Source organism: Pollicipes pollicipes, unplaced genomic scaffold (assembly GCF_011947565.3).
Source record: "Pollicipes pollicipes isolate AB1234 unplaced genomic scaffold, Ppol_2.1 Scaffold_4295;HRSCAF=5057_pilon_pilon_pilon, whole genome shotgun sequence".
Taxonomy (NCBI): Eukaryota; Metazoa; Arthropoda; class Thecostraca; order Pollicipedomorpha; family Pollicipedidae; genus Pollicipes; species Pollicipes pollicipes.
The window spans coordinates 42,207,274-42,430,219 of NW_023596461.1; the positions used below are offsets into that span (position 1 = coordinate 42,207,274).

General features: G+C 55.9%; 3 protein-coding genes across 15 annotated transcripts; all 3 read left to right on the forward strand.

Moving 5' to 3' along the window:
• Positions 1-12,464: 12,464 nt before the first annotated feature.
• Positions 12,465-125,594, forward strand: trol (terribly reduced optic lobes). Of its 13 annotated transcripts, XM_037219830.1 has the most exons (86): positions 12,465-12,816; positions 20,116-20,248; positions 21,349-21,506; positions 22,093-22,275; positions 22,821-22,976; positions 23,597-23,710; positions 28,568-28,675; positions 44,118-44,240; positions 45,404-45,532; positions 47,528-47,635; positions 53,252-53,359; positions 53,892-53,999; positions 55,082-55,195; positions 58,367-58,480; positions 59,607-59,729; positions 60,311-60,433; positions 60,896-61,009; positions 61,490-61,606; positions 62,872-62,982; positions 63,486-63,599; positions 66,029-66,139; positions 66,555-66,665; positions 67,158-67,265; positions 67,557-67,664; positions 67,982-68,098; positions 68,839-68,955; positions 70,099-70,179; positions 72,012-72,142; positions 72,619-72,712; positions 79,150-79,287; positions 84,206-84,337; positions 84,717-84,845; positions 85,518-85,671; positions 86,030-86,282; positions 86,895-87,023; positions 87,440-87,592; positions 88,178-88,347; positions 88,611-88,758; positions 88,990-89,138; positions 89,606-89,742; positions 90,163-90,233; positions 91,382-91,522; positions 92,343-92,480; positions 92,721-92,861; positions 93,582-93,784; positions 94,384-94,480; positions 96,112-96,240; positions 96,629-96,799; positions 97,049-97,239; positions 97,903-98,050; positions 98,296-98,441; positions 98,911-99,112; positions 99,325-99,399; positions 99,720-99,879; positions 100,384-100,514; positions 100,818-100,992; positions 103,073-103,224; positions 103,594-103,923; positions 104,354-104,451; positions 104,872-105,002; positions 105,523-105,702; positions 106,647-106,796; positions 107,297-107,419; positions 107,881-108,061; positions 108,604-108,741; positions 109,239-109,657; positions 109,872-110,063; positions 110,892-111,055; positions 111,583-111,679; positions 111,931-112,090; positions 112,600-112,700; positions 114,672-114,941; positions 115,317-115,486; positions 115,953-116,175; positions 116,848-117,030; positions 117,631-117,780; positions 118,157-118,378; positions 118,536-118,698; positions 119,131-119,259; positions 119,592-119,710; positions 120,073-120,410; positions 120,905-121,025; positions 121,353-121,550; positions 122,947-123,159; positions 123,577-123,721; positions 124,491-125,594. In XM_037219830.1, the coding sequence occupies exons 3-86, from the start codon at positions 21,491-21,493 to the stop codon at positions 124,711-124,713; spliced, it is 12,555 nt and encodes a 4,184-aa protein (XP_037075725.1). In that variant the 5' UTR covers positions 12,465-12,816; positions 20,116-20,248; positions 21,349-21,490; the 3' UTR covers positions 124,714-125,594. The 13 variants fall into 13 exon arrangements, with proteins under 13 accessions (XP_037075725.1, XP_037075726.1, XP_037075730.1 ...); XM_037219831.1 differs by lacking the exon at positions 53,892-53,999; XM_037219835.1 differs by lacking the exons at positions 106,647-106,796; positions 107,297-107,419.
• A 9,068-nt stretch (positions 125,595-134,662) lies between these two features.
• LOC119096918 (putative glutamate--tRNA ligase, mitochondrial) lies at positions 134,663-158,654 on the forward strand. Its single transcript, XM_037219922.1, has 9 exons — positions 134,663-134,960; positions 137,001-137,152; positions 137,706-137,984; positions 138,744-138,958; positions 139,406-139,625; positions 140,197-140,357; positions 150,931-151,109; positions 156,763-156,923; positions 157,814-158,654. Exons 1-9 carry the CDS (start codon positions 134,840-134,842, stop codon positions 157,925-157,927), a joined length of 1,602 nt encoding a protein of 533 aa, XP_037075817.1. The 5' UTR covers positions 134,663-134,839; the 3' UTR covers positions 157,928-158,654.
• Positions 158,655-167,167: 8,513 nt separating this feature from the next.
• LOC119097140 (uncharacterized) lies at positions 167,168-213,189 on the forward strand. Its single transcript, XM_037220196.1, has 2 exons — positions 167,168-167,364; positions 210,744-213,189. Exons 1-2 carry the CDS (start codon positions 167,205-167,207, stop codon positions 211,007-211,009), a joined length of 426 nt encoding a protein of 141 aa, XP_037076091.1. The 5' UTR covers positions 167,168-167,204; the 3' UTR covers positions 211,010-213,189.
• The last annotated feature ends 9,757 nt before the right edge of the window (positions 213,190-222,946 follow it).

Genomic DNA, 222,946 nt, shown 5'->3' on the forward strand with positions numbered 1-222,946 from the left:
TTTACGCTTTGGCCAGCTTTAAAGGGAACGTGTTATACGCGTGAGGGTGCTGTGCAGTGCCCATATCGGGTTCGAGCTCCACTTAACTCGACCGGCCCCTCCCCCGCCCAGGTTGTGGGAAATGCACTAGGGGTGCCGTCAGTGAAGAAGTGGGTCCTGTGGCCGATGCGAACCGTTTAAGATCCTTTATGGCAGCACTGGTTGTGCTTTTCCACTTAACCCATATATTTTCAGCGGTTTGGACACTAACACGCGATTTGGACCCTAGAACCTCACCTGCGGTCGAATACCGGTGACGGTGAGATCCGTCGATGGTACGATAGCAAGGTAGCCACGGCCGCCCCGCTGAAGCATTCAGATGCCAGCTACAAAACACGATAACGAATATCAGCACAATCTGGCTCATGCGCGGGACAAGATAATCGCAAGGTTCGATAATCGGATGACCGATTCGCGGGCTCCGATCCACGCATGATAAGCGGCATGTTCGCGGCCAAACCCCGACCTATTTCGTCTAGTTGCCGACCTTGTCACGCGCGGCCAGAAGCGGCATGCACTTGCCAGCATCGCTGGATGTCTTGCCGCGGCGCCGGTGGGAGACACGCCTGATCGCTCTGGCTTCTTTCGACCGGACCAGTTGATGGTCTGCATCTCGCCGCCGGCGCTGCTCGCGCTGCCTCTGCCGCCGCCGCTCGGGCCGGCTGGAGAGCGGCGGCGCGCTGCCGTCGGCAACAGTCAGCGTGATTGGCAGGGCCGCTGAGTCAGAGCCACGCCCGATAGGAGAGCAGCGACGAGCGCCCCCGAGCGGACCCCGGAAGGGTGCTCTCCGGCGAGAGGAGATCCGACCGGCCGGCCGTCGAACATGTGGGAGTGGTGCTCTCGGGCGAGTATTCTAAACCGGACTGGCCGTGGAGCCCGTTCGCGGAGACCACGCCGTGTCGTTGGCGAGGTTCTCGTTGTCGGACAGCCTCTCAGTCGACAAGTCGACAGGTCTTTTCGGGGCGCTCTTCGTGAGTTGCTGTCCATGAAACGCGTTGTTGGACTAAACCCATAGAGGACTATCGGTGGGAGAAATCATGAAGTTCCAGTCGGTAACGTGAATGAGATATTGTCTAAGGCATAAACCACCGGATTTAAACACTGGTTTGCAGTGAGCAGCTGCTTGATCATATCTCATGAACGGACTGTTGAGCTCACCTGCGCTGATGATTTAGAGAAGCAAAGTGCCCTCCATTCGTGAACACATTTTAAGGCGTTTCATCACTGTAAAGTGAACCCATTTTTGAGCCATGCAATCTGAAGAGGTAGATTTCGGTCGAGATATTTTTATCTTATTTTACGAGCTGTAAAATCCAAAATGTGCCTACACAACACTGAGGGCTCAGGCTGGCGCATGGCTCAAAATGAGAATGGCATTTTCTCAGCAGCTGCGTCGGCCACTTTGCCGGTACAGGGTCCCAAGATTCTCTAAAAAAAAAACAGCAACTCACACAGGCACAGTGTCTGTGGCTGGCATGTATTGCCAGCCAGCTAGCTCGCGAGGGATGTCTTTCCGCGTCGAGAGCAGGCTGTGAGTGGCTCCTCTTTGTTATCCGAGCCCGGTAAAATGATTAACGACCCAGACACGCTAGTCTGTTGGATCTAGAAAACACCCCACATGAAAGCGACTGAGGCTGTGCTAACTGAGAGAAAAGCGGGACCACCGAGAGCACAACACAACCGCCGTGCTATTGGTAGATGGAACTACCGAGGAACGCATTATACATACCACGTTCTAAATGCCCCATACGTATGCAGGTACATCAAGAAAAGTTTATGAGTGGTTCCTTCTCAAAAAATTGACATGCTCTGCAAACACAATTTACAACTCCGTCCCCGTACACTCGGTTGCACATCGAAAATGTCTTGTAAAGGTGGCTCGCTCAGCCGTGAAACAGCCAATCATGTCCAGGATCAAACCCTCAGTTTTTATAACTTCGCTAAAGTAAGTGCTAGGCGTACGCTCCCCACAGTCGTGCCTTCGCGATGCTTCAGTGGCTTTCACTGGGCATGACGAGCCCAAGATAATCCTGGATTTAGTTACTAGACCACTGCTACGTCCGTTTGTTTTCTGTACGATAAAGCTGAATGAGTTGTCTGTTTACTCATGCCGCTACTGACAAACCACCGGTTTGTTTATTTGTGGTTCCTGCCTGGAGCCAGCTGCTGGGTGCAGGGACAGGCAGATGCATATTCGCTATCTACTTTTGCCTTAACAAGGTCACGCGCGCAAATTAATGTTTAAAGCGATTCTGTGCCATATCGTTATCGCAAAAACGTACGTTTTTTGTACCTCCCATAGGCTAACATCTTGCATGCCATTCAAAATGTTGCTTGCAATGTCTATTGCGGCGAATTTGTTTTGCACAGCCCCGGAACAATGCGTTTCTCACGTTTACGGAGATGTCATGCCCCGATGCCGGTGCGCTTCGCAGTAACACTCGCCGCACGCTTAACACCTTCAAGTGCCACGCCCTCCGGCGGGGACGCGTCGCGTGCCGCGCAGCACGGAGGCTGCCTGCTCCCCGCCGACCGAGTGATGTGTTGGCCGTGCGAGACTATCTGAGCCTGATTACTCGCCGAGAGCGGGTTAGTATTCACGTGCCGTGTGGCGGTGTGGTGGGCCGGTGAGGCTCCGCCACACGTCGGCTTCCTGCGGCCATTGACGCTGCGATTGGACGGCATCAGATCAATGGCACCGCCTGGGGGCCGATTAGGGCCAGGATGTCCACACAGTGCGGCGCGGAGTGGCGACGATGAGGCTCAGAACGTGGAGTAATCACGGCTTGGTGAGGCTCGCAACCGCCACACGGATCACGCCGACAGCGACATGGATACCGACACCGACACCGACACTGACACCGGCACTGACATTGACAATGACACTAACAGTGACACTAACACTGACACTGATACTGACACGGACATCGACACCGACACTGACACTGACATTGACACCGACGCCGACACCGACACTGACACTGACACTGGCACCGACACCGACATTGACAATGACATGGGCTTTTTTACCGTCACGGATACGGACACCGATGCTAGCATTAACATTGACACTGATACCGACACTGATACTGACGCCGGCACTGCTAATGTCACTAACGTTCTTATTCAGTTGTTAGCTCCATCTTAACTTTATCGGTTCCACTTAAGATCGGGTTTCAGTGATTTTTTTAGATGCTCCCCCCCCCCCCCTGGTGTAAAATCCTTTGTACGCCTGTGGTCCCAGCTCCCCCCCCCCCCCCACCATCTCTGAGAAAGTAGGCCACATTATGAAAAAACCGTTTTGCCGTATTTGAAGGGCAGTCCTTAGGCTTTTTTCACTGCTTGGCCCTTCAACCTATTTTGCGAAACTGCCTGCTGGCCGCCGCCTTCGGGTGCGCCGGGCCGGGGCGCCGGCTGCCGCGTGGCGCTCGCCAACCGGCACGCGCCCGGACTGATGAGCACGTGTCTAACGATGACAAACGGGGGCGAGCCGACCGCCGGCGCCGCCACCGGCCGCCGGCTCAAGTCGCTATGAATACGCATAATTCGGCAATTTGCATGATGTGGCCGAGGCGCTGTTCTGTTGTCTTTTGCGGGGCGTGTGATGGCAAGGCGCAGCTGGAAACAGCGGCCCGGGCGACGGCGTGTCGCCGCTTCATTCGTGCGGAGCGGTGTTGTTGGCTGCTGTTGAAGTGGCCATTGCGGGACATTATCGCCCGGTGAACAAACCACAAAACTAGCTGCTGCTCGGGCGTCGCGTCAGTTTTATGTGCCACGGTCTCGGCGATGAAAGGATCAAAGAGCAGAGTCATTTCAAATGGATGTTTGCGGTCAGGTCTGAGAGATGATAATAGCATCCGTGAACAGCCTCTGGGCAGTTATGCCCCTCGCGGCCGCGAATAGCGAAACACAGCACGGTTGGTTCCGGCCGATAACAGATGGTAGCCTCAGGCGGTTTGCAACAGCTGTTACCTGTTGGCGAAATTGGTATTTGTCTTGTCCTTGGTACGGAAGAAAATGGCTGGTCATGTCGCGGTTGTTCCGTACTAACGGGCAGCCGTTTGTAAAATAGGTCGATCAACCAAATCTACAGGCCGAATCCATATGCGTAGGATAAGTGGCTAACGATGGACGACGGAGCCTTGCCGCTCCACTGCTGATGAAGGCCACATCAATGCTAGTCATACAGAGTAACCCCTTTTCCTTGCTTGGAGGGGATCAAGTCTGCGGTCAAATGGGCACCCCCAGCAGATGTCGAGGGTAACGGCTAATGACATCTCTCGAGCACCATTGGCAAAGTAAAAACAGCTTTGCAAGGAGCTGCACTATGTGCTGCCAACTGACGCTGTCGTCATCGCGACTGGTCGGACCAGTGTGCCGGTGTCAGTCGGCACCAGCGAGCTGACACTGTCGTCATCGCGACTGGTCGGACCAGTGTGCCAGTGTCAGTTCGGCACCAGCGAGCTGACACTGTCGTCATCGCGACTGGTCGGACCAGTGTGCCGGTGTCAGTCGGCACCAGCGAGCTGACACTGTCATCATCGCGACTGGTCGGACCAGTGTGCCAGTGTCAGTCGGCACTAGCGAGCTGACACTGTCGTCATCGCGACTGGTCGGACCAGTGTGCCAGTGCCAGTCGGCACCATCGCGCTGACACTGTCGTCATCACGACTGGTCGGACCAGTGTGCCGGTGTCAGTCGGCACCAGCGCACTGACGCTGTCGTCATCACGACTGGTCGGACCAGTGTGCCGGTGTCAGTCGGCACCAGCGAGCTGACACTGTCGTCATCGCGACTGGTCGGACCAGTGTGCCAGTGTCAGTCGGCACCAGCGAGCTGACACTGTCGTCATCGTGACTGGTCGGACCAGTGTGCCAGTGCCAGTCGGCACCAGCGAGCTGACACTGTCGTCATCGCGACTGGTCGGACCAGTGTGCCGGTGTCAGTCGGCACCAGCGAGCTGACACTGTCATCATCGCGACTGGTCGGACCAGCGTGCCAGTGTCAGTCGGCACTAGCGAGCTGACACTGTCGTCATCGCGACTGGTCGGACCAGTGTGCCAGTGCCAGTCGGCACCAGCGCGCTGACACTGTCGTCATCACGACTGGTCGGACCAGTGTGCCGGTGTCAGTCGGCACCAGCGCGCTGACACTGTCGTCATCACGACTGGTCGGACCAGTGTGCCAGTGTCAGTCGGCACCAGCGGGCTGACACTGTCGTCATCGCGACTGGTCGGACCAGTGTGCCAGTGTCAGTCGGCACCAGCGAGCTGACACTGTCGTCATCGCGACTGGTCGGACCAGTGTGCCAGTGCCAGTCGGCACCAGCGCGCTGACACTGCCATCATCGCGACTGGTCGGACCAGTGTGCCAGAGTCAGTCGGCACCAGCGAGCTGACACTGTCGTCATCGCGACTGGTCGGACCAGTGTGCCAGTGTCAGTCGGCACCAGCGCGCTGACACTGTCGTCATCACGACTGGTCGGACCATGTGTCGGACATGTTGTCAGCCATTGTCACCTGCCACCGGCGAGCTGACACTGTCGTCATCGCGACTGGTCGGACCAGTGTGCCAGTGTCAGTCGGCACCAGCGAGCTGACACTGTCGTCATCGCGACTGGTCGGACCAGTGTGCCAGTGTCAGTCGGCACCAGCGAGCTGGTGGCCGTCTGGTCTGTCGGACAGGAGCTGAAGTCTTTTCACGTCGCTGATGCCCGTATACGGCCGGCCCGGCTGCCGCGCCGTCGGTCCAGCGCCCGCTCTATATGCGCCGGGCCATGCTAAACAGAGGTGCCGACGCGCGGATCAGTCGACCCGGCCGCATCAGCATGTAATGAAACGCTGATCTGCCTGGCCTTACGGCGGCGGCTGGCGGTGGCGGCGGAGGCGGCGGCGGTCGGACGGTCGGTCGGCGACAGCGCTCCCCGACTGGCAATTGCCGGACCATGGGAGGCAGTGCAGGCGGCAGGGACAGCGAGCAGGGGAGGCGGCGTAGGCAGTAGGGACGGGGAGCACGGGATGGAGGACCGCCGGCAACGGCAGGCGAGCATGGCCTTGAGCACCGTTGGCGTCACTAGCGAAGTTGATTGATTCACGATCTTGCCCCAAATGGCCATCCGTGCTGAGGATGTCAGTTATCTGTTCTACCGAGCCCACGGACGCGCCGTCTCTGAACCGACCAGTATATTCCACCATGAGGCAGTTTAACCATTTACATTCCGGATTCCTTCAGGCCTGTAAGGGTCTGAAGGTCACGGCCTGCGCCTGTTAGTGAATGCATTACCGCATGCATACCGAAATGCATTACCGCACTGAATGACGGGCGGCACCCACCTTCGGTGACTGTGTGGAACCATGGTAATGGTCCGCGCTGTGTGCCATGAGGTGGAAGCGCGGAGTCGGTCCTCCTCTTTGACTCTCGGGGCGTGTGAGCTCTGCCTCTGGTGTTCGGCCTGTCTGGTGAGTGGGCCGCCGTCATGCGACGCGACACGTCGTGGCTTCGAGCAGGTGGACCTCCTGCCAGCGTGCACACAACGCCCTCACGACACGACCGCGCCCGGCCGTCAGGATGTCTCCAGCTGCGACATCGCCCGGCCGTGTGCATTCCCCGGAATGTGTGGCATCGGCTCGGGGTGGGTGGGCCGCGGGCGCCCACTCGCACTGATGAAATTCTCCCACGCGACGGCGTCTTGACGGTGGCCGGCCGGCGTCCGTTCCGACCGCATTGTTCACTGCTTCGCCACCGCGGATCCGGTCGTAAAATCAATAGATCTGAGCGAGGCCAAGTGCAGGCCAGCAGTTTCAACTTGGTTTATGGACGCAGCGGCTGTTTCCTTGCCTACTAACCAGCTGTCACGACACGGCATGAATCAGTGGCCCTTCACCAGCACTCTGCGTGTGTTTGCCGAGAGCAGCGGGTTTGCTGTTTGCGCCCGCCGTGGAGGGTAGTGTTTGGGGAGCAGTTACCGAGGAAAAAATCAGCAGTCACCTCAGAGTACCGAGACGAAGAGTCAACTCAGTAAAACAGAATGACATTGTCTATCGCTGTCGGCGGGGAGCATCGTCAGGCAATCTCTGTCCTCGTGCGATGGCCGTTACACTTGTGCAGGGTCTTTGGTACGTCGAGTGGAAAATCGCTGCTCTGTGCTGTGATAAGACAGGGAGAACATAAACCGTGGTTAAACGATTCGTATCCCCATACACGCAGCGAAGGCATTCTACTATAAGGCAGTCGACATTGCTGGGGTAATTACCGAGATGCACTCATCCGGTTTGCGCAAAGCAGATCAGGGGAAACCGTCTACATGACTGATCTTCGCCGAAGACTGTGATTTGTCATCGGGGTCTCCGTGCGCGCATGGCATTCATCCCCAGAGGTGCCGTATGGCATTCATCCCCGGAGATGCCGCGTGGCATTCATCCACAGAGGTGCCGCATGGCATTCATCCCCAGAGGTGCCGTGTGGCATTCATCCCCAGAGGTGCCGCATGGCATTCATCCCCAGAGGTGCCGCATGGCATTCATCCTCAGAGGTGCCGCATGGCATTCATCCCCAGAGGTGCCGTGTGGCATTCATCCCAGAGGTGCCGCGTGGCATTCATCCCCAGAGGTGCGTGTGGCATTCATCCCCAGAGGTGCCGCGTGGCATTCATCCCCAGAGGTGCCGCGTGGCATCATCCCCAGAGGTGCCGTTTGGCATTCATCCCCAGAGGTGCCGCTTGGCATTCATCCCCAGAGGTGCCGTTTGGCATTCATCCCCAGAGGTGCCGCGTGGCTTCATCCCCAGAGGTGCCGCGTGGCATTCATCCCCAGAGGTGCCGCGTGGCATTCATCCCCAGAGGTGCCGTGGCATTCATCCCCAGAGGTGCCGCGTGGCATTCATCCCCAGAGGTGCCGCGTGGCATTCATCCCCAGAGGTGCCGGTGGCATTCATCCCCAGAGGTGCCGCATGGCATTCATCCCCAGAGGTGACCGCATGGCATTCATCACAGAGGTGCCGCATGACATTCATCCCCAGAGTTGCAGAGTGGAATTTATCCCCCCAGAGGTGCCGCGTGGCATTCATCCCCAGAGGTACCGCATGGCATTCATTCACGAGGTGCCGCATGACATTCATCCCCAGAGGTTGCGCGTGGCATTTATCCCCAGAGGTGCCGCGTGGCATTCATCCCAGAGGTGCCGCGTGGCATTCATCCCCAGATGTGCCGCATGGCATTCATCCCCAGGGGTGCCGCGTGGCATTCATCCCCAGAGGTGCCGCGTGGCATTCATCCCCCAGAGGTGCGTGTGGCATTCATCCCCAGAGGTGCCGCGTGGCATTCATCCCAGAGGTGCCGCATGGCATTCATCCCCAGAGGTGCCGCCTGGCCGCGGCGGCGGGACCGCGCCGCCGCTGCCGCGTCCTCGGCCCCGCTGGCCCGTAACACCGCACCTCGGCTGACGCGCCCTCTGCTCGGTCTGTCACCGCCGTGACCGTCGCCGCCGACAGACGCCGGCCAGCCTCCGAGTGGTAATGAGGCGACCCGGAGCCGCCGACAGCCGGCCGGCCGTTCGCGCCCCGGCGCCGTCCGGCGGGGGCCGACGCCTCTCTGGGTGGCGTGACGCTCCTGGTCGGGTGCGGCGTTCCCCGCGGCGGCCGCGACCCAGCGGCAGCGCGCAGCGCCCCGGCGGTCGCCGCTCGATCCGCCTCCTCCTGCGGCGTGCGGCTCCAGTCGCGCCATTACTGCCGCAGCCGCCGCGTCCCGGGGCCCGGCCGGAATGTATTATCACATTTGCCGGCTGGCTGACGCTCGGACTCGCCTCGTGTCGCGGTCTCATCAGGATTGTTCCTCCTGGAGATTTAGCAGGCCGGCGAAACCGCTATCTTGACAGAGGTGTCGAGATGCTGCGCAGATTGTGAGGGTGCGTGGCATGGAATGAAATTATACGAGAGTCAAAGGACCACTGTTTTTTTGGTGCTGGCAATCTTTGTAGAGAGATTTGGGCATCATTAGGCGCCTCGAAGTAGTATCCGATGCATTTCTGTCAATGTGCTTAGCCCAATTATCGGAACCAAAGAAGGTGAGATGTGACAGAGTTTCGCATTTTACATAATCGCGAATCGAGTTCAATGTGGTTTCGCCAGGATGTTGCTTATAATAACTGTTTCGCTAGCACCGGTCGTTTTAGGTGAAGTGATGTATCGGCAGAGTCAGCCTGCTGTGATGACCACGACCAGGCAAACGTAGTAGCTTTTCACGATATCTCACAATATTTGGAGATGCAAAACGATATCTCTCTCTCTTTCTCATCGCGCCACCCGCTTAAGAGAGGAGGGCTTCTCTCTCTCTCTACAGATGAGTGCCTCTCTCTTCTCTCCTCTCTCGAGAGGAAAGCCTCTCTCTCTCAGTCGATCTACTCTCTCGCCGTACTGGCTCTCTCTCGATCTCTCTCTCTCTCTCTCTCTCTCTCTCTCTCGCCTCTCCCCTCTTTTTCCCTCTCTCTCTTTTCCTCTCTCTCTCTCTTTCTCTCTTTCTCTCTCTCCCCCTCTCTCTCTCTCTCCCTTCCTCTCTCCCCCTCTCTTTCTCTCTGTCTTTCTCTCTCTTCACTTATATATGCGCTGGAGAGTAGGATGCCTTCAACGCTGAAAGATATGCTGGGACTGGGTCGTAATCATTCCTCGTCACTGTTCCGTTCTCGCTCATCTTTGCCCTGCGCTGTCAGTGACGCTTCTCTTCCGGTGCCACCTTAATAAGCCGAACCACGGCGACGTACTCCCTTCGATGTGAAACATGGGGATACCCACGTCTCTGGTTGTGATCAAAAACCACGCTGTCAGTTGTATGGGAGACAAAACAGACTTTTGCATGTCCAGATCGCCTCCCGTCTTCGACTTACAGTGCAGTTATAAGCTAGAGGTGTCTCAGAGAGAGACGTATTCTTCTTTTCCCACTGTTGGAGTCCGTCGGGGACGTGACCCGGAGGCGACCCGGGTCACGTCGCGCGTACTGCGCTGCAAATACGTGTGACGAGAAGCGTGTCGGGTGGCGCTAGATAAAGCCATTTAGGAAGGGCACGCCTCTAATCTGAATGGAGCGTGCGAGTGCGACATAAAGAAGTACATTCCATTGATTGTGGTCCTATATACATTTTCTGGCAGCGAGCTGGCGAGATAAGCTCTTGTTGACGTCGGCACAGTGGGAACGGTCAATGTTACGCCGACAAACTAAGCATAGTTGTTTGTTTAGCCATGACTGAAGCTGACTCTGTTCGGATACTTCAGCCCGGTCACTTCCGTCAGTCCGCAGCGCATCGTCCTGCCATTTCAGTCTTGTCATGTCCGTTATGTGCCATTGTATTGGATTTGCCATTATATCGTATTAGACAGATCATATCATTTGTATCATATGGCTCAGCTTAATGTCTAAGTTAAGGTCAGATTCAGCTATCAGCTGTGGGCATGTTGCGATGCAGGGATTCACTCAAACATTTTTTTCTGTACGTTGGGAGAGGTGCTACTTACAACCAGGGCAGATTTCTGCTCGGCTGTGATTCTGGGCGGGCTGTTCCACTGAGTCACCATACTGAGTCATACCTTATCTACATACTATATCATACTATATCTATATACTATATCTATGTCATACTATATCTATATCACCATACTTTTAGCTAAGTCAGGATGGAGTCGAATCATACTGCAGTATATGCATGTTCAACACAGGAGCTCTGCTGTACTCAGCCTGCAAACTGCACAAAATCCATGTGCGAATACAAAAGTGATATATGTGGACACACACCCTCACACACCTCACAGACAACCCTCACACAACACACACACACACACCAACACACCCTCACACACACACACACACCACACACCACCCACACACAACCACACACACACACAACACACACACACACACACACACACACACACACACACACACACACGCACACACACGCACACACACACACACACACATATATATATATATATATATATATATATATTTATATTTATATATATATATATATATATATATATATATATAAAGATCATATATATTTATAACATTTTTTTGCGAATGTCTGAAAACTACATGTACGCAGCACTTCTATCGCCCCCCTTCGTGCTGCGTTGCCTCGCAACTCAAGTGGCTGGCCGGCAGTCTGCCTGCTGTATTGCGCGGTCCAGATCCTCATTCCTCATCATCCCATTTGAAAGCGGTTCCCATTTAATCACCGTTCACAATTGCCCTTTTCTCTAACTCAATGCTCACTCCTTATTGCACGACAATGAAGCTTGTATAGCATGTTTTATGTATGCTGATATTGATTATAACATCGTGGGTATCGTTAACAGGTGTCCAACTACTTCAGGTGTATGCTGGTCAGTGTTAAATGCGATATATTAAAACAGTGCGTTAAAAAGGAAGCAAATTGTGTCAGCTTCCGTGAGATCTCTCAAACTGGGTACAGTCATTTATAGTCATTCAAGATCGCAGTCGTGTTCGTCAGAGGCAACTCGGTTTCTTTTAAGATCGCCAGGGTCAGGTGTGGAGTCGGCTCGTGTAAAGGTCAGCGGGGCCAGACCAGAATGAGCGCTCCGTACAGCGAATTGGGGCCAGCGTCGGCAGCCCACCTGGAGTCGAACAGTCTGTGAAGTATCAGATGAACCATTACCACAGCAGTGACAATGGCTTATTTGATACTTGCACGGTGTTTTAAGCCCAAAATCATGAAACATCAGCTAAGCTCTGAGGTGTACGGGATTTTGATTACACGCTTTATGTAGATAGACGGTTGTATTCTTATTCAAATTAGCCGCTCTTGTCCAAAGTCAGGCTCAAGTCATTGAACGCAATTGCAGCAGCATGTTGATTTAAGGTTTCGTGCGGGAAAGGCAAGCTGAGATAGCGTATATTTACAATGAACATCCGCGCACGTTAAACTTATCATCTTTATCAAACCAGGCCAGTAGAAGGACGCAACCAAAATGCTTCCATGAGCACAGCAGGGAGCCTAAATTCAAAGGCCGGCTTCGACGTGACGTCAAAGGGAGCGGCACTACCCAAGATAGCATCGGTGACTCATCGTCCAATCCGACTTTGATGTGGCTTCTCATTATCATACAGAGCACCTGTTCGCTGCCAGCGGTCTACAGCCACGCTTAAAACAGCACAACAAGCCACAGCGCTTATGTGTGGCAAGGGCTTCGCCGTTACAAATTAGGACTTTGCTGTGCCCTATTATGTTTCTTGAAGAATGTTGATCAATCCCGCGAGTACCTCAAACCATCCATTATCGCCAAGTCTGCGAGCTGATGGGCACCAACAGTGACCTGACTATTCCCTCACAGCGTTGCAGACGTGTGTCTCACCATAACGCCAGAGCAATAACGTTGATGGGGCCCGCCCTCACCGCCATATCTACTCGTTTCAGAGCAAGAGCACCAACAATGACCTGACGTTCGAGGAGGGCGGCGCAGCGGCGCCGTTGCCCGAGCCGCTGCCGGTCGCCGCCGCCCGCACGTCGCTCCTCGCGCGCCACAAACGCCAGATCTGGAACGTCTTCAACGGCGGCGAAGACGACTACCACTACGAAGACTATGAAGACTACGGCGATGAGGAGGAGGAGGAGGGCGTGCCGTCGGGTGACGCCTTGCTGCCGGACCGGGCACTGCCCCCCGACGACGAGGACCTCGTGACGGAGGGCTCGGGGCCGCTCGACGGCATCACTGGAGTCGGGCCGCGCATAGGGACCACGCCGGCGCTGCCCACCACGCCGCCGGGACTCGGTAAGCTCCTGCCGTCGGACAGCTTGCGGCGGGCGGGCGGGCCGGGGTCGGCGCGAGGGCGGTGTCCGGGTATGGGGCCGAGGGGTGGTGCGAGGGTGGTGTCCGGGTATGGGGCCTAGGGGCGGCGCGAGGGCTGTGTCCCGGTATGCGGCCCAGGGGCGGCGCGAGTGCGGTGTCCCGGTATGGGGCCTAGGGGCGGCGCGAGGGCGGTGTCCCGGTATGCGGCCTAGGGTCGGTACGGGGGCGGTGTCCCGGTTTGGGCCTTAGGAGCGGCGTGAGGGTGGTGTCCCTATATGGGGCCTAGGGGCGGCGCGAGGGCGGTGTCCCGGTTTGGGCCCTAGAAGCGGCGTGAGGGCGGTGTCCCTATATGGGGTCCAGGGGCGGCGCGAGGGCGGTGTCCCGGTTTAGGCCCTAGGAGCGGCGTGAGGGTGGTGTCCCTATATGGGGCCTAGGGGCGGCGCGAGGGCGGTGTCCTGGTTTGGGCCCTAGAAGCGGCGTGAGGGCGTGTCCAGGGGGGGGCGCGAGGGCGGTGTCCTGGTTTGGGCCCTAGAAGCGGCGTGAGGGCGGTGTCCCTATATGGGGCCTGTGGGCGACGCGAGGGCGGTGTCCAGGCATGGGCCCAGGGGCGGCGCGAGGGCAGTGTCCAGGCATGGGGCCTAGGGGCGGCATGAGGATGGTGTCCGGGTGTGGGGCCTAGGGGGCGGCATGAGGATGGTGTCCAGGTGTGGGGCCTAGGGGCGGCATGAGGACGGTGTCCGGGTGTGGGGCCTGGGGGCGGCATGAGGATGGTGTCCAGGTGTGGGGCCTGGGGGCGGCATGAGGACGGTGTCCGGGTGTGGGGCCTGGGGGCGGCGCGAGGGCAGTGTCCGGGCGTGACCAAAGGCGCCGACGCGCTGCGGATGGGTCGTCAACTCCAGCCGTCGTATGCCATGCGATAAACAGCCCACGGATGTTTCGATTTAAGCCTGTCGCTGCAAACCTGCATCTTCGGATTCTCCTGGCCTGTGTGGAGGTCGAAGACGACCACTGAACACCACTACCGGAGCTAGTCCGACGCACCCGCTGCTTTCCACATGGCGGCCATTCATTCGATTTGTCTCTCAAAGCGTAATGGTCGCACTCACAAACGTCACGCTCGTCGGTAGCTCATTATAACCCGGCCACCCTCCAGACCACCAGAGTATGGTTATTCACGCTCCAGACCATCCTGAACTCTGCCGGCTCCCTGGCGCGTGCGTACCACGAGCCGCCCTCCTTTTGTGTCACGCACGAGCCGCCCGATCAGTGGACGTCTGTCGTGACCTCCCGCGTTGGTGCGACTCACTACGCGCGGGAGCGCTCCAGACCAGTGAGGTCACCCTGCTACCGCGCGGATAAGAGGCTCGGTGGACGGCCGGCGCGCTCCATACAGTCGTGACGACATGCTGTCATAGATTAACATACTCGTGCTCGGTGATAGCGTGTCACAGAGATACATCCTCCAGCACCAGAATCTTCGTTTGAAACATTTTTGGACACGCGCACAGATAAGCTAGCAATGCAGCTACCACTATGGAAAAAGCATGTCAAGAGTTTATTAGTGTTCACAACACGCTTGATTAGTAAGGATACAATTGGGCGGGCCGCGCGGCGTGGCACGCTGGCTCCGGTTGTAACCTGAAACTTGTTGCCTATGATGTGGCGTGACTTGCAGCGTCAAAGTTTGCAACAACGGCGAAATTGACCAACGCGGGGGGAGGGGAGGGGGGTGGGGGTGGGGGGTCTGCAAGGGTGAGCAGTCATTTCAGGCCACTGGGACGAAAGGGTCTGTAGGTGAGCTGCAAGAGTGCAAAGGTGTCGGCAGCACTCTTCGAGGGGAGAGGTCTGCAAAGGTAGTCCGAGATGCATTGGCGAATGTCTGCAGGAAATGCAAAGCATCCTCTGTACATCCACTGGGATAGTACTGAACGGACCTTTATCTGACGCAACGAGTGCAGGAGCGGTACGGTGGCTGCTAGGACGGCGCGGGCACCACATTAAGTGATGCGACGCGGGTATGTCACAGTGACAGTGTGGGGGCGTTGCGATGTCTGTCGGGACAGTGCGGGGGCGGCAAACTGTCTACCGGGACTCTGTGGGGGCGTACAGCCGGCCAGCCGGTCCCAGACCGATGTGACCCATGCGTGGAAGCCGGCGGCCCGTGCAGCCGGCGACGGCGCCGCCCGAGCGCCTCTGACTCACTGGCGCACCGCATGCCAGCCGTCTGCCGCCGGCGGCGCAGACATGAGCTGACCTGGCCGCTGCGGGCGCGGCCGCCGCCGGCCCTCTCCGGTCGAGAGGGGGGGGGGGGGGCGAGCCCAGTGACACCTCTCCAAACAGCGGTTCACGTATGCTCACGTGCTAGGTGAACGGGCTTGTAACCGGGGAAGTGGGACATGCGGACGGAGTTGAAGTTTTGCTGCGGTGCAGACGAACGGTGCTGTGCTCCAGACATTACATTTCAATTCAAATTTCATTTATTAGCGTTCGAGGTGAAACCGGGCGTCAATCTCTGCTGAGAGTACCGATAAACAAGCAGCCAACAAGGCAACGCAGATGTTCGGTCTGCGCCTGCAAGGCGGCGTCAATTAGCTCCTCCCGTCAGCTCATCCGTTGTGAAAAGTACGGCACACTCACCAGTCCATGCTGTATGGGCTGGCCATTGTTCGTCGGTGTGACTGGCGGTGCAGCCCTAAGCGGGACGGTGTAGACCGATCATAACCGGGTCCCAAAGGGAGCAAGAGGCACGAAACGGGACCAAGCGGGTAGTTTCTGTGAAAGGAATCTTCCAATGTCCAGTGTATCTCCTTGGGATCTGGCTGCTGACCGTACAGGTCAGGTCAACTTAAACGTTCGGGAACGCAAAACTGAAACCTTGCGCTTTTCCGGAGTAAGGACGACTCGCTTACGAGGCAAACGAGTATAAACTCTTGCTCTGATCCGGTAGCGTCGAACCGACCTCACGTAAAAGGAATTTGTCAGGTCACTGACCTTGTTTACCTTGAAAAGTTCAGCGATTAATCAGGAGTGACCTGTGCTCTTGTAGTTCACTGTTATATACCCTTTCACGCTGAAGGATGCCATTCACTGACAATAAACGGCGACAAGAGACATCTGTGTCATAAAGATAGCTACGTACCCACTCAGAGATAAAAACATACCTTAGTAACTATGGATTACCTTGGTTCACTATTTGCCTTGTGCGAAATATTCCTTATTAATGTATCATCGGCTACTGAAAGCTTCACGGCGACCGTTAATAGATTTTTCGTGATCTCAGAAATATTGCTCAGTACTACTAACCACCACTCACCTGTTGATAGTTCAGTTATGTTAATGATTGTGATTTCCTCGTATGGTTATTATGTGATGATTCTGTGTCTTTTCAGTTGGGGTTCCTAAACTGGCCTAAGCACACCGATGTGGCAAATTGTTCATCGCAAAAATCTTACTAGAAGCTGTGTTCTATCAATCTTTATCATCTAACTTTCTGGCAATCAGCCTGAATCCCAGGGCAATGAGAGCAACTTGCAGCCTCAAAATCATTTCATGCCTTAGAAATGTAACGTCGGAAAATAAGTTTTGGAACACAATCATAAACATAACCAAAGTCTTTAATATCAAGAGAACATACATACATACCCACCAGCCTGCTAAGCATGTCTTTGAGCTCAGATTAAAACAAAGTTTTGAATTAGTTGTAGCGTTGCCTTTACTTGTTTGGATTCTGATGGAGTTAATAAAATTAGGTCTGCTCATGTAACGAACAAATGCTGCCTGAACACTGGACCAAAGGTGGTTCAACTTGGGATCTTGTACAGGATATGGGAAATCTTATGTAATGCTGCGCTGATTTAAAGGGGTCCCACCCCCACTGTTCCCCTGGATAACCCGCCACAGCTGGACCATCCATATCTTGCAAAGGGGGAGGGGATCAATTTGGCGGCCCTGAGCTGAGCAGCAGGGCAGGTCGGCTACTGGTAACACCAGAAGTATGTACCCCCACCGGTGCACGTGCGGGCGTGAGTCAGTGGCCAGAGTACTCCGACCACTCGCAGTGATGGCCGCACCACACTTGATCTGCTGCAAACGCTGACTAGTGAGACAACAAATGCATATTGCAGCTGACGGCCGCGCGTGGCAGGAACACATCTTGTTGGGCCGGCTGCCAAAGGAAACAGTGTCTCGGCATGAACGAAACTCCTGGAATGTAGCAAACCGCCCGTCCGATAGATGAGTTAGTACGTCGCGTGTGCGCATGCATTATGCATACATGACTTACAGCCCGTCGTATTATATCATTGATATTAGATGGATAGTTCACGGGGCATTTTAAAAGACGTTTTAGATGCAATATTTTACGTAGCGCAATGCGCGTACTTCACAAACGTTAGGAGAAATTGAAGCACGCTAATCAAACTTGGCGGACTAAGAGAGCAAAGTACCAGTGTCACGGAAAGCGCACTTGTACGGACGTCCTCGTCTGGCTTACGAGGGCGACAGTCCGGAGGACCCTTCCGTCCATAGTTGTACGGGCGTCCTCGTCTGGCTTACGAGGGCGACAGTCCGGAGAACCCTTCCGTCCATAGCTGCTGATCAAAGATTTGGAAGCCTTCCCACGCCGCGACTAAGCTCTGGAGCAGCAGCAGTAGTATGCTCAGCTCCTTGCTTGCTCCGCACAGAACGTCAGCTGGCGAGTCAGCTGTTCAGCTGACCTCTGACCAGTGAAGGTCAGTCAAGTATTTCATGTGACGCCAGTGGCCCTACCTAGTTATCCTAAGCTTCAGCTCAGGTAGTTACCTTCCCCTCTTCCAGACGTCAGGCAACATATCACTTTTTGAATTTGATGCAGGAAGCATGCTTTGTCGTGAGCTGTTTGATTTATTCGCATTTATTTAAATCATTTATTAGATGGGTCGGAAAGAAACACCAACTTGAATAGTGTTGTCTTCCCCAGAAACTAGCTCCACGCGTGGCTTAGCATCTTTTTCGCGCATATTAGGCGCGCAGTTATTGGCATTCAGACACCCTCAATCCCCAAACGTCTTTACATGCTACTGCGTAAGTTTTGCGGATGAATTCCAGACCAAATATGTGTCGCGCTAATTCGCAAATGGCTAAACACGTCGTCACTAGTTAACTGTCAATATTGAACGCAGAGAAGCATGCAGTTGTTTTAAGGCAAGACAGCGAGTTTCAACAGATAGTTTATATGTCACTACTCCCCAAGATTGAGTCTGGCGATTGCGGGCAATGGCAATTTCACCAGCGCCGTAGACGCCATTTTCAAGACGGGATGAAACCATAGCTGAATGTGGCGATGTAAAGTTTTGCAGCGCCCGCCTGGCGGCTTACTTCCAGCTGAGAAAGGAAGAATACAAATGACTTGTTTATTCCTCAACTTGGCTTCATTAATCCTGGTGGACTTATCTGGAATGGTTTTGATCTTCCTCAAACTTTTCCTATAAATTTTGTAAATTCGTTGGAAAGCTTACGGCAAATCTATTCTAATGCGCAAAACTTGGCGGAGACGTGGAATTTGTGGCATGTTGAGCTGACACTAGGGAAAGCTCGTCATGAGCAGCGTTGTGGCGTGGAATTTGTGGCATGTTGAGCTGACACTAGGGAAAGCTTGTCATGAGCAGCGTTGTGCGTTGCACGGTAGATCCGTCAGAGCTAAGCGGGGTAAAATATTAGCAATGCTTCGAGTTTCAAAAATATTAGAAATAGGCTCGCGGAGCATACACTTGCCTGGTAATGTTAGGCAGGTAGAAACACATTGTGATTTTCTTGTGAACTGCACGGGAAACAAACCTTTGTTCGCATCTGCCGACCTATAAGGTCAGCACAGCATTGTAATTCGCACGGCATCGCTTCGAAGAAGCTGCTAACTCTCATAACAATTCTGCCATTTACAAAATTACAGATGTACTAGAAGGATGCTTCACAATAACAGGCATGCGAGAGACAGTTTCGCAGCCAACAGTATGGAACCGCTTTAGCCTTTAGATAAAGGTATCAAATAAACTGTCGGATAAACAAATTGTCAGACATTGTCTACCTGTCTACTAACTACCAGGCGTTGGCGGTCTTGACACTTGGAGTGTCTGGCAGCGCCTTGGCCTTCTCATAAGGTATCGTAAATGCCTTTGGTAGTGTAAATCGCGAAGGAGATAGTAAAGCAGGACAAGTAAAACATATCATAGATATTTCCTAACAGCTCGTGGACACTATGACAAAACCTTACCGGTAGAAATGCGCATCCTGTTTTGAATATGTATATGCTAACACGGGATCGTAGGGTGTGCATGTATATTAGCCATCCTGAATGGCAGGGACAAACCTGGCGATCGCGGTGCCTCGGGGGGTAAGGTACAATGGTGAGACGCAATGTGGACTTGGGCAGCATCGCATTCTCCTGTCAACACGGATGTGATCACACGTAATCTGTTTAAATAACAATAGTGCTCTTCACCCATGAGGCCAGTCGTCCTTCATCACTCATCTGTCTCCTGATAGCGCATTGTTGACGACAGACCGACAACAAGTGAGTGTTAGCGCGAACGCTCAGCGACGTATTTTCCATGAGCGTGTTTCACCAGCTGCGTGCAGGACGGGTGACACCTACCTTTCTTGTCACTCTCACCAGGCCGGCCAGCTAAAGGCTGGTCATTAACGCTTCCCGGTAGCGCGAGGTCGTGTTAAGAGTTTGCGCCCTTAGATGGCAGGCGCGCACGTACACCTACCGGGTTTAGTAGCAGTGAATGTGACTACAGGGAGCAACCGATGCTCACCTCTGGACTAGTTATCCTTGACAATGGAGCATTTACAGACAGCTTCAGATGCGATTCTCCTCACAGTAATCCTTCGTCTTCGTATTCCTGGTTATTGCAGACGCTTGGACAGAACCCTTGTTAACAGCTTCGGTGTGCAACTGTAAACTTTCCGGGAATATGGAACGAGTGGAAAATGTTTTGTAAAACGTTCCTCCGATCTGAAAAGCGAGAACAGCCGTCTTAAAGTTTTCTGCCGAAAAGTTTGATGAAATCTGACACTGATCTAAACAGTTTTGACGACTGGCCCGATGCGAACGCAAAAACCCATACTTCAGCCAGTTCGAAAAAGTCAACGCCGCCACACACGTCGAACTGCGACGCTGGCGCTCTCCGCCCCCCCCCCCCCCCCCCCCCGTCCCCCGCACCCCCTCCCACGTTGCCGCCCCTTTAGCAGCTTCTCCGTGAGCTATCAGCCCTTCGTGAGCGCCCGGGTTCCCTGTTCCAGTGTACTACCGCCTGACCCTGACCCTGGGCGAGGCTTGCGAGCCAGTGGAGCACGCGGCCTTCCTGGCGGACGCCGTTCAGGAGCTGTACGACACCACACCTGGCCGCCAGGTGGCAACAGTCATCCAGGCCAGGTATGCACGTCATCCAAGGGAGAGGAATAAGCCTGTGCCGTCATTCAGGTAGGAGTCGACGTGGACGACAGGGTGCGAGCGTGTGCTGTCGTCCTGGCACCACCCGTCTTTTAGCTATGGAGGATTGTGTATGCTGCCGTTCGGGAGCGAGCCACCATCCAGGAACGAGGCGCGCACGTGTGTTGTCTCCCGTCATGCAAGGTAAGCACAGGCATCAAGGCACGGGGTATGGGGCATACCTACGTGTTGGGGCGTGTGCCGCCATTCAGGTAGGGATCGGCATCCAGACACTTAGTTACCTACGTTTGTGCACGTGTCATACGTGCCATCCATTCACGGAGTGCACATTTGTGTCGTCGCCTGCCATTCAGGTGCACACATGCTCCCATCCGGGTGCGGAGTGAGAGTGTTTTTAAACTCCGGTATGGAGCGTGCTCCGCGTTCGTCATCTGAATGAGGCAACCCATACCTTCACACGAGAAACCTGTCGTTCGGGCAGGCTATGGACGTTATTCACTCAGGCAAGGAACGAACGCATTCTGTTGTGAAAGTTAGATATAGATGTAAAACATCAGTCTTGCAAGATGTGGGTGGCATCAGACGTAGGTAATATTTGATTTGTGCCAATGATTCTTTCTTGGCTTAGACGTGTTTTCTCTCTCAGGTGCACAATGGCAGGTCACGGTTGCGACTCTCGTGGTCGCATGGTCTGTGCATTTGTCTACAACTGTGCCATTGCATCGTCACAGGATCACACTGCAGTATTGTAGAGCCGCTCGGCCAGTCCCTGCTGGAATCCTGGCGTACATGGCATGCCTCCAAACGCTGGATGTCGGCAGTTGCCAGAGAGCCCAAGCGTCAGCACTGAGTTGGGCTGCCTCTGTCTGTGCCGCCAGCACTGAGTCGGGCTGCCTCTATCTGTGCCGCCAGCACTGAGTCGGGCTGCCTCTATCTGTGCCGCCAGCACTGAGTCGGGCTGCCTCTATCTGTGCCGTCAGCACTGAGTCGGGCTGTCTCTATCTGTGCCGTCAGCACTGAGTCGGGCTGCCTCTATCTGTGCCGCCAGCACTGAGTCGGGCTGCCTCTATCTGTGCCGCCAGTCCCGGCTACGTGGGATCCTCCTGCGACTACACCGTGGACCTGACATCCCAGGACTTCGACGACCAGGCAGAATTCGAGCGTGTGCTGGCCGACGCACGGGACAAAAGAGAGATCGATGGACATCCCTTCATCGACTTCCGGATGCGCCGCTTCGGAGGCAAGCTGACGGCCGCGTGTGTTGGGCATGCCAGGATGGATGTCGGAATAGATGGAGACCCCTGGTAGTGTAGTAGTTGATTGTCATGCGGGACCCTTGCAAGTTGTCCGCTTCCCTGTCTTTTACGCTTGTCTCTGTTTTCACGTGCATCGGGTACTGCATCTAAGCCTGCAGCCTGTGTCAGGTCACAGTCACTGATGAGTTTATGTTCAGTTGCGCTGTACACACGCTCAAACCTCTGGGATATCTCGCTTGCCCTTCTGGGCGGTTTCGGCCATCTTGGCCCCACTTTAGGCCAACAAGCGATGACAGGCGGATCCCGTCGATGCTCTTCGTTCTAGAATGTTCCACCAGCTTATCAGATACTTCAAGTAGATGGCATATTTCGTGGGCATGATTGTAGCTGTCGTCACGTAGCTGCGTTTTGCTGTCCTGCGGTTGGCTCTGACTGGCGACCGCATGCCTTTTCTCCGTCGTGCGGTGCCACCTTACGGTGGAGACGTCCCGGCGCGCCGCTGGCGCCGGCAGCTCTGTAGCACCGGTGGCGCCACCTACATCGGCCGTGGCGCCCTCTGTCCGCGCGCAGGGCTGCCGAGTGAGCCGTCGGCGGCGCCGGAGCGGACGTGTACCGAGTACGAGCTGCGCTGTCGCAGCGGCGAGTGTCTGCCGCAGACAGCGCGCTGCAACGGCCTGGCCGAGTGTCGCGACGGCTCCGACGAGCTGGGCTGTCCTCTGGCCACCACCCCGGCCGGCCCAGTCGACCCCGACGGTGAGTGTGCGCCCCCGCCCGTCTCCCATCACGGCGTCGGTCCCCGTTCGGAGGAGGTGATGGGTGCGCCGCCTTCTCAGACCCCGGCCGGTGCCCCGTCGCCGACGGTGAGTGGGCTGCCTCCGCCCGACAACGGCCGCGGAGCCAGCACCTCCGACACACATATTGTGCGTGCTGCCCCCTCCCCCCCCCCCCCCCCGGCGTGGACCAGCGAGTCGCGGCCTCTGATGCTGATAGTTAGCATCTGGCGCCGCCACTGCGCCGACTGGGTGTGGTGTTTGGCCCGTACGCGACCGAACGGCGGCCGTTGGAAACGTAACACCTGAGACTAATAGCATAACCTGAAGCGGTGGCGTGAGCACAGGAACACGCCAGATGGCTGGCACACTGGACGGTCTGCTACGCCACATATGGTGTGCACCGCAATGCATGGCCGTGAGGAGCGTCCAGCCGCTGCATGATCAGCACAATCACTAGCTAACAGCGCTCGCCGGCGTGGCGCCACACGGAGTGCGTAGAGGGCTCGCATGTGCCATGCTTTGCAGATCAGGGCAAAGAGCCGGAGGCGATGTGTCGGGGCGACAATGTGGCCTTCTGTAGCGACGGCACACTGATCTGCGAGGTGCAGCTGTGTGACGGCAAACGGGACTGCCCGGGTGGCGACGACGAGAACAACTGCCCCGACAAACCATCGTCAGACGGTAGGCGCGCGGGGGCGTTTGCTTTGACGGCACAGCGCCGACAGTAGGCCTTGCAAGGACCGGATGAACCGCCGTCACGCGGGCGTGCCCCAAGAAAACGCTCTGGAGGCAGCGGGTGCCGCAGCGGCCCCACCCGTGAACTATGTAGTCTGAGGGGGTGTTGAATGGGAGATAAGCGCCGCCTCCGTTTGACTTCACGGACTGGCCAGGGTAAACTTCGGCGTTCTCTTCCCCTCCACACAGAGGAAACGTGTCGTGAGCGTAAGGTCACGGAATTGATTTCGCTGGACGATGTTCTTCCCGTCCGTCGCACTGGTTCAGACGTACCGCTTTAGCAGGCTGTTGTAGTCCACATGCCAGCGTAGTGTAGACGCGCATGCCGACGCCTGTAAGGGCGGATCTCACTACTGACCCAGCCGTGTAACTGCATGTCTTGGCACCAGTAGCACTGATCGTAACAGCGACTAAGTTCGATCGGTTGTGGTGCGCCGAGGTCCTCCGCGCGTTGTCCTGTCCAGCCCTTGCCGAGCGTTTGCGGGGGTCGGTTGCGCTGCCGGTTTGGACAGGTGGACACCTTGCCTGGTTGCCGTGGTAACGCATGCGCTGTGTCGGCCGGCCAGTGTGCGGCGCCTCGGAGCTTCTCTGTGACGTCAGTCGATGCGTGCCGTTCACCCGCCGCTGCGATGGCGTCCAGGACTGCACCGATGGACAGGACGAGATTGACTGCCCGGAAGGTAAGCGGAGACCGCACCGATGGACAAGACGAGATCAACTGTCCGGAAGGTAAGCAGAGACTGCACCGATGGACAGGACGAGATCGACTGTAACCGCACCGATGGACAGGACGAGATCAACTGTCCGGAAGGTAAGCGGAGACTGCACCGATGGACAGGACGAGATCAACTGTCCGGAAGGTAAGCAGAGACTGCATCGACGGACAGCACGAAATCAAGTGTCCGTGGCGTCAGCCGAGGCTACACTGGTGGAGAGAACTTGCAAAATGACCAACGCGGTGGAAGCGCCCCTAAACCGAAACGTTATCGATGGAAAGGACTCGGCGAGGGCCTCGGAAAACAAGCATCGCAGCTGCCTGGTCTTTCCGGATGATATATGAGCTCACACCTGCTGGGGCATCAGTGGCGCCCTCTCTGGCAGCGTCCCGCGTCCGACGGCGCAGCTTCAGGCTGGACCAGAGTCTCCCCTGACCTGAACACCTGCTGGGGCATCAGTGGCGCCCTCTCCGGCAGCGTCCCGCGTCCGACAGCGCAGCCTCAGGCTGAGCCAGAGTCTCCTCTGACCTGAGAGCACCCTGAGCCCCCTCCCCCCGTCTCCCTCCCACGGCTTGCAGCTGTGCCGGCGCTGCGCGCCCGCCGCGGTGTTGGATGGCGCTCGGCGGACCGTTCACGTCTGACGGCTGCAGCCGGCGGGGCCGGCTGTATTCTGACGGCGCCGGTCGTCAATGACACTGTGCAGCAGCCGCGCGCTGTTTGTCTGTGCTGACCTCATGTTCGAACGCCGCCGCCGCCGGCCTCGCCGCCTGTGTGTCTGTCTGGTATGCTGCCGCTGCCCGTGTCGCCGGGGAGAGCGTGGGCGGAGGCGGGGCGGCTTCCTGCTCGGACGTGACGGGAGCCGGAACGGCTGTCTGAGGCCCGACCGGACCCGACTGGACCCAACTCACCCCCCCCCCCCCTCCCCCGCTCGCGACTGACGAGCGAGACGAAACGGCTGGCCCGACCGGACCCGACTGGACCCAACTCCCCCCCCCCTCCCCCGCTCGCGACTGACGAGCGGGACGGAACGGCTGTCTGAGGCCCGACCGGACCCGAGTGGACCCAGCTCACCCCACCCTCTCGCGACTGACGAGCGAGACGGAGCGGCTGGCCCGATCGGACCCGACTGGACCCAACTCATCCCACCCGCTCGCGACTGACGAGCGAGACGGAACGGCTGTCTGAGGCCCGACCGGACCCGACTGGACCCAGCTCACCCCACCCGCTCGCGACTGACGAGCGAGCCGGAACGGCTGTCTGAGGCTCGACCGGACCCGACTGGACCCAACTCCCCCTCTCCCCCGCTCGCGACTGACGAGCGAGACGGAACGGCTGTCTGAGGCCCGACCGGACCCGACTGGACCCAGCTCACCCCACCCGCTCGCGACTGACGAGCGAGCCGGAACGGCTGTCTGAGGCTCGACCGGACCCGACTGGACCCAACTCCCCCTCTCCCCCGCTCGCGACTGACGAGCGAGACGGAACGGCTGTCTGAGGCCCGACCGGACCCCACTGGACCCAGCTCACCCCACCCGCTCGCGACCGACGAGTGAGACGAAACGGCTGGCCCGATCGGACCCGACTGGACCCAACTCACCCCCCCCCCCCCCCCTCCCCGCTCGCGACTGACGAGCGGGACGGAATGTGACGCACGCGACTCGACGGGGACGACTCGCAAGTCGCCGGAAAGCCGACTGGTGACTCGACTGCGACGGTCAGCCTGGTCGCGTGTGGTCCGGTCGGTATGACGGTCTGTGAGGCCGCGGGGCTCTCGCGGACGCGAGCTTGATGTACGGCGTTTTTATGTGTGTGTTGCAGTCATCCAAACACATTAATACTTGACCTCTGCTCATTTATCTGGCTGTTGGAGGCTGTCAGACAGTATTTCGTCCAGCAGTTCTCAATAAAGTGAGAACTGTTTAACCAGGCTTCTTTGGAAGCCCGGAAGACTTGTCCATATGACAGCTTTGCTTAATCACAGCTCGCTTCGTTCAGAGTCGGGTTGCAATCTGTTTATTGATATAGACTGCACACAGGGAAGGGCTTACGCATGGCGTGCGTGGACATGGTGACCCATCACGGCAAAATGTTACTGTATAGTGAATATGAACAAGCTTAAGTGATTAGGTTCACCATCACCGAACACATGGCGCTTGTGTCAGTTCTACTCTATTTCAACCGGCGTTCTCAGCTCCCCGAAAACGTTCACTGCCAATCATTGGCACCAGCACTTCCTCAAAGGTCTATACGGCTGTGGAATGCAGCTCTAGACTGCAGGCGCGTTGCCCTTGCAATGTTGCCCGTGTGCGCCCATGCCTGCTTGCTCTTGCTCCGCGCCAGTATCACAGAACCCTGATTCTGCAGCTGCACTATCGCTGCGTCTCTGCAGGCGCATTCACAGTCCCGACGGGCCGTTACGTCACGGTTGCGTTACTTGGTGGCGCCCCATTTTGTTCCCTGAATCGGGTTTTGATGCGCTGAAATGGTCGCCTCAGATTGTGGGCCACGAGCACAAGTGGCGCGGTGAAGGCTGGAGCGCGCTTCCGCGTGGGCGCCTCGACGGACCTGCGGACGGCGCAGGGGGCGCTGGGTGCGCGGGACTGAGGACTGAGGACCGGGTGGCAGGGGGACAACAACAGGCGGCCGCTTATCTCCGCCAAGTGACGCCTGTCAGAATGGGGCGGGCGAGTGGGCGGCTGCTCTGTCCAAACAGGGGCTTCTGGAATCGGCCAGGTTTTGAGTTGACGCAGAGGTTGGGCAGGACGGCCGTTCTATGGAGTGATTCACCGAAGCTCACGTGGCTCCGTGGCTGCGTAATGAGCTTTCATCGAGACCGCGCAGGGGCTGCAGGCATGCTTATTTAACCATGCAGAAGGCGTAAAAGAAATGATTTATGAATGCATGCAGGCAATTATGTGTCAATGAGCTCATTGAATGATGGCTGCTGGGAAGTAGGACGTGAAGCAGGAAGTGAACTGTGGTAGAGCAACCGTGAGAACCGCCATCCAGGCACGAACGTCGCCTTGCAAAACTGATGATCAGCATGGCAGAAAAGTAACTCAAATTGTGATACCCTATGCCAGCTGCCGGTACTGAATCTGAGGTGACGGTACCGAAGCGATGGTTGGACTGGCAGCGCAATGAGACTTTGCTGGTAGCAAGAAGCATGTTACGGATCAAAAGAGAGTACAAGTGCCGACTTAAGCCAAACGCTGCCGGGTCTAGGCCGACCCGTTTGCATTTAGGACGGTGCTGATACAGTGCTGGCGCCTATTTAATGTGGCATCTCTAGCAGGGAATAGCACGCCTAGCGTCTACGGGCCCCGAACGCGGAGAGCCAGTTGGTAGCAAGGGACGTAGAGGACGCTCGGCGGAGTCTTGGGTGGGGCTTGGGCCGACTATGATGCGTGTATAGTTAAGTTACGGTGCTGACCAACACAGGCGCAGTCTGAATAAACTCGGTACTGGAATGCCGTGGCCGACGTCAGTTCTGCCAGTCGCGGTGCTGCGCGTGGTCGCTCCACGGCTGACAGACAAATGAATCATCAGTTTCACACTGTTTGTGTGTGGTCCGACTGGTTCCAATCGCCCTGCGGTTACCAGACCCGCGACTGCACGCCGCCGACAGCGGCGGGGGGGGGGGAGGTACGACACGGGGGCCGCATGATAGGAATTATGTGCCCATGGACTGCACGGGCCAGCTCCATCGCACCCTCCCACACAAACAGACACCAGCGACGGCTGAGTGATGACGGCTTTTAGCGGCCGGTCGTCCGCGCGTCGCGTCTGAGCGGCAGGGAGATGATCCAGGACCGCGGCGGTCCCCTGAGCCGGCCTGGACCTGCGGGTGACCCGGGGCTCGCTGTAACTGGCCATCCCCCGGGCGCGGCGAGTTGCCTCAAAAGGCATGCTGAGGTGGTGATGGAGACCTGTTGGGCTGGCTTTGAATGGGGTGACGAGCGTGCGCCCTTCGGCTTGCTATAAACGGTGTAGTCAAACGGTTTGAATATTGTTTCAGCTCTTGTTGATACGCCGGTAATGTCACTGGCTGAACACACTTTTACAGCATGAAGGGTCCGACAACTCGCGTCGATCAAAGAAGTTCCGAAAACCCGTGTGAATTCAGGTTTCTCGCCGCGTTTTTCCACGAAGAAGTTTACTGTAGACTTGCGTCCCGGATCATTTCATGAAAGCAAACGCCATTAGTTTAAATTACGGAGCGCTTCTGTTCTGAACCTTGCCGAAACGGTATGATTTTTGCTTGTTTGCTGAGCATGACTGAAGGCACTCTGTGCTTTTTAGCTCCACCGCTCGATGAAAAAATAAAACGCCGTACGGGGGGGGGGGGGCTAACAAGGAATGACTATGTGCCACATGATCAGATGTCGGGTCTGTGGTCCCTATCAATGAATACCGGATATGGGGTCTACAAAAATCTGTCGTTGAGTCCGTAGTCGCAGCGGTCGTATTCCGGTTCTGTGGGCGCCGCGACTCGGTGTTCCGTGTGTGGGCGCCGCGACTCGGTGTTCGGTCTGTAGTGCTTTGACGAGGTGATGGGTCTTTTCCTACACCAAGTGTCGGGTCTGCCGACCCGCTGACCCAATACCGCTTCGACCAAACACCGGAGACCAAATACCGGGTCGACCCAGTACCGAGTCGACCAAACACCGGGTCTTTTAAGTTCGTCCCTGCAGGTGCCGGGCTGTAGGTCGCCGTGCCCCAAGACATTGGGTCTGCAGTCGCAGTGGCCAGACGGGGTCAGCTCTGTGACCCCGTGACCTACAGTCGAAGTAACCCGTCGCCGGACGGCCGCTGTTACAGTGTGCGCCGCCGACCAGTTCCGGTGCGGCGACGGCACGTGCCTGCCAGCGCGCAAGAGGTGTGACCTGCTGGTCGACTGCCCGGGCGCCGAGGACGAGGCTCGATGCAGTATGTCACGAGCAGTGCCGGCTGTCGGCCCCGCCCGGCTCTTTGTGCGTAGCTAGTTCTGCACTGCCTGCCGCGTCGATCCATGTTTTTTAGAGGTTGCACGGGCGGTACAGCACGCGGCGGCTGGTCTTCGAGCGTCCGCGCGTTGCGCAGCTGCCTCATTCGTGATGGGGTCGCGGCAGGTCTGCATGGCCAGACGGATCGCGTCCGGCGATTCTTTTGTGTCTGGCGTCTTGGTAGACTGCCTGCGAGCTGCTGGGGTTCGTGCGGCCTCCGACAGCCGTGTCCACTGCTGAAGCTGCCACTTGTGATGACGTCACCCGTTTCTAAATGCCTGCTCGCACTGGACGACTCAATGGCCAGAGTCGTTTATTTGGATTTGTTCCGCTCTGGTGAACGCATTCGCGTGTTCGGATCCTCTGCATGAAAAGTGGATCCCATAAGCAGGCATGACTTGGTCTAATTTTCTAGTTCCAGAGCGTTTACGAGATGTATCACTTCCCTTTCCTTGCAGATCGAGATTGTCCGCCATTGGGACACAATGAGCAGCCAATTCTCCTCACCGATTTGACTTTTAGTGTAGTAGCAGCCCTTGTTTGTCTCGCAATCAACATACATTCCTGTATGCATGATGCGTCATGGTACGCATGGCAAAAGTGTTATCATCGCCACTGGGATTTTATATATCCTTGCGATGAAACAAATCAATTCTTGTTTTTTTACGTGAGCAAGCAGGTTTTATGCGCCTCACTTTCAAGTCGAAGTCGGTGAAAATGTCTGAATCAGTCCTCTCCACGGTGATAAAACAGTTGTGACGTTCGGGATCAAAATGCGCTCGCCGTGTTGTTTTGTCACAGTCGCCCAGTAACCTTCATATTATTACAGTGGTTTCATGCGCCACTTGGTCATTTGTAAGGCATGGTTTGTTTTGTTTACCGGAAGTTTTTGTATACCGTCTTCCATAGCGATGTCTATCTGTTTTCTTTATTATGCATAGTCATTAGCGCTTCGCAGAGCATGAGATGTTATGCTGTGGTGGACCTAACATGCTGTTTCTGTTTGTTGTGGTTTAGATAAGAGCCCTTTCGGCCGGTAATGACAACTCCAGGGATGTCGGGTGAAGGAGAGTGGACAATGATGGGGCAACACTGCATGCACCTGAGGGTCAATCCGTCGAGGCCTAGTCCGCGCGGGGACCCCTGTACGGGGTAGTTCTCGGCGCTCGGACAGGGCCACACCAGGAGGAACGTAAGCTCGCTCATGGCTCGGAATAAACCTTACCCCGAAGAAACCGAGCGTCACGGAGATGCAGTATCACGCGAGAATGTGGACAGAGGGGTTGAAGGGGGGGGGGGGGGAAAGCTGTGTGTTGACCAGCATTTAAGCCCACTGTCTTCTCTGAATTTGCGCTAGCACAGCGCGCATAGTTGTAGCCCTTCCGGCACCCTATACCATCCCACCATTCACGCAACACAACGTTTGGCGCGTCAAGCTCCAGCAACTGGCTCTAGCGTCCACTTATTGGTGAATGGCCAACGCCGGCAGTCGAACGCCGTATCGCGGCGGGTGGTCCTGTGAATGGCGGCAGCGTTGGACCGCCGGGCGCGGCGCCTCCGCGCTAAACACGATACCACCATCAGCGGCGACCATCGCCGCCTGGCCCACTCGCGGACGGCACCGTCGGAGCGCCTCGACGACGCGCCACATTTCGCTGCCGATGACGGAGGGCGTCGGTGCGTCCGCCGTTGCAGCGCTGCGCGCCCGCCCGGAGGTCAGCGCTAGATGGCGCTCGGCGGCGCGTAACGCCAGAGGTCACCGTCAGGTGGTGTTCTGTGCGATGGTAGTGGAGGTATCCACTAGGGTATCGCCGCCAGATGGAACTCTCCGTGCCGGTGGTGACTGCTCCAGATGCCGTCACACGACTCTGTTCTGAGGATAATCACCGTGGGCGACCACTTGTTAGATAACGCTCTGTGCTGGAAATAAACGCCAGAGACCATCGTCAGGTCCATGGTCGCATAACGGCTTCGAGCTGCGTATCGAGGGTGCTCTCAAATAAGACCTGGTACAGCAGACTATGACATGCCGGTACCTTGTCGTGGCCGACGTTTCGGAGACCAAGGGCCGCACAGTTTTTGCCGTAGCAGCCACGTCGAGTCGTGACACATTGCTACGAAAGGGAGGAATAATCCAAAAAGTGAGAAATGTGGTGTCGCGAAACACAACCCTCTCACGAAAGGATTTCTGCGGCAACCTCCCCACATGGCTTATACTCGACACATCATGGCTCTATTATGAGACGCCTGCGATGCTGCCGATACACAGAGGCCTGACGTCCCGTCACTGCACTGGCTCTCATTGAGTGTGCCCTGCGTTGGCCGGGTCACGGTGCTGTGGCCGACACGGAGTGGGCGTAAGCTGGGTCACACTGTTGTTGCCGACACGAGGTGGGCGTTAGCCCTGGGCTCGCAGTGATCTCACCAGCCGACAATAAACGAACTGACACCGTCAAACGGCACGCCGAAATCCGCTGTTTATTTTCCATGGCCAAATTGCCGTCGCCGGGAAGTAAGCCAGCTCGTCGTATTAGCTTTGCGTGATGAGACGGAGGTTTTTAGGACAAGCTGTCCAGCGGCTGGGGCCGTCTCGTGTTACTATGCTCTCGAGCAACGGCGGGTCGATGGGCATCGGCGCTGCTTTCAGAGGTCGACCTGGTGAGAACGGACCCCGGGCGCAGATGGGCGGGGCGGACCAAAGGATGATCAATGGTCGGAGATCGGGGAATGGCCGGAGATGGTCCGCGTGGTTGGAGATCGGGGAATGGCCGGAGATGGTCCGGATGGTCTGAGATCAGGGAATGGCCGGAGATGGTCCGGATGGTTGGAGATCGGGAAATGGCCGGAGATGGCCCGGATGGTCGGAGATCGGGGAATGGCCGGAGATGGTCCGGATACCATCGGGACTGATTTGTATTGACTGGTAACAGGACATCGTCAGACAGGGCCAGATGCCGAATCAAATCTTATTGGGGGGCAAGCTCCGAAGTCGGCGTCAGTCAAAAACAAAACAGTGCAACGATAAGGTTTTAGACGTTTTCCGGCGTTTGGGAAGAACTATGACTTTGCTTCCACCCCCTCTGGATCAACCAATGTGATCATCAGTGAACCGGGTGGGACTAAATACGTTGTTCTTCACGAAACACGCTGTCACAGCGGCTAGTTCCACGAAAGAAATTGGTTGATCTTCGTCGGCTTCTCATCTTGGCGTGACTGTCACACACTTAGTTCGCAGTATCGGTCTCTTTGTTCAGGAGAATTAGATGTTGCGGTCCCTGCATGCTATTTCATCCATTTGGTCTGTTTGGTCGAATCATCAATATATCGGCATTGGCCGATCTAGCGGATCTATTTCCTGCTGCATCAGTCTGCTCTGGTAGTTTCCATGAACAGCGCTGTCAACTGTGAATGACGAGATAATCTCCGCCCTCAGCAGTGGTCATCAGCGCTGTTGGTGTTTACCTCTGCAGAGCACCGTGCACGCTCCGCTGTGGGTCAGACGGCGATGAATCATTTAGCTGGGGATTCGAGAGCGTCCCGGCAGTTCCGGCCGCGGCGCTGTGGATGGCGAACGTGCGGCCTCATGGAAGTCAGCTGCACAGGCCGTCCGGCGGCCGCCGCCGGTGGGCTGTGCGGCGCCCAGACCGCCAACAAAGCGGCGGTGGGCCGTCCATCTCTCCTCTCCTGCAGCCTCTGTAAATATTGACCGGCGGCGGCATGATCGGAGTCCTCCTCCCCCACACCCCCTGACGGCGGGGAGGGGGGGGGGGCGGCGGGCACACGACGCCTCCACCCCCCCCCCCCCCCATCCCGGCACCCCACCCCCGATCAGTCGTCATGGCAACAGCTGCAACAGCCGAGACGCGACTTGCAGGCTGCAGAGTCACAGTGACCTGATGTAACGCAGTGGGCGCACACGGCGCCTGACGGACAAATTGGACCCACCCTGCTCCTCCTCATCAGCCGAGCCCTGAGGCCGTGTCCGCCAGCTGTCAGGACAATGACAACTAACGATTACACCAGCCGCCCGGCTCATCCGCAGCCTGTCGCAAGCTTTGTCGGTCGCTGAAAGAAGGACTCGATGTCATATCAGAGGATGCCGGTGGTGCTTTTGCAAGCAATCAGAGACATGTTGGCAGCAGTAGAAACATTTTATCTCCAAAGGAATTGAACATTTTGCCATAAAACAGAGTTAGTTGTATAAATTTGTGAACCAATGCTGTAGAACACCAATGGCAGCAACACTTTTCCTTGTGGAAATGGCTTCATTCACACGTAATAGCATTGCACAATGTGCGGTAATACAGCCTCGTACTTTCTGCAGAGTCAGCTGACTCACAGCTGCACATCTCTAATGTCAAATGCGGTAATGCAACCTCGTACTTCCTGCAGAACTGGCTAGTGCACAGCTGCCCATCTCTACTATGTTTATGCATGTATATCATGAATAGCACCCAACGTATAGAAATCAGGACGTGATTTGGGCTATTGTATTTCTAAAAGCTTCTGTTATAATGTGATACTTTTTTGACGCGCAGAATAAGTAGTTTGCTCTTTGATGAAAGATGAAGTGAAGTGTTTCGTAGCATTGGACAAAAAACCTATACTTGAGACTCGGTTTCTTCGACAGACATTGCAAATTGCTTACGTTCCGATGCTAACAATTGCCAACTCAGTGAACCTCATGAGCATCGGCGTAACTCTTATAGGGCTCGGACCTATTTGCAGGTGGAGGAAAATCACAGGACCGCGTCCTTTTTGAGGACAGAAAACCTGTGCAATCTCCTTAAACAGTTGGCCTGCAGGCAACAACTAGCTACTTATACGGAGTAAACGGTGAATGTTACTTGATGTTATGGTATGCGTGAGCGTGTAAGAAGTAACTGCGATCGCAAAACGAAGGTTTGACACACCTAACTGGACCAGGGCTTTCCACCGAGGAGCCGTTTGATATGCGCATTCCGGTACTTCCCTGTCACTTTCTGGCTGTGCCACGACGACGGACGCCATTTTCTTACTTGCCCGCACCGACGGCCCATGGAAGCCCGCACCCAGTTGATTCACACTGGAAACCGCGTGGGTGTCCTTTCTAGATTGATAAGCTCCCCTGGTATGCTCCCCTGTTTTTCTAGATTGATAAGCTCCGCTGGTATTCTCTCCTATTTTTTGCTAGATTGATAAGCTCTCCTGGTGTGCTCTCCTATTTTTTTCTAGATTGATAATCTCCCCTGGTGTGCTTTCCTATGTTTTGCTAGATTGATAGGCTCTCCTGGTGTGCTCTCCTATTGTTTCTAGATTGATAAGCTCCCCTTGTATGCTTTCCTATTTTTTCTAGATTGATAAGCTCTCCTGGTGTGCTCTCCTATTTTTTCTAGATCGATAAGCTAGATTGATAAGTCCTCCTGGTGTGCTCTCCTATTTTTGGAGTTTCGGTGGCGCTCATACCGCCCTCGTACACGCCGTAGTAGTACGTAGACTGATCCGTACCACCTCGGTACGTTTCACTGGTGTTTATTCCGTCTTGGTATGTTTCACTGATGCCCACACCATCCCATATGCTCCGCTGGTGTTTATTCTAAATCAGCATGTTCCGCCGCAGTTTTGGTATGTGTCCACAGCATATTAGTAAATACGACTGGTGCGCATACCGCTTAATGATCGCGGAGCTCGACGCAAGACAGGCGTCTGTGCTATAAAGCGGGGGTCCCTGCTAAATAGGAATATGTTCAAAGTCGTACTGTGAGCACGGCTATTACTGTAGCAATATAAAATTTGGCTATGGGAAATCTCTGGGTGTTGCAGCCGCTTTTTGCACAATGCATGAGCCCGATCACACCCACTTTGTCGGCAGCGTGCACACGTCTGGCACGTGCGCCGATCTTTTGAGTGGCACATCTGGGTGCAGGTCAGTGGTCACCTGGTGCGTCGTGCGCTTCGGGGCGAAGTCGCATGCTGTATGCCAGCCCCCTCCCCCTGATGCACTTTATTTTTAGTGATGCCTCAAACGTTCACAACAGGACGTAGTTGGAGCACATGGGGGATGTTTTCATGTGGCACATGCGGCACTTTGCCTCTTCGAAGAACTCGCGAGTTTATCTAAGCTCAATTAGCTTTGGTCAAGTCTGGCCAGAACAGCTCATGTATGTCGGGTTATAGCTCACCCAAACAGGTGATGGGTGCATTTCTTACACGCTTCTCATGGCTCATGTTGTCCTCAACACAGCACTAGCTCGGCACGGTAACTGGATATAACTGGATGTGTCACACCCCGGGAGGAATGGCGTGTCCTACCATAGCTTTACGGGGAGCAGCCTCTCCGCTCTGTTACACTTCAGCTAGGCAGTGTCCACCAGATGCAACGTAGCGTCCAAGGTTTTCTGGTACGTAACTCCCGTGATATCTTAAATCGGTTTCGACTTTCAGAATGATATCGCAATCAATTCGAGCTGACATGCGAAATTTTTCTGGTACGGGTTTTTGGGCGATGTTTTGTTTCAGGGTAACTTGGACCCTCGCTTGCCTTCTCACACCTGCGGCACTGAGCCGCGCTTGCTGTCAAGATATTTCTCGCGTACACCGTCGAGATTACAAACCTCGCATCCAGGGTTTGCTGTGTCGCCCCTCGTTTTCCAGCTGCAGTTCAACCCAGCTGCCGCTATCCTTTGATGCTTATTTCGGCTATTTTGGAGTGATTTCCAACGAGAGGAACATCGTCACGACTCTTGGGAATTGCCTGTGTTCTGTAAACAGTCGCTTGCGGGATCCTGAAGGGTTTACAGTGGCTCCCAATGAATGATCGCAAGTCTCGCGACAATCTTACGGGCGCCTTACCTGGATATTGTCTTTATGCTGCCAGGGCAACTCAATACTTCAATGACTCCGAATAAGGCGTTGACTGCAAACGGAACTCGGTTCTTGAATTCGTTTGCATGATTTCGAAGCTAAACATGGGCAGAATTGTCATGCCAATTGCCGGTAGTGACATACGCGATGTTCAAGAAATACACATGAAGTGTGTCATTTCCCAGTGCCCATCCGTTAGGAACACACCACGCTGGTACGTAGCACACGTACCACAATGACTCGGCGCCGGCTCGCTCGGTGCCGTTCATATTGGGCTGGTGTTCTCGGCACCGGCTCGCTCGGTGCCGTTCATATTGGGCTGGTGTTCGCATTCGACAGCCGGTCATTTTTGGCAAGTCTTGCTGGTTTCACGTCGGTGGTCTTCACCTACTTTTTCAGAGCCACGGTCCACGCCCTCTGGAATGTTTTTTTCATATTCAGTGCATGCACATATACAGTACAGCGTATGCTGTATATGTGTGTGCCCAGCGGCCTTTGCGTCCTGTCTCCCTTAACTTAGTTCTCGTTTGCACGCGGCGAGCTTAACAGAAGGTTGCCAGGTGATATCACCCTCCATCACCCCCTTTCTAGGGCGTTATGGTCGTTCAATCCCCATTAACACTTTTCGGGAGCTGCGGTCGGTCCGGTAATTGCTGTCGCATCCGCTCGCTTGGTGTGTGGTTAGTCAGCTTGTCGTAATCCTGTGTCTCCTGTTGTGATTGTCATGATGATGGTGGTGGAGGTGACCATCGGCGATCTGGTGGTGGGGTTAGCCAGTGACGGTCTGGTGGTGTGGCTAACCCACGGTCGGGAGGTGGGCGGGGGATCAGTCGGCCCCGGTGCCACGCTCTCTGTTGTGGGTGCCCCGCTGTCGGTAGGTGTGGGCGGGGAGGGGGATCAGTCGGTCTCGATGCCGCGCCCCCTGCCGCTGATGACGGCCGCCGAGCGGCTTCGGTGCCGGCCGCTGCCATGTCAGTCAGCCCCGACCCTCCGCCGCGGACGGTCGCGGGGGTGCCGGCTCCTAGTTGGCCCGTGCCCCGCTCGTCGGTCCCCGGCGTCGCTCACAGGCGGACCTCAGGTCACGACCTGTCACCATGCAGCTGACCTGGCTGCTGCTGCTGGTCGGCCTCGGTGGCCTGCGGGCCCAGGCCCCGCTGGAGCGTGAGTGACGCACTGCCGGACGCTTCGGCCGCCGGCCTCAGGCAGAGGCAGGCGTCGCCGGCAGCTCCTCTATCAGTGACACACACTGGCGCTGTCAACCGTCACTTTTTCACAGCCTGCACCAGTGTCTGTTACGCGTCGTTGACGCTTGCTATGCTCTCGTTTTTAGGTACGTCATTACCAATGGGCGTGTCGATTGTGAGCATGAGAGGTGTGACTGGGAGGCGCCTTTGTTTTTCAATTCTCTACTGTATGAGCATCATCATGTGGCGGTCTGAAGCGCAGCAATGTTAAGCTATTTTTAGACGCACATAACCGCCCTGGCCGCTGGCGTCGCAAACATCTCCTACTGTTTGTAGCAAGGAAGGGGGAACATCAGCCCGGTAGCCCACCTCAAATCCACGAATCGGTGTAGGGCTGCAGCAGAAGGCTCCTCCAGCTGGCCAATGATAACCTCGTTCCGACACTCAGCAGTTATTAGCAGAAGCAGCTCTCACATTACGCCCTGTTGGCAGCTTTCAATGGTTATATGTGATGTCGGCAGAATGTCCGACGACAACCGACAGACTACAAACATAGCTCTTTGCCACGCCTTGAGCACTTTTGTGCGCTGTTCAATGTCCATGATTAGCGACTGCGTGCTGCCATCTGAGAACATACGTTAACGTCAAACGAACGTGGCTTATTATCGCGCATATGACGTGAGTCTTTCATTTTGTTTCTCAAGACGATCATACTTTAGACCCATGGGCAGCGAGGGCACGATGCTTGTGTGGACCTGTCGGTATGTGTAGATTTTTGACGCTGAATGTTTTCACGCAGAGTAAGCACAATTTTGTAGAACCTGTCCCTAAATATAAAGCTTTTACGGCACGGTGTCGCGCGACACTAAACATTTCAGTTTCGTAATGAATGGCGGTAAGCGATTCATGACGTGTACCGCAATGAAAGGCCGCTGCAAACGACCGTGCAGCTCATTGCAGCGGTCGTTGGACGCGGCGGTGGTGCGTGCCGCGTGGCGCCGGCGCGAGAGCCGGCGCCGTGTCCGGCGCGTGTCCCTGCAGCCGACGTGTGTCCGTGCCCGCCGCGGGTGTCCAGTTGCCGCCATTGTAATCGGAGTCCCGTCAGGGTCATTGTATTCTCCTGTCCAGGCGCCGTCAGTGATGTCTAGCACGCCGGCAGCCGGCGGCGCCGCCGGCCCTGCCACCGGAAGCCGTCAGTGGGCGCCGGCGCTCCTCCCGCTCCGTCTCACTCACCGGTGTCAGATTAGGAGCGCTGCCAGTCGGGGATCGCTGTCAAGGTGCAGCGCGAGGCCCATTTGACTACCTGCTGCCCGCAGCATGATCACTCAACACGGAGCGTGTGATGACCGCGAATCGAGCAGGCTATGGGGATCATGTGGCTCGTGTTCTTAAAAAGCGAATTGTCCAGGAACACCGCCTGGAGATGTGGTATTCGGATGGTGACACCCACCCTCAGGTCACCTGGCGTCACGCCGGCTCCTGCCATGTTCAGGAAGTCACGTGCGCGACTCCTTTCATGTTCAGATAGTGCGGTACACCAGGCTGGTCGGCACACGGTTGCCGGGGGCTCGGCTGGCTGCCGGCCAGCCTCAGCGCCCGTCTTTCCTTTCGTCCTGACCGCAGCCACAGCCATGTGGGGCGTCACCTGCACGGGCGCAATTGGGCGGCCAGGACCTACATACACACCTCGTCCGGGCCTGCAGGATCGCTGGCGCTAAATTCCTCGCCATGCGTGCGTGCGAGCCCATGAGTCATCCGGCTCGGCCAGTAGCGGTCAGATTACAGCCCCGGGCGGCGGGCGCTCGAGTCGGCGGGCGTCGATCGAGCATGTGATCCAACCAGCAGGCTGGCGACTGACCCCGTCTGAGTCGGCGCCGCCCAGTCACCGGACACCCGGCCACAAGCGGCGCCTCCTTCCGACACCTGACCACGGAGGTCACCAACTCAGCGGACGGTGAATACCCTCCTGGTGGGCTGCAGGCCGCTCAGACTGAGCTCAGACTGAGGCGGGCTCTGAGCCCTGCTCAGACTGAGCGTCCGATGCCACGCCTCGCTCTGACTTTGTGTGCTGAGTGTTCGTAGTTTACTTTCCGATGGCACGAGCGAACAACGCCACGCCTCGCTCTGACTTTTTGTTCGGAGTGCTCGTATTTTACTTTCCGATGGCACGAGCGAACGACGCCACGTCTCGGTCTGACTTTTTGCTCGGAGTGCTCGCATTTTACATTCCGATGGCACGAGCAAACGACGCTCAGTCGTGGGCGGTGCGAGCTCGTCTCTGGCATGGCTTGTCTCTCCTGACGGAACTACCTCACTTGGATGAACTTTAACGCTCCGGAGCTTCCAAAGCCTCGTCTTTGCGCCTGTCATTTGTCTCTGAGATTTTCCCACCGGCCTGGCGACAGTGACAACACGCGACGAGCTCATTTGCACGGGACCTAGTAGGCCGGTCTCGTTATCTATGAGCTCGCATTCCTGGACGGCGTGCCGCCTGGACTCGTCTGTGCGTCGCTATTCCTCTGGTCACTAGCATCGCGAGCCCTCATATCGCCAGGCCTATCTGCACCCAGGTTACTTGCGTGCCAAGCTCACAGCATGCACAAGCTGACTGAATGGCCGGCGGCCTGCAGCATCTCGCCGCCTGGCGCGGCGCGCAATTTCACATTCTCATCGGACGAGTGGGCGTGGAGAGGTTCGGCGGTGCAAGTCACCCCTCCATTGTCGCTGTCCCTCAGCCAAATTGACTGGGTTTGCACTGAGAAGGACCTTGGCCGGCGGCGGACTTGTACCAATGCGTGGTGGGCGGGCAAACACCGAACCGAAGCGGTATCGCCACATATCATGGCGTTTATGCGGCGTATGTTGACGCAGCCCAAGTGCTGGCTGTTCCGCACTTTTCAGAGCCGTGGCGTGACAGGAAGTGTCCTTATGGCATGGACAGATGGGAGCACAGACTTGTGCCCGGCCCAACAATCCATACCCGCTGCGGCTGGGTTTGTGGGGCAGCCCGCGTGCCTCCGTCCTGGCACGTGAGGAACGTTCTGCCCGGATATGGAAACCCGCTCAAAGTCCCGATGAACTCTCCCACCCAGTGACCCGCCCACCCGCCCTGACAAAAAATCGCCGAAGGGGGTACTACGGAAAATGTATAAAACAATAGCTGCGGGCAGCGGAACTCTCGCTTCATTACACTTGGACCACAACGCCAGTCGTGTTAGCTGTAGCTTTAGTTGAGCAGTTACTTTCATCATGACGTACATTTAAGCGTTGTTTTGTAGGGGGCTTTTATGAGTGAGGTCGCAGATCGAGTGAGCATTACTGTCACAATTTGATAAATTTAATCGATTTGGTCAACAATTCTGTGACTTTACTGGCCGGGCCCGGCCTGGCCAGTCACGCTTTTGAAGAGCTGACACTTTTGCAATCACTAACCGCACTACCAAGAGAGTTTCAGCAACAAGAAGCACAATCCTTGAACGTTGTGGTGCAGTATTCTTTTAGAAATGTCAGTGCTGTGCTGCTTGATCAGGCAGGGCATCTCCGCAGCGTTACAACGTCACCACCATTTCACTTCCCCATTCGATTGGCACGATAAACATGTAATTTTCAAATCGCGAAAGGTCTGAGAGCAGGTGGTCGGAAACAGAACCAGGTTTGGACAGCCAGGCGTCGCATCAGCAGGGGGCTAGCTAATATTGCCCGGGAAGAAAACGGAAAATCAACGTGGCGAAAGTGTGTATGCAGGCGAACGTTACGTCTACAAATCATAGGGCGATTTTTACATACTTGGCCCATACGTATACGAGCAGTACACCTGGAACTCGAAAATGTCGCCTTTTCTGAAGTCGGCCGTGTATACAATGCAGTGTCTCCTGAACTGAGACAGATCGAGCCGTGACAGCCACACATACTTGGGTGAAAAGCCCAGTTATTGTGACTGTTATCGGCTCAATTTTGCATTTTTTCAGCACTATCGGCCTGGTCACAAAAAAACGTACACTTATCAAGTTCTTTCGCCTCATCGACTTGGATTATCCGGTTAGCCAGGCACGAAGCCAGCCAATGCTCCAAACACAGACAGCTAATGCTGCACGAGCGCCCAACACCAGTGCCCCTCCGCCTGCTTAACACATGCAGGTGGGACATTCCATTGCATTGATAAGTCCCATCGGTGTGTGTTTCCGCCGGCGATGGGCTCCATTCGCTCACGTTCAGGCATTATCCGCATGCAAATTCGTTGCCAGCGTGCAGCTATCCACATGCAAGCACATATTGTCAGTTGTGTCTAGTGTTGTTATATTGCCTGTTGTTGCATCCAGACATCCATGTTCTGTTCCCAAACGGGTTTCTTGCGTGCACAATCGGCTTCATCATTCATGAAAAGACCGGACCCAACACTTTCTGGGCGACGTGGCAGCACGCCCAGCCATGTCCCATTCACACCAGCCAGCTGATACGGCGGATTCCTTAACTTAATAATGTTCAGGCAGGCGGATGCGAGTCTCGATGGCCAATATCAGCGGGGTACAGTCTCGTCCGCAATGCCCAGGCAGTAGGACAGCCCTCCAGCATTGCGCAAACGGTAGAGTACATTCCCCAACTATTTCTGGGCGCTGTTGCGATCCTGTTACCGCCAGCGACTCAAGTCCGGTGCCGCCGAGCTGTAGCTGGGAGGCCCGCCGGGCTTTGGATGGGAGGCTTGCCGAGCTGTGGCTGGGCGGTCTGCTGGGCTGTGGCTGGGAGGCCTGCCGGGCTGTGGCTGGGAGGCCTGCCGGGCTGTGGCTGGGTAGCCTGCCGGGCTGTGGCTGGGAGGCCTCGGGCTGTGGCTGGGAGGCCTGCCGCGCTGTGGCTGGGAGGCCTGCCGGGCTATGGCTGTGAGGCCTGCCGGGATGCTGGGAAGTACTATCCGCCGGCACGTCGACGATACCAAGCCGTGCTGTGTCCCATGCTGCTTTCCAGCCCGAAGCCATCGAATGCCGATCGGTTTCTGCTGTTGCCGAGCCATGGCCGTCGCCGTGTGCCGTCTGACTCTGTCTGCCGTGTTGTGGCTGTTACCTGCCGGACTGTGTCCCGTGCCGGCCGTTACGCCGTGGTCGCCGTGACCGGCAGCGCCGGCGCGGGCCGTAACGGCGGAGCGACGGCCGCGCCGCCCGCCCAGTCAGCGGCTGTGCCAACACAGCCGCTGACAGATCACGCTTCGGGGGCAAACATGACCGCCGGGCAGGCGCGCCGCCGCGCCGCCGCGCCGCCGCTCGTCGCCGTCGGCTCAACGAGGTCTGATTGAGTGAGCAACGCTGACCAGATCTGTGGGCCGCCGGCCGCGGGGCCGGCTCGCTCCACGTCTCCATGGCTGCATCGAGGAGAGCTCAGCACGAATTAAACGTCCGCTCCGGCTGTGTTTTTCCGCCGCTCGCCCTGCGTGGCATCTGCAGGAGGACTAAATTGGATCATTGGACGGCGGCAGTGCGATGGCACTGCCGGCCGTCGATTTCCCAGCGGGTGGCCGATGTTGTTCAGTGTTGCGATCTCGGCCCGCCGGCGCTTGTTGGCCACTGGGCCGAGCCGGCGGCCCCACAGCCGGCACTGAATGCCTGGCCGCTCAGTCTGCAGCGCGATCCACCTTGATGCTATTTTCTATGCGCCGAAGGTTTTGCGTCAAATCGTCGGCCCGCCGCCCAGATAGCGGTAACTGCCGACTGGGGCGATGTTGAATGGGCTGGGATATAGCAGAAGATGGCCAGCCACGCCATAAATCTCCCCTCTCCGCCGCTTTATACAGATCGCTGGTCTAATGGATTGGTGTTGTGCGGAGGGGCTGCGGCGGCCGGCCGGCCGGAGACGGCCCGGTCGGCACGGACGTGATGGAGACGTCTGTTGTCTCCACCACCGAGGCTGCCGAAACTCCCGTCTAGGAGACGGACCCGCTCCCCCTAGTGTGATGGAGGCGTCCATTGCCTCCACCGCGGCGGTTGTGGAAATCTTCATCAAGGCAATGGACACACTTTCCCAAGCGCGGTGGACAGGTCTGTTGTCTCTCCCACCACGGCTCTGAGATGTCTGGCTGGGAGGATAGGCTTCAGTACTGTGATACCCGGCCCTTCCATGGCGATGATGACGTCCTCATACGTTTTCTTGAGCGACGGCTATCACGGTTAAAATCAAATTACCTTGTAGGCCTTCTGTGGCGCAAGACCCTGATCTTGCCGCTTGGTTGTAACCTGGTTTCGCCACTGAATTGGTTTGCATTGCGTAGTAACGATAGTGTAATGAATAAATCAGGTTGCGGAATAAAGGACCTTTGCACCACCCAGCTCATGCTATCTTGTTTTTCTGCGGGATGACCACGCGCAGTCCGTCCCACGCACAGCCTATCACATCCCGTGAAGGCTTACGCTGTGCTTTGTCAGGATGTGCCCTTGAGTGCAACCACTTCTCCTATCCAAAGGAGAAACACAATCGTCTTCAGTGCGGCTGAACTCCACAGCGACTGTCACTTTCCCCCTGGAAAACCTCTGTGCACCCCTCCATTGGCTTTGCCGCGTGAGGTTAAACTCCCGTGCCGTGTCTAAAGCAGCCCTCTAATGACAAACAAAAGTGAAAGATAGCTATTCCGCCCGATTCGTGAGGTGCTGGTCGGTTTCTTGACCACGTTTGGCTTCAGTTCTGATGATGTGCCGGCATCAAATCTTTTTATTGAGCCAGCCACCGCCTCCTTCCTCCAGATCTGACAAATGGTCGTCGGAGTTTGGAAAAAAGAACAGTTATGGTGATTTCCTTGAGTCATCGTCACTAGAATTCGCTCAACTTTTGCATGGCGGCTGATTTGCATGCCAAATGTTTAAATTCTTCCACCACTAAAGAACGGAGCATGCACATCTTGCAAGGAGTGTTATTATCAGTAGCTCCGTGCTTTGTCCTCCTTCCCTTTGGCGGTGCACAATGAGTTGTGGAGTGAGAATAGATGCCAATGTGCTGCAACATGCACATATGTCACACGCCCTCTCAGCAATAATATGCAGCAACACTTGTGGATTGTGAGTGCAAATATGACATCCGGTTGGCTCATGTTTGCAATAACGACCGCTGTAAGCTCCGCCGCCAGTGCTGAAGGTTCAAAAGAACTGATGCATACACACAGTAGGCCGCCAACACAAACTAAGCGCGTCATCTCAAAATTGCTGGGGGATTTACCACCCCTCAGTCCCACGACTCGGCCATCACCGCATCCGTCCTGATGTCCCGTAGCTAAGCAGTTTTCTGCGGCAGAGGAGACAGAAGAAGCCTTCGGTTTCCTGGGACGTTCCGTGGGGGTGTTTCAGCGCTGCTGACTCTTTGGTGACCACCCGTGCTGTGTTCTAGCCAACCCAAAATGTGTGGAGCGTGCCGAGTTCTCGTGCGCCGACTCGGAGCTCTGCCTCCCCATGTCGCAGCGATGCGACGGCTTTGAGGACTGTCCGCGCGCCGACGACGAGCGGGACTGTCGTAAGTGGCCGACGACGGTCGGGACTGTCGCAAGCGGCCGATGACAGTTGGGGCTGTCGTAAGGGGCCGACGACGGACGGGACTGTTGCAAGTAGCCGACGACGGGTGGGACAGTCGCTGACGACGGACGGGACTGTCGTAAGTGGCCGACGACAGGTGGGACTGTCGTAAATGGCTGACGACGGGCGGGACTGTTGCAAGTGGCCGACGACGGGTGGGACTGTCGTAAGTGGCTGATGACGGGCCGGACTGTCGTAAGTTACCGACGACGGGCGGGACTGTTGTACGTGGCCGACAACGGGTGGGGCTGTCGTAGATGGTCGCCGACGCACGTGACTGTCGCAAGTGATCAACGGCGAACGGAACTGTCGTACGTGGCCGACGACTAGCAGGACTGTCGTAACTGGCTGATGACGAGCGAGTCCGTCGTAAGCGACTGGCCGTGAAGGTGCCTCCTTCAGAGGGCAGGCTGTGATGACGAACTTGGCCGCCGGACCAGAGATGTTGTCGTGCGTCACCAAAGAGGAGCCTTGCTATAATGATGGGTTTCGCCAAGCTTGACTGCCCCTGGTGATTATTTGGGCGTGACTGCAAGGAGTGACAGATAATGACGTGACTACTGTAAGTCACCAATGTCGAACGTCGTAAGTGACTGATGACGAGCTTGACTGACGTGAGTGGCTACAGGCTCTCGTGAGTCTGACGAACGTCGCCGCCTGGTTTCCTATGTATTCAGGTATCGTGATGTCTGCTCTCGGTATAAAGTCATCATGCAGTCGCCCTCTTATTTTCAAGAACCATCTTTTCAAGATGGTACTTATATATCATGACATATCATATCATATATTATAACATCATATCACGATATCTGTGCAAGTTTGCTGAGACAGTGCTGCGCACGTTGCTTGCTACCTGCCAACATTCTGTCCTGAGGGTGGGAGGGGGGTGGGAGAGGGGGGGGCGTGTTAGGTCGACTGTCTAGTCGAGTCGACCCATGTGTCGAGTCCACGAGGTCTGTGGGGCCGCAGGACCGCGAGGCCTGTGGGACCGCAGGACCGCGAGACCTGTTGAACCGACACGTCGCGCCCGCAAGTCCCACTGGCCCACATGTTACGTCCAGAGGGCCTGTCGGGCCCGCGCCTAATCGGCCCGCCCGCCGACAGTGTGTCGGGCCGACCAGTGGCAGTGCAACGAGGGCCTCTGTATCGACAGTAGCCTCAAGTGCAACGGTGTGGCCGACTGTCCCGCCGGGGATGACTCGGATGAGAGCCCGAGGCAATGTCAGCGTGCCCGTGAGTGGTCCAGCCCGGCCCGGCGCCGCCGCCAGTCGTAGAGAGCGAGCAAGGCTTTCGCACCTCCCGGAGCCCTCCCCCGCCCGCCGTGTCGGCCGGCCGGCTGGCAACGCCACGCGGCGGCAGTAGCTAGCTGTAGTTCGTCTGCACCCACCGCTGAGCACCGACGGCCAGGTGTGGCACAACCGCACCCTGACCACCAGCTGAGCATCACCGCACCTGCACTGCCCATCAGCCGAGCACCAGCTTACCCGCCTTGGCACCAGGTGGACGACGGTGGTCCAGTATAGATCACCTGCGCCATCCATCGGGAGAGCACTAGTAGTCAGGCACACCGGCGGCGCTCGTCGGCCTGGCCGGCACCATTTGGCCAGACTTGCACTTGAACGCGAGTGTAGCAGTAAATCGCCATGCGGCGCCACCAGCTATGCAGCTTCATTGTCAGCGCAGCCGTCCACCCCAGCGCCGCGCGTCGGCTCTGTGTCCGCGCTGTCAATGCTAGCTCGACAGCACGACGCGGTACAGTTGACCGGACTGAAGCGACGGCTTCCGGCGCTTCGCAGTCGGCTTTACAGGGCTGCAATTAAAGACGGTGTCTGTAGAACAGTTCTGTCATTTTTGGCGGGTTCTGCATTTTCCAGTGGCACTTGGAGATCATTTGTGTGCTGGCCGCTGCAGCCAATTCCGTTCTCTTGTGGCATTTCCTTTTCCGTGTGGCTTATGGGCTGATTTCGAGTACGTCCTCCGGTGATTGTGTTTCCTTTTCGTCTTTTCTCACGCACTATGTATATATATATATATATATATATATATATATATATATATATATATATATATATATATATATATATATATATATATATATATATGTATATATACCTGTTCCACACCCTCCTCTCTTCCTCTCCTTGCTCAGTCTGGCTCGGAAATTATGAACTTATGCGCATGTCCACTCATATGTCATAGGGGTCTTTATATTACCGCCTCTTTTCTATGCCTGCTTCCCTGCGCAAGTAGTTAATGGCGTTTGAAGCGGCAATCATTAAATGCATACAACGGCCAGCACAACTACGTCAATTAATGACAATGTCCTGCATGGTGTAACTCCGTGAGATCACATGTATGTTAAGAGTGCCCTGGTAGGTGTGGTACCTCCAACAATTATTTGCCCGCATCGTATAGGGTCGTTTGAAAAGCACAATCGTCCTTCCTAACCACGCGTTGTTCACATAAGATTGTGTCGCAAAAGCTTAAGTAATGCGCCGTAGAAAAAAGGTTTTTGCGCGCGGTTTCTTTTTTTAGTTGCTGAGGGTTCTCTGAATCAGATGGCCATGAAGAATCAAAATGCGCACCAAATCTAGACAGACTAGAACAGGTTTTTACTAACTTGGGAAAGTTCATGTTGACCTGAGCAGGTTCAGGCCGATGTGAGTAAGTCCCAACCGACTTGACCAAGTTCACACTAATCTGAGCTGCTCGAGACGGACTGGGACGGCTTCAGACTAACTTGAATCGGTGCAGACTGACCTCGACGAATTTAACCCAGCCTGACGTGAGCCAGACCGGACTGATGTGAGCCAGATCGGACTGAGACCCGGACAGGCTCAGACTGCCGTGAGCAGGACCAGCTCCAGACTGAACAGAGCTGATCTACATTGGCCTGAGTCGGCCCAGAGCTCAGACGGACGCGGGAGAGTCCGGCACTCCCCACCGTCTGCTTCAGGGGTCCGGGTCGTACCATGTCGCGTTGGCAGCGGTGTATGCTCGGAGTACGTTCTCCAGCCCGACAGCGGTCGTGGTCACATGCATACGCTTCCGACCGGCCGCCATTCCCGGCTGCTGTCGGAAGCTGGTCTGCGTTTAGTTGAACGCCGCTCCAAGCGGCGGCGTGATCTCTGATGGCTGTCGGCGGCTGGCGGCGCTGACCGACGTCTGATGTCTGGCGTGTGATGTCTGGCCCGCGCTGTCTAACGCCGCACTCCTCTGCTCCCGAAGCCTGCTCTCCACTGCAGCTGCGCTGCTCGGACGGCAGCTGTGTCGACCTGCGCCGCAAGTGTGACGGCTACAGGGATTGCCCCGGCGGCTTCGACGAGCAGGACTGCGGTAAGTGTGCGCTGGACTGGCCGCCGACGCCGCCGGCACTGTTGGCAGCGGCCGCGGGACTGACGCCGATCTACGGGGCTGTCCGTCGAGACCAGGGGGCTGCCCGTCGACGCCGCCGGCACTGCTGGCAGAGGCCGCTGGACCGACGCTGACCTACGGGGCTGTCGGTCGAGACTGCTGGACTGCCCGCCGACCCCACGGGGAATAACCGCCAACTCCATGGGAACTTGAAGACTGTAGAAAGTGAAAAGAAATCACAGACAGTATATCTTTGCGGGCCATGCGTAGTGTTGGGAAAAAGTGGGGACAGTGCCAAGCGTTTACGGGGCCTAAATTGACTACAAACAGCCTTCTCCCGGGAAGTCAGAGGGTCCCAGCTGCAATACTTAGTTCAATAACGAAAATGCAAGAGTTCCAAGTGGGTGTCAGGCGTTTTTTTTGTGTGTTTAAAATGTTGCCCCGCAAAGCTTCCGTAAAGCTATCATGATCTGAAATAGGAGCATCCGCTGGATCGTCCCTCGACCTTAGCAGGGTCGGTCTATCAAATCCATGGATAACCCTGATTCGCCAATCTATCCAATCTGTGAAGAGATCTGCTTGCACAGATTAACTCGGGTCAAGTAGCGCCGACCAGGGTCTGCGGCTTGTTCCTCGAACCGACCGCACGTACATAAGCTGGTAGCGGATAACAAACCCATCACACATTAACGGGCCTGCAGACAGATCGTTCGTGTCTCGCAATACTACGCCCTGCTGCCGTGGGCCGCTGTGTGTAGGCGTCGCGGCGTGGTTAGCGCGACTGACGCAGCTGCCAATGTTTGACCCCGTCGTCACAGTCGGCACGCTGACACATCGTGCCCTAGCACTGTGCACCGGGTCACGGCGTGTCAGCTCGCCTCCGTCTCTTGCCTGGGGCGGTGCTGTGGTGGAAGCACTGCTACGACGCGCGAGCCTGCTTCGGTGGCGCCGCTGAGTGGTCGACCACCATGAAGGGGTGCTCCGGCTGCGGTGCCGTCTACGGGCCTGCTCTTGCCCGTTGCTGTGGCGGGCGGGCCATGTTGACGACCTTGGCTGGGCGTCGGGCTCATGCCGAGGAGTGTTTGACGCTGCCGTGCTGCTGGTCTGCGCGTGGGTGGGGCTGGTGCCGAGGAGCGTTTGACGCGCTGCTGTGCTTCTTGGCCGCGCGTGGGTGGGGGCTGATTGCGGTGCTGCCGCTGTGTACTGCCGCTATGTGCTGTTGCTGTGGCGGCGGTGTCACACGGCTGCGGTGAGCGCTCTTGCGGCGTGGCTGCTGTGGCGGCGTACAGTCGCGGAAGTTTTACCGAGCTCGGGTGAAGGGTTGCTGTCGCTGTGCTTCCGCGGCAATGCTGCTGTGCGCCACCGCTGTGGCGGCGCCCCTGTGTAATGCTGTTGTGAGGGCGCCGTGTCGCGCCGGCTGACGGCCCTACCGCCGCAGACTGCGGTGCGGACCAGTGGCGCTGCCGCTCGGGAGCCTGTCTGCCAGCCGAGCGTCGCTGCGACGGCAGCGCAGACTGCGCCGACAGTTCAGACGAGCAGGACTGCAGTACGCCTCCCCTCTCCCTAACACAGCCCGCAGACGGGTCGCTGCGCCATGCCCGGGCCTCGCTGACTCGTCGCCGTTCAGGCCACTCTGGGGCGCCTGGCTTGGCTGTCGCGTCGCCGTTCAGGCCACTCTGGGGTGCCTGGCTTGGCTGACGTGTCGCCGTTCAGGCCACTCTGGGGCGCCTGGCTTGGCTGACGCGTCGCCGTTCAGGCCACTCTAGGGCGCCTGGCTTGGCTGTCGAGTCGCCTCTGCCGCGCTGCTTTGCCCCGCGCTGCCTTGACGCGCCTCAGCTGCTTTGACGCGTGCCTCCTCGCGGCTAATCGGCGCGCCGCAGAGTCTGACACACGCAGCCTTTGTCCGTAGTCGGCAATTTACCAGAGAGAAGGACTGGGAGAATCAGTGCACCCTGTAGCCAAAGTGTAGGGCATTTGACATTTTCATGACATAGTTTTAATCGGCGTCGCCGATATGAACATTTTGCCCCTCTCAGACATGTTTTTAAGAAGTGTAATTTTTCCTGTTCATTTTAGTGAGGGCTCACTGGTCCGACTGGTTCCACCGATGCTTGTCTGATATTACACTATAACCCTTCTGTTGTCTTACGTAGCTAACGCAGAAAACGCACGCAGTCGTTTGCTTGCGTATTACGTTATGCGAGTGATTTGTCGCTAACACGATGAGGCCGTCGCATTCGGGAAAAGCCGCACCGTCCGTGGTATGTGAGCACTGACCCGCGTCCACTTGCTGCATGACACGTGTGGCGTTTGGTGAGAGGCATGTGGTTACACATGACTCCGAGGGGCTCTGAGATTTGCTATTTTCAAATTAGCAGCTATGGTCTCTTTTTCATACATGGCAGGCTGTATTGTGTTTGTTCGCGTGATTATCATTACCGGGAGCGGCGGTCGGTCGCAACAGTCGCGTTAACACGCGCGCGGGTGAGGGTCAAATTACACCGCTGAATGTTTTTCCAAAATGGCTTCTGAACGGCGCAGCGAAGCCGCGCCAAATTTTGCGCAGCTGCGGCCAATTAAATAGCCGATATTCTTGCTTCACAAATTTAGATGCACCTTGTAAGATAGCTGGCCTATGGCAAGTCAAAGCAAAGCCATGGTTTCAGCGAAGGCAATTTCTAAAGAATCGTTCAATTTGATGCAACAACAGAATGTTAGACGAAGTCATACATCCCTGAGATACCTTCTCAGGCAACACAGTAATTGCGTGAACAAAATGAATTGACCTAGGCTCAGGTATAAAGGTCAGACCAAGGCCAAAACTAACCTGTTTTAGTACTACAGGGTTTACTGTATGGGTTAGTTTCTGGTGTTCATTTTGAATTTTTTGATAACAGGAACTGCGTAAGACACCTTCCATGAACTTCTTAATGTCCAGAATTGGTCACTAATCTTGAATGAACCAGGTCAATATTTTTTTTTTAGGAACATACTGGCTAGCGTAATATTTGTGGCTTATTCAAATGAAAAACTCAAAGCAGTCTTGTATAATTTTGGTCATCATGACCTTCGAAAGGTCAGCAATGTCACTGACCTTAAATGAGCATGTGACCTGTTGCTTAGAATGTTTATCTAGATTCTAAGGACCCTTTGAAGACCAACCTGGAATTTGACCTTGTTTGACCTTATTTGACCCAAAGGTCATGACCTAAGAATATCAAACTTTGATTTGAGTGAGTTCTTGTGCAGATCAACATACCCTGGAAATTTTGGTGTTTTTAGCTCTCTTAGTTCCTGAGATCCCAGTGGGTCAAACTGATCCCCCCCCCCCCCCACCGGAGCGAAGGGTATCCAACCGGCCACCTGGGCGCGTATTAAGATCATTAGAGCAGCAACTTCTATGGCAAGTGTAACATGAAATCATAACATTTGACGAAGTGCGAGAGTGAAGGGACTCGCTCGGTTACTTTTATCAGAGAGCGCGAGTCATGTCCTCCTGCATCTCTTTATGGAGCGCGAGCGAATCCCGTAGGCACATTAGCGCTCGAGGGTCATGGCGCAGTTGAGGTCCGACCCCCCTCCCCCTTGTGGGAGCCGAAGACGTTAGTTTCTTGGCCATCACGCTCCCTCGCTTGGTCACCGCAGTTTAACATTGAATATACCTGGTCCACAAATGGACAAATTTCAGGGGTGTATTTTTCTTGTTACCCCAATGAAGATCGTGTAATGTGGAAAGCAATGATTGAATGGGTGCCGTTGACAGTAGGACGATCTGATACTTTTATTAAAAAGGTCCACTTCCGATCATATACCTGAAACTAGCCTTCGGGTTGTCGTTGTGGGGAGCATGGTGTCCGTGCTCAAGGGCTTAAAGAAGGCACCTAGTTAAATCCACGATAAAAATCCACGTGCAGGTGGTTTCCCACTAATGTCCACAGTATGTTCGCAGCAACGACACCATCTGTCTCTCACACACTGAACGTGCAGCCGGCTATCATGAGAAACACTTAATGAAATGCTGGTTTTGAAGGGCATGATGCCTACGAAAACGGAAATCTGTATCTGGCAGTTCCTGTATTGAAAGAAGTTTCCGAAAAAAACAACGTACATATAGCGTTAGTACAACCTTCGCTTTGTCCTAGTTGTGCTCTCACATGCCTGTATGGAGCTTGCGTCTAAGTGACAGCCATCATGCCATCTCAGATTGTGTTGCTGGCGACACTTGGAGGGCATGTGTTGTTGGCGCGCGCGTTTTTCAAACGATGCTAAAGCCGACACTCAGCTGAATGGTGTTCGTGGCCAGAGGAGCATATGTGAGGCGCGGAAACCAGGTGCAGCCACTGACGGTACATCGTGTAAGATGTGTGTTAAGCTCCACACAATCTGGAAAGTTGACAGAATAAATCCACTCAAACATCCATGCACACATATTATTGATTCTACGTGAAATTTTATGCAGAATGTCTACCAAAACTCGCTTCACAGCATCCAGCATATCATCAGTTGCAAAACGCAATGGTATATTAATACGACTTTATTCCTTACGGTTCATTGCCTGTTTCTGATCGATGCTAACCAATGACCTTCAAGAAATAATCGCTGGTGCCACATCCTGGACAACCTGTCAGTGCATCAATCCGGATGCATATTTATTTTTCAGCGTTCCTTTTAGTGTAAGTATTGCAGAGAATAGCATTCATAGCATAAATAACAAGTGCATCTAAGATTTTTCCCATTCAACTTGTTGCGCTTGCTACCAGTTCATACTAACTTCAAAAGCGTCTCTTTATCTAGGAGTGCACAGCTGATAGCGCACACTTGCATGCTCCGTCTGCTGACGTCCGAAAAAAACAGAGCAACAGCGCATAAGCTGCCAGGATTATGAGCCTAAGAGTTTGCTGAAGTAAAGCTGACATGTGGGTCCAAACCTCCGTTTAAATATTGTGTAACGTGATACTGATACTTAATTACACCACACGTAGGAGCCAAGCATGCGTATTCATACAAGTTTAAGCTGTTTCAGTTCTAGTCGCGTGCGTATGATGTACGTGACTTCACATTGTATATCATAGAATGTGCCTTTCAGGCTGGATCGATCGATACAAGTAGCTCGTTTTGGTCAAAGTGAGGCGTCCATGTTTTCTCCTTCGGGGCGGTAGCACCACAACCGCACTGTCTCGTGATTTTCGTAGCGTCCTTCGCCCTTGCTTCCCGCGCGGCATCGCTCCACCGATTGGACGAGAGTCCGCACTGATCACCGCGAACTACGCGCAGAACGTTGGCATGGGCCTGCTTGCCTACACTTTCGATATGCTATGCAAAACGGAAGGAGCGGCATAGTTGTGAAACGTGTGAAAGGTCTAGCAAAGTTCAATATTCGGCTAGCCATGCTTCTGTCCGAAGGCGTATATGCATGCTATGGAAGAGAAGAGTGTCAAGTTCTGGCCCTGAGTGTCAACGGCGATGGGTGCCTGAGTGCTGGCCGCTGTCCCATGCGGCTGACTGTCAGTGGAGTGTCTTGGCAGCGGGATTGCTGATGCGGTGAGCGCCTCCACCTGGCGTGGCGAGTGTCTGAGTGTCAGCCCTGCTTGTCGACAGAGTGTCGGGAGGACGAGCGGCGGTGCAACAGCGGCGAGTGCCGGAGCGCCTCCGTCTGGTGCGACGGCCGCTCGGACTGCGCTGATGATTCGGACGAGCTCGACTGTGGTACGTACTGCCGGCGCCGGCCGCGGCCCTTCGCCTGCTCCGCCGTCCAGGGGCACTCACCGGGGGGGCCAGCCACACTCAGTCGCCGTTGCCCGTCTCCGGACCGATTTACGTGCACCATTCTGTTGTCGTTCGTACGTAGTTTGCTGTGAAAACAGTTTCTTTTCGCGCTCGCTGCTCCCTAGTTTTTGTAGATGATGCTGGTTCTACCTGTGGATGTCATCAACACACATGCTTCTCTTAGAACACTCTAAGTTTCCTCTTTTAACATTAATTGTAGCGAGTATTGTAACATGACCTAGATTTGGTACATTTGATTAGACGTCTTGCTGCTAACCTTGTCTTCTTCTGCCAGTAATGCGCAGCGTCGTGTCACTAGTGTGCCAACCTCTCGCAGTGCTCTTCTTGTATACTTTGCATGCTGCGTGCGTATCTGACATCGAGATCAGTTGAGTTCGGTTGGCAATTGGTGGACTGGTGCCTGATAATGCCACTCAGCTTCAGACAGTATGGTGTTGATCCTTTTCCGTAGAATGTCGTGAAGACCAATTTGAATGCGGCAATGGATACTGTATCACACTCAAGTACAAATGTGACGGAATTCGCAATTGTCAGGACGGCACAGACGAGCAGAACTGTCGTAAGGCCATTTTCGTACTCTAACGCAGTCTGTCGGCGTACAGCCAACTAACACTTCAATCGCCGGCCGCTAGAGCGCACTGCCGACGCTCGGCCGTCCCACTCCGGCTCGGTGTAGCGTAGCGCAGGGCTGCGGACTGCCGTGTTCGGCATGGCCTGCATGCGGCAGCCGCCGGTCTCCGCGCGCCATCTCCGGCGGTGGTCTCCGGCGGTTTCTGCGGTGGCGGTCTCTGGTGACCTTCTCTGGTGATGGTTCACTCGGGGTCTCTGTTTGGCCTCTCGGTGACTGGCTCTCCTCCGCCTCGGGCACCCGGCGGACTCCTCGCCGGCGCACCGCCGCTCTCTGGGCCTCCACGGTGGCAGCTCTCCGTCCCCATGCCACGTCCGCTGGTGTTGTTCGGTCACGACACTGCCCTCGGTGCCGAAGTCCCAGGGCAGTGTCGCGGGTCAGGCGGGTGCCTGCTGCCCGTGGTTCCCAAACTCGTCTGCGACGCGGTCCGGCCCAGTAGTACTGCTGCCTGCGCGTGGCCCACACGGCCGACTGTTGCGAGCCTCTGCGCGCGTGGCACCGCCTGTTCCTGGAGGCCCCGCCTGGTTGACGGCTACCGCTGCCAGTCAGCCCATCCGTGCTGCACACGCACTGTCGATGTCAGCTACTGCGGCTGCCGGTGTGGCGTTCGGATGTCTTACCTGTTGCTTCAGTGTCTGTGCTTGCTTGTGATGTGTGTTTGGCTGGTATGACGACGTTTTGCTCACTGATTTAAAAGCATTCCGACAGAGCTTCGTAAAGCTCGGTGTAACAAAGCCAGCGCCACGTTCCTGGCATGCTTAGCTTCCAGGTTTGATTGCTGATTTTTTACACTACTTTGTTTTTATTTTACCATAATTACGCGGCATTGTTTCATAACTCGTTTAGCCCAGCTTGCATGTGTTACCCTCGCCCCGTCTTCACACCGCTGCCGTCCGTTACCCTTGCCCCCCCCCCCCCCTCCCGTTTGGTGTTAGTTACATGTGCAGGGACCCCGTGTGCCAGTGCGTCGGGGCGTACTTGTGCCACCCCTGAGCACTCCGGTCGCGTTGTAGCGGCCACATGCGCGACGAGCGAGTTCTCCTGCGCCGATGGCACGTGCATCAACGCCGGCCTGCGCTGTGACGGCACCATTCACTGCCCCGACAGCTCCGATGAAATCGGCTGCCGTAAGTCCTTAACTGACCTTGGTGCTGCCGCTTTTCTCAACGCTGGTGACCTCCGTGTCTCTCACGCCACTCTCGGTGCACACCTCGGAAGCTTTCCAACAATAACGTCTAATGTGGGGTTCTATGCTAACATCTTTCTTACCTATTCATCTCACTTTGTTTCGTGGTGGTTGACGTTCTTCCCACCGTTGATGTATGACACCCTCGCATGCTACTTGGTTTACAGTTCCGTTGAGTTCTGCGTACTTCTCTCTTCTTACTGCTGGCACCCCTCACCTAACAGCATGAACAGGGTGGGCTCCTTGCTTCCCGACTGCTGTCCAGCTGTGACTCTCAGGTTATAAGGCGATAGGTACACTCGGAACCGAAGGTTTCCGTGGCCAAATGTATGTGGTTGGTGACTTTTCACGTTGAGGAAGACTTGTGTTATAACATGAGCATGTGTACAACTCGACATTTGACATGGCACGATTAAATTTGCCTGTTACAAGTTATGACACGGCATTGGGTACCGATTTCAATATCGAGTCGGCTTCAACGCCTTCAACGTATCAAGATCTGCGAAAACAGCAAATGCAAGCTACACAATTGCTTTGTGTCATCGCACAGAAAACGTAAAAGAATGGATGTTAGAGGGCATGCAGATTCACTTCGATCAGAGCAGAGCTTCGCAGTGCTGACTCCACCAAGCTAAAGGGAGACCAGTTTATTCTCATTTGCCCCGTTCATTCATGCTATGACGCATTCTTTGTTATGCAATCATTTATTCTTGCATTTGTGTTGATCTGGCTCGTTTGATTAATGTGTTCGAGTCATTTAATTCACGCATTCGATTCATTTAGTTCGCTCATTTGATTCATCGAGTTCATTCATGTCATTCATCAATTTGACTCGTTCGATTCATACAACTCATTCATATCATTCACTGGGTTCATTCGTTCGGCAAATTATTCAACTCATTTGTACATTGCAAGAAGCCTGCACTTGTTTTAGGAAGCGTAGCCAGACCAATTGCTTATGGGGATAGCGTCCAGGTCCTCATCAAGCAAGGCCTTGTGTTAGCACTGGCGCTGCCACCTAAGTGGCCCGCTATGCTGTCACCGTGTCCCAGCTCATCGGCCAAATAGTATTCAGGCCTTCTAGCACGTTTCAAAAAAAAACTGGGCGCGGCGGGGGTTTCCATCATCATCATCAATGAAACACTGCGCCTCGAGCGGAAGGCGATGCTGCGCGGTGATGTGCCCCTACTCGCCCGCCGCGTCCGTCGCGCGCCATGAGACGAGACCGAGTGATGCTGCGCGGTGATGTGCCCCTTCTCGCCCGCCGCGTCCGTCGCGCGCCATGAGACGAGACCGAGTGATGCTGCGCGGTGATGTGCCCCTACTCGCCCGCCGCGTCCGTCGCGCGCCATGAGACGAGACCGAGTGATGCTGCGCGGTGATGTGCCCCTTCTCGCCCGCCGCGTCCGTCGCGCGCCATGAGACGAGACCGAGTGATGCTGCGCGGTGATGTGCCCCTACTCGCCCGCCGCGTCCGTCGCGCGCCATGAGACGAGACCGAGTGATGCTGCGCGGTGATGTGCCCCTACTCGCCCGCCGCGTCCGTCGCGCGCCATGAGACGAGACCGAGTGATGCTGCGCGGTGATGTGCCCCTACTCGCCCGCCGCGTCCGTCGCGCGCCATGAGACGAGACCGAGTGATGCTGCGCGGTGATGTGCCCCTTCTCGCCCGCCGCGTCCGTCGCGCGCCATGAGACGAGACCGAGTGATGCTGCGCGGTGATGTGCCCCTACTCGCCCGCCGCGTCCGTCGCGCGCCATGAGACGAGACCGAGTGATGCTGCGCGGTGATGTGCCCCTACTCGCCCGCCGCGTCCGTCGCGCGCCATGAGACGAGACCGAGTGATGCTGCGCGGTTGATGTGCCCCTACTCGCCCGCCGCGTCCGTCGCGCGCCATGAGACGAGACCGAGTGATGCTGCGCGGTGATGTGCCCCTTCTCGCCCGCCGCGTCCGTCGCGCGCCATGAGACGAGACCCGAGTGATGCTGCGCGGTGATGTGCCCCTACTCGCCCGCCGCGTCCGTCGCGCGCCATGAGACGAGACCGAGTGATGCCTGCGCGGTGATGTGCCCCTACTCGCCCGCCGCGTCCGTCGCGCGCCATGAGACGAGACCGAGTGATGCTGCGCGGTGATGTGCCCCTACTCGCCCGCCGCGTCCGTCGCGCGCCATGAGACGAGACCGACGCGCGTTCAGCGCTCAGTGTACTGCGACTGGTTTGAACCGGCGTGCATCACGGGTGCACTAAGGGACGACCCGACGGGGACGAGGCGCATGAGCACATGTGCGCTATCCGTCATCGTTTAGTGCGTGCTGTCCTGTTGCATGAATTTCGTGTTTGTCACATTGACAATCGGTAAATGGGAAGAACAAATAATGTCCTTCCGGGAGCGGGTTCTTGCTTCCTCTGCTGTGCTTACCATGCTCAAGTGTGATTCGAGGTGGAACTTTGTCGTCGTGGCCTCGTTTTGCACATGGGCGGGGACGCCGTGACGTCCGAGGGATTGTCGTAACTATATGTTGTGTCGTCACAGCTGCTCGGCGTTCTGAGTGTGTCGTCACAGCTGCTCGGCGTTCTGAGTGTACCTGCGGCGATACTGGCTGCTATGTGCTGTCTCCTGCTGTTCTGTGTCCTCTCCTGCTGTGCTGTTCCGTGCTGTCTCCCGCTGCGCCGTGCCCCCTCCTGCTGTGCTGCTCTGTGTCTTCTGCTGTGCCGTTCTGTGCTGTCTCCTGCTTCGCTGTGTCCTTTCCTGATGTGCTGCTCTGTGTTGTCTCCTGCCGTGCCATTCTGTTAGGCTGGTGCACGTTTGAGGGAACTGTTGCCTTATTATAGGCTCAGAAACGCCCCATCCATCGTTTGGGAGGCTTAAGCATTGCGCTTAAGCCATTGCATGGAACAAAACGGGAGAGAAAACCCGCCTTGAGCCTTTCTTGGGCAAGATTTCTCGGCTCTGTCCTGCTGAGATGGTGCAGTCTACTGTCGCTGCCGCGTTCCGGTGCTGCTGTGCCGTGGGGCTGTGGGGCTGTGATGTGACGGTGCCGGTTGCCGCTGTTGCGCTGTGTCGGAGCGACGGTGACGGTGGCGGTGACGCTGGGGACGCCCTCTCCTGTAGCGCCACGCTGTCGTCCGGACCAGTTCGCCTGCGATGACGGGCCCTGTCTCAGTATCGCGCAGAAGTGTAACGGCGTGCCCGAGTGCGCCGGCGGTGAGGATGAAAACAACTGCGGTGAGTCGCGCCGGAAGCTCTGGTTCGAAACACCGCCGCCAGACCGCCGCTGTCGCGACAGTTCCAGCGTCTGGTAACAGGCCCGCGCCGCGGCCGCCGCATGGACGTGGCCGGATGGTGAAAGCAAGCTATCGTGGTTTCGAACTTGACTTCCATTCGGTTGCCTCGCTCACAGCCGAACGGTCCCAATGGAGGACATCGACCAGTTGGCATGGGTGTTACCGAGAACCGCCTCTCTTTGCGCGTTTTTACTGGTTGGAAGAATGGTCGACAGCAATGACAGAATGCTGATTTATAAGGCAGAGAGGAGATTTTGTCGTTCCGAGAGAATCTCAGCATGACGAATAACTTGGTCAACCTACATACATACAAATGTGAGGAGGGTTACTGTTCAGTCCAACCCGCGCATTATGCTGTCCAACCCGTCCAAAGGCTTGTCCCACTCGAATTTGATGCTAGTGCAGCGGCCTAGATAGGGCTCCGTTTGATCGGAGTCTTGTCATATCTTACCTGACCTGGCTTTGGTCCCGCCGTTTTCCTGATCTGGTGATATGTTGCCGTGTGTCCCGTTTTTCCTGGGATCCGTCTGGCTGTCTTACATGTAGTCGTTTGCCCCGACTGATGTAGAAATGCACTGTAATGCTTGGTTCGCTTCTGCCTGCCCTGTACGTTCTGCACATGGTTGTTTTCTGTCCTGACCTGCCTATCTGACACGAGTTCATCCCTGTCTGTTGTCGGGCCAGTCTAGCCAGGACAAGGTCCTGTTCTGTTTGGAAATCCTGTCCAACATGAATGGTTCCTCTCTTTCCTGTCCGACCTTGACGTGGCTTGGTGTTGTCCTGTTTGACCTGGACGTGGGTTGGTGCCGTCCTGTTTGACCTGGACGTGGCTCTGTCTGGCCTGTCTGAGTCGGACGTGGTCCCGTCTTCTATGCCTGACCGGGATACGGCGTTATTTGTTCTGTCTGACTGGGATGTTGTTTTATCTGTCTTGTGTGACCTGGACTTGGTCATGGCATTTCTGTCCGAACTGGATGCATTCTGTCTGTTCTGTCTTACCGGGTCGTTGTCTCGTTTGTCCCGTCTATCCTGTCTGACCTGGGCGCGGTCTTGTCTGGATCCGACAGCTGGCTGCAGCGCGGAGGAGTTTCGCTGCAGCGACGGCTCCTGTATTCCCTTCACGCGAGCCTGTGATGGCTTCCCGGATTGCATTGATGGTTCTGACGAGGATAGAAATCGTTGTCCAAGTGGTGAGTCTTTCGGAGCTTGGCTCCTCCAGGGGACGTCGATGCAGTGGCCTCTGTTGCAATGTCCTGCTGCAAACACCCTGAGGTGTATGGCGATCGGTGGTTACTGTTGGTCACGGTGCTGGGGGAATGTACAATGCGCGTTGATGCTCACAAACCTTAGAGCAAAGATGTGGCTATGCCAGAAGGATGAATTGTGGAATCTTTAAGCGTGCTATTTTTAAGTGAATTGCAATGAATGTCATATATCCTGGGACGCTTGCGCTCCGTTGAGCATATTTCAGATGTTATCCTGGTCCTTTCATGACACATACAGTTAGTTGCAACTTGACAAAAACGTTTTGATTACTTTGCCTTCACCTATATTGCATTATGATTTATGGCATACTGTCTGTAGTGACAGAGTTGAGTTGTATGCACATATTCATGTCATCCAAAAAGCAAGATAACGATATGACAAGATTTTGAAATTGCCCCGCTGGGCCGGCGCCGCGTTGCTCCCCACTGGTGTCCCAGATTCAGGTCGTAGTGGAGCCCCCTGTGTCCCGGTGTCGGATGCCGCTCACTCCGCCGCCGCCCCCAAGGTCCGGCGCCGACGCTGTGCGAAGCCGATGACTTCCGCTGCTCGGACGGCAGCTGCGTGCCCGGCAGGCGGCGCTGCGACTCGGCCTACGACTGCCCGGACGGGTCGGACGAGGCTGGCTGCAGTACGTGGTCCGGTCCGCCGCCCCCCCCCCCCCCTCCCCCTGGGTCCTCTCTCCACCTGCCCCCTTCGTCCACGCCGCCCGTGCTGCCCGCCGCCGTCAGACGAGCCGGGACCAGCGTTTTGGGAGGGCCATGATGTCGGCCGGTAAACTGGCCGCGTGTGGCTGTTGATAACGCCGCTTCCTCACGGCGGTCGCTGGCGGCTACAGCTCAACCTTGGGGCCCAGTCACGCCAGACGGCGTCATTGCCATCCGGAGCCTTCTTGGAACATTTTTTCGGTGTAGGCAACTAACAAGCCGTGCTGCTGGACGTGCCGCTAGGTGGGAGACATTTTCTGTGTGACCTGAGCTACACACAGAGTTTGGTATGGGCCTACCTCCCGGCATACGTCAGCTAACTGGGTGCCCCTGAACACCTCCGGACCGTCTACCGTGGAGGTCGCCTGACCAACCTGTCCGCTCAGTGCCGTCCTGCGGGGAGGATTTCACCTGCACCTCGACCGACGAGTGCGTGGACAGAGCCCGCGTCTGCGATGGCTTTCCTGACTGCGCTGACAACAGTGACGAGGCCAACTGCAGTACGTACCGCAGCTGTGGCGCCCTCCCGCGGTGGTCTGGCCGGCCAGGCGGCGCCTCCTCGGTGCCAACGGCCGGGAGACGATGGACCTTGCTGGTCGAGCTCACCCCATTGGTGGCTCGTTTGTGGTGATGGTCGTCGAAGATGGGTGTTGTTTGGCTCATTCCAGTATGCAATAACTCAGGCCTTCTGGTTCGGGCCGCTCTCCCCCAGCAGCACATCTGGCATATACTTTCAACTTCGGCGGCGTACGCCCTGCGTCACGCTCGCAGGCTGGAAGTCCAGCGTCTGTGCGCTGTTTTTGAGAGCTCGGGTGGCGTTAGCGGGAGCCTGTCGCCCATTACCGGCCAGCTGGCTGGACATTCTGCTCATGGCTGGTTGGCCATTAACGCCGCCACCGACCAAATGTCTGGCTCCATTAACGTCTGGCCGCCCTCCCTCCCCTCCGCACACACACCACTGACGGCCGGCTAACCGGCAGCGCGTCCGGCCTGCGAACCCCAGGACGTCACGTGCTCAGACGGCGCCTGCGTGCCCGCCTCGGCCCGCTGCAACGGCGTCCGAGACTGTATCGACGGCGTCGACGAGGTCGACTGCGGTACGGTCCTCTTGCCCCGCTCCCCCTCCCCCTCCTCCTGCCCCTGCAGCTCAGAGGGATGACTCTTACGGTTGCTCTCATTCTGAGTCGTCTCACGGCCGTCTCGGCCGCCTTTGGGTTGGACCGCACGCTCCTTGCACTGGTGCGTTTCCGGCCTCTCCTCTGGGAGAGAATCAGAGATTCTTCCACTTCGCTGCCGTCTCAGCATGCTCGCCGCATGGCCTTGATGTCCTACTGCGAGACCGCTGGTCTGTCGCGGATTTTTGGGTTGAGAATATCTTTCTTTCTTTCTTCAAGCGTGCCGTCTTGGCTCCTCTCGACATTGCATGGTCAATATCTCCTCCTCTATGGATCTGGTGGTTGGTGCGTTGGCGCTGCTATGACCTCTCTTTAAGCTGCTATGATGCCTGGCACTGAGTGCGAGGTGCGTCGTTCGCTGTATATTTCGAGCTAAGCCCTGCTGCCGGCTCGCATGTCGTTGAATGGAAGCATGTTTCCGACGTCCAAATGCATGGCGATCTCTATCCAACACTGTCGATAACTCTCTTGTGGCTGCTTTCTTCCTTTGCATGGTTTCGTCCTCTCTGTGATGCGTTTGCAGTGTTGCACGACGCCAACTGGCTTCCGAACTGGTTATGTAGTGTTGTGGTGCTCCGGCCGAGGTCATGTAGTGTTGTGGTGCTCCGGCCGAGCTTAGGTAGTGCTGTGGTGCTCCGGCCGAGCTTAGGTAGTGCTGTGGTGCTCCGGCCGAGGTTAGGTAATGTTGTGGTGCTCCGGCCGAGCTTAGGTAGCGCTGTGGTGCTCCGGCCGAACGTTGCACAAATATAACTCAGCGCGAAGTGGACTCCTTATTTCATAATAACACCAAGTGGATTCCTAAGGCATGGAGTCCACTTTTGAATTCGGCTGTAATCCGCAGCAAGTATCGACGATGTGAACAAGGTTCGCCATTTGGAGAATAATTGATCAAGACATCATGGTTTAAGCGCGTGGCAATTAAATTCTTGCTGTTGCGGTAAGTAGGATTTGCAATTTCCACTTCAGTAATCACGTTGATGCCTGATTTCAATCAACGTCCTTGTCTCAAAAGTGAGGGGCTTATCGCGTTCCCTAAAGCGATATCTACCGTTCCAGCGTCCAAACCCCGTCTTCTGCGTCGTCCGTTGTTCCCGATCTTCTCAGCAGTAGGCCGGTGACCGATCGCGGTCTGACGTAGGTCTGACGTCACCGGCTGTCATCTGACGTCACCGGTTGCCATATTACAGCGTGCCCGGAGGGCCAGTTCAGATGTCTGGACGGCACCTGCCTGAGTGCGGCCAGACGCTGCGACGGCAATTTTGACTGCGCCGACTACGATGACGAGGAGGGATGCCCGCGTAAGCATGCTCCAAAGCCATTGTAGTAGTGGAAAACCTTGCTGCTGCACGCAGTGTTGGGGAGTATGAGGATCATTCATCATCCAGATCACGGGGTCATTACGGGCCATGCGGATCATTACAGGTCATTTGACAACAGACACCCCAACCTTGCTTCCAGCCATGTGCTCTAAGACATCACGGTGGCATGTCACTGGCGCGTCAGTTTTCGTGGCGTCCCGCTCGGTGGCACCGCATGGTCGCTTACCGTTATTGCTAGCGTGAAATTCCTCACCAGAACCGACTAGTATTTTGTACATGGCTAGGTGTGTGCATAATTGAGAGTGCGGGAGGGGGCATATATATATATATATATATATATATATATATATATATATATATATATATGTAGGGGTTTTGCGCTGACGGGCGGCGGTATAGCCTATACGTAGCCGTGCTGCCCAGTGTTTGGGTGTGGGTGTGGGCGTGGGTGTGCTCGTGTGTGACGTGCGTGCTGCTGCCAGCGGTGGCATGCACGGCCGATGAGCACCGCTGTGGCGACGGCACCTGCCTGGACGCCCGACGCCGCTGCGACCAGATCCCGGACTGCGCGGACGGCTCGGACGAGCGCGACTGCGGTGAGTGGCGGGTCCGCTCGCCAGGGCGGGTCCCGACACGGACGGACGCTGGCTGGCCGCTTCCACGGCTCGCGCCAGCTGGCCGAACGCGCCACCAGTTGCGCACTTTGACCGGGCTCGTAGATCATGGCATGCGCGCGGTGTTTATTTTGAGTTTTCGCCAATCCGCTACGCGATATCACTTCGGCCAGTTTGCTGAAGTTATGAAGGCGGCGTGAGGCGGGCGCCGCTGTTTTTGATTGCGTTGTGCCTATTTTTCTCATCTGGGCTTGTGCGACGTGCTGTTTCGCTCGCCCAAATTTGGGCCAAAGCAGGGTGCTGAAGCTAATCAGCACTCATCACAAGACGACCCAAGGAGCCGCCTATGATGCTAAAGTAAAACAAATTACGGGCCTTAGAGGAGGGGGGGGGGGACGCCCCTCACACTCTGGCTGTGCCTCTGCGTGTCGCTCCCATCCACAGGTGGTACGAGGGGGCACCTACAATAGGGATAGGTGGCGGCCCCGCCTATCTGTCTGATGGAAAGGGAGGAACTCCTGCTGGGTAGGCAGAGTGTCGCCTGTTTGATGAAGATAAATGTCTGAGAATAGGCAGCAGCGTCAGCTGCAGCTTGATGGAAAGGGAGAACGTGCAAATGTCAGCACCAGATTTGCTCTCTTCACGATGAGAAGGGAAGCACGTAAAGAAGCGGGTAGCTATTTCGCGGGCTGACCGTGGCGACCTGTGGTGCCGATGCCGACCGACCCCTGCCCGCCGCTCGCCCAGCCGGGTCCGACGTCGACGGCTCCGGGCTGCCGGAGCCGGCGCCGGAGCTGCCCGACTCAGGCCCCGTGGACAGCGACCCTGACGGCGGCGACTACGGGCCGGACCCGACCGACGACGACCAGCTGCTGCCGACGGCCGCGTCGCCCTGCGGACCCGGCCGGCGGCGCTGTCGCGAGGGCCACTGCGTGTCGAGCCGCCGGCTGTGCGACGGAGTGCCGGACTGTGCGGACGGCTCGGACGAGACAGGCTGCGGTACGGGCGGAGCGACGCCGCGCCTGATCCGCTCCTCCCCCGCCGCCATGTCCTTCGCAGCTCTGCTGTCATTGGCTGCTCTATCCCGGCCTCTCTTTCGCGTTTGGACGTCGTTCTGAAATGTCCGATTCGCTCTTGCCATGCGGATCCATTCGATTCTCATTGGTCCGTCATTGTTATCACATAAACGGACAACCTGGAGACGTTAATATTGTGTTGTTTTTTGTGCTCTTTCAACGTGCCCTTAGTTCCAGCTCTAATAACTACAATGCAGTTGCGAGTAGTCTGTGGTGCCAAGGCTCAGCCAAACGTTCCATGGAGTTGGCTACGAAATTCACATATTTAAGCCCACGTTGACGCCATGCAGTGGCCCCTGAGCACCACAGTCAGCTGTCCGTAACGTCCATCCATCTCCACCTCCGGGTCCTCGGGCAGCTCTGGTCACACGCTGTGCCGTGTCAACAGGAGGCATCTGTAGGGCCCCGCAGTTCCGCTGCGAGAGCGGCCCGTGCGTGGCCTCGGACAAGCGCTGCAATGGCGAGGTTGATTGTCCGGAGGGCAGCGACGAGCTAGACTGTCGTGAGTGAGCGCGGCTCCCGGGGACGGCCTGCCAACGCTGGCCACGTCCTTCCCGTCCCCGCAGCTGGACGGATCCGTCTCCACCCGAACCCTCTCACTGGGTCCCGTGACGCGGCTGGCTCCTCGCCTCCGCCGACGTCGGTGGCGCCCATGGTATCCCGCGTCGACCCCTCTCGCCTCGTGCACCGCCCCGCCCCCGGACCCAGATCCGCCCTCGGCCGTGTGGCTTGAAGCACCTCTGACGCAACACTAACCGTTTGCCGCCTTCTTTTGAATAACTGGATTGACGACGGAGCAAAGAAGAACGAAGGGTATTTCCAAGAAGAGCGTTTGTGTCATCTGTCAAGTGGAGGGCGCCGCGTTGAAAGCACGTCCTTCGGCTGCTGAGTGGTGTTCGCATCAGCTTACTGCGCTGCATAGCGGCCCACCGAGCGGTCACGGCAGCTAGTGAGGAGGAAGGCTGCGCTGGCCGTGGATGTTGACAACGACTGATACTACGGCCTGATTCGCTTCCGAGCCGAATGACGTAACAACAATTGCCTGCAGCAGCCAGCAGAAGCACGATAATGTGGACACTAACAACCAACCAAAGACAACCAACAACACTAATAACCAGCCAGTGAAGCCGAACAGCGTCAACCTGGTTCGGATCCGCAGCTTTAGAATAGTCATGTCGCATCCTCTTTGGGAATGTCGCGATGTTTCCGACTGAATTCATGCGCCCTGGCGGAGTCGTTGTGTGGACCGGGGCTGGTACGTGTCGCCCTTGTGACGCCCCAAGCTCCGTCCGACTGTCACCTCGGCAGTGTGTCACTGCGTTCCTCGGCCGACAGCCTGCGACGACACCGAGTTCCGGTGCGGCGACGGCTCGTGCATTGCCCGCACGCGCGTCTGCGACCTCTCTTACGACTGCAGGGACTACAGTGACGAGCAGAACTGCAGACGTATGTTCGCCCGCTGCGCACTGCGCCGGCTGCTGGGAGGGTCCACTGTCGTGTCCGCAGGGGGGTAAACTATGTGTGCGTCAACCCAATCGCATACTGCACTAGTAAGATGCACCGCAAAGTTGAATAGTTTATCTGTCAAACCAACAGCTGTGCATAGTATACCTGGTTTCCAACTTGGTTCCATGGAATGGTGTTCTTCATTGTGACAGTGGAGGGAACCCCCTGGTCACCTCCAGAAGGGAGATACAGCAAAGTTAAATCCTAGGTCGAAGATGCTTGTGCAAAAAGATGCATACTGTCCAACTTCAACTGAAAAAACAAAGTGAGAATCAGCTTATGCGTGCGTGGTCAGACACACCCGTTCACGCCCCCGACGGTGGTTTGTTGTGAGCCTGCCTTGCCACCCCCTCAGCCTCGTGTCGGGTGGAGGAGCACCAGTGCGGCGATGGCCGCTGCGTGCCCGCCTCCAGGAAGTGCGACGGCCAGCCAGACTGCCTGGACTACTCGGACGAGGCCAACTGCCGTACGTGTCCCCTCTCGGCCGACGTCTCGTCCCCTCTCGCCTCGATCCGGGCCGCAACACTCGCCTCCATGTTAAGACTATCCAGTCCGCGTTCAGATGTGCCGCTGCCGGATTACTCCGTGATTGGCGGCCGGGGTTCCCACTAAGCTGAGCCGCGCCGGCTGCTGCTGCCCGACGTGACTTGGCTCCCGGCGGGTGTCGATGCGTCGCGTGAGCCGACGGCGTGGCTCTCCGAACCGCGTGCTGCACCGCACTACCCGCCACCCCACCAGCCACGCTGTCATGACCCAACGGCGGGGCTCTCCGAACGGCGTGCCGCACCGCACTACCCGCCACCCCACCAGCCACGCTGTCATGACCCGACGGTGTGGCTTTCCGAGCCGCGTGCCGCACTGCACGACCTGCCACCCCACCAGCCACGCTGTCGCATGCCGCGGGCCGCCACTGCTCGGGACCCTGCTACCCCTGTGACCCGCCGCCTGTTGGCTTCAGAGTGCCGGTCGGACCAGTGGCGCTGTCAAACGGGCGAGTGCGTGGACCTGGGTCGCCGCTGCGACGGACGCCCGGACTGCAGGGACGGCTCTGACGAGCTCCAGTGCGGTGAGTGCCCTCCCCCCCTCCCCCCTACCCACACGACACGGCAGACCTGGCCGCCGGGCCGCCGGGCCGCTTAGTTCAGAAGTGAAACACCGTCAAATCACGCTGACTTTTGTGGGAGTGATGGTCGTTATTGTGCGGAGCATTGACCACCAAGCGCTTGAATACGTTACTGGAGTCGTCGGTGCGTGTGGGTGCTCCTGTTTCGTGGCTGCCGCGCGCGGCTGCGGGAGAACCGGGCCGCCCCCCCCCCCCCCCGCTCTCTCTCTCATCGGCCGTCTCCGCGCTCTGCAGCGTGCACAGCTGACCAGTGGCGATGCCAGAGTGGGCAGTGCGTGCCGCTGTCGCGACGCTGCGACCGCCGCTTTGACTGCCGCGACGGCTCCGACGAGAGGGACTGTGGTGAGCCCGAGCTCGAGCGCCGAGCGCCGGCCGCGCCGCGGCAAGCTACCGTCGGCCGCGGCTCCGAAGGCGTCCTCGGGGTGACCTGAGGGTTTTTGGCGTTTTCGACAAGTGGGGCGTTGTGGATTATTGGCATATCACGTGCTCGCTGATGCCATGTGCTGTAATGCTTCGGGTGTATGCTCAGTTTTGATTGTTTGATTCGATGGAGGTATTAATGACACCTTCATGCTCGACATCTTGCCCTACAGCTAATGATGCCACGGTGTGCTCCCCTGGGTCGGCCTTCCGATAATTGTTTCTGCGGTGCGTTGCAGAGCTGGAGTGCGGAGCGGACGAGTTCCGTTGTGCGGATGGCCAGAACTGCGTGCCCAACTCCGCCGTGTGTAACGGCTCGCCAGACTGTCGCGACAGAAGTGACGAGAGTAACTGCGGTCAGTGGAGCCTCGCCCCCCCCCCCCTCCCCCGACACGGTCATTCAACGGCACCCGGACACGACAACCGAGCGCCGGGACGCCTCAGTACCACGGGTGGACTCGCGCACACTCGGGCCGAGTCGAACCGTATGGAACTGACACTTGAATGGCGAGGGGCCGACTTGGCCCCACAGGCTGCATCCAGATGGGACTGGCAATATTCCGGGGCGCGGGGGGCCGTTTTTAGGCTCGCCAGAGTTATTCTAACCGCACAAGGAGCTGATCAAGGCCCACTGGCCTTATGCTGGCCACCGGGGACTGACTGTAGTTGCTTAGGGTATTCATTTCAACCACGAAGATGTAATTGTGCCCCGGGCCGACTGAAGCCAACACGCTGCTGTTCACCACACATTGGGGTGTGTTTCATCACACGCAGTACTTTCTTCGTGGACCGGCTAGCTGCCGCCATGACGGACCGTACATACTGCATCTGGTTCGTTTGGTTGGCATTGCGTCGTGAACCACTGTGGATGTGACATTTGCTTGGTGCTGGCCTCCTTTAATACAACCCGTCATGCGGAGACATGATCTCAATCTTAGGTGAGTCAGGCCCACATGCCTTTAACATCAACGTCGTGCGATGTTTTCGGCAGCAGGCCTGATTGACCTCTCGGTGCCTCCTGCTGAAGTGAGCGCCCAGCCGCAGGCGGTCAGTGCCGGTGGCGTGTGCCCCTCACAGCCCGTGTTCTCGGTCGCAGAGCTGCAGTGCCGGGCCGGCGAGTTCCGATGCGCCGACGGCAGCCGCTGCATTCCCGAGTCGAGGGTGTGTAACGGCGCGGTGGAGTGCGCCGACTCCAGCGACGAGCAGGGCTGCGGTCAGTGGATCACCGGCCTCTTCGCCGGACGGACCGTGACGTCATGCGTCACGCGGCCCCGCGGATGTCACCTTCCCGCCGGGCTTAGAGGGGTCACGCCGTGTTGGGAGCCGTATCGCTGGATGAGACTGTACGGTATATTATCCGGACGAGAGCAGTGGGCGCCTTACAACGCATTCCTTTGCACTGGCTGTCCAAATCGAGAGGGTGGATGATAAACACCATGCAATACTTGGACCTGAATAACGTTTTGGAAATGTTATCAGCCCTGTCTTTCGTGAAACAGCAGTCGAAGACTTCGTGAAACCTTCTCCGGCACCTAGATCCTACCCTACCGCACACAGCGCGGAGTACCTTCAGCACGTTACACACAGCACGGAGTACCTTCACCACGTGACACACAGCACGGGGTACCCTGTCACGTTACACACAGCACAGGTTACCTTCACCACGTGACACACAGCACAGAGTACCTTCACTACGTGACACACAGCTTGAAGCACCTTTACCACGTGACACACGGCACAGGGTACCTTCACCACGTGACACACAGCATGGAGTACCTTCACCACGTGACACACAGCACAGAGCACCTTCATCACGTGACACACAGCAGGGAGGACCTTCACCACGTGACACACAGCACAGAGCACCTTCGCCACGTGATTCACAGCACGGAGCACCTTCACCGCGTAACACACAGCACAGCGTACCTTCGCCACGTAATACACAGCACGGAGCACCTTCACCACGTGACACACAGCACAGTGTACCTTCAGCACGTGACTCCCAGCACGGAGTGCCTTCACCACGTGACACACAGCACAGAGTGCCTTCACTACGTGACACACGGCTTGAAGCACCTTCACCACGTGACACACGGCACAGGGTACCTTCACCACGTGACACACAGCACAGGGTACCTTCGCCCCATGACACACGGCATAGGGTACCTTCACTACGTGACACACAGCTTGGAGCACCTTTAGCACGTGACACACAGCACGAGGTACCTTCACCACGTGACACACAGCACGGAGCGGCGTCACCACGTGACACACAGCACGGAACACCTTTACCAAGTGACACACAGCACGGAACATCTTCACCACGTGAACGTGACACCCAGCCTGTCCGTTTCAGCCGTCAGTCCGAGGCCGCCCGTGCCTGTCGCCGGAGACATCCGACTAGCGACCTACCCCGGCCAGCAGACCGTGAGAGCGAGTGAGTCACATTGTGCACACGTCTGTATCCTGTCTAGCGGCATCCCTCGCTATAGAGACCTCCCCTCTGATGAGACAGCAGACAGCGGAATGATCGACGATCAACGTTGATCATAAATTGAAACAGGCCATAGGCTGAATTTGAATATTTTGCGGCGTTTTCCTTTTCAGATGTGCTGAGTGTCCCGTTGCATGAGCTCTCCGTAATCCCACGATCTGCTTGCCACCGCTTTGCGCGCGTTAGCGTGCATCTGGAGCAATATTGAGCTTGCACAATGCGGCCGGCGGACAGCTAAGCAAATATTAAGTTTGCCATCGCGACGCGCGGCTCCCAGTACACGGAAGCGCGCGGCGCCGCGCTGGCCCCCCGCAGCTGATCACGTACCCGGGCGCGGGCACCATCAATCTTGTGACCTAACCGCGGGCGGTATGCGGGGGCGGAACATTTGCGTGATGACAGACGGACCTCCCCGCCACGGCCGCCTCTGCAGTCGCCACCGGGACCACCGCGTCGCGTCTCGAGTCCGCACAGCCCGCTAGGCGGGGGGCGGGGGCGGGGAAGGGCGGTGGAGACAGATGAGGGTGCTGTGGAATGCCGAGGGTGCTGTGGAAGTAAAGGCCCATGATGTCTGAGGACCATCGCTCTGTGTTTTGAATCGGGGCTCGTGGTGGGGTCGAGATTGTGGTCCCCATACTGCGATTTACTGGTAGGCTTGAATTTGGTACGTCTCAGCTTTTGGAAAACTCAGTGGAACACAGTGTTGGTCGATAATTGCACTTGCAGGTCATGCACCTCTATCTTTTTTGTTGACATTTCAAGGCGACGTTTATGGTTTGCATGCAGTGGCACACGCATTGTCATGGAACCGGATGTAATTGAGCCCAAAGTCTTAGATTGACATGTCTATAAGAGCGATCTAGATTGCTTTGAGTCAGGCTCAGTCCACTTCTTTGTGAATAATTTGCAGGATTATCATCATCATCATCAGCAAGCACATCACATGTTTACGATACCAATAGCAGCGGTTTTGTGGTAGTTTTGTATATGTCTGTTCGGACGACGAGCAGACGAAACATAAACTATTTGCATTCCACAGGGTGCTTTGGGACGTTAAGCATGATTCATTAGACGCAAGGCTGACTTTGGCCGGCGTCATCCGGCAAACACAGCTGAGTAGGAGCGACCGCTTGTGTCTTCTGCGGATCACTGATGCCCGGATGACATCACCAGCGCCTGTTTGTTTCGTCGCCGTTTAGCTGACGCTTGTATCCCTTGTGCACATGTCTTACAGTCGTCGCCGGTAAGTAAGCCACTCCCGGGCATCAGTGTAGCTGGGTTCGAATGAGAGTAGATGGCGGCCGTCACGCGGGCTCAAAAGAACCGTGATGCTTTAACAAGCCTGAGGATACCCCAGCGTCCCCTCCACGCCTTCGTTGCAGCTCAGTTGAACTCGATGAGAAGCATTCGCAACTGAGTGCATTCGCCGTGCATTTGACGGCTCCATCTGAGTTCGCGACATTCGGTGGTGCAGATCCATGCAGCATACTAATCGCGCTGTCCGCCACTCACAGCGGCACTCTGGACGTCACATTCCACGTTCAGTTTCCATTTCCATGCAGTCGGCAAGATGCCGACCGTTTGCGTGACTTATCCCTTATTTCTCTAACAACGGCTAGATATTCCATATTTTCAGTTTTGCTGCCCTATCTCAGCTCGGTGCCTGCGTCTTGGCGACTCGCCCAGCGGGGACCCCGTTCCGTCGCCCTCCCACCGGCGCAGTGTCCTCCGCGGAGCCAGCACCTGTGTCCGACTGACCCGCCCGTCGCCCGCAGGGAACGAGGTGGTGTTCCAGTGCCGGGACGAGGGCCCCCGCCGGATGCCGGTGCGCTGGTCCCGCGGCGACCGCCCGCTGCCGGCGCGCTCCATCCAGCGGCAGGGCCGCCTCACCATCCCCGATGCCCAGGCATGTGATCACACAACCGGACGGGCGGGGTGGGGTGGTGGTGGTCGGAACGGAGTCTGTATTGGTGTCTTGTCGATTGGTGTATTCCAGCGTTAGCGTGGAAACATCTCGTGCCATCCTGAACGCCGTCTCTGCGTCTCCAAGTATGGTGGAAAGGCAACTCACATTGATAGTTAAGGATGCAGGATGTGGCTGATTTTCACTTTTGATTGAGTGTTAGACTGCACGCACATCGTCAAGTTATAGCAAACGGCATGTGTCATTGAAGAATATTTAGTGCTAATTGTTTGGCGTCCTTCCAGCGAATAAGGCTGATTGGGGGATTAGTACCCACCTGATTGTTTGTGCCGCCTGGGCGAGGCCGCGTGAGTCGTGTGGATGGACCGATCGGCGCTGATCTGCTGACTGCCGCTGACCGGCTGGGGGCGTCTGGCGGGCAGACAGCCGCTGACCTTAGTGCGCGTGGACGCCGACAGGTGGCCGACGGCGGCACGTACCTATGCGAGGCTGAGGGTGTCCCGCCGGGCACCGCCGGCGCCTCTACCACCGTCCTGCTCCAGGTGGAGCCCTGTGAGTACCCACCGGCGATGTTATCACCGTCCGTGATGACGTCACCTCTGGCTGATGACTGTACCCTGAAATGACGTCACCTCGGGCTGATGGCTGACCCTGAGATGGCGTCATCCATCTCCGCTGTCCGCTGGCTATGCCCTGCGACGACGTCACCCTTGTCTGAAGGCTGGCCCCCGTGATGACGTCTCTGTTGCCCGCCGGCTGGGTCCTGTGATGACGTCATCACTGCCCGCGCACTCGACGGGCTGCGGCACGCAGCAGCGGTGGCAGCACTGTTGTGCCAGCTGCACCGCCGACGAATTATGGTGTTTGGGCTTCAGCGCGCGTGCCCTGACATACAACGATGAGCAGGTCATCTACCATGCAGAAGATGAAGGGCCCCGGTTAAACAGGCGTGGTCGAGTGGGTTGCCAGCCGGAGGCGCCCGTAGAGTTACAGGCCGACAGCCGAAAGCCAGGAGCGATCGGGGCTATACTGGGACGGCGTCGAGGGTGGGTGTCAGGGCTGGTCTTTGGGAGGGCGGGGGGGGGGGGGGTTCGTGGGAAGAGCTGTGGTGCGCGTCAGTGATGTGGGATGTGCCGCGGCGTGGTGTTCGCCTGAATGTCTGACGGAGCCACGGTCCGCGGCCAGGCCAGGGAATGTCGGTGACGGGAGTTGGGCGCGTCATAGCGCGTCGTCAGCAGTACTGAGCTTGGACGGAGTGGTGCTCTCGCTGGGCGTCGCTGACATCTGCTGGGGGACTGAGACGCGCCAGCCGCGGGCCCTCTGTTTTCTTAACGAACAGCACGGCGACGGCCTTTCCGGTCATGATCTCAATGTTTGTGCGGGCGATTTGGCCGGCTTCCGAGCAACAGCGGGCGAAGGCCGGGCTTATCGGCGGCGCGCTCTGAAGCTGGGAGCGGCGCGCGCCGGCGGCCGCCGCTTCCTGCCGGCCACGCGGCGGCGCCCACGCTTTTTTGCCGCGCGTGTTTACTCTGAGCAGTCTAGTGTGTCGGGAGTGGGCCGCGCTAGTCGCTCCTTTCCAGACGACGTTTTTCGCTTTCACAATGGTCTTGGTTTACATTAGGGCAGCAGTTGGGGCGCCACATGTGGTGCCGCCAGCAGTGGGTGCATGCGACATGATCTGGGCGTGGGAGGTGTTTAGGTGAGGGAGGGGGAGCGGTACTGCTGCGTCAGCACAGAACAATATCAGGGTCCTGCAAATGTGATGACTGTCAACGGACTTGTGCTTTGCCTTGCGCCGAGCGCGAACCATTAGGGGCAAGGACCTGGCTGACATTCGAAGCCTCACTGGACCACCGCATGTTAGGACGAGTGACTCAGCTTGGGAGACAGCCGTCTGCTGTGAACTGGAGCGGAGCCCTCAGCGACATCTGGAGTATCGTCTGCTCCTCGGTATTCTTTGGCCAGTCGGCTTCTGCTCCCAGGGCGCTTAATGTAGCAGCACGTGCTGTGCGCTGACCTGATGAAAGCCTGGCCTGAGGCTTGGAAACACGAATACGCTTTGACCTGTGACAAATTCCATACTAATATCAACGACATGTTGGCCTGCACTCACTAACTCTGTCCAGCCGCCGGGCTGTGTCCCCCGCGCGTGGTGCTCGGGACCCACCGCCTGGTCTCGCCCCCGCGCTCCTACAACCGCTGACCTCTTTACAAGCTGCCTCGTTCGCGCTCGGCTCACCGGAGCGCCAGAAGGCGTTCGAGTCGCTGAGCCGCGTATCGGGCGAGTGGCAAGCGGGTCTGGAGGCGCTGGACCAGACGCGCTCCAAGTACCCGACTGGCCCTCTCACCAGTTTCCTGCTGTCTGTGAGCTACAACGGCGGCAAGTTCCGCCGCGTGCACAACCACACGGCCAAGTCAGGTAACGCACATCACTCCGTCCGCTCTGGCCAGCGGCACGATCAAGTCAGGTAACGCGCACCACTCCGTCAGCTCCGCCCAGCGGCACGATCAAGTCAGGTAACGCATATCACTCCGTCCGCCCCGCCCAGCGGCACGATCAAGTCAGGTAACGCACATCACTCCGTCCGCCCCGCCCAACGGCACGATCAAGTCAGGTAACGCGCTCCACTCCGTCCGCCCCGCCCAGCGGCACGATCAAGTCAGGCAACGCACATCACTCCGTCCGCCCCGCCCAGCGGCACGATCAAGTCAGGTAACGCACATCACTCCGTCCGCCCCGCCCAGCGGCACGATCAAGTCAGGTAACGCGCACCACTCCGTCAGCCCCGCCCAGCGGCACGATCAAGTCAGGTAACGCACATCACTCCGTCCGTCCCGCCCAGCGGCACGATCAAGTCAGGTAACGCGCACCACTCCGTCCGCCCCGCCCAGCGGCACGATCAAGTCAGGTAACGCCCATCACTCCGTCCGCCTTGCCCAGCGGCACGATCAAATCAGGTAACGCGATCAGTCAAGAACGTTGGTTGTCTGGAATAGGGTAACGGCTATCTTGAAGAGGGTGAGGATCAGGGACCAAAGATTCCGACTGGTAGAAGGTTGCTTCATTCTTAGGGAGACAATGATCTGTTGTGGACAAGTTGTATGTTCGCCCAGCGATAGCAGAGAGGAAGAGGACCCGAACAATTCAGGTAACAGGCGCGTGCAAGGCCGGGACAGGATGCGCGTCCTGACGACTCACTGTTACCTACGGAAGGTGTGTATTTCATGATCAAAACCGCGACTTGGGTGAGACACCCAGGACCTCCGCCATCACAGGTTGTGTATCAGCATCATCGTGCGTTTCCCTTCGCCACCGATAGAGGACTCTTGCGAACTTCAGTGCTGGTTGGGACATGCCAGATCGTGTCGGTGTGTGGCTCCATTTCCCCACCCGGGGAGCGTGTTGCCAACGGCAGCACCAGCCCACACCTGTGCCTCTCTGCCCTGGCGTGTGTCCTGGCCATGGGTTGTGGTGGTTGTCACGTGGTCTGAAGTCGCACGAAGTGCTCCCACTAACGTTGTACTAACTTGTACGTTTCCCGCTTTCTGCTTTGCCATGGATCACTGAAACGGTGAGTTCTCCAACTGCATCTTACGAACCGATCTTGCCTTCGGCCGAAAGCTGTTTATTTTTGTCCGGTGGGTACACCCTCTGGCAGCGGCGCCAGCTGCCGCCCACGTCCACGCTGCCTGCGCCGCGTCAGAGGGCGTACGGGCCTGCAGGAGCCGCAGGAGCCGGGCGCCGGGCGGGGTGGCACTGGGAGGAGGGGGCGTCGCTCGCTGGCTGCCCTACGAGCAACAGGGCGCGCTCGCGCGCGACAACCATGAGGTTCGCCTTCTGGCTGACTGTGTTGGCGCTGAGCGGGTTGGCGGGAGCTCAGAGGAGTCGGGGTGAGTAGCCGTCAGTCCGCCGTGTGTCCTCCCTGTCTCCCGCTCTTTCTCTCTTCATCCTCTCGCTCTTCCACGCGCTGCGCGCCAAGCGGTGCCTGCTGGCTCCGGTCGGCGTCCCTCGGGTACCGCTGGAGGCGGTCGTTTGGCGCTGGTTGTAACGCGCGGCGGCCTGGTGCTGTCCGCTCGTGCGCCCTGGGAGCTCGCAATATATCGCTCGGCCGACGGCGGCAACGGCTTTGTCGCGGAAAGCGATATCAAAAGACAACCACCCCAGGCTGGAGAGATGTTCTACACCAGGCAAGGTTGCAAGAGAAATGATATTTTCTGACTAGTCCAAGACGAGAATGCAAAGACCTGTCTCTGGCTTTTGATGTTCTGACCGCGCTCATCAACTGAATTTGATGTGTGCACAAAAACTCGAACACGTCCTGTGGTCGTTTTTGCTAGAATGGTGGTGGAATGTCTTGTTTCGAAACGTCCACTGCCCTGAGATGTGGCCGTCTGCTTCCTCGCCATAAACGGTAGTACAGACGTGGATAATAAATGATACGATGGCTAGCCCAATTCTTGGCCACATAACATAGCGTATCTCCAAGCAGCCCGAACGGAACCCCTTCACATCGTAAAAAGTCACACAAGTACAGTGCATGCTCTGTACCCATGCGTTACCCGTGTTTACCGTGGGCTAGACCTCTGGATCCTACATAAATAAGCGTATTCCTGGATGCAAAGCCTTTCGTACGTCATCAGGGGCGGCACGTGTTTCGAATTCCTGAACTCTATGACACTCGAAGTGGCTTTTAATCGCGGCTATCACTGGCCTCAGCGTTCTTTTTCCCGCAAAAGCATAATCGACATTTCCGGTGCAGCATGTTATGCGACAACCAAATAGTGATGCATGAAAAATATAGCTCAAAGACCCCAAGAGTGCTAATTCTGCCAAACTAATTCGGATATTAGACGTTAAGCTCATTTTGGATCAACATGATATGCAGTAAAGTAGCCAGAGACTCGTGTGTTTTTTAGCGGAATTTATATTTTTATGGGAACGTTGTTGAATGTCAATGTTGTTGTCTTCATCTTTATATCGCTTAGTCATTGCACACGCACACGGGATGTCAAAGCATGCACACGGGATGTCAACCTGGATAGGGTCAACCTGGATAGGGATAGGGTCAATCTGGGGAAGGTTTGCGATTGTCGGCCTTGCAAAGTGTCAGTCTAAGTTAAGCGATTGCTTATCTCGATCCGCGGCTGCCATCCAGTTCTCTTTTTGTCTTCAAAGCTTCTTATGTTGCATATTTTGGGGCAAGGTACACCGTAGGCTTGAGCCGCGTTGACGGTATTTTAGTATGTGAGCATTATAAGGCGCTGCAGTGTTTGACTGCGCAGATAAATATAATCGTGAGCACTATAGCAGGAAGCAAATCTCCATTCCCGATGCACCGAATACGTCCCGTCCCGACGTCATAGGTCCCATAAAGAATGCACGTCGCCCACTGCAGGCATGGCTGTGCGTCGCTTTCGAACATAATTGGATCACGATATATGCAGATCGTCGCATTTTCACGTAATTGCTGTGCATCACATCAAGCCTGCTGGAACGTCTGTTGGGGAGGACACCATCGTGATGGGACGTCTGTTAGGGAGGACACCATCCTGCTGGGACGTCTGCTGGGGAGGACACCATCCTGCTGGGACGTCTGTTAGGGAGGACACCATCCTGCTGGGACGTCTGTTGGGGAGGATGCCATCCTGATGTGACTAAGAGCGGAGGCAGCAGTGGCTGAAGTGAAATGTTCCGCGTCAGTTCACTGTGCTCCCACCAAACAATGACCAAACCCAACCGTCATCGTCCCTTTGTGATACCATTGTAGCTATTTCTATTGTTTCCGAACGCCGTCTGTGATATTCTTGGTTCCGTCTCACGCATCTCCAAGTTGCTTAGTTAAGACTACATTAGACCAATGGTCGCAGTTCTCCGATCATTTGGACGCCAGCGATGCGCGGGACAGGAACGGGACATGACTTGCTCCAGGGTATCAACGGATGACCTGAGCATTGGTAAGGGTACCGTCGAGGAGTGCTGGTTGCTCCATCATCCGCTTTTCGGAGAACTTGCTATGTGAGGCTAGGCAAATCTAGGCCAATTCAAGATATGATGATTTATATATAGCAACGAAGAAAAAGATAGCGCCAGTCCCTGTTAAACGCGTCGGAGTTGTTCGCGCCGGTCAATAAACCTCGTATTTTCCCGCAATGTTAGCAGCTTTTCGGTATCGAGCATACAAAACGAAAAGCAAAAATGTCTCGCTGTAAGCCGCGCATACCACCTGCACTCAGTAGTTGTTGGATACCGTCCACTTCCATATACTGAGAGGAACAGGGTGTGAACATGCTCAAGCTATACACTGTGCGGTCGACAACAAAAGCTACGGTGTCTTGTTCGATGCCTCAATTTTTCACTAGATGGCTGATGGTCCTGGATGTTCACCAAGGCCTTTGCTAACCTTATTTGTCCGCTGTTGGTCTTGGTGACCGACCCGACATGCGCGATCTGACATGATCTTCCATCATGGTTAGGTGATCTGACATGACCTGCCATCATGCCTAGGTGATCTGGCCCGATCTATCGTTGTCCACAGATGTCCTAAAGTGACGTGACCCCAAATGAATTGACTTGAATGACGCCAATCCGAAATGAATAACTTGATCCGCCATCGCCACTAGGTTGTGTGATCTGGCCTGCCATCTTCACTGGGTAGTGGGGTTTGGCCTGTCATCTGTCATCACGTTATCTCCAGATGACCGGCCGTGGAATATTATCATCAAATGACCTGCACTCATCTAACCTACCGTCGTCAGATGACACCCGACCTGCCGTGATCCCCAGCTGACCGACCTCAACCTGACCTGCCTCGCCTTCAGATGGCACATCCTGACCTGACCTACCGTCTCTCTCCCGATGCATTGGCCCGACCTGCCGTCGTCCCTTGTTGACCCGGCCTGGCTTGCTGTTATCCTCACTGACCGGCCCTGGCCTGACCTGCCATCACCTTCAGATGACTCTCCCTGACCTTATCGGCCGTTGTCCGCAGATGACCGCCCTGTTCGACCGCCGTCGACAGCCTGCGGTCTCCTGGAGGCGACCTGCGCCGACGGCACGTGCATCCCCAAGGGACGAGTGTGTGACGGCGAGCGGGACTGTCCGGACGGCTCGGATGAGAACCGCTGCAGTGAGTACCGATCTGTCTGGCCGGCTCGGATGAGAACCGCTGCAGTGAGTACCAGTCTGTCCGGACGGCTCGGATGAGAACCGCTGCAGTGTGTACCGACCTGTCCGGACGGCTCGGATGAGAACCGCCGCAGTGAGTACCGATCTGTCCGGCCGGCTCGGGTGAGAACCGCTGTAGTGAGTACCTGATGCGGTTCTCATCCGGCCGGCTCGTATGAGAACCGCTGCAGTGAGTACCGATCTGTCCGGCCGGCTCGGATGAGAACCGCTGCAGTGAGTACCGATCTGTCCGGCCGGCTCGGATGAGAACCGCTGCAGTGAGTACCGATCTGTCCGGACGGCTCGGATGAGAACCGCTACACTGAGCACCGATCTGTCCGGACGGCTCTGACGAGAACCGCTGCAGTGAGTACCGATCTGTCCGGACGGCTCGGACGAGAACCGCTGCAGTGAGTACCGATCTGTCCGGACGGCTCGGATGAGAACCGCTGCAGTGAGTGCCGATCTGTCCGGACGGCTCGGACAAGAACCACCGCTGTATGTACCGACCCCCCCGGCCGGGGGGTCCGTGTCTGGGATGTCGCGGCGGCCTCCTGCCTGCACTGGCCGGCGGACGCCTGGCAGCAACGCTGATATACCGTGTTGCTTTCTGCCTGCTGTTTGCAGGACTGCTCTTGCTGTCGGTGTTTGTTGCCGTTCAGCACTGGCCATGGGCTTTGCGTCCAGTTAAGGGGGGGGGGGGAATCAAGGGGAGCTTTTCTCGACAGGATTCACCCCATTTCAAGCACATTACTTGTGATGCCCTCCCCCCTCTCCACACACTTACACACACGCACAAAGACACACACACACACACACACACACACACACACACACACACACACACACACACACACACACACACACACACACACACACACACACACACACACACACACACCACACACACACACACCACACACACACACCACACACACACACACACACACACACACACACCCACACACACACACACACAGCACACACACACGCACACACACACACACACACACACACACACACACACACACACACACACACACACACACACACACACACACACACACACAGACTACATGAGCTTTAGGCACTGTCCGCTGTGCTGTGTTTTCTCACGCCTCTTCATACACAGCTTACTGTGTATGAAGTGTCTCCTGCCCGACACCGTCTCGAAACCGCTCCTACGCTCCCCATGGGCCCAGGGCGGTCCGAAGGCCTCCCGGGGACTTTATGTGCCGCTCCCCGCTGTCCCACCGCCCATATAGGGCCGCTTATCTTTGTATATCAACGAAGGTCCACATAGGGCATGAAGGCGGCTGCCAACACTGACCGCCTCGGGAGCTGTTGCAGACGCGAGCTTTTTGATTGAGTCATGACCACCGCTACCAGGAAATATCAGCGTTGGGTAAATATTGAGACGCGGCGCATCTGGTGGCTGCAAATCAAGGGATAATCGGACATGACTCTTTTCAAAACATTGGCATCCGCAAGTGTGCATTTGGGCCTCATGTGAACCGAGGCATATAATTCAAGTTTATTTATCGCTTATGTTTAATCGGGACAGATGATATTCGCACCAGCGTCCATGGCTGTTGGCATGCGCGGTTCTGACCCGGAACAGGGGCCGTGAACTTTGTTGCCATGCCATGGGTACGGCGATCGCACGAGATTGCCAAGTGGCAGTTAAATTGAACACCTTGATTGTGCCAGTGTGTTCCCGTGTGGGTTTGGTCACGATCTGGGTACAGCTTACACCCTCTGGCATTCGACCCGGAGCGTACCGGCGACACCAGGCCAGTCCTGGGCAAAGAAGTGGAGCAGACTTGTTTTCTTTTGCGCCAACAGATGCCAGATCACAGAGTCCAGATTACTTAGAAGGACATTTGTTGTGTTTTTAGCTGCTCAGGCATTCATATTTAAAAAGGAAAATAGCGAAATGTTTAACCCGGCCAGCTCTGTGCCGTTCACCAATGTGCATGCCGACAGCGGAGCGGCGTAGTCGGCCAGCTGGGTGGTTCCGCCCGGGAGGCACGATCGGGGCGGGGCCGCCGGTCCAGCAGCCGCCTGTTTATTTGCTCAGGCGGTGTGATGCTGGAATCGGGGACAGTCGAGCCGGCGGGAGCGCGACGCCGCGAACAGCGCGCCGGTGCGGGCCGGGCCGCGGCGCCGGCCGCCCCGCCCCGCCGCCCGTCATCAGCCGAGGCGTGTGCTGCCGCGCCCGGCGCACCAGCCGCCCCCGCACGTGCAGCAGCCCTCGGCGGGGGCGTGCAGCGGCGGCCGCTGACTCTGCAGCTGGCGTCGGCCGGCGGCGCGCGGCGGTGACGTGACCCCAGTGGCCGGGCCGCCGGACGGCGGTGGCGCTGCAGGCGGCGGCCGCCGCCGCGGGCGCCGGTTTTTATGGCCGGCGGTCGGCCTGAAGGGCGGCAGAGTGGTAGACGCCGTATCCGCCGCCTGTTTATCCAGCCGTCGGATCGCCAACGGCCGGAGCTGGATGCCCGCGGCGCGGCGCTGAAGTGCACGCTCCGGGGCGGAGGGAGGTGGGCAGCGATTCCCGGATCGATGACTCAAGTTGGATGACTTTGAAGGGTTCTCAGGGCAGGGTGTGTCAGGCAGAATGTGGTTTGTCGAAGCAGCCCGGGGAATGCGCACCAGACAAGGGTGGCTTAGTCCCAACGACACGCAGACTGGTGGAACGAAAAGTTCCAGCTGGAGAGGACAGGGTCCTAGCTATAGTGTGTGTGGGGGGGGGGGGGCAGATGGTTCCCATGAGGACTGTCCCAGCTATCCCAGCTGTCGCTGCTCCCTCTGGCCGGGGGGTGGAAGCGAGCCAAGCTCGCCGAGTACGGCCACTGATGTGGCGTCCAATCCAGGCTCGTACGGTGCTCTGGGTCGGCTCTAGCGGCTGGGTGATGGGGAAGAGGCTGGCTGCCGGTGTGGGACTTACTGACGTTTTTAGCCACAGGTCTTGTGTTTTGTCTCGTCGAATGGGTAGGCAGTTTCCTATTGGACTTTGTATATGGTGTCGCAGAAATATTCTGGTCATAATTTTCTAGAAGCATTTGTATGTTAAGAAGACGCATGGAAACGCATGGGACCACAATCCCTATATCACTGTCTTCCCAAGGCACACCAAGTCCATCAGTCTGTGCAGAGTAATCGTAGCTAAAACACTAAACACTGCAGGACAGATATGTTCTTCATCATTGCGTTTCCCGTAGCATGCTACGATGCCGCCTCACTGTTCGACGTCGTCAAATGATAAGATCGCACATCAGGAGACTGAGATGCAATTTGATCTGGCCGAATATTTTTTCGTACATTTTCCGCGAAAGCCATTTGTGGAAACAATTGTAGCTCTGCTGAAAGATAAGGAAATTTACTGGGAATGTATGGTATATGTAATATTTCCTGGTGAGGCCCATCCCACCAAAAAATATATACCTGTGGACTTATAGTCACTTGTAAAAGAAGCATAACGCACGGTAGGTCGTAACGTTATACAACGTACTGCATTTGTGTGGACATTTGAGGGGAATTTGGGAATAGCCCGGCTTGAAATGTCTTCGAAATTAAAAAATCCGGCTGCTCTGACGTGTCAGAGTACAGCGCTGTTGCCCGCATAAGCTGGCTGCGGAGCAGTCGCGGCTTCGTTGCATGACCTGCTGCCTGCGTGCGTGCTGCTGCTGCTGCGTGTATGTTGACAACTGACCTTTAAAAAATGTTTAGGAATTAGTAAAGACGGAATTTGTGGGGATAGTTTTTTTTTTAAAAATGCGAACCATAACATATTGGTTTTGCTTTCGGGTGCAATACTCACGCAGCTCACAAAATAAAACTGCAGCAGGAAACGTCCGTTTCCCCGACCTGTCTCTCCGCGTTTCGCTCGCGACACGGGCTTCAGAAGTGCGGAGTTTCTGCGGAGTGAGCCAGGGCGCGCCCGCCGCCTGTTGGTGTGCCGTGCTGCGACACGTAGGGCTTGGCTTCCTATCGGCTGCCTAACCGGCTCCACGCTCCGTCGAACCCTGAACTTTATGCTGTGCCGCACAACACTGTATTCCCGAGCGCAGCCCCGCGCATCGGGTAGAAAACGGCAATTTGCATCTTTTTATGCGCGAAATGTAAGACATTCGCCTTTTCTTAGTACGTTTTGATTGTATATGATGGTGCCTAACTGCACCAGGCGGTACACTTTTACTTACAAGGGAGCGGGGGCTTTGCAGATCTGTTGCTCCCCCACCTTGGTAGCGTTTTTACGAGGCACTTCTGACGGCTTCACATTGCGTCGTAATCGACGTTGATGTGTTAGATTGAGGGAGAGAGAGAGAGAGAGGGAGAGGAGTTACCGCACCCCGTCTGCAACATGTGTGGATTCGTGGGCATTGGCGCTTGCAACGATTCATCTGCGGTGATCGTCGAAACACGAAACCGGCCTTGACGTCAGCCACCCTGTTGTCGCGTGGGCGCTGCAGCCAGCGGCCTGAGCGCATCTCGCGCAGCCGTTTGATGGCGCAATTTCCGGCCGTATATGAGACAGTGATATTGGCCAGTGCTGTTTTTCGCCGGCTATCAGTAATGCGGTGGGGCAAGTAATGCGGTGGGGCAGTGTTGTTATGTCTGGGTGGTGTTTTGGGCCGCCGCGCAGTGTGCACTCTCCCGAGTATGATCTTCAGGGGCCGCCGCTCTTAATTCGGAAGTTTGAGACGTTCTTCACTACTCCAGAATGAGATTATCTCTAGCGCCGTTCTTTGTCGTGGGGTATTACGCTTTGGAACGCCGCTCACTGTCCTGAACTAATGCCACCGAGCGGTGGTTACCGTCGGCATTCGTTGGGTTGTGGTGCGCCCGCGAGCGCGCTCACCGCGGCGTCCGGATCTCCCCAGACCCGTCCGGCTGTCAGCCAAATGAGTACCAGTGCGCCAACCAGAAGTGCGTGCTGAAGACGTGGCGCTGCGACGGAGACAACGACTGTGGAGACGAATCGGACGAGCAGGGCTGCGAGCCCAGCCCGCCAGGTGGGTGGAGTCGTGTCAGAGGTCACCAGGCCGGACAGAGGTCCACAGTCGCGTCAGAGGTCACCAGGCCGGACAATCCCGCTACAGCCCGTCGGTCGGCCCAAGCCCTTGAAAGCCCACGTAGTAGGCTGAACTTCTTCCCCATCCACCAGATGTGGAAGGTATCTCCAGCTGACGGAAGTGTCATGCTCTCTTAGAACGCGCTGAGCATGCTAATCTTCTTTTTACACTCCCTGAGGCACTAACTTGATGTGCTTGCCGGCCCCGGGACGTGGCGATGCAGACGTCTGTCCGGTGGGCTCTGGCTGTGTCGCCTCGAAGTGCGCCTACGGACGCGTCAGCCACGCGGGCGTCTGACGGCGCCGCCTCGTCTTGCCAGGCTCGCAGTGCAACTACAACGAGTTCCAGTGCGCGGCTGGCGGCCAGCCGAGCGCCCAGTGCATCCCGCGCGCCTTCCACTGCGACGGCCAGGTGGACTGCCAGGACCGCAGCGACGAGATCGGCTGCTGTGAGTCGCCCGCACGGAGAGCACCATCAGGGAGCGGGTGGCCGCGGCCGCAGACGGCTCACTGGCAGGAACACGCGGCACTTGTACAACGAGGACTGATGCGGGTGCTGCAGACTGAGGACCTGGTGCAGGGATCTGCCGGATGCTAGCCAGGAGTAGCGAGTCAAGTGCGCTGCTGTTGAAGTGAACTCTAGCAGTCAATCAGACCGGCTCATATTCTGAACCAGCGTGGCCAGTGTCGCACTTGACCAGCCTGACCTGTGTCGCTCTGGACCAGCGTGGCCAGTGTCGCGCTGGACCAGCGTGGCCAGTGTCGCTCTGGACCAGCGTGGCCAGTGTCGCGCTGGACCAGCGTGGCCAGTGTCGCGCTGGACCAGCGTGGCCAGTGTCGCTCTGGACCAGCGTGGCCAGTGTCGTTCTGGACCAGCGTGGCCAGTGTGGCGCTGGACCAGCGTGGCCAGTGTGGCGCTGGACCAGCATGGCCAGTGTGGCGCTGGACCAGCGTGGCCAGTGTCGCTCTGGACCAGCGTGGCCAGTGTCGCTCTGGACCAGCGTGGCCAGTGTGGCGCTGGACCAGCGTGGCCAGTGTCGCTCTGGACCAGCGTGGCCAGTGTCGCGCTGGACCAGCCTGGCCAGTGTGGTGCCGACTGACCGGGCCGTTGGTGTTCGCAGCCGCTCCTCTGATCGGAGAGCCGCCGCCGTCCATGCTGAACGTGCAGACCGGGGACGTGTTTGTCATCCGGTGCCGCGCCGTCGGCACGCCCGTGCCCGAGATCTCGTGGCGCCTCAACTGGGGCCACGTGCCGTTCAAATGTCGTCAGGAGAGGTGAATACCTGGCAGCGCGCCGCGCGTGGTCCAGGCCGGCAGACCCTGCCTCTGGCTAGTCCCCTCCAGCGACGGGGGCGCTGAAGTTGATCATTCGTGTGCTGAATGCGAGTAATGATTCAAAATGTGTGTTTTATGAAAATAGATATGTCTGTAATAAAACATCATCAACCTAATAACTTTCCTTCTTATGACAGCACACGTTCAGTTCAGTAGCGCGTTCTGCACCGTGCTTGTTTTATGACGTTTTGTCTGTGTCCGTGCTGATTAATGTATAACAAATATTGCCCTGCTGCCGCTGCTGTCCATCACGTGGCGCTGCGTTGCGTCAGACCTAACAGCCGACCTGTGGCCGCAGCTCGGGCGGTCTGGGCACACTCACCTGCCCGAACGCCCAGGTCTCGGACCAGGGCGCCTACTCGTGCGAGGCCATTAACATCAAGGGCTCGGTGTTCGCCGTACCGGACACGATCGTCATGGTGTCGGGCAGTGGCGGCATCTGCCAGCCGCCCGACTTCAACAGCGCCGCGCTCACCAACGCAGACTGCCAGCGCTGCTTCTGCTTCGGTGCCACCACCGACTGCTTCAGCGCCGGGCTGTCCATCTCGGAGGTGCGAGTCCGTCTCCCGGCGCGAACGTGATTCTTTTCACCCCCGAGGCTCGTTTTGTTCGTGTCCACCCGCGAGGTGCGGTGTTGCCCCTGCCTCTCTTGCAGTTGAGGCATTCATCTCGTTATCTCCAGGGCGTAGTATTGTTCAGGGCGTAGTATTGTTTTCGTCCTCGTCCCTGGCCTTGTTCATGTTCGTCTCAGGGCTGAGGTGCGGCCTGTCTATCATTGGCAAGCGCCCAACCTGGATTCCTGGGCGCTGCTGCTTGGTTGTGCGCTGGCTGTGCGGGACCGGAACGCGGCGCGGCTCCATTATCACCATGCTGCCGCAGAACCTCCTGCGCGGAATGCCTAAGCGGCTGGAATGCCCGAGACACTGTATAATGCTGCTGCTGGTCGTAGCTGTGCAACCCCAATGACGTCGCGCTGCGCTTCGTACACTGTTGTGACACTACCATTGATGACAGCTGCTAGAGCCGAGCTTTAGCGACGTCATGTCATGCTGTGTTGCCTTAAATTATTGTGACGCAACCACTGTAGGCAGCTGCTTCATCCCAGTGACGCTTCGCCGCGCTCCGTGTCGAGTACACTGTTGTGACGTCACCGCTGTCGGCAGCTGCCGGAGCCAAACCCAAGCGACATCTCACTGCGCTCCGTGTCGAGCTACTCTCCGGACTTCATCATCGAGCCGGCGACAGGCGACTCGAGCCGTTACCTGAGGTTCGGCCCGGGGGGCGCTGTTCAGGTCAGTCCGGACATGGCGCCTGCTGGAGGGCAGCAGGCTCGGCTGGTAGCCAGCTGTAGCAAGTTGTGTTTTCTGAGTTTTGGTAACGGTTTTCATGCCGCATCTTGCACCACATAAAAATATATGGTTCTTAGTCCTGGCAAACCTCTTTCAAAACTTGATAGGTCTGTGTTATTATGTCGCCTCAGCTTTGTTCCACACTTCAGGGAATCGCTAACACTAACATGTCGTGTAAGCCTGTCCGATAATCGCTCTTTGAGGCGCAAATCTGCGGCACCGCGCATTTTCCGCTGGACGTCGCGCCTGTCGTGTATCAAGTCACGCATGCTGGGCGTACCGCGGGCGGCAACCATGGGCGCGCGGCGAGCGTGCCGAGGGGGGCCTGTCTGAGCGGTTCGCTCGCCGCCCTGCCGCAGGTGGTGTCTCCGCCGTTCGTGGACGGCTCCCTGTACTTCTCCATGCCGCCCAGTCACACCGGTCCCCAGCTGAAGAGCTACGGCGGCTACCTGCGCTACACGCTGAGTCCGCCGGGCGGCGCCGACCGGCGGCAGCCTGCCGTCATTCTGAGCGTGAGTCGGCCAGCAGCTGATAAGGGGCGAGGGGTGACCGCGCCGTCAGCTGGGGCGCCGGTGCTGAAGAGGGCATGGGGCATCGCCGGAACGATCTGTGTTCGGCCGCGTGTGTGACGAGGTCGCCGACAACGGTGCGCTTTGACGGGGTCGCCGGCAGCGGTGTGCTGTGGCGGGGTCAGCAGTGTGCTGTGACGGGGTCGGCGGTCATCAGTGTGCTGTGGCCGAGTCAGCAGTGTGCTATTACGGGCAGGCATTCGGCCGTAGTGTGTGGCATGGTGCGTTTTCGGCCGTGCCATCAGACCGTGTCTCTGTTCGGTCTTGTGATCTCGCTGAGATCACGTTCGGTCTTGTGATCTCGCTGAGATCTTGTTCGGCCGTGTGATCCGAACGGGTCTGTGCCCGTTGCCATGATCCGGTCAGGTATTTCTTCAGCAATACGAACTGACCGGGTCTGTGTTTGGGCGGATGATCTGACCGGGTCTCTGCTCGTTGGTATAATCTGACCGGGTTTGTGTTCTACCGCATGACCTGCCCTGGCCTGTGTGCAGCCGTACGCTCTGACCGGCCTGCCGTCACCGACAGGGTAACGGACTGGTGATCTGGTATACCCCTGACATCAGCCAGCCGGGCAGCACCAGCATCCGCATCACGGAGGGCGTGTTCTACAAGACGGGCGCCAGGCGCGACCAGGTGCCTGCCACCCGCGAGGACATCATGATGGTGCTGGAGAACATCGACTTTTTCCTCATCGGGTACGGGTCTTCCTCTGTTGGTGTCAACATTGTCTCTCTCAGTCCATCAAGAGAGTGTCAGTTACTTGCACGGTCGCTTACAAAGTTTGAGCTGAGTAAAAACAGCATAGCCTCATTTTCACAATCTGGCTCTCCCGTTGCTGACCTGAATTGAGCAGACGTGAGGTGACCTGACGTGACACATGACCTGTTCTGGCCTGAGATGACCTGCCCTGGCTTAATGTGACCCGGCCGGACCTGACCTGACCTCATGTACACGGCAGGGTGCCGCGGTCTTCGGACGGCCGGTTCCAGGGCGAGCTGTCCGCAGTGCGCATGGAGTCGGCCACGGTGGCGCAGACTTCCCAGGGCCCCACCAACCTGGTGGAGGACTGCAACTGTCCGCAGGGCTACTCCGGCATGTCGTGCGAGGTGAGGCGGCGCCCGAGCACGGGGCAGAGTTTCCAGTCTCCCCTGCGCAGAGGGCACTCAAAGCAGCGATGTGCGGCGGCCGTTAGGAATATTCGCGGCGCCTCCGAGTTTGATGCGCGGGCCGGGCTTGACGCCGCCCCTGGAGCTGTCTGTTGTGTCTGCAGGAGTGTGCTCCTCCCCCTCCCCTCCGGCGGTGGCTGCGCTGATCGGTGTCTGCTGTCCGCGCCGCAGGAGTGCGCACCAGGTTACATCCGCCAGCAGACCGGCCAGTGGCTGGGCCGCTGCGTGCAGGAGCCGCAGGACTGCGCCCCCGGACAGTATGGTGACCCGCGGCGCGGAATCGCGTGCCGGCCCTGCTCCTGCCCCGGCACTCCGGCCCAGTGAGTGGCGGCGGCACTCCGGCGCGCTCAGCAGCGAGGGGGACTTCCCCGCACGTGGTTGACAAGGGCGCTTCGGTGCCGTCGGTACCAGAAACACGACGGCTTAGCCAAAGCCAGAGACAGTGGCGCATAGTCAAGGCCAGGGGCAGTAGCGCACAGTCATCATCAAGGAGCACTAATGCACAGTCGGCACTGGGAGGCACTCCGTCATAGTCGGTACGAAAGACGTCATCATTAGTGACCATCATGGGTGTTCCCGACGTTCGATAGTCGTAGATCTCTTCGTAGTCGTTGCAGAACAGTACAGTATAACGCCGCTGTGTAGTTTTGATGGTCAAAGTTGGTGATGTCGTAATCGCCTTCGACTGTAATAAGCCCCCGCCTCTGCCGTCGTCATGGGGCACCAAGCCGGCGTAATCCCGCCTGGCCGGTGCAACAGCCTGACCCGGCGCCCGCTCGGTCGGCAGATTCGGCCAGACGTGTCGACTGGACTCCGACAATCAGGTGACCTGCGACTGTCCGGCGGGCTACATCGGTCGCCGCTGCGAGCGCTGCGCGGCCGGCTACCGCGGCGACCCGCTGGCCGGCACCCCCTGCTCACCCGGTACGGCAGGCCGCCCTGGCCGGTCCCTACCGACCCGGTCTGCCTCAGTGAAGCCGCTGCGGGCAGTGTCCCCGCCATGCCGCTATGTCTCGCAATGACGTCTCACTGGGTGGCGCTGTTCTCCTGAGTTTGGTTTTATCTGAAGGGGTTCGTTAGTTCTCTCAGCATCTGACCGGATCGAAAGCAGTGTTGGTTGCGAGGCCATTTTACAGCAAAGTCTTACCTGCCGGGACTCTCCCGTTTGCGTTTTCCCCCCGATACTTATCTACGGGTACTTAGGACCCGACTTCTCAATTCAGCCATGGCCGCCCGTGCCATTACCGATCTGGTTGTCGACAACTGAGCCGCGGGCGACGCGAGCCTCGCAGTGCGACGACGCGCCGAGGTCGCGCTGACGCGCGCTCGGTGCCGTTCCGGCAGGGGACCAGTGTGACCCGGCTGGCTCGCTCCAGAGCACGCCCGACCCGCGGACAGGCCGCTGCGACTGCAAGGTAGGTGGCGCGGCGCCGCGGTCTGGTCCCCCACCGGCGGCCCGGGGCCTGGCTCGCGACCACGCTTGCGCCGGCCACTGTGTGTGTGTGGTGTGTGTACGTGCGTACGTGTCGTGAGCCCTGTACATACCACCCAGCCCGCTTCGCTCCGCCCGGTAGATTAGGTGCGCCATGGCGTCCGCGACTTGACCTGCTGACGAAGGTCAGGGTCGGCTACTGTTCCCTGGTGCACTGCCGCATACAAGGCAGGCAGTCAGCCCGCCCGCGCGCTCTGATGCTGAGAGCGGACCCTGCGCGGCTTCAAATGACCCTGCGCGGCTTCAAATATCCATGATCATTAGTCGACCACAGGTGACACTCTGTAGTCACGATTGTATTCAGACTGTGTGCCTAGGTTAAACAAATTCATCTGAGGTCATGTCTCTCTTCTGCAAACATCGCCAGCACTGCAAGCATGGCCCGAGCGCGGGGCAAACTCACAGCGTAGCAGATGCACAGCGTCTCCCGGTGTTACCTCTTCAGAATTGGCCACCTGCAAACACACTTGCATTTCTGTTCGGATGTCTTATGGGGAGACTTATCTCTGCACTGAAACCCGGCTGGCTCTCATTTCGGGAGATTGACCGTGTCTTACTCTGGCTTGTTTTCTTGTCTCCCTGCACCACCTCTCTGTCTCTCGCTGGACCAACGCGGTGAGTCTCTAGCCAGCTGTACCCTCCCTCTCGAACCGGCCTGCGTGTACCCGCTTACCCCGTAGATCGCCGCCGCGTAATCGTTCCCGATCGATCGCACTGGTTCCCACCTGTATCTTCTCTTTACGTACCGGCACATCAGCACCAACTGCCGAGCTGCGACGACCTAATGGGAAGCGTCGCAGTGCGCGTGCTGTATCTGACCACGCTGACCACGACGCCATGCTGCTGTCACCGAAAAATCGACGCCATGTTGTTGGCCTTAAGTCGCCGGTCGAAGCACGGACGAAACAATATCGGCGACACGACGTGGCGTGCTGGACGTCGCGGACGTGCTGACGTCTTTCGCGTGAAAGGACGTCAAGACGCCTTGCCAACGTCCATGACCAGCTGGTTAGCATCGGTCGTCCCCGTCATGCGTGTGCCACTGATAACCTGGCGGCATCTGTGGCGCAGGAATTCGCCACCGGCGCTAAGTGCGACCAGTGCAAGCCGCGGGCGTTCTTCCTCAGCGACAAGAATCTGCACGGCTGCATCAACTGCTTCTGCATGGGCGTCACTGACCAGTGCAGCTCCTCCAACTGGTACCGCCAGCAGGTGAGCTCAGCTGGAAGGGTGCCCCTCCCCCAGCCCCGCTCCGTTCGCGGACGCGGCACGTTTGATCCCGAAGCTGGGCGGACGCCTGGTCGTGCCATGCCCGCCGCCAAGGCCGCGGTCGGGTGAGACCTCCGATGGTCTCCATGCTCGTGTGTAACGATAATCTGTAACGTGACGGCGGTCGGCTCGCTGACGCGTCTAGAAACGGCAGCGTGCTCCGCCCGCTGGAGAACGCTGGAGTACGCTGGAGTACACCGGAATACGCTGAAGTACGCTTGAGTACGCTAGAGTACACCGGAGTACGCTGGGGTACGCTGGAGTACACCGGAGTACGCTAGAGTACACCGGAGTATGCTGGAGCACACCGAAGTACGCTGGAGTACGCTGGAGTACGCTGGAGTACACCGGAATACGCTGGAGTACGCTAGAGTACACCGGAGTACGCTGGAGTACGCTGGAGTACGCTAGAGTGCACCGGAGTATGCTGGAGCACACCGGAGTACGCTGGAGTACGCCGGAGTACGCTGGAGTACGCTGGAGTACGCTAGAGTGCACCGGAGTATGCCGGAGTACGCCGGAGTACGCTGGAGTACGCTGGAGTACGCCGGAGTAAGCTGGGGTACACTGGAGTACGCGGGAGTACGCTGGAGTACACCGGAGTTTGCTGGAGCACACCGGAGTACGCTGGAGTGCGCTGGAGTACGCCGGAGTACGCTGGAGTACGCCGGAGCACGCTGGAGCACGTGGCGAGGTGGCCGCGCGTGGCTGGGGCAGCCTGCGCGTGGGCGCTGACGGTCGGCCCCCTGGCTGCTGGCGACAGGAGTCTGCGGTGTTCACCAGCAGTGTGCAGGACTTCGTGCTCACCGACGAGAGGGCGCAGCAGACGTTCGACGGCGCCTTCGTCAACTCGGACGCCCGGGAGGCGGTCTACAGGGACCTGAGCCGGCTCGGCAGGAGGGTGAGCATCACTGTCAACTTCGCCACCGGCAGGCTGTAGCTCTTGCCTTCGACCTTTTCAGCTTGTTTTGTCTGGACAGAGCAGATTGCCGAAATTTCATAGGTCGGTGTTCTTTGCCCACTTATGCTCACAGCCGGACGTTTCTGTTTTGTATGCGTCTTAGCCCAAACCGGCAGAAAAGCCCATTCCACCGGCGTGCCCATTTCTGAGCGAGTGATATGTACCCGGCGCTCATTTCAGCCGCTGTATTGGCGCCTGCCGGCCCGGTTCCTCGGCGACAAGGTGACCTCGTACGGCGGCTCGCTGAGGTATAACCTGCGCTTCACGGCTCCACCCGGCGCCCAGCCCGCCTTCCAGAGCTACCCCGACGTGGAGATCTTAGTGAGTTACAGAACTACCTGACGTTTTGTTGTATAAGCCAGTCAGATCGCAGACATTTCTTTTATCACAGAACTGTATTGCTTGTTCTGTAGAAGTCCTATCTGATGGTACCATGACATTACAATGCGACACTTGTCTTTGCCTGTAAGGTAAACACCATTGGTGTTTACCTTCGGGGTAAGGACATCTGCGTGTTGAACTTATAGTAGCAATGTCTTCCGTACTGTTCCGGTCGCCTCACGTTTCCAGGCATTGGACTTCGGTAACATGACCTGTTGCCTCGACCCTGTTGCCTCGACCTAATGGTAAAACACATGCCCTGTTGTCCCTGGTGACATTCTGGCCATTGCCCACGGGTTAACGACATTTGCTCTCTTGACCTGGACGCGGCGCCACGAGCCACGACGCCTCAGGTTAACGATACCCGCCTGCGTGGCTTCAAAACAACAGCTTTTGCCCTCTTGATCCCTGACTAATAACACCTGCCTCTTAATCTCAGGGCACCGCCACGTGCCCTCTTGAACGCGAGATACCAACACGTGACGTCTTGATCTCAGGCCACCTATGCGTGCCCTCATGACCTCAACGAACCAACACGTGCCCTTTTGACCTCAGGGTTCTGCATGCACCGTCCTGAGCTCATGGTGCCGTCACGTGCCGGCTTGACCTCTGGATCGTGCCCCGTCCGCGTCAAGGTACCGTCACGTGTCCTGACCGCAGGGTAACGACATCTTGCTGCGGCACACGTTCGCGTCGCCGCCGGAGTCAGGCCGGCCGACGCCCGTCGTTGTCGACATGTACGAGCAATCCTGGACCCGGGACGACGGTGGGCCGATGGACCGCGAGCATCTCATGATGGCGCTGGCCGACCTCGAGTACATCATCATCAAGGCGGCGCCCGTCGAGGGCGCCCAGCAGGCGGCGTGAGTAGGGTAGGGGTGTGGTAGGGCAGGGCAGGGCAGGGCAGGACAGGACAGGGCGGAACAGGGCAGAGCAAGACAGGACAGAGCAGAGCAGAATAAACCAGAACAGAACAGAACAGAACGAAACGGAACAAAGCGGGGTAGACCAGGGAAGGAGAGAACAGAACACAACAGAACAAAGCAGAGCAATGGCGTTGAGAAAAAGAGCAAAGCGCATGGGGAAGAACACAGGGTAGAGCAGTAGGATGGCGTGGGACGGGATCTACTGAGCGGTACGTACGTTGCAGTGGTTACTGAAAGGAAAGGGTAGAACAGACGGCACCCATCCCAGTTGGCCGTCTGCACCCGTCCCAGCTGGCCGTCTGCACCCGTCCCAGTTGGCCGTCTGCACCCGTCCCAATTGGCTGTCTGCACCCGTCCCAGCTGGCTGTCCGTACCCGTCCCAGTTGGCCGTCTGCACCCGTCCCAACTGGCAGTCTGCAGCCGTCCCAGTTGGCTGTCTGCAGGAATGGGCAGCTCTGAGCTGTGGTGCCATGAGTGTGGCGGCCAGGCTGCTGCGGAGCTGGACTGATCACGGCGGCTGGACTCTGTGTCGGCAGCCTGTCGGAGGTGGCCCTCGATATCGCCGTACCGCAGAACACGGGTCTGGAGCGGGCGCACGCCGTTGAGCAGTGCTCCTGCCCGCGCGGCTACAAGGTACGTCGTCTGAAGTGCTAGCCGTCACGGGGACCATGTCTGAAGTCCTAGCCGTCACGGGGACCATGTCTGAAGTCCTAGCCGTCACGAGGACCATGTCTGAAGTCCTAGCCGTCACGGGACCTTGTCTGAAGTCCTAGCCGTCACGGGGACCATGTCTGAAGTCCTAGCCGTCACGAGGACCATGTCTGAAGTCCTAGCCGTCACGAGGACCATGTCTGAAGTCCTAGCCGTCACGAGGACCATGTCTGAAGTCCTAGCCGTCACGAGGACCATGTCTGAAGTCCTAGCCGTCACGGGGACCATGTCTGAAGTCCTAGCCGTCACGAGGACCATGTCTGAAGTCCTAGCCGTCACGGGGACCATGTCTGAAGTCCTAGCCGTCACGGGGACCATGTCTGAAGTCCTAGCCGTCACGAGGACCATGTCTGAAGTCCTAGCCGTCACGGGGACCATGTCTGAAGTCCTAGCCGTCACGGGGACCATGTCTGAAGTCCTAGCCGTCACGGGGACCATGTCTGAAGTCCTAGCCGTCACGAGGACCATGTCTGAAGTCCTAGCCGTCACGAGGACCATGTCTGAAGTCCTAGCCGTCACGGGACCATGTCTGAAGTCCTAGCCGTCACGGGGACCATGTCTGAAGTCCTAGCCGTCACGGGGACCATGTCTGAAGTCCTAGCCGTCACGGGGACCATGTCTGAAGTCCTAGCCGTCACGGGGACCATGTCTGAAGTCCTAGCCGTCACGGGGACCATGTCTGAAGTCCTAGCCGTCACGGGACCATGTCTGAAGTCCTAGCCGTCACGGGGACCATGTCTGAAGTCCTAGCCGTCACGGGGACCATGTCTGAAGTCCTAGCCGTCACGGGGACCATGTCTGAAGTCCTAGCCGTCACGGGACCATGTCTGAAGTCCTAGCCGTCACGGGGACCATGTCTGAAGTCCTAGCCGTCACGGGGACCATGTCTGAAGTCCTAGCCATCACGGGGACCATGTCTGAAGTCCTAGCCATCACGAGGACCATGTCTGAAGTCCTAGCCGTCACGGGGACCATGTCTGAAGTCCTAGCCGTCACGAGGACCATGTCTGAAGTCCTAGCCGTCACGAGGACCATGTCTGAAGTCCTAGCCGTCACGGGGACCATGTCTGAAGTCCTAGCCGTCACGGGGACCATGTCTGAAGTCCTAGCCGTCACGGGGACCATGTCTGAAGTCCTAGCCGTCACGGGGACCATGTCTGAAGTCCTAGCCGTCACGAGGACCATGTCTGAAGTCCTAGCCGTCACGGGGACCATGTCTGAAGTCCTAGCCGTCACGAGGGCCATGTTTGTCGCAGCCCTTCGACTGTTCATTCGGCGTGCTTGGGACTACTTAACTCGTCCTTGCGCCCTGGTAACAGACGGCGTTGGTTTTACTTTGCCAGTACTACGCCAAGCGTCGTTGTCCTTGAAATTTGCAAGTGTCTGGGACTTGCTTTATTCAACTTTTGTAATCGTATGGCCACAGGGAGCCACCCTGTCACCGAGATAGTTACACCAGTTCTTAACGTCTCAAAAGTCGTCAAACCCAGCGCATGAGGCATGCGCCTTCATTGCGCGGCGTGGTTACCAGGCGCCTGTGACCTGCGTTCCAGGGTCTCTCTTGCGAGGACTGCGACGTGGGCTACACCCGGTCTCTGGGTGGATTGTACCTGAGACAGTGTGAGCGCTGCGACTGCAACGGACGCAGCGACGAGTGCGACCCGGATACTGGCGCCTGCCTGGTGGGTTTGACTCTGGACGACTCCGAGTCTGGTGACTCGTGTGGTGACGCAAGCCTGTAGATGTTGAACCCAAGATTGAAACAGTTCTCCGGCCTGGGGTGAATCTGATCGACAAGCGTATGGCTGGTCCGATGTAATGGACCTCCTGGTGCGCTTGTCGTCTGCTCAGTTTCTGCCGCACGAGGATGTAATCAGTTTTGCTCCAGCTCGCCGCCTTGACTATTTTTCCGGCTTTTGTTAGCGATAGGGGCTATTGATTTGCATTGCGCAGTTCACGATGCTCGGTCGTCTTCGTCGTCTCCGGTGGCGTCCTGTCCGTTCGGCGGCATTCGCAGCTGCCTTGCGCTCGCCCGTGCGTCAGTCCCCTGGACCGTCCCCCCTGCCACAGAACTGCCGCGACAACACGGCCGGCGCCTCGTGCGATGTGTGCGCTCCCGGCTACCGTGGCGACCCCATGCATGGCCAGCCGTGCCGGCCCGACTCCAGCCGGCCGTGCGACTGCGACCGGCGCGGCAGCCTGAGCCGCGACTGCGACGCCAGACGCCAGTGTCCCTGCAAGGTGAGAGGGCGCCACGCGGGTGGGGCCGGGGCGTAGTCACCCGACCGCGACTCCAGACGCCAGTGTCCCTGCAAGGTCAGAGGGCGTATCACCCGACGCGGCATCGGCGACATTTGCCGCGAGGTGTTGAGCGATATCCTCCGCAGCACCTGATGTTTCGGCACTTGTGCGTCCCCGCTCATCTCCCTTTGTTCAGAGTCGAGTACCGTAGCGGTATGTCGCGCTGAATTGCCGTTTACCGGCCGACAGAGTAACGTGGAGGGCGTCAACTGCGACCGCTGTCGGCCCGGCTACTTCGCGCTGATGACGGGCAACCCCGACGGCTGCTCGCGCTGCTTCTGCGCCGGCGTCAGTCAGCAGTGCTCGGAAGCGCCATACTTCCGCACCCAGATCCCCATGCAGGTGGTGGACGATCAGCACGGCTTCGCACTCTCCAACAGGTGAGTTGGGCGGCGGCATGGGCCGGCCGCTGAGGTGATGTACGTCCTTTTCCAAATGCAGCCCGTCTGACTGGATGGGCTGGCGGGATATGTATCAGGGACGTTTACCCAGGCGAACCCTGCGGGAATCCTGGCGTTGCATGTGCCAGTGGGTGGGATGGGGTGGGTGCAGATGTTGGCCCGCGACCTTGCGACCGACGGTCCCGGCCTTGTCACAGGTCGGACCGCAGGTCATCCGACAACAGACCCTATATACAGATCGGCCGGCGGTGACCGCCCTGCCACAGGCCGGACCGCAGGTCATCCGACAACAGACCCCATCTACAGATCGGCCGGCGGTGACGGGAGAGTTGCTGCCATGTGCGACTGCCCCTTTGTGACGGTTTGATCCCGTCGGTTGCCCCGAGCCCTGTGTATAGCTGCCATGAACGCCTTTGTATGGGTTCGCGATGTTCTACGCTACGCTTTGGTTCTCTCGCTCACTGGAATCGGTGTGTGGTGTTTAGTTGAGTGAGCAATTGCGCGTATCCTTCGTAAAATAATCGCAAAAACGTCCCCATCAGTGCTGTCATCTCTCACCGTTTCCGCGCACGGCCGGGAAGCGCGTTTCATTCGAGTTAGCGCCGCCAAGACGGACTCTTACAAAGGTCGGCTTGGTTGCAGGCTTCGCAACAACATCATCCGCGGCGAGAGCTTCAGCGTCAGCCCGGCCGAGAACGAGATCGGCTACAACCAGTTTCCACAGGGTCCTGACGGCGGTATCGGGGAGAGCCTCTACTGGTCCCTGCCGGACATCTTCCTCGGAAACCGGGTCAGTCAGAACACTGCCGTCTCCACCCCGCCCCAACTGCGGCGTCGTCTGTCTCATCTGTCTCGATGGGCTCCTCATCCGAAAGACAAAGGCAGCTAAAGTACTTCAAGTGGGGTCTTTTTGTTGCGGTAGGGCACCGTGTGGTTCATTGGTGACGGTTCGGTTTTTACGGGACTGCTTGGTAGGTCAGAGTGGCGCGACAGACGACATTGACGGAGCACTGACCCATCGCGTGCTGAGCGCAGCTGGCTTCGTACGGCGGCAAGCTGATGGTGCGCCAGCGGTACGAGGAGAGACCCGGCGCCGAGTCCTACGACGACTCGGACGTCATCATCACCGGCAACGGCGTCACCCTGACCTGGATCAACCCGTCGCCGCCGAGGCCGGGCAGGTGCGGCTAGCCGCCAGCGTCGCAGCGCGGTGTCTCCGCCGCGGACGGACCCTGGGGCTGCGCCCGCCGCTCTTCTAGCACGGCTGGGCGGCTTGCGCACAGGCCTGTTCTGGTTAAAGCCCACACTTCGCGACAGGCAGGAGGACGAGTGCGGACAGAGGCGTACATTGCAGTGCTGAGCTGTGAAGCTTGGGCTTTAGTCCTGAGCTGTTGCGAACGGAGCGCAGTTTGCGGCGTTTTTACATCCCCTGGATAAAGCCACTGTGTGCAGGCTCTCGTCTGAAGTTTGTATGATAACTACCGTGCCATTATGTGCCCGTTCGGCGTTCAAGCATAAAACACGGCTACGCAGGCACCACCAACGATCTTAGTGCCGCAGCGCTGTACACTGTACAGTCAGTTGCAGGGGGGGGGGGGGGAGGAGTTGATGCTGGCGTCACTGCACGGCCGCCGTCTCTGCATCCCACAGGACGGGGACATTCGAGGTGGAGCTGTCGGAGCGGGCAGGCTGGAGTCTGCTGGACGCCGCGCGCACCGTGCAGCCCTCGACCCGCGAGGACCTGATGACGGCGCTCAGCGGCATCGGCTCCATCCTCGTGCGCGCCACCTACTCCAACAGTATGCGCAGCACCTACCTCAGCAACGTCGTCATGGACACAGCTATTCCTACGGTGCGTGGCGTCGGACAGGCCGTCGCACCCGCCCCCTGCCTCTGGGCAGATTGGAGAGTTCGTGTTAGCTGGGGTGGGGTGGGTGCCGTGTTTGACTGGCTATGGAGATGGCTATGGCTATGGAGACTGGGTCAAACCTGTGAGTCGCCGAACCCAGCGGGCGTGTCTCGTTGGTATGGTCGCCTGATTTCGGTGTGCACGTGTTTCGACAGGACACCCAGCAGGGTCGGGCGCTTGGCATCGAGCAGTGCCGCTGCCCCCGCGAGTACATCGGCTTGTCGTGCCAGGTGAGCGACCTACAGCCGCCTACCTCTCACAACACATATCCACGAGAATGTTACTTATCCTCGCCTTCATTGACTTGCGAGTTCGGTGCGTTTGTTCTCACGTCGTAAAATCGTGAATTAAACGGCCCCAGAACATGCATGATGCCAACGTTAAGCAGTGCCGGGAACGAAAACGTTCTCGAGCGCGTTCTTCGTTCCCACGCTCTTCGTGGTCTTTGCTCCTCAACAATTCAGCAATGCAACTGGGGCTTGACCGCTCAAGCCGGCGCGGTGTGCTGCTGCGCCGGGGTGTCTGACCGGCGAGCTCGTGCGCCGGCCAGGACTGCGCGCCGGGCCACTACCGGGTCAGCACCGAGCCACTGGGCACCTGCCGGCCCTGCCCGTGCAACGGCAACGAGGAGAGCTGCTTCCTGGGTCCGGACCGGCGCGTTCAGTGTCGCTGCCGATCCGGCTACACGGGACAGTACTGCCAGCAGCAAGGTGAGTGCTGCAGTCGGCCTTCGCCGCGCAACTCGCCGTGACGCTCCGATGAGAACGCGGAGGGTTGTCCAGGTCCGCATGGAGAACGTGCCACTGGCGACGGGCGGGGTCCGGGTACTGAGATAAGTTGCGGACAGGACATCCAAGCTGGTTGTCTTCCGCTCGTTCGGATGCAATGATAATCCCTCTCAAGGGCATCAGTGCATGACCCACATTCAGCGTGTCTCATTGAATGAACGCCGACTGCGATTGTGTATATTATCTGCTGGTCATTCCCCTATCCTTCGTTGTATTTACTCAGCCTCTAGTGTTAAAGTGTCTCTTATCTGGCCCTTCCCCATGACCGCTGCCTGTCTTTGCATAGGCCTGTACCTTTCCAAACTCGTATTTGGTTTCCCGTTAACTGATTTCTGTCGTGACCTACACCGTTCCTGTCCTGACCTGGATGCTCCCCTGCCGAGACCTGACCCGCTGCTGCTCTGACCTGGGCGCTCCCTGCGCCAGACGACGGCTCCGGCTCGGGCACCCGCCCGCCGCCGACCATCTCGGTGACCATCAGTGAGCCAGTCATCGTGGCCCAGGTCGGCGACAGGGTCAGCTTCCGCTGCTCGGGGCGCTCCCGCACCGGCGAGAGGGTGAGTGACGTCAGTGGGGCCTTCCGACGGGCACAGAGGCTGCGCGCTGAGGCGCAGCCGACCGGCGGAAGTCGCGCCTAGGGGTTGGCGACATGCGCAGTGGCGGTCTCCTCTCCCTGGTCTGTGTGGCGTCAGTGTGGGCGGGATATGCGCTGCAGACGCCGCCCTGCCCGCCGCTGCCAGCAGTGACGCAGTTGTGCCGCGCACATTGACGACTTCTCGCGCCGGACCGGCTCAGTCATGACAGCCGTGTGACGTGACGTGACGTGGCGTGACGTGACGTGACTGTGACGGCTGCCGCAGGTGACGATCCGCTGGTACAAACGCTCGGGCGAGCTGCCTCGTGACCGCGCCACGGACGACGGTCGCGGCCTGCTGGTGATCCGCGCCGTCATCTCAGCCGACTCGGGCGTCTACGTGTGCGAGGCGCGTGACTCCGTGTCGACCGTGACCGAAGAGTCGGAGCTGAGGGTGGGAGGTATGTGACCGAAGAGTCGGAGCTGAGGGTGGGAGGCAGGTAAACGATTGGAGGAGGTGAGGGTGGGAGGTAGGTGACCGAGGAGTCTGGACTGGAGGTAGGAGGTAGGTGACCGAGGAGTCGGAGTTGAGTGTGGGAGGTAGGTGACCGGAGAGTCGAGGCTGAGGGTGGGAGGTAGGTGACCGGAGAGTCGAGACTGGAGGTAGGAGGTAGGTGACCGGAGAGTCGAGGCTGAGCGCGGGAGGTAGGTGACCGGAGAGTCGAGGCTGAGTGTGGGAGGTAGGTGACCGAGGAGTCGGAGTTGAGTGTGGGAGGTAGGTGACCGGAGAGTCGAGGCTGAGGGTGGGAGGTAGGTGACCGGAGAGTCGAGGTTGGGGGTGGGAGGTAGGTGACCGAGGAGTCGGGGCTGGAGGTGGAGGGTAGGTGACCGAAGAGTCGGAGCTGGGGTTGGGAGGTAGGTGACCGAGGAGTCGGAGTTGAGGGTGGGAGGTAGGTGACCGGAGAGTCGAGGCTGGGGTTGGGAGGTAGGCAACTGATTAGTCGGAGTTGAGGGTGGGAAGTATGTGACCGAAGAGCCAGAACTGGGGGTGGGGGGGGGAGGGTAGGTGACCAACGAGTCGGAGCTGAGGTTGCGAAGAAGGTGATCTCGCAGTCGGGGCTGATGATAGGAGGTTCTGCTTCGGAGGTTAGGAATTCGAACAATACTTGCCGCCCGAACTGTGAGCATGCCTGAATTATGTGCCGGAGTGATGCGACCGTGCATACGTCAGACCACAAGAAAACTCGAACCGAGTAATTATCACACTGAGAGAGGTACGTAATTGTCGTATGGTCATGCCATCTGTGCGATCCCCCAGTTTGAGGAACACGAGCATCTTGCTCCGAAAGTTTCGTATTTCCTGACACACAAGCAGTTGATCCGTCCAGCCATGGCCTGTTCGATATTTCAAGTGTTTGTATTTCAAAAACGTTGCGATGACATGGATTCCGAATGCGACGTGGTGACTTGATGCCCTTTTGCAAGCGGGCAACGGCGCGCAAGGTACTGGCTCTCTCCTCAATCCGACGCTCTTGTTGATCAGTGTGCTCCTGGCTCTCGTTGTGTCTCACTCCACCCACGCTCTCCCTGGTAGGAAGGGTAAATAATACTTATATATAAACGCCGGCACCTGCAAGCTCTTACATGCCGTTATCTCCAACTTCTCCATTTCGTGTTTGATTGCTTCAATTGAATCGCAAAGTAAGAAAAGTTGTGGACCTCTTTGGAGATAAATGCATGTGAAAGCCCCTATTGTCGGCATATTCGTTTCGAGCTTTTTCCTTTTTATTCAGGTTAGCTTTTTCCATGGATGTTTTATTTCGCGCGTTCTTATAAGCATGTTGATCAAATGTGCTCTGAACAATGTGCACAGGATATTTGGCATACGCATATATGCAATGCACTATTCATGTGTGGAAGTAAACAGGTTCGTTGCTTTACTTCCAAAATGCAGAGTTTTTCACCTGGGATTGTTTTATTCCATCGGTAGTTGTATTTTAGTTTTGTGCAGGTTGAAATAGATTAAATCATTGTGTCCATTGCCACCCTAGGGCGTAGGCCGCATGATCCTAATACTGGCGAATCAATATAAACCGTATATGCCCGTAATGTAGTTACTTAGTTTTGCATTTGATGCTTCATAGATTGTTTCTGATGCCTTATGGAACAAACGTATTTTGTACATACTGTGTATGCTGCACCTTGAATGTGTATAATGCTATTTAGTAGATTGTGTATATATGCATAATACGTTTGTCAAGTAAAAGGACAACACGTCAGGCTGTTTTCTGAGGGAGGTCATAAAGTCCACAGCAGGCTGATACCGAGTCCCAAATCTAGTCATTAGAGCCTAGTCCACGTCGAGCTACGCCACGCGTACCGTAATCTGACGAGGCCGTCCGGGTCCCATGTCAGCACGCTGTCCATCCGTCAAAGAACAATATCTAGCCAGTGCCGCTGACCCGCGCCAAGCTTCACCCAACGCGCGACGTATCCCTGACGGCTTGTCGGCTAACTCGCGTTTTCGCGGCGCGCCGCCAGGCGGCGAGGCCAGCCCACCGCGCGTCACCATCTCGCCGCGCTACCTGCAGCTGACGGCCGGCGAGCCGGCGGAGTTCGAATGCTCGGCAGAGGGCAGCCCGGCGCCGCGGCTCGAGTGGAGCGGCGGCCGGGGAGGTCGCCTCGAGCCGGACGTGAGTACCGGCCGTCGTGCCCGGCAGGGGTGCGGCCCTCGCGTCCGCCGCAGAGGCTGGTGGCGGCTCGTGAGTGTTGGGCGGGGTAAAGGATTTGTCTGCCCGGTGTTTGGTGTTCCCAGGGCTGATTTCATTCATCAGAGGTGTAGCTCCTCCTGGCCAGGTTATCGCCAGCTCAGCTTCAGTCTTCTACGTTACCTCCGGTTCAGCTCCCATTCGTCACATGCGTCCCACCTTCCAGCCCGGTGCGGCAGGCCGCCACAAGCCCAGCTGCCGTGCGTCCGTCACCTATGCCGGCCTCGTCCGCCAGGCATGATCCGTCCGGCTGCCGCGCGCCGCCTGCTCACCAGCCGCGCACCTCTCCGCCAGGTGTCTGTCGTCAATGGCGTGCTGGTGATCGGCGCCGTGCGCAAGGTGCACGAGGCCGAGTACACGTGCACAGGCACCAACCCAGTGGGCTCAGATGCGGCGCGTACCATCATCTATGTCAGCGGCGGCGAGGAGCCGCGCCCGCGGCCCAACCCGCGGCCCGAGCCGCGGCCCGAGCCGCGCCCACGGCCCGAGCCGGGCCAGAGGCTGGGCGAGGTGGTGCCCAGTCAGGTGTCGGTGCGCGCCGGCGAGCCGGTGCGGATCACGTGCCGCCCCCGCGACCCGAGCGCCAGCGTGGCCTGGAGCGGCGCCGACCGGCCGCTGCCGCAGGTATGGCGAGGCCGCCCCCACCCGCTGGGCGGGGACGGGGCGGGAGCAGGCATTGGCAGTGAGTGTGGAAGCTGTGGGCGCTGGCAGAACTGGAAGGGGTAGAGGTTTACGGTCTTTGAGTCGTACCGGGTTGAATTTGTGGCAGACTGGCTAAATATCTGACCTCTCAGCCTCACCATGACTTGGTGGATAAGCAGTCTGTCTGCAGGAATGGCGCTCATGTGGTCAAAATACCGCTAAAGTTTATTACAAAATGGGCAGAGCGCTTGGCATCGCAAAGTAACACCACCTCTATCTGAAGTAACAGCTGATCCACCATGGGAGTTCCTTTCTCTCTTGATGTGCCAGTGTTTGACTTTTATGCCGCGGCGGTGACCGGCGGCCAAGTTGGGCTGTGTCCAGTGACCCGTCGTTGACATGTGACCACCAGCGGGCCAGTGACATTCGAGGTGAGCTGATCATTCCGGCTGCCCAGCCAGAGGACTCGGGCATCTACGTCTGCACCATTACCATCTCGTCGGGATACAGGTGAGCGGGGAGCACACGGTATGTGCGTGCGATGAGCACAGGTATGTGCGTGCGATGAGCACAGGTATGTGCGGATACAGGTATGTGCGTGGAGCACCACGGATCCTGTCTGGTGTCAGTGACGACAGGAAGAGAAACACAGAGTACAATGGCAAGCACGCGAACACGCTTAAATGCCTTATAAACCCGATGGTTGTAGGAAGTTATGAACTATGTGACCAAAGAGTGTTCTGGTTCTTTATAGTCGTTCAAACTATTCACCTTTGCAACGTGTGTCGACATGTGGTTGCATGTCATGCGGTGTGCCTGGTCAAAATTAGGAACACCACTTCGCCTCTAATGGGCTTCCCTATCGTGGCCAAATGTGTTAAGATATCGCAGTGTCATGCGACTTTACATTGCGCCCGTGCGGTGTTTTAGTGAGGAGGTGCGCGCCAGGGTGGAGGTGGTGGGCTCCTCACGGCCGTCCAACCCGCCGACGGCCCGCATCGAGCCCGACCGGCAGACTGTGGCGCAGGGAACCGTCATCGAACTGCGCTGCCAGGCCGACGGTGAGTCGCCGCGGTTGGACAGCAGACACCCGCTCCTCGCAGGGCGGTGGGTCAGAGGTCACCTCACCTCACCTCAGAGGCCGCTCGCCATCTGTGAGGGAGAGAGAGAGAGAGGAGGGGAGGGTGGCTAGCTGTGGTCTCTTTTCAGACTTTCAAACTTCGAGGAAGTAAATGGGGGGATCACGTTTCCCAGCCTGACAGCTGCCCAGTGTGTCTGTCGTTCAGAATGTGAGATCCTGGCGGGCATTATCTGCCAGTAGCCAAACGTCTCCGGGCTGACAGCGGCCAGGCGTCCACAAACTCTCAGAGAAGTTCCATGTATCCATGCGACATGCGGCGATGTATTGGTACCAACCTCGCAGCCTTGGAAGGATCCCGGCGCAGGGAGTATCTGCACGTGGAATAGCTGACAATGCCGGATCTCCCTCCGGCGAGAACGCACGCAGTTGCCTGACTTCAGCGCGCGCCGTCTGCCGCGCGAGCGCCGCCCTGTGACTGAGCCACGTCCGGCTGGCTGCAGGATCGCCCGCGCCGGAGGTGCGCTGGTCCAAGGCGGGAGGGCCACTGCCGGAGCGAGCCCAGGTGCGCGGCAGCTCTCTGGTGATCAGCTCGGCCGAGGTGTCGGACCGCGGTCTGTACGTCTGCACGGCCAGCAGCCCGGCCGGCTCCTCCCAGTCGTCGGCCATCGTCGAGGTGGAGCGTGAGTGTCGTCCGCCGCCGCCGCCGCCGCCGCCGCGGCGCCCACCCCGCTCCGCGCTGGTCTGCGCTGCCACCCACTGGACGCGGTCGCCCCCCCCCCCCCCCCGCTCGCCTCGAGGCGTCGTGCTGGGGTTGCAGACACTCGTGGCTGTGTTTTCGGTTCTCACACTCGTGACTGTGTTTTCGGTTCTCGCCTCCGTCGCCGTCGAGCGGCCATCAATAGAGGACGAGGCCTCGCCTCTGTCGTCTCGTTGGTCATATGTAGCTTGCTTTCTGCAGGGTTTCCTTTGGCCCATTCTGACTACGCTGCACCACAGTATTATTTTGTTTGCACATGTGCGTTTTGGTTGTTGATTTCGGTGCACCCATTCCCGGTAGGCTGGTTTCATAAATAGGTAACACGACATTGTGGTGAGCGACGCTGAGCTTCTATGTGGGACCCGGTGCGCCGCTCGCATGTGATCTAAAAACACACAATTGATCAGCATGCAGCATGCTCATATGCATCCGTGTGGTATGTAGTGCTGGAGCAGAAGCATGTGGCTAACATGGAAGATGTATATACAGCTGCCCTGGGACATGGCGAGTCAAACTACCTCCACCAGATAAGGGCAAAGCTCTTCTCGTTTCTCTTCAGCTATGGCTAGAGTAGAAGTATTGAAGACCGCTTAACAATTATCAAAATTTTGTCTCGTCGATGGCGGGTATTGTTGAGGCTAAAGTCATGCCAAAGAAGTCGTCATGTATCCATTTGCAGCGTTTTTCCCCTTACGTTACCATTCACCTTAAAGCACGAAAGGCCTGACTCAACCAAGTGCTTAGCACGGTCTGTACCCGCGGTCTGAGCTTTGCCCTTCTCGGCCGCGTTGTGGCCCGCTTCAGCCCGTGCCGCCGGCCGCCGCCAGCCTGCCCGCCGCCCTGCTTCTGACACACCCGACCCTGCAGGCGCCGCGTCCGACTTCTGCGCGCCCGAGGAGTTCGAGTGCTTGTCGGGCGAATGCGTTCCCATCTCGAGTCGCTGCAACGGCGTGGTGCAGTGCAGGGATAACTCTGACGAACTGTACTGTGATGTCGGCCCAGAGCCGCCCAGCTCAGGTAAAACACAAGGGATAACTCTGTCGAGCTGTACTGTGATGTCAGCCAGAGCCGCCCAGCTCAGGTAAAACAGAATGGATACGATCGCTACGGGAAATACCTGCTGAGCGCGCATCTTTGCGGCCTCTGAATTCCCCATGATGACCCGACTAAGCTTTACCCTGTGGAGGCCTGACTGACATGCAGGGGCAAAGCCTGTCATTTTACGGGCATAGTGCGCCTGCAAACCGTCGTTCTCTTCCCCTTTGCGTTGGCCATCTTCATAGGCCACTGCGGAACAGCGTTGTGATTCTGGACTACCGCTCACGCCGTGCAGGCCGCCTGACTGTACTGGCAGCTTAGCGCGCTCCATGGTCCGCACCGGTGAGGATGCCGTCCGCCGCAAGAGCCAGCATGTCTCATTGATGCATGCACTGAGCCTGTGTTGGCGCGGCGCGCCGGTGCGCTCTGACGCGGCATGGCATGTGCGGCATGTACCAGCCCACTGTGGTGTACCGCAGCATGCAGGCCGACCGAGTTCCGCTGCCGCTCGGGCCAGTGCGTGGGGCGCCGCTTCGTCTGCGACGGCGTGTTCGACTGCTCGGACAGCTCGGATGAGGCCGGCTGCGGCGGCGCCCGGCCAGGTGACGGTGAGGCGGGCCTCGCCTGCACGCGTCCCGCCCGCTGACGACCAATGGCAGCGGGCGGGCTGCGGGCACTGAACGCGTGCCGAGGGGGGCGCGGGTGTGGACCCTGCCTCAGGCCCCTGCCTCGGTGGCCTACAGTCGCCGTGTCAGGGGTTCGAGGTCGCCACACACGGCGCAGGGCACGCTCACGGCCAGGGCGAGCGGTGTCCAGGACGACGTGTTCACTGTCGGCCCACGCTGTACAGCGGTTCTCGCTAGCTCGTGCGGCTTGGTGCCGGAGCCGCCAAGTCTGTGGGTAAGGTCTGCATGAAGGTAGAGTTATTCAGGTGACTAACACTGCGCAGACCTAACCACCCCTGCTGCGACGCGTAGCTGCCCCGAAGCCCTCGAAGCTCAGCAAGCCATCCCCCGGCGCCGGTTCCACTAACCCCCCCCCCCCCCTCCCCCCGCTCCGACAGGCCGCGAGGTGCCCGCCATCGAGATCTATCCGGAGGGAGCGCAGACGGTGAGCCGGGGTGGCTCGGTGCTGTTCCAGTGCCGTGTGAACGCCGGCGCGCCGGCGCCGAGCGTTAGCTGGGCGCGCGCCGACCGTCGCCCGATGCCGGCCACCGCCGAGCAGCTCGATGGCGGGGTTATCAGGTGAGCAGCGCCCGGAAGCCACGGCACCAACCAATCAGCGTTCGTCGAAAAATAAGCCGATAAAACGTAGCGACCGTTTAACACGCCTTAGAAAATGATCCCACATTGGAAAAGTGAAAATTAGTGTTATGTTTTGACCATCCATGCTTGGAGAGGCGACATTCAGAACTCCCGCACCGTGCAAGCAAAAGTCTTCAGTGTGTTGAATCCATCACGTGTGAACCAACTTATCTGAAATGGTTTTCCTATAACATGGCCTGTTGCTTGCGCGAAATCCGCTGCTCGATGTTATTTCATTCTATCACTAATGTCCTTAGGCTAGTGCATAGAAACGACATTGTTTGTAGTCAATCTTAACCTTACCTGGGTCATTACCACCGTGAAAGCGTTGGACCCTCCCGTGCGGTCTAGCTATCCACCCGTGGACTTCTGAGAGGCTGGCCTAGTCCCGTGACACCGCCGGTGCCCGCGGCAGCGACCCCGAGGCCTCGAGGCCTCCCGATCTCCCGGCCTCTCAGCTGACGGGGCGGCTGGGCCTGCAGATTCCTGCGTGTGACGGGCGAGGAGGAGGGCGAGTACATCTGCACGGCCACCAACACGGCCGGCACCACCAGCGCCACAGCCACGCTCTCGGTGGAGTCGCCGCCCGTCATCACGCTCACACAGCCGTCTCAGTACAGGTGCGGGCTGCGTGCGTGCATGTCGCGGCACGGACACGATGGCAGGCGCCGTGCTGTATGCTGTGCCGCAAGGCAAGAGCAGCGGTGACCGCCGCACTGGGAGGTCCCAGCACAGACACAGGAGCAGTGTTAGGTTACTACTGCTGTCTAGGCCTAGGTAACGCGTGACATTTCGTTGTCTGTGCTGTCACATTTGCCTGTTTGGCAGACGTAGAAATACCACGGGCGTGAATAGCACCCACTTGACTGAGGAGCTCCATCAGGCACTTGCTTTAAACGGACCGATTCTGGAATTAACGGAAGTCATCTCTCTGATAAGCCACAAATGCCATCGAATGACAACAGGTAAGTAAGAACGGAACAAGGATGACATCTTCGACAAACACCAAGTGCGGCACTTGACCTCCGGCGGCGGCGCTGTCGCTGGTGCCCTCGCCGTGCTGGGGCCAGACGCCTGACGGGCCGGCAGCGCGCCTGACGCTCTCCGCCTGCGGCAGGGTGCGGGAGGGCCAGCGCGTGACTCTGGAGTGCCGTGCCACCGGAGACCCGACGCCGTCCGTCTCCTGGGAGGGCGGCCGCAGCGGCACGCCGTTCTTCAGCGAGGCCAGGGACGACCGTGCCCAGCCGGGCGTGGCGCTGGTCGAGATCGGCGCTGTGACGCAGGAGGACGCCGGCGTGTACACGTGCCGCGCGCGCAGCAGCGCCGGCCAGTCGGAGCAGCGGCTGCAGATGGTGGTGGAGCGGCCCGACCGCCGACCGGAGCCGGGGCCGGAGCCGCGGCCGCAGCCGCAGCCGCAGCCGCGGCCGCGGCCGAGGCCGCCCTCGCCCCAGCCTGGCGACGGCGGCGTGCAGCCCAGTGAGGACACGTACCGTGTTCCTCTCAACGGACGTGCCGAGCTCGTCTGCTACGTCGCCGGTAGGTCGACCGCCTGAACCGACGCGAACCAACTCGCGACGAGCGGCGCTGGAGGGGGGGGGGGGCTTGCTGGGCTCTTGTGTCACGCGTTACTTGATTTGTTGAGGCGAGATTTTAGCGCCTTTCTTGTGGTCCCTGCGGTCACCCCTCCACTGACCTCCGCGACAGCCGTCGTGGTGACGCCCGCGGTGATCGCCCGACGCTTCTCCGCCAGGCTCCAACCGTGATGTGTACATCAACTGGATCCGGTCGGACGGTCGCGATATGCCCGTCGACCACCTGATCCGGGACGGCACGCTGTACATCAACCAGGTGCAGGAGGACGCCGAGGGCACCTACACCTGCCTCGGACTGGGCGTCTCTGGCACCGTGCTTTTTGAGGCCAAGGCCACCCTGCAGGTTATCGGTCAGTACCCCGCCCGGCGTGGTCCACTCCAGTGTCCGGTTGACCTGAGGTCATCGGTGCGTGTCGTTTCGCTGCTGGATCCGCCCGTATGGCTGGGAGCGTTTAAGGCCGTCCGACATTTGTGGTATACCTACAGTATCTTAGTAGTTGTGATTGTTTCCGAAACAACGGCCACAGATTGAACGTTTTATTGGCCTTCGAACAAATGACACTTGCAGAATGTTTCATCATTCATTTAACTCTGGTGTTAAGTTTACGAGATTTTGAGTCAGGGGAGATTTGGCTTTTTATCAGCAAGTTTGAAAATGAAGCGCTTCAGGAGAGTCCAACGAAATGCTGCAAATATTGCGATTGTGATTCGGAAAACATCTCAGCGTTGATTTTGTACATTACATGTCTGCACACTTTTGTAGGAAAACCTTGCTCTATTCGAGCTAGAGGTAAGACAGAGTTCCAGATAGCTTTTTTTCAAGCCCTGATGAATTATTACATTAGGCTGTCGTACTCCAAGCATCTCGCGTCTAAATGGACCATACTGTCTCGTTCCATGGCGCCGTACGGCATTAGCAGCTGTATTTAGACTTACGCGTTCTCATCATGCCCTCTGACTGCATCCGTCTTTGTTGACGCCCAGGCAGAGCTGTGTTCCGGTCAGCTCTGACCTGGCCGCCGATCCGACCCCGGCGGCGGGTGCGCCCGCTGACGGGTCCCTCTCCCATGTTGTGCAGCGGTTGACGGGCCCCTCTCCCATGTTGTGCAGCGCCGCTGACGGGCCCCTCTCCCATGTTGTGCAGCGCCGCTGACGGGCCCCTCTCCCATGTTGTGCAGCGCCGCCCCGGATCCAGCTGAACCCGGCCCGCCAAGTGGTTCGGCCCGGCGACAACGCCATCATCTACTGCTCGGCCACCGGCGACCAGCCAATCACGCTGCGCTGGGACAAAGTCAACGACCGGCTGCCGCCGTCCGCCACCGTCCGCGGCGGCGAGCTGAACGTGAGCGCCGATCGCGCCGCTGTGCACGGCATTGCGGTTCATAACAGCGCGCGCACGTGGGCTGATAGGGCTGCGCAACTGATGTCTGGTTGAAATGCGTGTGATGTTTTTGTTTGGGTCTGGAAGTGGAGGCAGTGCGACTTGGTTTGATTTGAAGGCAGTGAGCCCGCGGCGGCGACCAGGCTATCCGGATGAGAACAAAACACACCGGTTGGGCGTTTAGAACTAGTATGTATTTCTTCACTTCACCTGCTAAGATAGATAATTATTTCGCCCATGACGTATGCGTCTTTTCAAGAAGTGCTTATTTTGGACCTCCTTAGCGCGTGCGACTATCGGCAACGGTCTGAGCAGGTTTGACAATAGCACCGCGGCTCCGACATTTCTTCCTTTCCCGAGCATGATCGGGTTATTGCCTGGGTGATCGGAACGCTGGTTCACTTTCCCACAACGACGGAAAAGTTTCTTAATGACATGGCTACGCAATGGCAATGGCAGCTGTGTGACAGACGTGGCCCGGTTGGCAGTTCCGTGGCATCTCGGTGTCGGACGCGGGCCGCTACCTCTGCACGGCCGTCAACTCGGCCGGCCGCTCTGAAGGCGTCACCGAGGTCATCGTCAACGGTGAGCAGAACTGAGCCCCGCACAGCTGCCCATACATGCCGCTATCGCTTTAGTCATGAGGAATTCGAATGCTGCAACTATAAGGGACTGAAGAAGAATGCACGGAGGTTGACGACCTCTTTCCACACAAGACCTGCAGAGTACGACTGCTTGCGAATTTTGGCCAGCTGACGACCGCATAATCCCGCTGTGGTCCGGGAGGGTCCGTCCACGCCACAGGCCTGCGCGCCTGACCCGGCCCGCGCCGACAGACGGTCCCAGTGTGACGTCACTGGACCCTGACGTCACGGCGTACGTGGGCTCGACGGCGACACTGCGCTGCGACACTACCGGCTACGAGGGCCGGCTGACCTGGCGCCGCAGCGACGCCCCGCTGCCGCCTGGCGCCGTGTACGACGGCAACAGCCTCAGGTACGCATGGACCGGCGCGGCAACACGCTTGGGTACGGACTGGTCGACAGTGTTTTAACGGCATCCGTTGTGCGATGCCGGCGTGCTGCCGGCAGCGACAGCTCGGAGGCACTCTCGGGTGCTGTTTGTGTTATTTATTGGTTTTGTACCCAGAAAAAGAGATCGTCGACGGCAGCACTCGTGCGCATACGGACCGGGCGGCTGCGACGCCGACGAGAGCGTCAGGTTTTTTAATGGACCACCCTTAATGGTTGTCACTCTCTCAGACAGCTAAAGAAAACGTAGCTCCAGAACTCCCCGACGTGTTCGTTTTCTCTCCGTCATCGTGCTTAACAGCCACGAATAGGCCTGGTGCGTGCAGCACCGTCCATCTGGTGTCACACAGTGTATCGCTCCTCAGTGGGCTGCTTGCCCCACCATGCCGTCCTGACCCTCACCCGACGCTCCCCCCCCCCCCCCCCCCCCCACCCCGCGTGTGGCGCTCACCCGACCCGCGCTGTGTGCCGCAGGCTGGAGAACGTCGACGAGTCGATGTCGGGCACGTACTTCTGCGAGATCCGCGAGCTCTCGGGCGAGTCGGGCCAGGCCAGCGTGCGCCTGACCGTACAGCGTGAGTGGCCCCCTCGGCCCGCCCCTGCCCCCGCCTCAGGCATGCTCTATCGCCGCGCGTGGTCCACACGTAGCTCGTGAATGGAGCCGTAGAGGTCGGCGCGCATGCCTGCTTCCGGTGCGGTCCGCTGTCGGTGGGAACCTGGCGCAGTCCTGCGCCGCTCGGCCGCTCGGCCCGGGCGCGAGCGCCGCGCGCGCCGGCGGCCACCCGGCCGGCGAGTGGTGCTCAGGACTGGTCTCAGTACTAACTGACTGACCGCTAGCTAGCATTGTTACATGCGGTGTCATTCCACGTCAGATCGGGCCTGTCCGGTCTCCCCGTTTAACAGTGGACAGACCTTATAGCGATGTGCTTCAAAGAAAACGTCGATTCGAGAGAAGAGAGATAACGCATTGAATACTATAGAAATTGTCGTATGACGTCTGCCATCTGGTGTTTGTTGAAGCAGTCGGCTGACCTTGTTTTACATAACGTCATTCGAGTCCGGCGAGCGTCATCTGCAGCCAGTGGCAAATCTTTATCATTTATTCTTCTATATTTCTGATCATCTTTTGTAACTTGATGCTTCAAGATGACTCCAAACCTGACGAAGCACAATCAGAAGCTGTTTTGACGTGGAATGATGCCCCATTGTTATACGTTTTCATACTTCGTTCCCTCTGATAGATATCACGCATAAGTATACCTTTCATGGGGTTTATGTAGCCCTAATAATGCTATGCTTGTAGACGGTGGTAGCTAGATGTGTCATGCTCTAACCGGTGATTGACGTTCGCCCGCTGGGCAAGCTCGGGGACACCAGCATCTCGCTCACAAACACCCGGCCTACAGACACACAATGTTCACGTAAACGCACGGCGCCGCGACCCGGCCGGCTGCGGGAGTGTCGCTGTGGCCGGGGTGCAGGCGGGCGCTGGTGTCCCCCGCAGTGTGGCCCGCCGCCGTCGCCAGCTGGCTAACAGGTGACCATGACCTGCTCTCAGCGCGCGGCCCGCAGCCGCCGGCCGCCAGCTGCCCGCCGCGCGCGTTCCCCTGCGGCTCGGGCGAGTGTGTGCCCCTGTCGGCCTTCTGCAACGGCCAGTATGACTGCCGCGACCGCTCGGACGAGGCGCGCTGTACCCGCCAGGCGGGCCGCGCGCCGCCGCTGCCCGCTGAGGCGAGCACCGCCGCCGAGCCGCCGCCGCCGCCTCCGCCCCAGCCGCCGGCGGCCCGGGCCGGCCGAGCGCGCGGCAGGAAGAGGCGCCTCCGGAGACGCAAGGGCCAGAAGCGCAGGAAGAGCGGCAGACGCGGCAAGACTTTCAGAGCTGCCAAGGCGCCGAAGCAGTAGCAACGGAAGAAATGGAACGAGAGCAACCGACGCTTACAAATAACTGCCATGTTGAATTCTCGAGGGATTCGTTGTGTCATTAACTTTGCTGCCACTGCCTGCTTCAATACGGTGTAACATTTAGGTTAGCTTATAGAAAATAAAGTTCGTAGTATTCTAGAAGCGCATGTTTGGTACTGCATGGGTTACGCCGAGATCCAGTTGGTACAAGCGATGAACGCCATGTTGGGGTGAGGGCAGCCAGTCGCAGGTACGTTGCATTTCTTCCTTGTAAGCTATTCCAATCTTTTGGTGTGCTTTTGATGTGCAATATGTGCTTCTTTCCACTAACGCTTTATTGGAAGCGGTCGCAAAACGCTGTTCGCTTTACTTTTGGAAAAATGTAAAGTGTCAAAACTCAAACACCTTCTCGAATTTGGACTTGATTGTTTTTCATCGCTGATAGAAAGAAGCTCCCACTCAATTTGAGCAATGGAAGAGCAAAGATATATTCGACATTACCGTTATCTTGCAGCTCGCCACCGCCCTAAGCGTGGATTTAACAGACCCTTGCAACATGTTTGACGTCACTCAGAACCCTCCCGCTGCCGCCATCAGCCCTGGTCTGACCTGACCTGACCTGACCTGACCTGAACCGCCGCCAGCCGTCAACGACCTGTCGATTCGCGTGCGGCCGTCCAGTGACGTGGCGCGCGTCGGCTCCACGCTTGACCTGGTGTGCGAGGTGACCGGCGCGGAGGGCGCGCGCGCCAGCTGGGAGCGCGTCAACGCCGCCCTGCCGGCACGCGCCATCTCCCGGGGAGACATTCTGCGGCTGGGCGATTTGCAGCCGTCCGACGGCGGTCTCTACCGCTGCACGGTCCGCACGCCCGCCGGCGCCCAGTACAACGAGGACTACGTGCTCGCCATACAGGGTGGGTGGCGGGCGGTGCGCGCGGCGCTGCGAGATGGTGTGTGCTGGCCCGCTGTTTCAGAGGTTTTCCAGGATCTAGAGCAAACGGCATTGTATCGGAGCGGACGGGGTCGGGCATCATTATTGATGAGGTGTGCTGGGTTGCCTGGTGGGCTCCCTCGTGAACAACCTGATGGTCTGTCTGATCGGTGGCTTGCCGACATCCCTGCTGCCCTTCGGTCGCTGTGTGTTGGCTGATCTGGGTGGCTCCGGGCTGGTTTCGCGGACCGCCGTGGTGCTGTGACAACTCACGTGAACGAGTCGGCGCTGGTGCTCTGGTGCTGGTGCTCGGCACCGTGCGCGTGACGGTGACAGCCGCTGCCGCGCGCCGTTGCAGCGGAGCCGGACCTGAACGAGTTCGTGCCGGAGCGCTCCGTGCCGGAGACGGTGCGCGCGCGGCTGACGGCGCCGGTCGAGCTGCGCTGCCGCAGCCCGCTGCCCGGCCCCCTCAGCTACACATGGACCAAGACGGACGGCCCCATGCCAGCTGGCCTGGTCACTAGTCGGGTGCGTGGGCCCCGAGGGACTCCACTGACGCTCAGACGGACGCCGTGGCCGAAGTAGCTGACCGGCTGGATCTTGAATGACAGAAGTGTTTCGAAGGGGCGATTTGCACTTACTTTCAGTCATACGTTTGCGAATTGCGTCTGACGGTGGAACAGCGGCAGGTTTATTCGTGATAGCTCATAATATCTAAATAGGTATCGCATCCGAACTTCTGAGGAGATACGACATTTCTTCTACAAATCATTCTTTGCTCCGGATTCAACAGGCGTGCCATCTGCAGGCGAGCTGGACGCAGAACAGCGCGTCACGCCAGAGCGTACTCTGGCGCCTCACCGCGTGTGCTCCCTCACGTCCCCCCCCCCCTCACCGTGTGTGCTCCCCTCACGTTGCACGCCGTATGTGCTCCCCTCACGTCCCCCCTCACCGTGTGTGCTCCCCTCACGCGCCGCGCGCCCGCCTGCTGCAGGAAACGCTGCCCATAGACGTGGTGCGCGTGGACCACGCCGGCATGTACGTGTGCACGTCCAGGAGCGCACTGTCGTCGACGGACACGTCGACGGTGCTGCTGGTGACGGACGTGGTGCCGTCCTTCGGCGCCTCGCCCAACTCCTACGTCAGCCTGGAGACCATCCCGGATGCCTACCTCAGCTTCGATGTGGAGCTGTCGTTCCGGCCTGCCCGGAACACCGGTGGGTGGGCCATTCCTGGCAGTGCTGGTGACGTCTGCCGTGGTGGCGGCCACGACGACGTCCCCGGTGGCGTCCAGTTTTATGTTGCTTGTGAATAGGATTTGGTGCGAGGTCCGAGACTTCCCCAGAACATGGTTCGGTGCCGATGGCTTGGATGCTGTACCTGCTTACACTGCCACTGCAAAGCATCAGGTCTCGTCGGCGCAGTATCTTTGAGGGACGTAGCACTGTTACTACTCGCCATCTTATCAACAGGAGGTTAGACGGGCGCAGCCTCCCAGCAAGAGGCTGCCCGTTGATAGGATCGGAGACTTGGAACGGAGTACAACTGCTGGGAAGCCGAAAGAGACATTCATGCCCCGCTGTTCAGGTGCTGTTTTAGTCGCCTGTGCTCTGAAAGGAATCGCCCTAGCCCAATTAGTAAGACGGTTTGCAGCTATGACCCAGGGCGGTTTGCACACCCCTGGGGCATGATGATCGAGCCGTCGTGTGGGTTAAGGCGCCGGCAGCACGAAGACAGGCATCAGAGCCCGTCGCCGCTGGATCAGTTGCGAATGCGGCGTGCTGCTCTGACTGCGTCAGCGCGCGTGCCCGCGCTTCGCCGCTTCCGGCTGGGGCTGCTCCCGGGTGCGCCAGCGCGGTCCTCTCCCACCGTCCGCCGCGCCGCCGCAGGTCTGCTGCTCTACAACGGCCAGGAGGACGGCGGCAGCGGCGACTTCGTGTCGTTCGGCCTCGCCGACGGCTATCCGGAGTTCCGCTTCAATCTGGGCGGCTCGCCGGCCATCATCCGGTCGCGCCGCGCCGTCGTCATGGATACCTGGCATACGGTCCGTCTGCAGCGTGATAAACATCAAGGTGAGAGCTACGGCGCCCCGCCGTTGTCATGGATACCTGGCATATGGTCTGCCTGCAGTGCAGTATCAGCGTGAGAGCTACGGCGCCGCGCCGATCCCAGCGTGTAACACGGAAGAACTATTTGATCAGAGTGGGCAAGGTCGTAGTGAGCCACTGATAGAGAGGGATATAATTGCGAAGGATACTTTGCTCCAAGGACTTTTCGGACTATTCCCATATAATGACACTCAGTTGCGTATTTGTAAGACGTCTTTGTCATGCGTGACGATACCTGCACAGAGGATAGGCTATTTCATGGTGGAGATTGTCCGCATAGTTTACACGCATGGTCTCCGTGGCATCGCGCGTTTTTCACTTAAAAGTGCTAGCAATGTCGAAAAGCCATCAAAATAGGTTATGTTTCAGTTTACAGTTTTCAGTATTTTCCCATTTTTCATGGCGCAGTTTACTCTTAACATTCTGCGCCATGCACGCGCGACATGTGTCGGAGCTCGAGCAGCCGTCTGCAGCAGCCGCAGCACCCGCAGCAGCGGCGGCGTCTCGGGTCGCTCAGGCATCAGCCCGTCGCTGCGCCGTCTGACGGGGGCCCCCACCCCGCAGGCAAGCTGACTGTGGACGGCGAGTCGGAGGTGGCGGGCGAGACAGACGGCGAGTATGTCGGCCTGGATCTGGCGCTGCCGCTCTACATCGGCGGCGTGCCCGACTTCTCGCAGATCCACGCCGAGAGCGGCTTCTCCCAGGGATTCACCGGTGAGCTGATCCACGCTGAGAGTGGCTTCCCCTGGGGCTTTAGCGATGAACAAATGTTTGCCGGAAAGCCGTCTCGATCGGAGCTCGTCCATAAGCAGTGGCTGATCTACACCAAGAGCGACTTTTCACGATGGTTCACCGGGTTACGACCGTCGTGCGTCGGCGAGTGCTTTAGTTTGTTTGGTTTTGGCTGATGACATGCACGCGCTGGGGAGAATGCCACCGTCACGTGCCTGCAACACCACGAGGCCCGTCTCGCACGCAGTGTTGCCCGGAGCAGGTATGCTGCCGTTGCCTCCGCGCTGCGCACGCTAGCACTGTCCGGCCCCGGTCGGTGCCCGCCGGTGGCCGCTCTAACGGTCTCGTGCCGGGCCAGGCTGCGTGGCCCGTCTCTCGGTGTCGGGCGTGCTCTACAGCCTGCAGTCGGACGCCGTCGACCGCCGAGACGTGCGTCAGTGCGAGGTGTGCCGCACCGACACCTCCTGCCAGAACAACGCCCTCTGTCAGGAGGCGCTCAACGAGCGCGGCCATCGCTGCCTCTGCGCGCCCGGATTCACCGGCCCCACGTGCGACGAGGCCGGCCAGGTCTGCTACCCAGGTGGGTCTGCTGGCCACAGCGGGTCTGCTGACCAGATGGGCCTGGTGGCTGCGAATGAAATGTGCTCTACACTCCCGATTCAGAAACTTGTGATTGAGTTGGCTGTCTATAGCCGGCGGCAAGGTCCAGCTCATCAGATGCCTGACCTGACCCGCAGGCGCGTGCGGTGCCGGCCGTTGTGTGAACGCGCCTGGCGGCTTCGACTGCTACTGTCCGTTTGGCAAGACAGGCCCCCGCTGCCAGCAGGACATCGTCATCACCGAGCCGCAGTTTGGCGGCGACAGCTACATCGCCTATGACACGCCGCGTGCCATACGACAGTGAGTCGCGGCAGTGCCCCGCCGCCCCCCCCCCCCCCTTCCCCTCTAGCATGTTCCTGATGAGAGCAACCGTGAAAGGCGGCTCGACTGACTGGAGGAACGATGTTTACGACGATGGTTCCACTGGCTGTAAGGTGTGCGTAGCTGCCGTCGTTGATCAGATATGAAGTCATGCGCCATGCTCTGTAGCAGGGTGCGTTTGACCTTTCTCAACTGTGCGTCCGAAAATGAATGGGCCGAATGCTTTCTTGCGTCAGTTGAAAAGTTAGTGCTTTCTTGTATGCAAGGTGTCGGCGTGAATGTAAGGCTACCTGGGCAGTCGGATATTTCCAGTGAAGGAAACGAAACGAAATGAAACCGAAGTCCCTGTTTCCACACGCGCAGGATGAGGGGTAAATGTGAACCACGAAACAAATGTAGCGTGATATTCAGGGTCAAGTTTGAGATGCTGCTGAAGCCTGAGAAGGTCGAGGACGGGCTGTTGCTGTATGCTGCCCAGAATGACCAGGGCCAAGGCGACTTCGTGGCCCTCACTATCAAAGACAGACACGTGGAGTTCAGGTGAGAGATGCGGGCTGTTTGGAGACGGTGTGAGGTCAGCTAAGAATTGTTTTACCCTGTTGCTACAGCCATGGCCTTCATATGGCTCTCAATCAATCTACATTGCCATCTGACATTCCCATTTTCGCATCTGCATCCTGCTGTCTCCTTGCCCTTGGGAGGAAAGTCTTAAAGAATACATTCCAGCTTGGTTTTGGCGGAATGCGGATCATGTTAGATAACACAACTGCTTACAAAATACCAAATAGAATCATTCATTCCTCCGCTCCACTGCCTGTGCTGCCATTTTGCCGTTGAGCGTGTGCGGCTGAGTGTTGCGCTGGCGCTGTCAGGTATGACACCGGCACGGGAGCCGCCGTACTGCGCAGCCTCGAAGAGGTCAAACAGGGCGAGTGGATGAAGATTGCCGGCACGCGGCAGATGAGGGACGGCACGCTGAGAGTCAACGATGGTGAGTCAGCGCAGGCGCACCTGATCGCCACGGAACGGACGCGGTCTGTGAACTCCCGTAATCCATAAACTTACAGGCTATCTGAGCTCCCATTCTTTGATCTCTTGCTGTCCTGCAACTTTGGCCGTAAAGCGTTTAGATAAGCTTTCGAGAGGCAATGATTTAGAGAGATTTGTCTCCTAGTCGAGACAGTGGGCAGACGCACTCACGGTCTCGGAGTCACAGCCGCCCCGCCTGGTGCGCCGCTGTGCGCCTGTGAGTCTGTGCCCAGCCGACGCAGGCGAGCGGGCGCGGGGACGCAGGCCCTGGCAGCACGCCACACCGCACTGCCGGCACTGTCCGGCCGTTTGTCCACCCCCCAGGAGAGCTGGTGCAGGGCAAGTCGCCCGGCAGCACGCGCGGCCTCAACCTGCAGACGCCGCTGTACCTGGGAGGCGTCGACGCGCAGGTGATGCGCGTCAGCGACGCCGTCGGCGTCGAGCGCGGCCTCATCGGCTGTGTCGGCTCGCTGCGTGTCGACGACCGCGAGCTGGCGCTGATCGACGGCCGGCAGGAGGCGGCCAACGTGGGCCAGTGCTCGCCGTCGCTGCCGTGCGAGAGGCGCCCTTGCCAGAACGGCGCCGCCTGCCGCGACATCGGACGACAGCCGGACCAGTTCCAGTGCGACTGCGTGGCCGGCTTCTCCGGCAAACGCTGCGAGGTGCGTATCGGTGTGACCGCGTCCATGGTCAAAGGTGCGGCTCTGCTGTCTCGCAAGGATGGGAGCGAGGTGGTCGTCCTCCGTTCAACGAAGGGGGCACCTGGGTCCGGGAAGATCCATCCCTCGGTCCGAGCTTGTTAGTCATCGATGAGTCGGCTGTTGCAGGATGTGGGAGTGGGAACAGCTATTCCCGCCCTTGCAACGGGCCCAAACATTACGTCCAACTGCAGAGCCAGACAGTTCATTTTCCTCGTATATATGTTCCCGTTCCGCCGCCTTCATACGGAAAACATCACCATGCTGCACTCTTGTCTGGGAAGCGGTGAGAAAATCCTTGATGTGAATTGTCAGACTACTTGGCTGCGCTTGTGCTGGTACCGCCTGACACCAGCTCTTCGTGACGAGCCTGTTGAGCCACCGTCCTGCGTGTCTGCATGCGCGTGTTTAGCGGTCTGCGATTTACGGTGTCAGTCACTTCTGGATCTGTTCGTCAGGTGTCCGAAGACGACTGCGCCACAGATAACCCGTGCCAGAACGGAGGAGAGTGCGTGCAGAGGGCTGGCGTGAGCGCTTGCAACTGTCCGATCGGTTTCGGCGGCCCCTACTGCGAAGACGGTAGGTGCCACGACGCTAGCACCGACCTCGGCCTCTGATCACGCCTCTGTGTTTTTGTAGTGTACCTCAGACCAATTTGGGATTGGTCACGCGCCGCTTGCAGTGCGCAGTTGGTTAGTAGTCCATGTTTGCTGCCGGAGCAGAATATCGTGTGCGAGCGAGCGAGTGCGAGGACGAACGCGTTGTCTCCTCGTGTTCGTCTGCTGCCAGCCGTCCCGCTGCCGCCTGACGTCACCCTGACGCCCGCAGAGGTGGAGCTGGGCAGGCAGCTGTGGTTTGACATGCACTCGTACGCCGAGCCGCCTGACGTCACCCTGACGCCCGCAGAGGTGGAGCTGGGCAGGCATCTGTGGTTCGACATGCACTCGTACGCCGAGCTACCGCTGGAGCTGCTGCCTCACCAGTCCAACACAGAGCCGGAGACGGTCAACATCACCTTCTCCACGCTTGAGGACGGCCTGCTCTTCTTCCACGGCCAGACGGCTCGCGAGCCTGGGGCTGGCCAGGACTACATAGCCATCGCCAGTCAGTACCTGCCTGTTGGGACAGGACCGCGCAGCAGTCGGTCATCTGTATCGCTCTGTTCAGAAGGAGCTACACGGTTCTATCGTCACTGAGGCTCAGCATGTTTGAAGGAAGTGTTCCATATTCTAAAGGGTTTTGATCCGCATTAGTCGTGTTGAAGATCATTCGTTGCAGTTTACCCTGTCGTTCTTAAGACCTAAGCCCTTCTGGTCTCTGAGGCATACGCCCGCGAATATGTCCAGACTATTTCACGGGGGCTATTTCAAGGTCACCTTGACATCCGCGACGCGATGGTAACGCCATTCAAATCATGTCATTCTATTAGTCATGCGGGGATCAAGGTGAACAAAATATGGTTGTCGAGCCGTTCATGTTTGGCGTTCGTGAGGACGATGTCCAATGTACGATAACGGATAACAGTTAACGGCCTTCAATTGGTTTCCAGTCAATGTTGTGTAAGGTACGATCACGTAATCAAACAATAACGCATTAAGAAGTACATTTGCTAAATAGAAAATCGTGTCGTCTGGCGCAGTCTTTTGCGCTTACAATTATAGCAATAGCTACAAGTGACCATATTTCATCATACCTGATCTTTGCTTCCATATATTCAAACGTGGAACATTCCCGTTAAAAAGCGCCGCAAAACGGAGGGACTATTTTGGACAGAACTAAATTGATAGCTCAGTGTATTTGGCAGCTCGTGCTCAGGTGCCACTTTATGGCTGCTACCGTCGCCTAGCCAGGTGCCTCCCCCCTGCGTTAGGACTAACTTTATTGATGAAGGCGACCGAACCACCATTGCAGACCGCGTTTTTGGCATGCCTCATGATCACTGTGTCAGCGGCCCTGAGCTCCTGTCGTGGTCCAGACCATGACCTGCCTATCCAAACGCCGGTCAGCGCTGCGCCCTGGTGTCGGCCAGAGGTCCTCGGTCCGCCCCACTGTTCTGCGACCGGGCAGCAGCCGAGCATCACCCTGCACCGCCGATGCTGCCTGCGCCCTCGCAGCCAGCGGCCCCAGAGCCCTGAGAGCCGGTGGCCCAGAGCCCTCGTAGCCGGTGGCCCCGGAGCGCTCGGAGCCGGCGGCCCGGAGCCCTGGGAGCAGGCTGTCCGAGAGCCCTGAGAGCCGGCGGCCCCAGAACCCTGAGAGCCGGCGGCCCAGAGCCCTGGGAGCCGGTGGCCCCAGAGCCCTGGAAGCCGGCGGCCCGGAGCCCTGGAAGCCGGCGGCCCGGAGCCCTGAGAGCCGGCGGCCCCAGAGCCCTGGGAGTCGGCGACTCCAGAGCCCTGAGAGCCGGCGACATCAGAGCCCTCGGAGCCGGCAGCCGGAGGGCCCTCCCAGGAGCCCAGGCGCTGTCGCCGCGCGCCCGTCGTGACCGTTCTGCTGGTGCCGGCAGTTCGCGGTGGCCGGCCGGAGCTGAGCTTCGAGCTGGGCTCGGGTCCTCTGCGGATCACGCTGCCGCAGCGCGTCGACGACGGCCTCGTGCACTCTCTGGTGGCGCGCCGTACCGGTCGCGACGGCGAGCTCGAGCTGGACGGCGTGCGCGCCGAGTCGGACGCCTCGCCCGGCTACCTCACCATGATGAACACCAACGGCAACATCTACATTGGTGAGTGGAAGATCGCTCTTCTAGAGCGCGCGCGGTGTGGCTTTCCTCCTGGCTTCAACGACCACCATGGCCAACGGCTTCGATGAGGATGCTCGCTGCCTCGTGCGCTGGTTGCAGCTGAGGAAATGGAGCACCCATGAAAGCCTTTAGCCAACAGTACTGTGGTCAGGCCGCCTGGTTCTAGTGTCTTCGCCACCGTCTTTGTCCTCACACCCGCGTGCTGTGAACCAGAACCACGGCCGGCCCATCACCTAGCTGCTCTCTAGCCTGCTGTGCGTTTATGTCAGACGGTCCAAGTACTGCCCGATTTGTGCGCGTGCTGACCCGGCTGATCGCAGTCCCGACTCATGGAGCCGGGCGAGGCGCCTCTCCGTTTGGCAACGCTGCCAGTCTGAGGCCGGGCGTGACGCTCCCCAGGCGGTCTGCCCGACTTTGACCTGATGACCGAGGGACGCTTCTCGGCGGGCCTGGTCGGCTGCGTGCACGGCCTGGCCATCCAGGGCCAGGAGGTCAACCTGGCCAACGACTTGCAGGGCGGGGTCAACCTGATGGCTTGTGACGGGTGAGTGGGCCGGCGACCGACTGTGGGCGCCGCCGCAGACCGACTCGGGGATAGTGGGTGTCTCGCCCGTGTCAGATATAAAGGCCTCCATACTGCCGCCTGTGAGTGCAAAGCTAGAAGTGAGTGGAAAGCTGTAAAGCTGTAAAGAGCTTATACTGCCTAATTCGTGATAATAAACGATAAGTGGACAATAGACTATACTGGACGAGTGTCGATGTGACAAGCAGAACCGTGACATGCAGATTGCTGAGGCTGGCGTCATTTGCATCAGGCTGAGACGTTCAAGACCTTAAACTGCTGTGTTGTGCACGTGCTGCGTACAACATTTGTGCTTTACGTTTGTCCTCAACATTTGTACATTTGTGTTTTACGGCACAATTGGTGAGGCAGCGTTCTGTTGGTGGTGAGATTAAACGACTGGTGTGTTTGGCGGCCGCGAGCCCGACGTTTGGCCGCCCGCACTATCCTGAGCCCGTTGTCTGACCGTCTGCCCTGTCCTGAACCTACTGTCTGCCGCCCGCTCAGTCCCAAGCCCGTTTGGTGGCTGCCCGCACTATCCCGTGCCCGTTGTCTGCCGTCCGCTTTGTTCCGAGCTCATTGTCTGACCGCACGCTCTGTCCTGAGCCCGTTGTCTGGCCGCTCGCTCTGTCCCGAGCCCGTTGTCTGCCCGCCCGCTCTGTCTCAAGCTCGTTGTCTGGCCGCCCGCTCTGTCCCAAGCACGTCGCCTCGTCGGTCGTGCTTCTCCATAGAGCGTCGCCCTCTGCCGCAGCGGGCTCGGCATCGACGACGTGCTGCCCGGTGAGGAGACGTCGCCGCTGCCGCTCGACTACGACCAGTACGACTACTACGATGACGAGCCGCCGTACGAGACCGGCGAGCAGATCTCTAACGGCACGGATCACTTGTTCAACATGGACGACTATGACTATCAATACAAGAACGACCAGAACGACTACTTGCAGGGCGGCTGGTCGGACCTGCTGGACAACTGAGCGAGGCCGCCGTCCGGAGTGTCCGGCGGCGGCTCGGCCCTGCCGCGTTCGGGCGGGGTTGGAGAGGACCGTGGCATCGTGCCTTCCGGGGTGACCGCGGTCGTTTGTCCAGCTTTGGAGTCTATTTTGGTGGTAATTGTCGTGCACGGGGTAGTGGTGAGCTCCAGTCGAATCTCGTCAGAAGAATGTGCCAAAGCCCGATTGAATTGAGGGCGACTTTACTATATTGAATGCTTGTGCGCTCCGCGACCAGGACGAGTGCAAGAGTCGAGCGACGGTGAGTTGGCTTGTTTTAATTTGAGCGCGCCGTTTCGGTTCGTCGACGAGACCTGGGCGGTGCGGGGAGGGCGGCCGGCGCCGCCTGCGTCCGCGGCGCCCTCCGCGCACTGTCCCGCCGTCTCCCCCGTCACTGCCATTTGCTTACTAACCGTGCCGCGCGCCGTGCTGGCTCCGCCTCCACTGCCCGAGCGCGCGGCTCCATCCTCGGCGGCGCTCTCGTTAGCGGTACGTGCCCGCGCCGAGTGAGCGTCCGTCTTGTCCGTGTTCAGTCCGATTTCACTAGTCAGTGTGCGTTGTCGTGGTGCTCAGCGCGAGCGCCCCCGCTCTCTGTCCGCGCCCTCGGGTGCCCGGTTGGCGCCGCCGAGGTGCGCCCTCCCGCCCTCCTTGGTCCGCTTCGCTTCCACATATCACCGTTGATTTCGGCGCCGATCGGTCCCCGCCCGGCTTTGGAGCGCGGATCAAACCGGTTTTTCGAGCTCCCGCTTCGTAGCCGCTCTCAAGAACGTCCCTCGTTGGAGTTGTGTAATTGTTGCGGCGATGCCGACGCACTTGCTATATGTCTATTTGTATTTTAACGTGTCGCCAATAAAGTCCTGCTCTCACGGGATCTCTGACTGGCTGCCGCACCACCGGTCGAGTCGCAGCTGACTCCGGGGCACTCTCTGTTCGCCGCGATCTGACGCCGTTGGGTTTCTGGGTGTATGAGAGTAATTGTGTCATGGCCATGCTGTTAGTGCGGTTGTCAGCGGCGCCTCGGACCACTGGTCAAGCCGGACAACTGAGGCGACAAAAAAATCCGAGCCCGTGGAGACACACGCGAAATGCCATTCAAGTTATAACGATGTAGACCATGGAATACGTCAAATGTTTCAAGCAGAAACCCACAAGAACATCGACTCGTCGAAACACTGCTAAGGGTGTCCCGACGAGTCCATGCGAAGCACATCAAAAATACGTTTCGAATCGTTTACTTGAAACTTGCGTGTACATTGCGCCCGCATACCTTGGTCGGCTCCTACAGCGACCTCGAGGAAATCCGTGCGTAGTGCCCCCACTCTTACTGAGAATGTTGTATGCTTCGCTGAGGAAACCTTCCCGACAAGGTGCAAGCTTCGGCGAACTGCAGAGAAGCGCAGCGTAACGCAGAGCAGACTGCCGCCGTCACGGTGCTCCGATGAGCCTTGTTCACCCGACGGGTCTCAGCCATGCTGCGGATCGCCATCATACCAGGGTGGCAAACAGGATCACAAACGTTTTGTGACCGTTGATTCAAGAGGTTCTGATCACTTTCGAGATCATGTTAACACACGATCGTGTTCGAGATTCAAATTTCTATTGTGAAAGCGGTCTGGGTGGTTGACAGCCACTAGACTGAAAATTGCCCCAGTTCCAGTAACATGAGTCCTTGTAGGTAAGCTGCAGTACCACCTAAACTGGCACAAACGTGACAAGTGTGCATACACGTGCAAATTGGAGACCTGTACAGTGATCTCGCTTTCGGGTCAGAAATTCACATCCTAAACCAGAACTTTTACATAATTATCCCTGGTCCCATCATACACCTTTCTGCAGATTGCCTGCAAGACCGCTCAATCTGGTACAAACGTGACATGTGTAAATGTGAGAGAAAATTGTAGAGCTGCACCGACTGTTCTATCGCTTCCAGGACTGAAACTCCCATTAAAGAAGCCATCTGGGCAGTTGATGGCCGTCCGGCTGGATAACTGATCCATATCTAGTAAACGCACCTCCACACAGACGATCGGCAGGGCCGTCTGGAGGGGTACAAAAATGACATGTGTACCGGCATGCATGCATGTGCAGATTGTGGAGTTGTACCGACCGCTCTATCGCTTTTGGGACCGAACTGCGCACTGTAAAACGGTCTGGGCGGCTGGCGACCGCCCGGCCGATCACTGCCCCAGGTCCCTTACCGCGCCTCCGTGCGGTACGGGTTGACTGATGCGGATCGACTGCCAGATCGCCCAAACTGCTGCAAACGTGACCTGTGTACATGCATGGGTCGATCTGGAAAAACAGTGGGTTATGCCGCAGGTCATGTGTCAGATCACCTCAGGTTTACATTAACCGTGATACCGCACAAACCAATAAGCTTAAGCGTGACGCACTGTCATGCATGTCATTGACAGTCGCGCACGGACGGTCCTATAACCTGCGATACGGACGGTCCTGTAACCTGCGATTGCGAACTGACCACTGCGAGGCTGCCGTTATCATAGCCACAGCTGCCAGCATGTACAGCCGATGCGCCTTGGTGATTATCTGTCAGGCAGCACCGTCCTACACGTCACATTTACATTTTCCATATCGTGCATCAGCGACCTAGGTCCCTATGAGCCGGACCGACAATTTTGACAAGCAGAATACCGACAGGCCAAAACTGCACTGTCGTATCCGACAGCCAGCGAATGAAGGCAGAATTGGCAGGTCGAGTGGAAAGAATAGGGAGTGGACGAGAGCCGTCGTCTGCTTGCCACCCCCCACTTCTTCCGGGAGGGGGTGGGGATGGACCTACCGTGCCTGCAGGTCAGAGTGAGCCCGGGGATACACCTACCGCGTCTGCAGGTCAGAGTGGGCCCGGGCATATACCTACCGTCTCTGCTGGTCAGAGTGAGCCCGGGGATACACCTACCGTGTCTGCAGGTCAGAGTGAGCCCGGGGATACACCTACCGTGTCTGCAGGTCAGAGTGAGCCCGGGGATACACCTACCGTGTCTGCAGGTCAGAGTGAGCCCGGGGATAGACCTGCCGTGTCTGCAGGTCAGAGTGAGCCCGGGCATATACCTACCGTGTCTGCAGGTCAGAGTGAGGCCGGGGATAGACCTACCGTGTCTGCAGGTCAGAGTGAGCCCGGGGATACACCTACCGTGTCTGCAGGTCAGAGTGAGCCCGGGGATGCACCTACCGTGTCTGCAGGTCAGAGTGAGCCCCGGGATACACATACCGTGTCTGCAGGTGAGAGTGAGCCCGGGGATAGAGCTACCGTGTCTGCAGGTCAGAGTGAGCCCGGGGATACACCTACCGTGTCTGCAGGTCAGAGTGAGCCCGGGGATGCACCTACCGTGTCTGCAGGTCAGAGTGAGCCCGGGGATAGAGCTACCGTGTCTACACGTCAGAGTGAGCCCGGGGATGCACCTACCGTGTCTGCACGTCAGAGTGAGCCCGGGGATACACCTACCGTGTCTGCAGGTCAGAGTGAGCCCGGGGATGCACCTACCGTGTCTGCAGGTCAGAGTGAGCCCGGGGATACACCTACCGTGTCTGCACGTCAGAGTGAGCCCGGGGATAGAGCTACCGTGTCTGCAGGTCAGAGTGAGCCCGGGGATACACCTACCGTGTCTGCAGGTCAGAGTGAGCCCGGGGATAGAGCTACCGTGCCTGCATGTCATAGTGAGCCCGGGGATACCCTACCGTGTCTGCAGGTCATAGTGAGCCCGGGGATACCCTACCGTGTCCTGCAGGTCAGAGTTGAGCCCGGGGATACAGCTACCGTGTCTGCAGGTCAGAAGTGGCCCGGGGATACCCCTACCGTGTCTGCAGGTCCGAGTGAGCCCGGGGATCACCTACCGTGTCTGCAGGTCAGAGTGAGCCCGGGATACACCTACCGTGTCTGCAGGTTCAGAGTGAGCCCGGGGATACACCTACCGTGTCTGCAGGTCAGAGTGAGCCCGGGATAGACTACCGTTCTGCAGGTCAGAGTGAGCCGGGGATACACCTACCGTGTCTGCAGGTCGAGTGAGCCCGGGGATACACCTACCGGTCTGCAGGTCAGAGTGAGCCCGGGGATACACCTACCGTGTCTGCAGGTCAGAGTGAGCCCGGGGATACACCTACCGTGTCTCAGTCAGAGTGAGCCCGGGATACACCTACCGTGTCTGCAGGTCAGAGTGAGCCCGGGGATCCCCTACCGTGTCTGCACGTCACAGTGAGCCGGGATAGAGCTACCGTGTCTGCAGGTCAGAGTGAGCCCGGGATACACCTACCGTGTCTGCACTCAGAGTGAGCCCGGGGATAGAGCTACCGTCTGCAGGTCAGTGAGACCCGGAGATACACCTACCGTGTCTGCAGGTCAGAGTGAGCCCGGGGATAGACCTACCGTGTCTGCAGGTCAGAGTGAGCCCGGGGATACACACCGTTGTCTGCAGGTCAGAGTGAGCCCGGGGATAGCTACCGTGTGCAGTCAGAGTGGACCCGGAGGTACACCTACCGTGTCTGCAGTCAGAGTGAGCCGGGGATACACCTACCGTGTCTGCAGGTCAGAGTGAGCCCGGGGATACACCTACCGTGTCTGCAGGTCAGAGTGAGCCGGGGATACACCTACCGTGTCTGCAGTCAGAGTGAGCCCGGGGATACACCTACCGTGCCTGCAGGTCAGAGTGAGCCCGGGGATACACCTACCGTGTCTGCAGGTCAGAGTGAGCCGGGATACACCTACCGTGTCCTGCAGGTCAGAGTGAGCCCGGGGATGCACCTACAGTGTCTGCAGGTCAGAGTGAGCCCGGGGATACACCTACCGTGTCTGCAGGTCAGAGTGAGCCCGGGGATACACGCTACCGTGTCTGCAGGTCAGAGTGAGCCCGGGATACACCACCTGTCTGCAGGTCAGTGAGCCCGGGGATACACCTACCGTGTCTGCAGTCAGAGTGAGCCCGGGGATAGCGCTACCGTGTCTGCAGGTCAGAGTGAGCCCGGGATACACTACCGTGTCTGCAGGTCAGAGTGAGCCCGGGGATACACCTACCGTGTCTGCAGGTCAGAGTGAGCCCGGGGATGAGCTACCGTGTCTGCGGTCAGAGTGGACCCGGGATACACCTACCGTGTCTGCAGGTCGAGTGAGCCCGGATAGAGCTACCGTGCCTGCAGGCAGATGGACCCGGAGATACCCGTGTCTGCAGTCAGAGTGAGCCCGGGGATACCCTACCGTGTCTGCAGGTCAGAGTGAGCCCGGGGATACACCTACCGTGTCTGCAGGTCAGAGTGAGCCGGGGATAACTACCGTGTCTGCAGGTCAGAGTGAGCCCGGGGATACACCTACCGTGTCTGCAGGTCAGAGTGAGCCGGGGATCACACCGTGTCTGCAGGTCAGAGTGAGCCGGGGATACACCTACCGTGTCTGCAGGTCAGAGTGAGCCCGGGATACACCTACCGTGTCTGCAGGTCAGAGTGAGCCCGGGGATAGAGCTACCGTGTCTGCAGGTCAGAGTGAGCCCGGGGATACACATACCGTGTCTGCAGGTCAGAGTGAGCCCGGGGATACACCTACCGTGTCTGCAGGTCAGAGTGAGCCCGGGGATACACCTACCGTGTCTGCAGGTCAGAGTGGACCGTCTGGTCCACTCGCCTCCCCTTCTTTCACAAGCAGAAAGCTCGTGCGGACCAAGGTCGTCGTCACCTGGTGGGCGGATTAGCGTCATAGACAGGGCGACCCCTTCCTCCGGTGACAATGGTAGCTCGTGTCTTCCTGATGGGGAACTTCGGCTCCAGACGTGGCAGCAAAACATGCCAGATGGGGACGGGATCACCGGGTGTCTCCTTTCCATGTATACTAGTGTGACCAGAACAATATTACATGAGTCTGTGCAGGAAGAGAGCAGAACATTCGACGTATACCGTATGCATTTGGGTGATATGAGTAACGAAGTGGTGAGAGCTTGTCCCGAGGAATAGCAGTCCAACCATGTGACTGCGCTGTCGAGCAGGGAGCTGACAGAATTCCTGTCAGTTTAGCTACATTAACTTAGTCGTGATATGACAGGCGGGATGATTTACATTAACTATGGCGTGCGAAAGGTGGGCACAGTACAGCCGTCGTGTCTGGAGCAGTCAGCATAAAGAAACGTGTGCTGGTTATGGTCTGCCTTAAACTTTGCGAAGGGTGCATATACCTCAATTTCCAACACGTTAAGTTGTTTATTGTATTTTGACAGGAAGACTGTGTTCGACATAGGGTCGCGCCACAAAGGCAGCCGGGCTGAGAGTTGGTTTCGAGGAAATGTGCGGGAAGGTAGGTGTTCGTTGTACTCATATAAGGCGGGTGCTTATAATTGGGCCCAGGCACCCAACTCTAAGCGATGGCTTAGTGTTGGGTGCTCGGGTCCCACGTCGGCGAGCGGGCCGATAGGACGGTGGTGAGCGAGGGTGATGCATCGGAGGTTACAATTTTGTGTGCCGCGACGCGTGCGTAAAATCTGAGCTACACTGTGCGCTGTCGCAGGATTGTTTCTGACCCGCGCAGTTGACCCCGGATCAGCATAAGAACCCTAGCTGATTTGTTTGTATTATGTTTTGTATTCAGTCAGGATAATTACTGAGACAAATTATGTAACATTGGTTTGAACATGCGCGCTCGTAGATCTTGGCAAGAGCCTCGACGCCCGGCGTTGCAGTCTCCGTAAGCCGCGCGGTGTCGGCTGCGCGGCTGCGATACTCAGCGATGGCCAATGGGCAAAAGCAAAAGATTACGCAACTGCAGGAAGATGGGTAGGGAGCTAGGTGAATCGGCATGCATGCTGCATATCTATGGCAGCACAAAAACAACAAAAGCAGGATTTAAGTTGCAAAACGCAACTTCTATCCGCAAAAGTGGGGGAGAGGGGCATTGGCCAGTTAACATTGCTGACCCCACCTTGAAAAGTGTGTGTGGGGGGGGGGGGCACTGGCCCCTGGCCCCCTGTTCCTACACCCATGTCATCAGTGGTTACTGCATATTTCCCCAGTGAAGTCAGCTGCAATGCTGGTTTCTAGACCAAATAAAATTCAGCCCGCGACCCACTAAACCTTAACTCAGTGAAATAATTCCCTCACTCCGTTTGGAATAACTTGGCATAACACCTCACCGCCTCACGGTCAATGCTGACTCAGCCGTTGACTTAACTTGACTTTCCGCTAAACCAGAGGCGTCCAAACAAAACGAGGTAATTGCAGGACGGGATTTGGGCGCCAATAGACTTACTCCCCTTCGTCTCCATGTTGGCTTGAGATTCCCGATCTGAAATCAATGCTTTCCTGTTTGATGATATTCCTTCCTCAAAAATCAAAACACTGCACACTTCCTCGGTCGGTAAGCAATATGCTTGCATACACAAAACTCCACATCACACCTGAGGGACTCCGTACTGACCAAAGGATATGTCCGTGCTGTTAGCGATTTATTCGGCGATTTTTTCAGCGACGAGTTCCGATTTTTCTGAAGAAGATGCGGAGGTCAATTATGGCACGAGAACATCGAAAATGATATTTATTTTGCAATATAATGTGACCTTCGGGGTCACAAACTGGGTCAAAGGACAAGAAACTTGATATCACCCAAAAATTACCGGCCGATTTGAAAACTGTAAGCATCCAAATATTTACAAGTGCAAGAGCTAGCGTTCGTCAAAAAGTTTTGACCACGCAAGGTCACCCTTCAAGGTCAAACGTGGGCTCAAAGGACGGGGATTTTAATGTCACCGACCGGACGCTAGTTCTTTCGGGTGATGAATATTCTGATGTTTTTAAGTTTAAAATCGGCGGGCAATTTTTGGGTGATACGGAGTTCCCCGCCCTTTGAGCTTACGTTTGACATTTAAGGGTCAGGACTGTTTGACGGACGCTAGTTCTTTCTGTGGGGAATATTCTGATGTTTGCAAGTTTCAGATCAGCCGGTAACGTTTGGGTGGTATCGAGCTTCCCGTCCTTTGAGCCCGCGTTTGACCTTGAAGGGTGACCTTGAAAGGTTAGAAATTTTTTGACGGACGCTAGTTCTTGCTGTGGTAAATACTCTGATTTTTGTAAGTTAAAAATCGGACGGTAATTTTTGGGCAATATCGAGTTCCTCGTTCTTTGATCCAGCTTTTGATCTACAAAGGTCACGTGATATTGCAAACTAAATATGATTTTCGGTGTTCTCGTGCCATAACTGACCATGGGACCTTCTTCGGAGAAATCGGAACTCATCGCTGAAAAATCGCTGAAAAAATCGTTAACTTCACGGACATCCAGAGGATCCCGTCCCGTGGCACCAGAGTGACGGCCGGAAAGCACACCGCGGTGGGACAGAATGGTCCTTCAGCCCTTGACTGTGAACAGCAATTTGCCTAGTAGTGTTGTACTTAACAGGGTCCTTTTACCGGAAAGAAATAAAGTGGTCTCGTTAGTGTTTAGTGGAGTGGGTCGAAATGAGTGCAAAACGCACAAGGTCATCCCATGTTTCCCAGAAAACGCTCATTATTTCGCAGAATCGACCAGTGAAAAAAAACGCCAAAACGTTTGTGCCTACGCGCCGGATGCCGATGGTGCAGCGGTGAATGTGCCTGCGTTAACCACTGCGCGTCTGAGAAACCACAGGTACGGGGTTCGAGTCCCCGAGGTGCTCGCCCTTCCCGCCAGGGTGAGAGGCTGGCGGCGCCATACAGTTCCAGTAACTGAGTGCGTTATGAAGCCCCAATGACACGCCCACAATCTCCGGGAGAAAGGATAGCGACAGCTTGGGTTGCAGTTTTCGTAAAATTGAACGGCGTTGGCCGCTACAAGTAACGCCGGGGGGCGGCTGCCGAGCGCGCAACAATGACCGTTGTAAAATAATGTTTCTAAATGCTTTTCGAAATTGATTTGCACAGTTCCAAAATCAAACTTGGCGAACCTTTTCTACAACTTTGAGGCTGTCCTCTTGGAAGGATTGATGGCGACAGCATCACAGAACACTGACATTTTACCTTTACTCTTCCTGTTCCACCACCAGGTCCCAGCACCGCAGAGTGGTGCTGTAAAGACCAATAGGTTATTGTCACCAATCTAAAAACCACACAAGTGAAATATACGTCCGAAATATCCCTACATGAACCATTTGGTGTCCAAAACCGTTCAAAGGTACTTCTTTCAAATGCGTCATCATTTTCGTCCACTTGTTGGCCTAGTGTTAGCCACGGGGCCGACATTGCCCGGCATATGGAGACTGCAACGCCTAGCATCGAGGTTTTTGTCGTCAAAGTATGCGAGCGTGCATAAACCACATAAACCGTACATGCCCTCATTAACAAATGGGCCATATCCCGCTATTTTGGGAGAGGCCCTTTGTCAACCCCGTGCCTCCCTCGTAAGGCTCTGGCTGCGTCCCTGCTTGCAGGCAACACACAGGGAGGGACGGTGTTTTTGTGTGATGCGTATCGTACACAGAAGGCAAAAAGTGTACTTGCTGTGTATTTGATGGAAACATTATAATTTTCTGAACGATTCAGCACTGGGTATATTTGCACCAATGTTGACCTGATTTCACACTATGCCTAGAGCTCTCCCTACCTCCCTACCGTTTCCCGCATTATGAGGTAATGTGGCTTTACCAAAATACATAGTAGCCTCCAGTCATGTCAAGCTCGCAGTAAATTAGAAGACAAAAACAATGTCCTGTAAAAGAGTATTTTGTGGTGTTTTTAACATCATAGAAAAATCAGACGGCAAAGATTTTTTCAACCAATGTATACGAAATAGCTTATAAATCACATGGGTTGTGATTTATGGCCATTCATATGGCCATTCAAATCACATGGCCATTCAAAATTTTCCTACTACTAATCAGCTGAGCTCGTTGCCTTGTGGAAATGGCGCAACTGGTTCGTTTATATGTAACTTGCTATGCTGACTAAGTATATGTAACTTGGTTTAAAAAGCGCCGAAGGGGGGATTATTGGGCTCAGGTGGTCATCACCGAGGAATACCCAAGGCCATAAAACAGAGGAATACCGTCAGAGAAGTGTTATTCGCTTTCCACACAGTGGTGTTTTTGTATTGAATAGGACTTGGATTGCATCGCACACCCACTTAACTAATTTAGCTTGCAGATTAGCATAACATGCCGAATTGCCTGTCAGTGCAGCTGGTCACTTCTGGATTGTCCCAGCTGGCCGTGAGGCATTTGAGAACTAGTGCAATATGCCAGAATGTCCGCACAAGATTTGCACCGAGTCCAACAGGTCAGTGCAGGCCAAGTATTTTTGCATCATATAATCAAATAATATAATAGTGGTGCCAAGTTCCAACAGGGCAGGGAATCCTGCATGATGCATTGATCCATTCAAGACCTTTGTAATGAAGCTTTGTTATTTATTATAAGTTTACCTTGCCCTGGTATTTTATAATGGTGTGAACTAGTTTCAGGTCATCATTGAAGCATAAAGCTTCAGATGAAATTGGCAGGGATGATAAAACTCTCAAATGACACTGCTTACAATGTTTTTTTTTATTTTTTATGCACACCTGCTTCAGCATACCAGGCCATTTTCCCCAAACAATTGCATAACAAGTACAGCAGAACAATATAAGCAATGTGGCATAGTCCACAAGCCAGTTGCTGCACAGCCACACTATGCATGATGTGCAACAACAGAGTAGGATTTTCTTTTTTTCTGAGCAGCACAACACTGTAATAACAAATAATGTTTCTGTTCTTATAGGGCTGACTATCTCCCTAGGCATAACCTAATTATCCTAGTCTAACCTGGGCTACCACTGCCCCTACTCCTACTCTTACTCCTACTCCTCCAATTCCTTCCTGACTCCTACCCATGTTCCAGCCTCCATGCCCAATCCTACCTATATTCCCATCCCTACTCTTGACTGTACCCCTATCCCTATTCTTGCTCAAATCTCTATCCTTTTTTCTTGCTAAGCAACAGGGCTTCACCTCATGGTTGTCTGACTTGTTGAACACACTAAGCTGAATTTCTACCATTTACTGGTCTCAGTGTCATCTCTCACACTGTGGTGCACTGCAGATTGCTGTCATGGTATTTTTTTATAATAGTTTTATTTTCAAGGGAAATATGATGCATTGCTCAGTACTGGCTGGTATAGTGTGGTCTAAATAAGTCATATACAGTTGTTTTATAAATCTGTATATACTTTCTCAAAGGTGGTGCAAGCATTAATCAATGCTGATCACATCATAAGATCACCTTGCCTTCAAAGCATTATATTTGTGGTCTTATGCTGCCAAAATTCCAGTCTGCAGAAATTGATCCACACAGGGCACCCATGTGACAGTGTGGTGAACCTGGCACTCATTTGTGCCAAACTCTGGCTATATGGAGTTGTGCTGAATTTTCACATTAGATGTGCCTGTAGTTTTAGATATATTTTTGCTTGAAATTGTCTTTTGTCGCAGAGCAGTGGAGAGGCAGGGTAAAAACTAGTGCAGATGTGCTCAGGTCTGCTCCACGGCTGTGAATTCATCCCAGTATTGAAATTTCTCAGAGGTCTCCCAGAAACTAGATGTTTCTCAGAACAAAAACTTCTTAAATGGTGTCATAATTGTGATACTGGCATAATTGGTGACAATTGGTTTGCTACCATGTGAAATGGCAGGGAAATTCCAGTGTGAAATTATCCCCATTATTCTGTCAAGAACTGCCTAGGCTGCTCAGTTGGTTAGTTTACCTGAATTCAGGCTCACCCACCTGTAGGTGTGTTAAAGTTTAGCCACTAAGTTAAGCTGTTGACCAGCAATTTCATTATTACATAGTGAAGAGAGAGCTCACACAACAAGCGTGGTTTAGCAGGGGTGCAGTCCCAGAAATCAGTTCACTCAAATGGTTAAGGCTAAACTATTGTTAAATCTTGCATGCAAGCCCAAAAAGTGTGTAAATGCCAGTGGTGTCATTCATGGGTAGTGGAGGCAGTATGGCACATACTGTGGCAACTACATCAATTGTTATTGAAGTGAGCAATTCTGGCATTTTTTATATTGGAAAATGTTTGTTTTGGCACCTTCTCAACCCAGTTATTGCCAAGAATTTTCCATCTGTGATGCCATTGTTTTTGCTATGCAACTCATACTGTACTTGTGTACCATTGTTTTTTCAATACCTTTGTGAAATATTTGTTCTTTATCTGGTGTGTTGAGTCCTTTGGGATCAAACCTGTCTCAGATATGAATTAAGCAAGGTGAAGCACTTGGGACTGAGCATGGGGTGTACAATATCAGTGCAGTTGCAGTCTGCCTATTTGTCCACCAGGTGACCTGCACCTAGGCAGTCTGCGCTCAGCACTCTACAACTATCTGTTCGCCCGTTCACACGGGGGAACGTTCGTGCTGCGCATTGAGGACACGGACCGAAGCCGCACCGTGCCTGGCGCTACAGATCGGCTCCTGAGCACCCTGCAAACGGTACAGCCATCGGCCGATGGTCGGTTGTGTCCCACCGACAGCTGGTGTTCACGGTCTCCGGTGGTCGAGCCGTCTGATGTCTCAGCGACGTGGGTGTTATCCGATGGTCTGGTGATACGTCTGAGTCGCCTGATAGCGGCGGGTGCTGAGCATCTAGCGGCGGACGAGGAGTCTGCCGTCTGAGTTAACCTCGTGACACCTTGTGCTGAGTATCTAGTGACGGACGAGGAGTCTGCTGTCTGAATGAGTCTCGTGACAGATTGTGCTGTGGCGCTGACGCTCTCTCCTGGTGCATTCCCTCGCGCCTGGCTGACGGCGTCGGGGTCCGTGCGAGTGAACTCCGTGACACCTCGTGTTGTGGCACTGACGTTCTCTCCTGGTGCACTCGCTCGCGCCTGGCTGACGGCATCGGGGTCTGACCGGCTCCGGCTGGCCCCAGATGGGCCTATGTCCGGACGAGGGGCCCGAGGGTCTGACCGGCTCCGGCTGGCCCCAGATGGGCCTACGTCCGGACGAGGGGCCGGGGGGTCTGACTGGCTCCGTCTGGCCCCAGATGGGTCTGTGCCCGGACGAAGGGCCGTCGGTGGGCGGCGCGCGCGGCCCGTACGTGCAGTCGGAGCGGACGGCGCTGTATCAAGAGCACGCGGAGCAGCTGGTGGCCAGTGGCGCCGCGTACCGCTGCTTCTGCAGCCGGGGCCGACTGGACCTGCTGCGCCGCAAGGCCGTCAGTCGCGCTGAGAAGCCGCGCTACGACAACCGCTGCCGCCACCTGACCGACGACAAGCGGCGCCACCTGCTGGAGCGCGGCGTCAAGCACGTGGTCAGGCTGAAGGTGGGCGCCGCACACACGGTTGGGGGACTCGGGCTGGAGGTTAGGGGGGGGGGGGGGGGCACACAGCTTTGTGACTTGGACTGGAGGTTAGGGAAGGTGTGTACACGGCTGTGCGACTCGGATTGGAGATGTCAGGGTAGGCGCCGCATGCACAGCTGTGGGACGCATACTGGAGGTGATTGGTTCAATGTGAAGTGACTGGTTACCAGTTGGAGTGCAGTCTGGCCATCCGGTTTATGAACTACCGTGAGCCGAGTAAAGGCTCGCCTGTGATGTGCCTTGTAGCAGCCGTGGCTGCGGATCGCCTGTGAATGGCTGTGACTGTGGCTGTGACCAATTGTAGGTGATTAGCACTGACGTCTGTGAGTTGTTGCGGGTGTTATCGCAACTGTGGGCTGCTGTGTGACGCTTCATGCAATATGACGTTATCAAACCTGACCGGATGAATATAACCTGCGTGGTGATGGCTGTGCCTGGGGATGTCCGAGGCTGCGTGTGCCAATAGTGCTGGGGATGTCCGAGGCTGCGTGTGCCAGTAGTGCTGGGGATGTCCGAGGCTGCGTGTGCCAGTAGTGCTGGGGGTGTCCGAGGCTGCGTGCGCCAGTAGTGCTGGGAATGTCCGAGGTTGCGTGTGCCAGTAGTGCTGGGGCTGTCCGAAGCTGCGTGTGCCAGTATTGCTGGCGGCTCCGGTGGTGAGCGGCTGGGCTCGCGGCAGGCGGCGGCCGCAGACGGTGACGCCGCTCGGTACCGCGCCGCCAGCTGGAGGACACGGCGGCGCCATTTCCGGACCTGGTGTACGGTCCGGTGGCGTTCGACGTGGCCGCCCAGGAGGGCGACCCCGTGCTGCTGAAGGCCGACGGCTTTCCCACCTACCACCTGGCCAGCGTCGTGGACGACCGGATGATGGGGGTGACGCACGTGTTGCGCGGTGTCGAGTGGCAAGTGTCCACGTCCAAACACCTAGTGTTGTACAGGTAAGGCGCTGTATACCCGTGGGCCCGCCCACCTGCCCACACCCACACCTGCCGGGCGACACTTGCAACTGGTGTGAGGCGGCAATACGTCTCTCTCGGAGTGTGATAGTGGTCTACCTTACTCTTGTGTGTGTGGAATTCTTGTGAGTGTGGGGTGAGCTATGTCTCTCGCGGTCTGATAGTGAGCTGCATCGCTCTCAGGTTGTGATAGTGAGCTTCCTCACTCTCTAGGGTGGAACTGCTGCTGTGGTGAGGTGTAGCACTTTCCTCACCCTGCCGGAATGACCCTGGTCGTAAGAGGCGAAGGACGGGCTTCAGAGTGAGCCGGCCGGTCCGGTGCTGCTCACCGGAGTGGCGGCTTCAGCCCTGGATCCGGGTGCTGTGCATCCGGTGCAGAGCGGCGCGTGTGCGCGTCTCGACTGACGGGCCGTGCCGCCCGGCTGCCAGGGCGTTCGGCTGGGAGCCGCCTCAGTTCGCCCACCTGCCGCTCATCACCAACCCGGACGGCACCAAACTGAGCAAGCGGCACTCGGACGTCAGCGTGGAGAGCCACCTGGCGCGCGGCTTCCAGCCGGAGGCGCTGCTCAACTACGTGTGCCTGACCGGCGGCGGCTTCCGCCAGCTGGAGCAGACTGCGCTCACGGACCTCACGCATCTCATCGAACAGGTGCGATAGCTCACGGCGGGCGGGCTTCCGCCAGCTGGAGCAGACTGCGCTCACGGATCTCACGCAACTCATCGAACAGGTGCGATAGCTCACGGCGGGCGGGCTTCCGCCAGCTGGAGCACACTGCGCTCACGGATCTCACGCAGCTCATCGAACAGGTGCGATAGCTCACGGCAGGCGGGCACCGGGCGCGCGAGAAGCACGGGCAGGACAGCCTGGCGCAGGATAGAGCAGCGGTGGAAAAGCCCACCGGTCGGCATCGGTACGCAACCAGACAAAATGCTGCTGCTAGATGCCGATCAGGGTGGTGTGGATGCTCATATGTAAGATGCATTTCCTTTATGCATCTGACCAAGCAGGAAGATCAAGCGACCCGGCGTATCGGGATCTGGGCTCCGTCGCGAGACAGGCAGATGGATGCGCTCACCAGCCGCGGGGACCAGAATGCACCAGCGCACGGGTGGTATGTTTGGCTTGTGTTGAAACTCAATTTGACCTCGTGTCGAGCCGTCTTGTCTGTTCGGTGCGGATGGTGCGGCGCCGCTGAGTCCTGAGCCCAGCGTGTCCCCAGTTCGACCTGAGCCGGGTACACACCAACTCGTGTCGGCTGGACCCGCACCGGCTGCACCATCTGAACCAGCTGGCTCTGCGCCGCCGATTCTCCAGTCCAGGACCGAGAGCCGAGCTGTTCGAAACTGTACGGCAGCTGGTCACCGGGAGGTTCAAAGACAGGTTCGTGGTGTCACTGAGAGGCCCGCTGGCTGCTCTGTGGGGCTTCTGAGATCCTCCCGCAGGAGTTTGTGGTGTCATCTGGGGCTGGGAGGCAGACTCCTGTCGTCACCGATGGGTTCGCTGGTGGATATGTGTGGTCAGCGTCGCTGAGAGGCCCACAGACAGGTATGTGAGGACATAGAAGGGTCACGCGCTGGTCCACGTGGTCACGGAGAGATTCGCTGAGGCGCCTGCGGTGAGGGTCTCCGCGCTCCAGACCAGACTGGAGCTTGGCAGCGGCCACCCTGACGACATCGCCTGCTCCGCTGGTACCTTCGGGAGAGGGGGGGGGGGGGGGGGGGGTGGACGGTGGTCCGGCACGGCCGCGGTCCGCGGCCTCCGTCGTCACCCATGTTGGACAAGCCTCTGCCCTCGTCTCCCGTTCCGGGCACGGCGCTGCCTTCGTCGCTCCCGACGCCGCTGGCAAATGCGCGTGGATGAGCGTCAGAAGCGTTGGAGCGTCACGAGGCGGAGAGGCGCACGCGATGCCAAGCGGGCGCGCTTGGCCGAGCGAGAGCAGGTCAAGGCCTCCAACCGTTTGTCCGGTGCGGGCAAGAAGTACGTCCCCCGCAGCACTACTCCAACGCCCGGAAGGCCGGTGGAGGCCCCCGCTGGTCCCCAGACGTCTGGTAGGGGCCCACTGATGGGCCCTCCCCCGCCGCCACCCCGGCCGGGGTACGCTGGCGTGAAGTGTGCCCCGGCCGGTCCCCCGTCCCCATCTGACGGAGGGAGTCCCAGGACCCGTCTTTGAGTGGGGCATGGTCCTGCAGAGCTGGGACGTGGCCCCCAGCCCCAAACGTCTACTCCTGCAACTGGCGCAGCCCAGTTCTTTTAAAATGTATCCGTTTTTAATATCGGACTCCTAGCTGACTTTTAATACGCCCCCTTTACATTCCTTTTCACAGTGGAATTGTAGAGGGATCAGGGCGAATACCCTCGACCTCCAGGCCGTTATCGGCAAACACTGTCCCGCAGACGTAGCGCTGCAAGAGACTAAGCTATCGTCTCAGCATTGCTGGTCTTTGAAGGGATATGTGACGTTTCGCAACAACGTGCTGACGCAGAGCATCGCGCGTGGCGCTGTCCTTGCAGTTCATCATAGTGGGCCAGCAAGGAGGTTAAACTTGCGGTCCACGCTTCAGGCTGTGGCCCGCGGCTTATCTTAATCGGCGTCACATCACTGTTTGTTCGCTTTACCTTCCACCGGGTACTGCCTTCCTGTCGGTACACGTCCAATATTTGCTGTCTGAACTCCGTCCATGTTTTTTTTTTCTAGGTGATTTCTGGTGAACTCCCTCCATGTTCACTTTTTCTTCTAAGTGATTTCAATGCACATCACACCGCATGGGGATGTGACACTACGAACACTCGCGGAAGGCCGTGTGCGAATTTTATCCATGGTGTTTCACTATACATTTTAAACACGGGAACTCGTTCGCATTTCACAATGTCGTCCGGTCAGGCGTCGGCGTTAGACTTAGCCTCTCCAACCCCCAGCTGGTTCAGCACCTTGAGTGGAGTGTCGGTGATAACCCGATGGTAAGTGGCCACTCTCCTGTGTGGATCCGATTTATGAGACGTGGAACATTGGGTGTAAGGCCACAAGGCTGGAATTTGAAAAGGCCGACTGGTGCGAGTTCGAGACTCGGTTTCAGGCATGGTTCTTATCTGACCCTGGGAGGGCGCCACTCTCTATTGAGGATTTTACTAAAAAACTTTTAGAGTGTGCCAACAGGTGTGTTTCACGCACTTCGGGCGCTCCCCGACGCACCCCTGTTCTGTGATGGACAGAGGAGTGTCGGAGCGCCATTCGGTCACATAAGCGTGCGTTTCGAGGTTTTGGCTCCAGGAGCAGCATAGAAAACTTAATGGCATTTCAAAAGGCGAGAGTTTTTGTTCGTCGCACGGTAAAGGAAGCAAAGCGTGCTTCCGGGCGTGCGAACGTGAGCATGCTGGGCCGGTTTACGCCGACATCGCAGATGTGGGCCCGGATCAAGCGTATTTCGGGTCAGTTTTCACCCATAGCTCCGGTGGTGCTATGCGTTAATGGCCAGGCTGTGACGCGCTCGTTGGATGTTGCGAATGAGGTTACCCGGGCCCTAGCCCAACGCAGCGTAGGTGGTAACACAAACCCACAGTTTGTGCGACTTAGAACGCGATGTAAGCAATCTGCAGTGAACTTTTTCGTCGAGTGAATTGCACTCATATAATGACCTTTCACGTTGGTTGAGTCGAAATCGGTGATAACCAAGTTTCGCAGCGTGTCAGAAGGCTCGGACACTATGCACAGCAATATGCTGAAGCATCTGCCGCCTCGCGTGCTTCGCGTTTTATTAGTGGTCTTTAATTCGCTTCGGACCAGAGGTGAATTTCCAGCTTCTTGGCGGGATTCTACCCTCGTGCCTCTCTTGAAGCCGGGAAAAGTGGGCTAGATCCTTCAAATTATAGACCCATTTCTCTTGTGTCATCGCTCTGTAAGTTGATTGAGAAGATGGTTAACGTCCGTTTAACCTGGTTTTGGAGCATCACGGCATTTTTACAAACGCGCAGGGTGGTTTTTAGAAAGAATCACACCACAGTTGATAATCTCTTACATCTTGACGCTATGTTCGTGAGGGATTTAAAGCAAATCGACACACTGGTGCAGTCTTCTTTGACATAGAGGGCGCCTACGATACCACATGGCGTCATGGTATTCTTGTCAAACTATGTAGGTATGGTATACGGGGCAATATGGGCACTTTTCTTCAGAACGTTTTAGTTGACAGTTATTTCCGTGTCCGTGTTGGGAGCGCGCGCTCTGAGAGGCACCATCAAGATAATGGTGTGCCCCGAGGTAGTGTCCTGAGCGTATCACTGTTCATCGTTATGATAAAAGACATCGGGGTTAGGCCGCCACAGTTTGTAGATCGTGGCCTTTTTGTTGATGATTTTACCATTTGGACCAACGCGGCAAGAGCTTCATCGATGGAGCGGCATCTTCAGTTGGCTGTGGATCGTATCGAGAAGTGGGGCACCATAAACGGGTTTAGGTTTTCTAGCAGCAAGACTGTAGCCATGCATTTTTGTCGTAGTCGGCAATGCGGCAATATGTCTATCCGTCTGTGTGGCCAACGCATCTTCGGAGCATCAACGGAGCCTGTGGCTAGATACCTTGGGGTATACATTGACCGCCGACTGACGTAAAAAGTTCATCCTAAAAGGCAACGCAAAAGTTGTTTTAAATCTTTGAACATGCTAGAATGCGTTTCTCGCACCTCGTATGGGGGAGATAGAATTACGCTTTTGCTATTGTATCGCTCAATCATGCGTTCTAAGCGGGGCTACGCATGTTTTATTTTTGACAGCGCGTGCGAATTCACCACACGCGTCCTGGACACTGTCCATCACACCACTTACGTGTAATCACAGGGGCGTTCCACACATCACCTGCCGCGGGCCTCATGGTGGAATCACACGAACCGCTCTTGTCAGCGAGGGGGAAAATGCTCGGTATGCGTTATGCACGTAAGCTGCGGACAGTTCCCCTCCCATCCGGCATGTAACGCAGTTTTTTCACGGCCTGCTGTGCGTTTTCGTCGCAGTGCACCTCGGGTATATGCTGTAACCTTTGGCCTCCGAATACAAGCCTCGCTGCGGGAAAGCGAAATTCCCATTCGAAGGTTGAACCGGGTGGACCATCTGTCCACTGCCCCCCGGAGTTTGACCCCGCCATCAATAGATACGTCTTTGGTCGAAACGAAACAGTGTCGTCTTGCCAGATATAATGAGGTCGAGGGCACTTGAGCGTATGGCGTTATATGACGGTTACACACTTACTTACACGGACGGATCTAAAACTTCTGGCGGTGTGGGCTGTGCGTTTGCGAGCGGTGGCGTCATCCGGTCGTTTTCTTTGCCTCCACACGCGCCGATGTTCACATCGGAGTTGGTAGCAGTCACCAAGGCGCTGTGTTTCATTGAGGTCAGTGACGAACCTTCACATCTGTTTTTGACAGACTCTCTGAGCATTGTTCTTAGTCTGAGGTATTTTTATCCACCATGTGCCCTTGTACAGGATATTTTAGGACGTCTGACTCAACTGGATCAGGCCCGAAAGAAAGCCATCTTGTGTTGGATCCCCAGTCACATTGGAATCGCCGGCAACGAGGCGGCTGACGCGGCTACAAAGCGAGCACCCCCATGTGTACGTTATCTTCCTATCCTTGCTAGATATTTTTACCCTGCAATAAAAACCTTTGTGGAGAAGGAATGACAGCGTTGTGGGGATGGGACAAATGAAAATAAGCTCAGAGCAATAAAACCCAAGCTGGGTCAGTGGTTATCATGTTCTTGCAGTCAGACAAGAAGAGATGGTGCTCTGCAGACTGCGTATTGCGAGCACGTATGCAACTCACTGTTATTTGTTGCAAGGAGCCGAAAGATCTATCTGTCATTGATGCGGGGCTGTTCTCACCGTTCGTCATGCGTTCATATCGTGTCCACCCCTCGAGGAAGAATGTCGACGCTGCCTTGGGCGGCGTGACTCACCCCTGACGCTCTGTGACATTTTAGGAGATAACTCGGGCTTTCTTGAATTTTGACAGGTCTTTTTATTCCTTAAACATATCGACTTCGGGATTCTTTACACGGTTCATGAGTTAGGTAAAACAAAACACGTTATGGGGCCCAAATGACTACTGCAGTCGACGCGCCCGAAAACACCATTTAACAACAACAAAGAGTGGGAGGGGTCAAATTGACCTACCCCGAGGGTTTTCCAGAATAATTTCCGAACGGCGCGGCGCAGCTGCGCCAAACTCGGCATAGCTGTTGAAAATCGAATAGCGGATCGTTTGGTATAAGAAATTAAGATGTACATTGTAAGGTCGCTGACCTATGGCAGGTCAAAGTCAGACCATGGTTTCAGCGAAGTCATTTTCTAGGGAATCATTTACCCTGATGCGAAAACGTAGGGGTAGACGAAGCCATACATCTCTGAGATGCTTTCTTAGGCAATACAAATATTTAATGAGCAAACTACGTCGACCTAAGGTCAGGTATAAAGGTCAGACCAAGGTCAAAATCAACCTGTTTTATTGCTCTGGGGTTATGGTATGGGGCAGTTTCTGGTGCTCATTTCGAATTTATTGATAGCAGGAACCGCATTATGCATCTTTCATGGACTCCTAGAGGTCTGACTAGGTCATGACCTAGAATGACCAGGTCAACATTTTGCTTCTAGAGACATACTGTGTAGCGTAATTTTTGACGCTTATTCAAATGTAAAACTCAGAGCGGTCTTGTATGCTTTTGGTCACCATGGTCTTCAAAAGGTCAAACAAGGTCACTGACCTTAAATGAGCACGTGACCTTTTGCTTGGAAACAGCTAGGTTCTGTGGGCACTTTGGAGACCAACCTGAAATATGACCTTGTTTGACCCTATTTGACCCGAAGGTCATGACCTAAGAACCACAAAATTTGACCTGAGTGAGTTCACGTACAGGTCAAGACACCCTGTGAATTTGGTGTATGTAGCTCCCTTGGTTCTCGAGATCTCAGTGAGGTCAAATTGCCCCCCCCCCACCGTAGCAAAAGGTATCTAGTCGGCTATCCGGGCGCGTGTTAAACAACTGTGGCTGCATTGGGCATGGCATATATGTCATAGGCAATGACCAGTCATTTGCATTTACTTCAATTTAACCATATTCCTCCGAGGGCCATGCGATTTATATTAAATTGCTGGAAGGGGCTAGTTCTGCCCCTCCCCCCCCCCCTCCCCAAAGATCTCAAGGAGTTAACGGACTGCAATTGGTGAAGCGTCGTTCGGTCGTGTAAAAAATCTTAAGTTGTGGAGCTCCGATAATTGTTTAAAAAGTAGATGACAGGAGCAGGCCAAAATTGAAACATCATCGTTGCCATCTGGGGGATTACTATGGTCATGTTGATGAACCAGTCTTAAAGGGAGTGGCCGATATTTGGGGCATATTTCATAAACATACCGTGGTGAAACCTCAGGACCATTTACGTATCGAAATAGCATTGGGTAGTGCCGCTGCAGCGCCATCAAAGTACAATGAAGTTGTAAATGTTACTTTTGTTTAGTCGACGCTGCCCAGGCTTTGCAACAGCACGACATTTCTTGTTTTGTTGGTAGCCCCAGAGTGTATTATGAGTCCGCGACAACTGCAGTTTTGACCGTCGTCACGACAACCGCCGTTGTCATGACGGCAGAATCTCCTGAGGGCCGTTGTCAGCTGTTACGGGTTAGAGGTTTTACTTGAGCTGTTTTAACCCACTCATTGCGGCCCCGTGGGCTTAAAAGCTGTACCTCGACTGGTGTGAATGACGTCAGTACAAATAAACATTTGTGATTGGCGCAGCGGGCAGTTGCCAAGAAGCGCATAAGTCGAAGTGTGAACCAGTGTGTCACTATGAACCATGTGATACTCCGTTACCCAAAGCCAAACTGCGCGCCGGAAAAGAGCAACCGGGGTGAACGCCGTAGGGGAAAATCAAAGCCATGTTGAAACGTTTCTTTGAATTTGCGGGACCAAAGCCTCATGTTCGTATACTTTGTTATGTAAAGAGTGTTTGAAGCTTTCGTATCATTTATTACACAAGCATTTCGACAAATAAGCGTGTTGCAAACATACATTGTGTGTTCATGCAAACATGCAACGTGCGTTCTATACATACGTTAGCAAAAACATGGCAAATTGAATTTGCTGCGTTCGTAGTGGTAAACAGGGAGTCAAAGGATGTTTCTTCCGGCTACTTCAAGTCCAAGTTCCGAGACACTCAGAAGGATTTCGAAAAAATGGTGTTACCGATGAAATCGGACACATCGGGCTAAACGATAAATGAAAATACATAAGGAAGGTGCCATGCTCCCTGTAGTGGGTTGAACAAAGCTAAGTATGGAGTGCACGGGCCTTCATTATATCCAAAGCTCAAAACCATAATAAAAATTCCTAGACTGCTCCAGGGTAGTAAAAAGTTGATTTCTGTGAAATAGGGAATTAATGCGGTTGTGTCCTATTTTGAATGATACAAACGTCAAGTATATACATTGAAAACCGATTTATGGCTTGTCATGCATTGTTCAAGGTCGGATCTAGCCAAATAATATGGCATAGAGGCACCGTCGGTGTCTCTTCTTCGTCCCCCTCCCCATCGCTTGGCCTCCCTACCTGGAGGAACTGACACCAATAGTTGCGATACATGTCCTGCATGGTGTACGCGCACGGCAGCGTGACTGGGTTTCCCACCTTTACTTTACAAGTGAAGGTGATGGCGGCAGACCGCGTCCAACGCAGACGAACCCCGAATAACGGGAGCCTGAAGCCGCACATTATCAATGTTTCTCTTTTGAAGGTCTTGTACGGTACGCCCATGGGAGAAGCGATTTCTATATACGCGGGTGGTACTTGTAGAAATGGTGTGATCAATCCACCGGTGTGTTGTCATTTGTCAGTACCTGAGTGCTTCCTTACCATAATATTTGTGTTAGAACCCAGTGTATAGGTTAGATGACATTATGGATGAGCGTGCCTGCGTGCGTGCGATCCTGATTTTATCACAGAGTTCAGCGGAAGTGTGCCGCTCAACATTGCGTTTGGTATTCGTTTCGCAGAGCATATTGCTTACCAAAAATAGCGGCCCGAAGGTGCCTCTGCCGAGCCTCTTTCTTTGGGATTTGTACAGAACACTCGCGTATGAATTTCATAACGAGCGACAACAGTTCTTTGCAAGACGGTTTACGGTTTACGACCGGTTTACGACCGGCGAGAAAAAACACGCTGGATGGCAGAATGTGCGTCGCATCAGCGAATGGGAAAAACACACTGGCTGGCGTATCGTCCCGCCGCATTTATGAGTGTCGTCTGTCTCGGGGCGGGACCTGGGCGCGAGCGCAGGGCTGCCGCCGTTCCGGTCCCTGTGGTGGTGTTCTCCGTACGGGACCGCGAGCCACGCCCCGGCTCCAGCGCGAGGCCTCCTCTGGCTCGATGGACTCAATGTCCGGGGCGAACTTTGACCGTCCTTCCGCGATGTTTGCGGCTGTGACAGTTGCGACTGTTGCGCTTGTGGGCGTCACTGTGAGTGGCTGTGACTCACCAAGCCGGGAGAACAGCATGGCTGGCAGGATGCAGCTGTGGGTTTCTTGGTTCGGGCGCTGACAGAGAGTTCGCGAGGCGAGCTAGCAGGCCCGGTGAGCATGAATGGCGAGGCATCGCTCCCAGAAGAACAACAGCGTGGTCATATTTGAGACGCTGGCTGTGAGGCATCCCTCACTTCCCTAACCAACGTAGACAGATAATGCCATACACGAAATAGGAGATGCTGATCTTCATGTGCACATTTTTGGTAACGGTGATGTTTGTGCACGTGATATGCAAGAAGGTAAGGAACTTTGTTGGACAACTGTTTCGTAATCACGGCTGGTTGTTTTAAGCTCAAATTCACTTCATATTATAATGCGTTAGGATCTGATATCACAACGTTTTCATGTCATGAGCAAATCGGGTGATTCGGGTGATACAGTCAATTACAGTCAATTCGGGTGATACATGTCCATACGCATGTCGGGGAGTGTAAGGAGAGCCCAACGCCCTAGAGGCTTGCAGCTGGCTCGTACTGGGCTCAATACCACAGCTGTTGAATGTGCAGTCGGCACGAGTCATCCCGTATTATGGACGGCGTCCAGTGTCACACCCGCGCCCCTCGCTCCCCGCGTTTCTCACGTTGTGCGCAGATTGCCGGTGCGGTATCAGATACGGTTGACTGCAGTTGGTGTTCAGTGACCTCGCCTCCCGTTACGCTCTGCCTGCGCTGCCTCACATCGCGTACCGGACGTGGTGCTGATCTGCCGGTGCTCATTGGGCGGGGACGCAGACGCATCCTGCTGATGCCCACTGCAACGTAGCCAACTGGGGCTCCAGGGCGGGGCCAGCAGCTGCCCAGTACAGAGCTCTGCCACCCACCAGAGCGAGAAAGGCTCCCGGCAAACATGCCAGCGGGTCACGGGAGGAGGTGCTTAACTATTTGTCGTAGACGGCGTGCGCAGTAACTCATACGTTGTTTTCGCCATTAAGAGCCTTGGGCTGTTAAGGTGTCAGACTGGCGGTATGTGGTCACATCAGGCGTGGGTCCGTCCACCTGCGGCAGGATCAGACCACCAGCCGGCTGCGTACAATACTCACCGGTGTCGGCATCAGGCGTGGGTCCGTCCACCTGCGGCAGGATCAGACCACCAGCCGGCTGCGTACAATGCTCTCCGGTGTCGGCATCAGGCGTGGGTCCGTCCACCTGCGGCAGCATCAGACCACCAGCCGGCTGCGTACAATGTTCTCCGGTGTCGGCATCAGGCGTGGGTCCGTCCACCTGCGGCAGGATCAGACCGCCAACCGGCTGCGTGCAATGCTCTCCGGTGTCGGCATCAGGCGTGGGTCCGTCCACCTGCGGCAGTATCAGACCACCAGCCGACTGCGTACAATGCTCTCCGGTGTCGACATCAGGCGTGGGTCCGTCCACCTGCGGCAGGATCAGACCACCAGCCGGCTGCGTACAATACTCACCGGTGTCGACATCAGGCGTGGTCCGTCCACCTGCGGCAGGATCAGACCGCCAGCCGGCTGCGTACAATACTCACCGGTGTTGTTTAGCTTCGTTGTCGGGGCTTTTCGCCGCAGCTTGGGTTCATGGCCCTGCCTGCTGTTGACCATGACAGGAAGGATGGGCGCTGCGTGGAATCGAACTTCCGGCGCCTGGTTTTCCCCAGCTTAACCACTGCGCTATCGGTACCCCATTGTTCAGCTGCAGTCGCGGCTTATGGTGTGCCGACTCTGTCCTTGGAGCGGCAGATTGATTGTAGCAACCCGCGAACATGCGAATTCCCGCAATCAAACCCTGTTGTTCCTGTCGGTGGGCAGCACTATTAATTTCGTGGTTATAATCCCGATGTGTGGCAATTAAAAGTAGCAAGCCATATTCAACAAGTCACGGTGGTCATGGGAACATTTTTTACCCGTATGCATGCAACGTTGCCGACCGAAATCGCGGATTAAAATGTTTGCAGACATTGTTAAGAAGTATGTCATCGCGACATTGATCCTGGTCATCGCTAATTTTTGCGTTACTTTTTTCGTGGTGAAGCTTTGTTTGGTTCGTGTAAGAAGACAGTAACTACAATGGCAGCCTTTCCTCATAAAGCCACCGCCGGCATGGTTTTAAAGTCCCCAATGGTTTCTCCACGGAGCCAGTGATGTCTAAAAGGTAGCGCACTCAGCTCCAAGGCGCGGTCCTCGTGTGGCTTCATAGCGGCACGGGGCCACGTGGACAGGCGGTGCCGCTCTGGCGGCGTCTCGCGTGTCGTGTTGTCCGCGGCTGGTTATCAACCGACCCCGGGCACCGTTCCCCGCAAACTGACCGGTGGGTCCGCTTTCGTCCCGGCAGGCGCCGCGCCGCAGCGCGTGGTCTGACACCAGCCCCGGTCTCGGCAGCGGCCACGCCGCGTCGCAGAGTGTGATCTGACACCAGCCCCTGTCTCTGCAGCGACCACGCCGTGTCGCAGCGCGTGCTCGAGGACCAGTACGTGGAGAAGGTGTTGGCATGGGCGCTGGAGGAGGGGCGCGTGACCACGCTGCAGGAGCTGGTGGGCCGTGACCTGGCATACCTGTGGGCTGTGCCCGGCTGCCTGCCCGTCGGCCGGCTGCCGGCAGTGGCCGATCCAGGTGAGCGTTGGGCCGTCGGCTTCAAGTCATCAGGCCGTTGGGGTGCAGCTAGCCGGGTGAGTGCCCACACACACGTGGGCCGGGCCGAGCGGAGGACCGCCTCCACGGGGCGCCCAGGGGAGAGAGGGGGTGGGGGTGGTGGCGAGGCTGTCCTCGCGCAGCAAGCCCCGGTCTCGGAAGGCGCCGGCGGAAGGTCTCAGTCGCGAGGATCAGGGCGTACGGCGACGAGCGCTGAGCTGACGGTCGGCAGCCGGCTCCGGTTCGTTTGGCTTTGTTGGGACTACCGGAGCCGGCTGGCCACTTCAGAGCCGCGGGGCGAGGGGCGGCTGGTGAGAGGCGTGGCGGCGCCGCGGCTGTCCTGGATGGTCCCGGCTGTGGAGACTTCCCCGGTGTGGAGGCCGACTTCCCGATATGTGCGAGCGTTCGGGCGGCACTCCCGAACCGCGCTGAACCGCGGGGGAAATTGATGACGGCCGGCCAGGATGGGCGGACGGCCGCAGCGTCCACCCGCCCAGACGGAACTCCTGCGAAAGTGCATGATGAGGCGAGTGGGCGCCCTGCGACCAGGCCGCGCTTCCGTCCCTCGAGTACCAGTGACCTTCAGTGGCTTATGGCCGAGCTCGGTCCCCATTGGTCGCCGGTCACGTGACTTATGTCCCCTCAGCTGACGATGTCCGGCTAGGAGAGGCGCGCGTGGCGCCGATGCAGCGTCAAATCAGTCCGCGGCGGCCATTCCTGTCCCTTTCGGACACTCAGCTCCGGTCGTGCATCCTATTCATTCCTATTGCGTGAAGGCTACCCAGATCCGGTCCGAGGCTGACGCGTCAGCGTTGTGCTCATCCGCTTAATGTCGTAAGCCTGTAGGTCTGCGATAAGCCCGCAAGTGCAGCGGATGTCACCGCCCACGTTAGTAGTCCTGGAAAAAAGGTCTGTCCTTTGTGTTGTCGGTTGCGGCTTCTGGTCGCGCGTTTGTTGGAGATTTCAGGTTCTTAGTGTATTTGTTTCGTCATTTCGGCCGAGAAAATATTTTGTCACGGACTTTGTTGTCGTCTTAGTATAGAGGCGTCCAAAAAGGCTCCATGTTTCACGTACCTGGCCCGCAGTATAAAGTCGAATGATCTGGTCTTTCCTTCGTGAGTATGAACGTGTCATCCTTCGTATCACAGGTCCTGGTACACAAGCAGTTTGCTGGCAAACCCATCTGCCATTAAGAGGATGCGCTCCTCTGGCAGCTATACAATTACGCAATCATGGTGCTGGACCAGTTGAAGCTCAGGCAGAGCTGTAATTTGTTCGTGATTACGCTGACATTTGTCAGGCTAGGTGGATTCGCTCAGGAATGCACGTGCGGTGTCTGGTAACATTGCAACAGGATGTTTTAACTTTGTTGACATTTCATTTTGACGTGTTTTAATCATGGGAACATGTGGTTTTGAGGTATTGAAATGTTTATTTTCATATATTTGCCGAGTGCGCCGTCTGTGCTTATGTTAAGCATCGCTAAAGGGACAGGGCCGTGTTTGTAAATAGGAAGATAAGCATTTAGTCATCCTGTCTGCTTTTTCTGCTGTTATGTGGCAAGATGGCCGAGCCGATGGCGCTTCGTGTGCCCATGGTACGGAAGAAAAACGTTTTTTTGTCCAGGCCGGAATGTATGCGAGAACGCGCATTAGTACGTTTGACCTGCTATGTGGATGGATTGGAGCGAAGAAGGAGCGATATGTCTCTCACTCATCTAATCATCCCTCTGCGGGCCGGGACCCATCATGCGGTCGCACTGCTGACTGATGAAATTATGTCATCACATGCTTTATTGGAGACGGTCTCCCAGTCACTGACTGGTTCCAAACCCCACCTGGCCTAAGCTGATCCACATCCACATGCATTTTCAATGTAGAGCATGGCATCATTTATGATGATGAAGGTCGCAGGCGGAAAAAGATATGGAAAAATTGGGTTGCGTATAAGATGTCAAGAAAGCCGGAACAGATAGGCTTGTTGTGCGTGCGTCATGTGGAGAGGGGAGCTTAAGAAAATCGCGTGGACGGTCTGTGCAGGCGCTATGGTGTATAGCGGCTCGGCGCACGTTGGCGAATGCGTCCACTGTCATCCAGCAAATGAGACAGCTAAATAAACTGGTGGGAATGAATGTAGGATTCACGAACACACGGATTACGCAATGTCTTATGATTATGCGACAGACGTATGTACCAAGAGAACCCCTTTCACGACACTGGACAGGCTGGCCCCCAACGGCGACCTGTCCTACACCGGCAGGGAGGAGCGCAAAACGTCATCCGTCGGGTGATGGGTGGGTCCATGTCTCTCGTATAGCACTGCCTCGAACGCATGCATCTTTGTTTTGTCGTGGCAGCGCGCTAACCCTGTCGTGTATTTCGCCAACATCTTGCGCACGAGTTCCGTGATGGGGGAGCGGCGAAGATGCTTCTCGGGGACGCCATCCTGCAGGTGATCCAGGCTATTCTTTTGTAGAGCGTCTTTGTTGGGTGGCCAGTGTTACAGCGGTCGGGGCGGTGTGCATAGTCACTGGCAACACACCTGAACTTGTATACTACGCTGGTAGATCTCAGCTTCGAGGGATCTTGCGGCAAGTTGTTTCTCATCACCAGGATAAACACTTGCGGACTCTCGCTGTAACCAACTGGTTGATGTTGCATTCACTGCAGACATGCTCTGCAGTCCTTGTCCTGCAGCACTCTCTCATCCTTTAAGAACTATGGCGACATGGAGTTTTTGTGGAACAGCTCGCGTGTGCTGCCAGCAGGTTTGTTGTCAGCTGTTGGTTGGCAGACCATCCACCTTCCCTCGAATCTAGTTGCTGGTGGCTGCGACGCTGTAATCGTTGTCAGCGAGAATTTTCAATAGCCCTGGAGCTGTCGGCGCACCAGATCCCAGCAAAAACAGTGTTTCAACGTCCGATGCACGAGTGCGCGTATAACGCCCCCCCCCCCCCCCCCCCCCCTTGTAGCGTCATGGCAATCGCCCGCCCGTTCAGGCAGAGGCCGGTGTTTGTTGGCCTGCGGTGCACTTCAGTCGCTTCCAGCAGAAACGTCTACGTCAACGTCCGGGAATGGTGTGTCGCTGTTGCATTCTGGGATTGTTGATATGAACGCTTCTGCTGGAAACTTCCATACTCAAGCGCACCGCAAGCCGGCAAACGCCGGACACGGCCTGAACAGACGGGTTGATTGCAGTGAAGTGCGCCGCGGAGAGAGCGTTAGTGTGCGCATCGCGTGCAACTGACAATTCAAGCACTGCGCTTGCTGATAGTTGGTGCCAGTCACCTCCAGAATATATATATGTATTGATATATGTTATGTATATATTTGTTTTTTGTGGTGGTTTTTTTTTAGACACAGTTTTCTTATAACTCAATACATGCACTACTTTTAGGTACAACACACACACGCGCGCGCGCGCACACGCACACGCACACGCACAACACCACGCGCACACGCACGCACAGCACACACCACACGCACACGCACACCACACCACACCACACAACGCACACACACACACACACACACACACACACACACCACACAACACACACACACACACACACGCAATATGTAAGTGAAAACAGAAAGCGTCCCAAGGCAAGCGTGTTCATTGTTGTCGTTTCCGGCGTCTGCTGAGCTACCTTGCCTTCTGCTCCGAATATAAGCTTTATTTTTACAGCGATATGCAATATTGCTGTAAAAGTGTATAGTTGGGCCAGTCGTATTTAATCAACGCCGTATTGTGTTTCAGTTGTGGTCTTTGACCAAGGCCAGCTTAAGCAAATGATTGTCGAACGGGAGTCGCACATGCCTACCATGGAAGGCGGGCGCGTCGTGAAATGTGTTGGCGGGCAACAGAATGAGGGCATGTTTACAAGTAATTTTGATAGTGTGTTTTGGCAGGACTTGGCATGGGGTCATGTTCGGAGGTAATTTCAACGCCAATAGCAGGTTTGGAGACTGGCATCCGCAAGGGGAGTGTACCTATCAGGTGAAATAGCACAGGTCCATTACGACATGGCATCCGCGAGGGGAGTGTACCTATCAGGTGGAATAGCACAGGTCCATTACGACATGGCATCCGCAAGGGGATTGTACCTATCAGGTGAAATAGCACAGGTCCATTACGACATGGCATCCGCGAGGGGAGTGTACCTATCAGGTGGAATAGCATAGGTCCATTACGACATGGCATCCGCAAGGGGAATGTACCTATCAGGTGAAATAGCACAGGTCCATTACGACATGGCATCCGCGAGGGGAGTGTACCTCTTAGGTGGAATAGCATAAGTCCATTACGACAGATGCAAATGCCACCACTGTTCCACATCCGCATCTTCCATAATAAATGCGGTGTGGTGGCATCCTGGCATCTGTTCGTTTTCCTTTATACAGTGACAGCTGGTGGAATGTGGTGCTTGTTTGGCCTGTTCAATCGCCTCACCGATGCGGCGTTGGTTTGGACTGTATCAGTCACCTCACCGACGCGGTGTTTGGACTGTCAGTCACCTGAACGGCGCGGTGTCAGTTTGGACTGTGTCAGTCACCTCACCGACGCGGTGCTTGGACTGTCAGTCGCCTCACCAACGCGATGTTGGTTTGGACTGCATCAGTCACATCACCGACGCGGTGTTTGGACTGTCAGTCGCCTCAAGGGCGCGTTGATGGTTTGGACTGCATCAGTCACATCACCGACGCGGTGTTTGGACTGTCAGTCGCCTCAACGGCGCGGTGCCGGTTGACTGCTCAATCGCCTCACCGACGCGGTGTTTGTTTGGACTGTGTCAGACACCTCACCGACGCGGCATTTGTTTGGACTGTGTCAGCCGCCTCACCGACGCGGTTTTGGAGACCGTGTCGGGTCCGGTGTCTTGAAACTGTCGGTTGCGATTGTGAGGGAGGGTTCTGTCGTGCCTCGCACCAGTGTGTTGTCTGTGTCGGGACCGTTGAGCTATGCCCGATGTTCTGCGGACTAGGACGTGGTGTTGGTGGACTTGTCCTTGGACTGGACTGACTTGTAGGACTTGTAGGACTTGGTGACTTGGATGCCCTGGTGTGCTGCGCGTGCTCCGATAGTGTGCCGGCGTCTGGACCGTTGTCCCATGCTGCGGTGCTGTGCTAGGGAATGATCCAATGTCTGATGCCTGGGTCCGGTGGGGTGTCAACCGTGTCTGTTCCGGTGTTGTGCATGGCTCCTGTCCGGTGTTGTGTCTGGGTCCGGTCCGGTGTCAGCCGTGCCTGGTCCGGTGTTGTGCCTGGGCCCGGTCCGGTGTCAGCCGTGCCTGGTCCGGTGTTGTTCCTGGGTCCGGTCCGGTGTCAGCGCTGCATGGTCCAGTGCTTTGCCTGGGTCCGGCCTGGTGTCATCCGTGCCTGACGCGGTGTTGCGGCTGCGTCCGGTCCGACGCCGAGCCTGACGTCGTGTTGTGCGTGGCTCCGGTCCGGTGTCAGCCGTACCTGGTCCGGTGTTGTGCGTGGCTCCGGTCCGGTGTCAGCCTTACCTGGTCCGGTGTTGTGCCTGGGTCTGGTCTGGTGTCATCCGTGCCTGACACGGTGTTGCGGCCGGGTCCGGTGCGGTGTCAGCCGTGTCTGGTGCGGTCGGTGACGCCAGCTGTCGGTGTGTGGCGCAGGCGGCGCGCTGCGGCTGACGGCAGCCGAGCTGGCTGCGTGGCCGGAGGAGGACCTCACCAGAGAGCGGCTGGTGCCGCTGCTGCGCGCCGTCTCCGAGCGCAGCCAGGTCAAGTTCGGCGCGCTGATGAGGTTGCTGCGGCTGGCCCTCAGCGGCGTCGAGGTGAGCGGCCCGCCGGGCCAGGCGCATGGACGTTGCCGGCGCGCGGACGGCCGCGCCGACGGTGACTGGAGTCAGCTCAGCTCGTGTGCGGCTCCACACAGAGCAGGGCCGGCTAGCAATTAGTGGTCGGCTCGCCCTGGCGTGCCCGGCGGGGAGGGACACTTCCAAGGAAGAAAACGAAGGTATCAGGGGAGATTGTGGTCAAGCTTAATCCTGTTTTGAATCGGGGGAGATAACTCCGTGCATCGCCAACTGTTAGGTGCTGAATGGAAGGTGACGCTGCTACATGCACTGAGCCGAGACTATGTGGTATGATAGCCAGAAACAGGATCAGTATTTCCACTCATGAAGCGCTCACGCAGGAGCGAGATAGCGAGAGTTTGGTACTGTGCTGTGGTTCGTATTGCCCGAATCCAATCGCTATCTAGAACACTTCTGTGGACGTATCAGGCGTTTGTTTAACCCTGTCTACGATAAGATGAGAGCATGCATGCCCTAATTTATTTATTCTTGTGCGGAATCTGGGACAAATCATTAATCGATCTATCCATAAAGAGAAATAAATCCAAAAAGGTTAAGAAATTCCGGTTAATTATCGAACAAAACATTTGTTGGTACAATAGAGCAATCGGCACAACCAAAGTCGATCCCATCGGTGTGGACGATGAAATGTCTGTTTTTGATAAGGCTAAGTAAACCTGCATGACGATAATCGTGCTCGGCTCTTGAAATTGTGGAGACAGCAACCGTCGCACGGGAAAGTCGTGTGCCATTAAGACGGTATCTATGTTCGAGGGGGCCGTGACATTGGCATTGCGTCGGCGTTTCGTGAGTCCTGTGCCTTTAACGGATACATGTATCATGTAACAGGCACGCCGCTTGTATTTCAGGAGGGTCCTGGGGTCGCGGAGATGATTGCTGTGCTTGGTCACGCGGAGACCATTCAGAGAATCACGAGCTGCATCAGCCAGCTGCCAGCCGAGGGCACCGTTCAGAGCTGCTGAGACCGTCCGGTGGATCAGCAGCTGCATCAGCCAGCCGCCAGCCGAGGGCACCGTTCAGAGCTGCTGAGACCTTCGGATGGATCAGCAGCTGCATCAGCCAGCTGCCAGCCGAGGGCACCGTTCAGAGCTGCTGAGACCGTCCGGTGGATCAGCAGCTGCATCAGCCAGCTGCCAGCCGAGGGCACCGTTCAGACCTGCTGAGACCGTCCGGTGGATCAGCAGCTGCATCAGCCAGCTGCCAGCCGAGGGCACCGTTCAGACCTGCTGAGACCTTCGGATGGATCAGCAGCTGCATCAGCCAGCTGCCAGCCGAGGGCACCGTTCAGACCTGCTGAGACCTTCGGATGGATCAGCAGCTGCATCAGCCAGCTGCCAGCCGAGGGCACCGTTCAGAGCTGCTGAGACCGTCCGGTGGATCAGCGGCGGCGTTTGCTAGCCCTCTCCATCAGCTGCATCAGCCAGCGCTAGCGGCGTCAGTGTGGGGGGGGGGGGGGGGCTCCAGTCAACGCGCTTTGGTCTCCAGCAAGCGCTTGCGCAGGCCCTCGTTGGCAGCGCTGTGCTCGAGCTGCCCACGATCTGTGCACCCCCGTGTGGCGTGTAATATGAAGTGGGCGGGAGCTGTGCGACTGGCATGTGATGCACACCATTGGGCGCCCATGAAGTGATGCAGAACACCCGTGATTTGCTTTGAGTTTGGTATATATGTGACCTTTGCAATACATGTAGCGTCGTGGGAAGATCTTTATGAAGCGTACTTCAGGCTTGCGTGTGAACTTGTGGGCGTTTTGGATAACAGCGGTACCGGGAAGGTCGATCGGGGCGTGTTCGTGCTGAAATAACCGTCGACACAGTCTCACACTGTCGCGTCCCCAGCTGTCGTATCTCACGATTGTCATTTTCCGCCCAGTGACGCAGCGGCCGAGGCTCGTGCCCAGAGATTGCCATCTGAAGAGCACCCCTCGCCCCCCCCCCCTCATTAAAACAGGACCGCAAGTAATGTCCTCCATGCCGGGGGGCTTGACTTCGTGTGGATGAGTTGGGTACAATAGCGACTGGCGAAAATATTCAGTTGTCGATGTCAACCGATATGTAAAAATATGAACGGAAATTATTTCTCCCCAAAAGGATCACATTTAGGACATTTACTGGTTGGCATGCATGCTGCGCAACCCATTCTCAATTTATTTCAAACATGATAATCGGTTAGGTGGACCATAGCGTCGCGAATGGGGGAATTATGAATGGCTAATAACAGAAAGTGAAATAGGGAATGTTCTTTGCGTTTGTTCCTTCTTGTCCGTTCTATTTATAGACTGGCGAAATAATTATTTTTATTTACTGATAGTGGAGAGCTTTTAGTACGAATTGGTGTCACTTTGAGCGGAATTGTCAAAATCTGCTCAACTCCTACGGCTGTAACGCCGGATCTTCGAGATTCGGACCCGATCTGACTCCATTTTTTAGCGTTTTCGCCTCCCGAGATTTGTTGTATCCCATGCAAGTTGAAGGGACAGGGGGCAGTGTGATGGCATTGCAATCTGGAAAAACCTGCCCGATGTAAAAGTTTGCTCTTAAAAAATTGGCATTTGATATGGTGAACAATTTTAAGAGTTGCGTTCTTTGTTGCCGAAAACTTAAACAATGTAATATCCTTAATTTTCCATGTATGCCCAATCAGACCAAATGAAACTTATCACTTCGTGTCGTTTCAAGAAATATATCAATGCCAGCGGCAATGTGGGATTGAGGATAGGTGGACAGAACGATGGGCGAGGAGTGTCCGCACAGTGGTGCTCAATACAACCCGACTTCCGTAGGTAAACACAAAACGGTGAAACGACATTCTGTATCTGAACTTTCATAACGGACAATCGATCACAGGATCCAACTTTGTCCGCATCTAAGCAGGGCATCAGAGGCTTTGCAGCTCGGTGAGGACTAGCTCCCTTGACGCAGGAGAGACGCCACTCGCCAAAGGGTTTGCGGTACGATCCGATGTCAATGAGGAGGTGTCATGCAGTCCCGTCACACGGCCGAGGCGCCTCCCTCCCCGGTTCCGCGACCCTTGGAGCCAATTGGAGATGGCAGCGTCGATCTCTCCTACCGCTCGCTGCTGGAACATCGAATGCAAATTTTACATCGCTTTCTTCAGAATAACATTTGCGGACTATTTTGATAGACCTGACGACAAGCGATGGGTTTCGCTCCTGTTTATCCCAGCTTTGGTGCATTTTGGGTTCCGTATTTCATTAAAATATTGTCTAATGTTGCCAGTGTGAAAAGGGCTCATCATTCTTTGCCATGTCAGCTCGGTTATACGCTATGTCACTTTGCAAATGCTGGAAAACCTCTCAAAGCATAACACTTGAATGCGGAGAACAAATCGACTGGAACATCCCGCAGCTCTTTAAAGTTGTAGACAAAGTGGTAAGTTAAAGTTTGCTTCCATCCATCAGCACGGAGTGTGGGTCCATGGCTCGAAGTCAGACTGGAACGACGTCGCCAGCGGTGCCCCTCAAGGATTGGTACTGGGACATGTCCTGTTCATTAATTTCGCCAACGGTTTACAGCAAGAGCTTTGTAAACGTAGATGATAGTAAACGTAGATTGTAGACCGAAACGGGGGTTATACAGTTGCTTTGAAATGGCGATCTCATGGCCGTGTGGGAATTTTCGGCCTTTGCTCAGAAACGAGAAGTGAAACTTACATAATATTTTTGACTCTGCGCGCTCGCGAGTCTTCGAACAAAACCCCCGCCGTCCGACGTTGCAGTCTCCATGGACTGCGTGGCTTTGGCCGCAGTTAATGGTAGAAAAAGGGAACTCCAACGCTAAATGCTAAATTTCCAGAAAGCTGTGGGTCTCGGCGTCTGCCCCATCCTCGATTCCCACGCCCCATGCATCAGTGTCGATGTTATGATTATGCACATGTTTTTACAGCATTAACTCTCATGGCGGCAGGGTCGGCGCGCGTAATACAACGCATTACACGTTACAAACGAATGCAGGACATGTTTCGTGTATTTGGCGCATAATATCACATGGAGGCTTCACAGGCGCCTTTAGCTGCGGCACATATAGTCATTGGTGGCCGCTGCACACGCTTAGCACATAGTGACCTGTTCGGATATCGGTAACTGGCTTGCCACTACGCTATGTTCCTTCACCGTTACTAAGCGCTAGAACGCATTAAGGAAATGTTTCACGTTTTTGTGAGGTTTTGAACTGAAATAGCCATTTTGAAGATCACTCGATGCAGTTCACAGCCCTGACCCCCTGAAGACCTAAAGCGCTCCAGTTTCTGAGCCACACGCCTGCGGACATGTGCATACTTTTTTGGGAGACCGTTTCAAGGTCGCCCAGGCATCCGCGACGCCATGATAACGCCATGCAGTCCTGCCACTCCATTTGCAAAGTAACGATCAAGGCTAAGAAAAACATAAGTGTCAAGTCTTTCGCATTTGGTGTTCGTGAGCATGATTTTCAGGTATAACGGCTGTCAGTCGGCTCTTAATGTTGTGTAAGGTAGGATGGCGTAATCAAACAATGACGCGGTGAGCAACATATTTGCTGAATGGAGACATTGTGCTGTCTAGAACAGCATTTTTCACTTAAAATGATACGTTTAGTTATATGTGAGCTTGTTTCATCATATCTGGTGTTTGTCCCAATATCTTCAAATACGTAACATTCCCTTCAAAGTCCCTACTCGAGCCGCGCACTGAGCAGATGTGTGTCTAATACCCCGGCAATCTCCAATAGATTTGTAGAGTGCCAAAAGCAGACCTTTTCTTGTCACTGAAGCTTTCGAGTCACGGGACCCGAAGAAATTATCTGGGCCTACTATCTGGTTCTTCCACCAACCCGCATTACAATGCTCGCTTGGCAGGCCCACCGATGCCGTGGCATGCATTTTTGGAGTGCGTGGTAATAAAAAAATGTCATTCACGTTGAAGCCTTAAAAAGTATCTCAGCATGATAAGCATTTTCATATTTGGAAGATGTTTTTATAATGCCCTGAGCACCCGCGTGAGACGTAGTGCAGTTTCTGTAGAACTTGATGCACGTTTTGTACGCACAGTGTCAAAAAATATTAAAATTCTGTCACTACTGCTGTGCTGTGTACCAGGGAGTCGGATACCACATGGAAGCTCTGGTGAAGGATCCAGTGACTCATTGGTATGCTACAAATGTAAAGGAGAGGCGCGCTTTGCCTCGCAGTGAGGCAAGGCGCATTCTTCAAGATGCTTACACATCTTGTATCTCTCAGATATTGCGTTTTTCCGAAGCGCTTTGCCCCGAGTTTTAACCCGGTGGCGTATCGATAATTTGATCTTCTCTAGGTTGGCCGGTGTTTGACCGAGCAGTTTGTGATTGTCAGCCCGCAAATGCATCCGTGCACCACCAAATGTCACATTTGTTCGGCTTCATTCCTGGCTTTTTCGGGATGGTGACCGTTTTCAAGATTGGGCGCATTCACACGTAGGCTACGTGACGGCCTACGTCAGAGAGCTGCTTGTTTGTCCGACCGGAACAGCTAAGCTAAGACATGACAGTAGCGAAGACCGCATTCAATTCATGGTGCTTTAAGCTCATGTCGCTTGCATGAAGCAGACAACGATGCCGCACTGTCTTAATTCACACGTAGTCAAGATCTGGGTCAGCGATCTATCCCGAATGCCTTGGGAGAATGATTTTATGTTGGAGATTACATGCTGAGGAGAGTTGGCCGAGTGAGCTTTGACCCTGCTATCCCGGACTTCAATTTCAGTACTCCGATTGACTTGCCTCCAGGTGCTCAGCGGAACCGTGGGCGTTTCTGATGGATTCGCGCGGTGTTGTATAGATCGGTGGACCGTCGCCGTGCCAGGACGCGCTTGGCCAGCTGCCAACGGACAGGACGAACCAGATGCAAGCAGAGCGCTTCAAGAATTAAATGAACGTCTATGTTACTCGTGACGCTCTCATTAGCTTACTGGTCTGTTCCTGGGACCAGGCGGAGGGGGAGATGATGGAAATGTTCTTACGCGCGTTCCACAGGGCTGTCACCCGATTTTAAGGATGTCCACTCACCTCGCGGAACATATCCACTCACTCGTTTTGGGATGTTTAGGTACGGTGACGTAGCATCGAGTTTGATACAGCTGTGAGGTAACCAGTCTGTCACGAGCCATGCGTTTGTAATAACTAATCCGGTAAGGCATTGTTCGTGTTTTTGCGATGGCCTCGTGGCAAATAGTTCCCAATGTTATTAAGAGACCACGTTGTGTTTTCTTAACAGCTGAATAAGTTCGATGTAATTGATACATCATAGCTTTCAGAGTGCTGCAGCCAGCAGCTTCGCACAAATAAGGCATGGATATCTTGCCCTCTTATCACGCTGGAGTTATGCAAAGATGATGTAGCTATACGTGCCCGTCATTAAAAGAACATGTCTTTAATGTCTGTGTCAGATAGCGCTCATTACTGTGTGTGACATATGGATGTGTGACAGGCGGCGGCGTAGCCTTTAGGACCAGTGATCAGATTAAATAGAAAATAGTATTGGGTGGCCCTTGCTCATGATACTTTAGGTAAAAAGAAAGTGAAGATGTCTGACTAATGGTTGTATATTCAGCTTGGCGTTCATCGGAACGTGACAAGAGAATCTTTAAAAAGCGCGGTGACGCTGACGCGTATAAATTGCATGGATTAATAACAATGATATATGTTCAATGCCATGATATATGTTCAATGTCAATCCATATTGGGAGTACATTAAATCTGTTTGATTCACGGTGCTGTCATGGGCCAGGTGCCTAGCTAAGTGGGCAGTTTAGGCTGTTCGTCACGAACGGGCTCAGCGGTCTCACGGCCAGCTCCGTCTCTGTGCCGACCACGCATAGCCACGTCTAGCTGAGACACTGGCTCACTGGCACGGGTCTGCAGCATGCGGTTCCCAAAGGCGTCCATTCTGGCTGAATGTTGAACATTTTCAGAAAAGCATTGGCTGACCTTGTTAAAATAGGTGTTGACCGATTAGATCGGTAATTTAACAGTCGAGGAATCCCTAAACCTAACTGCCCTCATCATGTTGGCGGGTCCTCAAAAAACTCTGCAGCATCCGGATCAATGCTCTGGTGAAGCTTCTGAGTTCAATCAGCTAAGAAAGACTCCAATGAACGAGAACGAAGACCACCGGCAATTTATTGCATATAAACGTTTAACGCCTGGTTTCTTCATTTAATTGCCTTCAAAATTCAAACAGCAATGGTATCGCGATGCTTTTTGGTTCTGTTCTAGCTATTGAAGGTAATGACAATAATAACAGTAAAACCAAGAAAAACGGCTTCCCACTAGCAAGTGTGTCACATGCGGCAATTTTGGGGGACCTCTCACCATCAGCGGCCCTTTCTCAACCCTGCACCCCCCTCCCCTTGCCAAGGCTTTTGCTGCGCCCCTGATAGGGAGGCCGGGATAGCCGAAGACCCCGAAATTACCGGAAATAATGGGGAAGGTTTCAGGCGGAACACTCCCAAAAGCGATGAAAGGGTCAAGAGGCCCCATACGCCGAGCGGGGCTTAAACTCAAAAGTACCCGAATTATCTGTCTGGACGCCCCGAGAGGACCAAGGTCCACGAGATGGGCGAGGACCCCAGGGAAATCAAGGTCCCTGAACTGAATTGGCGCTGAGTCGTTCATGCGTCCTCGACGCATATTATCCTATTATTTATAGCATAAAGGCCTGGGTGGCTAGAAAGCCCTGAGATGAACGGGGACCTCCAATGACCAAGACTCTGTCTGGTAAAGTGACTCGTACTGGTCCAGAGGCCCTGTGGAGTAACTCCGGGCCCCCAAACCAAAGTCCCAAACGCCCCACCTGATTGTCCCCGACCCTCCCCCCTCCACACACACACACACGCACACACACACACTTTGGACCAAGCGGCACAAAGGTCTGACAGGCCAGAGACAGCTGGAGCCCTGATCAGGTAGTGGGTCGTGTGGTCCGATGGCAGATGATAACTGAAGAAGTACGTAGACTGCCAGAAGCCCCTGAAACAACAGAGCCCTGATCAGTTAATGGGTCCCGCGGACCGATGGCAGATAATAACTGAAGAAGCACGCAGACTGTCAGAAATCCTTCAAACAGCAGAGCCCTGATCAGTTTAGGAACACGCGGTCCGATGGCAGATGATGGCTGAAGAAGTACGCAGACTGTCAAAAGCCCCTGAAACAGCAGACGACCGCGGGATAGTCGAGCTAACCGAACTTTTCTATGAGCCACATGTTGATGGAGGAGGTAGAGGGGCAGGATCCTCACATATTCTGTGGTCTGAACAGGACAACTTTTCTTCCGAGCTGCCTAAGGCCCCGTGAGAACTAAACAGTCTCAAGACGGTCAGAGGCACTTAATCAAAAAGAGACGTAAATAGCTATCGCAGTTGAGCCCTTAAAACCTAACAGCTAATAAATAGCTATCAACCAAAGCCAATCATGGATCGCAAAACGTCCGAACAAATTTTCAACGTGAGAGAGAACAGAACGGTCATGGCGCTTAATTATCAAGCACCCCCAGCCCATGGGTGAAATCTTGGCATTTCAGGGAGGCGTTAGAAGGTAACGGCCCTACGGTAACTAAGACGCCCGAGGTAGTCCCAAGACTGCACGAGGATAGCAAAGGCGGTTCGAGACTAGGCACTTGTTTAGGGCAACCAGGGAGTACAAAGGACCCAGAGGACTCTAAACATCCGAGGGCTTGAAGTGAAAAGTGGCTCCCAGTGAACAAAAGCGTTCAAAACGGTCTGGGAACTCGAGCTGACGAAATGGCATGGAAATGTAAAACATCCAAAACGGCCACGGGAACGGGACGATGAATCAGTAGACGATGAATACTAGACGGTGATAAGGCCCAACGCCGCCACGAGGCTTGAAAAAGTTGTATGGCCCCAAGAACTCTAAGCGGACCAGAAAAGTTCACGGCATTAACATAGTTCCCGGAACCAACCCTTTGCATTACTAAGAGATCTTTGGGAATTAATTCCTTGCAGGCGTGGGTGCGTCATGACGTCTAGAAGTACATCACAGGATCGGAACCTTGGAGGATAGACCCAAATCTTTTGGGATCCAAAACCTAATGGAAAAGAGCTTTGAAAGTCGTCTAAGATTAGCGATTCTTTTGGTAATTTGACAACAGCTTCTTTGATCTGTCATAAACTTTTTTTCGGACTATTCCTTAAAATGTTTTCCATATGTCTTCGAGGCTGTCCAGGGCCGATTACAGAAAATTTGAGCGTCTTTTGTGTTTGGTTTGAGGGAAACTTCTTGCTTAGCTGAGACAGGACAGCATGATTTGCATGCTGCGAGCTCATCGACAGTGATGTAATCCACAGCACGAAGAATCAGGTTCAAAAAGCTCGTCTAACCATCCCTCCTCCGGTTATCGTTAATGATTCATTGGTTTTACGTGGTATGGAGGGTAAACGTGATGGCCAGGCTCGATGAGCTTAACCACTTACTGTGATGAACGGGAAGCAATTGCATGAGCTGATTCTTGTTTGTGCCTATCATCGTACCGAATGTGTACGTCAGCAGGTCGATTGGAATGCAGAACAAGGAAGTCTGCAAGGCTTTGTCCAAACCCTAAAGAGCCGCCCCGACTACTCACAGAGGTATATGACAGAGGGGACGCGCCACGCCAACTATGGTCCCCATCAGGCATCGGTTTGGACTATCGCAGGGAACTTTCAGTCTCGTTTGCAAAATTGCATATACTCTAGTCGTTGGGAGGGCTCGCGCACTTGCAAAAATGTGTGCAGCTCCTTTCCTGTCCGCTGCACCCTCATAAAACAGTCCAAGAAAGTTGCAGGGCCCCCCCCCCCTCCCCCCTCCTACAGGGAGGACAGTCGGAAAGGTAAGCGTGCCTTCCAACTCCCTTTTCACCGTGTGGAGCAGATAGCGGTGATGCCAGGCGCAGCAGCGCCGTCCGCAGCACGTGGGGCCGGACAGCTACGTCATAATACGCCCCGCGATCACAGCAGACGTGGCATCTATAGCAGCTACAGGTAGTAACCGTGCCACCCACGGCGACGCCGTCGCTGGGGATGGCAGTGCTCGCGCCTCCCGCGCCGGCAGCACCAGGAGCAGGCGCCGCCGGTCCGGACAGCGTCTGGCTGCTCACTCGGCCGTCCGCCGCTGGGTGGCAGCAGCGGCGGGGCGCACCTGGCCGGCGGGCCGCCGGTCAGTCAGTGGTCGGCGGGTGGCTGTCGAGCGCGGACACCGTGACGCTGGTGGTGCGATGTGGCGGTGCGAGCTGCTAGTGTTCTGTGCGCTGCTGCTGAGCGGCGCGGCACGGACGGCCTCGGCGCAGGCCGACCCGACGGACTGTGGCGCCACACGCTCCCTGCTCCTGGCCAAAGGCGTCCCGGAGTCGGTGCTCTCAGAAACGACGGCCACAGGTGAGCTCAGGCTGACTCTCTGACAGCCTTGCCTCTCGACCTCCGGGTGGTCCGTCTAGGCGGCGATCACTTTCGATCAGTCGTCCATCGGGTGTCCTCAGATGGTCCGGTCAGGTGTCCTCGGGTGGGGTGGTCCGGTCACGTGTTCTCGAGTGGTCCGGTCAGTTGTTCTCGAGTGGTCCGGTCAGGTGTCCTCGGGTGGTCCGGTCAGGTGTCCTCGGGTGGTCCGGTCAGGTGTCCTCGGGTGGTGCGGTCAGGTATCCTTAGGTAGTGCCGAATTCCAGTCAGCTGACCCTTCGGTGGGGAGACCCGTGCGTCGGTCAACCGACCCACTGCACGCTACATCTCCCCTTCCAACAGCATAATTAGAATTGCTGTGTTGTGACATGAACGCTGGTCACGCTCAAGAACAGCCTAATGATCCTGGAAGTCGGCGCCGGCGGCTGTCCGGCCTCGGACGCCGTGGTCCAGGGCGCCGGCTGGCTGTCCGGCCTCGGACGCCGTGGCCCAGGGCGCCGGCTGGCTGTCCACCCGCGGACACCGTGGTCCAGGGCGCTGGCTAACTGTCCGGCCTCGGACGCCGTGGTCCAGGGCGCCGGCTGTCCGGCCTCAAACGCCGTGGTCCGGTGCACCGGCTGGCTGTCCGGCCTCGAACGCCGTGGTCCAGGGTGGCGGCTGGCTGTCCGGTCTCGGACGCCGTGGTCCGGGGCACCGGCCGGCTGTCCGGCCTCGAACGCCGTGGTCCAGGGCACCGGCTGGCTGTCCGGCCTCGGATGCTGTGGCCCAGGGCGCCAGCGGTTGTCCACCCTCGGACGCCGTGGCCCAGGACGCCGGCCGGCTGTCACGCTCTCAATTGGCAGCGCACTGACAGGGCTGATTACAGCAGACCCCGAGCGTAGGGCGTAGTGGCGCGTCGAGCCAGCGGCCGGCCGGGTCCTGACCTCACGCACCGACCGCCTCGATCGCGACCGTCCCCAGACAGCTGACTCCCAAGGATCGGTCACCTGATGCTGCATAATCGCCCTAGAGCTGAGCGCTATCGAGCGACACGCAGTGGCCGCTGGCCACGTCCAGAGCTCGCGCTGTGAGCGCCGTCGAGTGCGGCGTGGCGGCGGTGGGTGGCGCGACAGTGACGCGGACGTTTCTGGAGTTGGGCTCCACCCCCCAGGTCAGCCGACCAACGCTTCTGGGGTCGCGCGACGCCTCTCAAGTCAGCTCATGCTGACAAAGACATGACGCTGGCGTCTTTTCAGTTTGCGACGTTTGCGGCCCACACAAGGAGGCTGAGAACATTTGCACGATGTGACGCTACAGTGCATCCTTCCGAAAGTGACTCTTCGCCGTGACGATCTGCTAACGATCTGCTAACGACGTCCGCTAGAGCTCTGCATGCTTCTCGGCTCCGCTGCTACATTTCCATTGTGCTCAGCTGAACAGACGGATTTATCTGTAGACACCGGCCGCAAGCTGCCGAGTAGAGGATGTGAACTGCGCGCCGCGCAGAGACGAGGGAGCCGTCAACGACTAGTGTGATGTCTAAACAATCGATGAGACTGGCCCCTATTGCAGCGGGTCCTATTAGTGTTCGACCGATTTTGCCGTTGTATATGGTAAACCTTTTGGGCTGGCATACATCACGTTGCGCATTTTCGCAATGTTCACCCTGCCCTTCCGTGGTAGCGCATTGGTTACGCCGTGTGACCCCTCCCCCCCCCCTCCTCCTTTTGGTTACGCTGTGTTAAGAAAAATTTGTTCAAGAGGGAATGCCCGTCTGACGTGTCCCTTATTTCTCTAGGGATGCGGACTCAATTATTGCGTGTTTTTTGCTATAAGAGAATAGTAACCGGTTTAAAGTTTTAAGTTGTGTTTTAAACATTTCATCATCATTTGCAGCTGCGTCTGAGCGTAATACTACGCTTCCCAAAGCCTTCTGTATCTCCCTTGTTACGCTTTCGTTACGCTCCATCCGTTCTTCCACCGTAATATGTAACGTAGTTCATAGACGGTTCTTTTGCAGGATATTTTGTTTAAACTTTCGGTTTAATATGGCCACAGCTGACATTTGTGGACCTTGATTCACATTTGGGCCGGAAGTGGTGACAGCATGGACGGCCAGCAGTGTGTCCCTGTCGCACGCTGTCAGTCTATCGCATGCCTGATGTATTACGGGCTCGACAAATACGATGATGTCATGTGGGGCTGCACAAAAGAATAGGTGCCGTGAAAGCGGCACAGTAATGGACCAACTTGCAGAGTGCAAGAGGCTCCATCGAGTTCACAGCTATGCCAGCCTGCTGCGTCGAAGTTGGGCGAGTTAGACGGTCAAATGGATGCTCTTGACGATAGGCATTCGGGTGTCTAATTCAGGCTGCATTGACTGGGATGGGTCAGAGCGCCAACAGAGCGTATACATACTAAAATAAGACAAGCAGGGAAAACCGGTAAGGGGAAAATAAAGGGAGGGAACACAAGAAGTACAAGGAAGGCATGAAAAAAAATACAGGAAGTGCACTGACAAGAAAACTAAGGGCTTGGAGACAGGGAAACGTGCTTGATTGGGGGATCCTGCCTCCTACCTCTGATACTAAGCTAGGGGGAGTGTTTCACATTTGTATGAGATTTTGAGCTGAAATAACTACCTTGAAGGTCATCCGATGCAGTTTCCAGCCCCGCTTTTCCTAAGACCTAAAATCCTCTAATTTTTTCGCTGCAGGCCCACGAAGATGTGCACACGATCTCGTGCAGGCTATATTAAGGTTACCCGGGCGTCCGTGGCGCTATAATAACGCAGTTCAAATGCTGCCATTCCACTGGCCTCGCGGCTTTCAAGGTCAAGATGGACATACATGTTCATATCTTTCGTTCGTTCGTCGAAATACCTGGCGTTCGTGAGCAGAATTTCCAAGTATGACGGCCGTCTATTGGCTCTCAACCAGTTTTGTGCAAGATATGCAAGAATCTAACAAGAATTGCGTTTCGTGCTGCATAATACAAGATGTTATACATTTTTTCTAGTCATATTGGAAATAAAGCATGTAGTCGAATATCTTGAGGAAAGCACCGTAACCGAGCATTTAAACACAAGACAGCACCTTAAACCCACGGATAAGTATGCAGGAACATCAAGCGGAAGGACCAAACACGAACACCTAAGGATATTTGTTTCAGCACACGTCTAGCACCGCCGCGGTCCAGCTCTCGGAAGATTAAAGAACTTCAACTGAATGCTTTCATACAAGAGTTTCATAACGCCATCAAACAATGACATATTGAGGAGCAATGTTCACAAATGGAGGAATTGTGCGGGCTAGCACAGTCCTTTTCATTTAAAAGTATACTTAGAAGTGAGTTTATTTCATCACATCTGAGGCTTACACTGGTTGGTGTGCGCGGCTGTTATATTATGCTTTGTAGAGGTCAAGATGCGCATGCTATTAACATATCCTCACTCACCCAGCAAGATGAATACAGATACGGGGGACGAGCGTCGAATGAAAGGGATAGCTTAGGGCTGAAAACGAACTCGGACGAACAACAGTAAGTAATGCGGCTTGAAATATATTTGAATGCATCAACGTCCGGGTCGAAATTTGAATGCATTTGTCATCACCTGAGGGTTTTACACCCATCGCCGTCTGGAGCGCGCCGGGCAAAAACGTGGCAACGAAGCGGCCTTAATAAAACAACGAGTGAAGGTCCTCCGAGTCACCTTGGGCGGTTCGAGCACGAGGCGTCGAGTTATTTCGTTTGGCGAGGGCGGACGTGCCGCGTCGGCACGTCTTGGTCGGCCGGCGGGTGGCGGCAGGGTGCGCGTGGGAGGCGCCGGCCGGCCGGCCGGTCGGGCCCACCACCGAGCGCTGCTCGACCGCCGCCCGCCGCCCGCCGCCCACCGCCTGCCGCCCGACACAGCTGGCCGCGTAGCTCGCGTGCAGCTACCGATGATGGCCGCACACGCAACACACTAGCCGTGTCAGCTTCCGGCCATGCGGCCAATCAATGGGCGCCAGGCCGTTTGGATGCGATTTGGCAGGCTGGCCGGCGGCAGACCGGCGCCGACCAATAGCGGCGAGCGAAGCGGGGCTGTCAGCGTTGCAGCCCGATGTCGACTGCAGGCGACGCTAACTCGCAGATAGGTGAGCCTTCGCTGGCTCCATGACTGCAGTGTCGGGCTGGGGCCGCAGCCTGAGGGAAGCAGATGTCGCATGGCTCTACGCATGCTGTCCGTGCCCCAGGGACTGCGCGTGCCGTCGGCTCCGTCGTGTCGTTCCTGATAGTCTTCGATTGAGCTTGTGGTGCTCAGCATGGCAACGGCACTTCCAAGAGTCAATCTTTTTAGGTACAACAAAAAACTGCATTATGACAAAAAGCATGATGGTGCTGACTAATGACCACATCGGAGTTGAGTGTCACGGACATTCGAGCGATCGGCTATCACTACGTGAAGCGGCTATGATTCGTCGATGTTCCCAGCAGGCAGCACCAACGTCAGTGTGCGGTCTTATCTGACGGTAGTGCTCCGGTCAGCGACCACTCAATCTGCCGCGGTCGGCGTCATGGAGTTAATCATACTCCGTGTGCCAAGCCGGAGGTTTGCAGCCCCGCACTGGCCCACTTAATCGACCAATAACGCAGTGCTGAGAGGTGTGCAGACAAGTGTGCAAAGATATGTGCAAAGCTTCACATTATGACATACAGTATTCTCAAGTCCGGCTTAAGGGAATGTTTCATACTGGCTGCCCAGAGAAGTACAAAACGCGACCAGCCAGGCTACGCTGGTGATGACGACTGATAAGGCACGCTAGTGATGACGATTGGCAGGGTACGCGGGGGATGGCTGGGGTATTAGTTTTTGTGAGGTAGCGCGGGGCATAGCAAAATTTCGGAACAGCAATGGTTTTATCTCTTGATGGCATGCCAGAAATATGTATATATATATATATATATATATATATATATATATATTGATATCTTGTTAGATCGAGATATGTATTGCATTTCAACAATTATCTTGTTATCAATCTTTGGGGCATTGATAACAAGAACTGCATTACACATCTTCTGTGGACTTATTTAAGGTCAGAATAGGTCAGTAACCCAAACTAACCCAAGTCAGCATTTTGCTTTTGGGAACATACTGCCTGGCGTAATCTTTGTCGTTTATTCAAATGCAAAACTCAAAGAAGTCTTGTAAATAAGGTAATAGTAAAAGCCTTGTCCTTCGGAGAAAACCAGGAGAATGGAAATGTAGATACGTTGATATTTCAGCTTCATGCCTTTATCATAGCAATCATAGCAATTTATCATATCATGCCATGCCATAGCAAAAGTAATTGCTATCGTTAGAAGCTCATGCTATTGCTTCGATAAAGGTAGGTTGCCGAGATATCAACGCATCTATATCTCCATTGTCCTGGTTTGTCTCCGAAGAATAGGGTTTTCACTACTGTCTCATCTATGTGAATAATGTTGCTAGTAACTTACGTAATTTTGAATTGAAGCATTCTTGTACAACCTTGATCATAATGACTTTCGGAAGGCCAGATGAGGTCACTGGTCTTAAGTGAGCATGTGACCTTTTTGCTTAGAATAGGTATCTAGGTTCTGGGAGTACTTCGGAGACCAACTTGGAATTTCACATTGTTTGATCTTAGCTGACCCGAAGGTTATAACCTAGGAGCTCCAAATTCTGACATCGGTGAGTTTACGTTTTGGCTAATACATTTTATGAATTTGGTGTCTTAAGCTCTCTTAGTTCCTGGGATCTCAGGGGGGGATAAACTGCCCCCCCTTCCCCCCCCCCCGCCCGAGCGAAGGGTATCCAGCCGGCCACCCGAGCGCCTGTTAAACCATTGATGTCGCACTTCAACTTACTGGAGTAGGCACGAAGCCGCGATTCGTGTATGGTAACCAGATCTACATTCAATACATCAGCTTTGTGAAAAGCAAGACATTTACGCCCTATTTTTACTCGTCCTTCAAATCCAGACAGGAATGGCGCCTTTAGCGACGAACAACGTCCTTGTCAGACGGCATTGCTGATAATTCGCACTTGAAATAGAACCAAACAAAATAAATCCAAAACTGAATGCCTCCAAGTCACGACACATGTCAAGTTGGGCTTAACCCGTGTAGGATGGGCGCTTTCGTCACCTTTGTCTGACGGACCCATAGGCCCTACCGCTATCTCGAAAACTGAACAAGCTAGAACTGAGCAGAAAACAACATGCGGTAGGTCGCGTGAAACCGCATCGGATTAGTGTCATTGGACATTAGTGGAAGTGATCTGTGATGGCTCAGAACAGGTGAACGGGAGAACAATTATTGAATTCGGAAATTTATTCTTACGCCTACTTGTTCTACGATGGTGGAACACACGTATAACGTACTCTTCATCACACTAGGTCATCACCTACAGTATTGCTCGCTGGTGGGTGTGACCCACGACATGTCAAAACACATCATACCGGTTAAACCCCGTGTGTGTAGGTCCAGCCTGCTCACGCAGGGGCTAGACGCGGCACGACAACGAAAGCAAGGGCGGTGGTGACGCATGTCGAATAGCATCAAATATTAGTTAATAGGGCCCGAAACAGGTCAGTCCAGCTCGCGGCAAGTTGAATGTAATTTGACCCTGATTTGACCCTGAATAGATTGGCCTAACATCATCAGTGTGTAGTATTTCATGGTACAGAACGCGAGTGTAAGGAAATCCTTTAAGTCATACTTCATATTTAGGGACAAGTGATCAGGATCTCATACGAAAGTTACAACAGACATGATGCCCACATAATCCCGACAAAGTTCAGCAGTTGTGGCTTAAGAAATCAGAGTTGCCATATTTTTCACAGAAGATGTAACACTGTTGCAAACTCAGGTGCTGAAAATCTCACAGCATGCGTTGAGCGTTTCAAAGGTTATCGAAGTCTCTGGAGCTAATAAGGACCTGCCGTGTGGGAGAACGAACATGGTCATGTCCATCTAGATTTTCGTGACTCTGCAATCTGCGTCAGTTCAAAGTCAATAGACAATGCAAAGACAAACATTTCGTCGGAAATACAAAATACGTAGCATATTTAGTGAATGGCTAGTGACATGAAACAAGCTTGCGAATCATGGTCTTCATCGCACTATGATGCCCCCGCCCAGGAGGATTGGTGACAGGGCTGGTGCCGGTAATTTGCGCACCTTCCGTCGCTGCTGCGGCGCCGCGAGTCGATAGCCGATCGAAGCCAATCGAGTTAGCCAAGTGACACACCCCTGAGATTGGGTCTACGGCCGTCCGGCTGACGGCTGCCTCTCGCCATAACTCAGCGCGACCCCAGGTCAAATGTCGCGGGTCGACGGGAGCGCCCACGAGTCAGCGACCGTTCGGATCGGCGGCCGGTCGGCGGCTCGTGCACGCCCACCAGTCCGCAGCGCCTCTCGTCTCGTCTGAGCGGCTCGCAGGTCGTGTCGTCGCCTCTCGTCTCCCCCGCCGATCTGGGCACCCGGGCGCCGGCAGCGCTTCTGACTAGCACGGTGGCCGCGCCGGTGCCTCTGCCTCGCATATCGGCGGGCAGCGGCGCCTCCTGTTTTATTTCGCCGCGGCCCGGGCGCCGAGCGGCTGCAGCCCGCCGGCGGCGGAGCCCGCGGGCCCAGTCAATCACACTTAGCAGCGCCGCGGCGTCGGCTGTTGTTCCGCGCTGTGCCGCCCTGTTTAGCGCTACCGGCTCGCAGCCTGCCGCCGCCAATACAGAGTTGCCTCGGGAGGCTGCGCCGGCGCCGACGGCGAGGAGTTTGAAGCTGCGCTCTCGGCTCTGGAGGCGGCGGACGGCTCGACGCGCCGCCGCGCCCGGCCGAGCCGAAGCCGTCCGGTCACAGCCGAAGCCGTCCGGTCGCAGCCGAAGCGACAGCTTGGCTTTGTGTGAATTGTGTTTACTGAATCATTCACATAATTTTCAGATGTTGATAACCAACCGTCGAGTAGCAAAGATGTCGAGAGAATTTGATTTACGTGCAATACATATTGAATTTTGGTGTGATAAATGGCTATTTTTGTCAGCACGTTCCGCATGGTGTGTTGACGGCCAGTGTCGTATTTGCAGAAATATCGCTGCGTGCCATGCTATGGACACAGCCCGTTTCTCCGGTGCGTAATGGAGCAGATTTTTAATAAAGGACATGGTACTTTAAAAATAAGGTGCAACGGACTGAAGAGAACCCGCGGCTTCGTTTCTGTTGTGGTCCGTTGTATCACTACATTTTTTTTCTGCTACTCCGTTCCTTTTGATGTTCCTTTCCTTTTGCACAATGGAAGCCAGAGATCCTACAATAGCGCAGTTCAAAGCGCAGTTATAGTGAGCACAGCGAGAGCACAGTGAGTACGTTGTGCCCCTCAGAAATATGCAGGTGGTTTTTCTTACGGAACTAATTTTTTAACGGTGCCCAATGACTCACCTACCCACATCCCCACAAGCACATGCTCGTCATTCAGCAGCGCCGAAAAGAAGGAGCGTACAACCTTCAGCATCTAGCACTAGAGCATTTGTTGGCGTGCGTATCTGAACCGTGCGTTGGAATTCGTTCCCAATAGCGTACAGCGATACATTCTAAGCTGGAATTGCTGCTGCGCAAGGTTTGTTGTTTGGGCCCTGTACCCGCTAACCAATCAGCGCTCTGACGGCTTAGCGGCTATTTTTCTTACGTCGCTTTTAAGAGACCGGAGTGTGGTATATGCTAGCTGTGAAAGTACCTCCGTTTAGCGGCTGAACAAGCAACACGCATATCACGAGAGCTCAGTCCACGGTAGACAGTAGGGGACGGGCCCCAGTGCTTACCTCCGGCCACTTTGGTGACCGCGGTATAATGAACAACGCGTTTGACCAGTGTTTTGTGCCTTGTCTGATGTCTGCTCCTAGCTTCAACATCCTGCGCGAAGTTAGCTTTTGATCAACGCAGTGTTGTTTGTTTGACCGATCGACTTTGAACTCGATAATGTTTTGTTCAGTGGGATGCTTAGCCCTTTTTTGCTTTCTTGTGATGCCTCCCTATGCGTCACAGTCAGCCCGGACTGCAGTCAGGACTTTCTTCGAGGGAGTGGGGATGGGTGGATAGGAGTGAGGATGGGGTGGGGAGAAGCCTCAGTCAGAAGACATCACGCTGATTTTGGACTTTCGGCCACGAACCATATGGGACAAAAAGGAAAAAAGCAGGTCAATGAGGGGGGAGGGCCTGGAGCCCTGGCCCTCCGTGCCTAAGCCTGTGAAATCCCCGGTGTTGTGAGGCCTCCTGTCTGTTGTCTGATTTATAACGATCTTCTGCCATTGTTTCGATAAAGGCATGTTGCCCAAATATCAACCCATCTATATCTCCGTTCTCCTGGTTTTGGGCTAAAAAAACAAACACCATCCCCACCGCAAAATATGTGAATCAATCCACATACACCAGCTGAAACCCCTATCAAATGGAAAAATCTCATCCTGGACAAAAATGCAGGCTTTATCTATGCAAAGGTAATGTATTTCATCACCTGTGATTAAGCGTAATTTGTTTGGTCAAAGTATGGGAAATGTGTGCCATTTGATCACATGAATCCCGGGAAAAACGCAATATGTCAACACTGGCTTGCATCTGGTGTGCATTTTATATTTGAGGTTTTTGATTCAGTGAGCAACGTTGGCGGCCAAAAAGTCACCCAAAATACAACTTACTCAACACTTGGCATATATATGATTATGGTGGGAGCATCTTAATTCACTTAAGCACCTATCACGCCTTACATTTCACGACCACTGTATCATCTTAGGGAAATTGATTTATATGCTTTCAACTAAGAGAAAATGACAAAGGAGAGCAATCATGAATTCAGTATATGCAGGGCATCTACCATTTGATTCCAACAACACGGTACCTCTCTGTTTCCGAATATTGGAATCAGATCAGATCTGGTCACGAAAACGCCCAATGAAAATGGTGGTTACTAAAGCAGGTACTGCCATGTTTTGAGCCCATCGAGCCAATCGCAGCGACGCTCCCGCCACTCGAAACATCACGGCATCATATATCCGAAACATCGGAACATAATGGCTTTGGTTTGGGCCATGCGTTTGGACACATTCGAAGCTCCACAGTCGTGCCTGCCGGACTGACGTGATTCAAGCTTATCATGTTTTAAAGGTATACACGTAGTCCCTTCGCTATATCGCCCAAAATTTTCCCGGGTTCGGCACGGCCATCCGTCCAGAGAAAACGCGCGTAATTTTCCCTAAGGAAAAAGCCCGCGTTTTCTTCGACGCCCTTCCCATTATGAGCGTGACCACATCTCGGAAATGGGAAAGAGGGGGGGGGGGGGCGATCACGACCGGGTGACCAACTTTGAAGACCCGGAAATAGGGCAGAGTGGGGGGGCAAATTACGGTTGGGTGACCGGCCTTACCTTGAATCGTGCGCTTTACAGGTGAGATGTCAGCCTCAGGATCTTAATTGTGGGAGACTTTTAGCTTTCTGCTGACATTTTTGCGATGTTATTTTGGAAGTATGTGTGCTAGTTCAAGTCTGATAATTTTGCTATCTTCGTGTAGCATGTGTAACCAGGGCAGTTTATCGTACAGACGTATTGTAAGCCATCGTGGGAGCGCGGTCGTCATTGCGCCAACTTGGTCCTTGTCGTTACAGCATGACACCTGCAACCTGTGTCTTGAACGCGAACTTGTAAGCTACGTGAGCGCGTTACAACATTCGACTAAGCCTGGACTGGCTGTTGTGTTGCCAGCAAGCTGCTGACGCTGTTTTTTTTTTGCAATCAATGATCAGGTGCAGTTTGTCATCAGAGGTAATATATTCTGAAACGTCACACATTATCTCTGAAAGTATCCTCTAATCGGTCTTTTATGCAGGGGGCATCTGGTTATAGCTGCTCTGCTGTCACTGCCATCGCTGCAGCGTGAGCTGCAATATACTGTGCTGCACGCCTCAAGAATATTTTCAGCTAGCTGCCCCCTCCCCCCGCCAGTGCGTAAGTTTCATTTAGCAGAGGCGTTTGATTTAGAGTACGGCACAGTCGGTAGCCTGTCGGCCGCACAGCCTCGCCACAGGCCCCGAATGCTATTTCGGCAGCCGACATAAAATTCGCATCGATCCTTGTGACCCCATCGGTGGAAATTAAACTGCTCCGAACTCGGCAGCGAATGAGTTGGCCCGTTCTGTCCGTGCACGGGGACCGGCTGCGGCAACGGGGCTTTTGACGGCCGCACCGCCGCGCCGGCTGCCCATCCGCTGACCTGCCACCGGACGCGGCTGGTTCGACCCGCGCGGGCGCGCGCGCGGCCGGTCCGTGGCCGGGATGGCGGGGATTCCGCGGCTCCCAGCGCCGCTGTTTGGAGCCGGAAAGTGTGGCGCTGACAAATCGAAGGCTTGGCGCGAGCCGCCGCTGCCGCCGTTTATTCTCGAGCCCGTGTGAGAATTGAAGCCGCTCAGGGAAATGAAAACCCAACCGTGCCGCCCGGCCGGTGTTGCGTTTCGTTGGTCCACGCTGGATATTGGAGTAAATTGACCCCGCTGGCTGCCGCCACTTCGTTGAAGCAGGGTGTGTCGTCACGCTGAAGTCAGAGAGGATTTCTGTTTTTATTTTCATGTGATGGCCGAGAAATTGGGACATTAAGCAGGATGTGGCGTGGTGAATGCTGTCACCAGTCAGAATTAGGTGAAAGAACATGCACAAATATTGTGTGCTGGGTAAGATATGAGCGTTTGTAACAAAACTAGAAGAATCTCGCTTTTCTGGACTTTGATGTGATTTTGCTTAAAAAGCATTTCTATGTGTTGCTGGCTTGGTTCGACGCAACGTTCCTTCAGAGGGAGACCTACGCAGACGTACGCATGACTGTGCTCGGCATCTCTTTACTCTCACTTGCGAGGGGGTAACTTAAAAATTTTATCACACTGTGCTTACATTGTCATTACTTTCATCGATCAGCTGACTGCCTAATAAGTGATGCAAAGTCGCATGATAGGCACTGAGAGGCATTGCTTGTACGGCGGCTCGTTAAAATGATATATTGCGTCCTGCCTCGAAGCTTGGATCGCGCGACTCTTGTTGTGTTGAACACGTGTCACCGGTAGAGGTATACCATGTAGCCTGAAGGCGACTGTCCGTTCCTGTGGCATATAAATAACCCTCACGTTTGCCGCCTCTCTCTAGGGGATATGAATGTACCACGTGTAGGCGTTTTCAGCAGCAGCGTTTGTCGTTACAACAGGGGAAATGTTGCAATTTTGGCAATGCTTGGTTTCAATGGCTTCGCCGCAGCGGTGTGGCCAGCATCGCCATAGCTCTGAGTGGCACTCGAGGGTGCTGCTATATTTGGAAGTGTCATAGCTGTTAACGTTTTCTTGATTCCTGTCCTTCGTAACTTAATTTTTATTTCAACCAAAGAAGAAGTGTTGCAGTAGACCTGTCGACTCTAAGCCAACGTAGAGAACAGTCAGGATTTTCTTATGGAGTGGCCTGGAGCTCGATGAGTTCGCAGACGACAATTTTGAACTTGCTGCCGGGAGCCAACTATGATGAGACGAAAAATCCAGACCTAAGGAGGAGGGGTTGGGTCATTTCTTTGGCTGTGTCCATGAACCAGCGGGTGGTTTACTCTGGCGGACAGCTGCCTCGCATCGCCTGCAGACTGGCCCGGCACGACAGGTGTGGCCGCGCTCAGCTCCTCTGCGACACCATTATATGTATATATATATATATATATATATATATATATATATATATATATATATATATATATATATATATATTAATGGAGCGTCAGTCGTTGCCGACCGTCGCTCCCATGCACCCAGCACAGTTTTGCGGTGTTTTGTTCATCAAACACCGCAGGTGTGCACTTACCATCACTTCTCCCCGTGCCCGTGCCCTGTGCCTGGCCGCCACGCGGGCACACAGAGCAGTGGTGACGCTTTCCAAGACAGACTGGGGGCTCTCAAGATGATTTTGGACTTTTCAAGGCCATGCCTGCTACGCATCGTCATATCCTATGGCTTGAATCTGAAGTAATCAGGGCCCATGCGCACCCTCGCGCCTAAGCGTGCACAGCGACACCTCTTCGGCTGCCGAGAGGGAGTGAGATCACGTTTCGTCCTGTCCCGGCCGGCTCGTCCCTGGCGTCGCTGCGGCCCTGGCGGGGTCAGCCAGTCGCCAGCCACTCGGGCCGGTTTTTATTTTCGCCAGTCGACAAAAGCGGTCCGACCGGATTCCGGGCGGACAGCGCCGACGGAATGTCCGATGTGTTGCAGCAGCGCCCGCCGGCTCGGAATGCGCCGCCGGCGGGGCTCCGGCGGCGGCGCGCGCATGCGCTCTGATCGCATGGCCTGACCCGGGGCGAGGTGACACGGGTCGGCCGGTCGGCCGGGCGGGCGGCGTCCGCTGAGGTCAGCCGCCGGCCGCGGCCGACAGGTGGCAGCGCGGCGCCGCGGGCCACGCCAAGGTCGCGGCTGGCAGCGCGCCCGGCCGCGGCCGGCTGTCAGCGGCACCGGTGGGCGTACCCGGCGACGGCGCCGCCCCTGCTGGTGGCGGCTGCAGGTGTTGGCCGGACGCGGCCGGTGGGCGCTGCCCGGCTGCCGAACCCAGCTGCGGCGGGCGTCTGGCGCGCGGCCGCACCCACGCCCCCCGCCCCGTCACTCGTCTCAACGGCGCCACCAACTCAACACCATGCCACGACCGGACACACCAGTTAGCGCTGGCCAGCGACCGCGACAAAGGTATGCTCCTTGGTCTGCTCATATTTTTGCCCTCGGATGCATTCCCACGTTTCTGGGAACGATAACAATCTGCGACTGTAAATATGAAGGAGTTGTCAGGAGGCTTCGGCGAGAAGACCATGAAACTGCCCAGACTGCGTCGCCTCGGGGACGGCTGGAGACGCGCCATGGGCCGGCGTTCTCCCGCAGTGGGGCCGGCGGCAGGAGCGTGCTCGCTCACAGCTGACCGCCGCACGCCGGGCGCAGTGCTCGCTTTCAGCATGGGCGCGGCCGAGTCGGCCGCGCTGCCGCTGCTGTTCGGCGCGCCTGCTCGTTAGCCTGCACAGCTCGGTCGAGACGTGACGTCATTAGCCGGCCTCTGCCGCGCCAGAGGCACCTGCTGGCATTCGAGCGGCACTGTCTGGCGGCCGACGCTGGTCAGATTGGCAGGCAAAGCCTCATTACATTAATTGCCCGCATCGCGAGCTCCTACTCTGTCATTAGGTCCGTTTGGATTGGGGTGTCATTACCGACAGGCATTAGTAATGCGCATCAGACTACCGAGCAGCGCATTTGTCATGCACACCGTGCGCCGGCAGCCCGCGTGCGTATCGCGCATGACATGGATCGGTCGCCGCCCACTCACACCCGATACTCATGAGTCGGCCACAATTCGACCGCTCAGGAGTGATGAATCAGTCACAACTCACTGTTCAGCACCCACGAATCGGTCACATCTAAACACTCACCAATCACGAACCGATCACGATTCAACACTTATTTCTTGCAAATGAGTCATAACTCCCCGCCCACCTTTCGCGACTTGATCTCAACTCACTGCCGCCCACGGTTGGACAGAGTTAAAGGAAGTCGACATGGTAAAGGGTTGTAATGGGTATTGGTAATGAGAAAATGTGAAAAATATGATAATTTCTCATTCCTGTTGAACATAATGTGGCAGCTGCTGCATCTGCCGTTCGATGTTGTTTAGCCATGTCCAACCTCTCCCATCAGAGCTCAGTCGCCACTCCTGTCAGTACCAACCCACCACTCTTGTCAGAACTAACTCACCATTCCTGTCAGAACTAACTCACCACTCCTATCAGAACTAACTCGCCCCGCTTTTCAAAACTAACTCACCTCTCCTGTCAGAACCAACTCACCACTCCTATCAGAACTAACTCATCAGGTCAGAACTAGCTCACCATTCCTGTCAGAATTAACTCCTCACCCTCGTCTGCGCTAGCTCACCACTTCCGTCAGAGCAAACTCGCCTTTCCCGTCAGGGCCAACTCACGACTCCCTTCAGGATGAACTCGCCTTTCCCCGTAAAGCTAATTCCCCTCCCGGCACAGCCAACTGACGGTCCACTGACCCAGCTCTGGCCCAGCACGTGGCCGCTTTTTAGATTTAGGCCGAATCTTTTTATTGGATGAATTTCTGGGCTCTCGGGATCAGAGCCCTCGCAAAGTCACCCTTGTTACGCAAGCCCTGACCCCACCGTGCGATCGTGAAATTCCATGCCAACGGCACACTTTGGTGACGAAAGTTTAACGTTCTGGCGGCTCGTCGCGTCCTCTGACATCACTTGATCTTTGGTGCGACCACTCCCGCCAGCCGCAGGTCATGCTATTCAGCGGCAAACAGTAAGAGCCTAAAGCGACTCGAAGCCCACCTCGCCACGGGCGGTTAACCAATTGATGCATCGCAACTGACACCTTGTGGAATGTCAGGTCATATCTGAGGTCAGCAGTCAAAGGTTGTTGTCATAGAAAATAAATCAGACTTAACTTTGTGGTGTCATACAACCGTAGGGGCTCACAAAGGTTTAAACACCTTACGGGATGTTCATCTGAAGGCGATTGTGACGGTGAGGTCCAGGTGGCGGGCTCCAGGCGGTGGGCTCCAGGCGGTGAGCTCCAGGCGGTGGGCTCCAGGCGGTGAGCTCCAGGTGGCGGGCTCCAGGCGGTGAGCTCCAGGCGGGTGGCGGGCTCCAGGCGGTGGGCTCCAGGCGGTGAGCTCCAGGCGGTGGGCTCCAGGCGGTGAGCTCCAGGCGGCGGTCTCCAGGCGGCGAGCTCCAGGTGGCGGGTTCCAGGCGGCTGGGGCTCTAAGTCGTGGTCTTCATCAGTGCCTCAGAATATGATCTACCGAAAAATGGTACCGCCGATTCTATTTTTAGTCGGTCACAAAAAACCCTCGCATGTCTTTTAGCCAATACTTAAAACATATCATGTGCTTGAATATGCAACGTATCGTAAATAATATGAGTAAGTTAGTAATAAAGCATAAATTTTGCACTGCGTTCAAATAATTTTGTTACTTATACGACACATGTTTCCGAGCAAATGGGTGGAGCTGATAACATGGACATCAAGTATGACAGTGTGCCACATGCCCACGAAAACTGCCAAGACTCAGCATGTGTTGTGTGGCGAAACAAGCCCACGGATGACGCAAGGCCATTGATGAACATAAGCAACACTGAATGAGCAATGAGCAAGACACCTTTACTGTACCAATGCATGAATAAAACAGTAATACAATGAGCAATGAGCATGAGTAAAACATTTTCCTGCCTCAAATAAATGCTAAGCTAAGCAACAAACAATGACTGCTGTATATTTTTAACATGTACTATCATCCAAATGCACCATTGCCAACACTGAAGTTGTCGGCTCCAGCCAAACATCGAAATGATCAGTGGAACGCCAGATGGGCGGGCGGGCCCACAAATGCCGACCCGCAGCTGTGCGAGGGCAGGGAACTTCGTCCGTTTGTGCACCTGGTAGACACCATGAATGCTAGTATTTGTGTACTCAATCGATACATCGAATTCACTCACTCCACTCACCGTACCGGTGACAGGTATTGTAATGGGGATGGGGTGTGTCCATACCACATCATGTGTGAGGATAAGTGAAACAGGTGGTGAATGATCCATATATTCCATCTGGATACCCTCTTTTTCATTTTTGGCATGTCTGCATAACTATGCCTGGTTTTTATATGCATGGCTTATTCCAAGCGGCTAGTAAGTTAACCGTAAAAAGCGCACATCTTATGTAAAGGAGCATGACGCGCTGCACGCATGTCAAATTGAAGACACATTGGATTGCTAGCGGTCAACATACGGAATGACATATATTTTCGTGAGGAGCTTGAATCTACAAACTAGTGGTCGACGACCTCGAGTTTGGAGACCTAAAATGGTCTACCTTACGTGGAAAAGACTGCTCTAGACAACCCTATTCTGTTTAGTAAATATGCTCCTCAACACGTCATTGTTTTATTACGTCATGGTACCTTGTACAACAGCGATTGCAAGCCAGTTGATGGCCGTTTTATCTGGAAATGGTACTCACGAATGTCATAAATGAACGACTCGACAATTATGCTCTTCTTAGCCTTGATCTCCGCGTGGCTAATGGAATGTCAGGATTCGAATGACGTTATTATGGCGTCATGAATGCCCGGGTGACCATAAAATAGTCTCCCCGAAATAGTCTGTACATCTTCGCGGGCGTGCTGCTCAGTAACGAGAGGGACTTAGGTCTTTAGAAAGCCAGGGCTGTGGACCGCACCAAATGATCTTCGAGATGGCTTTTCAGTTCATAAGTATAAACATATTCAAATTATTATATTATATATATAAATAAACATATTTTAGTTCATAAGTATAAACATATTCAGTTCATAAGTATAAACATATTCAAATGTGAAACACTGCCTTTAATGGGCCGACTGATATACCATTTATCTTAGACTTTGGAAGTGGTTTTCTCACAACAGGTTTAAGACCCCTAAGTTGTTTAACATTAATTAACCTTCAATCACATAGCTTGTTGCCGCCTATTGTTTGGCGCTGGTCCTTGAGCCCAGCCAGCAGCAGACTTGCGCAATGTTTGATGGGCTTTAAGAGTACCAGCATGGCCAACGCACGAATTGGACCAGAGTTTGTCCAGCCCTGTAAACATACAAGAACATGGAGCTTTTAGGCTCCGTGTTTGTATGCTTGCCGGGCTGTATGCATGCAAAAGCACTGGACGCACTTATGTTAGATGTTACAAAAAAATCCATAAGTATAAACATATTTTGTATGCTTATAAAATATTATGCGTAAGATTCAATGAATGATATGTTAAAATGTTAGAGCGATAAATGTTGTGCTAAAATGTTTAAATGTTAAATGTTGTGCTGAAACGTGTTAAACTCATATGTCATGTTAAAACATTTAAATGTTGAACATTTTGTTAAAAATTGTAAATAGTTTGTCAAAATGCTTAAATATCCAATGTTGTGCTTGTTTATAAAGCTACAAAATGTTATTAGTAAAATACTATAAGTACTCCCAAAATGTTGTGACATTTTGGCATTGGGAATAGGTAGTGGTCAGGAAAATGCTCCCTGTACCAGTAACTGCTTTCTGTTCTACTCTAACAGCTACTACTTCGTCGCACATGCGAATAAGACACTTGTGCTTATGCTTTTAATTTTCTTTTATTGTTTCTTAGCTTAGCAGCGACTTGTTCATGTTCTGTTTTTTTTGTGGTTGCCACGTGTGGTTATGTTGTCGTTGTGCTGCAGGTGGGCCGCTCCTGGTCACTTGATCATGGCACGACGATTGGTTCTATGTACTGCATGATGTGCTCACTTATTTTTGAGTTAATTTCCCTACGAAGAATAAAACTCATCCGCCCAGAAGCGTGCCCCGAATCAGGTTGTGCAGTTCATGAATGCTACTTTTTGAAATGTCTCCCGCATGCGGTTTACAGAGCTACGAAAATAATTAAATTTTGATTACGGCGTGTGACGGTATATGCAACAGTCCATGTGTTGTCTCGAAAATGAGTCTACAAAGTGTCGATGAAAACAAGTACTTCTGTATTTATCTATCTATTATCAATTGCTTTATATTTATTTACATATGCCTATATATACATATATATATATATATATATATATATATATATATATATATATATATATATATGGGTCCGCGTTAACTGCTCGGCCCCTCCTGAAGCTATCATTCCTCCCATAAGGGAAATCATGAGCATATTGGCAAGCCTGCAAGTCGTCTCGAAGGCTTTTGGACTCCTGCGAGTACGTATCTCAGATTTCTTGTCTTGCTCAAGCAAATTCGGCTAGTACCCAATGGGTCTTACATATTCGCTCGGTTCATGACTTGAGCGTGTCAGGCCTGTCAGCGGGCGCCAACTGATGCGCTAGATCAGGCTCTGGGAGCTGCGGCGCGAGGGACCCGCTCTTCTGGCAACACTGGGTGGATGGCTGTGTCGGTGGGCTACGGCCGGGGCTGACGTTAATCGCCGGGCCATTGGGCCCAATGAGCCGCTGATCGGGTCGGGTAACGACCACCGCTGACCGGGTAAACATCAGGGGAACTTGTGGCGCGATCAGCCCCCCTCCCCCGGGGCTGGCCGGCAGACGCTCGGATTAGCGCGTGGCCCTAGCGGTTTGTTTTCGGCGCCTGGCGGGCGGCGGCGGCGCCGACCTGGCCGGTGTCTGCCGCCGCCCCCCCCCCCCCCCCCCCTCCCCCGCCCGGTCGGTGGCGGGGACGCAGGTCGGCCGGCGGCAGGTAGGTAAGCCAGCTTGTCACACCGTGCCCGGTCGAAGGCGTAGTGTCGTGCCCTCAGGCAATGAAGCCGGGCAGTGGCCGTCGAGCACGTTCTAGGGTTAAAATAGGCCTCCGGACGAAAGTGGCCGGCGGTTTGTCAGTCCTGACGGGGCGTGCCGCCTGCTTCGACAGCTTATCACTATATCTCAAAGAAACAGACAGCATCACGCTTTTATAGACGATCCAGATATGTCAAGCGAACTAATTGCTCCTGCCAGTGGATATTTTTTTGCACATCTCGTGTCTACGACATTTTTCAGCTCGAAATCAGGCTGCTGTAGGGTATGTCATGCTCACGCATGGGTTTCAGCCCAACATGCACGCCCGGCACGCGCTTGCCATAGTGAGTACAGGAGCAATTGGAGCGTAGAACTAGAGTCGCACCAATTTGAGATTGACACATACCATCAGTCATCATGTCTTGATGTCAAGTCATGATTGTCATTATGTAGGTACGTAGTCTTAGTTCCGTGCATCATGTTGTCATGCTACACATCTGAACCATCGTCAGCTTCTTAGTAAACCCGAGCTCTAAACTACCCCAAAACTGTCGCTAATACCACACAGCATCGCTTTGCAACGTCCTCACGTTTTCGCCCCCATCGCGGCCGGTTTACTACGGTGGCGCCGTCGTACTTTTGAACGGCCGGGCCGCAGGCACATCGACCAGTGGTGGCGGCAACGGCCGGGGCGCCTCCGCTACCGCCGGCCGGTGGCGTGCGACGTCGGCCGGCTCCGTCTGACGCGGCGGCACGCGGCCTGCCGCACAGCTCGCGACCCCAGTCGAGCCGCCGCAGTCTCGGGCGCCCCAGCACGGGTCAGCCGCCGGGCGCAGGGTCACGGCTCAGCCGCCAGCTGCAGCCGCCGCCGGCCTCTGTCGACCCCGCTTCACCGGCACGCGGCCGACACGCTCTGAAGCCGCGTTGATTTGAATGTGACGCCTGCCCGTGGTTGCTCCGGCCTTTGAAGTCCCTTGGGTTATTACTAATGCCTTAGCACTGAACGAGCGCTACCAGCTGAGCAGCCCGTGTGCCACGTGACGCGTGCCGTGGGCCTCGCTGGCCGCTGGTGACCAGGTCGCAGGCGTTGGCCGTCTCTTGGCACGGCCTGAACCTGCCCGGCCACAGCTGGGTGGACGCGGCGGAGCACTGATTCCGGTCCGATAAGTCGACGTGTTTATCGACATTAACGAATTGCGCGAGATTATATTGTTTACACCATTTGCAACTTTCTGAGCTGCTTCAAAATAGGTCGTGAATGAAATTGCTGCTGTTGAGTTTTTCTAGTCGTTGCAAGCTTTAGGCATGCCTTCTGAATACATTCCACATAGATGGCAGATTCTATGTGACAAAAAGCCAGTTCTCCGACGTGGAAGAGACATTGACCTCTCAGACTGCATGTAATTCTTTTTCATCTTCCACATGCTGTTTTTCGCTGACAGTAACGAAATGTTTCCTTCCTGGCGCAACGGATTCTAAACGCGTACACATTTCCTGTACTCGTATGGCAAACGTGATGCATCTGTGGCTATCCTGCCCGTGAGTACGCCAAGATTGTGTATTATGATGGGAATGACGTTGTTGGCTGGGCAAAGGGAGGTATGCTCATTTAAGCTTATATCACGCTACGTGCGCTATAATACGTTTATTCAAGTTGGACAATCCTGGCTGTCTCTGATATTAAACGCAGCCAAATATAATACCGCCCCTGGGCGGGGTCCGGGTGATAATGTGGCGAAGGGCGATGTCCTGAAAGTGTGTAAAGCCCCGAGATGCAAGCTATTGTCTCCGGCTGTGCAGTCTCTGTTCAAGTCGTGCCTCTGTGTTCCACTAAGAAAGACGCGCTCCTCATCGTGCCGCGGTAGCATGGCACCGACCGCCTTCGGACACCACCATGTCGTCAGCCATGGGGAAATTCAAAGGTCTCGTTTCCAAACGCCTATGTAAATATCTCCCCTGCAAGCCTGGGCTTTGAGCTCATGTAAATATCTCCCCTGGCTACACGTGGCCTGTCTTACTGTACGCCAGCGTCCTGTGTGTGATACTGCGCGCGACTGCGGTCCCTATGCGTTTTGACACTTTGCACTCTTTTGTGTCAAATCACCACATTGAATAGGTCTTTTCCTCCAGCTGCGTGCGTATTTTAATACTTGAGCTCATGGTGCTATCATGGACCGAAAAGCTCAAAGCCACCCGTGAACGGATTTCGAGCAAGTGCAAATGCAAATAGTCCATGGTGTTACATATGAAACCACTGTCTCACCTACCTACACCACCTACACCAACCACTGTCACCCATGAAGCGTAGCTGAAACGACATATAATGACATAAAAAGCAATGGCCAGAATCGCAAGCCGGTTGGAAGGGAGCCAAATTCGGTGAGCTTTGAAACAGAAACATTTTTTTCATTGATATGAGACGGAAGCAAAACACAGTCCCTCATTGCAGACACTCGACTCTCGAAGTGGCTATTGCATCGGACGTGGTGGCAGTCAGTGCTAGAGGTGTTAAACACACAGCAGGGCTCGTGCCCGCGTGACACCCACCAATCTTCGCAGCAGGTTTCAGGACCCATCCCCACCGCAAGGTGCATGCTGGTGCGACCTTTAGGCGTAGTAGTAAGGTGCAGTCTACGATTCGGAACTGTGATGTGCGTAGTCATTGCGTGTTTGGCATGTCGTCTGCCATTTCACGCAAGTCATTGTCAGTTGAGTAATGTCACGAACATTGACGGTTCAGTCAGTGGGAGCTCAATGCCTAAGAAGGTGAATGGCGTTTCCAATGCATCGCCACGCGGGTAATGCACGGCTCACGGAAGCCGGATGATGCATGGCCCTCGTATTTGCTCCGGCTCTTCCACGTGGAACCCGAATGGCCAAACCACTCAAAAGGTTTTCTCAGAGCGCTTCGCATGCAGTTGCTGCAGCCCGAGCCTGTTTGTATCGGGCTCATTGAGCGATGTTGGAGCTGGCGCGTCCGATGAGGGGTCGGCTCGAGCGGTCGGCCCGTGTCGAGCCGAGACCGATTTGGAGCGGCGCTGGCGGACGCTGGGCCGGCGTCGGCGGCCGGGGCGCACTGGCCCACTCCGTATCGACCGCCCGCGGCCGAACGGTAAGCTGGCACGGCTCACCACCCACGCGGCCGGCACCGGCCGTGCTCAGAGCCGTGCTCAGAGCCGTGCTCAGAGTCGGCCCAGGCGCGGAGAGCTTATCCACCAGACCAGTGATTACCGCTTAAGTCCGTGTCAAGATGGAGCGTAGCTGTTTCCGGCGCAAACGGCGGGCAGAAATCTCCCAGCCCATCATCGACAGACCGGCTTCTGCGGCGCTTGGTGAACTGTAAGGCAGTCATAAATAAATCAAACGGGAAACACTGCAGTCATTAGAAATAACGGAATTCTAAGCAGGCGTGTCTGCGCCTTTTTGCCTTAATGGGCATCAGGATATCGTTGGAATAGAAAGCTAACACTGCTTATTTTAAAGCTGTCGGCCCAAAGCACAGAAGTCGTAATTTTGATTAAAATGATATATTGTTTCAATCACAGGCTGTTGACGAGCTGACACGAAATGCGTTGGATCCCAAGCTCCAGTTCCTCTGTGTTGCATACATCTGTGCATGTAAGCTGTGTGTTTACGAAGCTGTTCGCCTTCTTCATAGCATTCACATATTTTAGGGTGAATAGCAAACTAAGCATTCATTCAATATTCATTCATTCAAACAAGCATTCATTCAATAGACATCAGTGCATTCATTATTCGACGAGCGACAACACTTGCATCAAAGTAGCTTGTAAGAGTAACCTCGCATCTAATTCCTTTTGCAGGTAATCACGATTTTTAGTTTGATTCATTTCTCGATACATGGTCGAGAGAGACGCACCGCTTTTTCTAGATGATGATGAACAACCACACAAATCCATGCAATCCTTATCAAGCGGACGTTTCTGCTCATATGGTGGAATTTGTTAGTACTGTTTTATAACCATGGAACAGCAAGTCTTTTCAAAACCATTTAATAGCAATGTAAGAGGTTGAAATGTAGTTATAAAACCGCTAAGATGTGGCAGTTTACAAAGCGCAGGCTGCAAACGGTAAGGTGTAAGTGTCGTGCTCGTCCGGCAGTTGCGCAAGGGACAAAATGGTGTGCATATTCTGCCGCCGCCGCGCAGTATTTAAAGCATTTCAGAAGAAAATCGTCTCACGTAATTTGATTTGGCCATTTAATGGTAGGGTAAGGCGGGAAGACTTCTACCACTGGTTACAATGCTACAGAACCGGAAAGTAGTATGTGGCAGGAAACACATGTTTTCAAGAGCGGTGCACTGCTACTGTTCTGTTTTTGTCGGAAAAATACTAAGTTGTTCGATCTAAAAGGCATATGTTTCGGTGCAATTTGCAGCACCTTCCATTGGTTCATTTTTCATATTGACGGCATAAAAGACGCAGCAAAATGTATCGAGATATAAGCATTTATAATCACACCACACTGACTTTTCCGATGCAAAACATAATTACAAGAACTAGGAGATTACGCGAGAACAGCTATTAACGAGCGGAGCTTGGTGAAATTCTCTCTGACGAAACACCACATTTCCGCAAAACACTATAACTCTTCGTATTTGTTAATGGTAACGGTCTCCCCGAAGCGATACAAAGTAAATAACTCGTGGAGCTACTGCTTAAATATGGAAAGGTCCACGATGTAAGCCTACAGATATGCCTACTCGCTGCATTCAGGAAGAAAATCCTGAAAGTTACGTACGTTTCGGTCAGCTTCCCAATGCATAGGTACCTTTAAATAAAGTTGAATGATTATCTTTCCGTGGATGATTATTGCTGGCCATGGCAGTCATGCAATTCATATGTGATATCAATCAGCAAGGTTTCTTTAGAACTGTGTCTCACCAACTAGACCTGGCAAAAAATCGCTTTGAAGCTCTAGTACGATTTAAGTGTTGACCTCGTCTTTGAATAAAGCAGTTTTTAAAGCAGTCCTCAAGACTAAGCGGTTTCCTGATCCGTACTTTCAACTTCTGTGTGCGACGGTTATGCGTGCTTGAATACATCGCTGGCTGATGGGCACGAGAGCTCAAAGCTAAATGTTTTGCCCAAAATCTCGGTTCAGCCTGAGCCCTCCGTTGTATTTCTGGAAAGATTTTTATCCAAAAAATAAAATTATTTGTCTACACTGTATTTAAACAAAATTTAGTGGTAGATGATCATTTAAGTGATGAATTATTCTGACTTCAATACTTACTTAAGACGTGGGTTTACTCCACATCATCCGTGTTATTGTTCTATACCATCCTCCCGTCCGCCAACGCACTCGGCGTCAGCAGAAACACTCCAGTATGGTGAGTCATGTCACTGTCACCACATTTTGACCACTTACAACATTTAGCGCGCCTCGACTGCAGTTTAGGAGCAGCCATCTGAGACGGTGACCGTGATGCGATCATGCCAGCCGCTCCGCAGGCTCACCGCCGGACGTGGAATGAATGCCAAGTGTCGCTGAGCCGCGGCGAGCATCGCGTCCGGCTGCTCCAGTCATCAGAACATTGTGCAGAATGCTACAAATGGACCAGCGGGACAGCTGTCTGACTGGGTGGATCACAGTGATGGGTGTACTCTGCCTTAGCACCGCCACCGGACCCCCCTGGCTGACTTCTGACGCTCCTCTCAATGAAACGCCGCCCGCCGCTGCCTGTGCCGCCCCCGAGCTCCCTCGCTGGCGCTACCCTTACTGAATCGCCGCCCGCCGCTGGCAGTGCCGCCCGCGGCTCCTCTGGCTGACTTCTGACTGGCTGATCTGACCTAAAATCCGGAACATATGTATAGCAGGAGATGAATATCGGTGGCGTGTCGTGAGCGGCGTTGCCGTCGGCTGCCGATGGTCCGGTATCCGTGCGCCGTCCTCGCTGACGGTCCGTATATGGTGCTAACACCGCTCTCACCTGGTGATTACCATCTGTCTGCTGTTAATGCGATCAAGCAAAGTAACTTGAGAGAAGTGATCGCATGCCTAACAATAGAGAATGGAGTGTCGCGTGCGCGTAAGTGGATTAGAGGGATCGTACGATCACGTGCCAAGCGTACAAAGCAAGCCTGCTACGGAATGGCGTTGCGGGCGACCCAGCCGAGTTTTAAGTGTCATTAAATGTGGCATATTGGATCAAGTGAATTCGGCGCAGCTCATAAAGTAAATTTATATCTTGTTTTGGAATGCGTGGTACTCGTCAAAGCCTTCCAAACGGTTGGAGGTTGCACGAAATAAAAATATGGTAGTATTTGGTGCACCCGAGACCAAAATGCACCAAGGGAGTTCTGGGACCAAGTGCAGGCATCAGATAATCATTGTTGAAACGTGTCGTGAACATGAAAATGTATGAGAAAGAAAAAAGACGGATTGGTTAGTTAGTTTTTGGGGGTTCTAAGGATGTACCCACTGCCTCCATTATTTGCGCTGACACGAATGCGAGGCCGTAATAGGTTTGGTTTTCGCTGCCGCACAATGGCCGATTACGCCGGGCATTATTTTAGAACATAAAAATATAAGGTGAGTTAGGTCCATGTTTTGATGCATGCAAATTATTTCGAATTTTGGTGAACGATTTACAGTGGTTCAACGATTGCAGCTTTCTTATCCTTTTGGAGTTTGGATGATTTTGCGGGCATTTGGACGTTAGACATAATACAGAGAACAAGCCGTTTTGGCTCCCGATTTAAGCTCCTTTGTCTTCCTCGCGTTCGCATTGCGGTTTCAGCTCAGCCTTGTCTGCATTTTGATTACATTATATATGCGATTCCGAACAATTTTTTGCCCCGACCCGTGTCAGGGCTCGGCGCCAAAGCTGTCCCTGTGTCTGAAATGGGGAAGAGGTCACATATTTGTTAATGATGTCAGGACTTTTTGACGCGCGTCCGGAGCGTGTCTCGAGCACGCGCAACGTTCTGGTTGCGCCTCTGAAGGACGCGTACCGGCTTTCAACATCGCATTCACTACCACACGCGTTCGGGTAGGGGTCAATTGAACCCTCCCCCGAAGGTTTGTCGACAATTATTTTTAAACGGCGAGGCGCAGCCCCGCCAAACCTGACATCGCTGTGGGCAGTTTGGTAGCGGAGCGCCAGACGGCGAGGCGCAGCCCCGCCAAACTTGACATAGCTGTGGGCAGTTTGGCAGCGGAGCGTCAGATATATTACATTTGGATGCACCGCGCAATGTCGCTGATCTATGGCATGTCAAAGGTAGTTCGTTGCTGCCAGCGAAGGGCAGTTCCAGGGAATCGTTCAGTCTGACGCGACAACGGAGTGCTAGACGAAGCCATACATCTGTGACATACTTTGGTATGCAATAAAACAATTGAATTTATAATTACCACAAAGTTCGTTGCCGTAGGATCAGGCATGAAGGGCAGACAAAGGCCAAATATGGATCTGCTTTTTTTACTTAAGGACTTGCTGTGTGTGGTAGATTCTAATGCCCATTTCGAATTGATCATTGACAGGAACCGCAAAAAACTTGTTCCATAGACATTTTAAAGGTGAGAGTAGATCACTGACATCAAATGATCCAGATCAACTTTTATAGGAACATACCGTCTGGCGTAACACTTGACGCTTATTTAAATGCCAAAATGGAAGCATTCTCATAGGGTTTTGGCCATCATGACCTTCTAAACATCAAACGAGATCACTGACCCTAAATCAAAACCAGTGGCCGTTTGCTTAGGGACATTTAGATTTAAGGTGGTTGTACGAGAATGTCTAGGGGCACTTTGGGCATCAGTCTGGAATTTGACTTTTTGACCTTATTTGACTGAAAGTTCATGACCTATAAACCTCAAATTTTGACACAAATAAATTCAAACACAGACCTTTTCATCCTGTGAATTGTATGCATCTACCTGTCTTAGTTTTCTATATCTCACGGGGGTCAAATTAACTCGCACTTGAGCGAAAGGTGCTCAACCGGCCACCCGGGCGTGGGTTAATTGATATTCCATCAACTTTCACGCGTTGGTCTTATTAGCCATACAACTGCCATCAACTTACATATAATATATCCGTGCTGGTGTGAATGATTCTTTGATTACTGTCTTAAATGAGGCATTAGAATCAGAGTTTCATCAGTCGCTGTTTTGCGTATGGTTTATTTGGTCACGCGTATAATTCTTATATGACGATATATGGTCTGGCGAGCTTGGCACCGTGTATAATTCCCGGCAGCAGCACGTTATTATGCTCACTGCCCACTCCACTCTCTTCCATTAGCACTCATGTAGGATGGTGTTTGACAACTACGCCGAGGGCGTGCGTAGTTCCCTGTATAATTCGCATCATCGCTCCAGCGCGTGAAGTTTGTTTGCACCGCCGTTGATCCGCATTCCCTATGTGCTAACGTTACTAAGAATATCGCTGTCCTGGCATCAGGCACTCACACGTGATATGTGTTATGTAAGCTTCAGGTACGTCCCGGATTAATGAAGTTCCTTATTAATTAATCGGCACCACCAGTCCTAAAGGAAGCATAGTCTCTGTGCTTAAGGCGGTACTCCGTCCGCAACTGTACCGGCCAAGGGATGTCCCTGACGAAATCTGGACGCCACGAAGACACTGAGGCCTGTTGTCGGCTGATCCCCGGAGCGGTGGCTGCTCACGCACTGTTCAAAGGTGGCGGGGGATAATGTGGACGGCGACAGCTGCCGCGGTCGGCTGGCTCCGCCTCCGGAGCACACACCCTGCTCCGACTCGGGCGCTTCTGGCGCTGGCGTGCGCCCCCGGCGCTGCGCCGCTGGTGCCGCCGCCGCCGCGCTCGCCGACCACCGAGGCGGCCCGGCCGCCAGCATGGACGGACAGCCCGAGCAGCGCCGCCGGCAGGCCGAGGGCCGCGGAGCAAGCCAGGGGGCTCGAGGAGCGCGGCCAACAGGCTAACACCGATCACGTGTCCGACCTTGGTGCATCGAGTGCCATGTGAAATCTGGTGGAAAAGCTACAACCATACGTAGCGCCTCCTTAATTGGCCTCTCGCCACTTATAGGCTGTGCAAACGTTTGATCCGGCCGCGAAGCGGATCGCAAATAAACTATCGCGTCACGATGTGGGTCGCCTGGCGCGGCAGCGCGGCACTTCAGGACGCCGTCCGGCGGCTGGCGCGCTCAGCGACCCGGCGGCTGCCTCCCGTGCTCCGGGGTGGGGCAGCCCGGCAGCGGCCGAGTCCGGCGCTCCTGCAGACCGCCGGCCGACGCAGCGGACGGACCCATACGCTGTCGATACGTCAGCCCTTGCGCGACCCGCAGGGAGCCGCGGCGCTTCCCTCCGCGTCACACCGTCCCATCGATCGCCGCCCGCCGCCGGCAGACCGACACGGCGGTGCCCCGGGACGGCGCACGGTGTCCGCGGGCGAAGGGTGCCGCCCGCGAGGCGACGCCGCCGGCGGCGGGCTGACTCCCAGCGGCGGCGGCCCGTGGCTTTCCCGCGACTACAGGCCGCAGACCACGGTCATGGACTGCGAGGTCCCGCAGCGACGGCGGCGGCGGCTGGAGTGGCCCCGGCGAGCTGGGGCGAGGGGAGCGGTTCGGCGCGCTGACTCAGCTGCTGATGTCATGACGTGCCGCCCGGCCCGCAGCCTCAGGGCTCGGGGAGCGGCGAGCGCGGCCAGCGAAGCTGCAGAGCTGCCGCAGCGCAGCATGATAGGCGCGATGGGGATGTTATTTAGAGATTTGGGCGCTCCAGGACGCATTATGCATACCTCGCCTGGCTTTATGCCCGTCGATGTCTATTGCTTCCCTTAGTGCTTTAACCCTCGAGCATGAACAAAGCAGGAAACCATCGTTTTGCGCACATACACCACAAAAGGCTCAAAACTGTGTGATATTACCAGGGCAGCCGTACGCCCGCTGTGTCGTACTCTACTGGTGATCCAGCACGCGCGGGGCAGCGGCGAGCCACGTGACAGTGCTGCCGCGGCCCCCGCCGCGCGGCTATCGGCCAGGTCTGGCTGCGGTGGACGGCTGTGCTGTGCGCCAGGGACGTTCGGCAGCGTCGCGGCGGCGGCGCGCCACCGACCGGCGCACACAGCGGCTCTTCCGCTCCGCCCAGACACGGTCGACACGGCCAGGTCGGGGGGCAGACACCGCCGCAGGCACGCTGTGGGTCGGACCAGCTGAAGAACGCTCATCCACTCCTACGTGCTGGGGAGGTCACTGCGACGTCTTGAATCGCGGATACTGCCGCGACTGCTGTGAGCTGGAGGCGCTGCTGCAGCTCTTGCCGGCTGGGGAGGCGCGATGCAGCTCCTGAGGGCCGGCGGCTGGACACGGGCGCAGATACTGCCGCGGCTGCTGAGAGCTTGAGGTGCTGTTGCAGCTCCTGCCGGCTGGGGAGGCATGATGCAGCTCTTAAGGGCTGGCGGCTGGACAAGGGCGCGGATACTGCCGCGGCTGCTGTGAGCTGGAGGTGCTGCTGCAGCTCCTGCCGGCTGGGGAGGCATGATGCAGCTCTTAAGGGCCGGCGGCTGGACACGGTCGCGGATACTGCCGCGGCTGCTGAGAGCTGGAGGTGCTGCTGCAGCTCCTGCCGGCTGAAGAGGCGTGATGCAGCTCCTGGGGGCCGGCGGCTGGACACGGCAGTAGACCGTCGGTGTGACAGTTCTTATTTGAGGACCAGAACAGCATAGATATTACTGTATAATACCGCCGGACAATGATCCGATCAGTCATGCATCGAAACAAACGGTTTGTGGTCAAGCGATTAAAAAGAATGACAATTACTCATTCAATGATAATAAAGAACGCCACTTATTGTCTGCAACTAAAAATGGAGAATGCTGGGGAAAATTGGTGCACAGACCCAAAAATGTGCATACTGCAATACGAAACATCAGGATTATGACCAATTTTTTCGACAAAAGCTGGTGTGTCCTCCGCCATGCTTGTCGCATTCCATTGTCTACCCATGCAGCGCCTGGTGCGCGAACCGTGGCATGGACGTTGACAAGGTGTTTGGGTAAGTCTCGATCCCGCTCCTGATCCTAATTCTGTAAACGACGAGGAAGTGAATGCAGTGCGAGACGAACCCTCCCACGTAACCTCAGCCCACGAGCCTTGCGTTGGCACCACCTGGAACTGGAGCCTGTCGGGCGCTCGGAGCTCTCCCATCAAGGGAGGCCCAATCCCAACGTGTTCATTGTCCATTCTGTGGGCCGTGGTGAACATTATCCCTGACCAGCTCTTCTGATGAGGCCCCTGCTGACTGGTTGCGTTTCCGCCCTTGCTCCTCTGATGACGCCCTTATCGATCGGTCGCGTTCTCGCCCTTGCTCTTCTGATGACGCCCCGACCGGCCGGTGGGCGGCACGCTGCTCAGCGTACTCCCTGACCGTCTGTGGGATCGCCCAGGCGGACGCTCTCATCGCCGCTCTTTAGCACTCACCTGCCCCATTCGCGGCCGTCGAAAATCGAGGTAAAGGCCGCAGCGTCCGGTGCGCTCTGGCGGCAGGCCAGCTGGCTCAGCCGTGCGCCATTGGCCAACGCGCTCGGTTGGCCAGCGGCGCAGCTCGCGTCGGTGTAGAATTCCTTTGGCGCTAAGTCGATAGCTCGGCCGCCGCTGACCGCTAATGGGGTGAGGTTGAAGTGTCAAGAGCCGCCGCGCCACAGCCCCAACGGACTGCTCGCTGCTAACAATGTGCGCAGACGGAAGCCCAGGTCGACTCCCAGGGGCCGCCGGCCGCCGCTCGCGCCCCGCTGCCAGTGGTCTGGAGCCCGCCGGATCCGGCGGTCAGAAGGCCTGGTGAGGCCCGCGGCGGCGGCCTCACTGGATGACTCTGCGGTCCTGCTTCCCGTGAACCTATGGCGCGGCGCCGCCCGCTACCAGGACCCATGGCGTGGCGCCGCCCGCTGACCCGACGCAGCAGCGGCGACCGCAACAGCGCCCGGCGTTTGCGGCTGCGCTCGACCAGCGGTGGTGCTGTATCTGGCAGCATGGCATCAGCCGGAATTTCACACCACATAAACGCAATCTCGCCTCACCAAATGAGCAGGCTCGTGCCCGACTCGGGTTTGTTGACTGCGAAGCTGGAGCTGCTTCTGGGCGCCGTCAGTGGCGCCTCACGGACGACGCTGCCTGTCAGCCGCCGCGGCCACCTCGGTTGCACCTGAGCGGCGCTTTTGATACACGTCCAAGTGGGCGCGTATAAATAGCGGCCACGAGCGCCGCCCGACGCCAACTTGTTTGTGATGTGACGTCATCCGTCTCGTGACGTCAGCCCATCAGCCATGGCGCCAGTGGACGACGTTTGACGGCGCGGCGTGGCGGGGCCTTCAGCCGGTGGTCTCGTAACTGACTCTCCGACCGGCTCTGGCTGCTTCGCGGCCCTCTGGACGGCTCCGGTGCCGACTCCCCTGGCTGTCTACGGCTGCTGGGCCGCTCATCTCCGCGTGTTTGCCTCCCCTGCCCCTCTCCTACCCCTAGTGTTGCCGAGCCTCGGGGGAGGACCCCGGCTCCGGCTCCGGCTCCGGCTCCCGGTTCGCTGTCAAGGCCGCTTCACGGCTCTTGTCGGTCAGCTGATGGTTGCACTCGTGAACCAGAAATGGAGATCCTCCGGGGCTGTGGGCCAGCCCCCCCCCCCCCCTCCTCCCAAGCTTGACAAAACCTAGCATCACGTCAATGACCTGCTCCTCTGCCCGCCTGCTATGACGACAAATCTCCGTCGCTGGCCGCGCCATCCGATCGGTTCCACGTGAGGAGCCCGATTCACGAGCGTCCCGCGTCGGCTGGCGAGAAAGGGCGCTGTTTGAGCACGATGCTGAGGGGACCGGTCAAGCCAGCGCTGCCTTCCCACGGCACCGGCTGCCAACCGCGTGCTCACCAGGTGTCCGCGCGCCGCTGGTGTTGCAGAGGTCAACGCTTTGTTAACACCTGCAGGATTAGGACGACTTTTGGAAGTAAACACAACAGATATGTCGAGAGTCTGAAACTAAGGCGGGTCGATTTTCGTGTTTATGCGATACACGGGGCATCTGTCATCGAAGCGATGACACAAACGTCACCGGGTGAGCGTGACCGGAGCTGATCACAGCAGCGACACAGACCTCACCGGGGGAGCGTGACCGGAGCTGATCGTGCGGCGGCGTTGGCGGTCGGCAGCCTGTCGTTTGCGACCACCAGGTAATCACCTGTGAAGTGGCAACCAGTGAATGACTGCGCGCGCAGCGGTCGGCTCCGGCCTATTGTGCGGCGGGGGGGGGGCGAAAGGAGGGGGCTCCCGGTGCCGGCGGCCGGCGACCACCCAGGGTCGCGAGCTCTGTCCCGCTGCGTCGGCGGCGTCTTCATCACCGGTGGTCTGCCCAGGTATCCGCGGAATGCCCCGGTCCGGCCCGGCGGCGCTGCGGGGGTCGGGTGGGGAATCGCTGGCCGCACAGCCCGGTGGTCCGGTCTCCGCCGCTCACCCGGTCTCGCGGCGGCTCATTAGCAGGGGTGCAGCGACCTGTATCGACGTGTTGGCCCGCGCGCCTCGTATGCAGTTGGCCGGAGCAGGGCTTCGTCAGTCATGTGGCGGTGTTGGTGGTCCGTGAGAGGCGAGCCCGACACAAGTTCTGACCGTGCTCTGTCATCCTGGTCCGGTGGTGTACCGTAATAGAGCACTTCCGCTTCTCGCCTCTTCGCAGCCCCAAAGGTTGGGGCTCGTCTCCGTCCCTGTACCGGCCCACGGCGCGGCACGGACCTAAGGACTGCAGATGTGGCTATCGGTCGGGCCCGTCAGCAGTCAGCAGTGTGTCGGCCGGCGAGCGTCTAGCGCCGCCGACTAGAGCGGCGACGCGGCTCGGCCGGGACGGGCCAGCTCGTACCCGCCTGCAAGGCCGTACCTCGCGCCCCGCCGACCGGCCGCCGGCGCCGCGGCTCGGCCGGGACGGGCCAGCTCGTACCCGCCTGCAAGGCCGTACCTCGCGCCCCGCCGACCGGCCGCCGGCGCCGCGGCTCGGCCGGGGACGGGCCAGCTCGTACCCGCCTGCAAGGCCGTACCTCGCGCCCCGCCGACCGGCCGCCGGCGCCGCGGCCCTAATCGAATCACATGCCTTCATTTGCATCGGTAACGCGGTGTGCATCCGTGAGATGGAGCCGGACCGGCGGCCGGCGCCGGCGCCGGTGCCGGCGCCGGTGCCTGAATACCTGGAAAGTGGGGGGCGGGGGCGGCTGTCACCGAGCCTCGGTAACGGGCAGGACAACGGACCAATAGACCCGAGTTAACGGGGCAGTCCGACCAGACACGCGTGCCGATAACACGCCGGATCAACGGCAGGGCAGCGGCCGTGCATCTGCTTGGCCGCTGTCTGTACAGGCCGGGCCGTGCAGTCTCACCCCATGCAGTGCATTGGGTGATGATGCACCGTCGGTATACATGCAGTGCCCGTATGGCTGCAGTGCCGGATGACTGCGGCGCCCGTATAAATGAAGCGCTGGCACGCGAGTAGTGCCGGCACACCGATGGTTCCGGTACAGTTGCGGCACCGGAGCGCGGTGCAGCGTAGTGCAGCGAGCCGTTGTGTGATCAGGGTCAGTGGTGACGCCCCCCCCCCCACATACACCCCCCTCCCCCACCTCCCCCCCCCCCCCACATACACCCCCTCCCCCCCCACCTCCCCCCCGCCTCTTCTGGTGGGGGCGGCGTCGAGCCGCGCCACGTGGGACGGCGCCGGAAGGGCCCGGTGGCCGCCCGCCGGTCCGACTGCCAGCGGTGCCAGCGGTGTCGGCCGCCGCTGCTGCCGCCGCCGCGCAGCCGCCAGACGGGCAAATAAGCAGGCGGTGTGAAGACGATCGAACCGCGGCGCCGATAAACTGTGACGGAGCACCACTGTAGTGGCAGGCGCCGCTGACGGTCGGCCAGTGTCCGCCTGGGCCGGCAGAGTGCAGTATGACGTCCGCCTGGGCCGGCAGTGTGCAGTATGACGTCCGTCTGGGCCGGCAGTGTGCAGTATGACGTCCGTCTGGTCCGGCAGTGTGCAGTATGACGTCCGTCTGGTCCGGCAGTGTGCAGTATGACGTCCGCCTGGGCCGGCAGTGTGCATTGTGACGTCCGTCTGGTCCGGCAGTGTGCAGTATGATGTACGTCTGGGCCGGCAGTGTGCATTGTGACGTCCGCCTGGTCCGGCAGTGTGCAGTATGACGTACGTCTGGGCCGGCAGTGTGCAGTATGACGTCCGTCTGGGCCGGCAGTGTGCATTGTGACGTCCGTCTGGTCCGGCAGTGTGCAGTATGATGTACGTCTGGGCCGGCAGTGTGCATTGTGACGTCCGCCTGGTCCGGCAGTGTGCAGTATGATGTACGTCTGGGCCGGCAGTGTGCATTGTGACGTCCGCCTGGTCCGGCAGTGTGCAGTATGACGTCCGTCTGGTCCGGCAGTGTGCAGTATGACGTCCGCCTGGGCCGGCAGTGTGCATTGTGACGTCCGTCTGGTCCGGCAGTGTGCAGTATGATGTACGTCTGGGCCGGCAGTGTGCATTGTGACGTCCGCCTGGTCCGGCAGTGTGCAGTATGATGTACGTCTGGGCCGGCAGTGTGCATTGTGACGTCCGTCTGGTCCGGCAGTGTGCAGTATGACGTACGTCTGGGCCGGCAGTGTGCAGTATGACGTTCGTCTGGCCTTGGTGGTTGCGCGGCGGAAGCAGCAGCCGTCCGTCTGGATCCTCCTGCACCCCAGAGGCCGCTTTGAGTAGATATGACGCATTTTACCGGATGTTTGCGGGCCCTCAGTTTGGACTTCGTGATGTCGGTCTCCCATTCCTGGACAGGCTGAGCTTTCCGTTGATTATGGTCTCCTTGAGGGCTTAGACGAAGATATTTCGGTCTTCATGGCACCGTTTGCTGATGAAAGTTTGGCACATCACTCCAGCTCGAGCGGCTCAAGTGGTCTGTCTCCTCGACAGCAGTCGGCAGCATTCCAGTGCCTGCAATGTTCTTACGCGGGCAACGTTGTTTTTTACTCGGCCGGGAAACATTGCGCCAGGGGTATAGTTTCGTAAAACAAGTCTGAGGACTCAGCAATGGAAAATGAAGAAATTTTCCCATGGCATGTCAACAAACGATTCTCTTCGGATTCGACCCGTTTTCGTCTTAAAGTTGGGTGAGGGGCTGGAGCCCCCCGCCCCCCTCCCCGCGCAGCGCTAAACGCAGTCGTATTTGCGCCACGTCAGGGGTGGTACGCATTGCACGCCAAATACGCGTGCAACATGCATGCATTATAGCCCAAGATTCCTCACGGCTGAGTGCGCGATTGAAACGGTTCCCAAGACTGGGCGGCTTAAGACCACTCGCCGCACGCGCTGACAGATCAATCAGGCCAATCAGGGTCACCGACAGCTCTGGCAGCGGGCCAATGAGGGACACCGACACAACACCATGCGTGCCGACCGCTGAACACCCCCGCAAACGCGGACAGAAACAGGCAGGCGCCGGCTCCGCGCCACCTGTGGCAGCGTATTTTGGCGATCTCCGTTCGCTGGTCCATGGACGGGATGTGAAACCGTCCATACTGTCGCATTAGTCAGTCGAATTCGGACTTGCAATGCAATGGGATTGAATCAGTGCGATAGTGCGGTGTAACGGCGATGAATTCCGTCCAGGTGCGTGTTCCCGTGCCAGGGATATGATTGCACTTGCATTATGTTCCCTGCAAGTCTTAGTTACCATAACGTGTCGAAGTGAGAAACAATCTTGTGTATCTTATGGCAAAGTCATCATGAACAGTGAAATGTGACCTTCGAATCTCACCTAATCGATGATATCGATCGATGGGTGAAGATGACAAGTGATGTCATTCTGACATGCGATGTCGTGCCCTGCTGTGGCGGCGACACTATTTTCGACGGATGGCAGCACTGAATGTCGCTGAATGGACTGTTCCTGTATGAGTGATAGCGATGGCATCGCATCGCATCATAAAATATATCAGTCCAAACATTAAAAGTTATATCAGGGTGCGCCACCGGAGGGTTTTTGCTGAACTGCATCACCTGATAGAAAAACTATCGTGTCTTCAGAGCCGACGACATCACGTTACACTTGGTAGCCCGGCCCAGGCCGATCACGTCTCGCCTGCTGATACAAGCGATGGTCGCCGCTGAGGCCTAGCCATCGATCAGAAGCAGGAATGGTTTAATTAGCGATTCGCCCCCCGACTCGCAAAACTTGTGCATTTCCATATTATAAAGAGCGGTACCCGGTTTCCAGATAGGGCCTCAGACCAGACTGTCCGCGCTGTCCGGTGGCGGTCCGTGGGGCCGTCAGCGGACCAGGCTATCCGTCCGCTGACGGATAGCCTGGTTATCCGCGCTGTCCGACGGATTCCGCGGGCAGACCGGAAGCTCAGCACCCAACGCGCCGCGGCCAACATGATGATTGCATTAAGATAGGCCTCAGCCAGCTGGTGGAGGGGCGCGCGGCGCATGCGTGCGAAGGCCCGTCGTCTCCGCCGTCCGCATGACGCTCGGTCTCGCGATGATCACCGACGTGTCAGAGCTGGTGACCGATGTGTCAGCGCTGATCACCGACGTGTCAGAGCTGGTGACCGATGTGTCAGCGCTGATCATCGACGTGTCAGCGCTGATCACCGACGTGTCAGCGCTGATCACCGACGTGTCAGCGCGGTCGGCTGGCGACCCAGCCGAGTGCGAGCCGGCCGGCGGTGGCCGGCAGGTGGACACCAGGCCGGGCGGCGCCGACGCTGACCCAGCCGAGGGCGAGCCGGCTGGCGGTGGCCGGCGGGCGGGGGCCGGGCCGGGCGGCGGCGCCGACGCTGACCCAGCCGAGCGTGCAAACCTGGTGCTAGTCGCCCGCTGCTGGCGCTGACGTCACCGAACCGGCGCCGCGGCAAAAACGGCCATTCCGTCATAAAGAGCCCGAATGTGTCAGCTGTGTGCCATCACTCGGGACAGGCTGCCGGATGACGTGGCTGCGGCGCTTGGAAGGGGTGCTCCTTCTAATGGCCGCATTCCCTCCGTTTAGATGCGTCATAGTTTCGGAGTCACTGCTAAGAAAGCGTTGTTGACGTTGGAGAGGCAAGGGTGCTGCATGTTCTCTTCTTGCGGTCGGTGTGCTTTCTATGGCTATGTGCCAGCATAAAAGAATACTAGTAATGAGCTCCATCGGACAGAGACAAGGCCCTAACTACCTTTAGCTCCTTCGTGCCTTGAAATGGCACTCAGTAATCCTGACAGCTTTTCAGATCGTACATGCCGTTCCTAACAATGCTTCTCTCTACAAGCCCGCAACTTCACACATGGTCGTATTAGGTTCGTGCGGTAGGACGGATTTTTAAAACTGGCAGTGTTGGTCAGCTTTAAATCCATCACTAGCTGGAATGGCAGCAGAGTAGCTTTGCACAAAAGACAGGCACTGAATGCTGACAGTGGTGACCAGTCGGGTGCGGATCAGCGCCTGTCCCCCCCCCCCCCCCACTACAGCGTCTGCAGCCGCTGCCCTCGATGCCATGCTTATCTGCAGAAGTCCTCACCGTGCGACTGCTATCTCTAAATGGCTCCTAAATTGTCCACACCACTAATCCGACAAGCAATGTCAAAGTGGCATTCGCGCCGTTAGTGATGCTTTTTATGCATGGTTAGGCCCGGTGAGTAATGTCCCAATTACTCTAATCGTTATTGTATTGTTCTCGGCCCGTGTAATCTTTCGGCGACGTCCTTCAGGCGGTGTATCGCCCTTGTACGGGCAGCTCTAAAACGGGCCCTGATGGCGTCCGGCGGTTTCGGTGAGCAACAGATGCTGCCTGCTCGCGGCAGCGCGCCGGTCATCGGTGACGTCATCCTCAGCTGCCCGCCTCATTGGTGTGACGTCTGCAAGCTTCGTTTAGAGGAAATGTGCGCCATCTTTGCCGCTCAGAAGTCTGCACTCCGCCGTCAGAGGGACGTAAAACACACGCACGCTACTGGTGGATAGATCTGGTAGCGCTGCTGCTGCTGCACCCCGCCGTCAGAAGGACGTAAAACACACGCACGCCACTGGTGGATAGATCTGGTAGCGCCGCTGCTGCTGCACCCCGCTGTCGGAAGGACGTAAAACACACGCACATTACTGGTGGATAGATCTGGTAGCGCCGCTGCTGCTGCACCCCGCTGTCAGAGGGATGTAAGACACACGCACGCCACTGGTGGATAGATCTGGTAGCGCCGCTGCTGCTGCACCCCGCTGTCAGAGGGATGTAAAACACACGCACGTTACTGGTGGATAGATCTGGTAGCGCCGCTGCTGCTGCACCCCGCTGTCGGAAGGATGTAAAATACACGCACGTTACTGGTGGATGGATCTGGTAGCGCCGCTGCTGCTGCACCCCACTGTCAGAGGGATGTAAAACACACGCACGTTACCGGTGGATAGATCTGGCAGCGCCGCTGCTGCCAATCGTGCAGGATACGATTGTTTCTCCAAGTGACTCAGAGGGGCTGACCAGACAAAGTGAGGACTTTTTGCTCAGTTCCTGTATAATTTTCTTTTCACCCGATTTTGATTTGCGTCTTGAAACATTGATGGTGTTTTCCGCACGAGTGCGGAACATTCGTGAACAGCGCTGATGTGGAAAAAACCGACACGACGGTTTGCCAATACTGGGGGAAACACTGCATGTTCTTGATCCACTTATTTAGTCGTGCATACATATATATATATATATATATATATATATATATATATATATATATATATATATATATATTAACATAACGGAAGAGGCAAGCACCCCCGGCGATCGTCATGTGTGCACACCCACGATGAGGAGTTTGAACTTGGCTTACACTCTGGAAAAAGCAACGAGCTGATCTCGGGTTAACGGTCATGACAGATCCAAGTTTTATCCATCGCCTGGGCCTCCGCCCAGCTGTCAAAACTGGCTTCTGTAGCAAATTGTCCATGTTTTACAGACGTGTGAAACGTGCCAGGGTGAGCGATTGGCTGTCAGAGGATGATGACGTTGCCCATCAGGCATCTGACCTCGTCCCGCTGGCGCAGAGGCGGTCGTCAGTCGCTTGCCATCAGGCGTCATCAGGCAGTTATCAGTTGCAGGCACCCGGTCGTCAGTCAGTCAATCAGTTCAGTCAGTCAGTCAGTTCAGTCAGTCAGGTCAGTTGTCAGCGTTCAGTTGTCAGTCCCCAGCAATCAGTCATCCGTCGCCATGGTTAGCAGCAATCCATTATCGCCTCATTAGCAGCAAGATCTGCTTTTTGCTGTCAACAGTAGGTTATGAAGAGGTGACTGTCGCCGTCATCTTGGACCGGTCTCAGCTGAAAGCTCCGCCGGCTGGGAGTTGGTGGTGGTCAGCCGTCAGTGGGCATGTGCCAGACGTCCGTAGCCTTTGATTAGGAAGGCGCCAGATATCACTGACCGTGGATCGGTAGACGGCATTAGTCATTAGGCAATAGCCACTGGACAGGAGGCAGACGTGTCAAGTATCAGTGACCAGCTATCAGCCGGCAGGCACGCGTCGTCAGAAGGCGGTGGTCATCGGTCGGGAGGCAAACGTGCGCGGTTAGTCAGCATCAGGCAGTGGCAAGTTGGGATGCAGGCGCCTCGCGTCTTTCGTTGGTCGGCAGTCCTCAGTAGTCCGGCCAACCCTGACCGTCATGCTCAGACGGCCAGTAAACAAAAACAGTCTGCGGGTAGCGTTACAGGCTGCGCCTCGCCGGCCGGCTGCAGAGCGCTCCGGCCTTGGCCGCTATCTCTGGTGATCGCGGCCGCCTGGTGCTGGCGCTCCGCCGACGTGCAGCGGTCGCGGACGGTGGCGCTGGCCGAACCGTGTCGCTGTCCGCCGCCGCGCCTGCAGGGCAGCGCCCCTCGGTCCGCCCGGCGCGCCGCGCCTCGGGCGCCGTCCCTGGGGAGCCCGAGTGGCGGCCGACAGAGGGCGACGGCGCCGTCCCGACTGCCTGCGGAATGTCGGCGTTGGGCCCACGCCGGGGGCCACCTCCGGTCCCGAGGAGCCGCCGGCGGTCATGGGGGTCCGCCCCGCCATCGGTCCCAGGGGTCCGCCGCCGGTCCCGAGGATTCGCCGCCGGTCCGCCGGTGCAGAGGGTTCGCCGCCGGTCCAGAGGGTTTGCCGCCGGTCCAGAGGGTTCGCCGCCGATCACGAGGGTTCGCCGCCGGTTCCGAAGGACCGTCGGGACGGCCGCCGGTTGCGTGACCTCGCTAGATGAGCCCGGTCGAGGGCCGTCCGTCCCTGCCGGCCACATGCCGCCGGCCGCGTGGTCGACACCATGGGCTGAGTCGACCCCGCGTCACCGGTCGGTCGGCTGACGCGGCGGGTTGAACAGATACGCCGTCTGCTGAACATCCAGGGTCAGGACGCCGAGGTGGGCACGTGAAAGCATGTGGGCTATGAATTATAGCGCTATTGCTGAGGTTTAAAAATTCAGGCACGAAGACTTGTCGATCGTTTTTTGGGAGAGAGCTTTCCAAAAAGGCAATGCCCAGAAAACCGAAGCTCAAATGGAATTGGGAAGCCTTTTCACTTTTTTGGACAGGTTGTTACTTTTTTTAGAAACTCAGCATGAAATATTCTGTTTAGATAAAGGAGGCTGTGTGTGGTTACATGTGGTTACATCAGAATAAGATATCCGGTAGCAATATCTAGGCAAGTCACAAGATGACGTGCATTCATTAGAGATGCTCTAGTTAGGCTGGTAGTTATGCCGCGCAGATAATCAGGGTGTAAATACCGCGTTAGTGAGGTGATTGATGGTGGGAAATTACCACTCTAATTCTTCACAACTTCGTTAGAGTGGTTTCGTAACTTTGTATTTAGTTGGTATGTGCAGTGGCGTCTAATTTGCAGAATGAAATAGAACGTTATCCATTCAGGCCACCGGAAGCATTGCAGAGTAAAAGCTAGAGGAAAGGCTCGGGTCGACTCTGTGCAGCCCGAGCTGAGCTGGTCGGTTTGTCTGTCGCCTGCCGTCACGGCATGTCCCTCAGTTCTGGCACGACTCATCATAAATGGGACGAATTTCATCAGAATACAGTAAGGCGCTCTTACAGTACTCATTCTCCACCATGCGCACGTAAGGCGGTTGCATGCTTGTTTCCGGGCCCGCTATTTCGTGGCCACATTTCGATCGGGAAACAGCTGGGCCCTTTGAACTCAGGTCATTCAAACCAGCACTTATTCAATCACTGGTGCCATGGAGGTTTGTGGGCTTGCTTGCGTGACCGAAGGTGATTAGCGTTACGGTATGATTGATTTCGTTGCATGCTAGTGCTGTCGTTTGATATCTGTGCTGGGATAGTTCGCTTTGTACCCTTCTGTCGCTCCAACCCACGGCATCCCATTCGCCCGTGTTTCCCAGTTCGGTGCAGAATGTAACATGCAGTGAGGTCCACTTCTTGCGACAAGGAAAGGTAATGTAGTTCTTTGACATGCTTGCATCCATGTTAACAAACGGCAGAAAAAAGCTACACGTTTCACTGTTTGCAACACCCGGAGCTGTAAGTTACATCAGCGTAAACCATTGGAAAAACCTTTGTTTTTATTCCACATCCGAACATATTTGTTCAGTGCCACATGGTGTAAAAACATCCATGAAACAAAATGATGCTTAACACATAGTACAACGCAACTGAATATACTGTAACATGACACAAAAATAAGCAAAAGTTGTATTCTAAAGGACTGCTCACGTTTTTTTCTTCTTTTTTTTTTTTTTGCTTCGTTTTAAGCTTGTGCGCCGGACCACACATGGGCCTCCTTGCCACGTAAAGAACGGCCCGAGCCGGGTCCTGGCTCAGTGTCCACGGATTGGGACTGGGCCGAGTCCTGGCTCAATGTCCATGGATTCGGGCCGGGATGGGCCCTGGCTCAATGTCCATGGACTCGGGCCGGGTCGGATCCTGGCTCAATGTCCATGGATTCGGGCCGGGATGGACCCTGGCTCAATGTCCAAGGATTCGGGCCGGGTCGGGTTCTGGCTCAGTGTCCATGGACTCGGGCCGGGTCGGGTCCTGGCTCAGTGTCGATGGACTCGGGGCCGGGTCCTGGCTCAATGTCCATGGACTCGGGCCGGGTCGGGTCCTGGCTTAATGTCCATGGACTCGGGCCGGGTCGGGTCCTGGCTCAATGTCCATGGACCCGGGCCGGGTCGGGGTGATATGTTTGATGAGCCCGTGACGAGCACTGCTCTGAGGCTCGGCCTGCTGTTGTTGCTTGATGCCTGTGTAAATGTTTGTTGCGGTGATGGCGCCTGGCGTTGTGCTGCGCGCTGTGCCGCTGGCCGGACCGCCGGACATTGCACGGCCAGGGCTCACGACCGCAGCCTCACCCGATGACCCGGACCCTCTCCCGAGCCGCGTCATCGTGGCCTGCAGACGGCGCCGGCCGTCTGGGCTCCGGGACGTCACGCCCCCCCCCCCCCCCCCCCCGCCACTGCGGGGCGCGCCCCGGCGGCACCCACCGGTGCCAAAACAGGGCGCGCGGCCGCCGGCCTTGAATGGCAAACAGGCATATTCGTTTCGAGGCGTCGTCGTGCGTTATTGATGCCATTAAAGCGTCACGGATACGAATTCGCTTGCCTGGTGAGATAAACCTGCAGCAGTTAACCAGCCGGGGAGTCGACCGAGCTATGCAAGGTCGCGAGTCCGGGGCAACTAGTTCTGGTTCCGGTTCTTGTCCCGGTCTTATCTTGTTTTGGGATCTTATCCTGGCTTCTGTTAGGCCCTGACCTCGACCTCAGTGCCAGACCCAGTCTGGGTCGGATCTTGTGCCAGTTTCGTGCTGCTCCTGGTCCTGGTCACGGCTCCTTTCGGTCCTGATCCTAATCTTACTTTTGGGTCTGGTCTCAAACCTGGGCTGGGCCGGTTCCTGTTCCAGGGCAGACGGAGCCCGTGTCGTCACGGGATGGCTGTCCCCGAGGCCGCCTGATATTGATCACATCGGGAGCTGCGGGCGATCCTGGTCTGGCTGGTTTCTTATGACACGGACTACCTTTCAGGAGCGGTGGCTGTGGGTTGTGCGACCGACTGACCTTGGCCTGCGTTCCAGGAGCGGCGGCGGGTGAGCTGTGCGCCGCCAATAGCTCGTGCTGCTCCCTGCCGTGGGAGCACGGCATACGGCATGTCGTGCAGGACGAGTTCCGCAAGATGCTGCTGGAGAACACGGAACATCTGAAGCGGCTACTGCAGGAGCAGGCCATCGCCGTACAAGGTGAGTCGAACGTCCACAGTGTGAAGCAAGTCACTGACGGCCTCAATCGAAGGTCGCAAGACACACTGGCAGCCGAGGAGAACGACGGTGACTGTTCTCAGTAGGCAACGGGTGCATAGCTAACGGGTTCGGATTGACGTCTTGTTCGAAGTTGCTGATGGAGGAGAGCTTTGGCAGGCTTGTGACAAGACGGTGCGAAGATAGATAGGGAAGTGACGATATCATTTTGTAGATTAGCTTCGTGCATAATGTCATTTACCCCAGCGTATCATTTAACGTCTTAGAGTAGCATATTCCTTCAGTTAGTGGTTCCCGATCCCTCAGGCAGTGGTCCCAATGTTCTCCTATCAGTGGTCCCCATGTCCTCCCATCAGTGGTCTTCACCTCATGTCGTCAGTAGTACCCACGTCCTTCCTGCGTGTATTTTCAGTGCACATTTCCTGCAGACACAGTGCAGTCCGTGTATTGAAATATCCAGAGCTATCTGTTGCACGTCGAGTTGGCGAGATCGGACGCATTGGTTCCGGAGAAAGATAGGGGAAGATCGAGGAACTCGTGCGTGGTTAGATGCCCTGACAATGCCGGGATATGCGAATGTCACGGTGACGTGCGTGTTCGCTGGTTTGGAAATAAATCAACAGCTTTGCGCGAAACAAATGAAAATTGGACAACTTGTTCACAGCTTCAGGCGTTTCGAAATATCCACTGGGTGATGAGCGTCTGTCGTGGACGGCACTGGTCAGTGATCAGTGCCCAATCACCGGCGACAAGCTAATCTCGCGGGACCTCTGCGCTGCACCTGTCGTTCTCAGGCGCATCTCTGCAGGAAACACATTTCTATCCGTCGAGGATGTCTATGTCGGATCGTGAACAAATCATGGTGGCGAAAAGCTACCCCGAGAGTTTCAGTTGATACGTTATCTCTGAAATAAACCGTCAGCAAAAATTGTGAACGATCTTTCAGTCATCAATTAGCTGTCCAAACAGAAAAGCATTGGCATCTGGTTGACAAAGGCACAAGTTGGTCAATGGGGACTATTTTCAAGATTTCCGTGAGGCCTTTTGAGTGATATTCGAGGAAGAAGCAAAGCACCCTAGGCTTTTTTATGCGGATATCATCAGATTATTATCATATTTTTCCTTTAAAAAATTGGTATGGAAAAGGAGTGCGACAATAACAATAGTCACATGAGCCGACTCATGTTGACATCAAATTGTTAAGATTGCTGCTTGATGCTCTATCCTGTTTTGTTTCGGTCTCCTGGTAGTCGCAGGAGTATGACACACCGTCCATGGAACTCGCCTCGTTTGATTTTTTTTTTTGTATTTGTGAGTCTAGCTGTTTAACGACGCACTGAGTCATCGACGTACCGCAGACAGACAGTGAAACAGACTGACTATGCTGCTGCGAAGCTTGAAGTGCACCTGGACGCCGGGCTGCATGGCATAGCCTCGCTGTTTATGACTGCGCCACCCGAAAGCTGGTCCTTGTTTATCACGCGCTAGCATAGATTGTTGTTTTGACCGAAATCGCCCCGAACTGTTGACGTTTCTTGTTACCTCTTTTTATCTTTTTGCCACCACAATCGGCCTTTGGTAAAATATCAACTGGTGATTCCCCTGGGCGATTCATCAATGGGATGTCGCCTGATAGAGTCATACGAAGGTTTGATCTAACATTGCATTATGTGATTTGACAAAAGCTGCTTGATCAAATTTAATGAACTCTCCGACCTCTGACATGATATGGGGCTTGTCGAGACTCAAGCTCGAAGTATAGGTAAGACAAACTTTTATGAATGCTTGCACCGGTGGAAGAGGTGTGACACTGTTTACTTGGAAGTTACCATAATTCGGTAAAAAATCACAATTCTCAGGAGCATTAGCCCTAGCATGACAAGGAGCTTGGGAGTTGTTTTCGGTAATCTCTCGTGAATCGCTTAAAAGTGTATGGTCCGCAGGTAAGTCAGAATGCTTGGACGCAAGCGCTCAGTAAAAATTGTGGTGACACTACCTGTGGCGGATCCTTTCTTTTTCGAGGTCATCCAAATCGCTGTTTTGCAGTGAAGATCAGATAAGGCACGTTTGTCGTGGAATGTGTATTGTTAACACTGGTCACTGTCATGTACCGATTTATCCATTGTGTACAATCAGATTAAGTCAGGTGACCCAAAATCAAGCCAGGCTAAATGTGCCAAATTGAAAATTAGTTAGGGAATTTTGCTTAGCTTAGCATGCTGTTATATATATTTATATATATATATATATATATATATATATATATATATATATATATATGACATAATATCTGGTAATTATGTGTTTCTTCGATTATAACTCCAGGTCTCGCACCAATCGTGTGCCGTCTCCGAAAAAAACAAAGTGTGTCTATATTCTGCGACGTTCTTTTAGTTTTACTAACATCATTAGACATAGGCGCAGTGAAAACAATACGAGGAAAGCAGTTACAAGGTACATTCGACTTGCGTCGGTCCAGGATAATATTTCAAGAGCTTGTAGGGAGTTAGGACAATTGAATTTCAAATTATATACATCCACGAACACTGCATGAGTGGCACCTCTGATATGGGAGGTTACCACATCACACCCGGTGCCATAGGCTGACCATCACACGATGAGGGCGTACCCCTCATACTTATTTATATTTTGATGGGAGGATTTTTGTCTCTCATGTACACGGCTTCAAGTGCCTTGAGTTTCCACTGCTGTGAACACTGGGCTAAGACAGCGGTGATGCCTATCATCACTTCTCTCGTGAGCCCAGCGTTGTGACTTCTATGAATGTGCCGCTTTTGCGCACCGTTGCGGAGTATCTTGAAGAGGCATTGGCATGCGTCGTGACAGGGAAGGTGTCGTGTTACCAATGCATATCGAATTTGATCGGCGCGCGCATTCATATAACAGGCCATGAAACTTGTGCCATGAAATTATATATATATATATATATATATATATATATATATATATATATATATATATATATGATGGACTCCTCCACATCTGCTGCAGGTCGACAGGCGTTATCCAGCTTTGTTTTGCTCGTTATTATGCCATGTTTATCTCTCCAGTGAGGCGGGGCTATGCATATGGGGCTTGGCGAGCATGACCCAGTTCGACACGTCGCAGTCACCGCCCACTGATGTCATTCTATTGGTGTATGACTCGGTATACTCCGGGCTATACCACCACCCCTCCCCCTTCCTTACCTGACACGAAAAGCGCAGAGTTTAGGGACAGAAGTATAGTTTGAATTCGCCACTGGGCTCTAATCTTGTTCAACTGACCTAGCTCGACAAATCGAACGCACGCCGTTCACGCTGTTCACGCACGGCGTTCGGTTGCAAGCTGTTCAATGGCATGAGTCTGGTTTCTTTTACGGGAACTATTCGATGTCACTTTTCACCTGGCCCTCGTGAGCTCGTCAGCCATTGCATGGTGCTCAATAGCTGGGAGCTTGCGAGCCCACGCGATGCTCGGCAGCCTGTGAGGCCGCCTCCTCCGACCTCCCTCGGCGCAAGTGAGAAAAACGCCGTCTGGTGCCGACTAACAAAGAGTGGCGCCGGAGTAAAGACTGGAGGTGAGAACCGCGGGGGTCCAGAGGTTCAAGGTGTCTAGAGTATACACCCAGGCCGCGCTGATGGTAAATTATCGGAATCTGGAGAGAGTCAAGACCTGAGCCCCGGGACCTCCAGCCCTGGTGCCGGGGTTGACAGAGAGGCCTGCAGGTTAAAGCGTGGTTGTTTAATGGAACCGTTGGCTGAGTGCCGTCCGAGATGTTATGCTGAGCGCGGTGCCAGACTTGGAGAGGCCCTTCACCCGGCCTCGGACAGGTCGTCGCGTTTCACGAGCTCAGTTGGCAGTGATGCCGACTTCCACGTAGGAACCGAGCCTTTGATTCCCCGCAAAGCCTACGACGGTCACTGGGCGCTAAGGGGACCCCGTCGGCGTCCGCCGCCGCTCCACGAGCGAGCTGTCCGTCGACCGACGACAGGCACCCTGGAAAAAAGAGAGGCGTCCCACTGGAATGCACTGTGTAATGACGCCCACAGTCAACCAAATGAGGTGTTTTTTGGAAGTGCCTCTTTACCATAGGAATATCCGTGGAATAGATCAAATCGAGCGTCGTCTGGCCGTGGTTGCGTGGCTCCCCTCTCAGCTATCAAGTGCGACACGCTGCGGTTACCATGGTAACAGAGGCGGCGTCTGCCTCTGGCGCAGTACGCTGTGCCTGCTGTCGCTCGAGCCGGCACCGGCCGCTGTTTACTGCTGGCCTGATACGGTGTGTACGTTGACGTCAGCCTACCCGGCGCCGCCTCCTCTCGAGCCCCGCACAGCACGCCAGCACGGCCCTCCGTCAGAGCCGGTCCAGTTCAGGCCGGCGGCACCGCCAGTGCGTCAGATAAGGCGAGGGCATGACGAGGGCAAAAACTCTCATTAGCTGAACGGGGCAGTGATGGCGACGACACGATACCGGTGCGCTCCTGGCGCCATCTGAGGCGCCGGTTGACCGGCCAGCAGCCGGCGCCGTACGGCACGCCGCCGCTCACCGCAGCGCTCCGGCGGACAGGGCAAGCCAGTTCCCGCGCTAGAAAAAACGACCTGTTAAGGTCATGTAAAGAAGATCAGCTTGCAATGCGCTGAGCAGGACTGCCTGTCGTTGCGGATAGGACCTCGGACGACGCAAGCGGACCCTCTCATGGTGCGGACGACCCCGCGGTTCTCATGATGTCGACGGGATTTCCTAATGATGCAGACAGCAGCTCCTAATGGTGCAAACATGGCGTCTTCTGCTGGTACAGATAGGGCGTTCTGCTGTTGTCGGGCGGCCTGCGCGGGGGTCGACGGGCTGTTCCGTCCGCCTTTCAAGCCCGCCGAACCGACCTACAGTGCCCGGGCTCCGCTCCGCCTTCCTTCGTTCCGATTGTTTGCCGTGCCGGACGTGCGGAAGAGCGTGCGGGGAGGAGGGAGCGCACCGCCTCCATGTTCCGGCTCGGCCCCGGCCGCCCAGGTGGCCGATTGGCGGGCGGGCGGCTGGCGCGCTCACACGCCGTGACCGCACACGACGTGCCGCGTTGTGCCCGACGGCGCGGCGGCGCTCGGCGGCGCAGTATCAGCCGTCTCTCCGGGCGCGTCGGCCGCCAGCTGCCCACTATCGGGTAACTTTCTGCCTGCCGAAAAGGAATGTGATCACAGCGCTGAATAGAGCCGCACACAAAGCGGTGGGTTGTGTGGAATATGGAGATGGTGACAGGAAAGGATTAAGCCTTCTCAAAACGGCTCGTTTGAATGAATGGAAACCGCTGAGAGCGCGCGGCAGCTCTCACAGAAATGCGATTACAGGGATACGACTGCATTTGTCACTGCCATATGTAACGGACGCTATCAGCATGACTCCCCGATATGTGGAAAAGAGTACGGGGTGAGCGCTGAGTTCAAAACGTTATGAAAGTTATCATATCACAATGTAAGTGGGCACGTAGAACTGTTCACGCCCTCCTGCACATCTGGAAGCAAATCAGTGGACCTCGTGCTGTCGGCTGTTACCGCTGGCTCATGCGGTTCCGATGCGCCGCTGACAGCGGCCATGTTTGAGCGCGACTCCTGGTCAGCTGGTGAGCAGCTGGTGAACGGCTGGTGTCGCGCTCGTCAGCTGGTGACTCCTCCCTCAGATGCGCGCCGTTGGCCGATAGGGCACGGCCACGGGAAAGGGGTACATGTGGGGGTAGATGCTCTATCGCGCCTTTGTCTCGCACGATGAACATCGACAATATTTTGCTTCCCTTCGGACTGGGGCTGGGCGATAATGCTATGCATTCGATCAGTGGATTTCATATTCAGGCAATACCAACAGCGGCTCCCCGGAGCCCGTATTATGCCTGGCGCAGTGTGTCAACACGGCCTGATGGAGGGCCTCTGAGTGGGTCCGTGTAGCGGGCGCGGCCCCCGCCGCTGTCGGTGCCGGGCTGGGACGGCGGACGCCGCTGATCAATGCCACATTGTGTCGCGGCCGACGCAGCCGTCCCAGCTGGCCCCCGCTAAGGGGCCGATGGCGTGCCGCTAAACGCCCGCCGGTCAGTGGCAGGTAACTGAGCCGCTGCCGAGCGCACGCGCGGGCTCCTCCCACGGCACTGGCCGCTCACCCCAGTCTCACGGGCGCGTCGAACTGAGCAGAAGACCAGGCGTGTAATATGGATGCTCTGAATTCGCTAATAGATGGAGAGCCGTTCTCGCTTGACTCCGTGGTGCTGTTGGACCAACGCCTCCCCGGTACTGAGCAAACACAATCGAGGATCTTGGAAATGCACTCGGATCCGGATCTTGAGTAAGGGTCCAAGATCTTCTAGCATTCAAGTTTCATTGTAAAATTGTCTTAAGGGATTCTTGGAAGCTTTGGAATCCGGAACAATTTTTACCGGCATGTCCTCCAGGATCCACAACACTTGTCATAAGTTTGGCAATCTCTGTGATAATCTTTGCGATACCTCCCCCGACGTCGAGCTTTTAAAGCCCTGAACCTAGTGGTTAGGACTAGTGTCCATAAACTGACGTCAGAAGGCTGGACTTTTCCATGGCAGACAGTTGGGTCATATGGCCGTTTGATGTAGGACAGGTCTGAAGAGCATAAATGGGGTCATCTTTCCTCATCAACTAGATGGTCTTTTGGAATCCGCCAACATTCTTTTTTCAAGGATCCTGGTTTATTTGGAAGTGCTGTTACGCATGGCCTGAGGGAATCGACCTCACCTGTGCGCGGGTAGGCGGTGACCTTGTCAGGCTCTGGGGCTTGGGCGGCACTACCTATGAGGTAAAGGGAAACCTTCCGAGCATCTTGAAGGCTATGGTGTAAATTTTAAACCAATCTCTAGATCCACTTTTGATTTGTCTAAACTACCTGGGATGCCCAGCGATGTCCAGGTAGTGAAGGACGGCATATCGCAAAGGAACGATTTGAGATAGTTGTATTCAGTTTTATGATCAAGAACTGGGCTGATTTGTGTCATGGGTATTTGTATGTGTACCTCCACTTAATAGTGAAACACGTTCCAACGAAACTGCCGGTCGCGTATAATTTACCGAGGCCATAAGGTGAACACAGTCTCAAAAATATCACATCACCTGACGTTCAGCTTCAAAGAGTAAACGTTAAAATACAGCTTGGAGAAGTTACACACCAGTCTAAGGTAACCCTGTAATAATCTCTCACTCGAAACAGGTTGCGCCACCCTACTGAACCATGTTTTCACCAGCTGACCAGTCAGTAAGGTCACGTGCCCCTCCGAGGTACAGCGTAACGGTCCGCTGTTCGGCTCGGACATTCCCGGTAGCGGACGGGTCGAGCGCTACACCGCTGCTCGGCTCGGGCAGTCCCGACAGCGGACGGGTCGCGCGCTGTTCGGCTCGGACGCTCCCGGCAGCGGACGGGTCGAGCGCTACACCACACGATATGGCGATGGGCAAGTACAGGCTCGATACAGGTGTGTACAGGCTGGACACAGGTGTGCGCTGCAATCCTGCTGCAGCTGCACATCTGCCTTAAAGAACCTAGCGGATGTAGTGGTTTCCGGTACACCACATTCATAATCTAACCCGCTGGATGTATAGGTCGGCTGCTCGTCCTGGAGCTGCCCACGTAAGCCTGACACCGGGAGGACACTGACTCAGTCTTGCTCGCTCTGGAACTGCCCACGTAAGGCCGACACCGGGAGAACACTGTCTCAGTCATGCTCGCTCTGGAGCTGCCCGCGTAAGGCCGACACCGGGAGAGCACTGACTCAGTCAGATTGAGACGCGCTACCGTCAGGGACTTGTCATGGCTCTTTACAACGACGGTGACGACTATAAGTATCGATACGTATACTAGGATCTAGGATCGTGATCCCCTTTTGGAATTGACGCCAGGCTTGGTATTGCGGTGTGTCACCGCCGTACCATCGCGATGGTGTGAAAACAGTTGTGACCCAACCGATGGCTTGAGACCAGATGTGACCGAAGTAGTGGTGTTATGACAGCTCTGGGCCAAGTGATGGCCTGCTTATGGCTCTGATCCTGTAATCACACACTGACAGCTCTAAATCAGGCTCGTTCCTCTATGAGGCAGCATCGGCTGGCCGCCAAGAAAAATCAGGAAAGGGGGACGTTTGAATTGAGCGTCGATGTGGACGTCGTTGTTCATACCATTGATGAGCATTTTTTTATGCCTTGCTTTATATGACTGGACGCGGTGATGAACTATGTCCCATTTTGCCATTCGCTTTCAGATATCTGGTTCTGCGACATTTGCTTTTAGATTTAGATTTGCCAGCTTTCTGCGAAGCGGATTATCGATTGCTGGCTCCCTGGTTCAGCTGAGATGCTCCATGTGTGCCCCTCGCCATGGCTCTGACTATCGCCCGGATGGCTAGCACTTGCCGAGTCCTGCTGCTGTCGCATATCCAGGAGTGCGCCGCCAGCACAGCGCAGCTTGGAGCGATGCCCGTCGACGTCACGACACGACGAGAACTGGAGGCGAGTTCCGTTCATAAATGCCACAGCTATAGATGGCGAGTCAGTTTATTGGACCCGGCTGAAATCGGCAGGAAAGCTATTGGGCGGGCCGGTTTTCAAGGCTTCTCAGAGTGATGGCTGTCCACACCAGGTCTGAAGACTCTGGAACAGAGATATGCAGCCTTTTTCCAGATATCACCTGATGTACATGCGGATCAATTGTAGCATGGATTTGTAGATCTGTAGCATAAGTTTGGGGGTAGGATCCAGTCCGCGGCCCACCCGGCAATTTCGTCGCAGCCCGACCCGCTCTGGCCAGAGTAGCATCTATCCAGCAAAAGTCCAGCACGACCACCAGCACCACCACTATGACCTGGTATGATCTGGCGGAACTCGCATATGTTGATGGGTAGGCAAAGTATATTTTTTCAATTTTGACTGAAGTAAGATTGTGGGAGGGGATGGTGGATTTGAGGTGGACCCCCTTAGAAAGAAAAAAAAGCAAATTTTAATCGTGTTTCTCAACTAACAAGTAGCAGGTCCGGTTTTCTAAGATTTACTACGTCCACTGATGGCCTCGTATGAAGCAAGAGGAAAGCATTGTCAAAAAATATTTATAACACTTGGCCGGCCATAGCATTCTACATGCACACGATGCAAATAAAAGACAAACTTTCACGTTTGCACAGATTTGTTCACACCACGTATTCGGGGCCATGGAGGCTGAGGCCTTTTCTAGTTGTTATTCTCGTTAAAATTGCCTATACTCAAAATGAACATAAGCCAGAACATCAAAAAGCGAATGTTGCGGAACGGCTCACGGCCACAAACCAAATATACTAGATAAATTGAGCCTGTTCACTAAATGTATCAGGTGTTGCTTTTCATTGCTGGATATCTCCCTTCTAGCATTTTGATGTTAAGCACCAGTTCTACCACTATACCGCACCTTTTGTGATGCAAACAGCGCATGGATGCAACTAGCAGGGGTCTTTGAGAACGTTTCCTGTCACACTCATATAATTTCATTCGTCTTAGGCGTATGATTATCAAGGTTCAAAAGTTCGTAATTGGCGCATCAGTCAGTAGGAGTTTGTATAGGTGCTATCATGATATTGACGAGAAACTAAATTTCATGGTTCGAATACACGTCCAAAAATGTTCGTGACTGTGGTTTGTTAGACCTTCATCCCATCGATCTAGTAGGGTTACATGTCTGAGTCTGGCTTTGCGTTGTCGACAAGCTCCGCAGCGTACTGCTGTGCTTATATTAATTACGCACCCAATTATTGCGCAACCAATTCAGGCTAGGATTTCATAACTTTAACGTCTATGCGTTGCGTGTTATCGTTTGTAGCGCATGTTTAAACACGGTCGTTACATTTTATCGTTTGAAACGCGTTTTTGAACGCGCTTTTTGTTCATGTTTTTTTTTTACCTTTTTAAGCTTGAAAGGAAAGCATGGGCAACAAATCCAGCTATCTGCTTATTGCCATAAATGTTTGACGCGCAACAGCCTGCCGCGCCTTACCCAGACCCGGCAGAAACAGTGGATTGCTGCTGGGTCAGATGTTGCCGGCTGACAGGACAAAAGGCCGCGTTTCGGTTCTTGAGCCGGCGTGAGTATTTCTAGAAAGAGGGGAGCGTGCATTTCGCTGGGCTGCACGCACTGTCTTATCTGGAGAGCGTGGCTGCTGAAGCAGCGTGGCTGGCAACTATGGGCTCGGGCGAGCTCCGTCAGCAGTTTCTGATCGATCTCCCTAGGTTTACTGCGGCGTCCGCCAAGGAAGCAGGGTTAGTGTGACACGTTATCGGAGAAGGCGTCAGCGGTACTCGGCGCGCGCTTGTGGTGCGCGCGGCTGCAGCTGGACAGCAGCACCAGCTCCAAAGGTAGCACCATCCGATACACCGAATTTTCCTGTAGCAACCTCTCCTGTAGCAGCCTATCCTGAAATGGCCTTCCCTGAACCCCCACCCCCTGAAGTCCCTTCCCCTGTACTAGCCTCCTTTGTACCAGTCTTCTCGGCACCGGCAGTCCCGACACTCACCCCCCCCCCTCCCCGCTGCGGCTGTATTCCACCGTATCGGCCTTCCTCACAGCCCCCCCCCCCTCCCCCCCCCCGTTCCCTGTGTGCAGATGCCATCCTTGCACCAGTCTTTCCTGCAGCGGCCCCCGCTGCGGTAACCCACCCCGCAGTAGCCTTCCCTGCACGTTCGACGTGTAGTGGTTGCCCCGCAGCAGGAACTCTTCCCACGTATCAGCGACTCGTGTGCCTTCCCCCGCGCGTCAGCTTATTCCCAGCCGCCGACGAAAGGCTTCCCAATGTCCAGCTCACGATCCCCTCCTGTACTCGCATTCGTATGTCTGACATGAGGGCGAAGGCCTGTCCGGCCCGTTTGCAGTGCATTGCTGGCTATGCAAATGTGGCGGCGTGCTAAGTTAGTTTATTGCTGGCGGGTTCCACGACCATTTGCACCGAAAAAAGTAACGACGCAAATGATAGCTACGTGAAATTGATATGGATATGAAGTTGAGGGTCAAATTTATTAACATGCATAAACTTGAAAACTCCTCGTGCAATGCGGACGCCTCTACCCACCGCGTAGAGTCATCAGTAATTAACTTTGGCATGGTAACCGGTACCACACCTGAGACGAACACATGGTATTCATGATGGCGACGTGGTGACATGGAGCTGCGGCAGGCTGCTACAGATCCGGCGTGTCTGCGGCGCTCGCATTGCGTCACAGCAGACGTGCAGTGGTGTGGCCAGCATTCCGTTCAGGAGACGGCCAAACCGGGCCCCGGTAACCAGTTCAACCAAGAGTGCTTTTCGACGCTATACGACGCTGTTTATTGTTTTGAGGAACTTTTAAAGTTCGGGACTTTATTGTGTTGCCTCGGGGCTCGTTTTGGGATGTTTAGTGAAGCCTTGCATTGTTTTAACGCCCAAGCAAGGACGGACTGTCGACTTCAGGGTCTTCAACATCTCCAGAGTTCGCCATGGCCCCAAAAGCTCCCCCCCCCCCCTATCTACGCCACTGAAGAAGTGTGAGAGGTTCGCAAGGCACCTAGGACCTCCGGGCAGGCAAACCCTTAAAGAAGAGGTATTAGACCAGACAATCACAGACTTGGCACGGCTACAAACTAGACGATACACGCGTCAATGGTCCTGCAAAGCGGCCACTTGCTGTCAGCATGTTGTCCCCCCGCTTTGGTTTTTTCTAAAGATTTCCAAGCAGATTTTACCTACAACTTAGAAATTGCAATTTCGGTAGGAGAATGCTATCGGTCTTCACCAGGTCCTGCTAGGCCATGACATAATGATGTAATTGGTGCGATCTTAGGTACCTAATTTGGAGGCTTTATTAGTCTGCTTGATAGGCATTACTCGATATGCATGATGGTTACGGTGTTTAGCTCCATCAGCCGGGCAGCGGCCTGTCGCCGATGTTCGGCTCCTGCTGTCTGTCGCCGGTGTTGGGCTCCTGCAGTTTATCGGCGGTGCTCCGCTCCTGCAACCTGTCGCCAGTAT

Excerpts from the sequence above, each read along its gene's own strand:
- trol (XM_037219830.1), top strand. Across the intron at positions 110,064-110,891 it reads GGCCACCCTGCAGGTTATCG|CGCCGCCCCGGATCCAGCTG; the intron begins GTCAGTACCCCG and ends CATGTTGTGCAG. Across the intron at positions 117,781-118,156 it reads CTTCTCCCAGGGATTCACCG|GCTGCGTGGCCCGTCTCTCG; the intron begins GTGAGCTGATCC and ends GTGCCGGGCCAG.
- LOC119096918 (XM_037219922.1), top strand. The coding sequence starts at position 134,840 with ATGCCGAATTGCCTGTCAGTGCAGCTGGTCACTTCTGGATTGTCCCAG. Across the intron at positions 134,961-137,000 it reads ATTTGCACCGAGTCCAACAG|GTGACCTGCACCTAGGCAGT; the intron begins GTCAGTGCAGGC and ends TTTGTCCACCAG. Across the intron at positions 137,153-137,705 it reads TCCTGAGCACCCTGCAAACG|ATGGGTCTGTGCCCGGACGA; the intron begins GTACAGCCATCG and ends GTCTGGCCCCAG.
- LOC119097140 (XM_037220196.1), top strand. The coding sequence starts at position 167,205 with ATGTGGCGGTGCGAGCTGCTAGTGTTCTGTGCGCTGCTGCTGAGCGGC. Across the intron at positions 167,365-210,743 it reads CTCAGAAACGACGGCCACAG|GAGCGGCGGCGGGTGAGCTG; the intron begins GTGAGCTCAGGC and ends CCTGCGTTCCAG.